The sequence below is a fragment of the Empidonax traillii genome, unplaced genomic scaffold (assembly GCF_003031625.1).
Source record: "Empidonax traillii isolate 1590-97213 ecotype Southwest subspecies unplaced genomic scaffold, ASM303162v1 scaffold307:size936122, whole genome shotgun sequence".
NCBI classification, from domain to species: domain Eukaryota; kingdom Metazoa; phylum Chordata; class Aves; order Passeriformes; family Tyrannidae; genus Empidonax; species Empidonax traillii.
Genome location: NW_020955500.1, coordinates 95,346 through 306,919, shown reverse-complemented (window position 1 = coordinate 306,919; position 211,574 = coordinate 95,346). Strand labels below are relative to the sequence as shown.

Here is a 211,574-nt window from a genome sequence, read left to right as displayed (position 1 = left end):
ACATCAGCCAAATGAAACCAGTAGTAGGGAGAGGATTGAAGAAAAAATGTCAAACTCAGCAGAATGAAAAGCAATTGTCAAAAAGTTATAGAAGAGGAATACGTGTTATTCATATTCAAGCTATTTTCAGTTATATTGAGGGCACCATTCCTTACAGTAAGTGATAAATAATTATGAATTCCTTCAATGTAATCATGTTAAGCAGAAGCAAATGCCTTTGGAGCTGATAGAACTGTCATGCATAATTCCATTAGCATCATACACCATATAGGATGTGACCTGGGCAGATGAGGTGAAGATCATAACTCACTGATCAGCACGACTACTCTGATACCATAGCAGCAACTAAGCACTGTGTCCTTTTTTGTTTTTCAATAAAGCTTTGTTTTCCCCCATTTAATATGTATTTCTGTCTGCTACAGTGTCTGCTCTGGTAGGGTGCATTTTAATGTGATTTTTTTAAAATAATGATTTGTATTAGCAATTATAAACTGATATTCATAAACTAACTGTAATTTTGAAAACAACCTGCAAGTATGTATATCAAGCTAATAGATTATTTTGGCACCTAAACAATAGTGATTCTAAAATGCTATTCTTAGTGCAGCCTTTCAAGATTTTGTGTTAGGAAAAAATGATTCATAATTTATGCCTAACAAATTTGCTAAGGCAGGCTATACAGGATAAACTGTCTAAATATGGTCGTGGACACTGAAGTTAATATGGGAGATGAAGTTTCTCATGGAACTGGGGATGCAAGTGTTACAGAAACCTCATCAGGATAACAGTTTTATAATATTCAGTCCCTGGCACTGAAATACAGACAAGATAAAATGCAATTAAAATTTATTTATGCTGGTAAAACTTACCTATGTTAAATGTGACTTTGTAAAACTGTAACTGCTTGAAAGAAGGTTGCTGCCCAAACTGTGGGTAGTTAAAATAAAGCTAACTTATGTAAACAGAAGGTATTGTCAGGGAAGGCAGAAAGGACTTTTAGCATGGAGTATGGCAAGGGAGACAGAAGAGGGGTGGGGGAAACTCTAAGCTGCTTGAACTGATAAAACTTTATGTAACAACTCTATACTAGTAAGAATAGGAGTTAGGTAACCAAATGTCTATTTAGATAAGGCAGACTTTGTAAAGAGTGTATGTGATAGATAATTTTGAAACTCACTCCTTCAAATGTATAAAAAGCTGTTGTGTTTCTTTACTCGATAGAATGCAAAACCCCCTGCATCTCCCCAGTCGTAATAAAAGTGTGCTTTACATATACTTCAAGGATTTCTTTGAATCAGCACTACTGTGTCAATACTTATCTCTAGCAGGAAATTCTCTAAGAAGAATGACAAAGGTACTTCATTCTCTGATTTGGTATTGTTTAGATTTTTTTCCATCCCTATACATCTTACACAGAGCAGAACCTTACACTGCAAAATTTTATCATAGATATAAATAAAAACTTGCAAGTCGTTTTCCATGTTTGACTGAAGAGATCTTTACAACTTGCATAGTATAAATGAAGCACGGTTTTGGTTTTACATTAATTAGTGAAATTCTCAGTGATGTTCTGCAATGATGCAATTGTCTGCCAATATAATTTTTGTGCCTAATGTGCTGGAAAAAATTACAATGACCCTCTCAGAATAATGTGATATTGATCTTTGCCCTCTGTATGGAGTGCCTGGTGAAAGGGAATGAACTGATAACAACACTAAGGAAAGAGACTGGAAACACTTTCTTAAAGGCACATTACAAAATGTTTAAAGAGTATTCTCTGTCCAGCTGTTTCCAAATGAAACAAATACATGCAGAAGATAATATCTTTTTTTCTGTTCCACTTTCTCTGCCATTCTCACTTTCAGCTCTCAGAAATCCATACTTACTTTAATAATCTCTCTTTCTTTTAGTTTCTGTTGTTCTTCCTTTCACCATGGTCCACAACATAAGTCAGGAGTGAGAATCCCTCACTATGTGACATGACAGGGACATTCAACAACATTAGTGGACAGGGTGGGTATGTACTCCTGGCATCACCCAGTCTTGAGAATGTCCCTGGATCATTCTGTGTAGAGCTGACTTGAAAGGAGGCAGCTCCCCCTTGTACCTGTGGGTCCAGGGAGTTGTGGGTTAATGAACAGCTCCCCACTGCATCTACCTTTGACCTTCCTTACTCCAATAAATCCTTACCTTCTCTGCTTCCCTCTTTGATTAGTCTTCCTTATTTTCCTGCCAATACCTATGGAAATTATATCTTTCTCTAGTGCTAGTCCATTAATGGTCTTGGGCACATGTAGGTTTAGTGCATTTGAGTGGGAATAGATTTATGTGCCAATCAGCTGTGAAAGTTAGAAAGAATCCTGGAAAAAAAAATCTACAGTTACTTTAGGAAAATATACAAAAAATTCTAACATAACTTTTCTTGCTTTTTAATGCAATGAACAGAACTCAGATTTGAACTTCCTTTTTTAAGGCATGGATGATCAGCATTTCAGATGCTCAAAATCCTACCAGTATGTAAAACTCCTGCTGGGGGAAAAAAACGTGCAATGTGAAGCATTGTGCTGCTGCTTATCCTGCTGTCATAGTTTTCTTAAGAATCTATTGACAGTCTTGCTTTACTTCTTACTCCTACTATCAAAGTTTCTGTAGCATCCTCCTACTCATATTTCCATTACTACATTTACTCCTGTAAGTCAGATAGATAGACAGCAAAACAGGTCTTTGCAGCATTTGTTTTCATGTATTCCTTCATTATGAAACTCATTTCAGCTGGACCTTTAAATAACTTCTATGCCTCAGGAAAGAGAGAGTACATCCATCACACAGTAAATACAAAGCATTTAATGCAAATCTCAAATCGATTCTTTTGTTCAAATGCTAATTTTTATTTATTTCCCCTCCCCAGGGGGCTTAGCAAGTAAAAATTATATTCATGCCAGTGTGGATTTGTAACACAAGGAGGGAGATGAAATAAGAGAGCTGAGCATACTGTACTAGCTATTATTCATAGACTATTTCCACTTGTCAGCATTTGCTGTGAGGTTGAGAAGGCAGTACTTCACCGTCCGCTAAGTTTGACCATAGCTAGTAAGTTTCCTCAAATTCACACATCACTTAAACTCAAAATAAACTCCATGACTAAAGAGGCTCCTAAACAAAACTGAGTTAATATTCTAAAGGCAGAAACACAGACTATGTCTTCATAAGAAGAGAAATTTTCAAAGAAAAAAAGTTACTCCTTTTAGGGATTTTGATGATGGTAGTCTTTTTGACACTGTTCCTACTGAGAATAAAGCAAGATGGGACCTGGAGAGATGTCAATATCAGTTTGGATTTCTCTGATCCTTTCTTAAGTGAAACCCTTCCATATTACCAAATTGATTTAATGTCAATATGCTATCTAGAGTTCAAATTAGAAAAAAGTGCTGTCATATTTCCAAACATTTTAGACCTGGTATACTTTCATTTTTTCGAATAACAGACTGTCTTCACAACCTTCTCTCTCATATCTTCCTCCAAGCCCTCTATCCCCATAAAACCTTGTAAAAAAGTTTGGCTCATGATAGTTTTCAGCTTTTGCCCACGAACAGACCTACACACAATCCTATGTGTTATTTTTTGCAGACATAATTGTTTTAAAATATCAAGGCTTGATAGCTTTTGGCAATCTTTTAAGATTATTTCTTTCTGCCAGTCATTCTACACATTTAGGCATCTAAAAAATATAGATGAAATTTACGTTTGACACAGTCTAAAGAAGGGAAAGAATTTTAAATTGGTTTTAGAATAATGATAAATAAAACGTGTGAACCATTTGATAATTTTTAATCTGTGACTGTGTAACAAGATAACATTTTGAGTTAAAAATTAAGAAAGATTGATATGTTTTCATTACTCTTTCAGTTAGCATTTCCATTAAAAATACATACCAGTTGAATCTTGAAAATATCTATCTAACAGTATCCAGAGATGTTCTGATATTTTTAAAAAGAAAAACCTTAACAGATGCCACAACTAAAAAGAGATATCAGGAAATTTGCCACTGGTAAGAATCCCTTGTGTAAATGGCTTGGCATGAATTGTTACAATTTTAGAATTTCCTTTATCAGTGGAAGCTGAATATCAACTAAGTAGACTCCAAAATATAAATCTGTAAATGTATTTTGACCCATTCATCTTCCACTTTCAGGATTTCTAGACAGTATCGATGACATGAAGACAAAATATGATTTGGGGAAAAGTGTATGACAGGAGTGTGTATCAAAATCTAAAACAAAATCTAAAATACAGCTGCCTTGCTGTTTATTACTAGAGGTTTGTACATGAGCTTTGGAATACCTCCCTTCAGCTTTGGGATTGCAGATATGGAGACTAGTCTCTTGACCTGCTCTACCAGTTTTACCTAGTGGTGGCAGGAGAATATCCTACAAACTACTCCCAGACTCCTAATACTTCCGAGAGTAAAATGTAAATGCAATTTGCTTCATATTTATAGACAGATATCCAGCAAGACCAGAAAAACCTGTTGGGCATTACAAGTGAATATCACTGGGCCAGTGAAGGAGATCTTCCCAGCTTTTTATTGAAACTGGCCTGCCTGGGAAGGACAGTGGATAAAGTTGTGGGTTAGGAGGGAAAAATATACTTTTCACAAAATTGGCAGTTATGCTTCTGAAAGCATCAGACTGAATTTCTCTTGTCACCAAAAATGGTGTTGGCAACTGACAATCAGAAGTGGATTCAGCCATTGTGGTTTACCACTTAGAATTACTGTTCAAGCCCAGTAAGCCAGGATTTCATCATGAAGATAACATTTACTCTGAGAATTTCTCAGTAGACTCTTGCTTCAGTTCTGTTTTCTTCCCTTCATGTTTCTGTTTCTTTCAGGAGACTCAGGCATAAAACTTTGAGACATATCTTTAGCAAAAAAACTGAGAACCCAGAAATATGTCAGGGGAACTTTATTTGATGCCATGGTCCCAAAAGCCCCTGGGAATGCTATGTCCTGGGTATTACTTTGTAACCTCTTAGAAGGATCAGTGTGCACCAGTTTTACTGCTTCATATCTTACTTTAGCTTTTTTCTCATTTTTTAAATCTTGAATGTGTAGACATTTAAATCTCACAGTAGGCTGTCTAATAGATATCCTCTTAGGACTGACCTGCTCTGAAGAATAGGTCAGGTTTTATGAGTTAGGGTTTCATTAAAATTTCTGAAATTTCAAATGGCTAATCATTATGGCCACTATTGTATCTAGTACTGGTTTATTAGGGACAAATGATTAAAGCAGTTTGTTTTGTTCTTTTTGTTGCTTTAGTTTGTTTGGTTGGTTTCGCTTTTGGGTTTTGGGGGTTTGTTTTAATACTGTCCTCTTTCTCTTATTGCCTGAGAACGATAAAGGAAGAAGACTGGTCTCTGCACTTTCTAAGATACTGTTACTTTCACATTAAATCAGAAAAATAGTAAGTGCTTTTGATTGATATAGGTCAGACTCTGTGAAGGACCTTTTTCTCCAGACTATATTCTATACAAAACGGAATCCATTCTGACCTTGTGGTGGGAAAACTTATTCCCTCATGACTGAACAGGGACCCCAGCCTTTATAATGGGACTATTTCCCATGCTCCCAAGATGAAGGTTGGAGAGCTGAATTTTGGGATGCTCAGTGAAATAAGCTCAGTGGAACTTGTACAGTACCTGCTAGCCGAAAATTTTGGGAAAAATAAAAAGAATCCAAATGAGTCCATGATACCACTTGTTTCAAGCCTTTGTAAGTTCTGAAAATTTTTCTTTCTTCCCAAATATCTTATCTCACCACATGAAGATGGCTCGTCCTATCTGTTCTGCAAAATCATCCTTTCCCTGAAGATCTGGAAATGTCCCAACAAAAATCTCAAGCTCTTTGTTACTTATCACTGTATGAACGTTGAAAGCATGTCTCTACAGTTGGACTTATGAAAGTAAGACAGGTGATATGAAGTGCTTAAAGGGATGAAATGCGTGTATCTATTGTGATTTTGACATCTTTCCTAATTTCTCCTTCCTAGATAAGAAAATTCTGTGTTGTCATTAAAAAAAAAAAAAGCTCTGAGAAAAAGAAGTAGTTTTCACTTTTGTGTGTTTGTGTGTGTTTTTTGGTTTTGTTGGTTTTGGTTAGTTAGTTGGTTGGGTTTTTGGGTTTTTTTGTTTGTTTGGTTTTGGTTTTTTTTTGTTTTAATGATTGTGATTTGATTTTTTTTTTCAACTCAGAAAGACAGTCTCAGAGTTTCAAGACTTCCTCTTCCTCATAGAAATTCACTTGGCTTTCTAGGACTTCCTGATCTGAATTTCCAGAATCCTTACCATATCTTGTTCTTAATTTTTCTTGGTATTCTAGAAGTATTCTGAAGCTTTGTGCAGCCCAGGAGGTTTGTGTAGCTCGCTGTATGTGCAACAGTGGATTAGAAGTGATATCAACTGTGATAGGGTTTATTTCCTATTGAAAAAATCAAACAAAAAGAATATAGTTACTTTCCTCTACAACACTATATCAGTTGTACTTCTAAGACAGGTGTCTGTTGGTATTAAAGATGATGGAAAGGAGGAATATGTGAAAATCCATATAACTGCATTCACCTATTCACATAATATGGATCCTCAATAATGAAAACTGATCCCAGTCTCTCAGTGTTCACACATGTTTAAGTCCACATTTTTCTTGCTGTGTAAGGAAGAGATTAAAAAAATTCAGAATGATTTCTCTCAAGTTAACTCAAATGTTTACTCTGAATTTGACTTTATTCCCAGACTGGCAATTTCAATCACCATTGATACTTCACTCAATTGGTAGAAGGGTTATAATCAAGAGATGAAGTGAACTGAAGAGCTAGAAGTAGATGTGTGCAACTAGACAGCAACTGTGCTAAATATAGTTGAAATGAGACATTTGAAAAGAAATCAGGTTTAATGGATGACCTTGTAAGAGCTCTGGAAATATAGGACCCACATAATCTGGCAGTGGTTTTGCAACACCTAAATAGGTTATGCTTATCCAAGTAATATTTTTAGCTTGTTTTTCTCCATATTTCAAATGTGCTTTTATGTACTTTTAGTCAAGCTTTCTGTCTCCTCATGCTGAAAAATTGCTGATGTTTTCACTCTGCAGAAATTGAGGACATTTCTGCTCTCCATGACACATGAATCAGCAAATCTTCCTCTTTAAAAAATGTAGCATTTCCAGAACAAAGAAGGAATAAATAGTGATATTTCAATTATTTTTTTCTTCTGTTGCTTATTTTTACTTACCAAAAGAGAACAGAAATTAGTCTAAGAATCTTATCTAGAACTTCTTTCCACATTTTTTCCAAAATTTTATTTCTACAGCTTATTTTCCTTCAATTGTTTGCACTTTTGGATTTTGTCCTATTACTATTTTTGAAACGTTTTTTTATGAAGGAAATCAGTACAGAAAACCAAACCTCAGCTTTTGGAGAAAAAACCCATGCATTTCAGATCCAAAGTTTTTCTGTTAGAAAAGATTAGAGTTTATTTTTAGAATACTTTTTTGCATACTTTCAGCATGATTTTTTTTCAACGCACTTTTCTTCACAGCACACACTGGTACTCTGCCCAATTTGGTTTAGCATGTCATACATATAAAAGTTCCTTCTCCTTTACTGGTTTTATATATAACTATTCAGAATGAAAGCAACTAATATTTGTCTATTTTTAGTGCAAATTTTTCCTAGTTTGGGTTGCTCTGTCAAACCAGTAAATACCAAAAAATTATATGCTTATTATTTTTCACATATATATTATCCCTATTTAATTACCAGTAATTACATTAGGCACACAAATATATAATCTGTAGGTGAATAGGGTACTAAGAAGAGCAGAGAACAAAACTGCAACAAAAAAAAAAATACTTGTGGCTTGCCTTCTTTAATATTTTGGAAAGTGTCTTATAGGTTATAGACTTCCAGAGAGTTAATGATCAGTACTTTTCTCAAATTGTACTCCTTTAGTGTTACTAACTGATCATCCAAAACATGAATCAACAAAATGTCATTATTTCACTTGAAAGGAAGAAATACTGAGATTTCTATAGTAAAACCAAGTAAATAGAAGTCTTGGAAAAGACAAAACCCCAAACCTATAGAAAACTGCTCTTCACTTTATTAGAAAGTGGCATTTTTACTCTGACTTTAAAACTTCAGGGACTTACACAGGGGAAAGTGGCATCTAGGGACTGTACAAGGAGCAAGGCTATACGAGAGCACTATTTCATGCTGAAATTTCCAAAACTTTGTCCCAAAATTCACATCTACATTGTGAATACTCTGTTCTTTTGACCCATATTCTGCTCTCCAAAGCAGGGAGAAGTTAGGAAATATTACATATTTATATTTTCACATCTACGTACTACTAATTGATGCTCAACATCATAACACATTCTGCAGAATAGGGAATTTTTTTAAAAGATGGTATGGTGAGACATAGCCACTCTTTGATGACCTCTGAGAGCAGACCAGCAATTTTTCAGGAAATGCCAAAGAATTTTCTTTTGCCCTGTGTGAGAACATGTTTCAAGAACTCAGATTTTTGAGATAGATTACATAATTTAGGGAAGTCAAACAACAGAAGCCAGAAGAATAGACTGAAAAAAATGCCAACTATATATATGTTTCTGGGAATGAGTTCTACGTTTGTCCACCACTTCCATTGTTGTAAGGTCAAACTCAGTGGTTTATTGAATACCCCAAGAACCTCCTAGAGTTTTCATGTAGTCATTTATATCAGAGCAACATCAGTGTCAGTTTAAGGATCAGTATAAGAACTGGGGCTTATATTGTATCCAAAGAGGAGAATGAGAACTACACTTTCCTTGGAAAGTAAGATACTAAAGAGTCTGTGATACTTCCCTGCTGGTGGGTTTTGTTTCCTTCTGTTCTCCTGGAGCACATGCCAGCACACAACACTTTGTTGCCTGAAAGCAACAAAGCAGATAACAGCCAGATAGGCTCTAGTCTCCTAGATTATAGGTCATAGCTCATCAGTCTCCTAATTCGTATAATTTCTCCAGATTTGATTCTTCCTTCATCTACACCATTTAAATCTGTAATTAATTAAATTGCTTGTGGAACCGATACACTGGAGCTCTATGTGACTAGAGACTAGTATAATATAGTATATTATAATAACATATTATATTATAAATATATTATATTATAAATATATTATAAATTAATAAAGAATATGGTCTTTTCAGCAGTAAACTACAAAATGTGCCTCCAAGTCATTAACTAAAATGTTGTCTCTTTTTTAGGTGACAACAATGATACAAGTTTGGCTAGGGAAGTTCAAATGCAAAAATAGTCTTCTGCTTATAAAATACTACAAGAAAGAATAGAAATAAAAAGATGGATGTAACAGGAAAGTGAATATTTGAAATTGTTTTCTGCTTCTTTGACATACCTCTTTTTCTCTTCTGTCAAAACACCATCACAGAAAACATATTAGGACTATATTTGCTGGCATTGAGGAAAAAGTGAATCTTTTAGAATTTCAATAACAACAATAGAAATGGAATGTATTGTTAAATACATTTCAGACAAACAGGAATAAGCAGTGAGGAGAGAGTGGGAAGAGGACAAGAAACTGATATCAGGATTCACAGGTGGTGTGATTAATGTGTATTCAATGTGCTCTTATATTTATGAAGAGTCTTTAGTATAACTAGCAATTGTTTTCAAGAATTTGTGTTAGGGACGTATGAGTTCAAGGTATTCATAATGTTAACCTTACTCAAAACTGTTCATAGAATCACAGAATATGCCAAGTTGGAAGGGACCCACAAGGATCATCGAGTTCAACTCCTGGCCCTACACAGGACCATCCCCAAGAGTCACACCATGTGCCTGAGAGTATCATCCAAATGCTTCTTGAACTCTGGCAGACTTGATGCTGTGACCACTTCCCTGGGGAGCCTGATGCAGTGTCCAAAGCTTTGTAATGGTGAGTACTTGGCATCCTTTATTTTCTAAAGGAAAATATTTGTGACATATATTTATAATATCTAATTCAGAAGCGATCTCTGAACTGGTCTCTGATGTAACTTATGGGATCAACATTTTGTTTTACTCAAATTTGTGTTGTCTATTTTTAAATTGTGCTATTTAACCTTTTTTCTCCTGGTTAGTTTAAGCATTTCAGGGCTTCATGTTTTTCTTTCTTTCTTTTTTATTTTTTTTCCCCCATCTTCCTACCGTCGAAGGTTTCAGTTCCTTTATGGGTCTGTTCTCACTTAACAGTCATCTTTAAGAAGCCAAGAATAAATTCATATGAAACTTTTTTTCACTGTAACTCATCTTGTACACAACATTATCTTGGTCCTGCAAAGAGTCACACAAGGTGTTCTATCACATTATATTTTCTTTTTGACATTTTTCTACTATAAGAATTTAGAGTGTCTTTGTTTATATCATTTGATGGTTAAGTCATCAAGTAGTCTTTCAAGCTTCATGTCAAACAACATGCTAGCCACTGACAATCATAAAGTCAAGAGAATTGCTGCCCTTTTTTTCTTTTGGTGATAATTATTCACCAATTTTTTTTTTTAATTGATACCATTAGAATGTGATTACCCCGGGCTTAGAGTTTTGTGTTTAGATTTATACTCTTCAAAAAAAACATATAAATGCACAAAATCAAATTATGATTGGTTGTCTATCATTACTATAGTTGGCTTCCCACAGTTCTTATATCTGAGACATATCCTGTAACTGTGTTTTTTAATAATGCTATTTCTTTCTGGTGGGATAAGAATACAGAGGAAACACACATTCTTGGGTTTGATTTTGTTTCATTAGTTACTCTACTTATTTTAAAACGCACATTTTTATGGGCTCAAGTTCATCATCGTCTTTTTCTCAAAAGATGCATTATCTGATATCCCACCTTTAGCCTACATCCTCTCTTTCTTAAAGCAATAACAAATTTTTTAAGGGACATTTTGCTTAAACACTTGATTTCCATAATTTAGTAAAAAATTATTTGACCAGTACATAATCAGTTCTGTTTGTCTATGTTCCATTTCTATTTTCTCCTCATTATTTTAACTCAGGTATTTATCATGCTGTCTCGTGCCTAGTGTCCTGACTGAATGTCCTGTTCAGTGCGGTCAGATACCATTCACTAGCTGCCTCTTAAACAATTGATAGTAATTACATATTCCTAAAAATTCTGCCTTTTGCTCTTCTCCTCATGTACTCTTCTGTTGTTTGTTTTTCTCTTTTTTCTATATGTTGCAAAGTATTTTCCCTTCTAACAAGCACACCAACTTTGTACAAAGGCAGAACATTATTATTTAGGCTTCATGAAGACATAAAAAACTTGTTTGAACGTTTTCCACTACTTTTCACAGTTCTAGGAAGTTCAATCTGTATGATTAAGTGCTGTATTCTCGTCTTACTACCTTTCTTCATGTGTTGAATTTCAAAGAATGGTTTCACCCAGTCTTGATGTTTACAACATAAGTCCTTCTCTACAAAACAGTTGTCCAATCTGTCATTGTAGTCAGTGCTAACAGTCAATGTAGCCTAAAAACAATTCAGCTAGTCCTCAGGGAGACACCAAAACTTGATGTGATTAACCTCCCTCCACTCTATAATGACTGTTCTGCTTTTCTCACCTTTCGTAACATTTCAAAATTGTTATGAGAATATCTTCATGAACAGGAACAACAAAAAATTAATTTGCTAAGTAAATGCACTGTAATATTGTACAATTTTCCATCCAAAATGTTTCATCTTGGAACGCTGGGAAAAATTTAACCGGCATTTAAAGTTCGAGACCAGTAACTTCCATAAAACCTTATGGTGGCTGTAGCCTTTCAATCATAATCTAGTCTCAAATTAGGAATCCTCCAGATTAATAGTCACAAAGTTATGAAAAACATTCCTACAAGCTGCCTTCTTTCCTATTATTCATATGAAGCTGATATCTTAAAAATGAGACTCTATGTGGGACTGTGGTGTTTTTCAAAGTTCTGTGTATCAGTTTGATAACTAGTCTGTTCCTTCTCCTCGGCTATTAAAAATTCTAGGGTATTCATCACCCAAATACTAGAAAGGCAAAATTACATGCTTAATTTTTTCAGTAGTTTCAATTAATTTCATGAGTGATACAATTCCTTTTTGAATTTTTCCTTTATTTTTATCAATTTAAGCTTTATTAGAGATGGATGTACTTAATTCAGGAAGCTTTCTTTGTGTCAGACATTAACTCTGCTTCTACGCATTTTTCCTGCATGTCAGTCAGTAACTTTGGCTTCTTACTGATAGTGTTTTCCATATAGACAAGATGACATCAGGAAGAACACAGATTAAAGCCCAAATCAACAGGTAGAACTAGAGTTTTCAGGACCTACTAATGAAGACAGAATATAAAAGATGTTATTACTGTCAGGTTCTATTGTAATTTATATATAAATATCTTTTCAGATCCAGATACTGTAGCATAACTACCTCAGGAGAGTCTTATTGACTGAGATCCATTCTTACAGGAAAAGTTTGATGCCAAAACTGCAACAGCTTATAGCTAAATCATAGGCTGGTAGGTGTATGTTTTCCTGCTTATCACACTTCCAGCTTGCAGCACAGGAAAAAATTAGATTCATAAAATTTATACTGTTTTTTTTTTTTTTTTTTTTTCAAAAACTGGTAATTGATGTGTCAGTCCAGTTTGCTACTTCTGTGGAGATTTATGTAAAAAGTAACACAAACTCAGTATTTTAAATTTGAGAAAGTCCCAGGAAAAACTAAGGGGGACCACAGCTAGTAATTTAGGTTATCTTCAGCTGGGTCTAAAAAAAGAAAATACATCCTTTGGAACAACAGAGCTATAGAGTATGGAAGGTATTTCTAGAATTTTTACTCTTTTAAAAATTTCAATGTTCAAAAGATTGCAGTCATTAAAGATTGCAATTTCTCTGCTTCCTCGCAAACAGAACTTGTGAGCAAGGTTTCCATTTCATCTGTAGACCATAAAACCTCCCAGCCATTTTTCCTTTGCTAGTATAAAACTAATTCCAGCATTATGGTAGAGTTATTTTAAACTTAAAACTATGACTTTAAAAGAGTCATAAACCCAAATCATATTTTCTAGCAAATTGCCATTAGAATTCCATGGAAACTGCAGAGGAAGAAAAGCCAGAAACTGTTTTGGGTTTAAGTGGTTTATTTTTAATCAAGCATTTTTCTGTTCTTCACTGGTCTGGAATTCTCTCAAATCTAGAGCACTGTAAATATAAAACATTGAACACTGGAGAATCTTTAAATGCTCATAAACACAGTAGCTGTAATGCTTCATAAAAAAAACCCAAAAAACACTCTCAAAAGTCTCCTTTCTATATACTGATAACCAGATGCTAGAATAATGCGTTTGCAGCAATAATAACTTGGAATGGTACTGCACCATTTTCACGTTCAGCGAATGAAAAAAAATTATACGTAGATAGGCTTTGGTAGATAATTGTTTTCACCTTTCAACTTCTGTGCAGCAGATTTTTGAGCGCTATGTTACTGGTGCTAGTTCTGCAGACTTCAAAAATGGCAGGGGTGCAAGTCCATGATGGAATGCAATGTATTCAGAAGGTAGAAACTCAAAGGTGTCCCAAAGCTGGACAAGTATGATGGGCATAGGTTAGCCTGACAGAAGTCTGATGTTGCTAGGATAGCCCAGTGAAGCCTACACATCCCAGGCATTGAACTGGGCCGTTGAATACTTTGCCCTTCTATGTGGAACACCTTTAACAGCTGGTACTCTCATATGTTTCAGTGCAAAATTTGAAATTGCAGACTTACATATTGACTATTGCTTGGAACTTTTATAATAACGCAAAAAGTAAATTAGCTTGAACTTATATAAAAAAAGGATTGCATTCTCATCAGATTTCATAAATTAAATTATACTAGGTTAGAACTTAGGAATAATAGATACGTGCTTGAGGAAAAAAACACCTGATAAAAATTCAGTTCTCAACATAATACAGATTTTTTTGTTTGTCCTTAGGCAAGACATAAAGAATTTTGAAAGGTAAAGGTAGGTCTTGGTAGCTTTTGAGAACTTCTCACTCCCTCCCACATTATTCTCTGAAGTGGAGCATAGAAAGCTATGTTAGGCATGTGCTTCATTATGCAAGACACCCCAAAACAAAATCAAAAAAGCAATCAGATGCGGAAAGGAGACACATTTAGAGCTAGCTGAGTAAAACCTGAACAATGTTACTTTGGAAAACAAAACCCAACTGACGTTCCTCCCCAGAGAAGTGCCTTCTAAAGCTAAAACCTTTCAAAGATATATGAAAATGATTCTTGATATTTGAGGCATACAGCACAGGCTGAGAGAAAAGCAGAGAGAAGGCAATCAAGTACTGATTTTTAGTCCACATTCCTAGGCTTGATTCTCTAATTCACATCCATGTAAAACTAGTTTTGTGCAAAACTTTGCTGAGTAATTCTTAGAACAAAATTTTACGCATTGTTTGCCCACCGGTGACACTACTTCAGCAAGAGACTTAAATAACAGCCTGCCATTGCTAAGCTTTCTTTGATTATTACCTTGTTTTGGTTAGCGCAACACAGAGAGTATAGAGTGGCAAACCTCCAAACCAGAAGAATAGCAGCAAGTTAATATTAATCAACTTGGGAAAAATCTGTGGAATTAAGAGAACTGACCAAATCACTGTACCTTGGCACAAGGAAGTCCAATTAATATGCCTCTTATAACACTTGAATATATTATTCAGAAAACAAACAAGTAAAAAATCCAACAAGCAGAGCTACAGGCACAGACTACTCACTACAACAGTATATTTCCTTAAGTTCCTCAGCATAATTCTGGCCCCACAAAGGATTATCAGTTGGATGAAGCTTATTACTGTAACACTGAGGTAGCTAAAAAGCCTAATTATTTAAAGCCTATGCATCTGATTGCTGAGAAAAATCAGCTAAATGCTGAACATAATTTCTAAATGAGAAAGGAATAAGAAATGCCAGTGGTAAGCATATTGTCTTCATGACAGCATCTAACTGCTGACCCCATAATCCTATTGTGCTAAATGACAGCGGATCTTACTGATGAACTTCCTGATTCTGGAGAGCAGAAATTAAATTAAAACCTTGGATCAGGCTGCTCTCAGATCAGTGTGCTTACTGATCTTGATGAGATTCATCCTGGAAGATACTGAGTGCTGCTATGCAGCATGGATTGTGTGCATCTTCCAGCAGAGAGCCGAGGGCCTCCAGCATCCTTCCATAGACCCAGGACCCTGCAGAATGGAGCTTCCTATCCAGGACTTAGAAAATAGCTTTGGGACTAATTACTGTGTGTTGTCTCCTTCCTTAGCATTTAGCATTGATGTCATCTGTCCATAAACAGATCAGATCAATTTCAAACCAAGACCCTGACAAAAAAAAGCTCTAAATGATTTCTTTGGACTGCTACCTAAAGTTCTCACGTGTATAAAACCTGTATGTCATTTGGCTTATGTGCAGTGTGATGCAAATGCATACATAGGTTAAATCAGCCTTTGTTTACATGCTCATATATGCTGCTTTTGAAATAGTATAATACAATATATTATATATACAGTATAATATAGTACAGTAGTACTGAACTGTTATTATATATGAATTTGTTAAAAAACTGAAAAAAAAATATCTACAGGGTTAGTGAGTTAACATTAAATCTCCATGAACCTTAGTTTTGCCAATGAAAATTACGGATTCCCATATTCTTAGCCTAAAATTCATTAAAAACATTAATTGGTGTTACATAATGTCAGCTATAGTTTAGTACAGCAAGAACAAAACAGAAAAGTGAACACTGCTCTTGGAATTTTCTGATTTTGCTTACTCCAGAGTGTGTTCCTGTGAATAGTCAGAGAAACAGTGTTACCTGTAAGGGATCTGAGATTTTACTAGTTATACATGAGGCATACATTAGATTATACAAACTGTCTTCTTTCTTGGCATTTTTTTAGGACAAAGCTTGATGTCTAGTGCAATACAGTTTAGTTATTTATTTATGTTCTTCAATTTCCTTTTGCATTTCTTTCCTTGATCTCAAATGGGACACTCAATTGAAATTTTGCAGATATTTGGAAACTAAACATTTGATCAATTCACACCTTATCAATTTAAGTGTTTTATTTTTACACTTTTAAGATGCATAATTTGGTTTTACTTTTTTCAATTATTAATTATCACCCAAATGGAAAGCTATTTCCAAAATATGTGGAACTCTTGATGAAATATGTGGAGTTTGTGTGCTTCAGAACTCTGTCAGAATGCTTTCTAAACAGAAAATTTATCAAAACAAGTTCTTAGTTTTGATGAATATGTGTGTTCCATGAAAAAGGTGATCAAAATATCGAGCAGCTCCACTGTGAAGCTTTATTAATGTTTGATCAGCACTTTGAGAGCTTAGCTATAGAAGTGCAAATCACTCTGAATATGATAATTAAAATCTTGAAGCAAAGGAGACAGGAAAAGGTAAAAAGAAGCCAGGGAGGTGACAGTGGAGTCTTGAAGTAGTTTTGTTCATAAGGCAGAATTTTTACCCATCATGCTCAGTAGGAAAGAAAAAAAACATGGTCAGAATAACTACACATTTCAAAATTCAAATACAAACAACTCTGGTAAACACATGCAATGTAATTTAAAAAGATCAATCAGATGTTATAAAACCCATTGTTTCCAATATCACACAAACTAATGTCTCAAAGAACTGTTAATGGTATATGTGTATTTCACATATGCGAAATATTAATTCTCACTAAACTAGAACATGTCTAGTAATTTCATAGAGATGGGTCACTTCATAATCTAGAGAAATTCTTTGTGCTAGGTACTTGAGCTGAGTAATGGTTTCCTCATATCACAGGCATCAAACTGAGCCAGTACAGGCAGAAAGCATGATAACAAAACCATAAAATACTCCCTCACACACAGTCAGATCAAAAAGATGTTGCACTTAAAAAATCATAAAAATTACAAACCACCTAAGACTGGTGAAATCGCTGCTTTGCAGGTGTACAAAATACTAGTAGGATGAGAAACCAAGCACAGGTGCCTTATGTTATTGGGAGTGGACTGGTGGTAAGAGCTACCAGCATTTCCAGACTAACAGCCTCATTCTCAAAGTACCAATTGTCTTTTGTATCTGACATCAGTGAGTAAAGCCTCAAGTTTTGGCCCTAGGTACAAAAAGTATTTGCCATCTCCAAGCCAACTTTAATCCATAGCACAGAGACACTGCCTTCAAACAACCACAGATCTTCTGAGGATTAAAATGTGCACTATCTAAATGAACAGCAGACAGTAATCTCACCAATCACAGTCATGCAGCTTCTTCAGGAACATAGTGGTGTCTATCCTAACAGAAGTCATACAAACCATGTTTTGCAACATATCACGTTACAGAGCACTGGCTGGTTTTATATGGATTATCAGGGAGATACTGCAGATTGATTTACCTTTCTGCTTGCCCAAATATTTAGAGGAATTGTAACGACTAGAGCAGGTTTTGTTTTGTTGTTTTTTTTTTTTTTTTTTTTTTTTTTTTTTTTTTTTTTTTTTTTTTTTTTTTTTTTTTTTTTTTTTTTTTTGTCTACTGTCTGTGTTTTATCCAGCATTTTGTTATACATGCAGCAAACTACCTCCCTCTGAGCTCTGGTATTCCCCTAAATAACAGCACATTTAAAGCTAAATTGGAAACTCATCTCTTGAAAATAACTAGATTAAAGAATTCCCAGTTCAGTTCATTTATTCTTCATTTTGTATTTTGCTGAAAAAAACACAAAATGCTGAAGCATTTACTATCTGACTTTCCAGTAAGAATGACACAGTTTGTCCAGAAATGGCAAGTGCCCCAGTTTATACTGTAGCTGCCAACCCTCTTTAATATTCAGAGTCTAATGTCTGCACAGTTATCAAAGGCAGGCACTTGTTTCTGTTCACTCAGGCGAAGAAATATTCCAGCTAAAAGTACAACCTCCTTCCCCCGAGTTTTTAAAAATTCTTCCAAATAAATAAATGTTATTTAAGAAATAAATAAAGAAAAAAACCCTTAAAAGTTTTTCTACTTCTTTTCTATCAGACAATACTAGATTAATAAGTGTCTTCATGTTTTTGACACAACTGAAACCTTTTAAAGCCATCCTCCAGCATTCATTTTTTTTCTGTGAAAAATAGAAATCTGCTTCCTGGTGAAACACCTGACATTTTGACTAGTGGAAGATAAAATAAGTGAAAATATATGCCCACAGGAATGAATAAAATAAATTTGCTGCTATCCCCATGCACCAATAGGATTGAAATTGCTATATTTTATTCAACTATTATGAATGTCAGGTTTGCAAAAAGGTCCTTTTCTGACTAAAAAAAAAAAAAAAAAAAAAAAAAAAAGAAGTAAAAATGTGGCATCTGCTTAACTCCTTATGTGAGTACTTAACTTCAGTTTCTATAGTGTAAAAGGCAATGATTAGTGTTGACCTCAGTGTTTCAGCACACATTCATCCTGAGAATTCTTCAGTAGCTCTCTTGAAAATGTTTCCATGCAATAGGAACTGCTCAACTGGTTCCCATTGCCTGTACTTTTATGCTAACAATGCACCATTAATTTTGATTGGACAGAAATGTGAATTTGAAAAATGCAGGTATTCCAGCACAACCTCTCTATATCTATTTTAAAAAAAAATGGGCAAAATTAAATTATTTAAAATCTGAATGTAAAACATTACTGTTGTTTCAGAGACAAATGAGGTAAAATAAAGCATTTTTATTAATTCATGAGGTATTTGGTAGGAAAAAAATTAAAAAAAAATCTTTTTAGACTCCACTAAGACAGTCAATTAGTTGGATGTTAAATTCTATCTTTAATACATTCTAAAATGTTCAGCTCTAGTGTTTTTATTGAATTGATGTATAGTGTCTTACCAAATCAAACCTACCTGTGTTCTCTGGAACTCAATGGGGTTCAGGGTTCAAGGACCCGTAAAATACAATATATTAACTAAAAATGATGAAGCATTAATGAAGTCCAATAATATTTGAAGAAAATAAGAAAATGTGTAACGGGCCTTATATAGTCTTGTATATTTTGTCCAAGCCCTTCCATGACGTATTATGTTCCCTATTATGTTATTATGTTAGAACTGAATACATCCATATGTTGATTTTTCTGTTATTTTAGTATAAAATAACAGAACAGTACTTAGTAAAAAACTAAGACTTAAGAATTATCAGCCTCCAATATCTATGATTAATAATAATATAGTTAATCCTTTTTCCCTCAACTTGCATTTTTCTGTAGGGTAACTGCTAGGACTGAACTAGGCCTTATGTGTAGACAAATGCTATTCATTTTTCCTAAGATTCTAGTCTCAATAAAAAGAGAATAACTGAAGATTTAACCTATAAATTTGGTACTTGTAATCTCTCTCTTTGAGGAGTAAATTTATTTTTTCCTTCAGGTGATTTAAAAAAAAACCCAACAACTAAGTAGTCTTAAGATGAGAAGAGAGCCGCAAGGATTTTTAAATAGATTTCATACTTCAATTCAAGCTCTAAGTTCCCAAATGTAAGAGAAACTGGTTTCTTGGGAAGTCTCTTCTAATTAAGAAATGAATTACTGAATCCTTTACATGTTTTTCAGAGGCATCCACGTAAGGAATTGTTTTCTTGCAAAACTTCAAAAACTAGAAATTGATTGGACCTATTTGAACCCAGGCTGCAAATACCTGTAGTTGCCAGGAGGCATTTTCGCAACCATTTAATATTTGTAAGCTGCAAAATCAAGTCTTTGTGGGAATGCATTTATGCTTAAAACCGCACACAACGATCATATTTCTCTTCCTTTTGTACTCAAAACTCAGGTATACACTCTTGTCAGACAAAGCCAATCCAGAGAGAAGTATAAAACTGATCAGAGTTGCACGGTGCACAGCCATCCCAAAAGCCACGATACTTTCCAGCGTGGCACATGAGCTGCCTTAGCAAATGTTAATAACCACACATTTTTACTGTTTGACTGGAAGATGGCCTTTGCTTTCCAGAGAAGTTCGTTCTCTTTATGTTTTTTATATTTGGAAAGAAAATATGGATCCAATTCTGATACAAGCTACATGCAAGCAACGTAAGAAATGCATGTTATTTGAGTAACAAGTTTACACAGCTTTGTCATGGGAGTGCTTTCAAGTTAAACTTGATCTTCCATATCTATACAGATACTTTGCAAAAATAAGTTTTCTGGTTGCAAACACTTGAAATGTTGTTAAAAAATTGTGTGAATAAGAGTTAGTTTAAAGAAATTGTTAAACTGTTCACAACTCACCTAAGGACTAGACTTTTTTAAAGGAGAGATCTAAGAAATGCTGTGTATTTAGATTTTGAAAGTTCGACTACTCCAATTTTGCATTATCCTGAAAAAATAATCTCTGAACCTGAAAAACCAAATCCAGAATCCACCTCTTTTCCCACAACATTAAGTCACCTCAGTGCCTTTTTTTTTTCCTTTTTTGAAGGAAATTTAAGGTCATCTCAATTCGTAAGATACTTGCACTGAATTGGTAGCCATTGAGAATAGAGGGAAGGTAAATACCAATAAGGAATTACTGTACTTGATTTTTATGAACTGTTCTTGATTTCATGTCATGAATATCTATTGCTCTGCTAAAATTTCCAAAGACTTCTGTTGCCATTCAGTTTATCAGTTATTAAGATTTGACCTTATGAGGCAGTTTCAGAATCTCTTTCTACTTTACACTGATATAATACATTTCACCCTGAAGAATTCCTAAACATTCAAGTTTAGATTTTCCCTCAAGTGAACTGAAAGCTCATGTAAGGTGAAAACCAGGAATTCCTTTAATTGTTTTTAGGAGAAAACAAAAAAAATTGTAGAAACTCATGTTAACCAACCAAAGATACAAAGTTTATCTATGTATAACATTGGGGCTCAATCTGTTACCTTTTACAAATACATCAATAACTTTGTGGGAGAATTAAGATGCTTACAACATCAAAATTCTTTCCATTAGCAACCTTTAAAGCATAAGAAAAATCCACCACAAAAATTACTGAGTCTTTAGAAAGCTTATTTTGCTTTCAGACTCTCATTTCACTACTAAGTTGAATAGGAAAGGGAAAAAAATGCAACAGTCAAGGTAAAAAACCGAGATTGCTACTTCTGCTCAGAAAAGATACTTAAATGGTCTTTTTCCTCTTCTTCTCAAAACCTGTCTGACACATAGATTGTAAGCTTTCATGATTGCATTCTCTGCTGCTTGTTTATGTGATGCTTAACATTAAGAGGAGATGCATGATGTAGAGGTTGTGCTTCGTTCCTACAGCATAATAAACAGCAACACAGAAAAGCCCCAGTTTGTAGCATTTCGAGAAGAACGCAGTCTGAAGTTTTTTTGCTTTAACTGAGGCCATTAATTCACCAACCACACTGACTAAATCTTTGGTATTGCTTCCTGCAGTTCCCTGATTTTTCTTGTGGATGTTGCAGACAAATGACAACAAAGTCCAGACTTTAAGGTTCTGAGTGAATACAAGCCTTACGTAAATTGACTGACTATTCCACCAGAAGAGTTTTGCTTTATGCATCTTAAATTTTCAAATTTTTCCTAAGGGTGAAAATTACAGAACTTCAGCAGTCCTTTCCATTATCCTTGATAGAGAAGAAAAACAAAAACAAAAACAAAAAAAAAAAAAAAAAAAAAAAAAAAAAAAAAAAAAAAAAAAAAAAAAAAAAAAAAAAAAAAAAAAAAAAAAAAAAAAAAAAAAAAAAAAAAAAAAAAAAAAAAAAAAAAAAAAAAAAAAAAAAAAAAAAAAAAAAAAAAAAAAAAAAGGAAAAAAAAAAAAACCAAGACCTTGAGAATTCTTGCTACTTATGTTTAGAGTTTTGTTACTGTCTTCAGCCTCAGATCAAGACAAACATCTGTTTGTCTTGGTGCAGTACAGTAGTTTTCACCCTGAAAATATTGAACTAGTAATTCAAATTTATGATTGAGGTTTTGTCATTTAGTGGGGGCTCAGCTATAATACTGAGTTGACTGGAATAAAAGGTTATAAAAATTATTTACTACAAAATATTTCTGTTGCAGGCAATGTCATCACTTTTAATTTCTTTTCACCTACATTTACTTGACTAATTCAAAGCTTGCTTCAGTTTTTAAGTCTTCAGAGCTAGTGCTAAAACTATGTGAGTGTGGAAATACTAAACAGCATGAAGTGAAAAAGCTAACAATGGAAAAGAGACCTTTTTTCCAGTGAGGGAATAACAAATTAAAAAAAAAAATAGTAAAAAACTAGGTACTCTATCTTCAAAGCAGAATCCTGTTTTAACCTAAGTAACACCTTGATGATGTGAACCTAAGAAGCAGCCTATGGCAGTCAGCATTGCCATTTTATTTAATAAAACTTCACAGTAGTCCACACTAGAGGAAAAAAACCCCATAGATATTTACAGTACTTACAAGCACCTCTGAGAGGAGAAGATATGAATAATAATGAGAAGGATGATTTCACACTTTCCTGAGATAGTGGTTATTTCCTTTTGAAGAATTAAATCCAGAACTTGATGTCTCTATTTTACTGTATTTATGCTTACTGAAGAGTAGAAGTGGTTGTATCTTAGATAGCCCCCAGTATTAAGAGATCCACATTACAAAAACACCACTTTGTTTCACTACTATATGACTAAAACCTCTTTCAGTGGCTGTTGGAATGACATTTGGCAAAACTTGTCTCTATTATTCCATTTCTCCCTTTAAAATAAATAGGAATAAAGCTCTTAAAAGAACAGGTTTGAAATGCCAAAATAGTTCCTTGAAGGAAATAATTTTTTTATTTTTGCCCACTCCACTGAAGGAATCCTGCTTTGATATCTAGGTGAGCTGTCCTAGAACTGGGAACTGACCCATCCCAGCAGTGGGACAAATTAAAAGTCCACACTTACCTGAAAAAACTGAAAGCCTGTTGTAGATTTGAAATCTAATTTGGAACTGCAAGGTAAGGTGAACTGACTCAATTATGTTCTGAAAAATATGTTAGTTTCCATTCATGCTGCTCTAATTGAAATCTGTATTTTCAGAGAGCTCTCATGAAAAAATTTTAACCCATGTTTGGACAAAAATTGTGTAGGTATTATTTTTTTGTTTGCAAAAATTACCATATCCTGGTATGGATATGGTCTTCTAGGTCACTGACAATGAGCTATTCAGTGTCCCTATGAAAATGATATTGATGGACATGGGAAATAGAAAATTGCTTGTATTTCAAAAGCAAAAGCTTTTGAAACACTTAATTTTCCTGTAGCAGTTACTTACTGAAACTGAGAAAGTATTGAGACAGTCTCTGTATCTCTCTGCAATCTTATCTGGTATTGTAGGACTTTTAAATAACAGAACTACTTTATTTATTGAAAATAACAGAAAACTGTTATTTAACTAAGCAAACTTAGTAGCACCTCCTCCTTCCCCAGCAGTCAAGGACTTCTGAATTGTTGATTTCTTCATATATTCCACCAGGAGATATAATGGTTATTAAGTTAGAAGATGACTGCTTTTTTTTCCATATCTAAGCTGAGTCTGCTAAAGTGCCCTGTCATAAGAACTAAGTGACTTAAATCTTCAGTAGCATTGGACTTTCTGTACGGTATTCCTTTGCACAGTACAGCCTTCATTCATTCTCAGCATTAAAATTCCTTATTGACATTCTAGGCTGATGCATTCTAAGCCTGTTTGTATGTCACTTTTCCATGATTTCTCTTACAGTCCTTTCCAAAGGCTTTAGCACTACTTTTTGTGGAAGTACATAGTTGCACACCATAGATTGGAATTCAGTGGTGAAAACAAGCTGTATCAAAGCTGTATAGCTTCTTTGTTTTGAATTAAATTTTTTGTTAAATATCCTATTTTACACATGGGGAAAGTAATCACACAGTAGCCCTTCTACCTCCCTCACCTATGTATCCTGGAGAACCTCAATATTTATATCAATACGTAGATAGGAGGGACAGTTGAAGGAGTAGAATACCAAAACAAAGTAACAAAACTCTATGTCATACAGTCAATCTAACACATTGACTGGTCTTTGCACCAAAAGGATTTTTAAAATCTATTTCTTAAATCTAACACAGGACAGTAATTTACTTGGGATGCAGACTTACGTTCCATTGTTTTGGCTGCTTGAAGTCATTGATTCATAGCTCAGATGATTATTCAAAATTTGTAAACATCCAAGGTGTTCTGAGGCAGAACACATCTGCTGCTCTCCCAGTTAAAGAAATTTATACTATTCATCAGCTCATTAAATAAGAAAAGCAATATTAATCTATATTTTACAAAACTCTTGAAAAAAAAGAAATCCAAGTTTCAACATAGTTGCTTGGTCTTTTTTATTAATTACTTGGGAATTTGTACCTCTCATCCAACTGGTCCACCTGTTATAATATATAAATAATACATGCAGAGTGTATCGCCTTCAACTAAATCTTCTACTTCAGATTTCCTTACAAGTTAAAGCTACAGCTGACTATTGAAAGCTGGAAGTTTGAATTCTTTCAGAGAAAGAGCAGAATATGGGTTTCTTGGCCTATGCATAAGTATTCTACCCACACAGCTTCTGCCTTCTTCCATAAAAGAAAGAACACAATCTAGATACAAAAGTTCATTAGTGGAATTAACAAATGACTGGCATATCCCACAGAAAGACAAGTATTTAGGAAAAAAGGTTCTTGTTGATATTTTCTTCTTCTACTGTCTATTATTTTTGTGATTCTTATGCTTAGATATGTACCGCAACACATGTGGTTTCACTGTTACCAGTGTATATTGAAAAGTAGGTGATATAGTATTTGATGTTTTGAAACAGTTTCATAGACCTAATTTTTGAGGTATCAGAGACTATTATTGTCTTCAGAACGATCACATTTTTTTTTGTCGTTCTTCCTGTTTTAAAATCAGAGTATACAATGTATTGCCAACAACACATAAAGAAATCTGAACACTTATGCTCTGACTATACATGATTTAAATCAGACTCCAGTGAAACACTAATAATGAACTACAGCTGCTATCAAAAATGCCATCAAAATGTACTAATTTTCAATAATATAAATGAAGCATATTATGCAACAGATAACCAACAATCCAAAATGCCCTTTTAAAAGGTTTTAATGTGGTCCCAGCATATACAGTCCTTATTTTCCAGAGAATCACCTATCTCAAGTGAAATTTATGTCTGTATAAATAGGCAGCTTAAGGCCTATGAACTACTTATTTTATCTCAGTTACAAACTTAACTAAAATATAATTGGAATGCAAACAGTGTATTGCTCTTCTGTTGTTTCCAAACAATGGTGAATCTTGCACTTTTAACTGTTTAGTACATGTACAGAAAGATTTTTCTGATAATTGACTTAGATTCATCCCCAATTTCTGTCTTATTATCTGCTACATTTTCAGATCAGCTGAAGAAGAAAATCAAGATCTGTTCAAGACAACCATTCAGAAGACAGAAATAAGTTTTTTTTTATTACCCTGCCAATGCTACCATTGTGAACATTAGCAATCAAGAATCATCAGTGCCAGAGCCTGCAATGGATTCAGTCCAGGGCTTCAGATCCAAAATCAGGCTGTCATTGGCTCTTTGTTAATATATAAATCATTTACTGAAGCATAGCCAGTCAAAACAGAATACCATTTGTGTGCACGTGAAAGTCTGGATGTTCCTGCCAAGAGTGACTCATGTTTAAGGGGCACAAAGAAAAAGAGGGCTCAAAATGGATATTTAAGGTCTGATTTTTTTTGCCTGGAACTTGTACCAACATTTCTACCTGTGCAAAATAGTGCTTGATAGTTCAGAAAGTATAACACTTACTTAAATTGAAGTGGAAACAGTACAAATTTTTAAGGAATGGTGAAGCTCATAGATTATGTCCTGTATGAATAAAAAAAGAGACAATATTAAAAATTATTAGGATAGGTAGATGAGCTAAGAATGAATTTTTCATTATATTTTTTGCATTTCATTGCAAAAAGAATTGAGTTTTATAAATTGACTCATACACTCATTGTTTTTCCTAGCTGCTGTACTAACAGAAATAGAAGAGAGCAGAACAGAACTGCATTCTGTGATCATCACTTACAAACTGGCAAATGCAACCCTTAGCTGTCTATTACATGTAGTACTGCAGTTGACAAAGATGTCTCTCAGGATTAGAGACATATTTGTTATACAGCTGTATATGCATAACAAAGATACAGCCTCTCTCTGTCAGAAGGCTTACTATCTAATTCCTCAACACCATGGAAAACTTCATCACTTGCATTCTCCTAATATAACCCTTCAGTGAATGTCCTCTTGGAAAGCAAATCACTACTTGAGCTTAGCCGAAACTACTTCCCAGGTAACATAAAATAATCAGGAAAAGTTTGGATGTTTTTTTGTTTGGTTTAGTTTGTTTTTTTGCTGAAAAGACCTATTAATATATCACTGTATTAAACTGCATTGGTTTAATTAAATGTCTTATCTTCTGACGAGGTCTCTCACCTTCTCATACAGACAAGTAACAACAGAGGAGAAACAAACAGAGGAGCCACCCAGATCAGCTCAGCAATGTTCACAGCAAATCAGGACTTCAGTCCAGAGTCATTGCATTCAGTGAGGTTGTCACTGATTTCAACAGAAGTAAGTTGAATTCTTGATGCCTGCTCTTGCCAGAAACTTGAATGTTGAATGACAGTTTTCTTGTATCAAAGTTCCTGCATGTTGGAATACAACTGTAGAAAATCCTGAATTACAGAGAAAAGAATGAGATATTGAAGTTTTCACTAATACTGAACGTCTTTACTATATTTCTGCAAAAGAAGTGAAAATTTAGTTCTGATCTCTTTGGTCCAGTGATTCCTCTAAAACATTACATTTTAGAGTAAGCTTGAGGTCAACATTCCCCATTTAAACCCATTGCTTACTGTTGGCAGGACCACTGTAGATGGACCACTGAGGACATTATATGCATTCTGCCATTCTTGTGAAAGTTTGAAACAGCATCTGCTATTGAATTAGCTTACTAGCTAAAAAGGGGAAGGAAAAAATTATGATAAACTTTGTCTCTTCCTGACAGCTGAACTTTCATGATTAAGGAAAGATGATAACAACAATGCAAAATAAGCCTTGAGCTGGTCAAAACATTATTCACCCCATCAGTGAAAACCCTGCTTAGAATGCCAAAATTTAAGGCTCTTTGTTCAGGGTCAGTAAAACCAAACTGTGTTTTCACATATGTGTGTGAGAATTTAGTGTGTACTAGAGAATAACTGATCACACGATCTTGACAGGGTTGAAAATGAGAAGATTTGATCATTTTACAAAGAATACAGTAAAACCTCCATGATACCCTGCAATACTCCTGATAATGCAGTCTTGAACTCCAGTGCTCAATCCCCTCATGTAGTTCCTCCTCAGTGGTCTAAACTATATGACTATATAAATAGGCAAACACTCCTGAGAGCCCAGAATAACCATGGCCTTCACTCTATCATTTACATGAACATTGTATGCCTAGTTTCAAAAAATGCAATGAAATCAGCTAAATAATCCTTCAACAAAAAAGTAAGCTAGGACTATGTCGATATTTGTACGTACAAGACAAAAACCCACAAACACCAGTCACTGCTGAATTTGACTAGGTCTGTCTTATGGTTTCAGCTTCAGTTTCTTCTAGCCCTTACTTACTTTCAGTAAACTTTCAATGTTTTGAATTCAACCAGCAACAGGTAATTGAACTAGGATGACTATTTGGGAAAGTGGACTCTTTAGCAATTATTTAATGTAATGGGAATAAAATAGTTTTTCAGTCCATACCAAGCAATATAATGAAGCAACAATGCACGACTTAACACAGTATTTTCCAACAACTTACCAACAGCTAAACTCATTGGATGAACAGAAAGGGGTCTGAAAGTCATTTTAAAGATTAGATCTCTGCCAGATTAGGTCTCTGACAGCTTGGTTGCAGTGTTTTAAGGGCTCTCATAGTAAATTAGTTATCAAAAAAAATGTATTACATAGAAGCATTCCATTTTCTGTAGTGGGATAGACATTTTCTCACTCAGTTGAGACTCAAATCAGAAGACATGGAAACTTTGTAAGTAGGAAAAAATAGATGGAATTTTCATAGTTCTGAATATAGAGGAACAAACAATCATTCAGCCACATTTCCAGGTATTTTTCAATTTAGTGTGCAGCCACATCTTTCTTCCACAATACGAGGACCACTGAGAAGTCTTTACACCTTTTAGCAGTTTTCAATTTCATTTCCATATTCATTCCCAGTTCTGTAAAGAAAATTTCAACTTCACTGTCAAAAAATCAATGAAATTAATACTGCTTTAAGTATGCATCAAACCTTTGAACTAAATGAGAAACAAACCTGAAGAAACCATACTGCACCACTGTTGTGTTTCTTTTCTGTATGAGAATTTTCTCCTTTTTTTTTTTTTCTTTCTTTCTTTGCAATTGTCTTACAGAAATATATTTCTATCACTGGCTATGCTTTTAAGCTATGACCCTATATGCTATAAAAAAATGCAAATCTGGTGCTCTGGCAGCAAAAGGGCGGTTGTGCTTCACTGCAGACTCAGTGGCATTTCATTAGGGCACAGAAGTACAGATGACAGACTTGAGACCAAGCAGAGAGCAGTCAATAAAAACCACTACTGTATTTCAAAATGCCATCAGTAAATGCCCTCAAGATGCTTTCTGTCTAGACTATGCTTTAGGTTAAGCCAGAGAAAATCTAGTTCCAATTTGTAAAGTGCAAAATCAAATATAAAACCTGACATGATTCTCTATGTTACAATGACATGTCTTCCCCATCCTATGAAATGACACCATACTGGGGATGTTCAGGAAACCTGGAATATGAATGAGACCTGCTGGTCTTGTCAACAACTGTATTGTCTCATACATTGATTCTTAGCTTATTCTAAAAACAAGAGGCACAGCAGTTTTTCAAATAGGTGACTGCAATATTTACAGTATTTATTTTTATCTTGAACCAAGCCCTCTTTAATTTTAAATTCAAAATTATGAAGTTTTCCACCAACATTATGTTTCTTTCGAGGAAGAACAATTAATAAGATCATTATTCTTTATATCCATCTACCATGAGCAAATATTTTATCATACTTCAGTAAAGTTCAGGAAGTGAACATTGAGATATAAACACTGACAGATGGGAATCTTAGAAAATGAATACAAAATTATTTAAAACTAGTAGAATTTGACTTCAGTTTGGGAAGTATGATGAGAATCATAACTACTACAAACCATGAAAATATAATAAAAGAATTGTATGAAAATGGCTTCAAAATTTTGTAAAAAGCAAAACAAAGGGCACAACCTAATAATTCACAGTCTTAATTTTGAGACTAAAAAGACTGAAAAACAGAAAAGAAGATACTTTGCAAAGATGTCCCAAATTGGATTATAAGACATTGAATCTTAACATAGAACTCCCAAAGAATCATAGATTTGTACAAGGATTTAGGTTGGAAGGGACTTTAAAGATCATCTAATTCCAACCTCCCTGCCATGGGCAGGGACACCTTCCACTAAGCCAGGTTTATAACAGCTCCATCCATAAAACTTTCAGAGATTTATATATTATATTGACTGATTAAACAGTTCATTTTGCAAATAACTCACATTATCTAATCTTTATCAAATTAATCTCTGAATAAAACAGAATGTTCCTGAAAAAACTCATATTTTTTTTTGTTGTTAAAAAAGTCCATAGTTCAGATCATGCATACACTTAAAAAGATTGGTTTACTTCGTTTACTATCTTAAAAATAACTTCATAAGAAAGAATTTATGGTATCCTGTTTTGGAAAAGAATCTTTACAGAATGCATTCTATGCTTAAGCATGTCATTACGTGTAACTCATACACAGTTAGATTGGTTTAGTTAAAGTTATATTAAAGGACAATTTTTTGGATATTGTGAGATAACTTTTAGACAGACAAAATTTGTTTGAGAATGTTACCTAAGCACCCTGGAGAGTCAAGTCATGATTATATGTACCATGCTTTGTTCTGTTGTACAACACATTAAGTGGACATTTAGGTAGGTGAAAACATTCATTTTCTTTTCTCCTTGCAATATGAAGAATAGTATTGCCTAAAGTTAGAAATACCATTAACAGACTCATATGGTGATTCACTGTCAATTTTTAAACCATTTGACAGCAATTCATGTTTTTAAAGCAGTTTCATTTCTGATTTGAAACTACATGAACAGACAAAGGGGTTATTTCTTTTTCATAACTGGTAACAAGAGGCTGTTGAAAACATGCTATTTCCGTGGCTTGAAGAGGTAGTACTTGCACACAAAATACATTCCTTTTAAAATAAGAAATTATTTTAAAAATAAAAAACAACCCCAAACCACACAACCCCTCCCCTAAGCAAACCATTAATGGTTTCCTTCACTAAATGAAAGATTTATATTGCACTGGAAAGTCACAGAATCATTGTATTACAAAGATGCTAGCAAAATGAAAATCAAGATATCTAAATTGATGATGTCTTACAAAATTGCAATAACTTTTTGTTGCTGCAGCTTTGGCCATCACACCTTCTACATTTCTAAATTGTCTCATTTTTAATACTGAATATTTTTGAAGAATTCTATTCCTACAATCTACACCAGAGTATTCTTAAGACCAATTACATTTTCAGACTTCACGCAAGTGACAGTTCAAAAAAAAACCTAAATCTGTTCACAGTTCTTTGACTCATTGTGGTTCTCTAGGATTGTGTTAATGGCAAGATCTGATGACAGTACTACACAGATTTTATAAAAACATTTTTAGAATTTGCTTCTTTCCCCAAATTCACCTAGGCAATAAGAAACTCACATGTCTTTCCAGCTCCACCAGAAGTTCCAAGGCTGTGCTCCGAAATCTCATTGGCAGTTGAGAACGGATCAGCAGTACAATATAACCAAATGCCCAGTACAACTCCTCACTATCAGTAAAGATTTCCAGATGCTTCTGGTAAACAACCATGGTCATATCAGAACTTATTTACATTATTGTTTGTAAAGTACTCCCTAAGGTTTTGGGGTTTTTTGTTTTTGTTTTTGTTTTCCCAACTAAAAATATTATTATCTGCATTTTGAAGAAAATTATCATTAAGATGGATATTAATGAGCGTCATTATAATATTTTAACAAGTAAGTGCAAGCAGATTTAACTTTTTCAAAGATCTGAGATTAACTTTGTTTTAGTTTGCTGAGTTTCTTCAATCTGATATTAAAGCAAAGCTTAGCACTTAGTGTTACACTATACTCTCAGTAGGTATACTGTTGCTGTACAAAGGTGCACACATTTAGTTTTGCAGTTCAGAGCTTCTATCTAGGATTTATTAGTATACCATAAAATCTGGAATTCTGTTTTCCTCCTTGTTTTGCTTGAAACCTTGACCCCCTTTTCTGCACTGACCAATAACAGCATTGCATAAACATCTATGACCCTTTGGTCCAGTTTAGTCCAATTAAATTTACATAGTGCTAAAACATTAGTTTTTAAACTTTAGTTGTCTAGCTAAATTTGACAACACACTTTACCATCTTTTATTATACATACAGACATCTACAGCCTGCCTGTTGGTAATATTAATATAGAAAATTGCACAATGATGTGAAATCTCATTTTTTTTACATCTACTGACATTTTTGCAAATTCCATATACCTTTGAATATGTCTGCCTTTCTTAAAAACATTTTAAAAACTCTTCTCTCTGTTGCCATATATTAGCTTCCAAATGACCGTGGTTCCTTACAAACAATAAATACAACCAGTGATACTAGTAATATATTTATTTATTTATACGTATACATACACACATTCATATATATAGTCTAAAGCACGAAAAATTAGATTATGACTCATCAAGAATCAAAACAAAAGGTCTATTTCAGTGGAAAACAAAATGGATCTCTTTTGTAAGGACAGAAAGATCAGGTACATAGCTTATAAATCAGTGAAGTATGCAGAGCATTTTATGATTCAAAGGTTTAAAAAGAGCTTGTAAAATATGGAAGATCATTATCATCATTCATGTTCATCTACAAGAAGCACCAGAAAGAGGATCTGGGGAACTATAGGTCTGTCAATCTGACTATGGTGCTGAGAAAGATCGTGGAGCAAATCATCTTGAGTGCCATCACACAACAGAAAAACCTGGGGATCAGGCCCAGTCAGCATTGGTTTATGAAAGGCAGGTCCTGCTTGACCAGCCTGGTCTCCTCCTATGACAAGATGACCCTGCTTAGTGGATGAGGGAAAGGCAGTGTATGTTATGGAGGTTGTAGTGAGGTGGGTCTCTTTTCCAAAGAATAAGTAATAGGACAAGAGGAAACAGGCTCAAATTGAGCCATGGGAGATTTAGACTGGATACTGGGGAAAAAAAAAATCTTAATGAAAAGGATTGTTAATCATTGGAATAGGTTGCCCAGGTAAGTATCTGAGTTACCATTCCTGAACACACTCAAAAGACCTGTAGATGTGGTGTTGGAGACACAGTTTATACCTGTTGGACCTAGCAGTGGTAGATTTACAGTTAGACTGATGATCTTAATGGTGTTTTCCAACCTAGATGATTCTATGATTTGCTCCCTCATTCAAAGAATCCACAGAGAAGCACTTTGAAAAGCGCCTTTTCTTTTTTTTTTTTTTTTTTACCATAGCTTTCACTAGGTTTTGGACTGTAGCAGTAAAATATTGCAAAAATGTAAGCAACAGCAAATGGCAGTGTTGGGTTTCAAACCACATCACACAACCCTTGAATGACAAAATTATTCTCTTTGAATTTAAAAGTCATGCACTGTCCATGTTTTAGCCCGATACTAGTTAGTAACAGAAGAATATACATATAAATGTGTTCATATAAGTATTCATGTAAGGTTTATGTTTCTCTTATATTTTTCAGAACTATCATTTCATAGATTGGAGTTTATTCCAAATAAATGCAAAGCAAACACTCAGTGAACTCTAGCCAGTTAATAGGAACATTTAACCATAGAATAAAATCATGCTGTTTCATATTCCAAGGGATGTCAGGGGTACAGGTAGAATGAGATGGGGAATATAAACCTTAATTTTGATGTTTTCAGCAGATTTAACTAAATTTTTCAGGATTTTAAGCTAAATCTCTGTGGTTGAGCAATATCTCTGGTAAAATTCTGCAAACATATCTGTTTCTTAAAAAAGATATCTATATAACCACTCACTGCAAATATCTGTGAAATGCTAAGCTATCTCACCTCCCTTCCATGAAAACGAAGGATATTCAGCACCTCAGAGAATGAACCTCAAGCTAGTACAACTGATCAGCCATTTCTGCTTACATTTCAATGAAATTCTTTAGATGAAATAGAAAGAAAATCTTTAAGAAAACATTGAGTTGATGTTCTATTGCAAATATTTACATTAAGTTCTTCATTTATTCAAAGATAAATGTACCTTACCTGCTCTTATTTGAAAAGACTACAATTAATTCATGATATTGCATACAGCTTTCCAAATTACATTCATGTTTATGAAAACAAAAATTACTTGGAGAAAGTGGGAAAGCCCAGCATCATATTGAGCCTTTTCATAGTCAATAACATATTCACCTAAATGTCATGTTTTCCAGTTTCATTATAAAACAAATAAACAAACAAACAACAGAAAAAAGTATAGGGCATAATTATTCAGAAAAGAAGGCTTGACAGAAATTTTTAAATCAATAGCTGAAATCTAGGGAGAGCAGAGAGTAATATTTAAAATGATCTCCAAGTAGTCTCAGAGTTATTGATTTGATTCCACTACAGCACAATTCCACCACTGCTATTTTCTGTGAGTCTTACGGGTATAATTATTCTGTCCTTCAGGAACTATACTGGGTTAAGCAAAAAATGACAAAACTGAATAAATTTTGGTGGGTTTTGTTTGTTTGTTTGTTTTGGTTTGGTTTGGTTTTGTTCTGTTTTGTTTTTTAGTACCATATTGCTCTTTAATACCGCGTAGGAAGGATTTTTTTTTTCTGTCATTTGTTATATACTTAAGAAAGAAGGGATGATTGAAAGTGGGTAGCTCTTGACAATTTTCAGGTAGGCTTCTTCTTTCATAAGCTCTGCATGCAATATTCTTACATAAATCTAGTACACTTTCTGTTGTCAGGACATCCCCAAAAATAAGACAAGAATGACTTCATTTTCTCCTGTCAGTTTTTCTACTTCTAAGAGAGGATAAAAATTATATCTACTAGCTAACAAAACTACCACACAAGATGTATGGGAGGATGAACTTGTTGACAAGCTACATTGTGGAAGCTTAGTCAAGATCAGATATATATTTAAATGTGCAATACATGTAGATGTCTACAAAATTATATACATGTCAGAAGTCCTTAGTTATGTTTTGGAAATAAATAGTTGCTCAAAGTTGAAATTCTCAATCTTTGCTAAATGTAAAAGTAGAGACATTTCAGAGCTGTTGAACAGCTGTGAAAATCAGGACACCCTGGGAGTGTACAAGTCTGCTGCTCTATGCAATACTAGCATACATTCACAGAATGCACAATAGCTGTCAGGACATTGCTCATTATACTGCTGATGGAGAAGAGTGTGCTGGAAATTATATTACTTTATATGTAGGATGCTCATCCAGGGATCGAAAGAATGAGTTTAATTCTTTTCTTAGACTGAACAGTATCCAGCCCACTTATTTTATTTTGTTTGCAGATGCTCTAACCACGAATGTTTATGCAAGATGCTCTCCTCCTGCTTAAGTTAATACACTTTCCCATAAGGATATAAGACTTATCAGGCTAGTGACAAAAAAATGTGAATCAGCTTATGACTATATTGCCTCATAAAGACCTACACTGAAGTCCCAAAGAATAGTTAAAGATGTTGCAGTGTTACTCAGTGTTTCTGATGGAGCTATAGATTCCCTTGAATGAGAAGCACAAAATATAAACATGAAGCATCAAGTGCAGCATCAAGAATTTTATATACTGGAAGTTCTCTGGGTTCTAATGGCTCATCCCTTGCTGTACTTCCTGGTGCTGCTAATGGGATTCTTTGCACTGTTTGCTACATTTATAAGTATTTGTAAGTATTAAAGCATACAAATACACCAGACTAAGGCAAAAACTTGGATATGTCCTGTTTTCAGTTTTCACCAGGATCTAAGTAAACTGAAATCTTTATCTCTATGTGAATCACCTTTAAAAGCCTTGTCTAGAATTTTATTCATCTTGTCTGAATAAAACTGAAAAGAATTTTCAAAGCAATGTAGTGGAAGTGCAGCATCCATTCTCCTTAAAAAAAAAAATGGTGAATGCCTTCATCAAAGTAGACCAGTTAAGCATAAGTCACCAAGATAGATTAAGTTCTGCAGAAACACTTTCAGTAATTTTCTATGTAAGTGCCAAGACTGTATGCATCTTGATATAATTTTCTATGTAAGTGCCAAGACTGTATGCATCTATTAATAAACACATAGACATGTATATTACAATACTTAAAAATCTCACAAAGACTACATGAAGTAGAATATCATCAGACAAGGAACTAAAACATGGTACTACTAACGCCAAGGTTGTGTGTTCAGTCCCCGTATCGGCCATCCACTTAAGAACTGAACTTGATCTTTGTGGGTCCCTTTCAACTCAAAATATTCTGGGATTCTGTGACTAAAAGAGAGATTGAGATACAAGCAGTGACTATTTATTCCACATATAAATATATTCCAGTGTCCAGATTGTAATGTTTCTTATCAACATGTCATGATTTTGTATTCTTATCAATTATAAAAAATGGTTCAGTCTGCACAATGTGTTAAATGCATTTTAGTTTCACATTTTTAATTATACATGTAAGTATATCACTGATAGTAAGACTGTTCAAGCTGCCTCTGCCAGCTGAGATCATTTATGGCTTACGTTCCCACTACACTAGTCCCCAGTAATGAAAATGCTTGACTCTGATTTGCTATTTATATTTTCTACCATAAAACTTATTCCTCCATCTTGGGAAATACTGATATTTTAAATGTCTTCATTTGTTCAGAAGATCTACTAAGTAGCACTGTTTGTTAAATTATCTTCCTATTATCCCCACTGTCCAATCTCTATTCCACCTTAGCTTACTTTAGAGTAGTTAATATTTAAAGCAGGTTTTATTGAAAGGCCTCTATCTACTGGAAAGCTTCAATTTCTAAATGGTGCAAGTGTCCACACACTTACATCTCCTGATTAGGAAAGAATCCAGTTCTGCTGTACCTGATAAGATATATAAAATGATTCTACTATCAGCTGAAATCAGTTTTAGCTTAATGATTCCAGAGACTTTGTTTTCTCCTGAATGGTCTATGCTACCATAAATAACAGGAATCAAATGCCTTTTTTCATTTAACCCACTAGATTATAAAGTTAGTAAATTATAGTGGCCTGAAATGAGAATTTAGCCTGGCTTTTTAAAGGTGGTTGAAAGGAGGGAAAATCCAATTAGTTTAGGTTCTAATGCAAACTTTATGAACACACAGAGAACTTTAGATGAAATAACAATCTTACACTGCTCATACTCAAACCCCAAATGCCAAGTGTTTTAGTATTTCCAGCTTTTGTTGAATGTGTATGTATTGCATCTTAGATGCAAGGGTTCAGGATAAATGAAAGCTCCTTCTGTAAATGCAGCATGAAAAAACATTAACCTGTTTTTAGACACATCCTTTCAAAATTAATAGGAATAATATATTTCAAAAATTTATTGCTGTTATATGTAAAGACTTGAAACCTAGTATTTTACATTCAGACTTGACAGTATTCCCTTAACCTGTAGTCATAAATCATAAACTTCTTTTATTGAAAATGCTTTAAAGCTTAGTATGCATATAAACTTTTAACAGAAATTACATATCACTGTAAAGTAATTAAATATTTTATCCAATATCTCATGAAGCAAATGCAGTACTTACATCCATAATGCATTTGTGGTGGCTATTCGAGTATTAAAGATTGAAGAAAACTCTCTTCCTAAATTGGTTTAGATTTGCTACAATTAAATAGAAAGTAGCTAATGGAAACAATTTTGAAACAGAATGTAATTAACATGTTTTATCAAACTTTAGCTCTTTTAGCAGTTAAATAAATTGGATAAACAGATTTTATCTAAAGTCAGTAACAATATAGATGAGACAAAAAAACTCATGTAAGAAACGTTAAGGAAACTGTAGTTCAGAAAAAGAAAATTAAACACTAAGAATTTGAAGACTGTTTTCATTGTAGGGACAAAGGTTCTTTTGTATGTTTGTACTTATATAAGCTTATAAACTGAACATTTAGGGTCTATACCCTTACCCTCTTCTCATGCTAATAGGAAATAATAGCATACAAATATAGTTAAACTGACATTTAACACTTGCCTCTCTGTCTCTCTATCTCTGTGCAATTGTAGGTGGCCCTAATTGCCTCATCCCATTACTTGTAAAATGGTTGTAGCCATCTGATGTGCTGAGACCCTCATTCCCAGGAAGCAGATGGAGATTTTCCTGCTGTGGCAAGTAGTGAATCATTTCCTTATTTTGCTTGACTTGCACACACAGTTTCTGCTTTTCTTACTAAAGTACCATTGTCTCAACCCACAATTCTCTTTGCCTTTCTTAGTTTTTTTTTTTTTTTCTTCCCATCTCTTGGGATAGAGGAGTGACCAAAAGGCAGGGTGGGAGTTTAGCTGTTGACAAGTGTCAACTCACCACATGGTCTGTTGTTTGTCCAGTCTGAGTCTGTATCATTTATTGACACAAATTTATCTTCTGCTTCTGAGTTAATCTCAAGTGTCCCAGTCTTGTTTTTTCTGTACAAAAATATCTTCAGACTCTAATAATAGGATTTCCTCAAACATATCTATTTGAACACAGATGAAGGAATTCTCTGACTCCTCCCTTCCATTAAACATCATTTGTCACTATCTTCCTTGATGACTCTGAGTACCTGCAATATCATGCCCATCTTTCTGGTCCATTAAAAAAACACCAACTTTGGGTCTCTGAAGTACTTCATGTATAGGCTATACCAGAACCCTGATTCTTTTTCTTTTTGTAAGAGTATTAAGATAAGTCCTTTTTTATCTATTATAACATCCATCCAAGAAAATTTAGTGTGCACTGTTTAAACACATTAGTCTAATCTATACAAAATATAAAATTAGGCAGATAATCACAACTATAATAGACATACATTTAAACCTTCATTCAACAAAGTACACATAGTCAGAAAAGTATCTAAGCATATGCTTAAACAGAGGGCAAGATAGCAATTAATTAACTACTGAACCATAAGCAGGGCCTAATGGGAGAATATTTTCCAGTCCTTTCTTCAACTGTCTTTAATGCACACATTCATAAATAATGAACTAGTCTGCTGTTAGCAACTATTGCGATTTTCTGGAAAGATTGCAATATTTATAAAAATTTCTTGTATCTTCTTCATGTTTCATTTTGATATGGGAGTACTAAGTACAAATCTAGTAAGTTATGTCTCATGTGGAGTGAGATCAGTAAAGCAGTATTTTCAGCATGATGAATACATGGGAATGCAGCAGATAACTTTGGCAGGGGGACTGATTGCCAGAGCTGATTGAACACTGTAAAACATAGTTTATGTATATTTATTTAATATCCAATTTCTACCTGGTTCAATCATATGCCTTCTTATTAAGTCTCATCCATACACATTTGTGCAGGGAAGCTTTAATTCTCCTAAGTTTTGAAGAAAGATTGTCCAGTATGTAAGGTCTTACATTCATAGGTGATGAAAATTATCTGTGGAACAAAAATTCTTCTGTTTATTAAAGATAGTTATCTTTACAGCCAACAACCATAATATAATAATCAATTAGGAGAAGATGCAGGAAAGAGCCACAATCTTTAAAAAGCATTTCTAGAGAAGAACATATGTCACACATCTAGGTTCCAGATAACAGATGATCTGAATGTCCACCTACATATAGTTTGAAGATACTTCCAGACACGTAGAAGTGCCAGGAAACAGCTTACTATGGAAATAACTTACATCTCAAATTTTTCCTTCTTTTTGTACAAGTGTTAAATTGCTACATTGACAAAAACTAGTGAATAAGTATGTTCTCAAAGAAGATTAAAAAAAATGCTCAGTTCACGTTGAATATTCACTATGACTATTTAGTTAGCTCCTGTCTAAAATATATTAGTCTGATTCCTTTTCAACATCAACCACTTGGTCTTCTATTGCAAATCCTTAATGAAATCACATCTCAAACAATAATGGAAAAAGCAAGCTCATATAGAATCTGACATATGTAGTCAAGCCTAAGTATCTTTCCTGAAAACAGTGAGTTTCTATGGTTGTTCAATACCATTCATGCACAGTAACATGAAAGATAGTTAGCACTTTTATGACTTAAAGGCACAGAAAAGGGAAAGATTTAGATTACCTGTAAGAGTCCTACTTAATTTGATTTTTTCACATTTTCTTTTCTTTACTTTAGATATGTAAATGAATTACAATTTGAAAAATCATTTAGAATCAATAAGAATTATATCTGTGCTTTGAGAGAAGAAAAGGTTCCTACTGTTTATAATTGATTCATTAACAATGTGCACAGCATTGTGGGTAGTCCTTTATTTGCATTAGGTTCTGATAAGAGTTTGTGTCCCCATTTCTTACAGTGTTTACATTTTCTTCAATTTTTACAATTTTTGATGTGCTTAGGTGTGCATTATGTGTTTTGTGGAAGGACATTTCAAGCTCAAAAAGACATTTTATCCTATCACATCAAACTAGGATATAAATGACTTTCACTTCCTATTTCTCACCAGCCTTGTCCTGTCAGGGTATTCACACTTCCGAAGTGAGCCCTCCAGAGCCCCATATAATGTACGGAGTGAATTAACTAACTAAAAAAAAAAAAAAAAAAAAAAAAAAAAAAAAAAAAAAAAAAAAAAAAAAAAAATTTCTACAGGCCAGGAACTCACAGGAATATTTCTCTAGCACAAACACCAACGAAAAGGACAGTGCTTTGCATTGCTTTCTCAGCCACTGAGGATTCTGTTGGTTATTACTCATGGTTTTGTTTTTTTACTGGAGCTAGAAACCTAAGCTATATATAACTTATAAAAAGACAGTAACACTGCTGCTTCCTAAATGCTCAACTAGGTCAGAACATTAGCAGATATAAGCCTTTACATTTTCTGAGAAGTGTCACTGCTATTGAAACTTTTCCACTTTCTAGAAAATATTTAAATAATCACTGAGCCAAGGAAAATGGGGAAATGACTCTTAGCCAATGAAGCAGCATACTTGGAAGACTTTCAGTCTGCTCCCTGCATCAGTGAATATCTAAGTATAGCATAATCCCTGTACTGTTTCCAAATTGTTTTTTTCACAGATGAACTTTTATTGCAATTAAGCAACTTTCTTTTTCTCATTTAGAACCCAAATGGACCATCCCATACCTTTTCCATTTATTTTTGGTAAGCACAAAATTTATCAGGATTTCTTGTGTTACTCAACAGTTTTCCAGAATAATAAACAAAGTACAAGGTATTTCTATGACAAAAGTAAATATTATTAGTTATTTTTTGCAGAATAATTTTCTAGATGTTAAGAAGACCACAATCCTATACTAAGCACCTAAACCAGAACATTTAAAGATCTGTTCTAAGTTCCAAATCAAATACTTATCATTAACATATATCAGTTTTATAAATTGTATCACATGCAGCTACTGTGGAGCTACACAGAGATACAAAACCTCCCCATTTTGGTTTCAGAAAGTCCAATGAGCTAGCAATTAAAAATAAATCCTTGAAAAATTTTTGCATAATTTTTTCATTAATTTAATCATCCATTTTACTTAAGAAATAGTTTTGAGTGACCAGAAATTAGAAAAAGACAGGAATCGGGCCACACATTTTCACCTACTGTATAAGAAACAGAAACAAATAACAATATACAGGAGCAGGTTACCTGTGTGTGGTCATACACCATTTTGGTGCCTGAGACGGGAAAGTAACCTACACTTTCTGAAATCTAGTGAGTCAATCTTCTAACTTAATACCACTGAGTTAATTCCTTAAAAGCCTTATCAGAATAAGAATTTTCCTAGCTCATGGGTGCTAGATGTAGCTTTTCCCAAGATCTTTTAACAGGACAGCTGGTAATGGCAAAGGGGTCTAGCACTGAGAAATGATGGTCTAATCGTTGATACTTACTTATATCAAATATGTAAAATAACACCAATAACATAATGAGATGAATGATCCAGAACTAGTTGGTTCTATGTTAATCTAGAAGATCTGGATAGCTTGCCAAGAGAAAGATTTGTTTTTGCAGGCTTGCAACTTGTATGGGTAAAAAATCTGCTCATAATCACAGTTTCAGAACAATATTTATCATAACATATAAATGCACTCACCAATAGTAGTACCATCCTTTCAACATTGGGTTATGTCTCAAATAAACTACTTGCTATCTGTTCAGAACTGCACAGAGGGGAAATGATCTCATTTAATTGCCAAGAGGGCTTCAATCCAGAAAACTTAACAACTTCTTCATGATGAGAAATTTTCTTTCAAAAATACCTGGGCATAAATTAGCCTGAACTTCAGCCGTTGCACAGTATATTTAAAAAACATGACATTTTCTCTTATTTTGAGAAGAAGGTCATTGTTTCATGAAGGGTTGTCACAAAGAACTGAATTCCACTCACACTAGATAGTGATATTTTCAAGCAGACAATATTACAAAATACTAATGTTACTCAAGATATGTGTGTTTCTTTGGTCTGTTTATCTGTGACCTTCATCTTGTATTTGTAGGTATTGTGAATATACAGAAATTTGCCCATTGATCCAGTTAGATAGTTAGAGCCTATATGAGTATCATCCATGACATTTTCAAGAGATCTGAAGAAGAGGTGTTCAGTGTTTCTGGAAGTGGTCATTTATGCAGCAGCACAGTTGAGCACACAGTAAGTTTAAGTACAGTATCTACAGTCCACTGCAGTCAATGCAACTACGTATATGATAAAAATAAAATTCATTCTTAAACTCTTTGCTGATACATTCTTAAACTCTGCTGGATCATAACCTTCAGCTGAAAAATGATCAATTTCAAAATCTATTGATCTGGTAGGACCACTCTTTCGGTTGCTTCATGGTAGATAAAAATGTTGTGTGTTATCATGAAAACCACATACTCTGTAGGCAAGTCTTTTAGGTCTGCATATGCTCATTTTAATTTGAAAAAGAAAATCACATTCTTGTGACCCTGAAAAAGACAAATATAAAGGATGTAAAAATTCAGTAAGGATAACATCCAGCTGCAGAGATTACCCCTTTCAACACTTGAAAAGGAATTGGAACTATATTTTAAGTCATCCTGTCATCCCTGTGGTATTAATACAGGGTTAGCTACTCAGGGTGCCTTTTTTTATTAATGCTTTCAAATTTCCCTTTGATTTGAGGAACAACACAAATATGTCCTCATTATTCACTGCTTTTTACATTCCTTAGATGTTGGAAAGTTTATTCTTAAGTATCTTTGAAGACAGATTCCCTTTAACATCAGAAATAAAACAGCCTAGAAATGCAAGCAAGCTATGACAAACAAAAGAAGTTTTCCTTTTTGCTGCTTATTTGATAAGCGTTTACTGCAACTTCTGTGTCTTTCACATTTTTTGCCCTACCATGTGAACATTACTCTCCCAGTTAAAAACAACAACATGTTCATTTGGCTCACCACTTCTGTGTAACATGTGGCTTCTACTATCATTCGAATGCAAAAACAAAAATATCCTGTTGCCAGCTTGGGTGCTCACTGCTCTTTAGCAAAAACTATGAGTTTTGAGATTATAGAACACTGAAACCTTGGCCTTGACTGTGTAGTCTAAATGATTTTGGTGAATTGGGTGGCTGTTTCACTGCTTCTATGATAAGAAGGCTCAGATCTACTGCCATAATACATATCACAAAGTCAGTGAGGCTCACTCAACAATTCCTTTATGAGGCATGAACCACCAGGCCTTGAGTGAAGAATACAAGTTTACATTCTTTTACTACAACAGTTAGAAAATACAGACCTCATTTCCTGTCTAAACTTATAGTGTTTAGGCTTCACTCTCTGGAGGTGTCCTTTTTTGGTATAGAAAGCCAAGAATTACCTTATTTGGTTAGAACATGGTGCTAATAATGCCAAGGTTGTGGGTTCAATCCACATGCAGGCCATTCACTTAAGAGTTGGACTTGATGATCTTTGTTGGTCTCTTCCGATGCAGAATATTCTGTGAATTATTGCAAAGTTCTTTCTGATAATTTTGACTTTATTTTAGATAAATAGCAAAGAGTTTCTTTATACTTTCCAGAATTCAAAACTTTCTGTAAATGCTCATATGCACACCAGAACTGATGCTACATTTTCATCACAGATAGAGCATCTCATGACAGAATCACAGAATTCTGACTCCATAAAAATAAGCCTTTTAGCAAATGTCTGAATGGTTTTTAGGAAAGCATTGAACCAATAAATGATGTCTGTAATTTCTCAATGTGTCTTCCTCCAAGAAATTGTAACTTGGTCTGGCAAGCTTTATGAAAAACAAAAATGTACATCATCCAAATATAAACTCTTGTGCACACTTGGAGAATTATAAACTTGCCTTACAGAAATGGCCATGAAATTAAAGAGAGATCTGCCAAGTGAATTAATCCTTTAACTGAGAATGAATGTTCCCAAATACTGCTCTGTTATGTTTGTCAAGCACTAGTCATTACTGACCAGTTTTGAGTCAGTAATAGATTCCACCTTGATGTGGTATTATCCTGATCAACTCAAATCTTAGTTATGTAGTTTTGCTTTTCTGCTTTCTTTCAAGGAAGTATTTGATGTCATGCAATCTGAAGAAATTATTTTTTCTATTTTAAATATCAGAGAAGAAATCAACTCTTTAATTACACTGTTGCAGATGTCCTCGGTGGATTTGTGTTTTGTTTTTCTCCATATGTCTACATTTTAGTCAACAATGTTTCATTTGAAAAAAGCCTCTCTCCTTTTTATTTGTCATTGCAATGGAATGAGCCATCAAAACCAACTATTTCAGGCTTGCTTTTGGGATTTACATCAAAACAGCATATATCAGGCTCACTTTGGGGATTCATTTCTGTTTATCAAAGTATCTTGTTATTTTAATATACAGTTTAGTATTTTAAGTATCAGTATATTCATAATGGGAGAGTTGAAAAATGCTGATAGGTCTAAGAGTAAAAATAAATTTACTAACATACTGAACATTTTATGTTACAAAATTTTGTGGTTAAGACAGAGTAGGAGGAGAGCTGAGAGAGGTAAGCAAAGTGTGAGGGAACAGGGGGAGGCCATGAGGAAAATCATATGGGAAGGGCTTTTCTCTCTTTAGCGTATTTTTTTTTCTTCTTCTCTTGTTCATGTTTTCCTCTTGGTCACACAGGCCACCCCCTCTTTTTTTCTGGAACCCCTTTCTCTCTTTGTACAACTCAGTGCAGCCCTGCTGTAGGACAGGTAGGAAGATAGACAAAATTTCTTCAGAGAAGGGTGAGAGATGGGCCAGGAATGTAGGGGCCGTCACCTCCAGAACACTCACCCTGGAGCACAGCTCCCTACCTTGGTTTGGGCAGGAAGAAGCAGGGACAGAAAGCAGCATTTGGATGATACTCTCAGGCACATGGTGTGACTTTTGGGGATGGTCCTATGCAGGGCCAGGAGCTGGACTTGATGATCCTTGTGGGTCTCTTCCAACTCAGCATATTCTGTGATTCTGTGAAACTGCAGCCCATGTCAGGGTTGGCTCCAACTTTCTTCCCCACTTCTGTTTCCTCTCCTGAGGCAAGAGTGGCACAACGACAAGTTTTGAGGCAGTCAAGAGCCTTAGCATCCACACATTCTACTTTCTTACCTCACCTCACAGTTAAACCACACCATTAAAATGTGACATTTCTTCCACATGTTCATGATCTGGAATTTCCATATCAATTTCGAATAGGAGATTTTTCTTTGCATTTGAATGGTACTTTTAGGCTTTCTACTGCATATACTACACTGATTATTATTTATCCCTAAGTATCATAGAATCATAAAATAATAGAATGTTTAGGGGTTGGAAGGGACCTTAAATATCATCCAGTCCTAACACACCCTGCCATGGGCCACATAGAACTTTTGTCCCAACTAATAGAACATTTATTATGTTCTTACTTTTTTCTCACTAAGAAACTAAAAAATGAATATTTTTCTGCTTAAAGTGGTAAAACAAGGAGAAATGCATACCCTGAAACACCCATGTGTTACTTAGACAAGTGTCATGCTCAAAGGCAGAGAGCAAACACAATGGAAAAGAGTCAAATCAGCAATCAAAGCTAATGATTTATTAAAATTCTAACCTATTCCCCCGCCATATTTAACCATATGATCTATGTTCTCATGACTGTAGTCCTCTCCGGTCTCCAATGCAGGACTCTAATTACTGAGAAAACAGACTAAGTAAAATAAGAAAGAAGTCAATATCAAATCCTAAAGAACATTTTCCAACCAGCAGTGACATAACATGTAAATCTTATTTGAACCTTCTCCATTTTTCATTATTATTCTCAGCTGTGAGCACAAGACTTGGATAAAGTATGTCAATAGTAGTCATGGCAGTAACATGTACAAATATAAATTTCTTGTACTTACTTTATTTAAACATACTGATATCACCTTCCAAGTGCAGTTTTGGAGGAAGACCTGGGAGTCTCGGTTTAGTGTCCTCTGCTTGGAAAACACAGATCACATTCCTGTTCTTTACAAATTCCTTTGGAAGCAGGCATATTTCTGCAAGGATTGATTCTGACATACCTGTCTCCCAAATATAATGTATAGTTATTGAACATTTTAGCTTTCGGTATGTTGTTACTGACAATTTTTCCATTTCCAATCATTGCTATATTACACTAGCATTAAACTATACTAGTACTACTATGAAAATTCTTTACTCTTAACCAGTTTTTTAAATATCTCTTATTGAGGGGGGATTTTTCCTTCCTTTTATTCATTTTCTATAAAGTAGTTGTATTACATTAAATGCTGTAATTTTCCTTTTTTTCTTGGTTTGTTATCAATTTCTTTCCATTTCTACTCTTAACCAATGTATAGTTTAAAAAATATGAGTTTTGTCAACTTTTCCCATTTATACTGTAAAATGGTCTTAATGTGACTCCCAGAAGCCATTTACATTTTCCTCTTTGGTGCTTTTCCTCTATATTATTCAGCTCACAGTTCTTTTTCATAATAAAATCATACCTAATAATTTTTTTTTCCTATGCCTCAGACAGCTTCTTTTGACTCAAGAAGATGCAATATATAATTTTTAGAAACTCTAAAAATATTTAACAATTGGTAAATATTCAAGCAAGTGTCTCAGATTAAAGTCCACTATGATAACAAAAGTGTTTTATTTTCTTTTTTCTAAAATAACAAGTATGCCCTTAGGGAGCCAATTGTCATCTTTCAGCCTCACACAGAAAGAGACCTTTTGCATAAAATGTCTCCTCACTTTGTTTTCATCACTTACATAGCCCATTACCACTGATTCCAGCATTCTGATCATATGAATCACACCATCAAACTTTATTAATGTCAGATTTCTCATATATGTGCTCATAAATGAGTAATTTCTTAGGCTTTGGATTATAGTCACCCCAGGAATTCCAACAATGAATTATGGTTCCAGCTCATATAATCCCTGTGTCAAAATTCTGAACTAAATCTTTCATCTTTCCCTTTTGCATTTTGTTTCAATGTCTTCTATCTCAATAAAGCACTTCAATATGAACCCAAAGCTGGTTAAAAAGGAGGCCCTGGGCAGTAATACTGTATCACTCTTTTTGGATGTAGTTTAAGCAATGTTTTTCAGTCTTCCCATGTGATAATGGACTTCTCACTGGGCTTGCCCAGTACACTAAGCCCAAGACTCTCCTTTCTGTGTTGCCCTAAAGCCATATGTTGTTTCGAGACTGACAGTTATATTAATCATGTTTGGTTTATGCTTGTTTTTTTTTTTTTTTTTGCTATCATGCCAACACAACTCAATGCTAAAAGTGCAAAAAGCATCAGAAACTGTGCTAAGGGAATGTAAGTGGAGTCTTAAAACCATGTTTTCGTCAGTTCATTTTCTCCAAAAGTACCTTTCCTTGCTTTCATGTTTGTTTTGAAACTTAAAGGTTAAACTTTTCACACCTATACATTCATTCTCATAGGCCAAATCAGACTATTTGCAGCCTATTTTTACTATTCTGAATGGATCCAATCGAAAAGACTCTGCTTAGCAGTTGCTCCCTATCCTGTAGGGTTTGTGAAATGAGAGTGACAGTTTTCAACCAAATCAGAAGAGAATTCAATGAACCAACTGAATCATCCTGAACATGTTGACTAGAAGTGGACACAATGATTATTTTTTATGTACCTTGCCAAGCTATCTTAAGAACTTAATCACAAAGCCTCAAATAATGATACAGAATGTTCTTTTTTTTCTATCCATTTATATACGGTATAATAATTATCTTATACAACAATTAATTCAAATACAAATTTGCTACCCCTATTACATTTATAACTAGTAATTCTACTTAGGATGATGGTGGAATCTGTGCTGATTGCCTACGTGCTCAGTGCTGATTTCTATTACCTCTTTCAACTAAGTAATATTATATAGGATTTGTTCATGCTTAGGGCATGGAGAATACTCCTGATGCAATATCACCATTTGAAATATCAAATGTCTTTGGCAATAATAGAGTTCTAACACTCTGTCCTCCGTAGCAGCAGTGCTATGTGAAATGGATGACTTGACATCATGCCAAGCTGCAAAAAGTGGGATCTCACTCATCAAGTCACCAATTTTTACCTTTTTTTTTTAACCAGAATTTTTCAATCAATGTCTGCCTCTTCAAAATTCCTTAGCAAATTTTGGAAACAGTTTTTGGAGGGGAAAAAAAGCCTCCAAAACTGTAAAGAAAGAAAATTCACTGAATTGTTATTACGATATAGAGAACATGCACATTGGAGCTTGACATTGCAGCAATATGGATCAGTATAGAAAATGGTTTTCAAGATCATGGAATGCTTCCAGCCGTCACTGTCGGAGAAGATATGTACTTCTGATGACACCTGCAAAAAGAAACATGGATTTGCAACAACCCATAGTAAATTAACCATAAAACACACAAACAGAAATCACTGCTCTTCTTACTGACAGGCATAGCACCAAATTTTAACAAGTCAAGCCTTGATCCAAAAAGATCCTTTCAGATTTTGATTAAGCATACCAAAGGTTTAACTGGTGTTATCTCTGGCTAAGTTTATTTTTTTCTTAATGTTGGAGGACATGATTGTGTGACCTTAATTGGATTTCTGTGGCCAAAAAGAAATTTCATACAATGCTGAAAAATGTTTACTTTTCATATAGGTCTGTCAAATGCTCTCATTTGGAGATGATGAAAGGTGAAATAGAACAAACTTTTCCAATCAGTAAGAGGCAATCAGGTTATGTGACATGATGTCAGAGATCACACTTCTTCATAATATAAAAATAGGGAATTGCCTATCTTCATCACATTAGCTGGAAATTTCTACTGTCCCATTCCTAATGGAATTATATTTATTCTGCCAAGATAGGGGGATTTTAAGCATCCCTGAATAAGAAATGAGAGAAGCTTACTCTAAGTACCCACTGTCAATACAAGACCACAATATCTTTATTTTCTCTCTCTCCTAAAACAAAACCAGAAATGAATAGCCACCAAATTCCCAATCCGTCCAGATAGCTATATTGCAATAACTGAGGTTCACATTCAATCAAAGTAAATTTTATTGTGTTTTGTGTTTCATTTTGCCTGTTCTAGCTGATTGGATTGTTGAGTTAGTTCACAAAAAGCAATGTACTTTGGTTTGCTTTCAAGGACCATGGATTACCGAGCAGCAGAGTCAATAAAACAATTCCTAAGGAGAAAAAAAACCCAAGTGACACAACATTAATCTTGAAAAAAACCACCAAATTAAGTTGGTTAAAGACTTTGACTACATGTTTTTTAAAAATCATTAAGAATAATTCTTGGAGTATTTAAAAAAACCACACAGATAGGAAGGAAGGCAAGAAAAAAAAAGTTTGTGTGGATGCTGGAATGCAGAAGAACATGTACTTTATTTGTTAGAGGATAAATCTATTTATGCTATTCATATGGGAGCCAAATATAAAGGGAAAGGAAGTAGCAGCAATTTCAACTCTTCCACAGAGGGGAACAAAAGACATTTTATAGGGTAAGATTATGAGACTGAAAGAGAAAACAATTCTACTCTTTATGAAGGAAGGAAATACAGGAAAGGTTTGTATCAGACTGTCCATAATTCAGGATTATATTGATATCAGAGCCCAGCAACATGCACAAATGCAGGTTCAATAAACTGTTTCAGATTTCAAACCTATAGTTTGCCCATTGGTTTTGTTTGAGCCTATGAAGCTCTATACAATTTCCTTATTGTCTTTTTTAATGAATGTACCATAGTCCCTTCCTTAAGAACATCACTGCTAATATATGTGCAGTGTCTGAAAAATAAAGAGACAATCATTCTGTCAAACCTTATGGGATCTTGACAGTACAACCATCGCAACAAAACGAAATAATTCCTATTTTCAAATTAAAGTGAGACTTCTGGACAATCATTAAAAAGAATATTTTTAAGTGGTACCTTTCTCTTCCAGTAATTTAATATCCAAGATCATACTGGGGATAATCCAAGGTTTGAAAGACAATTTTCTTTTGAATTAAAAGATAAGAACGGAATATTGCATATGAGCAGATAGTAAAAATGTCTGTGGAAACAAATTATCCACCAATAATCCAATTACTTGTTGCTTGCAGAACTTCAATCTGTTAATTATCTCCATTCATTCTATGTAACTTCTCCATTTCTGAGATTCATTAAAGGTCCATTCAGGCCTCTGAAACTATTTAACATTTTTTGTGTTCAAAAAAGTACAGCATCATCAAGCTTTCAGACCTCAAAGGTAAGGTTTTGTCCTTGGATATATTTATGTATTTCCTATTACAGTCAAATAATTTGGAACACAATAACTGATCCAACAGAGTTTTACTGCTTTATCATGGTTTAAAAGCTTCCTTATGTATTTTTATGATTTCTAATATCATGTGGCAATTAGAGGTAGTTTGTGTCTACCTAAATACCTGAAAAAAATCCAACCTAGTACCCACATACTACAGGACATATTAAGAACAGTTCAATTTTCATATCAGATATTTTTTGAGATTGTGCATCCATGTAACTATTTAAAGACTGAGATTTGAGTAGAAGCATTCTAACAGACACTCAGTATGAAAACTGAGTGTCTAATCACCATTAGAAATTAAACGTAATGTAAAATTTAGCCATTAGATGTCCAGAGGAGCAGCAGGATCTTGATTGCAGCACAACAATTAGGAGCAACAATCAAGCATAAAATAAATAAAAAATCCATTCCCCAAAAATAGCAAAGTGAGCAGCTCTGTAGGAAATACTAAGGTTTGGGATATGCCCAGGTCTATCTTGTCAAAAGCACTGAGAATCTGCAACTGAGACTAGAAGAAGATGCTGTATTTACTTGGGATTCACAAGAGCTGAAACAAATTTATTTTGACTTAGATTAGAGCGGTGGAAACAAGTGTCTCTCTTTTTTTTTTTTTTTTTAATATTTAACACAGTCATCAGGGATGAGAAAAATCAGGGTATTTATATAGCAAAATGATAAGTCAGTTGTCAATGACAAGTTAAATATGAATCAGCAGTGCCCTGCCAGCCAGGAGGGCCAACCATGTCCTGGGGTGCATTAGGCAAAGCATCACCAGCCAGTCAAGGCGGGTGATTGTCCTGTTCTGCTCTTTACTGGGGTGGCCTCAGCTTAAGTCCTCTGTGCAGTTTTGGGTGCCGCAATGTAAGAAGGATATTAGAGAGCATCCAGAGAGGAACTATGAAGATTGTGAAGGCTCTGGATGGGAAATCATACAAGGAGCATCCTAAGTGACTTGGCTTGTTTAGCCTGGACAAGAGGAAACTGAGGAGAGACCTCAAGCACCCTACAGCTACCTCTGTAGGGCACAGCTACCTTAAAAGGGGAAGTGAAGGGGCAGGGACTGATCTCTTCTCTCTGGTGACAAGTAACAGGACACGAGGGAATGACCTGAAGTTGTGTCAGGAGAGGTTTAGGTTTGATATTAAAAAAAAGGTGCTTCACCCAGAGGGTGGTTGGGCACTGGAATCTATCACAGTGTGTTACAGGTTAAATGAAGCTAAAATGACTGATACAAGTTTTGTTTTCAGAAATGCACAGCAGAAATATGGAACTTCTTTTTTTTACCAGTTTGTCTGCTTTATCTTAACTGACACCAGGTAAGTGGCTCTGCAACGCCCTCTGCATTTCAGTGTGAACTTTCATGTAAAGCCCTGTTCACAATCCTTGTTTTAATAGATTGCTATATTAAGAGATTAATACATGAGGAAACTCACTGAACTTTTTGCTACATTTCAGGGCCTCAGAAGAGAAACATTTCTGTGTGAATTTTGACTTCATTAACGAAAAAAAACGCATTTTAGAAGAAAATTTCCAGCTATGTATTCAGTACTACATTGCCTGATTTTTTCAAGAACACAATCAAAGGTTTTAGAATTAGTATCTTAAATTCATCAAATATTCATTCCTCTAGAGGAATACTATTTTACCTCTATTTTTATGTGAATTTAACTATTGAGAAAAGTATTTGTCTGTTTAGAGATCAAAGTCTTTTTTTTCCAATTGGCAAGAAGAATGCTATAAGTATCAGCAGTTGAAACACTTCATCCTTAATACCTCTCATCAATATTACTATGGTCCATAAAGGACAGTTGTGATTTCCCTCCACTTCCAGGAGAATTGCGAGATTTGTGCAGACATCATAGAAACAGAATTTGGCTACCAAATCTTTCTAACCAATGAACCTGACACAAAACATTCAGCAGACAAAAAATTACATTTTTAAACTTAAGACTCAAGGAAAAACCACTCTAATTACTCAAGAACTAAATTAAAAGAAGAGCAGATCCCTTCTTCCATAAATATTTTTTCACTTAGAAACTGAAGGTGTTTGATATGCAAGGTTTGGAGCATACTGTAAAACCCCATATGACTCCAGTAGCTGGTTTTGCCTTTTAGAATTGCTCTTCCTTAGTGTACAAAAGTACTGATTACCTCTGACACCGATTTCCACCTCAGAAACCTGAGAAAACATCCAACCAACTACAAACCCAGTCTTTCCTGAAATACTGCCACATAAAATGCTGAAGAGTTATAAAAGAATTTAGCTACCCCAGAGATACATTCACACTGCATTGACAGCCACAAAGATGCCTTTCCAGGACTCTCTTATTACAGTAAGGAGGCAGAGTTTACATTTTTCACTTACATTATGGTTTGACAGATATGATAATGGATCTTATTCCAGTGTTTATGAAAAACCTGCAACATGCCAAGGGTGTCTTACAGCTTTGGTTGCATAACAGGCAGCTATGAGCTGTTAGTGTGAGCTATACAGAATACTGTCATGCTGTTAGATGGCTTATTTAAGAAATTAAAGTATTTGTATGGAAGAAATACTTCTTTAAGATTGAGGAAATGCTAATACCAAGATGGAAAAATGTTTACAGGGGAAAATGCATTATATTGATATGAGAAAAATCTTCTAAACTTAGCTCCTTGTAAAGGATGTAATTTCCAATAGCTGATCAAATCAAATCTATTTCAAGATACATTAGTCAGCTTTCTTGGAAGCCTATAATTACTGAATCATTTGGTGGGTTGCTATATGCAAAATCTGATGCTAGATAGTTTGTATTTCTTATATTTACTTTTTTTTCTAAGTCATCTTAGGGAGCACAAAATGAAAGAAAACAGTGTGTGTAAAATAACAAAAAACCCATGACAAAGGCTCACTTAAATTTCAGCTCATTATTTTTAGTGCCAAGAGACAAAACCACAGAAGATGTAATTTCCAAATGGACATATGTGTATCTATTTAAGAAGAAGGACATAAATTCACAGGGTGGCAGTGTCAGCTAATAAAATACAGGAAGAAAACCCTATTTATCATCTTCCAGTTCTACCACAGTCCCAAACTCTTTGAGCCATCTACTTCAGTGTGCACAGCTAATAGTTGCAGAACAGAGATTTGATGTTAAAGTCACTGCAGGTTAAAGGGTGGCAATTAGTCTGAGGTGAGCATAAAAAAAGAGGGCAATGCAAGGTGTGTAAGGAGAGTTATTGCTGAAAAAGGACCGACATGAATTTGTTTAAATTCTATAACCTCAAAGAATGTCAGTCTGAACTTTCTTCATTTGTGTGGTTGTCTTTGATGAATCCAGTGAGGAAGCCTGACAATCTCATGCCAAATTCCTGGACTGAAGCTGTCCACTAAAGAGAGCATAAGTGAAAAGAGAAAGCAAAGTAAAAATCCAAAGTAAAAATCAAAAGTTGAATGTTCAGTGTTTAATCCCTGCCAGAGCATATTATCATTGTCAATTTATTATTAAGACCACAATACCAAAGGCATGCACACATCTACTAGCAAATATTAAAACAGATTTAAGGATTCTGTCATTATAATTATAACTTCAAAACTTATGTGGAAATGGCATATTGGTTGGGCATTTCATAGATTGCTAGGCCCACATCAGTGAAAATCATTCATATGTGTGTTCTTAACCTAGTGTACCTCAGCAGCCTCTGCCTGTGTTCGGTTTCAAAGGTCTGTTGTCCTTCAAGTTACATTTCTGAGCATGCAAAGAAAGGGTCCAAGTTAAGTAGCTCACACCTAAATCTAGAAAGATCAAATCTACTTATCTGTTAGTTAATTCTTTCCCCTGCTCATTCCCAAGAACTATTTGATCTTGCTGGTACAGATCATACTCCACTCAGAGAATGTGTTGAGACCTGTTCCCAGTTGGTACCTTGCATAGCAGAAACATCATTTTGGGAAAAACAAGAAGTTTAAGAATGTAGACAAGATGAGCCAGGCCATTCAACTCAGTACCAGAACGCAGTTTCTGGACCAAGTTCAAGAAACATCAAATCTAGAGCCTCGTGATTCACATTATCTTCTAGAAGACAGATTTCATCTCCATTAGGCCAAAAGAGTAACTGAATTTTGACCTTTTTGTTTAACAATTGTTACAATTATTATTATAGTAAGAAAGGTAAGAGAACATCATCACCACCTAGATGAGCTTGTATCTAGGTATAAATGTTTCTTACACACCAGTAGCAGAATAGCATTTTCTTGCAAATTCCTGGGCTCTAGGGCACAAGGAAAAGGGGAGGTTGAATAGGTTCAAAGAATTATGAGGCATCTTGCTCAAAGTTAGGTTTTAGTACCAGTATATACGCTTAAATCTCTCCATGTACTATACTGGAAGTGGAGTGCTATGCTGTACTACCTTTGTACTCCAAAAAATCCCCTGGAGAGACTAGGCCTGAGTACTGTTTTACTGAGAGTCTAGTCCAAAGTATTGCAAATGCATTGAATTTTTACTAAATACTGGGCTAACTTTGAATTTGACTGTGTAGGAATTGACTTATCCATATTCACTCATTTTGCAGCTAGTATAATTCTTCTATTAAAAAAAAAAAAAAAGGCAGCAGGAAATCTATAGATTTAACAGGGAAAAAATTAATAACATACTTTAAGGCTTTCATTAATATTAGTCTAACCTTGGAGAGTGGCAGAAATGTATTCATTTCAGATTTATAAAAGGCACACACGACACAGTGCCATAATTTACTTAAATGCAAAACAAACTTAGTATAAAGATCCCTCTAAGACTTGTCCTCTCATCATCTTACCTCTGGCACTGGAATAAAATGGAAAAATATATGTGATTTATAGCGTGTATTGAATGTAAGGATTAACATACTTCGTCTTCCTTGGACCAACTAGAAAAGCTCATTCCAGCATTAGTGAGTCTAAAGCAAGGTAATTACCAATTTTGCATGCTTTCTCAGGATTAACTCATAGATTCATTCTGACATCATGCAGGAAAGACACAAATAAATTATACTTCAGCGAAATTGGGATGGTATAAGCAAAACATGAGAAAGAGCCAGAACATACCTTGTTTTCCACTTGCAATTCAAGACTACAAGCCCTCAAACTTTGCAGTCCATGGAATATCTTCTGCATTATCTGTACCTTTACAGCAGCTGTCTCTAGAGATGCTTATAAATGTGATATATGAGCTCATAAGGTGGCTGCCTCAGATTCTGTGCAGTTTAGGATCAGTGGAAATGTTGTATAAAGCAGACAGCAAGAATTTGGCAGTCACCCGCATGTGAATAATTTTTAAAATGAGGGTCAGAGGTGTAAAGGAGAACAAAGTTATTAGATCATAGTCTCCAACTTAGTGAGTTCTCTGTCCCTGTAACCTTCAGTCCTCGAATTGCTGAGCTGCATGAAGAACAGTTGTTATAAGGCAAACCAAGATCTTTTAATACAAGTACAATACATGCAGAATATTTCAGCATAACTAAATTTAACACAACAGGGAATGTTGGCAAACACAGAGTACCAGCTGTCAGCACTCAGAGGTGACATGGTTATTCTTTGTTCAGTTAATTATCTAAGTTAGTTTGTTGCTATACTGCAGACTAATTATAGTAGAAGTATGATTACTTCCACTGAGCCTTTGGCTCTATGGGACAAATCCTAGTTTCAAAACCAAAATTTTCCCATTGCTATAAATTCAGAGCTCTAGGTTACAGAGATAAGCACTGGCATTAATTTTCTTGTTTTTTTTTTATAATTGTAATGAAAAAAGTTTTTGGACTTTACAATCTTAAGACTATCAGTTTCAGGTCAACGTTACCTGTGGCAGAAGTGAAAATTACGCCTTAGACTTCCTCCTAGAGCTCCAAATGCTCTGAAATACTTAGGTCCTGGAAAGAGACATAATTTTGTAATTGTTTTTTTAAGTATAGGATCTATGTAGCTCCACAGACAGAAATCACAAAAGGGACAGACTCAAACATTTAAGAATTTGTTCACAACTGGAATAGTATGTAATAGGCTTTTGGAATTTGGCAGGGATCAGAAAGTTTTGATTCAACAGACTGAAATGGGATTTTGTGTTATCAATAGACAACCCAACCGACACAGCCCATTTTTCTGTTGCTACTGAGAAGCAAAAGAAATTTCACAAGACTCTACTACTGAAGCAAGATAATAGTGAGTGCTACTTTGGAATAAAAAACAACTTCTCACAAAAGAAAATTATATCCATATACTTTGTGTGGAGAATTCCATCATATCTGTTGATCATGTAGAGCCATTAAACTGAAGGACACAGATTTTTCTTGGATTCCTTGAGCTTTAAGTAATCACTTTTCAACCAAATTTCTGCCCTTTTATATGGGTTTTAAAACAGTGCCAATTGTGTTATGTAGTCTGGGAAGTGCTGGGAAGAAAAATTAATGTGAATATACTGTGCAACTACTTTTAAGAAAAGTACTTACAATGCATTTTCTAAATGAATTATGAAAATCTGAATGTTTAAGAAAAAGGTCACTGCTTGCATCTGGTTTTGCATATGCAAAGAAATGTTACTGGTGCACCTTGAGGCACCTTGAAAACTTGTGTTTGTTCTTAATGAACTAAGAAAATGCTTTACTACATATACTTGTACAGAACTTCTCTCCAATATGGCACTGCACCGCACATCAAGTTTTTGTCTCTTCAATTCATAATATAGAAGTCCATTTATAGCAGAGAATAATGGGTATATTTTATTTCCAATTAAGATTACTCATCTGTTCACACCCACTAAGATTTCTACTGTGCTTTTAATTTATCATCGCTTACTTTAATGCACCCGGTTTAATCACAGTGGCATCAAGAATCAGATCATTATAACCAGAGCTGTACTGAACTAATTTAATCTTCTTGGGGGTGAAAAAATAGTGTGTGAGAACATTTTAGATTCAAAATACTCGGGTTTCTCTTTTTGTAACATTACTTACCATCTCACTTTGTATTTCAAGGTTAAATAATGGTGAGGCTGACACACCAGTCTGATTACCCTGACTCCAAAAAAACGTTAACTCTCCATTCAGAGACACACAACATTGAGATGGACATTACGATGAGAAAAAGTTGATTTGAGGTAGCACTCATCATCAACAACAACAAAAAGAATGTAAAGACAGTGTCCTTTTAAATCTCAGCTCAGGAATAAAGTTTGTTAAAATTCCTTAGAATGTTCATATGTTCCTTCACACTTTTGCACATTTCAAAAGCAGAGAGAAACTTTTCAAGTTCTGTGTATTTCTGTGCAAGGAAGACCCAGATCCAGGGAATATGGAACATTAGGACTGAGGTGTTCTGAAAAAGCTGTGTCAGGAGTATAGGAAAGTTACTTCAGAAATTTGCCCAAGCCAAGATCAAAATGCTATGTTGAAACAGTAGAGAACTACTGATAAGAATTACTACTGCTTGTGGTACACAGGAGAGGTGAAGGAGTGTGAATCCCAATACTGCAAATAGATGAAGGGTTAGGACTGCAGAGAGTCATAGTAACAGCTGAAGGACCCCCCTCACAATTTTCTGCTACAAAGGCATTTCCAGGACTGAAGTATCCCGGTTGAAAGATACCATTTTAGAAGTAAACACCAGATAGGATTAAAACGTTGCTGCTTGCTCAATTAACTCCAAATCTTTCACTCAAGAAAACACAGGTAACAGGCTTGTTCTCTTGGTAAGAGGTATTTGCACCGTATAGAAGAGATTTATTCACACTGGCTGCAAATGCTAGAGGCATTTCCAGCTGTACAATGCAGCAATGCAGCTCAACAATGAAAAATTTTTGAGCTAGTTAATATATTTCTCCTTATCCCTAGGAAAAAAACAAACAAAAAAACCCCCAAATATTGTCACTGTTGAATATAGGTCATTGAATTAGTTTTATTTTCCAAGTGCATACTCAGCTCAAGTTGGCATCAATATTAATATTGATCAATATCAGTTGACTATAGTAGTTAGTCAGCAAGAACTTCAAACAAAACAGAAGAAAGTCCCAAAGTTTATTTTCCAAGGTGACTATTTTAGGCTGTGAATACTCCCTGTTTTATGAGTTGTGCTGTTTATTGTAATGAAAACAACCTTAACTGTCTATAGTGTTTCAGGGAATTCCCAGGCAAGGATAGCAGAGCAAGGAAATGCTACCATAGTGACTCTTGACTCTATATGTACCCCCTTCATACTGTAGTCAGCATACACAAACACAACCTTTAGGATATGAGAGCAACCAGAGTAAAAATAACCACTGAAGAACAGAAAAGTCACTGTAAACTGGGATGGGATGATATGTAGACCTCCAGCAGAAGTGAAACCTGAAACCTTTATTTTAATACCAGCTTTAATTATATGCATCTCTGTTGAAGAAAGTCCTAGAAAAGAAAAAAAGAATGTGGAAGTCACGTGCATCAGCAATATGTCTCAAAGGCACAGAAATAAAATTTCAGAAAGTATTTCAAGTCAACAACAAAATCCAGTGTTAGAAAGGAGTTGAATACAAAAAAAAAAAACAAAACAAACCCTAAGGTATGCCATAAAATGTAGAAATGTCTACCCTTAAATACTTTCAAAAGCCAGAGATAAATCAACATGCACAATGCTGCAGCTCATGTCATGAAATAGCAAACAAGTGCACATAAGCAATTTTCATTTCAGTTTTTTTCTTTCATGCTTTGTGGCACTGGTTAGTTGCTATACATCAGGTTGTTGCTGTACTGGCAATGAGGGTTTTCCTGTCAAACCCAGTCAGCCTTCATTACTTATGGTAATGAATGACTTAGTTTTATCATTTCTCTTCTTAATTTCAAATGCTACTGTACAGGAAGTGATATGCTTCTTTTTGTAAAGCAACTGTAATTTTCATCTCAGCTTGAAATACTTTTCTTGTTCATTGGAAGTAGATGAAACTAATCTTAAATATTTTCTTGCAGGTGCTTTACAACAGATAACATTCTACTTACAGGTAAAAGGTGTTGTAGGTATATAGACACACAAATCTGTCACTCCAACAAATAGTTAACACTAGCAATATATGAAATATCCCTATAAGTCCTCAGATCATTTGTGTATAGATTTTGGAAGATTTCAGGGAACCACACAAAATATGCAGGTGTATGCACTTTCAAATATTTTCTAAAAAAATGGCCACATTTTTGGCAAATGCATGCGAAAAAAGATCCTTTAATCTCCTTTCCTACAAAGAAGATAGAGCTATCATGGCCTTCTCTATCTTAGACACAAGGGTTGAGTAGTACCTCTCTGTACTCCCAAGACAACCATTAATCTGCAAAAGAGTTGAGATTTGAGCTTTCAGAGATGCTGTGGAAAGATAAATCCTATCCAAATACCACAGGAAAGGACTTTGGAGGAAAGAAAAAAGAGCTAGAAAATAAGAAGAATTAGAGTTGCATGAATTTGAATAATTAAATTCAAGACAATTCAGAGTTCTGCAATGAATTAATCCTTCTGCATTAATTCTGCTTGAGGTTGGAGCACACTGGTAAACATAAGGGAGTTATGGGTAGCAGGTGGGGGGTCAGTTCAATGCTAAAAAGTGATATGAATAAAGAGAACTTGATTTTTCAGAATTGTCAATCTGGCCTTTTCACAGAACATAAAACTAATTAAATAACAAGACCAAAGCATTTCTCTGCCTGAATTACTCCATTTTTCCTTGAAAGTGATAGAATATAATTATGCTCACATATGTAAGAGGCTCCTGTAAAAAGCAAAATCTATTAATCAGTTAATCAGGCCACACTTCAATAGAACCTTTAATGCTGTGCATCCAGGGGTGCTGCACCAAAAGGCAAATTAAAAACTCAATTAATTATGAATTATTTTTATAAATTAATTGTAAGGCTGGATTTAAAGGAGGTATGTATATGCCAGCATATCACACTATCATGGATATGGGAACCCCAAAGCTAGCATGAGCTGCAGCTGGAAACATTATAAATAGCGGAGACTAAAGAATGGTGTAATCTGAATCTATAAAAAATTTGAAAGCTAATGAATTTTGGAGATCTTAATAAAAATCTAACCCTGCAGGTTAAAGAGGAGGAAGAAAGTATAACATATTAACCACACAAACTTCCTCAGTACCACATTACTGTGCAGGACTAATGCAGAGGCTTTAGTGGTGCCTACAGAATTAATAACAATTTGTTTTTATGTAAGCATACTGTGTTTTCTTGAATGTAATGTAAATAATTGTTTTTAGACTTCCTATTGCTTGAATGCTTAGAGTTTACTAGGGGCTCTGTTCAATTTACATGAAGGGAAAAGAAAATTTGTAAACTGCAGTCTTCCTAATTCCCTGAAGTACTCAAGAAATCTGTTCAGCCAAGGCAATAAAATGTTGTACAATATAATTACTAAGATGAAAAAGAAAATAATTCTATTACCTGTGGTACTTGGGTATCATCAGCTTTCTGTCTTTTGGTTGGACTGGCTTCCTCAGCGCCATACAGTTTCACTCCTGTCAGCCCTGCTCCTAGCCCTCAGTGTCTCTTTACCCTTTCCAAGACAGTGAGCACTTATAAACAGCTCGGACACTTTCTCATTGCTCTACTTTGTCTGATAAGGTGATGAAAGCCGCCCCAGGCATGTGACCAGACTCTGAGAACACAGAAAAGGATGACTCAGGAGATGTAACACCACCTTTGATGTGAAAAAATGTAGAATGAAGAAGAGAGGAAAGTGAGCAAAAGCTGGAAAAACTTAATATTTAGCAGGATGTCCAGACGCAGAGTCCTCTGTGAGTACTTCTCTGCTAAAATATTTTCAAGGGGAAAATGCTGACAGCAGCTTACACAAAAATATTAGTCTGTAATCTTCACTGTAGACTAAAGTGAAAAATCATATATTGTCCCACAATTGTTCCTTTGTTTCTGGAGAATATTGTTCTCAAATGTAATTATTTTTTTCTGGTTTTATAGTTTCATAGCATGATATAGTACTGTGCTCATATGAAAGATTTCAAATAGCTACAAAAGTAATTTTCTTATCATTGTAAGTCTGCTACCCCTGAGTTGCACGTGGAACATGTTGTCTTTTTCTACTTGCATTCATCTTTGTTTTGATTTCTATTGAGTACCTTACCAAAGGTACTTAATCTCCACTTTCCTCATCTTTAGATTTTTATCACCAATATTGCTCTTGGAATACAAAGTGGAAATGTTGAGTGACTTATGACGAAAAAATCAGAAATAAGTAGCAGGCTTTGTTGAAACAAACAGTAGTTGTAGCAGTCATGGTATATTTTTGCCAGCCTGTGAGAGAACTGTTGCACCACTGGAACAATTCTAGGACTCAGGGGTAAGAAGAGAAAATAAAAAATGCTACAGAGTGTAGGAAGAAAACAGAGTTGGGGAAACCAGAAAGCAAGTTAGATTTGGAATAAATCGTACCTAGCTGGAAGAGGCTAACAAAGAACCTAAGAAGTCCAGAAGATAACCACAGTCTCATTTACAGGGTCATTAAAGGTTCAATGTTTTTTTTAGATTGTAAATTAGAACAAGGTACTGATATTTTAAATTTATCACAGTGCTGTGCATTCACTGAAGGTGGTATTACATTTCCTGAGTCTTTTACATAACATAAATACCACCATTTTCACAGGCTATTTTTCAGAAACATACATGTGCTTCTGGTTTGCACCTGACGATCTCAAAGATATGACAGTGCATAATACAAAATGTAAACACAAAGCTTATTTTCATGTAAATATGAGTCTATCCCCAAAGTCTGTATTAAGAGTGGTCATCCACCACTCCAGGCATTCAAACCTGGAGCTAAGAATCAGACTTAATAGCACATATGTAGTACCAAAGCACAAGGACTTCAACAATATAGCTGAAAATCAAGAGCTGGACAGGTTTGCTCTTTCAAAGGCCACTTCTGCCAGAGTTTCTGCACCTGATAAACTATGGTAAACAAAGCATCCCTAATGACATACGTAAAAACACTCTGATCTCTCATGAATCTCCTGTGAATTCTCTAATTTATTGTTCTTAGTCTGTTCTAGTTCATAAATGACATAATCAGCAGTTGCTAAACTGCAGTCCTAATACATCACCAGTGCTTGCAGCAAATTTTGTGCCAGGTTTTATGTAATTTTGTGACATTCAGTAGTTTTATTATTTATAATTAGTACTCATTTATTAGTATTAGTATTTATTTCACCTTAATCATGTAGTCAGGAAATACTGTTTAAGTCAAAGACAATTATAGGAGCACAGGTCCTGGTTTTATATACAGTTCTGTATATAAACAGATGCCTTTCCACTACACTCATCTTTTGAGATCTGTGTTCAGTTTTTGTCTAGAAGCACTCACAATTCTTCGGCTTTATAAATTCCCGTCACTGAGGTCCCCAGACACTGAGATCTATGCTAGAAAGGTCAGCTAAGAGTGGACACTGGAACATGATCATTTGGTAAAATGTTTTCTGAGACTGTTTTCTTATGCACTTTTTAGCCTGAGTAGCACTCCCCCAGACAATAAGTTCTGGTCAAGTTCTTTTGTTCCCTGTCCCAAATGGAGTGATGTGCTTCACCCACAGAACAGAAGCAGCAACAGACCTTATTGATACAAAACGGCGAGTTAACAAAATTTAATGGTAAATGGGACAGTGGTTTAACAATATCCAATGGCAAGGTGCACCTGAGTATGTACTGCACAGAGGAAAGGGTCAAATAAAGCTGTCTGGGAGACTATCCTATTGAGTGACAATATTCAGAAGGGACACTCTTGCTTTCTAACTTTCTTCTCAGAGAGCAGCCTAGGTGCAGATGGATCCCGTCCTAGTCCCAAACTTGGTTAATAGTTTTTATCTAAAGGATTATACGTTCACAATCAATCCTTCATGTCACTTAGACGTGATTTCAAAGTTTAGCATACTATCAATGACTTACTGAGGATCTGTTGTGGCAAAGAATTTCTCAGCCTCAAGGAGTAACCTTGAGAGGTGCCCCTACTCAAAGGGAGATCCTGGCATGCATCCTACTGCTGTGAAGAACTCAACAGGCCCTGGGCTGTCCAGTGTTTATAAAGTAAGATGATTCATTTATATTTGAGGACTGGCAAGACATCTGAGTCACTGTTCCAGACAGCCCTTGGCTACCATGATGCCATCTGTTCCCACCAAAGTCCAGAGTATGCTGAATGCAGCAATCACAACCCCCACTGGTGGTTATGGCTTAAGCAGGACAGTGAAAGCCAGGGGAGACACACCATTACTGTCCCTCTGCCTGAAGCTGTTGCAAGAAAGAATGGGGTGATTAAAATTTCACTGTCCACTGGGACTTAGTAAATGAGAGATGATGAATGTCCAGGCCTACACCTGAGGAATGAGGAACTTTCATTTCAGAGTGTGTAGCTCTGAACTTCTTACTTTAATCAATCTTTCTCATAAAACAGTGGCTATAGGAGAAATGTCTGATATTTTTCTGCTGTTGAGACCAATAAGCTAACTAATAGGCCAGGCAAAACAGCAATACAGAAATACAGTCATGCTGTTACCATTTAGCCCCAGTCAGCAACTGAGCCCCATGCAGCTGCTCACCCCTTCCTGCCCCTTTCCAGTGCAATGAAGAAGAGAATTGGAAGAGTAAGAGTGAGAAAACTTATGGATTGAGACAAAAAATAGTTTAACAGGTAAAGGAAAAGCTACACGTGAAAGCAATGCAAAACAAAGAATTCTGGCATTTTACTGAACTCACCACTTCCCATGGGCAGGCAGGTGTTGAGCCATCCCCGGGAAAACAGGGCCCCATCACACATAACAGTTGCTGGGGAAGATAAAGACATAATATTCCCCTCTGTTGATCCAGGTCCATAGACTCATGTCACAAAATTGATCACAGACTGAAAAATACATAAAAAGGAGATTATGTTGCTTGTTTGTTTTCGATATGTTCTGCGTTTTTGTCTCGTACTATAATTGTGAATACCTTAAATACATTTTCTTCACACAAATAATGAGAGATTTATTTTTTAAAAAAGCCATTTGAGAATAAGGTGGTGCTAAAAAAAGTTCAAAAATTATACACAGTGCTAGTAATACTTCTAAATAGAGCAACAAACAAACAGTTCAATTCTGCAGCATTTTTCTACTAAATCCAGTAATTTGAAGGATCCCTTTGACTCTCATCAAAATCACATTCATTGGCAAAATTAGCACGTTGAAAAAATGCTTAGGTGGCCTAAGATAATTTTTGTGGAGTATGAATATTTACCTGAGCAAACTGGAAAATAGTTCTTTCTACCATTAATCTTAACTATAGTACAGTTTGGCAAATAGTGACATGTTCCTATCTTCAGATAATGGGAAATCAATGTTGCGAAAATGTCTTCAAATAAGTCTGTGGAAAATACAAACATTTAAAATTAAAATTAAAACAAAGAAACAAATAATTCACAAAATACAAACTTTTTTTTTTAAAAAATTTAAATTCTACAGGATTAAGCTGTGTTATTCACTGAAAATGGGAAGATCTGAGTTCAAAAATATGATAGACTGTTTTAAAAAAACTCAGTGTTATCCTGAACTAAAGGAATCAAGTTTAAAAAATTTTGGAAAGAAGATTAAACTTCAGGATAATCTCTGATTTAAGAAATCTCCAACTGCCAAAAACAAAGACAAGAATGGATGTGGAATTCTTACAGCTTTATCTGGAATATTAGATTTTGAATCATTATCGTATTTCTTTGTCATACAAACACACCTCCACACACACTCTCTCTCTCATATAAGTAGAGCTTGGATCTGGTTCACCACAGGGAAAAAAATCTTGGTTTCTTTTTACCTGAAATGAAAAAAGTATTTTACATTCATTTTATATAGTAGTTGAAGAGAAATTATATACAAGCAAAATAGGAATAGAATGACTAAGACTATTGTATAAAAGCATATTTTTTTTTTATTTACTGTAGTTTTATTTTTTCCTATACTTGTGAGACACATACGCTTCCTGCAAACACGGAAATTAAAATTAGGTGTATTTAAAATAATAGGTAAATTAAATAACTTTTGGAAGGGTAAAAGCTATAAAAAAGTAGTGATACCAGATTTCTAAAGCAAAAGAAATGGATTCAGGTTTGAGTCTTCTCAATCAGTTTCTTTCCATTTCAGTGCAATCTACTTTTATTCTCTTCAAAGTTGTGATTCAATATGTATCTTGTTACAGCTTTGCTTACAAATAAGGACATATCTGTCTTCTGATGAGAAGTGCATTTTGATTAAACTTCTGGCTTAACTGCCTATCATGAGCAATAGTCATTGATAGGTTGATTTCTGGATGCCTAACCAGTTTGAAAGCACCTGAATTTCAGAGTTCTGCAATGTCAGTTTAGCTCTTCTATAACTTCTGAAGCCAGAAACTGAAGAATGCTCTTCGTTTTATAAAACTGTCGGCCCTGAACAATGACTTCCACATCAGTGTTCCGTTGTAAAGGACAAAGATTTCTAAATTAAATTTATTTATATTAAAATTTTTGCTTAACGTCTGGTAATAATAAAATAAATTCATAAATCCTAACTTCATTAAAATTTAAAAAATTATAATTACTGGATACAGAAGCACATGTGCAAAAGTGAAAGTGTAACTTTGGACATTTTTTCGTAGTCGTCTTGTACTTTCCATGAAGTTTTAAACAGAGTATGAGAATAGAAGGGTGTTGTTAAAATAAATTGATTTTGGTGTGTTTTTTAAACACCTTGAAATCCTGAAAGAGAAGTTGATAAAGAAAATGAGGGTATCATTTAGCCTTGTCATACTATATGAGTTTTATTTATGTATTTTTAATGTGTATATGTTTCCTCCTTAGTTCTATATCTGCTGATAACGCTGTGAGGAATGGTAAGAAACTGCAAAAAGCAGGTAGTGATGAAACTGAGACATTCCTGGGAGGGCAGCTGAGATCCTAACTCTGAAGAGAGAATGAAGTTTCCTCAAAAAATATAGGATCTACTTTTAGGAAGAGTAACCTCAGAAACAATTTTCCTCCACATATCTACTCTGTTGTCACAGTTATTTTAATATTAATCCCAGGTGATATTAGGCCTCTTGAAACCATTATTTTTTCTTCCCTAATTTTTTTTCCAAAAGAAGTATAATTAATAGTTCTAAAGCAAAACAGCTTCAAACTCTGTCATATTAAAGTATTGAAGATATCAAATAATTCCCTAATGACTCAATAGCCTTTATTGCTTTATTTCTGGAAAAAAAAAAAAAAAGGAACTTATTTTCTTTTTCTGCTGGAGATATATTTTCCTCTTCTACTGTCACACAAAAATCAGTGATCTAAGTTGTTATACAAGCTTACACATTGATTTAACTCACATCTCAGCATGTGAGTGTTAATGGAATTTACGTTCACATTGATATTTAGCAATGGCAAGCAACAGCCTTCACTTCAAATTTCCCTCTCTGAACAATACTAGCCATCAAATAATGTCTCAGAACATTAAGCACATTTGCAATGAGTCAGGAACATGCACATACATGCATACATGCACCTGAAAAAGGGGAAAACATTCAGATAGTTCTAGGAAGCTAAAGGATCAAATTGCAGTTTTCTCCCTTTACAAGTTAAATTGTAAACATCAGAGAACTTCTACTGCAAAATAAGAGCCTTAAAAGTTGCCTTTAAAATGACAGAAATAACCTTGTGTAGTGGACACCAAAGGAGACAGAAATAATGAATAAACATACACCCCCAAAAGTTATTAAAAATAAATAAATTTTGAGTTTAGGTAATATATGATATCCTTTAGAATCACACTATCTTCAATACCAAAATAATAGATAGCAATGAATAGAAAATCGTGCTTGAAGCCATCTACTGCGCACTCATCATAAAGTAATTGTTCTAGAAAATAATCAGGAATTATTTTTTTCCTCCACAGTGGCAAAATTAAAGGCATTTTGATTTTTTTTTTCCCAAAGCACTACTTATAAGCAAAGTAAACAAAGATTAGTAGAACACAGTCAGTAGGTACTTCCTTACTCAGAAACAACAGATAGCCTGAAGTGTAATGCTGCTGCATCATTGCTATCATTTCCTTCTTGTGCTTCAAGAATTTTATTTCCTCTTATTCAGCTATGGAAATTGTTTGTCGTGCTTGTCAAGTGATTCAGTGAGTTCAGTGCTTGGCCTTAGAAAGCACTTGGAACTACAAGGATTAATACAAATAGAAATTATGAGTATACTTTAGTAGTTATACATGAAATACAGAAACAAATTGCCTTGATTCGTCCTTGTCCATGGTATTTTCAAAACAGATACCTTTTCCTAAGGCAAAAAATAATATTTGCAATGAACAGTATTAATAATTCTGTGAAAATAATAGTTCTTTTTTATTCCACCATGCTTTGTGTGCGTGGAAAAAAAATTTCCTTCAGAAGGGCATAACTAGTATAAAATCAATGAACTATAAAGCTGGATTTGTTTTTGTAGTTTATCACTGAATGTGAGAACAGAGGTTCACAGTCTATTTTTTATTTCGCAGGCATAAAGTCCTCGACAATCAACAAGAGATTATTGGAAATTGCTCAAATTTTAAGAACTAAATCAGTTTGTAAGACTAAACTAACTTAAATATTCACTAAACATGAAAGGTAATTATTTGATTTTTTTAAATTGCTAAAACCCCACAACTTTCTAGTGGGAAATAAATCAATCCATACAAGAATCCATTACCATTTCAAGGCAAATCATATATTTTGGTTAACTGTTATGTTTCTAGTTTTCAGCTAACTGGTCATTCCAATGTGTGTTCTGCCCCACTAGAAGCAAAATAAAGAAATGTTCACAAGTGATCTTAATAAAATGGTAAAAATGAAAGGAGGAAGACACATGGGATGTACTTTAACTATCTATAGTAAAAAAGTGAGGTAAAGGTGAGAAAGGATCTCTCCAGCCACAGGTATTATGTAACTTCTTTTTCAGAAGTTTGATCTCACGATGCAGACTTTCCAGAAAAAAAAAAAATTAAAAAATAACATATCAAAAAAAAGTGTTTGACTATCAATGATAATGAAAATTTATGAAAAATAGATATTTTAAAATCAATAGTGTGCTGGTTTTAACACCAGTAGGAAACTAAACTCCAAATAAGCCACTGCCTTTACCCTGCCTCTTCCATTATGAGAGGGACCATAAAGGAGAGATTATGGATTGAAATAACAGTTTAAATGCACAAAGCAGTGGAATAAGACATGTACAATAACAACAACAGTATTAATAGCAAAAATATACAAAAGAGAAGGTGTTTTACCCACTAAAGGGTATTCACCAATGGGAAAAAAAAACAAAACACAAGATGGTGGACACTTCCCAAAGATCACACACGTGTAGTCTCCAGACAAACGCAATATGGTGCCCGTTCCCGTGCCAACATCACATTTTATTCAGGAAACTTTTACATAATTTTTCACTTACCTAAGGTATATTGAACTTACATAAGCTACTCTTAAACACATTTTGGTCTTGACTTACTGATCAATTCAATACCAAGATCAGCTTCAGAGAAGTCAGCATCAAATTTATGAAGCTGTTATTAAGAGCAACTTCCTTGACATTTGCTGCCAATCATTCCCCATTTAATATTTTGATGTCATTTACATGTAGAGCTGAGATGTTAGAAAGATGTTCATCACCCTCTTTTTATTATTAAATGTTTAATTATCTGTGCTGAGACCTCCAGATGAATATCATGGTTGAATTAAATTTCTTTATAATGAGATGGAAATCTTTAAGCCCCTAAAAAGTTCAATGTCATCTATAATCTATTGCCAAAATACATGACACATACAAGCTCAATCATATTATTTTCCAGGTTATATGTAGCTTTCAGAATATTTGTGAATTCTGAATAAATCCTTTACTGCTCTTTGAGGTTGCAAGCAATCTGGTGCAGATGTTTATAGAAAAAAAATAAAACATGTTTAGAATGAAAATTCTGTGAAGATCAAAGCTGTCCTTATCATCTAAACTATGAAGATGGAAAATTGAAGGTCTCTGAGTGGTCATTCGTTTTGGACTTTTTTGAATGGTGATTTCCTGTGGGTTCTCATTCATAGATAATTTGTGTCTTTAAATCAGCTGCATAATTTTCCCTCCTTCTCATTTCCAAGCATGAGAAAGCCTCATTCCAACTTCCTTATGGGCTAAATTGACTCCTAGTGAGTTTATCTCCATTTATTCTATTGCCTAAATTATCCTTCAATTTAAGCAGCTTTCTTCATCTCTGATATTTATCTTCTGAGACATCCATAGTGAACAATCATCTTCTCTCTCAGTCTTAGTTTTACCACATTAAACATCACCTTCTTCTTGTCCATAAAAGAGGTTTTCTGTTGTCTTGATTATTTGATTTGCTCTTGTCTTTACCTGCTCTTTGAAATTAGCAGTCATGGACACTTGCCCTGGATGCATTCTTGCCGGTGGTTTGTACAGTAGTATCAATACTTCTTTGCTGGTTCAAAAACTATTTTGCCTGCTACAGTCTGAAACCCTACGTGATTTCGTGAGAGCCAGTTCACCTTGACAGGTTACAGCCTTTTCTAACTGCCCTCCCCCATGTCGAAATATACTTTGTGGAACAATCTAATCTGACTGTGATTAAAAAGTAATAGGTCTGAAACTGTATTAGCATGTGTTTAAACTTATATAGTATATGAAACTGTTAAACAGATTCTTTTCAGTAGAACAATAATATACCTAAATTACGGTGTTTAATGACACTGAGAAAAAATTTGCTCAACAAATTTGGTATAGCACGCAGTGTCCAACTTCAGACAAAACTTTGAATGGACTTGTTTTATATTTTTTTAAAAATATTTTATTATATTGCTCTTTTCCATATAGTTTCAGCACTTCTGTTAGCTACAGTGCTCTGGATCAAAATACTGCAAAATTTTTTAATAATGAACTGTTATCTTTAAAGGGAGCTTGGGAAACCCTGGTGATTTGCATTTTCTCAAGTACTGTTCATTTTAGAACACTGTTATCACTCTTTTAAAGTCAATTTAAAACTGTATAACGCCTTATTCTGCATGATCTCACTAGGGCTCAGACTAAGCTGGCATTCTATAGAGTAAAACACTTGGTGCTGAGGACTCAGCATCCACAGTGACATTACAAATAGGTTTTCCTTTTGACTGGCTCTAGTCTTGACCCAGAGACTGAGCATTCATCAGCAGCTGGAAATACTAGTTTTCTCCTGGAGAACATCTTTTCATTGAATGTACTGTGAAACTGAGACTGACTGAAGAACTGTCTTCAAAATCACATTCATGGTCCAAATTGAAATGACAGAGTTGACATAAGCTGTCTATATCTGAGATCTCCATGTAACAAAGGCACTATCTTCTACTAAAAAGGTTAGATATCAAGTGATGTCCAGATTGCAATGTGCAACAAAATGATGAATATGCTGCTATAAAAGATGTGTAAAACAAGGGAGCTTGACACCTTGCAGGCATAACCTTGTCCTCTAAGAATACATTACTATCAGTTATCTTTGGTACAGAAGATAAAATATGCATCAAAAGCCAAAGAAAGAGCACACAGAGTTTACTGACAAAACATTTAAAGCTGAAATTTCAGCTGGAATTTCACCTACCTTCCTAACAAAATTGCAAGAATTAAGGGGTAACTTCCAGCATCCAAGTCAATCATACCTGCAGTACCTCAGGACATAATAACAAAATCTAAATCCTTCTTAAGCAGGAATTGTATGCATGCTTCCTAAGCAGGAATTGTATGCATGCATGTGCATGTGCTTAACAATGTCAAGCGTTACTTATTTTAGCAAGATAAATCCTTTGGTTTCCATTAAGAAATTGCCACTAAGGATTGTTCCCAATTTATCTGTAGCTTCAAATCAAATTGTCTTAGCATACTTTTGAAACACAAGCATATACTCAAATGAGCACGAAGTGCTGAAAAAGGCCTGCCACTCTTGGGGCAGCTTCAATACTGTGGTGTCACAGGGGTTAACAGGCAAACAAGAATGAAGGCATTTCAGCGAAGTCGCCGAGGCGAACTGCTCCTGCAGACCTGCTCTGGAGCCGAGGGTCACGCCGGGGGAGATCGTGGGGAGTTTTCATAAACCATCCAGACACAGTAGTGAGAACGGAGCGCTCCCCGCCGGGGAGCACGAACACAGCGGCGAGGCAGCGCTGGCGGGGCCAGGAGGGGCCAGGTGGGGCGGCTGCCCCCGCACGGGCAGGGCGGGGCGGGCGCAAGGTGGGCACGGCCCCGCTGCAGCTGCAGAGGTCAGCTCAGTCAGGGGCCAGCACCTTCTCGGAGGGAGCGCAAGTGGAGTATCCACTCGGCTGAAAGCCACATCCTCTGCCCGCGCAAGGAAGGAGGTAGTGACCCAGGCAGAGCTTCCACGAAAACATGCAGCCTTTCAGATCTACAGGGAGGGCCAGAGCCTGTCACCAGTTATGAGATGGCAGCAGGAACAACAGCGGCGTGAGCTGTGACCAGGTGGACAATCTTCTTAGCCTGGTGGTGGAGATAAGAGAGGAAGTCAAAAGGCTAAGGAATCTTCTTCTTGACAAGGTGATCTGTTTAGTGGATGAGGGAAAGGCTGTGGATGTTGTCTACCTGCACTCTAGTAAAGCCTTTAACACTGTTGCCCACAGCATTCTCCTGAAGAAACTGGCTTCTTGTGCACTCGTCAGTAGGTAGAGAACTGACTGGGTGGCTGAGCCCAGAGAGGGGTGATGAATAGAGTTACAACCAGCTGGTAGCCAGTGGTGTTTGCCCTGGCTCAGTGTTGGGGCCAGTTGCTACTTGGTGGAAAAGGACCTGCGGGTGCTCGTTGACAGTGATGGCCAGCAGTGTCCCCAAGGTAGCCAAGAAGGCCAATGGCATCCTGGCCTGTGTCAGAGATAGCCTGGCCAGCAGGAGCAGGGAAGTGATTGTCCTCTTTATTTGGCACCGGTGAGGCTGCACCTTGAACCCTGTGTTCAGTTTTGGGCCTCTCACAATGAGAAAGACATTGAGATGCTAGAGCATGTCCAGAGAAGGGCAACAGAGCTGGTGAAGGGTGTGGAGCACAAGTCATATGAGGAGAGGCTTAGGGAGATGAGTTTGTTTTGCAGGGAGAAAAAGAAGCTCATGGGAGACTTTATTGCTCTCTATAACTTCCTGAAAGGAGGTTGTAGGCAGGTGAGGATTTGTCTCTTCTGCAAAGTAAGAAGTGATAGGATAGGAGGGAATGGTCTCATGTTCCACAAAGGGAGGTTTTTATTGGATATTAGGAAAAAATTGCTTCACTGAAAGGGTGGTGAGGCAGTGGAACAGGCTGCCCAGGGAAGTGTCAGAATCACTACTCCTGGATAGGTACTTAAAATACATGTAGATGGGGAACTTAGGGACATGGTTTAGTGGTGAACATGGTGGAGCTGGGTTAATGGTTGGACTTGATGATCTCGGGGGTCTTTTCCAATCTTAATGATTCCATCGTTCTATGATCTCAATAAGTGGTATAAGAAAACCTGTGGTTGTTTCTCCATGGCACAAGTCCCAGTGAAACTTTGATGTTGAGTAGTGATGGACTGCAATAACTGTTCGTTAAAGCATCTACTGTATGTGCTGCAGAAACATTTGTATGACCTTCACTGAGTTGATTAAATATGCCACTGACTCAAACAGATCAGGGTCTATATCCTTTTGCCTTACAACTGCAGAAGAAAACAGACATTCCTAGGGAGCCATAAAGCAGGCAAGCCAGTAGACAGGCTTCCCCTTACAAAGCATTTACTTAATTTAAATCTGGGGTGAAAGTAAGGTTAATTACCACTATGTCAGCATTTTGTTTATGTCTACCTACACAAACAGATTGTGGTGTTTAATTGCACTGTACCTAATTTATTAAAAGATTATGTAATAGAGGAATCTGGGAGTTTTTCATAGAATGGTTCTTGTCTCAGGAGAGAGACTGTCTTGTACATAGATTCATATATACATATTGTGGTGTGTGTGTACTTTTAGTATTTATGTATATACATACTTTTAGTGCGTGTGTGTGTTTATATATGTGCAAGTGTTATATATATAAACACATATCTGGAATATCAGATCATGAACTCAACATAATCTTTTTTTACCTTATTTCAGCTTGAAGTAAGAACTCGTGCTGTCTAGTTACTGACTTAATATTTCATTTCACCTCCCAAGTCTCAGTTTGTCTGTCTGTAAAACTGTATTGAAGGTAGACATTGTCTTTCCATAGCAACTTCTGGAGCACTTGAGATCTATTTTAGAATCTGTGTATTACTATCTATAAAACTTAGTACATACATTTGAGGACATGCTTTTGGGGGAGAAAAGTTTTCCCAAATTGGACTATGCATCACCTGTAATAAATACATAGCTGAAGAGTGAAATGGCATATCATTACAGCCTCCTAGTTTTAACATATATTAAGAACAATCTCTAATGATTACCAGAAAATACAGTACAAAATAATGAACTGCCACATGAAGCTTGAGTTACAGGGATACTGATTATTAGTGGTCTCAAGCAGCTAAAGGCAAAGATTTTTTTAATAGTGTTAGCAAAACCAAAGTACTTTAAGACACTGCATTAATACAGAATGAGTTTGCAGACTCCAATTATAGCGCAAAATATCACTGCTGGTATCCCTGTGATAACTGAAAGATGCCAACTATAAAAGGAATTCCAGCGTTTTTTTCCAAGGCTTCATTCTCTCCCAGATAGAAAAGAAAATTATGGTAAAACCTTAGTGCTCAATTAAGTTAACAGACTCTTACTTGGAACATGGGAAGCAGAAAAAGCTGGCAGGGTTTGTTCAGAATGTAGCTTTCCATAGCATATCTCCAGCGCTTACCACTACCACTTGGGTCCTTCTGTGCTTCACTGTGCCACTGCCTCTAAATCTACCCCCACAGCGAAGCCTGTGCATGTAAAAATGGACTGGTTAATTCATCATAAATCTGAATAAAATGTTAAAAAGAAAGAAAAGTCCTGGTGCCACTTCTTAAAAGTATTAAACCGTGCCTGTTTTATTCTACTTTTTTTCCATCAATTATGAAGCAGTCATTATATAAAGGTTTGGAATGAACTAAGTTGCCCTACTTCCCATTTATCTCAGTATGATGCATTTACTTTGGAAATGGTTGGTTACAAATAGATAATCCTGAAACTATAACATTAAACTACAGGGTTTTATTTTAAACACATATTTTACTTTTTCCTGTTTCTAGGTACCTGTTACATAATAATTTCCTTCCTCCTTGTGTATGAATTTCCTTACGCATTTTAAAAGTGTGTTTGGTACAACAAACCCCATTAATCTAAGATAGGCGTAGATAATATGAAATCTGTTGAAATAGAAGATTTGTGAGAGAAAAGAAAGAGAAAGAGAACTTTTATCAATCAAAAATGGTGAAGATTAGAAGACAAGTCCCTTGCCTATACAGTCGGATGTCTGAATTTACCCAGAGAAGCCTTTGGGCTTTAAAGATACCATTCACAATAAAAAGACAACCTTATAGAAGTAGCTTCAAGACTGAATTACTTGCTTGATCTAACCCTTACTATTACTGATACCTACAGTATCAGTTACCAATTCTGATCTCATTGTCAGTTCCAATTAACTCACATCAGCTTCAGTGAGAATGTTTACTGCTGCTTAAAGTTACAGCTCTACTGACTGAAGGATATCTGGTCAGTAAGACCAAGTTAATTAACTGTCCTGTGCTTTCCTGAGATGTATGCTTGGTTCTTCCTAGCTTTGAGCCTGGGCTGGAGGATGGTCACAGCAGCAGTCTGAGGCCACAGTTATGCTTCTTTATATTTTATTCTTCTTCATATTAACATTTGTGAAGTGGGAGAAGATAATACTTCCCTGCCACAGACACTAGATGCTGTGTTATGTTTGGTTGCTAAAATGATTAACACCAGAAAGATAGTATTACATCAAGAAGCAGGCAGCAGAGTTATTTTTGTTAAAGGATGAACTCGGTACTCTGGAGAATGGTGTCTAGTGCAGAAGGACTTCAGAATTCTGACATGAGCGCTTTAAAAGCAAATAAAGAAGGAGGAAATGTATAATGCATTTTAAGCAGTACTTACATGTTAAACAGTGGCAGTATATTATTCTGAAACAGCTTTAAATTTATAAATGCTTTGGATTTATATATTTTTAAAGCTTTTTGATGCTACTTTTTGTAATTAAAGCAATGCACCCTAAATGCATATAATAGAAAGTGGCAGAACACGCCAGCACACCTTTGGGAATGTGATTGTGTTCTACTTCTTGCAGCTCTGTTTAGTCTCAGAAAATTAATGCTAACATTGATAAGCAACACTCATAAATTCAGGTCAAATAGTGCTGCTTTGCCTCATTCAGAGAGTAAAAATCATTTCAAAGACTTACTGTGCTGTGCTCAGGTGCTTGAATAACACCCAGGGCACTGCTGCTAACAGCGTTTCATCCATAGATCATCAAATTAACCTTTATTTTAATGTTTATTTACATATGTACATGAAGTTGTGGTGAGAAATGAGTACAGTTTCACTTGACACTTTGGTATCTGTAAATAACAAATGGGTTTGTTTCTTGACAGCAGGATTCATGGCTTTTTTTGAAAATTTATTTATCTTCCTTTGGGACTTGTGTGGAAAAAATGTATAAATCTATTATTTGTTTTCAGCTCTATAAGGAGCAGAGCACATCTTTCAAGATAAACAAATTTTGAATTACAAATGGATTTAACTGGGTAAACTCTAGAGACTTGTTATAAGAATACAGAGAATTTCACTCCCATGACATTGTTTTGAAATTAGCCCAGGTGAACAGAGAGCAGGAGTCATTTTCATCTATGTCTCTTCAGCAGCCTACACAAAATGAGTTGCTGGGGTTTAATGCATGCATCTCCTTGGGGTCACACAGCTGCTTTTTAGAAACCAACATTAATCAGTAGTCAGCCTGAATTATGAATATGCACAGACAAACTAGCAGTAGTATGCAAAGTAATCCACGTGGGAAAGGAACTACTCTAACTAAACACACACACAGTAACAGATTCCAAAGGATCTGCTGCTATTTGGGAGAAAAATCTTGATAATAGCACTGGCAGTTCTTTTAAATCAGCAGCTCAACAGCTATCAGAAAGACAAACAGATGTTCAAAGTTGCTAGGAAATATACAGAGAGAACAGGAAGCACCACTGTACCAATGATGTTAGATCCACACCTGGAATAATATTTTGTTTTGATATTGCCTCGTCTTAAAAATACTGATAAACTGGTACAGCCCCTAAAAACACGTCTGGAAAATAAAAGAGAGCAATGATACCCTGAAGTATGGCACTGATTGAAAACAGAGAAAGATTAATTAGAAAATTCCTCAGTTTGGAGGAGGGTTAATGAACAAGACATATGAAAAACCAGTGAAATAATGAATGGCATGAAGAGGGAGAATTAGCATGTTTATTCATTTTTTCCACATAAGAGAAAAACTAGGAGGCATTAAATGAAATAATTAGGTGGCAGGTATAAAATTAACAGATGTACTTTTTCATGCTATACTTAATTAAATTATGGAACACATCGCCACAGGGTGTTACAAAATCCAAATGTCTTTAGAAAGTGGCTAGAGATGTTCATGGAAGTAAGTCCCATAAACAATGCAGTCACAACCTCTTGTACTGGGATATCTCAGCTGCTGATGACAAGAAGCTTAGTATATAAATACACTTGGGGAAGTGTATTTCTATACTCCCATTTCATTTTTATGATTTCTAACAATATATTTCTCCCAGGCATCTACTATTAGCTTTGCCAAGAGAGATTACTATGCTGAATGGTGTGGGTGTTTCTGTAACAGTCTAAAAAGTACTACTTGCCTATTGTTTCTGTGACTATATTCAAAGCAAAGAACTAATTGTTTATCATGGCAAATATATGTAAAAATTATCCAGCATCTGATAAAAATGAGCATAGGAAGCAAATTATTCTTCACGGGCAAAATACATCTAAGAGAATTTTTTTTACTGTTGGTTGGGGTGTGGGTGCTGAATGCAGCTGCTTTTTCATCATTAATTCAAAAGTACTATGATCTCTGAATCTGCAAACTGAGAAATACTTAGTGAATTTACTACAGTAACACAGAATTCAAGGGAAAATCTGTTCAATACTCCAGGAAAAAAAAAAGGAAAATAGTCTTTAGCATCTTTGTCCTGCATAGAAAAAATATTTTGCTGCATTTTTTTTTCAAAATCTTAAAAAATATAAAATAACAGGTCACATTGAACTGTCACATACAGAGGAATATTTAACTTTATATAGCTAAAATTTTCAAAGGAAAAGAAGGAAAAAATAAAAAATAGGAAAAAATAGCAATTTTACATGAAGGTACTAATTACATCAATAGAACTTGCCATTGTTGTGGAAATCAAATTTGAATGTCTGGATCATTATCACACACTACAGATGGAAATTTTTTTAAGTGTTATTTCTTTCTGTTTGATTTGAAGTACTGTTATGCATCATGAGAAAAGATTTTTGAACCTGAAATCTGAACTCATCAAGGCTACTGAAATAATTTTTAAATACATTTCTGGTTAAATTCTAAGATAACACAGAGCTTTTAAGTCTTCTAGCTGTCAAGAAACAAGGGAGCTTAACCATATTTATGAAAGCCCTGAAAAAGTAGAGGGTGAGTACTAAACTGAAGGTTCTTCCCATAATTCCCCAGTGGGAAGCCACCAACAACTGACAAAGGAGTCTGAGGCTTCCAGAGTGTATACTGAAGTTCTACTCAAGAGAAGGGGGTAGAAACCTCCTGCTGGCCCCAAATCACTTAGTGAGCAAATATGAATACATTTAAAGAATAGTTAAACAATACTACTCCTTCTAAAATACACACATAGCTTCAGTTATGCTCCCAAACAGCTACTGAGATTAAATTGGTTAAGAAAATTATAAGATATACTTGAAAATTTTCTGCAATCATCAAGGAAAAAGATCCAGTCAGCTTGAGTACAGTGTGAAAGTTAACTTTTACAGAAATGCTCTTTGAAACTTCAGTCTCCAGAGGCTGCTGATCTTAGAAAAGAGAATGCGGATATTAATGATGTGAAGATTACAGATAATTTTAAACAACAGATAGTGAGTACTGAGACTATGAATACTGTACATTAAAATACTCAAAAAAGGCACAAGCCTGTGTGGACTGTTTTTTCACTAGGGAATATTATGCAATCAATACTTCTCCTTTTGTGACCATACTGTCTCTCTCCAGTGAATATATCTATATTTGGAAACAAATCCCATTCTTTAATTTCTTGCATTCAATAATATTGTATCCTTGTGATAGGATAAAATTTTCTGAGTCTTCTATTATGATTATATTTACCTAGCAGACTAGCTGAATAATTCACATAAATAATGCACCCTATTTTCTCTTTTTTGTCTTCCTTTGTCTTTTGTAAGACAGAAAAACTCACCTCATAGATTTTAAGGAATTATAAAGGTATCAAAATGAAATGCATATAAACATCAGTGTTCCACTCAATTTATCCTCTTACTGTACTTCATGGATGCTCAATGAAGAGGGACTTATGTTGATAAGGGGGAATGGCTTTAAACTGAAAGATTAGATGTTAGGTTTAGATTAGAAGTGTTCAAGAGCAGGTTGGATGGGCTTTGAGCAACCTGTTTTATGGGAAGGTGTCACTCTCTCATTCTATGATATAAATAGTATAAATCTGTTTTTGAGACATGCTTCTGAAAATGAACAGTGCAGCCCAACATCTGCACATGTGACCGTGGAACAGGCTGCATCAGTATGCAAGTCCTTCTATAATTCTGTATTTTTTTTTGCCTTCGGTTAATTAAGTTCTCCCTTGAATGTCTGACTAAAGCAAGATAATCTCTGCTTCACAAAGATTAACCCCATTAATACCAATTAACACATAACAAAGAAGGCTTTTAATGTTTTACAGCAGCAGGGTAAGGAGGATGGTACTGAGGAGGATTAGAGGGGATCACTTGTATCTTTAGTTTATGACATCTCATTAAATAATTTATAATAACCTGTCAAATATTTTATATTGGAGAAGTTGTAAATGTTTAAGCAGTAGGATCCATTAATTGCAGTCAAGAAGAGGAATTTCTCTCGTACTGATTCATGTGTGAGAAAAGAGGAAGAAGAGAGGTGGGGCTGAGGTCCTACAGAAAGCAAGGACTCAAAGATGTTATCTCCAGAATGTGAAAGACAGTAGTAATAGCAAGTCAGGACCATATTCAGGCACTAGCTGCATCACCTGGGACAGGCACTGCACTTGGCCACATTTTCAGGTGTTTTGCATGCACTCTTATCATCCACTGCTAACACAGTCACACCAGCTCCCTGCTGGTCTCACTGTCCTGTGCTAAAGATGTTCTATGCTTATATCAGAGCTATTCTTAAGAAGTGGAGAACAAGTCATCCTGATACAACTTTGTCGACATCAGACTACAGAATCTCCTTAGAAATCCACACTTATCACACAGATGTTGTTCATGATGAAAACTATGCTTGTTTCCTTGTTTATACAAAAAACAACAAAGCAAAAACATAAACAACCCCCAAAACAACAAGCAAACAAAAAAATAAAACCAAAACCCCATCACGACAACAAAAAAACCATCAAACACCCTACACCCACTTTAAGGCGTTCCAAGTTCAATCAAGAAATTACCTTTTTTTCTGTCTATGGTTAATGACTTTATTGGCTCAGTTTCTTCTTTGCAGTTGAGAAAATCTAAATGTATATTTTTAAGGAAAATTTGTATTTTATTTTTAAATTAAAATAATTACATTATTCCTAGTTCTCAATTCTTACAAACTTTTATTTAATTGAGAATAGGGTCCTTTTATCCCCCAGACTTTTCCATAATTGTTTCCCTCTTCTGTTTCTAATGGAAATGCTCAAATTCACACTGGAAAATAATTTTATTTGACATACTAACATCAGAATTTATTTGATAAACAACAACTAAATTAGTATTTTGTGATTTGATTGGGGTTTTTTCCCTTTCAGGCACAGAACTCAGAAATATTTGAATGGATGAATGCATACTGAAATCCTTGGGAAGTATACTTGATATTTCTAGTGCAGGCAAAAACTGTAAAATGAATTTTCTTCCTCTGTACAAGATGCTACCTTTACAAAGCATGAAAAAAATAGAACCTTGCATATTTGATAAGAGCTAATTAATCTCCAGTCAAATGCTCTGTTCTGTTCTGCTGTGCCACCTTCCTCTTCTGCTGATGTTGTATTCTTTTCCTAAAGATCTGAGAATATATTGGGCACAGAAGCTGCCACTCTGGCAGGTTCGTGTGGGGAGATGCCAGTGTCAGACCATGGAACACTCGCAGTTATTGCAAGTAACCATATTAATTTAACAGAGATACCTATATAAATATAGTGACCTATATAAAGTCTGCTTTGCTGAACTGACACTACTGCTGCCATATATTGCCTCAGAGCACTTCTGCTCCCCCACATCCTTCCTCCTTGTTGCTAGGTAACCAGAAAAATTTTGTAAGCCAGCCCAAAACAGGTTTTTGGGTTTGGGCATGAACTTCAGAAATTTTTTAACTAGCAAATACAGAAGTAAAAATTCATTACCTTATGGTAAAATTACATCTCTAGGATGTGTGTATGTATGTGCGTGTTGCTGGCCACTGCAGCAGTCTTTTTATCAGAACAAAGCCATGGTGCTTTTTCCACATATTCCACAGGGATATCAAATATAGCCATCTGCTAAAAAATTGCATTATCTCCTATCTGAACATGATGTACCCACTCAGAATTTCAAGAGGCCATTATGAACAATGTGCCATTCAATAACGGATATGTCAAACATGCTTTAAAATGTTAGACGTAGTAACAAATCACAGATAAGTACATAGGTTTGTGTGTATATCTTCATCATACTTTCATTTAATAGTATCCCAAATTATTGTGGAAATACAGAAATTATGTATGTGTATGTAGTTTTTCACTTCTAGCAGGATTCAGAAGCACCTTTGAGAAAAGAAAAAGATGTTCACCTGTACATCAACCTCCCACAACAAATCTGGTCACAGCATATTTTTGCCAAAGGGTTATAATGGCAATGTCAGAGGTTATTAATCTTTCTACTACCTTTTCTATAGTTACAGTTTATTTTATATCAATTGGAGAAGGTATACGTGTGTCATGTTCATTATCTTCTACTTCCTTTCCACAGAAGTACTCCCTTCAAAACGAATTTCTGACTTTCCTACTCCAGCACTTGCCATTGAACTTTCTAATTGACAGAATCTGAAAGCCTGGAGACCCTCGTCTCTGCCCCAAGTATTCCATGATCTTCAGGCATTTCCTTTAAAAGATAAATTTGCTGAAAGACTTATAGCTCAAGGTTACCTCCTTGCTCTTCCATAGAGAAACATTAGAAAATCACATGACGGTGCAAATTAGACAACTGCCTGCAAATCACAGATTTTTCTAAGAGGTGATAAAATAATACTGTTTACTTAGTAACCTGGCTGTTGTTACATCCCATCATTTTATCTCTAAAACATCACATCTCTTTATAAGAAATTCCCTTTGACTCCATTACACTTTTTTTCTTTGTTCACTGAGAAGACCGGTAGTGGCAGAACTCTTCCAAACCACAAACCAGAACTCAACGTGTGACACAGTAATCAGGACCTGGGGGGGAGAAAAAAAAAAAAAAAAAAAAAAAAAAAAAAAAAAAAAAAAAAAAAAAAGATGCTCCTCCTGAGTCCTCTGCATTGTTTGTACCCTGTAGTTAGTAATTATGCCAAACAACAATCAAGTGTTACATGAGTCTTGTGCTCAGGATGATGTGCTTCCTTCCTACCTGTTGAAATTCCTATAAGGACTTAAAACAACCTTCCCACACAAGTGATAACAACAAACATTTTTAAATCCCAGAAATCTGATCACACATGATTTGATTTAGCATAAGAACTTACTATTCAATATATTGCATTTTAAATATATTATGGTATGGATGATTTTATTGACCCTACCATCTTGAAGTCTTCAGTGTCTGAATTAAAATCAGGAACAGAATTATCCATTTACCTAAGAAAATCAATCAATCAACCAACAAAAAAACAAAGAAGCCCCTCTGTATTTTCCAGTATCTCACATCCTTGAATATAATTTGAATAGTTTCCCTGTGCTTCAAATATAACCGTGAGTAGCAAATGCTGGTCTGGGAATACTGTAAACTATGCATTGTCTGGATTATTGCAGTTTCCAAGGGGATTGTGATGCAGAGTTCTCTTACCCTGGAGGTGTATAATTGCAGGTACTCAGAATAGACATGAATGCCTATCCAGCTTTTGATGCTGCTCTATGATCTGCTTTATTATTTCATAGAAAAAGAGCAACAGAACAAAATTTAAAATGAAAAACACAATGGGGACAGTGGATGGTAATTTATCTGGAGTCACAGATGAGGTATTTGGATTAGATCCTCAAGTAGTGTAGCTCCTGCAAGGTCAGTAGACATACTCAACTCTCATTTTCTGAGAATTTGCACACAGAAATCTGTATCACCATCAAAAACTCAAATAGAGAGCAGCAGCGTAATGTTTAGAAAGTCCTTGTGCCAAAACAGAAGTACCTGCTGCTTCTTTGTGAGCAGACTTTGTCATCTTCTAGTATTGCCAGTGTAACTTAGCACAGACAAGTGACCAAGTACCAGACACAGCCTCACTGATCCCCAGGGGGAAGGTGTTGCTCAAATGACGATGTACGAGCTATGTAAATATGGAAGTAGTATTTCTTTTTAAAAAATAACAATAAGTATAATATATAATATAATATTAGTATAATATAATACAATATAATAAGTAACTAAGTGCTCTTGTGTTTGAGACTCACATTGGAACAGGTATTTCTAAATCTAGTGCAGAAACCACAGAAATCTGTCAAGAGGATATGAGAAGCAGTCTGTCAACATGGTGACATTCATCATAATTTGAGTTTCCATTGAAACTTTTCCTTTAAACTAAAAAAACCTGATCCAAACACTATGTCACTAATCCTTCTTTCCAGAAAATCCATGAAGTAATGCGAATGAATGTACACCTCAGCCCAGGGTTCTTCCAAAACATATGATGAGAAAGACACTGAATATTGCATATTTGGATCAGGTAAAAAAAAGTCTGCATCTCTTTGAGTACAAACCCTTTGTTATCCCACCACTTGATCTCTAAAATATCACATCTGTATGCTGTTTCCCTTAACAGATTTTTGGAGCTAAAGTACGAATCATTATATTTAAACCATACATCATGTGTGATGCATGAACATTGTATGTTCATGTATTTAAATGGGTGTATTCAGAAGAGGTAGTTCACCATTATATACTGGGAGATATTTAAGGGGCAAATTTCACATAAAATAGGGACAGAAGTCACTGTTTTTAAATTATAACAAAAGTGTTATAGAAGAGAAATAACCTCAAAGAGTAATTTTATTCAATCAAAAGAGCACTGTATTTTATTTACATAGTAAAAAATTGTAAAACCTACCTATAAAATGGTCAAACCCTACTATAGTCAACAAAAAACTTAGAGCAATTTCCAGTAAAATACTGGAACATCTGTCATAGCTAGGATTATATGAGAGGCAATTTCACATTAAGAGTTAAGCCCAAATAGTATGTTCTTTTAAACTGAAGTCATTCACTAGTAGAATTGTGCAGAAGAGAATATAAGATTTGATTTAATGACTCCTGATAGAAAAAGCTTGAAAACTGTTCAACAGATTTTTCAAAGCTGGATACTTATTTGGAGTTCAGTGGAAGTAACTTGAAGTAGTAGCAAAATTTGCCATCAAAAGTAAATATCCTCAGAAGACAATTTCAAATGCCTTTGTTTACTCTTTTCTGCTTCTGGCTCCACTGAAAAACTATAAGAAAAAAATGCATTTCATTGACAATAAAGATATTAAAGCAAAACAAATTAAAAACAAACAAAACAAGCATACCACTAAAATTCCTGATAAGCTTTAAAAGAATAAACATGGGATGAATTTTGCATGGGGCTTAATGTCTTGCTTTATGATATATGAAAGGGCTAGCAAATCCTTCAGCATGATTCAGCTCTCTCATCAAGCCATTAAGATATATAAATATTACATCTATTTCATTGCTTCTCTAATGGTATTTGAAGGTACTTGCTTTCTCCCAAGGGTATTCTTTTCGAAAGAACAAATAAATAAGCCCAAGGTTTTTTTTTTTTTATTTACACTTAAAAGTTTGAGCTCACTTAGTGATAAAGGCCTACAGATTTGCCCCAAGAGCTTTAGAAGCTTATTAAATGAAAAGTGTTTTCCACTGCACATGTTGCATATGAAAGAGAAGAAGCTGAAAAGACTGTTTTCAGTTTTATTGCAGTAATTTATGAATGAAGTTTCTTACACACTTGTATGTACTCACACTCAACCTCCTCCCAAAGAGGCTCAATTATCAGTCTCAAAAAGCCCCCCATACATTATGATAAATGAAGTTTGTGTGAGTGTTCTTAATGCTAGTGTGCTTTATTAAAAGTCTCTAATATTAATAATTTTACTCAAAAACTGACAACCGAGAACAAACATTGTGAAAAAAAGTTTTTAAAAGTCCAGTATTGTGGGAGCAAAATTTACACTGGCAATGAAAATCACCCCATCATTTAATTTCCTTATGAAGGCAAATTTCCTAATAAGTTATTAATATTATGTTAAACCAAAACATAATGGTTTTAAACCCACTCTTTCAGTCTTAATGAGCTGTGTAAAAGGTACCTAACTCCTCTAGAGATCATTGGCTTCCGTGTGCCTTTTATGCATCTCCATGTTTCAGTTGCTTGATTCCTGGAAGAAGTGGGACAACTGATATCATGCTGTTGGATCTCATCACCTTCTCTAGAATTCTGTCTACCCTCTCCCATATCTTAACTTCATACTTAAGAAAATGGAGTTAACTAATTGCATACATTTTAAGAATTTCAAGGTTAGTTTAAAAATCTGTCCATACTAACCATCTGAATGCAGTAGTCCTAGGAGGGCTTTTTTCCATTTGGTCACTATTTCCTGTTCCATTTGATAGTTACTTCCCAATTTTACGCTGCTTTTCTATTTAATATATAACATCCTTATTTGTTATCATAAATATATTGAAAACTCTGCTGTGCACTGAGCTTTCTGATCTGGGCAACTTTAATCATAAACGGTTCAAGCTGTAGTAGCTTCAGAAAAATAAAGAAGCACAAAGGCATATATAAATATACAAAAATATATATATTATAGATATATATACACAGCAAGACAGGGATTTGAGAGTGGGATTCAAGGGGGAAAAAAAGTCAATAACTAAGGTTTTGTGCATAACAAAGCTTGATGCTGTGTGGGACCACTCTCTTCTGTAGTTCCTTTTTGCAGGGAATATTTTAAAATTAACAAATCAAACTAATAGACACAAAACTGTACCATATTTTCGCAAAGAGTGGGAATTTTCATTTCTCGCTTTGAAAAGTCCACATCCTTCAATAAAGTTTATTATATGCCCTTAAAGATGATTTTTTCTAAATCCTTTGGAGGTAGCATTCCCATGCCAAGTTGAATATAAGACTATGCAGCACCTGTGAAACTGCATCATCACAGACCTTGGTCTGATGCTACTTTCCTTCAAAATCCAATTGCAAACTCCTTGCAGCACTGTAAGGAGAAGTAAGTTGAAGGCTCTTAAAAAAATGAAGGAGAACCATTTCAAATGTACAAGGCATGCATAACTAATACAGTTCTTATATCTAGCTGTCTGGACTAAAGAGTCACCCTGGTTTCCATATTACTGGAAATCATTGTACAACCCTTATAAAAGAGAAGGTATAACAGACGTATTCAAATAAATGTACAAATTTAATTTTCTGGGATTTCAATCTGAAAGTGGCTCCTTGCAGCTCAACTCAGTTACAGCATAATTCAACTCTTTTTGGTTATGAACATTCTCTGATGGGGGAGCTCTGCTCTTCAACATTGCAACAAGATTGATTCATTGACAAACAAGTGCAATTTAATTGCTTCTAGACTACATGGCTTACAGAACAAAAGAGGGTTAATAATCTTAGAAGCTTGAATGCATTATAAGTGCTTACTGTTTATTCAGAAGTGAGATTTCCAGTCTCTTGGGTACTGCTTCACAATTCTTGTTTGTATCCTCAAATAATTACCATCCAAAATATACTTGAAACAAGCTCAGTTTGTTTCTTTATCTACTCTTTTTGACAGCCATTGCATTGAGGGATGCAACATAATTGTGTTATTTCAGGCAATAAAATGGTCATCCCCCACAGACAAATAATCAAGCAATTTAAAATGTCATGGTTGCCTGAGCAGCCAGATTCTGATTTCAAAAGACCTAGCTATACAACCCTGAGAATGTAGTGCTTTTTAAGGAAAAATCTTTTCACAAAATGAATGTTACTTAGGGCGTGGGGTAAGTCATACAAGATTATTGTTTTTGCAAACATCTTGTCTTCTCTCTGGATATAACAGTATGAGAAGTTCCTTAATTAAATTTTAGGCATTTAGAAAACTTCACTTTTCTGACTGCTTTTCACATACACACAAGCTTTTTTTTCCTTTTTTTTTTTTTTTTTTTTTTTTTTTTTTTTTTTTTTTTTTTTTTTTTTTTTTTTTTTTTTTTCATATCTAAGACCTCAAGCTGTGGACATTATGTTAATTTACTATGATACTGTGAGCACTATGTAAAGCAGTTAAATCTTACAGACAAGAAAGCAGTTGGAGAAGACTGGAAGACAGATGATAGTTATATCAAGAAAAGCATGTTCTTGGTAGCACAAAACTTATTTATATAGCCTTCACTGCCAGTCCTGAGGCACTGAATCCAAATGAAATTGACTGATGTCAGATATACCAACTTCATCTACTAAGTATTTGAGGTTCTTTGGTTAAGACTTGACTTAGTCTTCTCCAAGTGTTTAAGCCAGAGCCAGCTGTAGCAGATAACAGTTGATAACATTTTGATCTGGAATCTTTTCAATGAAGTAACAATATCATATCAAGTAGCACAATTCTAGTGAATTTTTTAGGACACAAGACCCATAAGAAGAAAGCAGAAGGAGCAGATCTCTTCCTTCTTCTTTACTAATTTCTTTTTGACCACCAAATCTGATTTCTTGCAGGCCTTCACACTGCGGAGAGCATATTTTCCATCTTCCTAAGATGTGCAGCCCACTCTGTTCCAGGACCTGCTCTTCTCTCCTTCTGTTAGCCATGGAATCTGCCCTTTCAGTACTCCCCACTGGTACCATTTATGTCTCAGGACATGCAGAGCTTCATTTGAAGGCAAAACCAGCATGACCCAGCATTACAGGACTGGGCAACAACCAATGAAAGGAAAAAAACAGGATCTGAAATATGCAATGAACAGCTTTGATACTGTTACAGATCGTGAATCTCAAACTGTGATTCTATTAAAGTATAAATGCATTGTCCAGCACCAAACAGTAAACCAGCATGAACATGATTACATCAGACTGGTGCTTAATGAGATCACCTATCCCAGTATGTCTACTGCCTGCAGCACTGTGACAGCTCTCTCCTTTGCATCATACCAACCACTCAACTTGCTCTCAAATCCTTTTATGGCCTATTCTCTGTAGCTGGCTCCAAGCTAAGGCTTTCTTCTCATATTTTACCACTGAAGGCCTCTTTTCTCACAGTTCAGTAACCATGGACCTCTGACAGCTGCTCTATAACCCACTTCTCCTAACTTAAGAGTCAGAACACCGATGCAAATTCTTTATTAGTGATTTGATCTGTTCCAAAATTATTTTTCTTCTATGACATTGCCCAGAAATTTTTACACTTTGCCCTAGGAAAATAATTTTAGAGTCAAAAAAACTTGTGGCATCTTGGAGAACTTCACTATATCCCAGATTTTCCCCCGGGTTAGTTTTAAAATTGGAAGACAACAAGTCACATCAAATTTCTCACTGGTATCTACATAAGATTTTTATCATATGCTCGTCAGAAAGAATAAAGTATTTTACTTTTTTCATGTGTAAGTTTGCCTCATTATACTTCCTTGATAATAGAACAATTTGCTAGTAGTAGCAATGTGACAAGATTAATCATCAGGTAAACAAATGTATTTAAAATGCTTAAGCTATGCTGGCTATGCAAGATTTACTCAGTGATGCTACTTCTGATAATTATTTATTATTAAATTACACATTTTAAAATATTTTAAATACATATACTCTTTGTAATCACTCATACTCTTAGATGTTTCTACTGCTCTTTTATACTTAGCCTTTCTATTTTGGAAAACAAGAAAACAGAGTTTCTTGTTAGCTTTGCTCTTCAGTTGTCACAAATTTGAAGAACAGAGCAACGTTTGGGTTACTTACATTGGCCAAAGAATACACCTTTGCATTTGAATGCTAGAGTTCGGAAATATTTGGTTTGCTTCTGTGCTCTTTATTTACTGACAGAACAGCACTGAATTTTGGAAGTACTGATTCTACAGCATACTGCTGCTCTGTGCTATGTTATAACACATGTCGAGGAAGCAGGCTGCGTAAATAAATTTATTTTAGAAATGTCTTCCAACCTGATAAAGGAGTTGAACACTAGGCATTCAGAGAATTATGTTCAGCCTTGAAAAGCAGAATAGAATTATAAATAAACAATAAGCCCACCTTTTTGGTCACATAATTTATCAATATTGAGAGCATGGTGATTTAGTGTGAAGGGTAAAGGCACAGGCTTGAATATTGATTCTTCTGACTATTTCTTAGAAAAAACCAATAATGTTAATGCAACAATAATCATACATTGTAGGACGCTTATATCATATATACTATAGCCCAGAAGGATGTTAGTTCAGCATTCACAAAATAAGAGGGAAAAGAAGAAAGATAACTTTCTACTTGTGATACACTGTTAACTGATCTTTGCCCCAGGTTGCGCTATCACAAATAGATATCATGTTTCACTAATGGGAACCAAAGGCAGCCTGAACTTAACATAAGAAGACCATTTCCCACTCTGAGCTCAAAGATGGTAAAAATGTTTTAAACACAAAAGCCAGAGACATTTAAATACATATGGATAAACACTAAAATAATTAGTTTTCTAAACAGATGAAAGGAAACAGAATTGAAACTCCCCTTGCTCACCGTGCCTTTTGCTCAACTCACTGTGAGCTGCACACTCTGCAGCACCTCAGAGTTCTGAACAAAACTGGTTTTCCATTGCAAAAGGGCAAAGCTCAGTGCTACATCCCTGGAGAGTCTCAGCAAGCCTGTTTCTCTTCTCATCCACAGGCTGCAAAACCCTCCTCTCCCCAGATGTGCCCAAATATGTCCTGGGGAAAAGCCCTGGCCCTGGTCCTGGCCTTGGCAGAGTTAAGTCCTAGTTCTTTACTATGTCTTTTTCTTTCTTTAAGGGCTTTCTACACTTTAGTTGAATCAATCTTGCTGAAGATTGAACACTTCACAGTCCTCCATATTTAAGATAAGATTGAAACAGATAAGGCTGACTGTACTCCTATAGGGGAAAAAATATCCACAAGAATCTGCAAAAGCTTACTTAAGAGAAGCCTTCCTCTGGGATGAAGAGGGAAGACATTTCCTACAATTTTTCAAAAGTGAAGTATGTTCCCCAGGTCTGTGTCTCTTCTGATTGTTTCATGCATCTGTGCCTGTACCATTCTTTTGTATCCCTTCACTTTCTTCCTAGAGGATGGAATTGCTGTTTGCTTTGCCCTTTGTCCCAGACCTAATGTTTGAGAAAGCTACATGAGTAGTGGTACACAAATAAGGGTGTTGCACTATTTGGTCACATCTCATACCATCTGAATGTACTGTCACTGGCTTTGGCAGTGCTGTCACAGATGCCTAACAGGCACAAAAGATGGCATATACAATCAAGTAATACCATAAAATCATGTATTAGTTTTGCTTGGAGACCATGGCTCATTGACTCTTCCATTTGAAATTCTCAAAGAGAAGTGTTGAATGCTTGAGAAACACAAAAGAAAAAAAAAGTCCAACCTCAGCAAAAAGAGAAACAGCAACATTCACACTGTTTTTCATATTTGTTTTTCCAAACACATTTTGCAAATGGGGAAACTGCTTACTACATTCCCTTTCTCCCACTTTCAGATACATAAACTAGAGTACTCTTTCCCCTATTTATACATAACGAACCATAGTTTCCTGTAATAGAGCAGATCCTCCAGACTCACTGCACTGTATATATGGGGTCAACTCTTACCTCAGGCATAGAGGAACTCTGTCCCCAACAGAAATTTTACCTTTGGCGAAAGCCTTTGTGTCTTCCCTCCTCTGCTATGCATGCCAGTGGGCAGCTGATCACTACATGAGAAGTGCACTGCATCTTCACTGCATCTGCACTGCTCTCCAGAGATCTGCTGAAAGCAACAGTGCCTCAAAAGAGTGGATGCAAGTATCTCTCTATATTTGTGTATATGTAAATATGCATGCGTGTGTCTACAATAGAGAAAATAATGGAATTTATTTTCTTTCTAACCTTTTGCGCCTTGACTGATCTATTTCTTCTAGAATTTTTTTCATAGACACTTTACTTAAACATTTTCCCTGCCCCTGGCAGGGGGTTGGAACTAGTGATCTACAAGTTCCCTTCCAAACCAAGACATTCTATGATTATCTGGATGCATGAATGTTCTGTGAGCAAAATCACCAACTTCTTCCTTCTTGCCATTACTTGTGCCATTCCTTGGAAACACCCTGAGAAATGAAATGGAATAAAAAGAATTAATTGTATCAATTAGGATTGCAAACATGACTACTGGAAGTTTCCATAAGGGATGGATGGAGAGCAGTTTGTACCCAAACAACAGACATATAGCGATGACACATTTACTTTGGCATAACTTATCCCGCAAAGACAGGCTCTTAGTTATCAAATACTTTGCAGCTGCACTAACATAGAGCACTTCATGGAAACTTAAATGAAGATATAGAAACTTAATCCAAGGCTGAACTCAGGAGGAAGAGGTATTAGGTTTATTACTCCATAATTAATATACTGTGGCCTATTTATAATGCATCTGGTAAGGGTCTGATAGAGTTTAAAACTTAGAGTAAATGTTCATACAGAGAACTGCATTTCTCATGGAAAAAAACCTGGAAGAGATGAACACTTCTCATATATTTCTAGTACACTCTAAAGTCAAAGCTGCATGAAGGACTTGGTTCTCAGCCCATCAGTTCTTTTAGGACTTAATTAACACTTTAAAAGAACAAAATTATTTCCCCTACTGAACCAATATAGCAACGTGTCAGATCACAACTTTAAAATTAAAATAAAGCAACAGACCACTACCAATCGATTAGATCCACAACTGTAACATTTTGACATAATTCCTAGTAATGTGCTTCCATAGCCCTGCTAGCAGTACTTAGAAGTCGTTTTTAAAAAGACCCATAATTATCTGTGGTCAGCAGAAGGAAAATACATTTAGAAACAGGCTGATCCAACTGTTCAGTGAAGTCAGCTGAATGACAGATGTGTAGCACCTCTATCAACCATGTATGAAATACGATTGCAGAAATCTAAACCACCAATAGGTTACAGAAATTTTAAATAAGAAACCATCTTACTAAAAAAACCAGCCTTTTTTTTACTAAGGTTGTCAAACAGACTTTAGAGGAGATGGAGGATTGTCATCCTCCTCAGAGGTATCATCTTCCTATGTCAAGATATGCACAAGAGAATTATAACCTCATACCAGTCAGGATGTTCTGCTGACTTTCTGCAGCCAAACACAAGTGCCATAGAAGCCTGGAAATTTGAAATTATTTTGTTTTACTGCTAAGCCTTGAAACATGTGCTGGACAGTCATACTGTTCCATGCTTTCATTTATTATCAATGCTTTGTGTTTGTGGGGAGGAAAAATTCCTAAGGACTGTACAAACTGAAACTCAGACACAAAGAGTGATACAAGCAAGCAAGGCAATGAACATACTGAATGAGAGCAAATGCCACCATAAAGTTCAGGAGGATACATAGCAGGGCAATGCAGATTTAGATCCTACAACATGCATCATGGAGAAAATATATTATTTAAAAAGACCCAGCTTTTCAGAAAATATGTAGAGGGAAAACTGAAGATATAGAAAAAAATTGAAATTGTAAATAGACACAAGGGAAAAGGCTTGTAATCTGAAATGTAATAAAATTCATTGAATATTCATTTGACTATTGAAGGAAAATAGCATATCCAAAATCCTAAAGAATCATGAAAATAATTATAAGGAAGACTTATTTGGGCTTCCTACCCTTTTGTGCTACCAAATGAGAATGAAAGTAAGAAAATAGTAAGGACATAAAAATCTTGCATGAAAATAGTAAAGACATTTTTTACCTTCACAAATTTCATCATAGAGTAATTTTTTATACCTTTAATTTCCTTCTATTATTCTGCAAAGGCAAGAAAGAGAAACTTAAAACAAAAAGCAAAAACATGTTACAAAATTACAAAAAAAGAAAGGTTTTTCACAAGATATCCTTTTTTTTCCTAAATTCTAATACCAGTTGTGTTAGACAGCCTAAAATGTTATCCCCACTTGAGGAGATAAAAGAGGAAAAAATGTACAAAAAATATACAAAGCTTTTCTTATTTCCTAAAGGAAAATATTGTATTACTGAAAATTGCTCCAGAGGATAAAAATGGAAAGTTCTACTAAATCAATCAGTTCACTAATACCATCCTTGTTCATTTTAGTGCTTCTTCCAGATTAATTTTCATTCACCCAATTTGAGAATCATCAGAAATTAATATAAACGTGATATTTGCATGTAGAAATTTCTACTGGTTTCTCACAGAATGCAAATTTCTACTTCTGGGAAACTGTTTTCTACTTGCAAAGTATGAAGTTTCTTTTCAGAGTTCCAACTTAAATCCCTTGCTACAGTAATCTCTTAGTGTCCTAGTAGAATTTCATAACAACACAAATAGTCCTGAGACTTTTTTGTCCCATATAACTCTAAGGACTGTTGCTTTTGTAATTTTTAAAATAATCCCTCAGAGAGTTTCCAATGGGATTTATTTAGAATGCATTCATCAGTGAGTTCAACTATTATAGATATACCAGGAAACCAAATGTATGAAATGAGAAGGAAAGAATAGCTTTGCACTCCTTTTTAACTTCTTTCATCTTTGTTATATATTTTTTGTCTCCCTGTAATGTTTTTTTTTTCCTTAGGCTCTTCCCTAACCATTACCACTGCATTTTATTTCATTATTCCTTGCCTGCTTCAGCCCTTTATTATTTTATTGTTGTGCTAGGTGGACAAAAGCTTTCTTTTCAGTACAGGATTGCTTCCCCACACAAGTGTCAGAAATCAGAAGGGTTGAAAAGATAAATATCCACAACCAATGTTTCTCCAGGTAGAAACAGGAAGTGACAATATTTCCAACAATAATTATTCATGTCCATCTTAATGGAAATGCAGCTAACATAGGCAGAAGAATGTATTAACATAGGCAGTAGAATGTATTAAAAAAAAAATTAGGAGAACAGAACAATCACTGATATGGAAGTCTCAGCAAAAGCCATGGAAGTTGTCTGTTCCTCTGTTTTATTCAGTCTGTTAATGCCTTGATTGTTTTTTAAGGCATTTGCTTTCTAGGAATCTTAGAGCATTGCTACTTATTGGTTTTTTTGTGTGTGTGTAGTTTTATAAAATTTGCAATAATTTTATAGTCTGAATTTTCAAAGACGTTGATATTTGTTCTCAAAGTCCTTAGAATTTGATGAAATTCTTGATTTTGGTCTTTTTTCCTCACAAAGAAAGGTATGGTCTAACAAGGAAAAAAGAAAACAACCACTTTCAATGTGGAAGATAGTGAATTAAGATGTGGCAGGTGATCAACAACCCTGATCTTACATGCAATATTAAAAAAACCATAGATTATTTACAAAACTACCTTGCTGTGTCGAATAGGAACCAGCTGTTTAAAAGTTAGTGAACTTAAACACCTAGTACCCAAATCCGCAGAGGCTTTGCTTAGTAACACACCACTGACCTGTCTTCTGTCTCATTGACCACTGGGATTCACTCTCAAGACAAGCTGGAGAGGCGGGTGCCTCAGAAAGACAGTTTCAGAAAATGATAATTGAACAGCTAGACAGAAATGGAAAGCCAAGGAGGACAAGGAAAAGGAAAACCTGCTTGATATTGTGTGCATACTGACAAAATCAGAACTCCATTTTCCACCTCCTTTCTCAGACAACTAACTGTTCTTTTGAGGAGTTAAATGAGCAAATTAAATCAAACTGAATTACATCTTATGGAATTAAATTACTTATAGGGGTTGGATTAATTCTGTGGTTCACTAACTCCAGGCCTGTTTTACTAGATTCTCTCAACTCATTTATTTCATCTTTCTCTTTTTTATACCTTCCTTCCTTTATTCCTTTAATCTCACTTGTAGAATCACTTCTTAAATAATACACATAAACAGACACATCTGCATGCATAGCTTTCCAAGATGTAGTTTCTCTTTTTAAATTTATATTTGTAATTTATTTGCATTTAACTGAGCTGCTGTGAAAGAAAGAGAAGTACTTTTTCAAGTCAAGACATTACAAAAGTTTTTACTAAAATAAAATAAAATTGAGGTTTATATTTTAAATTTGATGAAAATATAATCCATGCAAAACCATCTTTTTGAAACTAAGATATTAATGATATATTGCTAGAGTAGCAGAGGATCAAAGAAATCAAGGAATCTTTCACTGTTCAAGCCATTTCAAGTAGATTGGAGAAAGCCCCAGAGAGTACTAGACATGAACCTCCAACAAGTGGCATTTAAATTACTTAAAAGAGAATTCCCTTGCATGTGTGAGAAACTGTTCCAGAGCTGAAAGCCCAGATTATATTGTACATATGCTGCAAAATGTAAGAAGAAAACAGAAAACTATGAATAAGGCAGTTAGAATCCTTGCAGAAGCTGAATCATATGTAGAAAAGTAAACCTGATTTTTAAATTTGCAATTTGTGTTTTAGAAAATATGTAAATATTACCTGGGATATATAACTCCCACTTCTTGCTTTAAACATTAAATCTTATTGTTCCTGTCAAGTTCAATAATATTCTAATTTATCCTGTTGTTTAGGTTGATTTGGTTCTTTTGTTTTAGTTCTGCTAAGGTTTCCTACCTTAACATAAGATTTGCTTCTCAAAGTTCTCAAAAATGACAGATTATTTTCCTCTTTCTTATTTTACAAAAGATGGCTGTAAAATCATCTGATGATATCATAATTTCAGTCCCTCTTCCTCATTCCAAAATTCCACATGTCACTGCAGTTACAGTACAAGAAAGATTTTTCTTATGAAAGTCAGTCAGGGTTCACTGATTTAGCCCTTTAGACAATCTAGATGTATGTTATAAACATATGAAAGCAAGGAGCAAAACCAAGACATATTAAACAAATATACTTTTAGAATCTCTTACCTAAGAAAATCATGGTTTATTTTATTGAAATAAATAACATGTAACTATTAAAGTCTTAATTGTTCAAACCAGCATTAGCATTTTTTCAAAGCATGACTTTTCCGTTTGTGTAAAACTGTAGGTTTGTGACTTTTTTTGTTCTTCAAGTTTTCCATTGATAAGGTGTGCACTAAGTCTTACAACCTACTTGTGATTATATGTGATAAATAAACAAACAAAAAATATTTCCCTCATTTCTAGTCATACACTGCATGTCTGGACCTGAGATGTTACACCCTGATTACTTCTGTTCTTAAGTGGGGAGCAGTCAATGAAGTTATTCCCAACTCAAAGGTCTTCTGCCCTGCTGTGCTCTTCCAGCTGGAAACCAGACACAATCACCATGTTCTCATGGGACACTAATACAAAGTGAGGCTACACAGCCAACAGGAATTGCAGATTTACCTGGTAGGTTTCCCAGAATCACACTAAACCCATCCTCTGCTCATGAACCTTTGCTATGTTGGCAGTGATGACTCTGTGTGTTAGTTAGTTGTAATACTAATTTATAATACCACCTCCACAATAAAATGTTCACCATCATCTTCAGACAATCTGTAAATTGAATTTTAGAAATGAGATTTTTCTTGGCAACACTTGCACAAATGAGAAAAAGATAAACTAAATAGTTCTACTAAGAAAAACAAAAGCCAGGCACTGAAGTCTAACTGGTTTTATTATATCTTGAAGATAAGGATAAATTATTTCTTTGTTTACTTCTTTTGGTATAAAATTGCAAGGTAGCTCCTAACATTTCCTAGACCTTCACCTCCTGGACTTAGAAAAAAAAGTGAAAATTTCAAAAATTATGTACTTGGCTCATGTAAAAAATGGGATATGAATTTTAGAGGGGGGGAAAATTTTGTAAAGATTTTTTATGCTCCTCATTGAAAAGTCTACACTAATGGTCGTATCTTACATATAAAAGCTTTTAACAGCTGTTATTAAATATTTTCATAAGACAATGATGCTGGTATAATAAAGTAGAATATTAATTTACTTGTCTTCTCTTTAATTCTGTTATCAACCTGTGAAAAGTGGGGACAGGGAATCTTGGAATGATTACATATAAATTTTAATATGTTAAGAGTATTTTAGCAAAAAGATACAATTGCTGTAATAATTTTCACACACTCTTTTTTAAAGAAAAAAATGCCCATTTTCTATGGTGAATTGGATGGAACTTGCTTTGATTTTCATGTTATCTCTGCATATGGCAAGATTTGTAAGGCTTGATAAAAATCTCAGAAAGAAAATGATTAGCAGTTTCTATTTGTATAGGACAGCAGACAAAAATCTTCAAACTTCATCAGGTGAACTGAAGAATAATTCATCCTTTCTCATGAGCCTACTAGAAAGCAATAGATCGTAATCAAGATCACAACTTTTTCCTCCATGATTTTTTTATATCCCACACAATGCAGTCACCTGCAAGAGAAATTTCATGAAAGCTTTGTATCAGTTATGATTTGTCATATAGGCAATACAGGCTTGATTCTTAATGTTGTCATCTCTGAAGCACTAACCGGACACACTGACATGTGATTTGAGAATCAAAACAACAGAGCACAGCACTCCTCTCACTTTTTTTCAGAGCTCAGTCCATCATTTAAACTGTGATCTTCTTTAACTCTGGTATTTAATTAATCTGTAAGGGTAATGGGTGTTTTATAGAAGTAAGAAGTCAGAAATAATATCTGTGGTTCCAAGAAGGATAGGGAAGAGGATGGGAAAATAGTTGACACATAACACGTGCATACTTACCCTACCAAACACACACAAATGCTTTTCCGTTATGCTTATTAAGAGCAAGCAGGAACATCTGATTTTTTTTTGATTAGCTGATAAAACTGGATTAACACTCAGTAAGAATGTATATATTGTTTAAACCAGTCACCAATATTATTTGGTATTACACTAAAAAGGATCAGATTGTCACCAGTCCAGTTCCCTACTTGACAACAACTGTACCTTTTTTTCTTACAGGCCTTCTATGCATAACATTTAGGAGTTAATAAAAAACTACTTGTTTATAAAACTATGCTGACTGTAACTGTTTTCACAAGTATTGGTTACAGAGTAGCCATAATCTTTTAGCATAAACTCAGTAATGAAAGATGGTCCAGATTTAGGCTTCCTGGACAGATTTTTTTCAATGTTCATAAAAGTATTGGTCATGGACACAGTGTTACTAGCCATATGAACAAAAAACACATAGGAACGCGTAACTGCAGTGGTTTTGTATGGACTCTCTCCTAGTGCTTAAAAGAACTCACCAATGAAATGCTCTACTGCACTTTGTAGAAAGAGGCAGAGCTAGGAATCACAACTGCAACATTTTACATTCAGGTCCATCTTTGTCCTCTATTAAAATTCCCTTAGAGTAGATATTATTTTTCATGTAGTACATCAAGGGATAATGTCTTGCCAAATGTTTCTTGAAGAGTATTATAGATCTTTGGGTTTCATTCTGTATTATACTTATCAGACTCCTTGCAGGGTGTGTGATTCATTGTCACCTATCTACACCGTGTCCTCTTTAAATCAGACCTTCACACTACAATATTCTCTTGCAACCTTGACAACTGTGCATCCAATGAGAGATGTTTAGCCCCACAAACTATAAGAATTCCATCTTAAATTTACAGAATAGAAGTATACCATTCAGTAGAATCTTAATCCTGCATGCTATTACATACTAGAAAGGTCCAAAGAGATTGTGACAAGAACAGTATTTACCTGGCATAGGACTCTAAAACCTCTCAGTAAGGGTAGTTAAGAGAGAAAACAGGTGAAAAGACATTCAGAGATGATATATAAGATTCTTTTTTCCTAATTTAAATAATCTTAAAATGCTTCTATTCAGTTCCCAATGCATAAAGTGCTTTAATTTGGCAGAACTTCTATTTGGAAGAACACAGTGTCCTGAAGCTGGTTTTCTTACACAAAGCCTTCCTTTTAGTTTTCAGCATGCACAGTATACACCATTCCTATGCCAATAACCTAAATTCAGAGAATGTATATAAAAAGAAAGGCAAACGGTGTACACTTCCTATTGGTAAATGAATTGATTTTAAATTAATGTAAACTGGTTACTCTATGGGGAGTTTAATGTCATGCAAATGACAGTAACTTTTAGGGTCCTCTGATTTGTCTTTCTTCTTTTTTTTTTTTTAAACCAGAATTCTCAGAGTTCTTCCTGTGACTTACTCCATTAGCAGCATTTTGATTTGATTTTGCTCATAGAGATACAGCTTTGATTATTGGTATTATAGATAGCTAAACTTTTTTCATATTTGTGCCTAGGAGCCCCAGAACAACTGAACTGAAAACCACTAGCTATGATAGAAGGATTAAATTTCTTCTAGATAGTTAAAAAACAGAACAAAATTTTCAGCTTTGTCTAATAAATTCATTGATAACTGAGATTCCTTCCAATACTTTTCTGGCATTGTGAAATGCATCTTGTGGTGTAATACAGATAATTGCAAACAGCATTGCAAGGAATGATCTCAATCCTGCATTAGAAATCAAACAACCTTGTTTTGCCAGTATGCTGCTTACATAAACTAAAATGAAAACTATGCTGTTCCTCAGTAATGATCCAAAATGGCTTAATTATTCTCTTTAAAGTGATTGTATTTTGGACCATAACAGTAGATTATCATAAGAATTTTAACAAACTTGATGTTTAAAGCCACACTAAAAATGAGCTATATTCAAGTACAGAAAAAAATCAATATTTTATTTATAATCTTAGTTTAGTGTTTGAACTACAAACTCTGGTTCTAGAATTGCTTAAAAGATCATGGGTTTTATAGGTTTTCACAAGTAAATTAATTTTTGGTTGTTTTTTTTTTTTTCTTTTTTTGTTTTTTTTTTCCATTTTTTTTCACAGAATGGTGTTTTCACTAAATACAGAGCAAATAATTACATGGAAAAAAAAAGGTTTGCTTGTTTGTTTTTCTTTTTTTTTTCACTTGCAGAGTTACTGTTATTATTCCATTCTCTGATGAATAATTTCAAAGAGGGCATGAGAAAACAAAAGAAAAAAAAGAGAAAGTGACAAAATAGACTGAATCTCACCACTAGAATTCACCATAAAAATTCCCAAAGTGTAATAGAATTCTTACAAAATTTCCTAGATCAGTTCTTTTAGAGAATCCAGATCTCCTATGAAAAATATGGCAAATGGGAGTCAGGGTAGATTGGGCAGGAAAAGGGGTACGAGGAGTGTAAATAACTGCAGCAAAAACAGGTTCTGAGGAATACACATAATTTTGTCTGCTTTAGATCACAATAGAATTTTTAATAAATAAATTTCTTTTTCTTTGTAAAGACACTTTTGAAACAGTAGATTTAGCCCAGTCATTTGTGTCATTTGTTTTATAAACCATCTTTTGTTGTTCCCACCCCCCACCCTCCATAATGTCATAAATGTTTCAGATCTGAGTCTCTTGTACATTGTCTTTTGAGTTCATTCGGATCAATAACGGTTCATGCACTGAACTGTGTATTGAATTTATTGTGTTAACTGTTGTTGTGTGGTTGAAAGGAGATTTATAAGAGTTATAGTGATTTAGGTGCTCATGCTCTATTGCTGGCATGGGCAAATGACTCTCTATAGGTGTGTCACCTGTAAGCTCATCATCCACATTAATGATCTCTACAGTCCGTGTTGGAGCATGATGGTTCTGCCGGTGATGCTGTTTCCTCATTTTGTAGAAAATTACCAGCATCACAGCAGCCATGAGAGTGATAGCCACAAAACAACCAATTATAATTTTGGTAGTCTTCATAACCTCATCTATTCCCGGGATCCCATTGTTTGCGTCCGTCACAGGAATGGTGAAAGTTTTTTCTGTAGATCTTGTGCTCTGTGGAGTGAGTGAGGTTGTCATGTTAGTGGTTTCCCAGTTGGTAACTGGTGTGGGCCCAACCTGCTCTGTGGTCTGTGCCTCGTCCTGAGAAGGTTCCACAGTCTCTACCGTGACAGTTGAAAAGTACGTGTAACCAGGGTTATCCAGGGCGGTCACATTCAGTGTGGCAGAAGCTGTGGTATTCCCAACAGAGTTACTCACCATGCATGTATACAAACCCGTGTCTTGCAGAGTTACCTTTGTAAAATTTAATGTGCCATCACTGAGCACAGCAATCCGAACTCTGTATGCCCCATGTGTCATAACAGATCCATTTGGAGTAATCCAAGATACAGAGGTCAGGGAGGTTGATGCCCGGCATTTCATTTCTGCAGCCATGCCTTCTGTGACGTTGAGGTCTGCTGGTGGCTCCACTATGACTGGAGCATAACACGTGAAGTAATTCAGGTCCAGCTCACCAATGTACCTTCCTTTTAAACTGGGAGGTGTGTGGCAACGGGCGCAGCATGCAGTATTGGAGGGTGCCTTGTCTTTAATCCACCAGCTGAGCCAAAGGATATCACAGTTGCAGTTCCAAGGATTGTGATGCAAGTGGATCCTTTCGAGGCGAAGTGGCGTGAACAGGTCATGAGGCAGTAGTGTTAGATTGTTGTGTGCCAGGTTGATCTCTACAAGTGACTGAAGGTTATCAAAAGCATTCCTTTCTATCACTTGAATCTGGGACTGTATCATCCACAATTTCTGAAGATGCATCAACCCTTGGAAAGAACCTGGCCGGATGGCAGTCAGGTGATTCCCAGAAAGATCTAACTCATCCAGTTTTACAAGTGGGGTAAGGTTAGGAATCTCTCGCAGATTGCACATGGCAAGGTTCAAATATCTCAAGTTGGACAGACCTTCAAAGGCACCTTCTGAGATGTATGAAAGCCTTTTCAATTCCCCCAAATCCAACCTCCGGAGAGAAGGGATTCTGTTAAAAGCATAAGAAGGGATGCTCTCAATGGGGTTGTTTCTCAACCACAGTTCCTTCAATTTTGACAGGTATACAAAAGCCCCATTTGGGATAGTGGTCAGACGATTGTCAAAGAGTTCCAAGGTGTTGAGATTGGCCAGACCATTGAAAGCCCCTATTTCAATTGTTCTGATGTGATTCCTGCTGAGCTGCAGGATTTCTAGGTGTCTTAGATGCTTGAAGCTATTAACTTTAATGATTTGGATCTGGTTCTCATGGAGATTGAGTAACCGGGTGTTGGTGGAGATGCCGTCTGGCACGTCCCTCAGATTTTTCCGCACACAGATTACTTTACTGAACTGGTTGCTGCAGGAGCAGACAGAAGGGCAAGTTTGAGCCCTCACTAGACCAGCCACCACAAGAAGCTGAAGAGCCAACAGTACCACAAGCAGGGGGTCAAATAGGGCCCTGTTAAACCTAGGACCTATCATTATCTGCTGTGGATGTAAGGTCATCTTGTTCAACATTCATAATTTATTTGGTGTTGGTCCTTCTGGAGTTTGAATAGTCTGAAAGAAAGGAAGAAGGGAGAAGGAGAACGTTAAATTAATCTCAAATATTTAAGTGTGTTCTCTAAACAAAGGCTTCTCGAGTCCTTAGAATTTCTAATATTTTTCTGTACATATATGCATATCAACTGCAATTGTCCATGAGATAAGAAAATGCCAGAGACCAGCTTTTCCTGCACATTCCAATGTATAATACACATAGCTGGATGGCACATAAGAAGTTCAACCACAGTGGATACCTAAAGGAAATGTTGTAACTTGGAAGAGATGAAAGAAATTTCAAGGGTCTCAAAAGGCAAAAATTAGTAAGATAGGAATATAATAAGGTAGGAATCTTCAGAATATTCAAGGTGGTAACATTTTTTACACATTATAAGGCAAGACTACATATAATATGAAGAGTAAGTGGAGACCTTGGGTAAAAAAGTGGAGAACTATGGGTAAAAAACTTTGTCTATACAAATATGATTCTGGAATCAGGGTTTAACTAAAAGTAAAGTCTCTAAGTCTGAATGTAGCAGGTCATGCAAATGACAGGGCAAGATCTTGTCTATTACAAGAGGAAAGAAAAGAAACATGCCGAGCATCAGGTTTTCCCTACCGTTAAACAGCATCATCCAATTTCATGATATTTCCTCCTCAATTCTTTTGTTTGGCACCAGCAGCAGAGAAACACTCATTAGCAAATGTGTACTGAACACAAAAATAAGAATAGCCATTTAAATGCCGAAAAATATCTCTGTAGCTTAAGGATTTGAAGTTTCAGTGGCACCTTGAAAACACTAAAAAAATTCTACAGATCTTACTGTGAGGGGAAAAAACACCTTTACACTGCAAATGATCATTACCATTTTAAGAACTTCAGTACTGATTCATTTGTGGCAGTTTTTTTAAAGTCCCCAGCCCTCAGTTCACTTTCAATCTGCTGCTCAGTTCAAGATCCCTCTGTTGTCGAGATTAATAAAATTTCCTACAAATCAACCAAAAGTCTTATAAATTACAGCAAGCTTAAAGCATATTTATAACCTAGAGCAACCAGATGGATAATACATATATTCAGTAAAACAAAATACTGTAAGGCAATGGTTTTCCACTCCAAGCTCCAAATTGTTTAATTTTGTGTAAAAAACAAAACAAAAACAAAAAAAAAAAAAAAAAAAAAAAAAAAAAAAAAAAAAAAAAAAAAAAAAAAAAAAAAAAAAAAAAAAAAAAAAAAAAAAAAAAAAACACAGGAAAAATATATTAACTTTCATCTCTCAGCAATTCATGTAATGAAAGTTTTTTTCTAATTATATATTCAGACAATGTGGTTTTGAGAATTAATTTCTGCATTTTAAAAAAACTTGTTACAATGGTTCAGAGTTAGAAAGTGTTTTCATCTCAGTTTTAATAATTTACTTCAGAGAAAGCCAATGTAATGCTTAAAAACCAGTGAAAGGAACTGAGAAGTCTGGGCTATTTCTGTTTGTTTGATATGCTGTGTATGTGCTATTTATAAAACGTAATTCTTGTAATGAAAGATTCATGAAACTAATGTGTTTTGGAACCTTGAGCAAGTCATTCAGCTTCTCTCTCTGCAGCTTACACTTCTGTCATATGACACTAGAGAACCCTGTGGCTGTAGTGTTAGATGGTACTGCTCCCACCTCTCTATCCCTTCCCTCTGCCAACAAGTGTCCATCCAAACATCAGCTTCATGGGTTTGGGATAATATACTAGACTAGATGAGAGGCAGCTGCTGTACACACTTTTGTTTTTACTGCAGGCTTACAAGGTCACTTATCTCTTCAGAGCTACAGAACAGAATATACTGAGAAACACTCTAATCATTAAAATTCAAGTTTGATTACATCAAAAACCCAGTTAGAGTGTAATATCAATTTTAGGGTCCTTAGTCAAGATCCTTGACCCATTAATGTTTCTGTTGAATAGTAATTAACTGTTTTCTGTGATATTTAATGTAACTGTATTAGTGTTTCTGTCTTCTTTTTTTTTTTTTTTTTTTTTTTTTTTTTTTTTTTTTTTTTTTTTTTTNTTTTTTTTGGAGGGGGTACTGGTTTTGTTTGATTCTGTTTGGGTTTTTTGCAGTAATTTGTTTTTCCTTTCTCATTTTTAAAATCTTTCTAAAACTTACCCCCTAAGTACTTGGACTAAATAGTGAATTCCATTAACAAGTAATAAAACAGACACAAAAACACATCAAATCAATTATTTTTACCATTAAACTGGTGCAATGTTATGTCTTCACTGGAACTGAGATGAGAACTTAGCCTGCTATGCCCAATTTCAGAGGTCTCAGTTATCCTTGTGTAAGGTTGGTGTGGCACAGGCAGTACAAGTGGTTTGTAGAGGTATGGGAATCTTCTGTCTCAGACCCATTCACTGTTAAAGGCCAGCTTTGCAAGATGCCATATGGTTTCTCTACCTTTCTTTTTGCTGCTTTCTGCTCTCATTCCTGTATCCTGGATACCCTGAAGGATCAGGAAAACTAGGCATTTGTAGAACAAGAAAATACAGAGAAATAAGAAAAGTCACGAGAGAGCAAGCTCTCAACACCAGATAATGCATAAAGTTCCTTCAGTTGTTCTTCGCTAACCTCCATGAAACTGATGATCCCAAACCATGCTGCAAGCACTTCGAGGCACTTTCCTCTTGTTCCAACTTCTTGAGCCTAACGGTATTAACCACCACTGTCTTTATCTACTCTTTTATCCAGCAAATCTTCCCTTTTCATCACTACACATACACTCATTGGGTGTAAAAGGAAAAAAAAAAAACAACAGCTAAAACCATTTTACTTGAATACAGTACTTCATTATAACATATAAATTATTCAGTTATGAGACTGATTAGCAAATATTGCCCAACCTAAAACAAAATATTTCCATGTCTCAATTGCAAACAGATTTTTGAAAGAAATGCTTTTGTTTTATGTTCTTAAAATAAATTCCCTATATCCTTTCCATCTTCAGTTATTGACTCAAACAATGAATCATTCACATAGAACAGCTTTTTCCTTGTGCTGAAGGCAAAAATTGCCCACGGCTTCTACATTTACTGTTTTCCCTAGTCATGTGCTAGCGATGTCTCAATCAAATGTGCCTCAGTACTACAATCTATCAAAGATGTCCAGGAAAGTCTGACACCATCAGGTTTCTGTAAGGTTCAAATCAGTGTATACTTCAAATACAGGCTTGGTTACCCAGGAATTGTTAGCTTCTCTGAAGAAGACAGGATAACCATTTTTGTGAGATGGGGATATAAAGTTCTAAATATGTTTTCATCTGTGTTGATATGTTTGATCTTTCTGTGTCTAAGCTGGATCTTGTTTAATATATAAGTACAGAAGATCTATACTCTCACCCCTCCACAACATTTTCAGGGAGGCAGTGAGAGCAAAGATTAGCTTTTGTTCCACTGTTTGATTTTACATTGAATTTATTTACACAGCTCAACTTTTTTCCCTCTTTGTTTTCAATATAGGAAGCAAAATGCAGTTTTTAGCATAAGACCACACTTGGTCTTGAACTTGGTGCTGCTGAAATAAAGGGCAGCTGATGATCCAAAAAAGCAACTATGACCAGTAGAAAATATGCTAGACAAGCATATACCTTGCAAGTTCTCCCTTCCAACTAGTGAGTTTTGCATGAGGCTAATACTGCAGTAAGATTCTTAGTGGCAGTAGGAATGTATTAAAAAGGTCCTTTCTTTTATACTGGTGGTTTTCACAGCTCGGAACTTAAATATTCAGGAAGTCTTGGTGCAGGCATTTCACATCAGGGTAATTATAAATCATAAATACTTTGGAAATACTCTGGAAAAAAAATTAGCCAACACAAAAATACAATGTAAAATTAATTTAAAGCCTTGAATAACATAATGGAAATATCTTAATGGTCTTTACATAAAGATCCACCTGGAACTCTGTACTAGAGCAATTTGCTATTCAATACCTATTATGCTAGAGACACATCTAGCTTTACAAACCCACACATGGAACACAGACCATCAACCAGCTTCAGTCTTTGTTGACAACTCTTTGTCTTCTAAGTTATTTTTTTTTTCCATTTTTCTGGTACTAAAATAGTAAATTTATGGTCAATGCAGTAACACTAGTGCCCTCTGCTGTATAGACTTAAAATGTAGTTTAAAATGCTAAGAATTTCCTTTCTGCACAGTGAGTTCCCAAGACACAGTACAATTATCAAATGTGTTTCCAAACATGACTTAAGTCTGTCTGTGGCACTGTTCTAATTATCAAAGCATATATCAGCTGTTATTTTAATACAGTAATGTATATTCTCTTTATGGCCTTGGAGACATTCCTAGACATATATGGAGAGTTGTTTGTTTTGTTTTCTATTTCCACAGGAAAAAAAAAAATATCTTTTTGAAATCAGTATTTGATATGCATGTTCTCCTCTCTATAGCTTATCTGACACTTTGTTAGTCTTGATGTACTACACATTTTCCTCTGAGCGAAAAGCATTGCCTTCTTAAGATCCAATGCAGAAGATGAAGCAAGGAATGACAGAGCTAATCTACCTCTACAGATACGCACAGTGCAGCTTTCCTTAGTGGTAGCTTGAAGGATGCAGTAGTTATGCTATTGAAATCTAACTTTGCCAGAGATGTCTTCTTATGCACATTGTAATAGTATCCCAAATTTTTATTTTTTTTTAATTAGGTCTGGAGTCTGATGTGCTTTGTTCTCTTTTTGTTATATTACCAGAAGTGAACTGTGCTTATTCTGATCACTGAAGGATTTTCCTGTAATGGTGGGCTTTGATTACAAAAAAAGAACTTCTACACCATTTCCTAAGATCTGCCTAATGAGGTGGCAAAGATATTTCCCCAAGCTCCAGTGACCCTTAGCTGGATCACTGGCAGTTTAGTTGCTGTTGGCAACTCATACTTAGCTTTCCGTCTAGTCTGTGGGTCTATGAATAACTGTCTCAGCAGTAGAGCTGTGCAGTGCAAAGGCCATGGCTTTATCCCGGTATATGGTTTAAGATACAGTGGGATCTAGCACATTTTGGTTTGTACTGTATATCTACCATGAAATCCTGAGATGTGTCATTGACTACATAGACAAAATTAATCAGATATCAGATGTTTAAACCGTCAGTAAAATAAATCATCACAAGTACATCACAGTTAAGTCTCAACTGAAGCACAGTTAAAGCATCAAAACTCTCCCTCAGCCACGTCCCAGAAAATTTCAGGATGAGGAGCATTCAAATCACTTTTGAGTTGACAAATATGTGGATGCATTCAGAAAATGCATCTTTGCTTCACTTTATATAGCACAGTTATGTATGCTGTACATCACACCTTTTTTGAGAGAAAAACTCTTTGCAATGGTATCTGCACATTTTTAGGAAAACAAGCCACTCTACAATTGCAAATTAAACTGCAGATTTCCAAACCTGTGAAGAGCAGCTAGGTGCGTCAAGCAGCTAATTATGATGGGACGCATAATCTTCTGGTAGCATCAGTACTAAAAAATTGAAAATACTTTCTGTATGGAATAGAGCATGGAGTACAGCAATAAAAATAGGTATAAATCCCAGGATGACCTTATGCAGAAGTGACTCTTTTGACTCTCTTTTCAGGAACTCTGAATGCTCTCAGGGCCTGAGACTGATCCCCTTTTGGCAGCAATGCCAGCAGAGGAAGCCAAAGGAATTTCAGCATAGATACAAACAGACAAGCACACAACATGCTTTAGCTTCACAAAATACTGAAACACATGAGGGTTAACCCTCATCCCAGAACAGAGACTGAACTGTGGGCAGGCAGCTCCACTGGGGTCAGAAATCCTCTATCAACATCTGCTCTGCAAATGGTCCTGCAGCCTCACATGTGTGTCCCCAGATGGCTGTAAAGGGTTGCGCTGATGGAACCACACTGCTAGGGATTCACTCACCATACCCTTTTGCCTACCTCACCTCCTCCACTTTTCTGTCCTGAAATACCTTTCCACCTGGCTGAACCCCCAAGGACTAGAGTTTTCAGCTCAAGAGCATTACAAGCACTTTGCATGCTGTTCCCTGCCCCTATTCAGTACAATGACACCATTCTCTTTCTCCACTGAATGCCTTTGCCACTAACAAAAGAACTCATACTATGTTCTTAACAAAGCATTGTAATAATCATCATGCAATATGAGTGAACTGGATTACAGTAGATCCCATATCTTCCTAAACTTACTTTTCATTTTCCTCATGGACTGACTCCTGTCTGAAGTGTATGGTTTTTTTTAAACAGATTGTTTTACAATGAAAACCCATGACTGCAACTATATAGCTGTATTTCTTTTCCTCCATTCTTAAAAATCAGTTTTCCCATTTCAGTGTTATAGGATTTTAAAAGTCTCAACAACAGTTAAGGGAGTCATCGCAATAATATCTAAAACCTGGGACGTTTTAAAGCCCAGCAGTTTTTATCTATTTGTTTTTTATTTTATTTTTAGTTAAATACAGCTAAGGCCAAAGAGGGCTAGATAGACAGCCCTGCAATGCAAACTGATTACTCGTGAGACCAGACAAATCAAAACACTCCCAATGCAAATTATTCTCTTTGCATGTTTCACTGTTTTGCTCTGGGACACAGTTGGGATTTTCTGCGGCCCATTCAAGCACATAAGTGTAGGAGGCAAAGTGGGTATTGCTGTACCCCAGATACTTCCCAGTTCTCTTCTGCAAGCCTTTCAAGACTCAGCCGAATCACTAAGACACTGACCTGAAAGGCCTAAATGTGATTGGACACATTCAATCCTCCTAAATCACCACTGATTTCAAGGGAGTTCAGTCAAGGATGAGTTTGACCCAGTCTGCCTTTTTCTTCTTTTCTTTCATTTTGTTATACAGAAAACAGCTTTATTTCACACGTCTCATTTTCCAGCATGATTTCATGTTTCCCCTCTCATGTCTCCCTAAGCTTTAAAATTTTCTCTTTAACTTCAGGTAATGGAAATTAAAATGAAAAAAAAATTTTAAAAATAAGAATTTGAGTGTACATTGGTCCAGGTAAAAATATTTGCATTTTAGCTGGAAATTGAGATAACTTACAGTGTTTGAATCTGTATCAGTCTGGTGTTTTCCTCTATTCATAAACGTTATTTTACTCTTAAGCAGAATTTGCAGTTTGTATCCCCAGTACAACTCATAATATTTGCTAATTCCATAGGAAAACCATAGAAAACATCAGATGATATGTAATGAATATTTCTTTAGGACAGATTTAGTTTTATTAAGAGGAGTTATTTGACTTCTTTATTGTCCTTTCCATGGATGTCACTCAAAGGGCAAAGAGGACAAAACAGACCTAACTTATCTGTTCAGACTACTCACAGTGGTATGAATAGGAGAAATCTATGAACTATTCATGTTGGACTAACTTAAATTCTTTCATAAAAGCCACAACAATATAGCTTGGTACTAGTGCACCTAGAAACGTTCTAGAATTTTAATTGGAATTAACTTTTAAGTGGGTTAATTATATTACATTAAATCTTTGTGTGGACACTCGTATTTCGAATTTAATTTAAGCTAAATTGAATCAAAGCCACTGTAATTTCAATTAAGAGTGTTCATAAAAGGATGTAATGTAGTTTAGCTAGTCCCTTTTCAAAGTTAATTTGGGTTCATTTTCTCGAGACCCCATGTAGACATTAGGAACTTTTGTTCTATATTGACTTGGGCTTGATTCAAACCAATTACGTAAAGGTAAAAAGGGTTTCTACCTCATCATTAATCCCTTGGGTTATTCAAGTTCCATTTTGCTTCACTAATTCAGTTGATAAAACAGCTTTTTGGAAGTTTTGTTATTTTTTTCATCCTATATATTTTTCTAGAGAGATATTTATGTAGGGGGAAACATATATCTGGACAGTAGGAATTTTACAATAGCCTTATAAGAAAATTCTCTTAATTACAGATGCCTGCCACTACATCTCATGTGCTAACCATGATATAAGGGGAAGTCATACAAGAACCTTCAGGATTTCTCTGTCTTATGCCAGAAACAGCTCAGTGAGCAACAATTAAAATGCATTATTTTTATAACTATGCTTTCTTAATTCTTTTTTTCATTTATTATGAAAGTAATTACAGATCTACATTAGGAAGGCATCTATAAACCACAACAAAATTAGTATAAAACCAACCCTTAATAAAAAGTTATATGCTGTTCTAAAGCACTGCTCCAAAACAGGGCAATTTTTAGTCCTGTCACACTGGGGTTATTTTTTGAAACACTATAGTATTCCTTTGTTTTTAGTAAACTAGCAGTGATTTAACAACATCTAATTAAACATAACACAGTGATACTTTAATTCAAACAACTTAATTTTGGTCTGGTAGAATATTTAATTTTTATACATGGAAAAATTAAATTGTATAAATAAACATACTTTTCAACAATATACTTCAGCATTTCAAAGTAGTAGGCAAAAATCTGCAATTTAAGTATATGAAACATTAAAATGTGTGTCTTTTAAAAGACAGAAAGGCAAAAATGGAATCCGAGACCTTAGCCCTTGTTCCTTCCAGAATTTTCTTCCTACTTACAAACTGTAAAAACAGATGTGGGAAATGTCAGGTCAGAACAGCACAGTCTAAGAATATACAAATGTAGCCAGTACAATGAAGAGAAACAACAACAAAAAAAGGCAATTAGAGTAAGAAAGTATCCATTAAGAAAGTTGGAATCTAGCTTTTAAAGCTCAAAACATCATTTTCTAAATTACAATACTTGTTTATCTACTGAATGTGCTTGCTACCCATACCCATCATGCTTTGAGGCTTCCTGAGATCTTGACCTCAGCAGATAACATAAACTAGAAGATAGAAATATTTTAGTTTGATGAGCATTTAATACAGTTGGGGATCAGTAGCAGTTTTCTCTACCTTTCTACCCTTTGGCAACACAGATGCTCTGGTAAAATCTGAAGTAATTTTAAAATATTTGAAGATTATTTTGATATTAGCAAATCAGAGAATTGTCCATTTCAGAGGCATAAAAAAATCAAGTTTGTGTCTTAACAAGTGCAGTTTTTCCAAATGCATTTTGTAATATGCAAAACAGAGGAGATTAAAGGACATTGTATTAAAGCAACCATGTAAAATCTGCATCAATGTTTTTTGGGATATGCATTAAAATAGGTATCCGTCTAAATGTTTCTATGGCATGATATTGTGTCAAGAAATGTGTCTTCCTGTTTTCCTTTTTTAAGATCTGAATTATTTGATACTGAGTTGTAAAAGTGTTTGGTAGCTATTTCATAGCCTTGGTAACTATAGTCTGTATTGTTAGTATGTATTATTTCAAAATACCTTCTGGGAGAAACATATCCAGCTAATAACACACTAAAGCACCAGAGTCCATTTTGCATCATTGCATTTGTAGTGGCTAACTGAGTCCAAATTACTCCCTCATTCTGCTAATAAATAAAGCAACAAAGAGAAAAAGAGACATGCGTTAAAAAGTTAAGGCTGCAAATAGCCTCGAGTCTGGTAAATGATGGTTAAACTTCTTGTCCTTGGTAGCTATGGAAACCCCTTAAGGTAAGAGAGGAACACAGGCACTTTGTGGTCTGCAATTTACAAGCTGTTTATTTAATTATGAAGGAATATGAAACTGTTAGGGGCAATGCAATTATCCTACTGTGATAGTGTTTTGAGAGAAAAATAGGTACAGAGAAAAATAAGAACTTAATTTTTTGGAAAATTACTTGTTTTAGGACTTCTATGAAACTGCAATACATTGTTTTTTACTGAAATCTGTGATTATTTTTTTTTCCCCAGAGGGTGTAAGGAGCCAAAATTAGTAAAATGACATTTTGCCATAATATTCCTCAGTAGATTCATAGTAATTATGTCCATTCTATGCTTCATGAACAAAACCAAGGTCAGGGTGTATTTCAATTAGACCCTAGGTGTTACCAAAGTGCAACAGAGCCAGAATAGCATGCACATTATTACCAGATCTATCACTGCTGGGCAATGAATTGGTCACAGGTGCTCTTGCATACAGTATTTGTACATCTTTAAATATTACTAGTGGGAGAATGTTTCAATTCAATTTAGGAGGCAGCTAGCGAACTAAAATTAAGAGTGAAACTATGTGATGACTCAGGGGGACTATAACATCTACTTACAAGTATTTTCCTGGATCTGAACAACAAACTTTGACCTAATAGTTCTGTCGTTGGGATGTGCATGAACGTAGTGGCCTCAGGGCCCTTTGCATACAATGGGAGTTTTTGGCAACAATTCATCCTTCATTGGATTGCCTTAATAAGATGTGAGGTATAAACACATACTCACAGGTCCTCCGTAAAAGAGACAGGTAATATTATTTTTGTTTATGACTGAAGAAACTTAGGCAAAAATGGATTAAATCAATTGCCAAGACTTAGCATAAGATACTTTGCAAACATGAGCTTCCCACTCAATGCTGACTAGATGCAATGTGTGTTGCTCCAAATGATAGCCACATAGCAAACATAAGCTTGTTACTGACCTCAAGATAATGTCTTAGTACACTGTTCCAGCCTGACCCTAAGAGCACAAAGACTGAGTCTGCTTTTATGCAAAGCATGGATGAATTTTGCTCCAGCAAACTACAAGAGTCCAAGTGGATGTGCTATAATGAACAGTGTCAGCAGCAGAGGCAGAATAGGGGCCCAGACATACCAAATCACACTTCCAGCAGAATGTAGACTTAAACTATGTACTAAAGGGTGTGACCAACATATCATGACATTTAAAAATAAATTTTAGTAAATATTAGAAAATGCTCTGCCCTATTCTACAGAGTCCTGTATTATTCTTCTTATCAAAGTATTTTTACACATTCCAGAAATGCATTAAATATCCTGAATTTTTCATTTCATCTACATATTCTTTCTCTCATTTCTTCCCCTTTCTATGTTCCTTTGATTCCATTCTGGTTCTGAGGCATTAACAAGCATTTTCCACAAGCTGTTGACACCATAAATGGCAAGTCTGAAGAAGTTTATCGAGAGATTGAAATTACAATTTATAGTGCCTGCTATGGTATTTCTCCTCGGAACTCACTGGGTGTCTCTTCTACCCAGAGAACAGATCACAGACATCAATGTGGATCACTTGAGATCCATTCCAATCCTTGTTACAATGATAATGGGTAGGGACTTCTGGGGACCTACTGTCATCTTTTTTAACTGTGAAACTATTTGTGAACTGTTCTCAAAAATTCCTCTTGGACAGGCTATCCAATATATGTGCTATGCTCTTCTGATCCTTGACCACAGAAAAGCTTTTGAATAACCCTCATGTCAGACAAGTCTTGGCAAACTTTAACCTGCTTTTTAAATATAAATGTTTTAAAAAAAACTAAAAGAAAATTCCTTCCATAGGAATGTACAAGTGGCGAAACATGACATTTCACATTCATTATCATTTGAGCCATCAAACTGAGAAGGTTTAAATCACTTGAAAAAGAAAAACAGTTCATCTTCAGGGAACTAACCTCACTAGCTGGAAAAGGAAAGGGAAGTGTGTAATAACTAAGAAATTCATAACTGTTTTTTATGCAAGTAGGCAAAGTATCTTCTGGTGCCACTGCAGAAGTTTAGGACAACATAAAACCATAGAATCATAGAATTGTTTCAGTTCTAAAAGACCTCTAACATTATTTAGTCCAACTAGTAACCTGACACTGACAACTTTCTCACTAAACCATGTCCCTAAGTGCCATATATACATGTCTTTTAAACACCTCCAGGGATGGTGACTCAATCTTACTTCCCTGGGTAGCCTGTTCCAAACCTTGAGCACCCTCTCAGTGAAGAAATTTTTCCTAATATACAATCTAAACCTACCCTGGTGCAATTGGAGGCCATTTCCCCTTGTCCTATTGCGAGGTGCCTGGGAGAAGAGGCTGATCCCCACCTCACTACAACCTCCTTTCAGGTAGGTATAGAGAGAGATAAGACTTTCTCTGAGCCTCCTTTTCTCCAGACTATAAAACCCCAGCTTCCTCATATACTCCTCATATAACTTATGTTCCAGTCCCTTTCACCAGCCTCATTGCCCTTCTCTGGACTCACTCCAATGTCTTTCTTGGGCCCAAGACTGAACACAGGGTTCAAAGGTGCAGCCTCATCAGAGCTGAGTACAGGGGGGATCATCACTTCCCTAGTCCTGCTAGCCCAGTTATTTCTGATACAGGCCAGGATGCCATTGACCTTCTTGGTCACCTGGGCACACTGCTGGCTCATGTTCATCTGACTGTCAACCAGCACACCAGGTCATTTTCCACCAGGCAGTTTTCCAGCCACTCTTCCCCAAGCTTGTACCGTTGCCTGGGGTTGTTGTGACCCAAGAGCACAACCCCACCCTTTGCCTTGTTAAACCTCATGCTACTGGCCTAAGCCCATGGACTCAGATTGTCCAGATCCCTCTGCAAAGCCTTCCTACCTCCAGCAGATCACTCAGCTTGGTGTCATCTGCAAACTGAGGGTGCACTCGATCACCTCATTCATATTCGATGATCCAGTAAAGATATTAAACAGGACTGGCCCCCACACTGAGTCCTGGGGGCATGACTTGTGACCGGCCACCAGCTGAATGAAACTCCATTCGCCACCACTTTCTGGGCCCAGCCATTTGGCCAGGTTTTTACCCAACCGAGAGTATACATCCAAGCCATGGGAAAGTGCTGTGGGAGACAATGTCAAAGGCTTTACTAAAATCCAGGTAGACAAAATCCACAGCCTTTCTCTCATCCACTAACCTTGTCATAGAATGAGACTAGGCTGGTCAAGTAGGACCTGCCATTCCCAAACTCATTCTGGCTGGCCCTGATTCTCTGATTGTCCTGCACAAGCTGTGCAATGGCACTCAAGATAATCTGCTCCGTGACCTTTCCTGGCATGAGGTCAGCCTGATATGAACTCTTCAAATCTCATTTGCAGTAACTATATTCTCTCAATGTCAGTTCTTCTGCAACAAACGTCTGCTTCTGACCTAGTAAAGGATGAATGTTGTTTCCATGGACCCCAGTACTGTTGAAAGATAGCATGTTCCAAAACCAGGTTCACTCTAAAGTGAATAATTACTAATGTTTTAACTACTAGAGTCTAATAATAAGTTCATTAACTCCCAAATATCTTTGTATAAAGAATAGTTATAGGGTCACACATATATATAAAATGACATTTGGATTTTACCTTAATAAACATCCTTCCCCTTTTTGAGCATAGTCAAGCACTGGAAGTAAAACTAAAGAGATAGAACTAAGTCCAATTTTATAACTGTTTTGACTTCTTTAACGCAGCAAACAAAAATAATTATGTGTTTTTATTTTTATTTTAACCTGTTTTCATTTTATTCAAATGTTAAATTAATTCTGAAAAACTTAATACTGGCACATTTTTTTTCTTTATGTGCTGAAATGTGATACTAGTATAATCTCATACCATCCATCCCAATGCATTTTCCTGAGGTATCCAAAACAGTGCAAATCTTTGCAGAATATATCAACTGATTCAGGTATCGATAATGTAGATCAGCCTGGAAAAGTCATCATTAATAAAGAAATCTTGGAAAGCAGCTTTGTGAAAATCAAAGGCTTTAAAGGAATTTGTGAGAACAATAGCCAATTATGTGAATTATTCTCTCTCTGTCCAGTCCATCTATAAATCCAAGAATCATAAATGATAGGGAGAGATGTTATCTCTCTGAAACTTTACCTTGCAATAAGTCTTATTGAGAAAAATAATAGATTACTTTACATTTTCACATAGACATGGTTTTAATATTGATGAATATATTTATTTGATGGAATTTCTTCTCTACATAAGCTGCTTATTGCCTGCTTCTTTAAATCACTGATCAAATTCAAAGCACTATTACATCAAAGTGAAATTTAGGAAAGTTAGCACATACTTCTTTAGTAAATAATCATTTTCACTGAAGTGTTATTTATCTGCTTCAAGTTACCGACAGCATACAATGCCCAGTATCAGCAGTGCTGCCTGCTTGTTCAGCTCTTCAGACTCTTAAGTGCTGATACAGTATTCTATGTTCATGAGCCCACCACTAGACTTGCATTTGTAACTAGAGAAAATCACAGGTAAAAATTTACTCCTACAGAAAAAATCGGAATTTTGCCTTTGGCTTCAGTGGAGTCAAGACTTCATGTCATATATCAATAAGAATTTGCCGTATAGAGCCAGTTGCAGATTATTGGTGATGCAAGCACTAGGGCTTTGATGCCATTCTTTTAGGATAGTTTTCAGGGAGATGGAAATGTAATTTTTATTTAATTACAACTGTCACAGAACATAAAAGGAAAAAATAGTAACTGTGACAGCTAAAAGAGAGTTCATATATATGAAAGTGTGCTATAAAAAAGGTAATATAATATTTTAAAATGTCAATATATCATCATATTGGATTCTTAAAAGATTTCCAAAAATTACACTGCTATTTTAAAAATGTATAGCAAGAGTGAATCCAGGGTTCAAAACAAATTTGAAATTATTTGTCCCAAGTAGAATACATTTGATCTTTGATATTATTCAAGGATATAAATATGACTGCCTGCAATAAAGCTTTCCATTACTATGATGGCCTGTATAGCAAAACAAACATTTATCACAGATAACAGAGATACCACCTATTATGAAGGGGATCCAGCATCTGCCATTGGGAAATGTTGTTTTCAGTTTCTTATAGCTTTGTAAAATTTTAACCATTTACAGATTAAATGTTCCATACTAGGTATATACCTACAGTACAGTCACTGAAACTTGTATAGACACACTCAACAGATTTAAAGCAGCTGTCATACCTTATGGTTACAAATAGCTTCAAGAAAATGAGAATTTTACTGATAAAGGTTCAAGTACTGAATTCAGGTTATTTTTTTTCATTCAGTACATTGAAAGACACAGAGTTAACTATAGGAATAAATGTGATCTGTTAAATAGTTTAAGATAGTAATAAAACATAACACAGTCAGTGAAGCTTTTATTCAAACACATGCATTTCTGCATGCATAGGTATACCAAATACACCTAAATATAGCTCAACTATTTTAAAAAAGCTATTTTATAAAGAAAATACTTCCTGAATTTCTGAATTCTAACTATTGTTCTAGTCTGAGAACATAAAAAATAAAACTGAATGACAAAAGTGCTAATGTGTCTACTTATCTCTGTCTGATAAGTGTTTCCTGCATTCTTGTCTATACTCTCTACTTCAGAAAGATGTGTGTGGATAAGTATATGAAATATTTTCAAGGAGTCATTGTCAGGCACCCATGTGCACTTGAAGTGCATATTGATTGCTCAGTCATCCCATGAAGCACACATCTGATGACTTTTGGCATCATCAGACACCCTCTTAGCAGAGTATTTCCTACCAGTCACACGTGGTTGTGAGCTGCTAAGAATAATGATAAATGTAACTGCGAACATTGCATTTAAATATCAATGCTATATAGCACGCATGTCCCCAGCACTGTGCTGCCTTGCAGACCTGTATCATATGGTAGACTTTTTAGCTTGGAAGATTACACAATTAATTGTAGAGTGGATTTTGCTATTTGCCCATAGGCAAATACAGTTATTTGCTTATTTCTAGCTGTATCCACTTATGCAAGCATGCCTAATGGCAGCTATTACCAAGTAATTGTCTGTCAATGACTGCCCTTGATCTGCAAGAATGATTTTAAAACCTGGGTTCAAACATCTTAGGAAAAGAACACCTTAATTTCTTTATTCATATTGCTGTTCATAAGCTTAATACTTAACAAAGCTCAGGAAGTGACAAGATGTAATCACAGCAATAGAACCAGCAAAGACTACCAGGAGTCTTGTCTCGCATTGTTCACGTAGAAACACAGAGATTTCCTTCATGAGACCTGATTTCTGAACTGGGATCTAAATCTCAGAAGGATTTCATGAAAGACAGGAGAGCTACTGTGTATCAGACATAAGGAACATGCACAGATTTAAGAACTTCCTCTAACACTGGAGCCATAGATCTAAACCTTAGCTATCACTAGGGGATGATGAAAAAACTTTTTTTTTTTTAATATGGATGAAAAGAAAGCACTATACGTATCACAGTCCTGTGGATTCTTTCCTTTACAAATTTTTTCATTTCCAGTATTGTGGAGGCAGTGTTTTTCTCCGTAATTCTAAGAAATTATCTGAATTTAGTTTAATTCTCAGATGAGACAAACTGGCACTGCTCCATTCAAGTCAATGAACTCAAATGTTTGTTATTCCAGTTGAAGTTTGTGATCCTTGTTACCCTCTACACTACACTAACCAATTCTTCAAGAATTAGGTCGCTAGGGAGACCTTTGAGTGGCCTTCCAGTACCTAAAGGGGGTACAAGAAAGCTGGGGAGGGACTATTTACTAATAGATGGTAATAGCTTAGAGTTATGTATTGACTTTTATCTAGAAGATTCCCTGTGAGTTTTAAATCCTACACTGACAAACAACATATATAACACATATCACAATTACCTTATTCTCCACTGAAATCTAGCTATCTCTGGAAGCATAGCAATTTTTTAACAGTTCTTACAGTTAACCATCAAGAAATACTGAAGATGGCTATCTTCAGCTGAAATCAAAGTCAAACTTTAGAAATGAGAGCTATAAATCTATGCTCAAATTCAACAAGCACAATTAGTATAAAATTCCCTATTGTTTTGAAAAGTCCATTTTCAAAAAAGGATCTGACTCCAAGTGGAGTAGATTTCTAATTCACCTGTATCATGTTAAGAGTACCCCTTTCAGAACAGCACTAGAGCACTGCTGTAGAATTAGGCTGGGAGAAGAATCTGCTTTTAAAAATTTGTCAAAATTGCTTCTCGCAACTCTCCATTTTGTTCAGCAGACACAATGGCTCTTTTTCAGGAGAAAGCTGGGTATCCAGTGTGAGCAGACTAGTGTCCAACATCATTTAGTCAACAGTAAGCTGACTGTAGCATACTGTAAATCTTTCTATCAGTATTTGCAGAAGCACGTGCTAAACAGCCTCTCTTATCCCTGGCATTTGTCCTTAGTGAGACAGGGCATGAGAAATTATTTGGGAGCAGTTAGCCATGAATTATCTTACCTTCTCCTAAGAGAGTAACCATCATTTGGTGGGATCTATTAACATTTAGTATCTGATGTTCAGACTGTCTTGAGCAACAGCTGTTTCTTTTCTTACTTGAAACAAGTAACAAATTAATGCTCACAAGTAAATACTGGGATTTAAAGTCCACTCTATAGGTAGCCCCTGGGACAGAGCAAATCTGTATTAAAATCTTTTCATAATACTTTACAGCTGTTTAAAGGGAGGAAGTTTTCTGCAGCTCCCCAAAGCTGCCCAGCAATGTAACCTGCAAAACTGCGGTATACTGAAGTCAGTAAAACAGCTTAATAGTTTCTCCTTAATGTACAAAAGTAGCATAATAAGTCACCTTTCAACTTAATTAAGGATCGTCAAACAATGAACAAAATTAATTTCTTCTTCTTAAAGAATACTAAATCCTCCTTTTAAAATTTCATTTACCTACAGTCTGGTGTCCAAGTTGCCAGCAAATTCTTTCTTTTTCTTAAGTGTAGTACAAATTGCTAAGTAAGTTCAAAATTATACAGTAGCAAAAATAACTTTTTTTTCTTTCAGTGGTTTGGGGTGCTTTTCTACATTAACACAGCCTAATTTTTCAAAATTAAATTTAATAAGCAGTACTTAAGAGTGATCAATGCACTTACTAGACTGTATTCAATTGATCTTTGTTTTTATTATCTCCCAATTTTTACTAAAAGACAAAGTCAGAATATACTAGGAAATGAGAGGAATAATTTTATTAGTTATTACTGAACAGTATGAACAGACAATGCAGACACAGCAGACAGTATACCTGGAAGTCAGTATAGGGCTACTACCTTCTTATTGAAGTTCTGATTTTCAGACTGTTGATTCAAGGATTTTGAACTGGGATTTGCTTCACCTTTCTTGCAGGCTGCAAAGAATAATGGCCGATTCCATTTGTAATATAATGGCCATGCCACTCTGCCTATCACATGGTGGCTCAATCATCAGTAACATGAATAACATTCAAAATCCTTCAACTAAAGTGACCTGACTTTTCATTCCCCTGAGAAAAAGGTTCTCTGTTCCAAACAGATGCTGAATTTTGTTATTTTTGGAATGTTCTTTCAATGGGAAGTTTCAATTTCAATTCAGTGCATAAAGATCATTTCATTCAACACAAAATTAGTTATGAATGCTGAGCTAGTGCTCTATGTCATGAAGAATGCCTGTAGAAAGTCCTGACTATGCTGTAATAGTGGTTACTGTCAAAAATAAAATTCATAGGCCAGATCCACAGCTTGTATAAATCAGTGTAGCTTCACTGGCACAGGGTCTGTTTCACTGCATCCATTTAAATAGTTTCTCAAACTCCTGATCCAACATTTTTATCTAAGTGCTGCTGTCATGAAATTGAGGGCAAATGTACGTACACTTAAGAAAAGCAAAACCAACAAAGGATACAACATCTCTTTGTGCACTGTTAATGAGCAACAACAAAGATTAGTTTTTTAATATTCAGTAACTAGTTCATTATATTCTTATGAAAATTACACTTAACGTAGTATTTCTCAAAAATTTTTCAACTTAATCAACAGCAGGGTCAAAAATATCCTCTACAACAGCTTGTGTCTCTGTCCTTTACAAAGACAATTGGATTTCTGTCACAAGGAATAAACAAGGGGAGGTTTTCAGTAGGTGTGGATGATGGCTACGAGGAATTCAGTGTTTGATATGCATGAGAGTCTTCCCTCTGAAATAAAGACATTAAAAGGTTTAGATTATAAGTATTTAAATTCTATTTTCACTTCTCTCCTGATGAATTATGACTTGCCAAAGCCATGCCAAAATTGATAAACAAATTTAGGATCAAAGTTTCCAAATCCAAGCTTTCTTTTTTTGTCTAAGCAATGTTATTTTTGCAATACTATTAAATCCACCTTAGGTATACTTTCATGACCAGGTACTAAACGATCAGTTATTCTGAACTGAAGAAATTAACTTAATCACTTTATCTCCCTGTTTTCCCAGTCAGCTCACTCAAGGATAACTCATGTGCCATTGACCAGTGAAATGATTACGAGGACTTCAAAAGAGAAGTTGGGATGATTGCTTATATATGTTTCTATGACATCGCTGTTTGCCACTTGTCCCTTCAGGTAAATGTCATACCCCTTACCAATACCAAATTCTCTTATGCAATAGCAGAAATAACACCTTTCTGTTTAAAGCTTCAGGTCTATCATAAAATGAGTTAACAATGTATATTGGAGAAGATCACAGCCTTCCATTATTTTGAATGTTTGATCTTAATGAGGCCTGACAGCACTTCAGATGAGTTAGAACAAAATGTATAAAACTTTCAGGACTGTATGAGAAAAAAAGTACCCATAATCTTTGATGTTGATTCCTTTCTTACTCACAAGTATGAGCTGCTAAATATTTTCTTGTTACTAAAAGCAGCTGGTTGAAAAATATGAAAAATGCAAAAAGGCTTTTCCAGGAGATTGCACTTCAAAAATTGTTCTAAAGTTGAATGGAGATCTGTAGTTTTTTGCTCAAACTGCATTTAAAAGTGCAATTCTGATATATTGTACAGTATCACTCAAAATGTTGGTATAGGAAGAAAATTCTTCATACTCACCTAAGAGGGTAGTACTCTAGGTTTGCTGGACATTGAGGTAGCATTTGTCCAAACAAAGCCAGTCTTTCAGGGATTTTTTCCCTCCTATACTTGGTAGCCCACATGTAGTATCAGATACCTGTTGTATCTGCACAGTGGTAAAAGATCAATCTTCACAAGTTAAACTTAAACCTGTTATGGAAAAACACAATTAAAACTTGGCTTTTGAAAGCGGTTTAGGGTTTTTTACCCTATACCTTGTTCAATCACAACAAAGCTGAGTGGCGTATGTGACATTTGCCACTAGTTGCAATTTCAACTCTTAGTTGAAGAAAACAGTCTTGTGCCACAGCTAATGCAGTTATTTCTGTGATACATGTAGCAGAAGTTTTGTGCTGCAATATTGAAGATTATAAATTTACACCCTGGTGCTGAAAGATTCTGTTGGCGTCATTAGTAAATCTGAGCTAAAGCTGATTTGATCTTGAAACTCAGCAGAGTAGCTTCCTGACTCAAGATCATAGAGCTGTATAGTCTCAATAAAGGGTCAGACTCAAAAAAAAAAAAAAAAAAAAAAAGCAAGAGGGGGAGGGAAATCAAGAAGCTCATCTCAGCTAATTACTACATCCGTATTTGGCTCATTATTGCCACTGACTCATGTGGAGTGAAAAAACAACTGAAAAGGTTGCACACCAGCAAACTAAGCATGAAAAATGCTCTTTTGTAATTATAAATTAAATAGATTTATGGTCAATTATTCCTCTGACCATCTGATATACCTATAATTTAGGTGGTAAATAACTAAATAATGGAAAAAACATAGGGCTTGACAGAAAAAAATAATTAGAAAACATATTTTCTTAATAAGTTGCCCTCTTTTAAATTTTTTTCTTTCATTTTTTTTCTTCCTCTCCTCCCCCCTTCCAAAACCACTGCCAACAGAACTTACTGAACAATAGCCTGTTATGCAATACACTGAAATATACACAGTGGTTTTGATCATAATAAACTATTCAGAAGCCTGAAAATACTTTTTGCAGAGCCTGGGGATAAAAATCTAAAGAATTTAATTTCTACAGACTTTACAAGAGAGTTTTATCCATCCTACAAGATAACCCCAAACCACTATCTAAAAGAAATCATTTTAATTAGGTTCTGCGGAGGAAATGCTGGCCCCAGTAAAATAATTAGAAAAACACTTTCTTTCCACAAGAGATTCATTTCACTCCATGTGCTTTTAGAATAAAAGAAATGCAGTCCTGTTCAATTTTTAGAAAATCTCTATTCTTTTCATTCCTGTTAAAAGCTACATCCTGGTCCTCTCTCATTCATATGTATTGTCTTAGGGGTCAGTTACAGATAAGCATAAATACTTGGAGATTTAAAGGACTGAAGCCAGGATGTGTCACAGTAATAAAATCCTTAATTCCTGAAGTGGGAGTAAGGTATGTACCTAGTGTGGAGAGATTGAGCCAGAGCTACTTTTTGTATTTTGTTTTTGCGTTGTTCGTTGTAATTTTCTTGGAGTTTTAAAAGTCTTCTTATATTAAGTTCAGTTGAGTAATATATAGATCACCTATTTCTAAGTTAGAAAGAGCACCATGTTGCGATGTCTTCTCTCCTTAATTTAGTGTTATCCCTTAATAAGTTCTTACTAGTGCTGCACTCCAGATAGAAAAAAGAAAAATGATGGAGCTGAGGATATGCAGAATCATAGTGTGCAGTGGATGTTTATGCAGAGGATCTGAAACCATTGCCAGTCCTTTGGGACAATCCTGAGAGACTAGGATTCAACAACTTGAATACTGTGCCATGCAAATGAAACTGAATTGCTTCTGGGGAGAGGTAGTGAAATGGGAAGATGAGTGTCTTCGTTACCATTTTCTATTTCATAGAATAATCATGCCTTAAAGCTGCTAAGACCAGTTCCTCAGATACTTGTTTGCAGTGTGGAGTTGCAGACAAATAATGACATTTACAAATTCTATTTCATCCTGCCAGGGACGTTAGCCCAATTGCTGCCAGTTGAGAGGTGAATACATATATGTATAAACATACCAAAACATATATATTTCACAGAGACATACACTTAAAAAAGAGTTAGGAATTGGAAATATGGTCTCAAAAGAGGAAATTAACTCACTTGCCTACTGACTCACCCTAGCCTAGCCTTGTTTGAGGATAGTCACATGATCCAGTAATTTGAAATCTAATTATGCTCTACTACTAAGCACAAATGCAGGGAACTGCATGTACCCAAGTAGATATTTGAAAGAGCTTTCCTCTGTGGAATGTCTGCAATACCTATTTTTAAATCAGGACCCAATATTTTGCCTTCACTGAAATGAAGGTAATCTTTGCACAGTGAACCAAAAGAACATTTTCCTAATTAGTGGTGTCTGTATTGGGTCAGGCACAAATATGAGAGAATTACATTCCAGTCCCCAGAATCACTCAAAATCTCCTTCAAATGTGTTTTATGGAATTGGTAAATATATTTTCTTATGCAACTAAAAAATTCACATTAAAAAAAATAGAATTTGGTAGCTCAATGTTTAAATTACATTAAATTTTCAGTTCTAGTTCATTCTTTGGAGTTAGTAGCATAGGGAAACAAGTCTACTAACATAGGAACAGATCTGTATGGTCTGCCTAAAATTCACTCCGACTTTTCTAAGATTGCATCACTTCGAAAATCTTTCTTTTTTGAAGACATATTTCTTTTAAAAAGCAGTTCTTATGGTATAATTGATATCCTTATATCCACAAAATACTTTGGGTTATGGATTAGGTGTTGCATTTAAAAACATATCCACCAGCATAGCAGAGATGTACAGAGTACTGCAGCTGGGATTCAGCGTGTACTAAGACAATCTCCTGAAACTCTGCATTATCAGTGATTTCATCCAAAAATCTGTCACCCATGGTTTTGATCCTTCTGAAACCTTGAAAATCAAATTAAATTAATCAGGACTTTTTAGTCTTATTATAAGCACACACAATTCAATCAAAATTATCAGAGCCAATAAAAATCAGCAAAGATCACTGATTTTAAAATTACATGATCACTAGCACAAGGAAATCGCTATCAGTTTCTAAAAACAGCTGTGGATGGACAGTGTTTTTATAAGCCATTAAAGTTATCTTAATTTGTACATCGTTATCAGGGTTCTTCTATTTCTACAAATTGGTGCTTCAGAGGAGCTTTATCTGAACACAGTGTTCCATACCAGTGGCACTGCAATCAGCAATAAAATATAATGAACCAGTGTTAACAGCACAGTGTGTTAGGTTTAGCATCATGTAATTCAATGAGCTTTGTTAGTTTGGCCAGTAAAATTCCAACTTGCCTCCAAAATCACATGAAAAGATAGAAAAGACCTTTTTCACCAAGTCACGTCATCTCTGGCTCTTATCATGTTTTTTTCCCAGACCAATTAAAGACAGACTGTCATTATTGCTAAAGTGTTCCAAAGTCCAGCTCCAGACACAGAAAGGACTCATGGCTTTGTGGTCTATCACAGAAATAGTTGGGTTTCCATTCTGTAGGCACCCAGAGAAAGTAAAATAAACTCTTTTCTTCTGCCAGGCACAATTCTCCAGTTACATTGTCAGGTGCTTTCAGCTTCATTTGAAACATCAGGTATTGCTCATTGCTTAAAGCAAGATGCTGGATGTCATGGTTTTGTGACCTGATCCAATATGGTAAAATCTCTCCCTGCAGGAAGCAGGCTGCTAGATCTCTTTATCCAACCGCAGCTGCTGCCTTGGTGATCACACTGCCTGCAGTGACGTGCCTGCCTGGGGGAATTTATGGGTATACACTGCAGGCAAAGGAGGCTGGGTGGCTGGGGGCAGAGCAGCCAGGGCAAGGAAATATTGTGGATGGTCAGCAGTCCCTGTTGGGCTGTACCGCAGAAAAAAATGAGAGCGCGAGGGAGCTGTTGACAGCCCCCACACTGGAAGATCGGTTTCTTTCTGAAATGAGGAAAGTAAAACAACACTCAGCAGTGATGAAAAGAAGTAAAAGAGCAGCCTTGAACTATCACTTCTTTCAATGTTTCAGGGCCTGGCTCTGTGCCCAAGGCAAAATTACATCTCAACTCTTACACACAGCTGAGCAGCTGAGAGGGAAATGGTGATGTGTGCAGGGACTATCTGAGTTAAGATCCCATTTCTAATTGATCCTAAAAGAAGCTGAAGATTCCAACCTCAGGATTCAGCTAAATGTTATAAATGTCTATTTTTTGCAGTCTTGTGCAGCCAAATGTAGTGGTGTTAAGTGATACCGGAGCATCCCTATAGGACATGTAAAAGTCCTTATTCAGGAAAGCTGCAGCTCACAGAAACAGTTCCCCAGTGCTATGCTCTCACATCTGTGCTCCACTAAACCCAAAGAATCTCTACAAACACTGATGCCCTCCCCAGAAAAGCAGCTAGTCTCTGCTATTCACCACTAAGAGGTACATTGAGGGGTAGAGGCTTATCTAGATTTAAATGGGGGGGGTCAAGGGGTGTTTGTTGGTACTCTGAAAATCGCAAATGGCTTTAAAACAACTTTATTGAACTGAATAAAACAATTATAAAGCCATTCAATTCCAAACAGGCATTGATATATATAATGAGATGAATTTCAATGAAAATTCCCTTACTTACAGGTTATTTTATAACTGCCATCTGTGAAGGAATTCTATATTTTCCACTATAGCACTTTTACTGCCCACTCTCAGAGATGGGAAAATGGATGAAAATAATCTCTAGGTTGAGCCAGTTCCTCAACTGTCTCCCTGCATATGAGGGGACATACAAATGGAGCTACAGACGGGCTAGCTCCAAGACAGACGGCTGTTGCATTTTTTAAATGATGAACAATAGACAACGTGTCCAGCCATCTAAAGCCATGTTGTTAGCTGTTCTTTATGCTGATGTAAGGTCACTGTCTGTGAGATCAGTTTGTCTGAGAATAATCAACATACTGTACTCAACTATTCCCAGGGAAAAGAGAGCTGGTTTTGTTTCCTGTCATTTCAAGTTTAATTTTCTCTTCTTAATCTGTGTTTTAAGGGATCTCACACAAGTGTCAACTCTGTACTGCTTCATGAAGGAATTTATCATTAGTCTAAGGTGACATTTCAGGTTTTGTTTAAGTCATTCCTAGTGTTATTGCTTCCTGCAGAGAAGGATTCTTTTAAATCACCGACACATTGATGTGCACAGTAGAGATCTCCCTTGGCAAAATATGAAAGAAAAATCATGTACTGATAGCTATTCATACCCTAAAAGTCTGAAGTGAGTAATGAGGAATAAGGCAGTCAGAGAAACTCTGAGCATGGACAACTTTCACAAAAAGAGTAATTAGAGGAAAAGGCATGCTCCAAAGTTTTTGTTAAAAAGCTTTTCACATACAAAAGCAATTCCAACTCCCATGACCACAGTTCAAAAATAAATCTACAGCATAGCCTTCTGCACCATATTTAGGAAGAAGTATATATATTTATAATAATAAATTATGTACGACAATGATAAATGTGTGAATACATTGCAACTTCATTTGCATTGGGTATATCTTCTAAAAACTATTAGAAATACTCAGCAAAATATGATATACAAGAATTGTAAAAAACTATACAAATTTCTCTAGACCTCAGCTGGCAAAGTCTGTCTGTATATTTTCCAAGTTACCTAACATTTCTAAAAATATACACTTATCCCAGCCAGCTTATCTTCATTAAAATCAATGCCCAGTTCCCAAATACTATTTGATTAATTGTCTGAAAGTTAACACTTAGAAAGCAAACTCAAATGCCTGAACATAGCATGCTCAAAACATATTTTAATTTGTTTTACTGATGGTGGCTATAAATGAAATGAAAGCATTCAAAAATGTAGTAAGGTACAGAGATGATTGACAACATTGTTTTTGTATTTGCTAATTCCCTTTCTTTGAGCTAAAAGAAACTTGTTTTCATAAATCTCTCTAAAGTTTATATTTAAAAAAAAATAGTTTTTTTCCAAGAACAAAAATTAATTTTTGTTTGTTAGAAAGATCATGAAGAGCAATGTCAGTCTTAATAATTAGATTATTAAAGCCATTGGACACATATTGAAATTTGCATTCTTTAGTTATTTATATTTCCATTAAAGAAAGGAATACTAAAAGAATGTACTCTCAACAGAAAATTTAATTAAAATCCAAGGGACTATTTGTTACTTTTTCATCTTTTCTCTTCTATATTTTAACATTTTTCTGCAGTGCTATGATCACAAATAACAGCATTGTGTTGGCACATGAACTGCAGAAATAAAACTTGATTGGTGTTTATTCATCGTCCAAGATGAATAAACTGTAGAGTGCAAAGAGCACATGCATTAGCTATAAAAATTCTGTCAGCTTTAATAATTTATCCTATTATTAGTAACACTGTTTGAGCAGGCATGTTTCCCAGGATCCTTTATACACAAGGTAGAGTCCAAAATTAATGTATTTTCTGTGGTTAAGCTTTGCATGAAAGTAATAAATTAGCTTAACATCTAAAAATATTAACGTTTCTATATAGATCTTCTCAAACTTAGCTGCTAGTATTTTACCTTTCTCAGAATGCCTTAATCTTTTCTCTTCAACAGAACCATTCCTACTTTATGTTTAGGTCATGATAATGAGTTATCTGCTTTGGTGAGTCTTTGTGCTGCTATTGACAATCCTTATGATTTATAATGAAGTATTATTTTTAAGGGTCAAATTATCTTACCATTCTGCAGTCAGACTTGATACTTTCTGCACTTTGAAATAACCACTGGCCACATTTCTATACTGGGATTTGCTGCAGAAGCAGCTAAAGTCCATGTGTAAATATCCACTGCTTTTTTCTGGTTTTAATAAAATAAACCTAGGCTTTCCTGAGAGTTAGTGGTCACCTCCTAGATTTGATTTTATGCTTAGTGAGCTGAATAATAAGACTGGTCAGGAATTTTACAAGACATTATTTTTTTTTTTTTTCACAAAATCCTTGGCAATAAGACAAATTTATCAGAGCTTTTATTGGAGTGAGAAGCCCAGAAAATGTGTTAGCCCTATTTAGAGGCATTATCTGAAACCATCTTTCTGCCTGCTACAGAGTGAAGGACATGATGGTCCTGGAGTATGTCCCTTTGAAGATCTCTAAGTCTGGTTGAAGCTGATTCTCCAAGAGATTCTTGTTGCCCATCTTCATACCTAGGCTAATGTAAGGAGTGCAAGCTTCCTCAGCAGCTCATGAAACCTTTTTCTTCCCCCCACACTTCAGTTTGCTTGAAACAGTATCTCTGACTTCCTAGGTCACACAGAATTTGTGAAGCTCATTCTGCAATTCATTTTTTTTTCTTGTGTTATTTATTTGTGCAGTAATGAGTTTCATCATCCATAAAGTTTTACTGCATAAAGGGATAAGCACATGTAGGAAGAATGGGATGGTCAGCAGGATGGCAAGGATAATGGAGAAAAATTCATTCTCTAATGCAGGGAAAAAGCAGTGCAGAGGAGCACTGTGACATAATAATGAATAACTCTACACAAACAGTTTTACAGTAGTCAAAAAAAAGCATATTAACATCAGGAATTATTAGGGAAATAATAGAAAATAAGAGCATTGTCACTCCCTCTTTAAATGTGTAATGTCAGCAAGACTTTCAACACTGTCTCTCACAATATCCTCAGAGGCAAACTCAGGAAGTGTGGATGGTGAGGTGGATTGGGAACTGGCTGAACGGCAGAGCTCAGAGGGTTCTGATCACTGACACAGCGGGTGTCCCAAGGTTCAGCACTGGAACCGGTCTTGTTTAAATTATTCATTAATGACTTGGATGAGGGGGCAGATGACTCCTCAGCAAGTTCACTGATGACATCAAGCTGGGAGGAGTGCCTGATGCCCCAAAGAGCTGTGCTGCTATTTAGAAGGACCTGACAGGTTAGAGAGATGGGCAGAGAGGGACCTTCTGAAATTGAACAAAGACAAATGGAGGGTCCTACACCTGGGGAAAAATAACCCCAAGCACCAGCACAGGCTGGGGCTTGACCTGCTGGAAAGCAGTTCTGTGGAGAAGGAGCTGGGGATCCAGGTGGACAATAAGCTGTCCGTGAGCCAGAAGAGTGCCCTTGTGGCTGGGAAAGCCAATGGAATCCTGGGGTAGATTAGGAAAAGCATTGCCAGCAGGTTGAGGGAGGTGATCCTGCCCCTCTATTCAGCCTGGTAAGGCCACATCTGGAATGCTGTGTCCAGTTCTGGGCTCTCCAGTATCAGAAAGATATAGAGCTCCTGGAGCAGGTCCAGCAGAGAGAGACAAAGATGATTAGGGCACTTGAACACCTCTTACAAGAACAGGCTGAGGAAGCTGTGCCTGTTTAGCTTGGAGAAGAGAAAACTGAGGGGACCTCACCAACATCTATAAGTAGCTGAAGGGAGGGTGTCAAGAGGACGGATGCAGGGTCTTCTCAGTGGTGCCAAGCAATAAGACAAGAGGCAACAGGCAGAAATTGATGTACTTCCACCTGAATATGAGGAAGAACTTCTTTACTTTGTGGGTGACCAAGCACTGGAATCTTATGGAATGTGCTCTAGGATGACCCTGTTTGATCAGGAAGGTTGGACCAGATGACACACCGTGGTCCCTTCCAATTTTACCCATTCTATGATTTTGTGACAGTCCTGCTTCTAGAACACTGTGCCACATTTTAGAAAGGATATAGTGGAACTGAAGAAAGTTTAAAGAACAGTTTTTGAGGTGATGAAAGACATGGAACAGGTTCTATATGGGACATGGCAAAATGGACTAGAATTCTGTAAAAGAGACAAAGGAGGGCAAAATAATGGAAATCTATACAAAAGCACATGATATAGAAATAACGAATAGGAATTGACCAGATTTTGCTGTGTCTCTCTACACAAGCATTAGGAAGTAAAAAGTGTGTGTATTAGGACACAAAAGTACTTTTTCAGAAAGCACATAGTTATACAAATGGATTTTAGACAAGTATTTGGTAGAGTAAACCAGTAAGACATATTAAACATAAATCTACTTCAGGCTCAGAAATTCATCAGAGCTGAAAGCAGTCAGAGACTGATCCTAGCTATGGAGGAAGCATAGACAGTTGACAAGCTCTAGTTCTTTGTTGTGTTCATATAATCCCTTCTCGAAAAATAGAACACCTGAGCAATTCATCATAATAAAAACAGTTACTTGAGTGACCTTGCATCAAAAACTGAGGAGACAAGCTAGCACAATGAAAAATTATCAAGAGTATCACAAAAAATAACATCCCAATGAATTCTTAAGTTGAAAATACTAGAATGTAAATAAATGCATTATTATTATGCTTTTGTTCTTTTCCTATATTCTTTCCTATGTGTCTACTCTCTACTACTGTTGTAAAAAGATACTGAAGTATATAGACCTATTACTTGGAAAGACCATTCTTTTGTTCCTGTTAGGTTGTAGGGACGAGAAACATTAGCAATATCATACATTTAAGGGAATACGTTGATCAGATCTTCCAAAGGTCTAATCGTCCTAAGTGAGAGACTTTCAAGTGAAATGAAAAACATTATGATAGCATATTGATAGCACAAATGATAGCACATTGATATGAAAATAGAAAAACAAACACAAAACTGCCTTTGCTAGACATGAAGAAGCTTACCATTTTGATTTTGCTTTTCTTCAAGAATTCGAGAGTTAACTATGAAAAAAAGTGAGTGAATAGAGCACAAAAAAGAAAATGGAGAATACATCCCACAAAGCATGAGTAATGTTCAAAACAAAACTCTTAAATACTTAACATTGATGGTGGTGGAGTCAAGAGAACATAATTAACTCTGTCCTAACTGGATTGGTATCTGCATACCAAGTGGGATATTTTAATTTTGCTGTTACCAGGTAGTTACACAGGTAGTTACATTAATAATTTCTCCTTATCAAATCTAATATTTAAAAAAAACCCAAAACATAAACAACAAAGCCAAACTTCAAGAAATCTCTCTTAATTCAAGTGGTGTATAAAGCTGTTGAGTCAGTGGAGATATTTTCCAATAACATAACATAATAATAAACAATTCAACAGATTGTCTACAATCTTGAAATAAAAACTCTATCAAGTATCTCCACTGGCACTCTAACAGACACCATGAACTACTATAGTAGAAACAAATACCCAAGCAATAATAAGATTCCACACAATTCACCACTAATGAAGACATAATGCAGAAATAATTTATTTTCCTATTTTTTGAACAGTTTACATACTGCCAATGCTACACAGTAAAATAAGACAAGTAGAAAACAGTTTATTCCTTTTCCTGCAAAGCATGTTTCAAAGTTAACCTTCATGACAGGAAAACACAATTAACAGAAATATTTGATATGAGTGCTATAGACATATGTATTTGAACATATGAACACATATGCACCTCTGCTTGGTGTGCACACATACAAATTATTGTTTCTCATTCCCACACCTTCCAGACTAAGTTTCCATGTCTTGAATCATTTTGAACAGCTGAAAAAGTGCTTCCTTTCTTCTTTGTTTGTGTATTTGGCCAAAGTTTTTATGTCAGAGGGAATTTGATCAGTGTTTGAATCCTTGATATAGTCACTGTAGCTATTAAAAAATTGACATGTTAATTGTTACTGCAACTTATTTTGCATCAACTACTAATTCTTTACTTATACCCCCAAGATTTAACATAGGAAAACATCTTCTAGATGTCTAAGCTGAAACTGCAGAACACAAATACAGAAGTAGGGAGATAATCCAGACCCTCAAAAAGGCTCACTATTTTATCTTTTTTTTTTTTTTTTTCTTAGAATTCATTTTTCTGATTGTCTGAAGGGGAACTTCCAGTTATTTTCATCCCAATGTGTCAGAATTTTGCTAGTAAGTGTTTTCTAGTAAATGGTTATGAGGATTTTTGTTGTTGTTGTTCCTTTTTTTTTTTTCCTTTTTTTTTGTTTTTTTATGTATTGTTTTTCATTACAGATTCAGGGGCATTTTCTGAGAATGCTGCATAGGTACTAAATAACATTCTCTGGTGCTAGCGAAATCAGTGAAGTGGGAACAAAGACACTTTCAAATATCTTTCTCCTATTCATCATAGACATAACCAAATGATAACTCAATTGAAAACTTCAGAGTTTACATTCATAGAACTCTGTGTCTTCTATGTTTAAGAGTTCAAAATATTTTACTTTCATGCTCCAGAGTCATGTAGACATTTTTGCATGCTCACATCTTAATTATATTGGTTTCCTCTATTTTCTAGAGGATCTGTCCCTAAGATTGCAATAGTTGTTCGACACACATTTAAGCAAGAGGGTGACTTTTGGTTTCATCATATAATTTATCAAACAACCTGCTAATTAAATGTATTTGGGCCTAATCAAAATAGAAACATAATGCAGCAGCACAGTGAAACTGTCAGCTAGGTATGTGCAACTCCAACCATCAAGGAGACTGGAGCTCACTATGTTGTTTAATTACATTAAAACTAAGATTTTCAAAGGAGCCTAGCAGAGAGAGTTGGCTTTGTATCTTACGTTGCCCTGGATACGTACAACTTGACTACAGTCTTGACTCAGCACATTTGAGACCAGTGTAAATTCTGGGCTGAATTATTTAAGTGAACGGTCTTCTTCATGGTTCCACAGTCAAAGCCAGACATATAGATCTAGTGTATCTCTAGCGCTCAATAAAAAACCCTCTTTTCTATTGTTTAAAAGTAATGAGCTGCAACAAGGTTTATACAAACTGCCATATGCTCTCTCTTAACTCTGTAGCAGTGGCATTTTCTTTTTTCATTAAGGCCCAGCCCCATTCTAAAAATACAAATAGCTGACTAATCTCACAATGTTAATGACTCTTATAAAAAGAAAAGAAGATGGGGTGAAACTACTGCCTTCCCCACATGAAAAGAGCTTTTTACAAAGATAAGACAAAGACTTATACAAAGTAACTGTATCCATTGAGAAAAGATTTAACAGTCTAGATTGATAACATGGGCTGGAACCAGATGACATATATTCTTAGGTCTATCTGGACAATAATAGGTTCATCCTTCTTATTGAAGACTAATCTATTCAACCAAGGCTAATGTATACTTTACACTCAAATGTCTCCTATGCAAAGGTGAACTACATTATTTTTCATTATGGTTACTGAATATATCGCAGTAACATTGTGGAAGTCCAAATCATGATAGTAATGCTGTAACAATCTTACCCAAAAATTGACCTTAAAAATGAGGACACATGCAAGATGATTTGTTTAATCCCATGAAAAAATCAGAAGCATAACTATAACCCAAAGTCTCCAGCATCAGTCTTCTGCTCTAACTTGTGGGCAAAACTCCAGTTGTTTAATGATGTGGATAAAAACTCTAAGGCATGGCTCTGCCTGGTGTCACTCCTGGTTAGTGACGAATTGTACATTGCTTCAGCGTAGATTGCCCAGGAGCTAGCACAGTTTCCTCATTATTTTATAGAGTGGTATCTTCAAAATACAAGAAATTTGCCACTAATGACAGTCATGGACAGTTGCCATATATCCCCTAATTGGCTGAGTATTTTCAAACTTCTTATTACTATCAAAGATACAGAGCAATAAACTCCATCAGGGAGAAATATCTTCTGTCAGAGAGGACGTTTGCAGTCATTTGTCTAGGTACAGAAGAGATCTCCAGTTGTAATTCATATGGAAGTATTTCCATAATTCAAAGTATGATGATTCTCACACTGTGCCCCTCAAAACAGAAATGAAATAGATAAAATGGTTTTATAAACTTTAAATAAATAGAAGTAGGTTCCAGAGTACAGATCTAATGAAATTCACTTCAATATGAATAGAACAGGAGGTAAGAATAGGAAAAAAGAAAAATTTAAAGCCTATGTTTTTACAGAGACTTCACAGTGAAGCCAGACTTAAGAAGCTTTACCCTTCTAATTATGTTCTCAAACATGGTAATTGTTCCTAGTGGGAAACATCAGCTGGCTATAAACCAACTTCCTTTGGAGATTAGTTCAATATGTCTACTGGTAGCTTCCCAAACTTGACTGACATTTGAATCTCAACCATTGTGGCTGTGTCCAGCCACTGGATCTGAGACACCTACCAAATTCAGTGTCATTTCATAAGCTCCAAAGACTGTTGCATTAATAGAAATTGCAACATAACCCCTTTAATTCAACAAAAATTTCCATGGAAAGTTCATGTCTACATCAGGAAGAAAGCATTCACATACAGTAATATACGTTTGAATAGGTATATGAACTGAAATATACTATTCCAATTTTGTTATCAAAGAAATTTCATATCTGACTTGCAGTTTTCAGAGGCAACAGGCCATTAATCATCAGTGCTACTCAATTCCCAGCAGTCCTTTCAGGTCTTGACTTTTACTTTTGAGTTAGTTTTACAAGGAAATGAACTGAATTCCTTTGTCTAAAAGCGAAAAAGAAAAATAAAATACATCCTAATAAGTATGTGCAAAAAAAGAAAAAAAATTGCAGCTTTTCTTTAGGCAATACAGGTAATAGCAAAATAAAAAAAAAAAAATCTAATTGATCAAACAACCTGCTAATTAAATGTATTTGGGCCTAAACAAAGTAGAGACATAATGCAGCAACACAGTGAAACTGTCAGCTAGGTGTGTGAAACTCCAACCATCAAGGCGACTGGAGTTCACTATGTTGTTTAATTACATTAAAACTAAGATTTTCAAAGGAGCCTAGCAGAGAGAGTTCAGAGACAGAAGTTGCCTGTTGTTCCAAAAATTTAGAACTCAAGGACACAGATTTGGGGAAGGAATTTCATCTGGTAAATCTATAAAGTTTTAAAGTATTAAAACTGGCAGAAGCTGAGGGGACTTATGCAGATGTAGCCAAAGGACCCTATAATAAGTTTTCTTTACTTCACAACTAGAGAAGTCAAGGAAAATTCAAGGAATTGGAAGGGCGTGTAAAATAGGCAACAACAGCAATATTAAGAGTTAAGCAACAGTCTTCATATCATAGCCCCTGAACCACTTCTTAGCAAGAACAATGCCTTCACTTCATAATGTTTGGCTATGTATAAGACAGAGGAAGTATCACTGTTTTTCTAAATTATCCATGGTGTTTCTTTAGGCAACTTCCAATTTTGCTTGTTCCAGGAACCCCTTTTGAAATGTTGAAAATCTTAGAAGCTCCTTAGAGAGAAGACAAAGAGAAAAATCTATTTTCCTTATTTTGATGACAATGGATTGCCATTTTGGGGTTTCCAACTCCCTAGGCATTTTTAGAATTGCATTTTATAACTTTCCCTCCAGAGGTTTCGTAAGAGAAAAATGTTTAAATCCTCAAGAACTTCATAAATTCATTACAGTTTCTAAATATATTGCAGTAACGTGAGTAAGTCCAAATCATGATGGTAATGCTGTATGGATCTTACCCTAGAATTGACCTTAAAAGTGGGGACAGATGCAAGATGATTTAATTAAATTATCTTATACAGAGTGAGAATGATTAAAAAAAAAAAGTTACTGTAGGTGCACAGGTGGTAAGCAGCAATGATGAAGCCTGAGCAGTTTCACCAAAGCCAACAGTTTACAAAAGAAAAGCCATTGCCTAATTAAAAAGGATTTTTGATTTTGATTTGATTTTATCCCACTAATACACATTAAATCAAGAAGGCAAGAACATAAGACTTGTCTCTTGCTCCCAGTCTATGCCTTTGCCAAAATGTCACCTTCCTTTCTGTTATGAAAAGAGACATCCAGCCCTCCAATTCCTGCTTTATTGGATTTTACAGCACTGAAGTGAGCACAGGTATTTATTGCACCAACACGGCAAACATCTAGCCTCCTGTTCCCCTTTGCAAATACTCAGAAAGAGGACAAGTAGAGAGGCAAAGCAATCTCCCTCATGTGGACACTGCAGCAAAACATTACCAGTTCTATTTTAAAACATATTGGGAATGTTACAAAGAAAAATAACTATAGGAGTTCCTATAGTTTGGAACTATAACTTAAGGGGTGGAAATAACACACTGTGAATATTTCATGATCTAGTTATGATATAATTACTTGGATGTTCTTTTGAAAGGGGTCATTACCTCTCCTGTCTCTAGGCAAAGGAGACCTAAAGCAGGGAAAGGTGGGATGCCTTGGCACAGGCACAACAGTGGCATAACAGAGAGAATTCATATCTTTGACTTACAGCTCAATTTATTTCCTTCACAGCAGATTCATTATCTACTAAAGGAGGGAGTGGATTCATCCAGATCAGTGAGTACTTGGACTTTTCTTAGTCCAGCAACCTGCATTTTACATTACTTCACAGTTTTAACACAGTGCAAAATGCCCCAACAAATGAGAACAGTTTTCTTTCCTTTTAAAAAGCAAATGATCCTTGCATGATTTGCAGTTGCTGTATTAATTATGAAAAAATCTATTTACTTATGATTTTTCTAAGCTAGTCTAAAAGTAAAACCATTTAAATGTTGATTCAGTTTCAGTGCCCAAGAGAAATGCCCCCAAGGAATCCCAGCCACTGAATCACTTGAAATAGCCCTTGTAAATTAGCAAGCATTGCACAAACACTGCTGGCAAATTCAATCATTTCTGTGTCATGCTGCATTTTTATCTCCTGCTCACTTAAAGAGCTGAAGTTCATTCTCCCTTAATTCTATGTGGGCTAGTGAGATGATAGGAATGACTTTGGTTAAGTAGCACTGTCTCTATTAATATTTAACTACAGAGAATAATAAAAACAGAGCAAAAAGGCTTAGAAATCAAACTATCACTTGCATGGTGTTTCCTCATGTTCTCTATTTTTTAATATCGATCATCTCTTCAACAGCATTTTTCAATTAAAAAAAAAATCCTTTGTGTTTAATCTAGAGCTGTTAGAAGAAAGAAATGTAAAAGGTCAAGGTTCAAGCTACAGTATCTCTAATGTCTCTGAATCCCGATGGGCTTTTACAGAATTAACCGGGGTCAGAATTTTGAAAACAGATACTTTTGCACAGGCCCAGACATCAGCAACCATTAAAATATTGCTATATAAGAGCTTTCAGAAATCAGAGCCTTGAGGAAATAAAATCAATTTCTTGTTTATTCTTTGATTGCTTTCTAAATTACAGGAAACTGAGAAAAATACTTAAAACTTTATTATCACATATATTCCTCTAACAGCAAAGGCAAAAACATGTGAAATTATCATGTGAATCACTTGCCAAAAATAATTATATTCCTTTAAAAACCTGAATTACACCTGCAAGTAGCCATTTCTGACTTCAGACTATATCTGAAGGATAAAAAGTTAGATTTTAAAATTTATTATAATATTTTATAATATGTTTCCCAAATTTTAGACTTCATGAATTCATAAGTATTTTGATCATGATATAAATGTATCTCACTGACTTATATGGTTATATAAGTAAATGTTTAAAATGCCTGAGGGACTACTGCAAATTAAATATAAATATAGAAAAAAGACTATGTTGCTTTTTTTCCCCCCAAGATTAGGAGACAGTTTGTAGTTCTATTAAAAAACAAAAACAAAAACAACTACTACACAGCTTTTCATCACAGCAAGGTTAAAAATGTTAACTCTCAATGGAGCAGTAAGGATATAATTAAAATTTGCAGAAGTTGTGTTTCCAATATTCGTAAAGGTGTATGAAAGATATGCAGAATAATTCTTACTACAGTATTACAAATGTTATTCTCTGACAGTCTATTAATATTTACCCCATTTTATTCCCGAAACTCAAATAACACAAATATTGTTCTCAAGCATATTGAAAATGTTCTGCCTCTTCTATTCTTTTAGTTTCATAAACTCACAGCAATTGGTGATGTCTTATTTTTATAGATAAGTAAATGTTCATTAATCCTTTCTTGACTAATGAATAGAAATGATTAAGCAATAGTTGGGTAGAGAACTATAGCCTCAGTTGTCTGCCTCTCCGACAGCTAATATTTCAGCTTTAATGAAGTTAGCTATCTTACATTAGATATAGTAGTGCCAGGGAAATTGTCAGTGATGCCAAAAACTTGGCAGTTTCCTAGAAAGCCACTTCAGCTGTTAAATAGCCCTACTTCTTCATTCTCATGAACTTGCTAATGGCATAATTTGAAATTAAGGCAAGTTAAAGAATAAATAAGATGTAAATAAAATGGATTATTTTGCTATAACACAGGAGGAGGATGCCATTCTTGGGATCTTGATCTACAGCCATGCTTTCACTTATACGTGAGATGTACTTATATTGTGAGGATAGATTCTTGTCACATACAGAACTGGAGTAAATTTTAATTAAAAAGGAAATTGAAATGGATAATTTGCTGGAGAAGTGCACCCATGTGAAGAACCTCATGAAGTTCAACAAGGCCAAGTGGAAGCTCCTGCACCTGGGTCAGGGCAACCCCTTGTGTCAATACATGCTGGGGGATGACAAGATTGAGAGCAGTCCTGTAGAGAAGGGCTGGGTGTACTGGTGGATGAAAACTGGACAAGAGCCAGCAGTGCAGCCCAGAAAGCCTGCTGTATCCCAGGCTTCATCCAAAGCAGCAGGGCCAGCAGGTCAGGAGAGCTGACCTTCTACTCCACTCTCATGAGATCCCACCTGGAGTAACGTGTGGTAATATTTCATGGTACCAAAAAGCATTAATAATTCTCTACGTGTCCTGGCCTCTTTAAGACTTTCAGTCCAGGAAGTATGCCTCACCTGTAAACAGCATATTTTCACTGCAGGCTTCTAAACTGCACACAAGGTTGAAAGGAAAATAATCTACATTTTTCAAGAGGCTTATTTTTAATTAAGGACTCCAGTGGTTCATATTGAAAATGAATAAAAAAAATTCTTTGAAATTCTCTTTGATACATCTATGCACAAGAAACAATCATTACTTAGAGGAGGAACTGAGATATGAAAGAACGTAGTTATGACCTAAAGAATGAAGCACTATGTGTGGGGAGAATAAAACAAAGTAGCATTCCCAAATCCATATGATATTGGGCTGAAACCCAGGAAATAAAATGAATGTATTGTTATCACTATTATTTATAAAGCACCTTACAGACGGGAACTTCAAAGGATTTTTCAAAGGATTCATTAATTAGATCACAATATTCCAGTGAATTAAGTAGTATAATATTCATTTTAAAGATCATTAACCTTAGGCGTGGACAGCTTACATGACTGTACAATATGACTGTACAAGACTGTACAATACAAAACAGTGGTAAAAGAAAAAATTGGGCTGCTTGGTTCTCTTTAAAACAAAGAGCTGAGAATTCAACTTTCTTTTATGAGGAATACAGTAAGGAAAAATATATGTTTTATACATGAAAGAGGGTTTTGACCATCACAGATTTAAAAGTAAGTGCAATAAAGAATCAAAACTCAATGAGGAGCAGCAATGAGCATACTGAGCCTGGAAAACATGGAATGTAAAGAACAAGTTCTATCTCTGAAGTGCGATTCAGTTATTAACTGAGCCAGGAACATAATGTGAAATGGAGGTGGCATAGAATCATTACAGCAAATTACATGCAATATTGGGATTATTTTCATGGTAGACATTTTCTAGATACTCACCTGATTGGAAGAGGTAAATGAGGTGGAATGATAATTGAAATGCAAAACAGGCAGATGAAAAAATTTCATAGATTGCAATCAATGGGAGGCCTCAACGGCTGCCCTGGTAAGTGCTGAAATCCATTAAATTGGATTAAAAAATGGAACCTGTGCAGCAGCCAGTCAGGTTCAGTTTATAGTAGTTTGGCACAGTGGAGAGGTCATGTTTCATTAGGATTAGTCCTGTTTCCTTTTAACATATTTCCCAGAATATCATGCAAGAAGCGATACAGTTCCTGTTTTCACAACTTGTCAGGTTTCTTCTACGCACCGCCGTAATTTTAAATACTTGTCTACAGCATGTATTTTTGCTGCAGCTATTGCATCTCCCACACTGCATATTTCACTTAAGAAAGCAGTTAAAATTTTAAAATTCCAAATTTCTAAAACTGGATTACCACAGAGCTCTTTATGAAACAGTATAGAAGCTCATCTTGTTTTCTTCTACTTGCCGTCTTTCCCATTCTGTTCAGTTCTAGACGTTCAGCATTGACAAGTTGCTCCTTGCTGTCCATATACCACTCGTCACCACCTTCATAATTCCTCTTTAGAACAACATACTTCTTGAAGACATGCATTAAGGTAAGCTACTGTAAAGCTACCAACATCAAATCAAACAGTTTCTATATTAATTTTTCTTGTTTCATCCAAAAGGAAAAAGATAAATCACTGTATTTTTAATATCCCCTCTTCTTTTTTCATCATTTGTTTTGGAGGCTCTAGCTTCCCCATGGCCAGCTTTTTGCATGTGAGAGTCATGAGTAAAGCAACTCTACTCATTAACTTGTCAATTAAGTACATGTCCAGGTGCTTTATGAGCTCAGAGCATAATAGGCACTGTAATCAGAGAAAATGAAATGCATATAGAAAGATTATTTAAAAATAATTTTCTACAATCTTGGTTTCAAAATGCAGCCAATTTCTCCTCTTAGATATATATTACGTCAAATATCTGGGCCTTCAGTCACAAAAAGTTATGGATTCAGCACTAAGCTAAAGATCTGAATTTTGGAAAGCACTGGTCACCCAAAAGCTCCACAACCTGAAACTGAGCATGAGAGTACTTAGACCCTCACAGTATCAGATAGTCTTATTACTTGAAGTGCTACAAAAAAATTTCTGTGAAATTTTCATTAAAAAAACCCAAAAGTATTTAATGGAAAGGCAAATTAATTGCTGTCCAAAGATGAGGGATGCACTGGAGTGGTACAATGCCCAACAGGAGTTGACTTTGGTCTAAAGTTTAATCTTTCTGACTGATTTTCTTGGGGTTTTCTCCTGTTTCTTCCAAGTTATATCTGAAGACCTTCCCCATCATATGGATTGTAGTAGCAGAAATTCTCAAACTCATTTGTTATTTGAACATATTATGTAACTCAACACATTGACAGGAAAGAAATCAGGAAATAAAACATAGAAGAAAAATCCCTTGTATTCTCCAGAAAGGTAAAGGCAAATACTGCATGACTGAACCAGCCATTTAATGGCTCATTTCAAATCATAGTCATATTATGTAAGTATCAAATTTCACCTTGCTATAAACTTGAAAAAAAATTTAGTGAATATTCCTCATTTTATTTCAGCATACCTAGACCATGCTCTGATACTGAGGGATGTCTTGCAGCACTGGAAAGAGCTTAGAATATCTGATAGGAATCATTTATTGTGATAAGCAATAACAGCAAGAACATTTGAGATGGAGCCAGTTTTGAATCAGCTCAAGAGAAATGCTGAGAAAAAATTTAAGCATGCATTTAGGTCTATATGCCTCAATGGGTAATAAAATTAAAAACAAATAAAACTAAACCAGTCAACCAACGAACCAAAACCAACCAGCCAAAAAAAAAATCACCAAACAATCAAAAAACCCCATACAAAAAAAAAAAACCACAAACCCCAAACCAAAAAAAAAAAAAAAAAAAAAAAAAAAAAAAAAAAAAAAAAAAAAAAAAAAAAAAAAAAAAAAAAAAAAAAAAAAAAAAAAAAAAAAAAAAAAAAAAAAAAAAAAAAAAAAAAAAAAAAGAGAGAGAGAAACTGTAGTCTTATTTGTCCACCGATGGGGAAGAATACCCATTCTTTGTAAGTAATGTGATCACAAACACTAGACTGGAAATCCAGCTCAAAGTTTTCAGCACCTTACATCATTCCCACCAAATGTAAAATCCCTAATAAGTCACAACGCTTACAGTAGAACAGGAGCCAACTCCTTCTATAGCAACGGTGATTTGGTGCAATTGTATAAAACATATACTTCTGTCAGTAAAATACACTGCAACAATAACTAAGAGCAAATACTAGGTAAGAAGGTGCCATCTTTATGTCATTGCTTGGCATCCCTTGCCATGAGGTTCTGTTCAACGGGATCTTGGCTTTCGTCTACTTGTGCCTAGTTAACTCGAACTGCTTAATAAGCTTTATGCATGGCTTCACGTTCCTGCCATAAATCTCCTGGTAATATCAATATTGCATGTTGCAATACTCCTGAGAATGATAGTGTTCCAAAGGAGAGCAGAGTCATAAGAGAAGAGCAGATGACACATTTTATGCACAGAAGGGTGGCATCTGAGACCAAGAAAGGCACTTATTAGTACTGTTTTCTCTAACTGTGGGTCATAAATCCCTTGGAGGTCATACAAAGGTTGAAAAAGGGAGCTATTAGTGAGCAACAGTTCAGTTCCTCCAGGGCTGGGAAAAAAGAGACACTATTATTACTAACTCCAATTTCTACACTTCCCAGAAAGCTTCAAATTACCTTTAATTGCTGGAAACAGTTTAGCTCCTCCAAAATGAGAAAGTCAATAAGCACAGTTGTTTTTCAGTCTCCTGTCCTGGGGGGACTTGTTAATACTGACTGGTGGAGATCACTCCAAAACAGATGAGCTGAGAGGGCCTTTACCTTTCAGAAAGTTAGCTAAATGTAATCATTAAAGTGAAAGATCTGGAGAGAGATGGCAAGGAAATAGACCATTTTTTCCCAGCTATTTCTCTTGGCAACTCTATCTTTCTCAGGAAGATCCTGCCTCCTGTATCACCAGCCATCTTTCCATTCCCTGAATATACATTTGGTTGTGTTGGTACAATTCCACTCACTGCAGAGACTACTGGAGAACCAGGTTATAACTCCCAGGTTAATAACAAGCCTCCCTGTAAAGGCAGAATACTTTTAAAATAGATCCTTCTGTTTCATCGTGTAACCCCATAAACAGTCCTGGGGTAAACAACAGGGACAGAATAAACTTAAGAAAATGAGCTGCTATGTCAAGAAAGAGTGGAAATAGAGACAGGGGACACAAGGGCAAGGGCTAATTACTAACTAGAATATCAATCTGGAAGACAGAATGACAGAGAGTTTATGGAAACCACTGTATGTATCTGGAGTACAGAAGGACAGCGTGAGTCAGCAACATAAGAAACAAAAAGAAAAAATCAGCATTTGATGCAAACAAAATCAATGAGATAATGGCAGAATTGTTTCAAAGAAGAATTTTTTCAGTGTTTTCATGAGGTCTTTAAAAGAACTGAATATGATGAGGCTATTGAAGATTGCAAGGATTGAACTACAAGACCAAGCAAACACAGAGGCATTGATTAAATGCAGCATAAGAGTACCTCAAAGGAGACCAAAAACAGCTCTTCAAAGTTGTGGGAGGACAAAATTGGAAAGTTAATCAATTTTCTTTTTTAAGTTATATAAACAATACCAAGTTAAATCTAACCAAACCAAATTCATATTATAAATGAATTTCTTTTCTCCCTTTTCTTTTGGAGAGAAACTGATGGAGTGCAAAATACACAAAGAGCAGCTCAAGTCAGGGCATCTGGGGTATTTAGTCCTTGACAACCCTTATATATATGCCACCTACCACCAGAGGAAAAAAATCAGGTCTAGGGAGGAACCCTCCTTTATCAGATACGCTGCTGAGCTCAACTCAATAGTCTGCTTCCCCTCCATGTACAGACCTCTGGCTGTTTATACAGGAATTCCTGAATATGTGCTGAAAAATATTAAAATTCCTAATAACAATAAGAAAAAAAAATCAAGAAATATCTTTCTCTGCAGTTCCTTTTTTTAAGTTTTCCTGTGCAATGAATGAAGCAAGGTCTCAGTGGATGGTGAACAGAAGGGAAGGAATGACTAAAAAAAACATGATTGTGCACTTGAGGATAATATAATAATATTTATGTAGATGTATACAGTATAACCACTCTATCCCTCCCACATTTTACTGGAAATATAAAAGATTTTCTACCATAGCAATCCTTACAGATGAACTACACTCCTTTTGAAGAGGGGAAAAGCAGGAGGTGAAGAAGTATGGCAAATTTGTATTTCAGTGAGGCTTATCGAAGAAAATGAAGCAAGCAAAAAGTAGAGGTGTTAATAGATTGTGCATGCACAATTTTCATAGGAGTAACACAGTAAAAATCATAAAAATGTTATTAAAATGGGAATAAAATAAAAAATCTAAGAAGTTTCAAATTAATTTACTATTAATAGGTTTTACAGACCTCATAAATTTACTTTCATTTTAGTGCTCATTATAATCAATAAAGGTATATATAGAGAAGTACAAGGTTCACCACAGTTGTCTACATATCCAGTTCAATATAATTCCTTAGGTGCACTAAATTCAGAGGCGTGACTAGGAAATACAGATTCTCTTCAAGTGAAGAACATAGTGTATTATAATGAGACTGAATTTGTCCTTTTCATCTGCAAGGTACTGGATATAAGAACTGTGGTGTCTTCTGTATGACACTGTGGCAGGCACAGTTCTGAGCACCATACATCAGCGCTCTGAAACCTCACTCTGATCCAACATCATTTCCCTCTTTTTTTCAAAATAAAACTTAACTATTTTAGCCAAAAAATAGCTCTTTTGCATTCTAAATCAGTTCTTCCTCTCTTTCATTTCACTTGTTTACAACACTTATGCTTTATCTGTAGTAATGTGTAAATCATCAAGATGCATACATACAAGTTAATCAACACTCAAGAATTTTCTGTCCAAGCTAGTAAGAAAATGAAAGAAACAAAAATTCAGTACCTTCATATAGCTGAATGGACTGGCAACCTATTACACAGGCAAAGCTCCAACACCTCTCATGAAAATCAGAGAGTATTTTTGCATCAGAATTAAGAGGTTTCTGATCAGGCTATATTTACCGAAGTCCTTTGTTTTCTGGAGATGTTATTTTTTTCCTATTTCTCTTGTTTGCTCTTTGATCATTTCAGATATTAAGTGTAGAAAATGACTGGAAAACACACTGAAATCTTCTGAGACTAAAAATAGAGGCTTTATCCTTCACTATAAAGATAATAATAAAATTTTCTCATCTGAATGATCCCTAATTTAGTTTTTACAGGTTTCTTGATTATACTAGTAAGTTGAAAATAGAGCGATGAATAAAGTGATATTCTATGAGAACCAAGAATACTTTTTTTTTAGGAAGTTATTTCAAAGTTTGGTGGAATAAAGACTCTTTCTTATTTTATTCTGTAGACAGCATAACTTACAGATTTAATTATGAAATTCTCATCAAACTCCACATTAGAATCTACTACAGGAAATTCTCTGTTCACACTTGGCTCAGGAAAATATGAAACTTTGGCAAGTAAGATAAGTAATGTAATGTCTAATATTCTACATCCATAAATGAAGGAGGCTGAAGAACACATTCAGCAAAATGGAACTGAAGATGCATGCCAATAAGTTCAAGTAAAGCATTCCTAAGTAGATTAGCTTTACATTTCTTACACATCAGATTAAATCCCATGAAAATCCACTTTCATTTTCCACCTTCTAAAACATTATTCATATTTTGTTTTTAATCTAGAAAAAATAGCAGATAAAAAGATAAAAATTAAAACTATTGTAAATGGCTGTACATCTGGTTTATTCAGATTTTTTTACTAGTCCTCAGCTGTTATTTGAATTTCATCAGCCTGTTACACTGGGAGAGTGGAAAGGTCATTAGAAAAACATTTCTGGTGGCATTCTGTCTGAACAGAATGACTAGAAGAAAAAAAGCCCCTCAGAATATTTCAGAAGAAAATAGCAAGGAAGTCAAATTCCCAAATATGGAGCTAAGAAAAGATGCCAGCCATCATCATTTGACCTTGAATTGCTGTTCAAGAGAGTAATTAGCTAGCGCTGTTGGATCACCTGACTCTGACATAGCAGAGACACAGCAATGGTGTTATTGCTTTGCACAAATTCCTAAACACAGGATATACTTTTTACTCTTTTGCTACTAATCATGTTAATAAGAATTTTGATTTAAGCAAATGAATAATCATTGACTTCACCCTGCAACCATCCAGGATGCATAAAGTTTATATGCAGCTTGAATTTGTTATTATTAACACAATCAATCCAATTTGGTGCATTAGAGCAACAGAAGTTGCAAAGATAAAGAAATTACCCACTCAATTTCACTTCTACAGCTTCTAAACGTGAAATCTTGCTAAAGAAATACATTTTTGAATGAAATATTCAGAAAAGTTGAGGACTTCTGTGCTGCTTGGTTATTTACTACATTAGCCAGTGTGCTGCCATTTTCATTCTGATATACTGTATTTTTCTTACTGAACAGGGGCTCACTGTGTTCAGAGTGTTACTTTATGCAACTAAAGGAGTGAATGACTGTGAAGTAGTCAAATATTCTTTCAATCAGCCCAGTAAAAAGAAAAAAAAAACATAGCCATAAATGAAGAGGATTAAATAAATATATTGCAGAATCTGAATGATACAGAGATCTCTTTTATTCTGTGCTCATATAGCTTTTTTCAGAAACTATGAAAGGCATTGCCATAACATAAAATTGTTAGAAAATTATTGGAAATAATATTATGACAATATATAAGAACCTACTTGGCCAGTATAAACAAATGTTATATATTAGAAATATTTTCACAGTTTAGTTCATCTCTGTTAGCTACTATGGTCCATATTGTATAAAATCAGCCGTGCATGTACTGCTCATTTTCAGGGATTACTCCCGAAATAATTTTTATTTCATTTTAAGTCAGTTCAAATATCTGTTTGACCAAAATGAACAATGACTTACTGGATTAAAGTAATCTTCAGCCTAAAGACGAACAGAATATCCAGGTCTGCCTGGTGATGTGGGCTGACTCTTTGCCATCTGTTTCTAAGCAGGAAGAACAGAGGACTGTTCTGCCAGAGGGAATTCCTTCCCAAAAGCTGTTATTTGGCATTCACAGTTCCCATAATGATGCTTAACAGAGCAGGAGGAAGCACTCTCAGCACTTCGAGTCTGAAGGTGCACTCTGTTTCCACTACCTGCATACTTATTCTTCTGACTTTTTACATCTAGCAGAGTAGACAGCCCTATTGTTTTCCTGTGATGCATCTTGCTCCCCAACATGAGGCAGGCTTCAATACAAGAAAGAGTTATACCTATCAAAACTTGAGATTAAGGTTTTACAAAGTTCAAGCAAACAGAGGTTGTAAGGAAAAAAAAAAATACAAATGCTCTAAAATATTGTTCTAATCTATGCTTACACATATGTTTCATTCACTCCTTCATGCAAATTTCCTTCAATGTGCTCTTGCTTAAAGGCCTCACAGACATGAATTCAGCCCCTTTTCCTCATGAGGGTCCACAAGGATAACTTCCTTCTCCAGCTACTTTGATATGGGTTTAAATGTTCTGGGGAGTTCTAGGTGCGGTCAGAGACCTTGTCTATGTAAGCTGTACTAATTTTGCTTCTGCAGTAATCATATTGCCTAATCCAGACTGCTCAATCTTCAGTTCTTATTAGAGATTTCAATAACTTTATGATAAATAATATACCAGACACTGGATATAAATAAAAGTTACTATGCTTATGATTTCTGGTATATTAACTACTTTTGACAGACCTCACCTTCTACGACAGATACAAATGTCACCTCAATAAAAACTGATATGCTTGCTTGATGTATATAAGAGTAAAGTCTTTCCCTTCTTTTGCCCTATTTTAACATGTCTTCTTTTGCCAGAAGAAGTTTAAAGTAGTTTGGAGCTGATCTTATTTATCTATCAATTTTATGTTACCAAGTCAACAACTCATCATTTGCAATTCCCTAAGATGTCAAGGGAATTAGGGGAAAAAAAAATATTATTTGGTCAGATCAACTTTTCTATTCCTAATTTTACTCTACTGTAGTCCAAGCAAAATTTCCACTAAAGGGAGTGTTAAAAATTGAAGGACATGATCCTGGAACAGTACAGGGACCAGAACATTGAGAGGAAGGTGATTAAACATTCAGTCTTACAAAGAGTAAATACAAGAAATTGTTCTTGTTCAGTATCAGAAGACCAGTTTTCTGCCACCTATCATAACAGAACTTGAGGAATTAAATGGGAAATCATAATTTATCATAATAAGAGGAGCATAATTAGAAAGAAATCAAATAATAACAGGTAAAAAAAAATGGCAGATGAACAAAGCCCAACATACAGAGAGGAGGAAAAGAAAGAAGCAAATTGAAAGAGTGAATCATTGGCGTTCTGACACACTGAGAGGACCAGCTTTTTGACCACTTTTTAATGAAGGCAAAATTTCATATAGTAAATTTAAATAAAAAGAATACAAACATACCAAATGTATTATATACAGTGTTATCAGCCACTGGAGAGAGCAATTTAAATTGCATTCAGCAATGCAGGTGAAGGCTGCCTGCTAACTCATCTCTTTCATATTTGATTTCTTGGACCATTTCGGAGATCCAATGGTCTATACTTGTGATGTCACAGTCTTCAGGTTTTTTGTGGTATATCGAAGGAATTGCTGCTAAGTTCTCCTGTCTCTATTTGACTCTTGAGGGTTATTGACTTTGGTTCTGTCTAAGACTTCTTTCTTCAAAGAAAAAACCCTAGAGATGTCTTAGTGCTCTCTTGCCTGCTAGCAATGGGCTCTGCCAATTTTGCATGCACATGCTTTGTGACTGTAGCCTTATCAATCTCCAGCTGTGTAGAGCCTGTTGTGCACACATAGTCATTCAAAACACAAGCTTTGTTTTAAACATGGCTATTGGAATTGTTGTTAGATGAAACGGAACCTCAGGTTTGAATTGAATACCTCATTTCTTCTATTCCAAACTCTGGGACATGACCCATTCTTAAATGGAGATTTTCACTATGTTTAAGAACATAATTATTTCTGAAGCTGTATACCCTTCACCTAATTTGAAAGGTTTGGACTTTTCCATAAATCATGGAACACAGATGGTTTCTTAGTTGTGACAAAACAAGCAACAAAATCAAACCCATCATTGACTACTATGACTTTACTATAAATACCCTGAAAGGGGCACAGTGACTGAAAATTCCGAGCCATTCATCTTAAAATAGACGAAAAGAAAGTATCTATAAAACAGACCAGCAAAATGCAACTGCTTGTAAAATGACCAGCCAAAGAAATGGACAGAAAGAGCTCTATTTGCTGGAAAAATGTGAAACATTTGTGGTTCCCACCAGAAGCAGAATCTAGTCAGATTCAGTACTGATATCAGATCAATATAATTATCATTAGATTCCACTGAAGATGAAAGCCTTTTACTGAAAATATAAATTACCTTTTACCATCAAGATTTCAAGTTATATTAAAACAGCACTCTTATCTTCCCCTACCTTCAGTCAAAATGGCATTTCCAGAACAGTTCACATGAAACATAATTTAAACAGTGAGTTAGAGACTGAAACATCAGTCCATTAAGCTTCAGATTTCTCAGAAAGCTTAAGAGTGGAGAAGTTCAAACTTCATTTATTATGTTGCAGATGAAGATACCACGTCATCTCCCCTAATTTCAGTTTCTTGCCATATTTGTCTTGAGGGATTGAAACTTCCCACTGTAAAGCCTGGAATTAAAACCATTCTCTATGGCACTGAGGTTTGATTCATAGACTTCTAGAATATCTCAAGTTGGAAGGGACCCATAAAGATTATCAAGTCCAACTCCCTGTTTCTCACAGGACTGTGCCTGATGCACTCTAGAACACAGTTGGCCTTTCTGGCTGCAAGGGCACTGTTGACTCATATTGAACTTGCCATCAACCCAGTTCCCCAGTTCTCGTTCTGCAGGGCTGATTTTCAAACTCTTTTCCTCTGATTTGTACATACAACCATATTACCCTCTCCCAGGTGGAGAATCCTGCCCTTGCTCTTGTTAAATTTCATTATTGGTGATGGTTCAGGTTTCTAATCTATCCAGATCTCACTGTAAAGCCTCTCTACTCCACATTTAGTATAATCCTTTGAGCCCAACCCAGCAGCCAATAGTTCACTCAGCATATTATGGACTTGTCTAGATGTGTCCTGCACATTTTGTCCAAAAGGATACTGTGAGAGAGAGTATCAAAAACTTTGCTAAAATCCCAAACCACCACATCTACTGGCTGTCCTTGGTCAACTAGACAGGTAACCTTGTAATAAAAGGAAATGAAGTTAGTTAGGAAGGACTTTCCCCTCAGGAACCCTTGCTGGCTGTGATCAATGAATGCGTGATCTCTCCAGGGTTTTTCGGTAACTCCCAGAATAACCTTCCCAATAATTTTACCAGGCACTGATGTGAGAACAACAATCTTGTAACTACCAGTCTTTCTTCACAGTATTTTGAAAATTGGGACGTTTGCCAGATTCCATTCAACTTAGGCCCCTCCAGACTCCCAAGACCATTGAAAAATAATGGCTAGAGACCCCATGATAACATTGGCTGGCTCTTTCAGTATCCTGGGATGAATTGCATTGGGTTCCATAGATTTATGTGCATCTAGCTGGAGCACCAAGTTCAGGGTCAGCTGGGAGTTTATCACGCCTCCAGTCACAGTCTTCCAACACAGGGCTCTGGGTGTTCCAGGGCCCATTATTAGTGTCAAATAATAAGGCAAAGAAGACACTAAATATTTCTGCTTTGTCTACATCCTTATTTGTGAGATGACTGACCTAATAAGGTAATGGACCAATGTTGTCTCATATCCTCCTTAGGTTGCTAGCATATTTTTGTTGTCCTACACAGTGCTGACAGAGCTGCAAAACTCTAATCAAGTTTTGGCTACACTAATTTTCACCCTACAATAGCAAACAGCATATTTGTAGCCCTTCGCTGTCACTTGTCCTTGCTGCCAATCTCCATACACTTTCCTGTTCTACCCGACTTCTGGAAGATCACTGCTTAGCCAAGCTAATTTTCTGCCCTGCTTGCATTATTTCTGACATTTTGGATTTGTCTGCTCCTATGCTCTTAAAAAGTAACCAGTATTAAGGGACCCCAGCACCTTCAAAAGCAGACTTCCAGGGTGCCTTACTAGTTCCTTCAGTAGTCCACAGTTAGCTCTCCTCATATCCAGGGCTAAAGATTTGCTGGTAGTTTTTCTTCTAACACCAATGATTTGAAATTCAACTACTTCATGGTCACTGTAACCAAGACAGTTACCAATTCCCACTTCACCCATGAGTTTATCTCTGTTTACAAACAACAAAGCTAGGAAGATAGCTTTCCCAGTTGGTTTCCTTTGTACCTGCACCAAGAAGTTTTCTTCAATGTGCTCCACAAATTTCCTGGACCTGTTTGTGTCCACTGTATGATATTTCCAGTTGATGTCTGGAAAGGTAAAATTACCCATAAGGAGAAGACCAGTTGATCTAGAGATCAACTTGATCAGTTCCTTATAGAATAGTTCATTCGTGATGATGTCCTGGCTGGATGGTTGATAGCAGACACCCAAAACAATATCTTTTTATTTGCTTTCCCCTTCATCCTTACTCAGAGGCTCTCAACCATGTTGCTGCCAACTGTAAGTATCACACAGTCCAACCCCTCCCTTATATACAGTGCCACATCTCCACCTCATCTGCTTTGCCTTTCCCTCCTGAAGAGCCTATAAGTGTCCACCATAACACACTAGTCACAAGACTCATCCCAACAGGTTTTGCTTATGCCGATGATGATGTTGCTCTGGGACTGAGGTAAAGCTTCTAGTTCCTCTTGTTTATTTTTTGTATTGAAACTCAATACAAAGTGGCCAGACTTTGTAGTGGAGGAGGGGGGGTGGGGGTGCTACAGAGGTGGCTTCTGTGAGAAGCTGCAAGAAGCTTCTTCCATGTCTGGCAGAGCCAGAGACAGCTCCAGGATGGACTTGTTGCTGGCCAAGGTTGGGCCAGTTAGCAACGGTGGTAGTGGCTCTGTGATAACATATTTAAGAAGGAAAAAAAGTTATTGTACAGATGTAATTGCAGCCCGAGAAGAGCCTGTGGAGGACCACAGGGGTGCAAAGATCCACCTGCAGCCCATGGAGGAGACCCATGCTGGACAAGTGGATGCCTGAAAGAGGGCTGTGAACCCATGGGGAACATATGTTGGAGCAGGCTCCTGGCAGGAACTTGCAGACCCATGGAGAGAGAAGCCCATGCTGGAGCAGGTTTCCTGGCAGGACTTGTGATCCTGTGGGGACCCACAATGGCGCGGGCTGTGCCTGATGGAGTACACCCCGTGGAAGAGTGACTCACATTTCAGCAGTTCATGGAGAACTGTTGTCAGTAGTATGTACTCATACATACTAGAAGTTAATAAAGGACTGTCTCCTGTGGGAGAGACAACTCGATGGAGCAGGGGAAGGACTCCTGTCCCTGAGTAGTGGCAGGAACAATATGTGATGAACTGACCATCACCCTCACACCCTGTCTCCCTGTGCTGCTGGCAGGGATGCAGTAGAGCTCAGGAAGGAGGGGGTTGGGGGAAGGTATTTTTAAGATTTATTTTACTTCTCATTATCCTGCTCTGAATTTGCTAGTGATAAATTCAGTTGATATACCCAACTGGAGTCTGCTTTGCCTGCAATGGTATTTGGTGAGTGATCTCTGGCACACTGTCCCACAAATATTGGCATGCCACCCCTAGGCTTTTCTCTAGTGAGCCTGGTTTCATCTCTTCAAATCTAGTTTAAAGCTCTTTTGACCTGTTGACTCCCACAGAAATATCCTTTTCCCCCTTTGAGAAAGGATTATCACTACAGAATCAACAAAAGAACATTACATAAGTTCAATGGCAGTCTACCCATATTATAGGTAGAAAATGCACTGAGAAGACACATGAAAGACAGGAATGGACTGATGCCAGATCTTCTGGATCTCAGACCAGTTCCATCCATAAGAAAGCTTTTATTGTCTTTTGTTTACAGTAAATTACCTAAAACCAATTGGTGCAATTTTTTGTAAAGACTACTGGGCCCTCATTAACAAAAAGCCATGCAAACTCATTTCTTCTAGATAACAGAAAATCCAATTAAGCTAGTTTGAACTGATTAGCAGCAATTTTGAGTGGGAGATACTTGAAAATAAGATAAAAACTATCACCATTTGTATAAGTGCAGAAGGTAAGACCTATGTTTACTCTCATTTTCCTATATCAAACCTTTCTTCTGTCACAAATCCATTTAAAACTTCACCCAACTAATAAAGTAGTTTCTGTTCTTTTCAGAAGAAAAGGCTTCAGACTCTCTACCACATCTACAGGTTACACAAAGAGGTATGAGTGCATGAGTGCAGATTGGTCAGTATTCTGGTAGCTGCCAAGCCTAGCGAGGCATGGTGAAGTACGGAAATAATTTGTGAATTGCAGCAGTGGATTCTCTAAATGGTTTCAATTAAGAAATGTCAGGGAGCTGGAGGGAGCTCACCAGCAACAAAAAGGAAGGTATTTCCCAGACACATCTGAAAGCCTAACATAGTACTCAACCAGCCAAAACATCTACACTCCTGAGCAAAGGAAAAAAACCCTTCCCTCACTAAATGATTTTTTGTGCTTTTTTGGTGCCTCATGAGATGCAGAAATAGATTCTTATGAAAACTTCTGCATCAAAAATCCCATTGTATTTTCTACCAATGTGATTTTCCATTGTTATGTTTCTTACTGCATAAATTAAGGCACATTAATAAAGGAAAGGAGCAAGTCAGCCTGTCAGATATTTCAAAATGTACCATGGGAAATGATTGGTTTAGGATGAGTGGACAAAATCCGTTTGTTCAGCAAACTTAATTTTAGCTGAGAACCAAGAAATGTGTGTATAGCATGAACATATCATAAGTTAACTGGGCTCAAAAATACACCATATAGCTGGGCTTTTGGGACAGCAGATAAACTTAGTGTTCTGGTGCTTCATGGCGCTTCCTTATAATATGAAGGAAGAAGCTCTACAGTTACTCTGAGGGATGATAGATCTTTAGTTTGGACATTCTCTTGGAATTCTGAAATGCTAGCAACAAAAACATCCATATTTAAGGCTTCAGGGGAGAAAAAGAGTTTCCGCAAACACAATAGCTAAACCTGGAAGGTGAGATTGAAAGAACCCAATAAAAAAAGATTATGTACATTTGAGACTAAAACTATTAGCTCTCCCTGTTAAGCAACATTTTACTATGCTAAATTGTTAAATGGCTGATAAGCTGTCATTTCCAGGAGTTTAAATTCCTATGAGGAATTTCTTGGAAAGTTACTGTAAACTTGTGATTTGCATGCTCTAACGGGTCCATAGGAAGACAAGAAAAACCCTTTAAGATATAGTGTCCAAATTCTCCCTCACACACGGATGGGAATTGAAACTCGGCACAGTTTAGGAAGCTCTGGAAAGATATTCAGAAGACTCTTTACAAACACATAGACAACAGCAAAGGTTTGTGCTCGCCTTGTCTAAAAGTTTTCTGCCATGCATTCCAGCACATCTGTGGAGCCTGAAAATCTGACTGCATAACAATATCCTAGCACGAATTACCTTTTCAGTAGGTTTACCGTCTTGAGAGGTGATGTTTCTCCTCGTTTCCCAAACTACCCCTGGACCTTCTCATCCTACTAGCCCATTGGAGACTGTTCCACAGAGCTGCCTGGACCCCCCCACAGCATCCACCCTGTGGAAGAAACACATATTGAAAAACTGTGATGCAGCAATTAAATCTTCTTGAGACATATATTGAAGACAGGGGGAGAGAATGACTCAGGTAGACTAAAACATGATCTAAAGCTGTCATACACTATCTGAAAAGAGAGGAGAATTGCAGGATTCCAGCGCCCCCTCAATGTACTTGTATGTACGAGAGAGCTACTGAAGGCACAGTTAATTTCAAGAAGACTTTAAGGCACAAACATAAACAGAGATTTCAAAGGCAACTAGTCAATAATGTGATCACCTAATCTTGCAGATAACAACCTTGCCTATTAGAAATGCCTGTAATTTTGCATGTTTAGCAGTAACAGGAAGGGGGTAGTTACCACTGTAGCTCTGTAATGACTAGCTTCATCATAGATCATACAGGGCATGGTGGTAGAAATTAGGTGTTTCTCTTTCATTTGTGACAGTGAAACACATCCGTGTATATCTCTTGATGGCAAGATATGCCTTCCAGCATTGGAAACTTCCTTCATATGGAGTCATACATGCACATTGTGGTAAAAATTTAAATTGGACAGAAGTTTAAAAATTAATTATTCTGCTAAACAATTTTGAAGTTATAACCTGGATATAGTGTAACAAATTTCTGATTCAGTCAATAAATAAATAAAGATTAGAAATAATAATAATATTTCAAAATATTTCATAGCTTGAAAATATTGATAGGAATGAATTATAAAGCTGGTCTTTTGTTTCAAATATTTTAAAAACACTGCTCATTTACTAAAGAAAAATAAATTCTACTGTCTCTTGTGACAAGAGACAATTGAGTAAATCATTACTTCAGATAACCCATAAGTCACTGACTCTGTTTTTCAAAGACTTCCCTGCTTTTTATTCTTTTGGCCTTGGCTGCCTAGCAACCTTCACAGAGCTTTCTTAGTCTATACTAATTCTGGAGAGTTTTCATTTATATATTTATTTATGAGAATGTCTATAAGGAGGATACAGAAACAAAGACCTGTTTGTTCCTTCCTTCTAACACTGAATTGCAAACATGCCACCTCAGTGTCTCAGTGAAGGACACGGTCCTTGGTTTTGAAAAGAGAGGTAGTTCCCTTGATATTGCTTGGAAACTAAGCAAATCCCAGTTTCCAGTAGACAAAAGCTTAGTCTCTGTAGGAAGCTACTGATGTAATAGGCATTAATATTTCTCTCTCCTTGTTGATTTGATTTATTGATAAGCTTTTTTAGACTGATAGAGGTGCCTATGGAAGATTATTGTTCTCATGCAGACTGGACCTTTTGCTTAAAATGAAGACAGAGTCTGTGGTACTGTACTGGGTCACCAGCAGTTCCTGTATCAACCAAGACCTGGCAGGAAATGGGGATTAAAGCTGATCTGCTGTGTCTGTGACTCAAAGCAGGACAATTTGGAACTTATGCATGGGACTGCTCATTATAATAAGTAGTTTGAAAATGGATATGGACTATCTGTCCCTGAACCAGCCACCAGCTCGTCATGTGGAAAAGCCTATTTCCTCAGGTTTGTTTTGGGGATTTTTGGGTTTTGGTTGGGTTTTATTGGTGTGTGTGTTTTTTGTTTGTTTGGGTTGGTTTTTTCCTTCATTATTAGTGCAAAATTGAGGATGACACAGAAAATATCTCTATGCTAGATTAAAAAATACTTATTTTCTTGCCAGTTCTATTCAACTAGCACTTTGCAAATACTTTGTGCCCTGATCAACACAGCCATCTCCTACAATCAGAAAAAAAAAAAAAAAAAAAAAAAAAAAAAAAAAAAAAAAAAAAAAAAAAAAGAGAGAGAGAGAGAAAGATGGTCAAATATATGCTCTGAACAGCCTAACAGGCTCTTTCAAAGGAACTGGTAAAAGCAGGCCAAGTATTCATAGCTTGTAGTCACACGGTGGTGGTGTGGGTTTTATGTCTCACTACTTCCAACCCTGAACACAGATGGAAAACTTTTCATTTACTTCTGGATCAAATGGAAGCCTGAAACCTAAAAACCTATATGTCTTAAGACATCTCAACATGCCTTAATCACTTCATTAACTTTTTTTTCAAGTTGACCTGAAGCTGTGTTTTGCCATTAAGAGACATGCAGAGAATCTGTGACAGAACATGAACCTGAAAACAGGTCTTCTAACTTCCACTCTCAATTTCTTACTAACAGAGATAAATACATAAAAATTAGGTTGTTTTAAACGTGACAACATTTGTAGGATTATGGAGGCATTTGTAAATCTTGGTGTTTATATATATATATTCAGGTATCAATAATTATTTACTCCAAATTTAATATTAGAAAACAAGTATATTTAAAAAATCTCCTCAATACTATAACAGGTAACAAAAATAGATGTTGGATGCTATATCAGTGTCCAATGAAACAAAACAGAAGAAAAATATGAATCATAGAAACTATTGAAAAATAAGCTGCTGGTTAAAAGAGCATCATTTTTTACAGCTACTTATGAACAGTGAAAACATCCATGGAAACTAAAATGTGCAAAATTATTCAATAAACAGGAGGAATAAAGTTACTGGAAGTAAACAGAGATTTGGGATTTCTTTTTCTATTCGTAGGCTCACTATAAACAATTTTCAAAGTTCCTTTCCCTCTGTCACTCTACACAGTAATATAAGTTTGTAGTTCCCAGCAGACGTCTCGATTTGTACTCCTCAGAGTTATTGTAATAAAAATAAATTCCAAATGTAATCCAGAATTAGGTAGTTGCTTATTGAGAATGCTTTTGCATACATATGTTAATTTTTCAGAGTATGATTATTGCAGCAAAACTTGAGCTTGTGGTGTTTCTTCTCCTTGCAAAGTATGATCATAATTTCATATGCTTTTCAATGTTAAGTAAAACTTTCTGAAAATAAACCATAGACTTACATATCTGTTTTTTCACTTACTTTTGTGAGAAGTCTGTTTTTAATAAGTTCAAGGACATATAAATAGACAACAAAGATCTTTTCCCATGCATTTTTATAAAAAAATTGTTACATACATATCTCTTTTCTACAGAATGAATAAAATTTAACTGTGCCAAATCAGCTAGTAAAGGAGATTCAACCAGAGAAAATGAAGTCTCTTCAGATATATGGAAAAATAAGTTGCAAGCGGTCCCATCCTAAATTTCAAACACTAAATAGGTACCTAGTCTACTACATTTAGACTACAAAATCTCCCCTGCCTTGCACTTATGCTCATAAAAGAAGAGCTGTACAAAAAAAGACTAATTTTGCCCATCTTTCTTCCTTCTTCCCTCTGTTTGTTAAAGAGAGAGATGCAAAATGCCTTGGTTTTCTGGATAGGAACTATAGTAAAATGAAATATTAAAGAAGGATTGGAAAATGGTCATGACATAGAAAATAAAGTTTTACTAGGAAAAAGAGAAAAAGAAAATTATCATCAATATAAAAGTATAATCTTTGCGTGAATATCTAACTCACCAAGGAGAATTGCAATAAATCTTTTGGAAACATTCAATATTCCAATGCTCAGCTCCTCATTTCAACTGCACTGATTTTACTTCAGACTTACGCCAGTAAATGTACAAAATTTGGTCTAAAATCTTTAAATATTTTCTAATAAATATGAAAAACTCATTGAAGTTATAATCAGGCTTTAGCAACTTCTCAAAGTAGTTTTATTTTTATAGTTTGCAAAGGACTGGAAAGAGCTGCAGTAAAAGGAAGATTTATTAAAGAAAAACTAAACACAATATCATGTGCTACCATGATGACATAGTGAAGAAAATAAATAAGCAGAAGAGAACAAACAAGTACACAGTTCCTACTATTTTTAATAAATATCACTAACAGGTTAGTATTCAAATGACAAAAGAAAGGAGGTTGTTATACTCATTTACTACTGGCTACTACTCAGTTGCCATTCCAGAAGAACACAGGTTTGTTGTAGATTCAATGTCTTATCTGCCTGATTCTGAAGTCTTGGGTATCTTACAACATTTGAAATAGCATTAGATTCTGTTATTTATGAATCTGAATCACTTGCAAGCTGTTAGTGAAAATGTGTGTGAGCTTTGGGCATTTACATGTTAGATAACAAGCAAGAGTAAAGTTAATAAAATAGGAAAATCATAGTGTACTATGCCAACGTAAGAATTTCGACAGAGGATACACAGAGAAAATACTACTCAAGACAGTTCCTTTAAAGAAAGGTATCTGATACAAATTCAGTGCTACCCGTAAATATGAAGAAGTTAAATTGAATCTCACCTCTGAATAACTGCTGACTCACTGTGCAGAAAAACTAGTTACTGGTGTTTTCTTGGTGATTTGAGAAGATGTTCTTAGCAGTTTTTATTTCCTTCAGTTTTTGGCATATTCTGTTGTTTCAGAGCTCTCTTTTATTTTATGTGCTTACAAGAAGAGAACTTTTTCACACTTCAGAAATGCCCAAACCCCCATAAACATTGATTATTTCTTGTGAAGGTTGTAACTACATTTTTTTCCTGATCTTTCAGCTTCATTAAATCTTGAGTAAGAATTATTGTCCTCCATAAGACCAATAATTTCTGTGTATACTGCAATTTTAATTTTTCTTCTTTCAAGAATGCCAGATAAAAGCAAAAGAAATAATAGTTGCATGTCTGGTATGCTAATATTTTTATATTTCTGTATTTGAGCTAAACAGATTGGGATTATGTAATTCTGCATGACTATCTCTCCAAAATAAGTTAAGGTATAAATTCTAAATTCTAAAACAATATTCTCACCTTTTCCACATGATCTGCTGCAGCAAAACTGTTTATTCATATACTATTGATTGGAAATGTTTTTGGACATCTAATCAATAAACGAATTAATACGTGTTAAACCAATCTTCTAGACTATTTGTCTTGCTCAGCCTAACTCATACAAAACCATGAGTGATTCATTTCAGAGCAGCAGTACAGGGCAGACTGGTGTCTTTTTAATGTGAGTGTCTGTGTGTGTTTATAAACACAAATTGTCATTAAAAATATTTTCCCCTGACAATATTCTTTCCCATTTTAAGATATGTTCTATTGACTAGTAATAATAGTCTCCAGATACTTGTCTGAGAAATGGCTGTTTAATTTATTTTTTACTATGAAAGATTTGACCTGTTTTGTTCCCCCAGAAATACACATTTTTGTGCTCTAGACACAAATATGCATTTGTGTTAGCTTTCATCCCTGCTGTGTTTGCACAACACAGTGTGATATTCATAAACAGAAAGAAAAGAGATTGAAGAACGTTTGGTAGTGTCGCCTAGCATTTTAAATACAGCAAAATAAATAAATTAGTGCCCACTTCATCAACTGCTAAAGTCAGTGTGGCTGAAATGAAACCAAGAGTGGGTCAGAGAGAAAAAAAATTAATCTTATGTGAAAAATCAACTCATGTTGTCAACAAAGCAATAGGATAAATGCTACTGAATTCTACTGAATTCTTAATTTTAAACTTATGTTCACCCTCCCTACTAGGATACCTGAAGTAGCTCTAGTTGAGCAACAATTATAAAGAATTTTGCCATACCACAATGGAAGATCCTCAAAGAGTCTGTGAGGATCATTATCTCTAAAAAAAAGGAAGATGACAGCCTTTAAAGATTGAAAGTCACAGAAAATTTCAGAAAGCAATTTTGAGTTACAGAGACCTTTTTTAATTACAGAAAGTCCTTTTTTTTTTTTTTTTTTGAAAAGCAGCTAAAACTATTGGCTTTTCTTTTCAAAACTGAAACTAAAATTCTCTTAATATTAATTATTATCATAAAGTATATTAATTGTTCCTTTTTCCTATGAAATACTATTCCACTGATGTTGTATATGTTGTTGAGATCATAATTTTAGGAATCTTTTACCTACTCAATACCCAGTTGCTGGAGTTTTCAATCAGTAATTATAAGGGAATTTATGAAAATCAGCTTCAAAAACAAAGCACTGAAGACAAGGGGCTGGCACTAGGTGACCTTTAAGGTCCCTTCTGATCCAAACTGTTCGATAATTCTGTCATATAAAAGGAGTTATATGATGCTCCTACTCACTAGTTTAAGTGGACACAAAGCATTTCCCAAGTCAGAGAACTTCTAAATACAGAAAGTCTCAAATATAATAATAACAACACAAAAGACTATCCCATTATTTAATCTATTTTCTGCTCTTTGTACCCTCGAGGTATTGCAAAAGAAGATAACATCATTTGCTGGTGTTATACACGAGGATAAAAAAATCCCTGATGTATCAAAAAGAAAGATTTTCAAAGATGTCTGCTTTCTGGCTAAAGAATTTCTTTCATAAGGATTTGAAGTATATGATTTGCCTTATACTAATGAACTTTTTTTATAGTATACATGCATAATCACATATCATGGTTGAGGTGAATATAGGGTGAAGACTGACAAGCAGGGACTGAAGCATAGCTAATATTATTTCCTGCAACATATTGAGTAGAAATTGCTGAAGCATGCATTACTGGAAGGTGGTATGCAGTGCTACCTGCAAATGAACAGGAAAAAATACCAAAATTGTTATTGAAAACTGAAAGAAAACCCCACAAAACAATCAGTTTAGAGCCACTAGAAATTAAAGGTTGAAAGGTTTTGAGTGCTACTACAAAGGTGCAGTCTACTAGTATACTGCAAAGCAGTTAAAAATAACAGTTGCTTTCTTATCTGCAAATTGTTCATAAAATAATGATGTATTTCCCTGGTAATAATGATGTTTTTGTCAAATTTTCAAAAATAAATATAGCTAAACCCAATGAAAGCCTATCAATCGACAGATTGATTATGTGTGATTGGTCAAACAGGTCATACAGTACGATGCTGATGGTTCAGACTGGATGATCCAACTTTAATAGATGGAAAGAAGCAAGAAAAGTCTCTGAACATCATTGGGAAAAAACCCTGAGGTTTTAAACATGAGAAGGACATAAAAATCTTTTTATCTCCTTTTAAAAGGAGACAATTACCTCCAATTTAAAACTAATTCTTTTCCCTCCAAAGAGTGAAAACAGAATAGTTACCACATCTCTACCAGGAACATTTGTTTTCTTCTTGTTACACTGATTACTATTATGTAAAAAATGTTATCAGTTCCACCTTAACACCCCAGTTTTCCAAATCTGCCACACCATATTCGTGCAGAAGTATGCACACAGGCAAAATGAAACAAACCAACAGAAAATGGCACAAACATAACCACAGGCAGAGCTGACATTGTCATATGAGTCCTCATTAAGATATATGGACTCAACTTGTAAATTCTTCTCCCTAAGAAGTGTGATTCTGATTTTCAGATTGCAGTAATCATCTAGTAGGCTTTATAAAGTCTTATGGCAGACTTAGACTTTGCAAGAAGGCTATCTGGTTCAGCATTTTAAAAATATTTTTTAAAATATTTGCAAGCAGAATTTTACCATCTCAAGTATTAATTTATATGGGCTGTGAATCACAGCTGTACCTAAAATTATCTATACTTCAATGCCCTCTTTTTTGAATGCAAATGAAGAACTGCAATATTTGTAATGTCTTTCTCCCCACCCTCCCTTTTTTTTTAATTCTATACTTATACTTAGTCTACCTTTTTTTTTTTTTTTTTTTTAAATCCAGTGCAATGCATGTGTAATAACCCATGAAAATTCTGTTTAATATAATTAAGAGTCTGGAGTACCCACACATCCTAGGGGGAAAAATTGTTTATTTAAAGGATGAGGAGTGTAAACTTTCTTCTTCAGCATATAATCTAGCAGCCAGAGTACTTGTAAGGAAAGAGTGATACTCAGTTCAGTTCCTGCTTCAGCTTGGTGGGCTAAAATTCAGCTCTTCCAGAAAAGAAGTCTATTTCATAGAATCATTAAGGTTGAAAAAGACCTCTATGATCACCAAGTCTGTCAGCCAGAACCACCATGTGTTCACCATTAAACCATGTCCTCAAGTGCCACATCCACAACGTGTTCAAAAAACACTTCCAGGGGTGGTGACTTAACCGCTTCCCTGGGCAGCCTGGTCTAATATTTGACAACCCCTTCTGTGAAGAAATTTTTCCTGCTATCCAATCTAAACCTCCCTTGCCACAACTTGAGGCTATTTCCATTCATCCTGTCATTTGTTACCTGTGAGAAGAACATGACCCCCACCTTACTACTGAAGTCTCCTTTCAGGTAGGTGTTGAAAGTGATAAGACTAGACTTCATGTGCCTGAAGCAGAGCCAAGCTTGCTAGCTATGTAAAACTTCTGGGGTTAGAAGGAAAAGAAGGAGCAGACAAGGTGGCGATCTGGATATGAAACGGTAGTGCTGTGTTCCAGTTCCTTTATTTGGGATTAATACTATTGTAACCAGACCATATAAAAGGTACCAGCCCTTTAAGATCGGTAACCCAAAGCTGGTCCTGAAATCAATTGTAGTCTTTACAGTCGATGTTAGACATTGTTCACAAGAGTATTTCAAAGACCAAAAAGTAGGTATGGATATTACACAAAAAATATATCAATTAATATCCTGGAATGCACCCCCAAAATCAACAAACTTATGTTCTCCTTAACAGCGTACTCAAAGCATGAATACCTTTTCAACAGATATCAAGAAAAGATTTAAGGTCTAATAAACCTACAGTAGACAAAACTTCTGCTTTTTATTCTTGGTTGCCTAGTCATACTTCACGAAGGATGAAGAGAAGATCTCACTGAATGTTACCATATGTTCAGAGTTTTAACCTCTTGAAAAGACTGTTAAAAATATTACCTAAAGGACTGCAGGCTAAAAGCTTCATCACTTTTTGAATTTCTGTCTGAACATTCATAACATTTCCATGGAAGGCTATTTTTATCCAAGACTAAGGAAAGTAAAAAAGAAAAAAAAATAATCATACCGTGTGTGACTGCAATTGTCCAGGTCTGGACTGTACAGGAACTCATGAGGCAACCTCTCTACAGATCAGGTAATTGTGCTCTAGAACTACTTAACTTGTCTAGTAGCAATGCACACAGAACCAGGGGACAGAGTTCAGAACATGAGGTATAAAGAAATAACCTGGATCATATTTTACTCTTGTATTCAGTAACATAAGGAAATCCACAATAGCTGTATTGAAGTCATATGTACTAAAAAAATAAGAATAAAAGAACATATCTAGAAACAAATGCTTATGGAATTTCCAAACCTTTCAAAACACAAATTCAAATGACAATCTAATGCAGGAAAATTTCAGCAGGTAACAAAGTATTACACAAGGAACGTAATTTTTGCTATAAAAATATCTCTATAAATTTAAAAAGTGCAACCAAAATTCCCATGCTTTTTCCCCTTTCTTCAAATGCTCTTCAGAAATAAAATCTAATCTTTGGTTGAGATCTGGTATAGTGAGTCCAAGTTTCAACTTGAGAAGAAGTTGTGGTCCCCAAGCAATTAAAAATCTCTAAGAAAACCCACAAACCCAGCAAATTATGTTGCTATTAGACTTCAGAAATTGGACCATCATGTTTGTTACATATCTTTGCCTAAGACTGGTTTTAATGGTTAAGAGAAAAATAAATTCTCTCATGAGGAATTTCAGACCTCCTCTGCATTTCCTCTGATTTCCCCCTACCTGTGGCCCAGATCTCACAGCTGGTGATCACAGCAACTGGGCTCCTGACACAGTCACGTGTAGAGAGTGATTCCAACATATCCAGCTCTCCCTCTATTCTCTTGTCTGGTGTTACATGTTTTTACTTCCAAAGTCTGCATTTTTTTACATTCAGATTATGCAATACAATCATGAGTTGAAAGCATATTTTGCTGACTTGCCAGTTAAGAGAGTAGCTGGAATGCTTGAAACATGTATCCCTAAAATATGACAAAATCCCAATTTTAACGTACAATCAGGATTTTTTTTTTTTTCACTGACAAGAAGTTTAACACAATTTATGAAAGCTTGGAAATGCTAGATGTTGCCTTTCTACTCATATTTATTCATTAGAAAAATCAACATTAAGCAAAGTAAAAAAAATTGACATATAGTTCTAAAAGCCAGCTCTAGAATGAGATAGAACCTTGCAATCCACTTAATTTCTATGCTAAAAGAATAATCAGTGTAGAGAAAGAATACCTAATTTACAAACATTCATTCAACTCTTTGTTTATCAGCTAAGATAGTCAAGAGAAATGTCATTATACAAAACTGATGTTTGCATCAGTAGCAAGGGGAGCGAGAACAGAACACTTTATAAACACCTCCAAGGAATTGATAAGGGATGACTGCAGTTATCAGCATCAGAGGCATAGACAAGAAGCTTCTTACCCGTTGCTAATGTCATAAGTTACCCAATCACTCCATCTATAATGACACTCACAGGAAAATATTTGGGACCATACTCCACATAATTCCGAAATTGAACATTTCTTCCTCCTTAATATAAAATTTAAAACAGTTTCTAAAGAACTATGAAATGAATTTATATATTCATAATTCAGTGGATTCCTGACTGCTGACTTCTTCCAATGGCTTAGAGTTAGTAGCTTAAAGCTAGTACCTAGAAAATTTATTTTACTTCAGGTTAAAGATTTCTCTGTCTTTGTAAAAGGAGGATGCAAATTCTACATTTATCTTATTAAGTTCCAGACTGTCACAGACAGTAGCATAGCAACAAATGTAACCTTCCTGAGCAATCACAAGTATGCTAAAAAATACAGTGTACCTGGACTGTTACCTTGACTGACTTTCTATGTGTGAATGACTTTCAGAAATTAAATAATTGTTGAGCTAGTCCATGAGCTTCTTGCTTTTTTTGGTATCACACATAAAGCTAATGGTTCTTATTCCCATCCTAAGAAATACGCATAGCACAGAAAGATGTGCAGCCACGGCAGGGTTATTTAAGCAAATGAAAGTGTCTCCTTAAGAGCTGGTTTCTTTCTGTGCTCATTCGCATCAGAGAGAAATAGAGCTAATGCTACGGTCTTATGAGTGCTTTATGCATTCTGACAAACCAAACGAGGTTTGTCAGGAGAGGCTCTAGGCAGCATGGAACTGCTGCAATTTTACATCTCATTGATTACCGCAATGGGAATTGAAAATGGTTCTCTGCTTTCGACATGATATTAAAAATACTGTTGCAGACCTCAGAAAAATATGCAGGTCCTTCAGCAGAGGCAAAATGAGGAAAACCAACTTTGTACAGCATTGTTTCCTTATGAATTTGAGTCAGGCCCATCTGACCTTTATGAAGGCTAATAATAAAGCAATAAGGTGACATGCAGTAAAGCATGTCATTCTGTGAGTAGTTCTGCAAGAGGATACATGAAATAAAAGGGCATTTCAAAGCCCTGAGGCTTTCAGATCCGTTTGTTCTGTGGTATGTGCATCCTATATACTGCTGGCATTACACAGAGTATGTGGAAACACACATGTCACAACAATACTAAAAGAACAAGGACCTAAAAAAGGTTGTAAGAAAATAAAGATTTATTATTACTGTCACACTGCCTCAGTCACTGGCTGGTTTGATGTTCTGGAGAGTTTTTCTATTAAATGTTCCAGAGACTAATTATTTTTATTGCTCTCATACAAAAATCTCAAGTCTTTCCTGTTCCCACATTTTTAGTGACTTATTTTTGCTGGATCCAGAAGTCCCCATGCACAGAATGTTACCATTTTATTAGGGATGGACAGCACAGAAAAACAACTCCAAAACCACAGAGAATAATCTATAGTGACAGCAGTATAAGTATGTTTTACTCAGAGATTGCAAGTGACATATGTAGTACCATGTGCTAAGCAAGCTGCGATAGTCACTAACCCTTTGAGATGCCTAGCAACCTTCAGTAGCATTCAGTGGAAACAGAATATTTTCAGCACCCAACAGAATTAAATTGCTAATAAAACTGTTTACTCAGAATCCATCCTAGCAGCCCTCAACAGTCCTTAAAATCAGGTAGAGGAAAGCATACTTAGCATAAGAGCAAGTCATTACTTACTGCAATCACAGCATCAAACCCAATTTAAAAAAGAAATCTCTGCATTCAAAAATAATGTCAGTTTTTGAGATGTTCCAGTGGACTGGTCTACAAGCAGAACCACAAGGTCAAAATTCTGAATTTCATCATGCTTTTCTGATATTTGAACTATATTATATCTATATATAAATATCTATGTTGATGTTTTATATTTACATCCAATTCAGATATATTTTCAACATATACACAATATAAACAGTTATTAGGATAATGGGCAACCTAATTATGAGTTTATGGGCAACCCTATTATGAGTTTAAAACAATACAAAAATTGAAAACCAAGTTTCAGTAAGTTAATGGCATCTGTGTTATTCCCACTAGGAATATAAAATCACAGGAAGTTGGATGCAAAAATTAAACATAAAGACTTCTAGTGACTGTCATTATTGGGAACTATTTATCAGCTAAAACTAGGTCTGCAAGACAAAGAAACATGACAGTTGATAAAAAAGAAGCAAAACAGCACTCAAGTAGCCAATAAGAACTAAGCTATATATGAGGACCACTGGTAGTTTGATCAACAGCAAAACAAGTAAAGAAGATCCCTCTCCCACCTCAAAGGTAGCTTTTCAGAATTTACAAGTATCTTTTCTCTGCCTCAGAAGGATATGATAAAGCAAAAGTCCACTTAGTAATCGAGTAAGTAATCTCATCCATCATCTTAAGGACATGAAAATGCAACAATAAATTTGAGTAAAAAAATATCCTCTTGGATTTCTTGATCCTTTGATATAAAGTAAGATAAAGGATGTAAAACCAAGAGAAATAATACAGTGAGGGGCCAAGTGTCCTGATTCCGCTTTGAAAAAATTATTTGTTTTGAACAGAAGTCATCTGTTATCCAAAATCATCAAACAATTACTTTTCCTCTAATAAGAAGAAAGTCTTTCACAAAAAATAGTGCGATGTGTACAGTTGCATCTGTGACAGCTGTTTTCACCTACTGGTTATTGGTCTGCTGGAGAGGCATTAATTTGAACTGTAATACTAATGGAGTAATTATCATCTTGAGATATATATATATATAATATACATAATATATATAATATATATAATATATATAATATATATAATATATATAATGTTAGCTACCTATTATGTACCACTTCATATGGTAATGATGCTTCATAAGACACAACCCATTGCAAACTTTTTGGTGTGCTGAACATACAGAATATGTTTTCCTATTATTTTCTTTATTTTTGCATATGCCATATATGTATATAAATTAAACTTTATAATACCAACAGCAAGTTAAAGTTGTGAGATATAGAATATTTAAAAGGAAGAAAAAAACAGAAATAAAGGAGTATTTTATAAATTTTGATTAATTATGACAGAGTCTAACACCAGTAAAGAGTTGTAGATTGGTTGTTCTTCAATACAATTGGCTTCAGCTATTCCAGATGGTCACTGGCTGCCATGAAATGCCTGATCTGATTATAACAGTCTCTAAGAGGTCCATAAAGGAAAAAGTGAAATAGTAATTTCATTAATATAGTGCTTATAGAGTAGTGCATTTGGAATATCACAGAATCACAAAATGGCTGAGGCTAGAGGGAACCTTTGGAAGTCATCTGGTACAAAACCCATGCTTAAGACCCCAGATTGAGTGGCCTTTGGCCCTGCAGTGGTGCAAGGTGTTGTTCGTCCCCAGATACAGGACTTTGCACCTCTCTGTGTTGAAGTTCATGAGGTTCCCGCCAGCCCATTTCTCCAGCCTTTCCAGGCACCTGTGGATAGCAGCACAACACTCTGAATATATATACATAACATATTCTTGGGCCACTTTTTTAACACACTCCTAATGTTGTTATTTCTCTTTTTTTTTTTTTCTTTTTTTTGTTTTTTTTTCCTGTGAAATATAAAAAAAATTAACACTGTCTTCTTATTATTTTACAATTTACTGTATAGCTAATATATATCTTATGTGATTTTTTTAGCAGAAACTGAATTTGTTCTTATGTTTTAGGAAGTACCACATTACAAATACTGCTATAACAAAAAACACTGCAGCTTGGGCCCATTAGTCTCACAATGAATACCCTTCTGAATACATTAAATCATGTTTATATTAAAAAGTGTGATATAATAAATGAAATATCTGTAATCTTAACTTGGTGTTCTACTGTTAGAGTTCTAAAGGGCTGAATTATAGCCTTAGAGATTTTTTGTTGTTGTTGTTTGTTTTGTTTTGTTTGGTTTGGTTTGGTTGCTTAGTTGGAATTTTTTAAAAAAAGAAAAGAACAAGGCACTTTTTTAAAATTCTGATTTTGGATACCAAGTGATGGAAACCTTATGGCCTGAACTTCAGGGTTACCAAAATCCCAGTGAATTCTAAGTTAGGTATCGTCAATATTTCGTAAATTTAGACTTTGCACATATTTAAATTTGGTTACTTGTATACCAACACATCTAACATAGACCATTAAAAAATGCTGGCAATTCACTCTTTCGAAAAAGAACTATGTAATTTTAACCAACTTCTAAGAAGTGGACTGATCTAATTAGTGAAAATCAATAAAATATTCCATAAATGAAATTCTACATAACTGCTAAGTTTTATTACATTTTTTTTATTTAAATGAATCAAAATTAAATAAAGCCTGTATGAAGCTTTGAATAAGTTTGAAACTTTTAACTTCAAAATAACTATACATTCCTAATACAGATATACTCAATCTCAAGTAGCCTCAGTGAAAAGAAACTCTGTAGAAGAATGTCTGAAAGCTCATTGACAAAAATACAAATTTTCTCTCAAATTCAGAAACTTTCTGCCTTCAGGGCAGAGGGAGTCCAAATAACTGTCCTTTGCCCCTACTCTTTTCCTCTGACAAGGAGTGGTTGTCTTTGAGAAGGAGATACTGTCAGTCACCACAGCCTTGATCATGTATATTTCTTGCACCTGAAGGAATATTTGATTCAAAGTATTTTTTTTTTTAACAGTGTAAAAAATTTTACCAGTGTACTTCACATTATCCCAGTCTATCATCTCCATCATATACCTTACTTGAGTCTGATGCAATCACTGATGCAAAGTCACCCTCAGTCTAGCCATCTTGTAAGCAAAATGATGATGACAAATAAAATACTCAGAGATGAAAGAGTGGTAAGAAAAGCTTATTTTTAGAAGGATGGATTAGTCCAAAATGGCTAAATATTAAAAAAAAAAAAAATTTATAAATATATGAAGGTTACATATATTCAGGATGAAAATATAGTGTGATACAGGGAGAATGAAATGCGAAGAAAATAACAGTAGTCTGAAATGAAGGTAATAAGCTGAATAGTAGCAAAACGTTTCATGAGACTGAAATCTATCCAATAGAGACACAATTCTGTAAGGCAGGAACGCTTGGAAATAGAGTAGACAAAGCATGAGACAGCACGAAACAATTGTGTACTGATGACACAGAAGGGTAAATCATCTATATTTGCCTTATTGTCTTTGAGATTACTTCTTCTAGTCAATCATTCTGGAGCACCACTACACTTTAAACAAGTCTTTCTTTCCTTTTCTTTCTCCCTTCCTCTTCCTTTTGAAAGCACTATCAAAACAGATGTGACCTCATTTCTCTTCTTTCTCCTTCTGCTTTAAAGGAACAATCTGTATAATCACTATGTTTACCCAAATGTTTTCGTATTTGGTTCTTTATATCTCAAAAACCTATTTTAAGCAACATCTGGACACAGTATTCAACATTCCTCCCTTATAATGTAGCTTTCTGCAGGCATATGATTTTTATAAGGTCATCTATAACAAAAGTCAGTGACCTTATAAAAAAACAGATGAATGGGTGAGGAATGATTTGGGCTAGAGAAAATGTTAAGTATCATGACTCTTTACCACATGCCTAAGTCCACATACAGAGTTCACTCAAAGAGTAGATTAAGGCTCTTCCAAAGAGAACAAAAAGCTTAGAAGCCTGAAAGTATTATAGAGAAAAGATTTATTGTTAATACAAGTCTAGAAAGTAGGATTCAAAAGTTTTTTTATTACAAAAGAAAATAAATGCTTATCTCTCCTTGTTTAAAGAAAATAAAAATCAAACTAGTTCTGGCTTTACTGGGAAACTATATTTTAAATGCAAGAAATATCTGTTATCTTTATATCTTTGTTGAAATTCTCTATATCTGCTAAAGGCAAAATGTAATGAATTTCTAGGGTGTTTTTAGTCATATCCACATTTTTCCAAGATTTTTTTCAAACACTTTCAAATGTCAAAGGCAAAAGGAGGAAAAGTACAAAGATAGTCACTAATATCCTAATAGCATATTTTCTGCCAATAGCTACTAACATTTAAATTCTTCCAGAATTATATGCCCCTTGAAACTCCCATAAAATGCTTATATTATAATTTTTTTAATACAAAAATCATTATCTACTTTGAGTCTCCTGTAACAAGTATCTGAACTGTAAGATTTTTGTATCTCAATCCTCTCAACATTCTTACTATTGTACTCAATGTTAACAAATGGAATTTTCATGTTATTCAACAAAATGCCAAATGTTTTAGTCCCAATGAAGGAAATGAAAAATCAAATAATATTAAAAATTATTTTTACATGTTATTCAGTTTGACTATTTTGATTTTTACTTGTGGTCTGTAATAATCTGGGAGATTATCTAAGTGCTTCTACTGCCTTTTGGTGGGGTATATGGGACAGAAATATCTCTATATACATAGTTGTTTAATGGGCTTGGGTTTTGGTGTGTAAGAGTAGGATCTTTTAAAGGAAGTAAATCTATCTGCACTTGTTTCTTCTTACAAAGTGAAAAGGCGTAATTTAAAACTGAGGGGTTTTTTAAATTCTCAGCAGTTCTTATCAGCTTTCAATTTCAACCCCAGGAAAAATAATATTTTTTGACTGATAGTCTGAAAGTATGATTTAAACTGATCTATTTCACACACTTGCTCTCTCTATTAAATTAATCTTAAATGTTGGTGAAATTCAACAATTGGCAGACTTCACTGAAGACACAGATGAGAAAGGAATAGCAGGGGTTCTGCATATCTGGCACTGAGCTGCATGGTGTCTGTGTGGGAAAGATTTTACTGTAATAGTACAGTAAAACACAAATAACCTGTAGTACTACAATCTCATGGCCCACTGATACGTCATGTATCATAGGAACCTGAATGAGAAAGGAACTCTAGACAGGAGAACATACAAAAAGTTCTTTGGAATCAAATTTATCTGTGAATCCCTGAAAATCTATATGTACTGAGCTAAGCTTGGGAGAAAAATCGCACAGAATATTTTCAAAGCATTGCTAGTCCCCACTGAACACTAATCTTATTTGAATTACAAGGAGATTTTAGACCTTTTATCTTATTTGTACCACAATGAAAGGAAACTGAAATTAAGTAATTTCATGAGGAAAAAAGCAACCAAGCAAGTGAACCCAAACACAACATTTGTATTTATTTCTGATTAAGACAAAGAAATGTTTCCTAAGAATTTACAGAATTTGACATAAAATTAGCAAATGTTTGATTCAGCTCTGCTCAGTTCCCTTTTTTCTGTTCATGGGGAAGGGAGACAAAGAAACAGTCAAATATTGTCTACCTTCGGCATGTACCTGCTAATGATATCTCAACCAAAGCAGAAGCATTCACTTACTATTTAAAAAACACATCTGACATACTAGGCTAGATGAACTATTTGACAGTTTACTGTGCGATAAACTTTGTTGCTTGATGGTTGATTCTCAGCATGTTCTGGCATCCAAGGGCAAGTTCAATGAGCAAAATATGAGTGGCAAAACTGGAGATATGACTGAAACTTGCTCTAATAGATATGCAGAGCCAAATAAGAACCACAGCAGCACGTGCATCCTTCTGCTCCCATGTCCTGTGCCTAGGCACTCATTTCTGGCTTAGAACAGAAGGGTATCAACAATATTTGCCATTGATGGTATGGTTACTTGCAGAATGGAAAGTCATGTCAGAATACTGGGTATATTTGTGTTTATCATACATCTCCAAAACAGAGAAACTGTGTGATTCTACCAAGAAACATAGGAAAAATAATGTATTAAAAAAAAAGTTGTTTTTTTCCTTAGTGGAAAAGGGAAGTAAACTCTATTGAATTTAGAAATAAGCAATCTAAACTCAGAACCATATTTTCAAACATCATTACATAGTTAATTTCCTGAAAGAAGGGGATTTTGAGAAACTTAAGGACTGAGTCAACAGAAATATATTGAAGTTCAAAAAGTTCAAATGTCTGCAACTAGCATGGCTCAACACAGGCATACTGACCATTCAAGTACAAACTCTGAGGGAGAGAACTTGGAGGTCATGCTGGATGGCAGGTTGAACACAAGCATTTCCACGGAGCACTGTGCACTACAAGCTTGCCAAACCTCACACTGGATTGTTAGGAATATAAGGGTCAGCACGTCAAGGGAAGTTATCAACTGTCCTTGTCAATCTGCTACTAAAACACTGGATCCAATTTTGGGCCCCAGATTTCAAGAAGGATGTAGAGAAACTGAAGAGGGATCAGAGGAAGATTACCAAGAGTGCCAGGATCTAGAGCATGCTCCTAGGAAGAGAGGTTGAAGGAGTATGATTGGTTTTGTCTGACAGAGAGAGGAGATTAGGCGGTGCTGCTCTGTTGGCAGTCTGCAGTCGTTTAAGGGGATTTACAAAGATGACCACAACAAACTCTTTTCAGGAGTGTCAGATCAAAAGATGGGACAACAGCTAAAAATTGTAGGATAGTATTCAAGACCAGACATGAGGAAAAAACTTCTCTGTTAGGAGGCAGAAACTGATGCAGCATAGGAGCAAAAATGACTGTTCTTCTGGTACATATATTCTTGAAAGATTTGAAAACTAAACTAGACAAATCAGGGCCTAATTTGAAGAAGTGCTAGTGATAGCCCTGCTTTGGGAAAACAAATGGTCAAGATGATTTCCAGCAGTCTTTCCATACAATCATTTCCTGATATTATTAAGTTATAAAAGTAGCAACACTTGCACAGACATAATCACAAATATTTTCTCTTAAATACACAATAAAATTAACTAACAAATATACAAAAATTAAGTATGTAGACGTGTAACAATTTTTAGATAGTTCAAAGGGGTTTTTAAGCACTGTACTTTGAAAAAAAAGTCTAAAATCCTATTAAAAAAAAGTAGGAAAAAAAGAAAGTTTTTTGTTATCTAAACTTACAGAAACAGACATAAGGGGAAAATCATGGGTTTACATAGGCACAGATCTAGTATTGTAGGTGTCATATACTAAATTTTATATGTGATATAATCCAAAAATATGCACAATATTAGAAGTTAAAATTAATAACCACTATTTTTAAAGAACAGAATGTTTCATTTTAAAATCACTTTCATTTGTTTAATAATCTTTCCCAAGAGCCTAAAAGGTGCTAAACAACTACATGTTTACAACAACTAATGACTTTGTAATCCAAATTTGCACTTGCATTTCTCTTCTCTCTATTTCTCTTCTCAATCCTGCCTGGTAGAGAGATCTAATCCTGATCTGGTAAACATCCCGATTCTTGTAGGATCACCCAGTCTCAATATTTCTTTTTCAGAAAGGACAATGGAAGAAGTAGAATAAAAAGTGTCTTAGCACTGCTTTTATAACATAAAAGTAAGCTGAAAAGGGCTTATGTAAAGAAGATAGTAAAATGAACAGATTGCAATAAATTGTTTTCTTTACGGATCAAGGCATTGTCTGATTTGGAACTGTAACTAAATCACAATTCCCTTCCTGGGATTCATCTTGGATATTCCTTCCCCTACTGAAGGAGTTGAACAGTTGTTCAGTCTAACTTCTTGTTTAATCCCATCTGTATTGTCATCTCATGCACAATAAAATAATACGGATTTTCAAGCTGGGTTTTTCATATAGGTATGACTTTTGTGGTCATGGACTAATTATACTTTTTAATACACTTTTGTTTTTATAAATATATTTATAAATGTTTTATAAATATATTAAAGTTACCTTTATTTTAAGTAGAGTTTTTTGTTACTCCATTTGTTATTAATTAACAATATGTTTCTAACCAAATAATGATATATAATATTTACACATAACAGCGCTGCATTTACTCTGCCCTACACAGAAGCAAGCACGAAATGTTTACCTTTTAGGCAAGGAGCTCCATTTAACATTAGTATCTCTGGGTTACTGCATCTTGATTATTCTGGACTTCCTTCAGTCCATTTTATTTATACAACAACACAGAACAGTGGTAGAAACTATGAAAGAGAAATTTACAGTAAATTACATTTTTTTTTAAGAATTACCACTGTATTAAATGACTTTTGAGGACAAGTGATGAAAGGAGGAAATGGTTCTTTTAACGTATAGTGGCATTCTATTTGGTCTTAGATAGGATCTAATGCATCAATATGAACAATGAGAATAATTATTCAATGTCTTGATTTAATTTTCTTGGCCAGCCCTGGGACACTGCAAAAGAAACCCAGCTGTTCCTTGATTGCACATTTGATATTAAATAGTGGTATATTTTCCTCAGTGCAGAGCAGAGAGTTACTAACACAGCAAGTCAGTTACTGTGTATGTTCTCTGTAACACTGATCTCAGCAAAGTGAAAACAGATTTTATAAAAGAATCAGGTAAGAAATAAAGCACACTGTGGAAATGCTGTATATGCCACTCTGATGGAGTAGACTTAAGCTGCATGTGTTGTATATATATATATATTGGAACTAGCAATAAATGTGATTACATAATTAAGCTAAACTATATTTATCAGTTCTATTTAGTAAGTAGTTGCATAGCCTGTACCATAGGACTGTGAAGTGATCATTCATCTTCTAGTCTATTCAAGTACACTGACATATAATCTCACAACATAATCTTTGGACAAACAAACATAAAGCCAAACTACACTAATTCTTTTTTTTATTTGAAAGACAGATCTGATTAAATAAAAGATTTACTTTATGTTAAAGATCAGATTTTTTTTAGCAGTGCTCTAGAAGCTGAAATCCATGAGAACTGAAGCTTTTGAGATTCTTTGACACAGGCAAGCTATGTGTGTAAAGTGTTCAGATATAGGTTTAGTTGTCTTACCCAAAGAACTGAAGTTTTAGGGCTTCAATTTATACCCTCTGCTATCACAGATAATGGTGGTAGCTAATTCCCATTGGTTCTGGAATACTGATGATAAAGAAACTAGAAACACAAAATCCATAAAATTTAAATTGGGGATTCTTTATCCCAAGGCATTAATATTGCATATGCTTGTTCTTTGAAGAGAATTCGCTCCAGACCATCACTTCTTGCTTTTAGTCATGGTGCATAACAACTGTCTCTCATTTACTCACATCTCATTCACATTTATTCAAGAAGAATGACTAGGAATAACTAGAACTAACTAGGAATAGCTATTTACACTGTTTGGGTAAGTTTATTGGTAGCATGAGGCAAAATACAATGAGTTTTAAAAGGAAATTTACATTTTAAAAATAGTAATGTTGTTTTATTTCAGTTGTTTCAAAATAATGGAGATTAGGATTTTAAAAATACGTATACATTTTTACTTTTGAACATACTGTCTGAAGAACAAGATATGTTCAATTTAATTTATTTTCAATCTGGTAACAGGCAATTACTTCCTTCTAAAGATGATTGATGTGCTGATCATATTTCAATGTATCACCAAATAAGGCCAGCATTTTCCATTCACTTGTGCTGTATTTAGGGAATACTTGTTCCAAAGAATGTTCTAGGTTTTCACCCATATTTAGAAAACGTATTATGCACCATGGTAAGATAGTCTGATTCTTGCCAGATTTGAACAAAAAGACAACACAATGTTAGATAATTTTAGTCATAATGATACCATTCAGTCGAACCACAGTTATGCAATGCTGTTTTCACAGCATTACGGAGTTGTGTTAGGATACTAATTTCTTGGCATTGCAGCCCAATTATTTTCATTTATGAACACAGAGGATGGAGGGTAACTTGCCATGCTAAAATTTGAAGCAGTCCTTTAGTTTTTTACTTTCAGACCACTTTTGCACATACACTATTACTATAATAGTGAAACAACTCTGCTATTACAGAAGAGACAAATTGGGTCGATTTGAAAACCAGATGAACATTGTCAGGAATTTTTTGATGAAGAGAAAAGGAGGGGAGTATAATGGGTACAAAAATCATGTATGGAGCAGATATGCTTTGTGGAATGCAAACCAAAGCAAAATGAAGGAAAAAAAAAAAAGAGAAAAAAGAGTACCATCTTGATCTCTTCATCAACTGAAATTTATATCGACAAGACTCCTCTTAACCTAACACCCACCACAAAAGTAAAGAAAAATACTCTATGTTTGAGAGACAGTGTCAACTATTTTCTTTAAATTCCTATACAGTCTTGGCTCTGACTCATCCAATTTTCTCAGTTTAATAAAATATGACCCTGTGGGTGTAGCCTGTTGCAAAATTTACCACAACTATCTTCTGCCTCCAATGTGAGAAATGAATTCTGAACATGTGGACAATTCCTCCTTTATTTGGTTAATTAACTGCTGAGGTACCTCTATGTGACTTCTATTCTAAATCATTCTAGCAACATGGAATTTAAGCAATGCACAGAACTTTGATAAGGAATTCTGAATCAATACAAACTTTTTCCAGAACTTTTAAAAGAGGATGAACTAAAGCTAAGGGTGGGAAAGGAGGGGTTGGAGGGAGGAGGGATGAAAAGAATAAAGAATAGAATAATTATGAGATCAATAAACAATTAAGTAATTCACCAATGTGCTAAAAGAAAAAGACTCTATATTTAACTCAATTCATAAAAGATATTTAATTTGCCAAGCAAAAGCAAACATGCAAGTGATATCGATTTCAGTGTTTTAACTGTGTTGTTACCTCCACAGGTAGTCATAAAGAAAAATAAAAAGAAAAACAAAAATAAAATTAAAGTGGGGGGAAAAAAAGGAAGGAACTCAACACTATGTTTTCTCCCTACTGAATTTTACTGAATTTCCAGTAAAAAAACTATAAGCAGTAATTCCTGTATAGTTACAGTCCAGCAAAAAGTTTATTTTCAGCCTAAGATCTGATCTTGAAAAACCTTTCTCAAACAAAAGTTTTTACTCATCAGGGTACTTCTAACTCAGTAGCAGACATGCCTTCCTATGGACACTCATGGCAACTGACAATGTGAGAAATCGAGCCACCACCAAGCCCTTTGGTTGTGCTGGGATGTGTCTAGGGGCAGGTTGGTCACAATAAATTGTACTTCGCTGTGAATTTCACTTTCCTCCTGAGACTCTAAATCTCTTGACCTCTGAGTCACATTTCAAAGTCCATATACTCTCCATCTGCTTATTTGCAGAGAAGGGAGGGGATGAGTGTTTGCATAACTAGAGAGTAGGTTGAAAGGAGGTGATTGGATATCATTACCATTTCAATAACAATGTATAACACCAGTCCAGTTGCTGACTTTATATCTTTCCATACATATTTGCTATGACTCAAGAAGCAAACTGATCATAAGAGACAAAAAGCAAGTATTGTCGTGACTAAATACCTCCAACAAAAGATAAAGTTAGCTGCATCAGGTCCTAGACCTTAATACAGCCAAAACTCTTATAGTCACTTGCAGATATATATATTATACTTGGCAAGTAGCTGTCTAGATCTTTGACAGCTTGATTGAACTGGTCATAATCTTCCACTAAGACAAAGTAAAGAAAGTTTCCCAGGTTCAAGGCAAAAAAGGAAATCTCTGTGTTCATGGGGAACTATAGGACCTGTCATACATCAGTAGGAAGCATTTTATCTACTAAATGCATACTAAGACGACACATCAATTCAAACAGAAACAACAAAATTTATGAATTATGACATAACTTTGAGGTTTTATTGTGACCAGTGACAATTGACAACATTGACAGAGTAGGTAAAATTTCACAGTGTCCAGGGAAAAGAGTTTGGTCACTATGCTTTTCAACCTTTCTAGTGTATGAATTTGAAACCAATGAATAATAATTTTGGTGTATAATATGTAGAAAGCCTGACAAGGCTTTGTTTGAATACTCCTTATTTACTTGGTTAGAGCTAGAATATCAAAGCAATTTTTGAATAAGCCTATGATTGTAATTATCTACTCTTAAGAGTAAGAATTGGTAGAAATTTGTTTGTTTGTTTGTTCAATTCATTTTATGCCTTAAGTAAGATAACTCAGGAGGAAAAAAGTCACTAAGAGTCTGAACATAAAATAGTTAGCGGTATGAAATTGCTGGCAAATCAGGGAAGACCTTTCTTAACAATGGAAAGATAAGAAAGAAATGTTTGACTTATGACTCCAGAATTACATCACAAATGGAATATTTAAGATAAAAGATGTACATGGATTTTTGTTTTCATCTCTTACTCTGCACTAAAACATTTTTTTTATGTATGGTGATACAGATTGTAATAAAAATTGTGCTTACAAAATGCGTTTTGTTCAAGGACCTCTCATACAACTTAAAGCTTAAGTTCACAAACCCTCTTCTTAAATCCCATTCCCATTTCTAAAATGATATGAAATTGGTTTTGATGTCTGAACTCTTAGAAAGTGATGGCTGTATAATTATGGAAGTAATTTCTCTTAAGTTAAAGAGACGAGGAAAGGAACATATAGAGTTTGTGAGGTTTGCTTCAGAAAATGAGTAAGAGGCCACAGGAATCTCTAGGGGTGACCACTACAGTACACAGTTTATTCTACTATATCTAAATTGCATTTTCTCTTTAAAAGGTATTATTTGAAATGATAGAGGATGAGAAAGATATGAAGCAAGATCTGATGTTTTTTCTTGCTTTTGGGAGGTATGTGATATTTTTACTTGTTTTGGAAAAAAAATTATTTATTTTTAAGTATTTCTGAAAGCGGTTATTTTTTTACCTAGCTGCCATGTAGTCAAAGCTATAACTCATCTGAGAGCTACATGACAAATGTTTGGAAATTTATATCCCACTCCTAAGGAAAAAAAAAAAGATATATGGAAGCGGGTGCTTTGCTAAATATAAATGTATAAAAATATGTAGAAAATACCATTTCCCTGCTACTTTTACACAATACAACCACCTATGCAAAGAACCACAACTTTAATATGTCATAAGCCCAAATACATGCCAAAACTTTTAGGAGCAACCTTTCCACTTAAATACATATATATACACTTACATGAATATATAGCTTTAGCAGTGAAAGTAGTTCAGCTCATACCAGTAAAATTAAACTGACAGCTTCTCTAGTACATTTTTTCCTCAATATAGAATTTGCTTTAGTTTCAGTGAGGCTTCATTCTGGTCCATAGCTCCATCTGCATAGAAAAGCGGGCAAGAACACTGTTATATCTTGGTTTTTAACATTTCATTAAAAAGAGCTAGAGAAGTGCTCAGAAACAGGCAACTGTTAGCTTTCCTTCAATCTCTTCAGACACCTCTCCCACTTGCCATGACCATTCAATGATAGTCCTAGCCTTCAGGAGACCTCTGGCAGCAAGGCACTCTTTGGAAGTGCTGCATGAGAAAAAGACCTTGTGAACTCTGCTGCCACTGGCAGGAGATGAACTATTGCCAGACAATAAGGAGTGAGGAGTAGCCCAGTCAAAGTTAGTTTTCCTAGTAAGAAAAACAAGTCCATGTTGGTCTCTGTAGTCATTTGTCTGGTCCTAGGGTTGGTCAATGGTTTTAGAAATAGTTACCTGAACCTCTGACAAGAGAATTTGGAGAAAGGACCGGGAGAGGCAAGAGCAAAGGACTGTCCCAAACAGTGTCTGACAGACTTAGGCCTTGTTTTTCCAGTTCCCAAATGTTCACCTATTGTAATAAGTTAATGGAATGATGATACCAAATTTTAGCTATACTTAGTTTATTTCTTATTTTATTTAAAATACAAGGGATGAAACATTGCATAAAGTATGCAAAAAAAAAAATAGGACTATGTGAGAGAAAGGCATCTCATGAAATTACAAAATGCTGAGGGAGATCAGACTACAAATAAGATTATAAGAAAATTATTCTATATGGTAGGATTTCCATAGTAGGGAAAATTACTGATTTCTTGGGGAGCAATAAGGGATATGTAACCTCCTTTCTTAAAAATCCAGGTCTACACTGTATGGAACATACATGCGGAATAATGCATGAGAATTGAGACAGGGTATGAATTTTCAAAATACTGATTACTATACTGCTTCTCTAGATGGACATTCTTAGCATTAATACCTTTTGTAACCTAATATATAGTAACTATGTCAGCAATCTTAGTGCAAGCTCATGCAGGTTAGCCTGTTATGTCATCCACATTGTTTTCTCCCATAAGCAAGCATGTGAGATCACTTAATTCATTTTTATACATCCTGCAAAAGTAAGGTAATCTATCCAAAGCCAGAGTGCAGTAAAGGGCGCAAAAAGGAGAACAATATAGAAAAGAATAGCAAAGCTAGAAGTATAACTTTGTCTCTAACCTCACCCTGAGCTTCCTAACATTAGGAATGTCCTTTGCTACCTTAAAGAATACTTTCCCAGATTCCATGACCTCTCAGCTCACTACACTCAACTGTAACAATGAAACTGCCCAATGCTCCAGGAATGCTCATGAATGCAGGAAACGCAATTTATATGAAAAAAATTACTTGGACCATAAAATTCTAAACAGAGGAAGTGAAAATGTTCCTACCTCACCAGTAAGCATGAAATATATATTTTTGTTTTAGATTTCCATCAGAAATTTTTTCAGAAGTGTTTAGAACAGTGCTCAAGAAAGGTGGAGAGTAACTAGAAACATAGAAGACAGCCCACTGAGACTCCATATAATTTCAACCTAGGCTACCAAAAATTATTATGCAGAGATGCAGAGGTAAGTTCACTTCATTTTTTCTTCTTCTCTGTTTTCCCAAACCAAGGATATGAATTAGCAAAAGAAGTAAACAAGTACAATCAAGTCCTCAAATTGAGTTGTTTTATGAAGACAGAAAAAACACATTTCTGGTCTGAAGATTGCTCTGTATACATCTTTTTCTTGCTGTGAATGGTTGCTAAGCATTTCAGTGTCCAGTAAGCAGAGAGAAATGGATATACCACCTTTGGCACCTCTGTATTTAACGCGTCTCAGACTTGGAAAGGAGTCTGGTACCATGACCAACTCTTGCAAAAGATCATATCTGGGTTCATACTGGAAGCCTAAACCAAATAAAAGCTTGGAGACAAAAATTTTGTTGGGATTTGATCTAGGTGTTGAACTCCTGTGTCAGCTTAAACAAATGGACTACTTTAGGCTGTTGACCCAGGTTACCGAAAAGAGTATTTCAGAAGTATAGCACCTAAAGCTTGCTAATCTCTACACTATGAAGACAACTATGAAGTAGGTAGAAGCTTGGTCACATAGATAAGTCAGTGGATTAAGTACTGAGTGGAAAAGCAAATAAACATGTTATTTGTTCACTCTCAGCACAGCCTTCAAAATTAATATCTATAAAACATTTCAGATTTGACAAATTCACAGATTTCAAAAGACATTTTACCAACTAAGCAGAAGTCTGAGGACTGAGTCTGAGTCAGAGTACTGTCACAAAGCAGCAGATCACCTAAAAACTTATCTGGTGTTCTGATAGAAATCTCAGCAGAGAGGGAATGATGGACCGCGTAACAAAATCCTTTGGGATGTTCTGCACATTGCAAGCTAGACACATTTGTTGATAAAAGGACTGGAAACTTGGTTATAGAAGCCCAGGCTACATTCCATCTACCTGCAGAATCATAGGTTGAGGGTACAGGGATCTCAGAATCACCTACTCTGCCTTTCTGAATATCAAAATATATGAAATACAATAAGCATACTTCACTACAATAGTCTTCCACAAAGAGACTTGTGTACAAGGACTCCAAAGAGAGAGAAAATACCATTTCTCCATGAATTTTAAAAATGTAAAATTATTTTCAATATTAAAATTCTGCCCTTAATTCCAAACTGAATTTATGATACCTCAGTTTCTATCTATTGCTCTTTCTTAGAATTTTTTTCCTGTATTACAAAAAATTTAAACATCTAGTTTTTTCCTTAAAAACAAACCACATGAGTTCTAGGGTTTCTTAATTAATTTTCCTTTTTATTCAGCACTGAATATTTTTGTTTCTTCATTCTTTTCAACAAAATTTTTAAAATCTGGACAAATTATTATTTATCAATCTGCCAATACTTGGTCTCAAGGAAAAACTTCTCAATTCATGTGATTTAAACCACATCACTATAGCCCCAACAACATTTAATTAACCAAAACTCACTGCCAGCTCAGGATCAACAATACAACAAACAAACCACCATACTAAATACTTACCAAATGGCAACAAACACCTTAAAACTTCTGAACACCTTTACATAATTAACCCTCCAAAGTAATATCATTTAGACATCCTCACAGGCCAAGTTGGTTACAAACACATCCACACTTCTGGGAGTGCAGGTGCCCCTACTTGCTCCTACTCTGCCTCTCCAGATTTGGGTGGTCCAGCCCTGTGTGGTCCCATGCTATGTCCTAATGGACAAGCTGGGAAGAAAGTATAAGACAGAGTTCACGCACGCTCTCACAAGATGCATGTCCTTGCGTGTTGCACCTTGGGCAGTGGCTCCACTAGCTGTACACTGTACAAAGGCAGCAGGGTCAGACCAAGCCAAAGGTTGAAATGAAATAGGTCAAGATTGACAGTATCAAACAAGTTTTTTGCTCTGTTTCTCTAACTTGCCCAGTCATTCACGCTTAAAAACTTCATGCTTGATTTATACACTTTTTCAAGCTTTGTTTCAGAAATTTTTTGGTTTTATATTTGGCTACTGGGGTGGAAGAGGCAAGGTTGTTTTGTGGTTTTTGTTTGTTTGCTTTTGGTTTTCGTTTTTGGGATTTTGTTGTTTTTTTTGGGGGGGTTGTTTTTTGGGGGGTTTTTGTTGTTTTGTTTTGGTTTTTTTGCCTTTTTTTTTTTAGTTTGGAGTTTTGGGGTTGGTTTTTTGGTTTAATTCTCCTCTTTAACATTATCAGTTTCAGGAAATGTCCTCTCAGCTCAGTTATTTTATTCATGCAGGTTACACTCACATACCCTTCTTAATAGATGTTCTTACCTAGGTCATTTTGCTAACTGTGGGTTCTAGACTTAACATAAGTGTAATTTTCTGTCAGTGATCTGTCGAGAACATGGGCACAACTATTATAAAAATAGTTACAATATCTGTATAATCCATTCAAACAAATTTCCTCACAATATGCACTTTGGAATATCTGGCCAGTGCTTCTAAGCTACTTAAGTATCCTGTGTTCTTTAAAGTTTGAGTGCACTTTATTTCCATGGTGACTTCTATCTACCAGCCTTGCAGTATGAAAGGGTCAAATTGCTTGCTCGAAAGAAAATACTTCCCGTAATACCATACTATTGCCATGTAACTCTTCCCTGTCTTAAGTCTCTATTGGTTGAATCCTGTGTTGTATTTTCTTTTACACTGCCTAAAGTTTACGTCAGGCTAAATGCTTAATGGTTACCAAGTTCATCACACTTGTATAATTGGAGTGTTTCCTAGATATGTACTCTGGATGAGTCTGAAAGAGTATAGCAGGACTACTATTCATTTAAAAATATTTGTCCCTAATAGATATTTCCCAATATCCTTTGACTTATTTTTTCTTTTCATGATAAAAAATTTAATAATAATTTTTCCCAGATACAGAATAGAAATATTAAATTTATTATTCTGACAGTCATGCATTACTACTGCCAACAGTTCTTCATAAGATGTGGTCAATAAAAGTAGCAAAAGGAACAGTAACAGTCTATTATTTCTGGTGTAATCTAAGATTACCACAAAACCACAATGTTTCTCTCCTATCAGATCAGTTGTACTCACTTTAAACCTTATTCTTTACAGGGGTTTTTATGTGATTTCCTCTTCTTTCCATAGTCTATACTAATTATTTTGATTTTGGTTTAATTGTTAAATTTTTACTTTATTTTCCCTTGTGTCAAAGACAGACTCATGGTCAAATGTGAATTCTTTTATGATTTCTGTTTTTCTATGACAAAACAACATATTCCTAGAAACTGTTCAGTTTATATTAACACAGCTTTCTGTTTATATGTCCTTGCCAATCAATTTTCCTCATAATTTTCTTCAGGTTTAGAAGATAGGTTTCTGCAGCAGCATCATCAGCTGCTTTTTATCTTTCATTTGCCATAGGCAATTATCAACTTTATCTTTCTTTGCTAAAAAAAAAAAAAATTCTTATCTGGTTGATACTTTAAATTAGATGCAATATCTTTTTCAATAGGAATTTATTATCTATATTTCTCTGTAACTTTTAATGACATTCTGCAACTGCTGCATGACATTTTCATACTTATCCCTAAACCTGAAATTTCCCATTAAAAAATACAATTATTTTTTCCACATGTTATGGAAAGTTACCTAAGGACTAAGCCATCCTCTGCTATGGTTTGATTCAGTAGTCTTTAACAGATACCTCCAGGCCTTTACTTAATGTATGTAACTCAATCTTCAGGGCCAGACTACTCAGTAAAATGTACATTACAGAAAGAGGGATATCAATATGAACATTCACTGAAGGGGAGGTTTTTCGACCTCTTTCCAGTTCAAAGGAGAAATCCATTATGGTTTTAATTCCCTGCACCATATACAGTCAAAATTCACAAGGGCGTTAAATGCAATAAAACTCTTATTGAAGTAGTAGACTGTGCACTGCATATGAGCAACCTGAAAGGCTAATGGGGTCACCATCCCCTTTAGTAGCCGTGTCATCAACAAACTTAACAAAAATGAATCTCAGTTCTTTAAAGGATGTAACAAATACAAAAGCTTCCCCCTGGAAAATAATATATAACCACTTGTAGAAGAACCTTTCTGTCCAATAAGGGCTCACAAACAGAGTAGCGGCAAAGAAAATTCTTGTGAAGCCAAACAGCTAAGTAAAGAACCCTTAACACAACATGTATGCCCTTCAGCAAAGAAGCTCATGGAATTGAATACATTTTTGTACACTTCATTTGAAACTTGCATGCATTGAGGAAGGGAAAACTTAACCCTTTTAATGTCCCTATAGAGCCTCTTCTAGCTTTTAAAAGGTAAGCTATAGCATTTTTGTTAATTATAATGTCACAATATTCAGTTATTGATTTGAATGGTCAATACACAGAGATTACACCATGCTAGCTATGACTGAGAATTCATCCCTAAACTATGCAATTTTAAAAATTAGTTGGTTTTGTTAATATATGCTGAGGATTTGCTGCGGCAGTAAAGTTTATTAATCAATTATTACATTACACACTTATGAAAAAGAAGCACTAACACCTGGAATGTCAGCTGGAGTGGCAAAGGAACATGGGATATTTAGAAATTTGGAATCTTATGGCATATTAATTCAGAATGGTATTTGGATCACCTTTTTATGTTTGTAAATAGAAATACTTATTCTATTGTTTATTTCTGGAAATAAAGGAAAACCAAACAAAAAAACACAGAGCAGGGTCAGTCCTGTTGAAATAATTACTAAAGATATAACTGCCTTTTTTGCCATCTCAAAGATTCTGGGCTAAGTTCAAAGTAAATGAACAGAGTTAGTGCCTGCTTAAGGTCTTAAGACAGCCTTTTGCTTAAGATCATGACTAAAGTGCACTGTTATGACTCATGCTGCACCCCCCACATTGGTAAAAAGGCTCTTTATGTGCTTGGTTTTACTTCCTATGAAACATGGCATGTGAATGAAGAGATTATTGACATGAAAGCGAAGAAAGGTTTGTAAGCAAAATTAAAATATGCTGCAGATCTAAACAACACTAACACTTTTTTGCAAATTGTTACCACTGGCTTTTAGAATCAGGTCTGCCCCTCAGAACAATCATTCTTATATGAATAGTGAAGAAAAACCACCAATTCCTGGGCCTTCTGTAGTTCATACTGTAGTGCCTATACAAACATGAAAGGAAATCACATTCATATTTCTGAGGATTATTTTAATGTACAGAACTGTATGAATCCCATAGGTGTCAAACAACTGATTCCTCAAACACAAGAAGCATTAGTAGATGCTCTGATTTGCTGCTGGTTTGCAAACAAAATGTAATTTATTTATCTTCTCTTGCTGTACTACTTTTGAGTAAGCTTTATGTACTGCAAGTGAAATAATTGTTGCTGGAGTTTTTTGCCTTTTTTTTTTTTTTTGGGGGGGGGGTTCAGTTGGTTTCCTTTTTAATTCTCCTGGATCCTGGTTATATTGCTCCCCCACAGTCCTAACATAACAAGTACAAGCTCTGCAGCAAACACTATGATAGATTTTATTCAGTGGTCTGATGCTGCCTCTCTCCCTTCCACAAGCAGCAAGGGTAAATCTTGTCTCAGCACAGTGAAAACAGAATTTCAAGACTTATTACAGTGGTGTTAGTATTTAAATTTACATAAGATCTGGTATATACCTGAAATGCATTTTAATCTGCCCAAGGAATAGATTTTGTCCTGGGAAGTTCATTGTTGTTTCTAATTGTCAGCAACTGCTACACTTTGCTTGCCTGCAGCTATCCAATTAACATTTCACCACTGCACAAAATATTGTAATATGCTCAATCTCTTAACAACAAGAGTCTCACACTCCACTTCTATCCAACAATTTCCTCCCAACTGGATTTCTAACCCACTAGCAAATGTTAGTGAAGAACATGCAGACAGACATAAGCCATCAGATAACAGAGCCTTTAACCACCATTCCCTATTGCTGTGCAAACTTCTGTGGAGATACTCTTAGTTGTTTAGAATGTCAAGAGAAACAGAGAGAGGCAGAGAGAGAGAGGGAGGGAGGGAGGGAGGGAGAGAGAGAGAGAGAGAGAGAGAGAGAGAGAGAGAGAAAGAGAGAGAAAAGGCAAGCTCAACTGCAGAAGTGGAAAACATGTAACTTGTGCCCTGAGATATTGCTATGGTAACATTTAAACAATGAACAGAAAGCCCTGCAGGATTCTGCTCTCTCTTCCTTGGATACCAAATGTAAATCCTGTTTCTCTTTTATTATGTGCATGCACAAGCGTCTGATTTTTGCCTTTTCCACTAACAGATAGCAAAGTATCCAGACCCCCTACCAGGAACTACACATTATTCACTTCCATGCATTGGAGCTTGTGAATATGCAATTAAAACACACCACTAGCATACTCATTTCCCCTCTTGTTTCCCCATTTCTACCTCCTAGGAGAAAAAAAAATGACTGCAATAGTACAGCTAAATAACAGGTACTTTTTTTTCCCCCTCTGAATTGCATCATTAAATAAAGTACTCTAAAATGTCACAAGCTAATCCTCAAGTCTTCTGCCATTGCAAAAAGTAGAGTCAGGACCCTTTCCAATGGCAGCTCCTTGTCCAAGCTGCTAGACTCAAGCATGCTGCAAGGCTGCCTTCCACACAAGCATGGATCTTGCTATCACTAAATCCTTCTCATCTGGGTTGTCCTGGGCAGGCTGAAGGAGGTTTGTTTTTCATAGAGCAGCTGGCAATGGGATAAAAGGCCCCTGATAATAGTAACCTGAAGTCCAGTCAGCTTGACTGCTCTAGAAGTTACTTAGTGGGTGCTAATTGCATATCTTCAGAGTAATTCTCATCCCAGAATGAAAACACCTCTAACTCCAGTACCTTCCCTTCTCTCCTCATTCCATCACTAACCATCAGAGACAAACACATACCTCCAAGCCAACATGAAGCCACTCTAGCAAGACTAAGATGGAAGCTCTTGCACACTGCTGCTGTGCAAAGTGCACTCCTTAAGTGAATACATTGCAACTTGGATAGCCTGGCTTGTGAGTTTACACCAGCACCAAGCTCTCTCAAAATGTGCTAAAATCCTGTCCCGAGCCCCATTCAACACCCTCCTGCCACATACTGCAACAGCAAGAATCATCATGCCAAATGGGAGACAGCTTTTTAGGTCAAAGGCAAATAATGTTAAAGCCTATATATAGGAAGCCATAGCAACACCTCTGGAATCCCTTTGTTTTCTACCAGTCTCACACTTGCTTGTATTGGCTCATATCTAGAGCCTTTTTCCTTGGGTCTCACCTAATCTTAAAGTCCATTTTTCACTTGTCAGTGGTATCAGGCTAGGAGATAGTGTGACACAAAATTTCCCACTCCAGCAAACTGGACCTGCTTCAATTGCAGATCAGAGCAAATCATTCCTGACATGAGAAAAGACACAGACTAGCCACCCCCTTGCACTACTAACATAGAGTTTGCCAAGAATACCTGAAGTTTAGGTATGTGATCTCTGACCTTCTGGAGAACAATTAGAATAAACAGATCAGGACCCTCCAATATAGCTTTATCTTTCTTTCTGTACAAGAATTTAGAGCCTAAATACACACATAATGGTTCCCGGTACAGTGCCAAAATCCCAGCTGCCTGTGGTCACTACCAAAAAGGTCCATGGTTTGAAGAGGAGACAGCCTGCAGGACCAGCATGTACTACTGAGTGATACACCTGTGTTCAGACACATGTGAGGGAAGTAACAGAGACAGCCAGCTCTTGCCTCTGCTTGAGATTTACTGCTCCTCATTTAGCTGGATATTTGGATTTATGTTTCTGGCTGTTTATTTTACGATCAACCCTTTGGGGTCTGGATAAGGCCCAAGAAAAATACTGAGAAATGCTATACTCCTTCCCACTTGACACTGAATGAGTTAAAATCTGGGCTGTTCCATGTGTCTTTTGGCTAGTGTATTAAGTGAATGATTCACTGAAGTGTGAAACTATTGCCTCTTTGGAAGCAGATATGCATCCCTAGCTTTTTAATGTTGACAAGGTTTGCCTATTTCAGCCCAAATTGGTGACTAAATTTTTCCAGTGCTTTCTTATCACATCAAGAAAATATTTCTGCCTAGTTACTGAACATAATGAATGGGGTACCTATGTCAGTTTTCTATTGTCAAAAACTATCAAATTTTCTGTTTATGTGTTCACTTGACAGCAATCCAGGGAAAAGCTTGGAAATGCCTTTTCCTTAGCCAGCTTCTTTTTTCTTCAATAATTACTGAGAAGCAGCTTAACATAAATTTAGCTGTTCTATTACTGCAACTGCTGATGTAAATGTAGCCCACAACAGGGCACAGACTTATAATGATACATGAAGGAACGGACAAGAGAGTTTTGTGTTCATTTTCAGATGCTAAAAAACTTATTACCCATTTAGTGTCCCACCAGGAAACATGTTCCCAGAGAAATAAATGAGGCTCAAGCACTTCATACTAAAGGGATTCAGCTATACTGAAAAAGATGAGAATAACTGGAGCTGGAAGGAACAATTTTTGCTGTGCCTGTTTCCTTCTTCTTCTGAACACTACAGTACAAAGGGTCTGATTTGTTCGTGTGGCCAAACAAAAACTCCCAGAGATCTCCTTATGAGCATTGAACCCTAAATCTTAATCCTTTCCAAGTAGCCAACATTTAAGAGGCATGACCTCCAAACAGAAGCACATGGTACACCTTTGAGAGGCAGAAGTTCTCATTTCCATTATGCTGAAAGATTCAGGACCTTTACATGAATTAACAGTAGTGATGTAAGTGAATAGAGAAAGAGGGGAAAAAAGGAGGAGGCTAATATTAATTTGTGTATTTATCCAAGCAAGTTAGAGCTCTGGTTTGGTTGTTTAACGCAGGAAGCTTGTTAAATGAGAAATGCTGCCAGAAAAAACAAAGAGCTAAAATCTAGCTCTACCAACACTTCTTCCACTCCTGCCTTCTCTCCTTTCCTCCAGAACATTGCAGCTAGAGAAAAGCAAAATGAGTGGCAAAGGTAGTTCTGTATCTTGCCTGCCAAAAAAAAAAAAAAGAAAAAAAAAAGAAAAAAAAATCCATTTCTGTTCAATGGCTCATTTAATTAGCTCTTTCTCCCTCTCATTCTCCACCACTTTTGGCCTAATACTTTCAGCTGGAGCCTTTACTTATGAAGGCCAAGGTTGAAGAGGACAGAGGTGAGGGAGGATAGAAGGGGAAGACAGGGAATGAAAACTCCCTACCCAGAGGCTACGCAGTCATGCCAGGAGAGGGGACGGAAGTATCACTTCCCCACAGGAAAACACAGACCTCTATTTTAAACACCATGTTATTCTCTCTTTATTCCACACCCCCACACCACATTTCTCCAGGAAGGGAGAAATATTTACTGGTCTGTCACACATCATTGTTAATCTGTGAACCTAACCATCTACAAGCCACTTTTTAACTATTTTCATTATCAGCATAGTAACAAAAATCTTTTAACACCTCAATATCCTCTCACTGCTTGTCAATCAAAGTAAATCTCCTTCAACTGCCACGAGAGTCCTAGGGAACCCGAAGGATCCACCACAAAATCACAAAGAATTTCCTAAGAGATCTGGAGGGCACGGGTGGCTGAAACAGCAGTTTCCTAAACTCCCCTTTAATAGAAGAATGTCCTCTCCCTGACAGTAACAGGCCTTTTTTAGCAATGGAGAGTAAAATGTGCCATTTCTCTCACACTGTCTCCTCAAAATCCATTAAAAGCCCTTGCCCTAAACCCCCCCCCTCCACTCCTGACAAAAGCCATCCTTCACCACACTCCTTGATTATAAAATTTTCCTGTTAATACACCATATTGATCTGCAATGTTAGACTGGAAAATAGCATTCTAATTAAAGCCTTCAACTATTTCAAACACTTACTAAATAAATAAACCTCCTCTGTGCATCCAATTCTATGCAACTTGCATCCGTTTGTAGAGACTGGGCAATCAGGCAGCACCCCCCCCCTCACTGCAAGGGCTTTCTCAAAAGATTTCTTTGCTAGTGAACATTTACACATGCTATAAGGACACACTGGCAGGTGCCTGCAGCACCCTAAAAGGGTTTGAATTTTACTAACAGGAATCTGAGCTACTGTGAGAATTCAGTTCTATCCTCGTTCCTTCCCTTCTCTCTTCCAAACCACCCCCTTCCAGCCATTATCAAAATACAGTCAGGTTCTTTATTCAGGTGGGAGAAAAGGCAGAGAAAAGATGAATAAGGGTGAAAGAAGAGTGGCAATGGGGCATATGTCCTTTTCCAAAAAATAATAAAATGGAAAGTGTACTCACTGTATCATCAAAGACTATCCAGCTGGAAATCCGAGTGATTATGAAAAACCCGGGTGGGGGAGGGGTTAGAAAACTATTTCATTTCAGCAATGAAACCAACATTAAAAACAAGAAAGAAAATAAAAATAAAGGATATCCAATTGCAATTTCCCAGAAATTTCAGTCCATACAGGTGCCAATCCAACCCAACACTGCTGAACTCTCCCCCTCTGGCAATTTTACTTTCTTCTTCTCTGTCCTTTATTTTCTCTGTGGCTTTCAACTTTCCTGCTTGAAAATGCTGTAGTGATAATGTGGATGTTTGCCTTCACTGGAGAATAGTGGTTTCAAATAACAGGAAAAAAAACAAAAATCCTTGCAGAGGAGGAATGGTCCTTCTCTTTTCTGAAACTTTTCATTCCACTGTGGATCCTTTGCTTAGTTTCCTTTTTCTAAGGTTTTCTGCCTCTCTGGCTCCACTGCTCCCCATTGCTCTTTATTTGTTTTTTCTCTGGAGAGCAGAAAGGGCTGTATTTTCTTTTTAAGCAATCCTCCATCTGTATTCTTTTAATGTAATTTTGTTGTGGCACTTAAGATCCAGATCTTGCCAGGCAATTTTCTTTTTCCCCCTTCTTTGCTGCACTATCAATTATCCAATCCATGCGTCTCCACATTAGAACGGGGATTCCCATTCTTCTTTTTCTCTATTACCCCACACTCCTCTAGAAAAGAATCTCCTTTTGCATTTAAATTTTTATTTCTGTCTGTCAAAACAATAAACTTTTAGTCTCTCTCCCCCCTCTCCAAAGATCTGATTAGATTTCCAATCACAACCCAGTGCGCAATTGGATTTTTGATTTCGGCAAGAAGCCAGCAATCCACAGCATCAGTACCCTCTCCTTGTTTCAAACTCCACGATATATCCTTCTGCCTTCCTTCCAGCTCCTCTGCATTTTCATAATTTCGCATTAAATTAAATGAAGCAGAGAGGGAGTAGAGAAAAATTCAAGGTTCCCACCAGCTGTCAAGAATAAATCCATCACCTCGTTATTTTTTAAACACTTGGGACTGGTGTTTTTAGCGCCCACTCTCGCCTTCCCCCTCCCCCCCCCTTCTCAAATTCCTTCTGATGTTAAAACTCCCCCGATGGGGCACAAAGACGCCCGGGAAGATGTGATTCGTCCTCTTAGCTGTAAATTTCAGAAGCACCCTTTGCTTTTCATTTCAGCTTCCTCTCCATCTTTTGTCCAGTAGCTATACAGATCCAGCAGCACGTAGACGGATAAACTTCTATTTCTTCTTTGAGGAGAGAGAGGGAAGGAGAGACAGGAAAGATAAAAGCTCTTCCATCTCAGCCCCTCTTTTCCTCCCTTCCTCTGTTTCAATGCAGGTCTGATCTCATTTCCAAGCTCAGCCTGGTGTATTTCAGATGTACAAGTTGGATTTCCCTTCTGCACAGCAGTGAGTTAGTCTCCCATCTTCTTCCACACGCCAGTTATCTTCCCTCTTTTCTTCCTTCCTTCCTGCCTCCCTCCCTTCCAAGATGACACAGTCCCAGGAGCGCAGCCGCCTCTTTCAGCATTTAGTTTCATCTCTGATAAGCATAGCCCTTTGCACAGCCGAAACGCTTCCTCCCTCCTATTAGCTTCAGCTTGAATTCTCTCTGTGTGTGCATGTACATACGCATGTATATATCCAGTTCCTGACAGCTGCTGTTGTTGCTGCGAGTAGCTCCGCTTTTCAGTCGCTCTGCTTTCAGTTACTCCCCTCCTATCAGTGGCACCCTAGGATTTGCAAATGTCCCAGGGCCAGTCTCTCTGGTTACACTCCTCCTTCTCCCCTTCCGTTCTCTCTCCCTCTTCCTCTCTCTCCTCCTTTTTTATTTTTTTTGTTTATTTTTGTTTGTTTGTTTGTTTGTTTTCCCCCACCTCTTCTTCACCCCCTGCCCCCCCCCCCCCCCCCCCCCCCCCCCCCCCTTCTTCTCTCTGCTTGGGATCAGTAAAATACAATTACCCAATTACCTCCCATCATCTTAGCACTGATTGGTCAATTGCATTAACACTTGATGTCAGGGAAAAGGGCTGGGAGCTGCTCCGACGTGGCATTGCTGCCACCTGCTTGACAGTTTGGGAACAAACTTAAGGTTATCTGAAGAAATCATGTCAGAAAACAGTAATTGAAAAACAAGGGATCATCTTAAAGAAAAGAATGTCAAAACTCATTTTCTTAAAAGCCTGCCTGATTCTGACAGTTCAGCCAGCATTCACAGGTACCAGCCTAGCCTCTGAGGCAGAGGAAATGACAGCAAAATGAAATGAGGTATAAAGTTGTTTTTGCAAAAGAAGTACAGAGCAACCAGTATTCACAGGTACCCCAGTCACAGCTGCAGAGGCGTGACAATAATATAAAAGGAGGTATAAAGTTATCTCTGCAAAAAATGCAGCAGGGCAAAAGTGCTTCAAGATTTCACTGAGTTTAAGTCATAGCTCCAGTGAGCTGTTAAGTGACAGCAACACAAGAGTACAGTGTCCAGGTGTATCTATCAAATCTGGCACAGTTAGATTAGAATGATGGCTGACCAGTATTTTAGAATTTTCTAAACTGCTTCTCTAATTTGGGCTATTAAAGTGTTGCCATGTTTGTTATGTACTTACCTACTTATGTTAGATGTATATATCTATGTCTCCTAAATTGCTCAGAATTGGGCTTATGTCTTGGGTTTTTTTCAGGGATCTAAATTTAATAAAAATTTTACAGAAAACTTTGTATGTACAAGGTCAGATATGCTATCTGCTTCATGGAAACAGAATGTAGATGATGTATGTGCTGGCATTTGTCTCTCCCAAAATCAGAAAGAAATTATTTATAGATCTAACTCCTCCACACAAGCCCCAAAAAGAGAATGTCAGGTGCTTTCATGATAATTATAGCAAACTTTAAATATTAAGCAATAACTCTGAGTTATTCCATGCATATAATAATATAACTAGCTCTTTCCTCAGTCCTCTCTCAAATAGTCAAGTTATGTTTGGTATCCTTACTTACACTTCAGCTTCAGTGTGAAACTGGCGTCTTGAAAATAAAATAAATTTTAAAGTTATATGTCATATTAGAAGTTTTTTACAGAATTATAAAATCCATAAGCTAGCTGAGTTCAGTCAAGTAACACTTACTGAATCACGAACACTGACTTTCAGATTTATTCTACTGATTCAACAAGCTTTCTGGTGAGAAAGTTCTGCCAGATATAAGTTAAGCGACTGGAACCAGGTCCTTAATCACTGTTATATTATTTAGCATATGATCTTACTATCACTGAAATCAATGGCAAACATAAATTACCTACAAAGGGTGAAAGGCTGAGTCTGTAGTAATAATTAATAACCCAAACATAAGAGTCTTCTAGGAATGCTAAAAAAGTCTTTGGGGATTTTGGAGAAGGCTGCGAGCGTGATAGGAGATGAAGTTGCTGACAAGTAACAATCTTTTTCTCAGTTGGTGAGCTTATTTTGTTCCTGTCTGATTCACTGATGCTGCTGGTGTATTTTGGCCCTACAAACGTCTTATGAGTCCTTTTCTCCTTACTACTCAAAATCTAAAAAACCACAAACTTGTTCCTTTTCCCAGAAGAATAAAAACATCACAGCCTAATATGTTTTCTCTACTGTCTCTTTAAAAATTTTCCTGCTAATATTAAAGAGCCTTTGAGTGAAAATGAAGGTTTCTATAACCAAATTAAACAAATACATGGGCATCAGGTACAGAAGACAAAAGTTTTGGGCATATAATCAGAACCTAAGGTAAAAGCATCTGCAGTAGCTACAGTATCTCTGTTGATACAAACTAATATTTCACTTTCAGTAAAATGTGTATATTTTCTAATTTTGATATTATTCAAATGACAGAAAAATACAAATTTCTTACAGATGACAGTACTTAAATAGACAATAGTATATTTGCTGGCATAGATGTGACTAAATACAAAACCAGTTTCAAGATATGCTCTAGGCTATAATATGATTTTCCATCTTAAAGTTTGTTATTTTTAATACATCAGTTAGGCTTTATCACCTAATAAACATAGGAGATAGCATGATTAGCTTCTTAGAACATAACTTTAAAGTCACCTAACTTGTGATATCTATAAGATGATGTGTCATGCTTCATGAAAAAGTAAATGCCTTTATACTAAACAAAAAAAAATATAAATGCATTATCTGTTTTACAAGCATACATGCTACCTATGTGTGAAACCTACTTAAAACATATATTTGGTATTATCACAAAAACTCATTCATTAATCAAACGTTAAAAGACTGCCCTTAGGCTCTAGAGAGACTTGTGTTACATTTTTCTTGCAGTACATTACATGTTGTTGCCTCCAAACAATATTGTTTGTGCATTACCTTAAATCTCTTCTTTTGCAGATTTTCCAGACAAGAAAATCAATTCCCTACATATCAGTTCACAAAAGTCATCCAACGTGGTGAGCTGATACCCAAAAGCCCCATGGAAAACATTGGATGATGGACACAATGCAATGTTTTACAAGCCTTGACAAGGTGAGACAGAGGAAATATCCCAGGGCATTCTGTTCAGTTCCTAATCTAGGGAAATACTATCCTTCATGCTTACTGCCCACCTCTGAGCACACACAGGTGGACAGCAACTGTTAAGAGCAGCTGTTACCTGCTCTCCTCCCTGCCTGGGAGCTGCCTTGGCAGCGCTACCACACAGCGTGCAGAATAGCCACTGCTGCTGTGGTACAAAATCCCAAGCACACAGCAGACGCCACTGGCTTATGTTTCCTCTTATGGACCAAAATCACCATGATTAAAAATAGCGAATTGTGAAGGGAACTAAAGACAGATTGGCAAAGGAACTTTGTTTTTTGTATAACATAACAACCTTGCCCAGTCCTGAGTATGGGAGGATAACAAAACTCAAACATATGTACTGGCAAATCTTCACATAATAAACATGGACAATAGACCATTATAAAGCACCTTTTCCTTCCTGACAGACAGGGCAAATTCTGTAGTTCTGTTTGATTAGCACCGGAAGCCACTAGTGGAAAAGACTAGATATTCAATTTTTTCAGACATTTGATGGAAGAGAAACATGGTTAACACTTAAGGAAAGAGGATTCTGACCTGTATATAAAGGAGTAGAAAAACATAATAATTGAATAAGCATAGCCCAGTTTTAAGGAAAGGAGTGAAACCAGATGACTTTGCTCAGACAAAGTGAAAAGGAATTGCAAGATTTTCCTAAGTCAGTGACAGCCCTGCCTTCCTTTTAAATAAAAAATAAGAAGCATAAATAAAACTCTGGAACATAACATTCTTTCTATTCTATTTAGCTTTTCTGTCAATAATCTGTTTGCATATGAAGAGAGTACTTACATTCTCTTATATCTTACTACTTTCAAAAGGGAACAAAAATTATTGCTGGAAAACATACTTTTGACTGCATGGATCCAGGATCAAGCTCACTAATCAGTTTAGAAATTCAAAAGAGGTCCTAAAAATCTCAGACTACATAAAATATGTCATACATAATCTCACAGGAATACTTCAAATTTTGTAAGGTAATCACAGCTCACAGTACATAATTTCCTGTTTATGTCATTTCACTGATTATTGTTCAATTCTTTTAATACAACACACACTAAAATCAGGTGCACATCCGTCAAAATTAGCAGCTGACTGATGCTACATCATTCATTAATTTCCACATATTTTTTTCTGATGTTTACAGTTGTAGTGAGAAATTTTGTTTTGCAGGTAATTTCTATTGAGTCATAGTGCCTTGGAAGAAATAAAAGAAAATATATCCTCCTTTCAGGAAAGGAAAATCTGGGTAAAATCACAACACATACGACTTTGGCAAATGGCTGTTTACATGACCATTCAATAAACTCAGCTCTTCATAATATTGTAATGATTATTTTCTCTGGTAAAGATGGAACTGAATGGTGGGGTTTGCTGTTTCTTTTGGAAGGCAGCCATTTTCTCAAAACTTCTGGAAGTTCATTGCATGTTCATTTTGCAGATGGGTTAATAGGACAAGTTTAGAATTGTTGTACACTTGTACAAATTTTCATCCTCTGTGTTAACAATCCATCACTAGAAACAACTTGCTCTTTAGAAAAACTTTCTAGAATTTCTGCTTATGGAATTGAATCCCATATTGTCAAAGTTTCCATTATGCAGAGATAGCCAACTCACCAAGCTGAACATGAGACAGCAACATGCCCATGTTACAAAGAAGCCTAATGGTTTCCTGGGCTACACTAGGCAGAGCATTGCCAGCAGGTTGAAGGAGGTGATCTTTCCCCTCTACTCAGCCCAAGTGAGGTCACACCTGGAGTACTGTGTCCAGTCTTCCTCCTTGGAGACATTCAGAAGTCATCTGGACATGACCTTAGGTAATTTGCTGTAGGTGGCCCTGCTTGAGCAGTGGGGTAGGACTAGATTACATTTGAAGGTCCCTTTCAACCTCATGTATTCTATGATTCTGTAATTTAATAGTTCCTTAAAGTATTTACATAGAAGGAAAATAAGAAGGCTCACACTTAGTTGGTAAAAATATTTTTTCCAAAGTGCTCTTAAATTCTCTTATTCACTTGTGTGCTTGGGAGAATTATGTGTCTAGCATTCAGCTAAGAACTAGCAGAAGTTTGTGGTTTTTTCTAAAATAAATGATGCTTTGAGGAAAAAAATAGTAAAAAGACAAACTACTAACAAAAAAAAGTTAAGCTTTTCCTAATTTTTGCTCTCAGAATTGTTGTGTTGCAATTCTGACCAGGGCATTTATATGAGTTGGGCTAATAGTATAAGAATTAGGGTAAGGATTCTTATACACATATTCACAAAAGTAACTACGTAGTAAAAAAAAAATAGCAAAATGTTGCTTTGTACCCAACAGAAGAATTCTGGTTCCACTGAGGCTAATGACAAAATTTCTGCTGACCTAAATAATACAGTTTTACAGAGTATCCTTTCAGAAGAATGGCTTCGTATTTTTCTGTTCCAATTTCCAGTTCTTGTCAATGGGCATGTTTTTCAACTTAAAAAAATGTGAAAGCCTTTGACTGAAATGAACTGTTGTATTGTACATTAAAAAATCTGACTCAAATCCTGTCATTTTCCTGTAGCACTAATTTAGAATTAGACGGAAGGCGATTTCCATCCTTTTCACAACTGAGAGCTATTGACATTAAACTGTTGTAAGTTCACTCCACAGGGAGCAATAACTCCTATGATTTCAATGGAGCACCTTCAGACTGATGCACATGTAGATGAGAATAGAACATAGTCCTTCATTTTATATTTGTGCTCCATTTAATAGGTATTTGGTTTTCTGAATTGCAGAATCATAGATGGTTGAGGTTGGAAAATGTTAGTTGAGTGAAAAAGAAGGATTGTGTGTTTTAAACTGATTTTTTAAGAAAGTAAAACTTAAGAATATAGACAACTAGACTTGGGCAGGAATGATGAATTACTTTGGAAATAACATCTTTACTGTATAACATCATTTTTTCCCTCAGTGAATTTTAAATTAGCAAAAGTATGATACTCTGACAAACAGATGAATGTATCGGGTATCCTTATTTCTTACCTGTGGAGTTATTGTGACTGGAAAATACAATTTGCATTTATTGATAACAAAATCTTAACCGCATATGCTTCAAAACTTTACTGAGAAACAACCTAGCAGCCATAATGTCCTACCTGGTCCTCATATTTAGTGAGGACTTACTGGTTCAAGTGAAATTCTTGTATGGGGAAAAATATTTAATTTTAACTTCTGAGCTAAAGGAAAAGTAACACTAAAGATTTCAAAACTTTCATCACAAAAATCATAATAGTTTGCTTTAATCATACAAGATCTTAAGGAAAGCTACAGTTTTCAATAAATTGGAGTGGAAAAGATATGTTGCATAGAAAGGGGAAATTTTCAAAATGGAAGAAAATAAAAAAGAAAATTTCTTGGTAAAAATAATATTACTCAAGGGGATAATTGTAATTTTCAAGATATATTTTCAAGTACACATAAAATAAATTACTTCAACTAAATATCTTCAGCATCTTCTATGCCCAAAATTGGGGTATCAATTTTGCACATCATACAAATTTCCACTTAGCAGTTATTGGTCAATATGAAAAAAGAAAACATGTGCTTTTACAGGTTTTTTTTTTTCAACTCCTTTCTCTCTTTCATTTTTTTTTTTTCTTAAATCACTAATAGCTTTCCCTTGCATAATAGAAAACAACAAAACTTTTTTTCAGGTTTATCTAAATTCAAATGGATTTAAATATTATAATGCATATAATACACGTAAGAACCTACTTTCTTACCTTCAGTGCTTGTAAGACTGCAGCTAGCGATGTGGACATCAAAAGTGTTACAGCCAGGACTCACTTTAATTGTATCATCAAGATAGATTATATGATTCTCTCCATACCTGCCACCCTACCTGTAAAATGGAAATAATACTTATTGAGTGTGTTAAACAGGATGGACTCAGTGTTATTTGGACTAGGATGAGTAAACTTTCACAGCAGTGTCAGTGCATGATGTAGCACTATAACCACAGTATGATGTGCATTACACTAGGCAAGGCAAATAGGAAAAATACAAGGAAGAAAATAGGGTAAACCCCCACCTCTCTAAATAATTATCATTCTTTTCTGTAAACTAGAGAGATGGAAAGTTAGGGAACAACTTAGGACCTAGTAATGAATGAAAGCAGGAAGCACCGTATATATACTCACAAATGTTCTGAAATATGAAATAGGTTAGTTAAAAATGATTCTTCAATATTGGGTTATTTGGATTTTCTCATCAAGTGCTCAGCTCTCCCTTCTATCTCCACATGCCCATTAAAACGGTACATCATGTGAAATATCAAACCATCTTAATAATCTTAAAGAGATGGATGAAAAATTACAAGACAATAATAAGCCTCTTGAAATTCTTTTGGAATTTAATTGGCTACTGCCACTCCAGAACAGACCAATAGTCTGCCTAGTCCACTGGGGTGTAATTTCTAAAAAGAATACAATATTATTCCATAACAGGTAGTTCTATAACTTTCACTTCATAAAGTGGTGTAAGTGGAAGAATAGCCAAGACCCATTTGCATTGGATTTGCACATAAATCCTGGAAAGGTTACAACTAGAAAAGGTAACTTTGTCTTTTGGAGACAACAAGAGGAAACATGTTTAATACAAATAAACCTCTTTGTCCCCATTAGCACAGGATCCTTTGAAAAGTTCTAGAAGGAATTTGTGATTGAGAACTTCTGTCATTCTTTATTGACCACATGTTAGAAAACCTGATAAGGAGTTAGGAAATCCTGTCAGTCACAAGTGATGAAAATGATGGTATAAATAATGATTATTAGAAGTGTATTTCCTTTTTTTTATTCAATGATAATTTAGGCTCAGCTTTCCCACCTTCTCTCCAAAGTTCATTCCAAGGTGGTATGGTGCAGTTTTAAATCAAAACTCACCTTACTGAATCAGATCCGATCTTCACAATCTAGGGAAGAGTTGCTTCTAAGGGGAGTATTTCTGGTGATGAACAGGATAAAAAAACCTGTAAGGGATGAAACATTGTTTTAAGAAGCTGCACATCATGGTTATAGGATTGTTTGGGATCAGGGAAAAAAACACAGAAGTCTGGATTTTATCCACACTTGTACCAAATGTTTTTTGGGTTTTTCAGACATTCTATTTCTCTTCCTTTGCACTATTCCGCCAGTTTACATTGAGCCTGTATTTCCTTGAAAATGTATTTGCTTTACACTGTATTTGCTTTGTGTGTAAGTGAAAATATTAAAAAATCTATAATTTAAGAGATAGAAGTAGCATTAGTATCAAAGATTACAGTACTGATAGTCTTTGAACAATAAGAAGGGTTCTTATTAAGAAAATTAGAATAGAACACTGAAGTTATAAATTTTCCAAAAATTTTTCAGTAGCTTATTGACAAATATTTTTTATAAAAACCAGGAGGTCAAGGGACATGGACTTTCACTTAAAATGTTTCAAGTAGGCCTTATTTTCAGAAGCAGGCACAGCAATATTTGTTAAATCCAGCTCCATTTAAAATGTGTTCTCCAGAGATGAGCCAACTGACAATGAATCATCACTTTTGGAAAACACATTTAATAACTCCATATATGAAGGCATAGGTCTGAAAGCAGGAGTTAACCATCTGTGGTCCTTAAGTACATACAGTATACTTTACTGGAAATTTTATACATATACATATATCTGGGTGCATACAAGTTTAGCATGACAAATGGCAGTGTTTAAATGTATCTGGCATGGATTTTCTATAGACAAAACCACTTTAGGAATGGATATTTTCATAAAAAAAAAGTTTTCAAAAATCTGTGACTAAAAGAATTGAGAAAATTTATATATTTATTCTACAATAAACTAGCTTTTAGATATTGTGAAGTACATACTTTTAGAGAGAGAGATGCAGTTTGGTCCTTGAACTTGATAGTCTAGGATTTTCTGCTTGTTTGTAGGCAGAGTGGCACTGGCATTTTTCCCATTAAAATACTGTGTTTAAGATAAGAAATTCTTCTTGTTCATATAAGTAATTGAACTTGCTGGAATTTTTCAATTTAAACTTTTCCGAACAACATCAAAACATCAAAAAACCTGACTTTATTATACAAGCATAGATTCTAGGATAGATTTTAAAAGGTATTCAGATGCTTAAACATGTGGATTTGGAACTTTTTGTTATTTACAGATTTTGTCTAAGTGTATTATTCAGCTAACCACCATATGTTTTCATTTCTAAAAGCCTTTCAGATGGCAACACTATTTGTTCACTTGCTAATATATAAGAAGTGTTTAAGGTCCATGTGTGACCTTGCAGGGTTAAGGAGTATATCTTACAAGCACCATCCATGTCAGGTTAATCATATCAAGATATCAGTGGCTACCCCATTTTTTGAAAGACTTAATTTCTATTTCTTATTTCTTTTGAACAGAAGAAAACCAGCAGCTTGTCAGTATGGTATTAGGTGGGAGGCAGTACATGACAGGATATGAGTCAGTCATTAAGCTTGCTGGTCAGTAAAAAAAACAAAACAAAAACAAAAAACAAAAAACTCAAAACAAACTAAAACTTGTGATGACTAGGATGATTCTATGCAGAGAGAAAATGCACTAGACAAATTTTTCAGAAATACAAATTTATGTCCAGAACAGGCTAATACTAAGACAGAGAAAACATCTGAGATACTTTTTCCCTACCTTGCTGCAGAAAACTTCAAACATCTGCATTTTATACATTCCTACTTCAGGAATGTTTTCTCTGGACTAGTCCTGTATTATACCCATGCCCACCTTTGGGATTTGATTCTGTAAGACATTTAAGTGGGATATTTATAGGGCAACCATGCTGATGAAGACCTTGCATGCTAAGCTCTAGAATGACAAGAATTTCTGCTTTGGTTAAATGAGAGCAAGTATATAAATATATCTCAGCCCTTTGTCACAAAACTGTGTGGGAGAGGCACATTAGGCAAGGTGCTAGAAGTGAGGGAAGCTCTAACTACTTGCAGCTATGACACATTATTATTCATTGCATGGTGTGTCACTCAGACTGCCATAATGCACAGCACAGAGTATGCAGATTATCAGTGCTGAACAGCACTGAGAGGGACTGCAGAGGCTCAGGTCATTTGGGGGAAATACCTCAGTAACAATCCAAGCACAGGTTTGCTGCTCTTTGTGAAACAGATCTGGCAGCACAAGCAAGAGGGATTATCAACTGGTTACTAACAACGAACAAAATTCATCTTTTACAAATGAAGACATATTTGAAAAGGCTTCTTGAGATGGAGTCAGAATTCCGGATTCAAAGTACTCACTAAATATTATTCAACCACATACATTGGTCTTGCAGAAAGTGATATGAACAAAGAACAGGTCAAACGTAAATAGTTGTATGGGTATGGGTGTCAGCACAATGCTTTGCACTGAGGAAAAAGGATAATCAAGAGAAGGTAGAATCTGCAGGGTGAGAGAATGCACAAATATAAAAATCTAAAATCACCCAGGAAGAATGAAAAGAAATAAGGCAGCAAAGTAAGGAAATCAGATATAAGCACCAGAATTAAACGTTAACACGCAAGGTGAGTCAATTAGGCAAAGAAGGCAGTCTGAAGTCAGAAGATTTTCTGAACAAGAAAATCTCAAGTTATAGCTATATAAAAAAAAATTAAAACCAGTTTTTATATATGTGAAAATTAGCTTATATGAACAAAACATTTTGTGCTACTTCCAATAAGAATATTTTTCCTTGAGTATTTGAAGAAAATGAAATCACAATAGAAAAATTAAGTTTCCAACCCCAATTTTAAAATTATTGCAATATTGGAATAACTTCTTCCGTGCTTCTGCTGCTCTCTGTTTTCTTTCCCCATATACAGCAGCACTTTCTGTTTAAAGGGGGGTTGGGGTTTTCTTTTTTGGTGTCGGGGGTTTTTTTTGTTTGTTTTGTTTTTTGGTTGGTTGGTTGGTTGGTTGATTTGTTTCGTTTTGCCTTTGGTTGCTTTTTTTAATAAACTTCTGACCAGGAGTCAAGAATACAAAACTGGAGGTCAGACTTTACAAGTAATTCAGAGAAATAATTCTCAAACATACTTACCAGGTCAGAAAGCATTACTGTAGTACCATTAAAACCAGCCCTGCATGAGACTTTCTAGCAGCTGGTATCAGCACTTTCAAACCTTATCTCTCCTTCACTCATGCTAATAGGCTTCTTTTAGAATATATTGTATAATAGGATACAAATCACACTGTAATATTCCTTGTTACACCAAGAGTTTGAGCAATCATGATTGAGGTGCAGAGCATTTCCTAGGAAACTTCTAAGAGCTAATGATATGCTCCTCTATCAAGAACACGAATTTATTAGTAATATTATTATATATATATAACCCCCTGTAAGCTTATTACCTTTAAATTAGCAAAACCCCCATACATTAAATTGTATTGACGCAGATCTTTTCATCAGTGGGTCTAAAATCATTGCATAGGAACTATCTTACAGACCAACAAAATGTACCAGCCTCATTCTGGTAAATGATTTACAACAATACCACACAGAATTTTCACAGCAAGAACATTCTTGTTTAATTTCTTTAAAAATTTTAGTAGACAAAATACAATCATGTGTTATCATAATTTTTTATCATTATTCAAGAGACACTGATGTCAAAGGACCTGAAGAAAACTGTCTAACTTGATCAGGAATTTAATGGTCTAAGCAGTAGAAAACATGGTCCTTATTGTGTGACAATTTCTTAACTCACTGAACAATTTTAGCACAAGAGTAAGCTAGCAATTTAGGACAACATAGTTGACGGCAAACGTGATATGGAAAGGTCAGGATGAATATCAAATTGAAAACAAGAAATGATTTATATATTCATATCTTCATTAAAAAGTCAATGTCTTTCAATAAGCACTGCACCACGTATGATTAATTTTTCATGACATTCAGAATTGTTATCCAATGACTTCTAGCAAAACTTGGTATAAAAAAAAATCTTTATGTTTTTTAAGGAACAAATAAGCAAGTTGAAGACAAGTAAAGGAGAGAGAAGTTATATTATTGCAGAATGTGATGCCCTCTCTAAAAGATTCTCATTTTGGCGTTTGTTGGGTTTTGTTGGGGTTTTTTGTGGTTTTTGTTTGTTTGTTTGGTGGTGGTGGTTTTGTTTTGTTTTTGTTAATATTTAAAAGGGAAAAAACAAATTATGCAGTCATAATTTTGGAAGGGAAGGGGTCATCCAGTCTAATCTGCTCAAAAAAAATCTGATTAGAGCAGGTATCTCAGGGCACATCCAAGTTTCAGGAATGATAACATGCAGCAAGTTTTTTTAAAATCTTGATTAAAATTATATAAAGGTTTTTCTAATATACTGATATTTAAGTTTATAGAAATTAAAATATATAATCCAAATAAAATTATACAAAATACAATATTTAATCATAGGTAATTTTAGAATACAAATATACTATGAAACAGCATTACTAAGGTTATAAAAAATATTCCGCTTTTAAATGATACTTGAAAAAACTGAGAAAGTATAAGATAGTCTGTGATCAAACATGGTACAAGTCTATTGAAATGAGAGGCCAAACAGCTAGTAAAGATTTATTCTTAGATATTTCTAAAGATTACCAGGCATTTCCTACTGGACTTGCTCAAGCAAGTGCACACAATGACTTTGTCAGAGTACTTTCATAAGAAAAGCTAAATTGCAGGGCTACGAGTTGGACTTCAATGATCCTTGGAGGTCCCTTCCAACTCAGAATATTCTATGATTATTTGTTCACCTATAGAAAATGACTGTCAGCTGTATTTGTTTTATATATACATACACATGTGTATGCATACACTGACTTTGTCTGCTCTTTACAAGCGGAATAAAAATAATTTTCCATGTAAATATAGCCCTAAAACATTAACCTAAAGAAAATAATTTGGACATACTGATAGAATTTAACAAGTTTCATATGAGGAAATAAAAAACTAAATTATCAGAGGACATGAAAAATCTATTAGGGATCAGCATATAAATTGCGGTATTTCCTGACAGTTATCATTATTGTGCCAAAGTTCAGACAAGCAATAGAGATATCTCACTCTGACAATCTTCTATGCTGCCTGCCAGCACTATCATAGATCACGGAATCTGAACCAAAACCAGCTGATTAAAAAACTAGAGCAAAAGGAGACCAAATTGTTTTCTTATTACTGTTTACAAAAACAACTGTGGATTGTAAAGATCTTCTAAAGGATCTTTCATTTAATGCTGTTTCATCAAGAAACTTACTCTGTACAGGTTTCAGTAAAGGTGAAACTGATGGAAAATGCAGCAGATACAATTCTGGCTACATATGCCTTTTTTTCCGTGTATATAAGACATGACCACAGAGTTGCGAAAGGCTAGCCGTGAAATTGCAGAGTATTATCTTAACTTATATCTTATATATTGGACTGCACATGATTTATACTATATGGGTTATTTAAAGAGCTAGGATGCGTTGTCATCAGCTCCTAAAATATGCATTAATCAGAATAAAAATAAAATTTTCACGTGAAGCCTTAAAAATAGTAAGACTGATTTATAATTATTCCTAACAGGAAGAAAAAAAAAAAATCATAACTCTACAGTCCTGTACCTCCTCCAGAACACAGCTGGTAGGACAAAATAAGCAAGGCTAACTTGTATGCATATATTATAAATTGGCACCTGCATGAGTTAAAGTAAAAATTCAACTTAATTCACAGCAACAGTAGAAAAGTGGAAGAGCGGAGGAAAAAACTTTCTAGCTTTAAGAATATGTAACCACAAACTTTTTCAAACTGCAACCTTGATTGTAATTCCAGTCCCAAAATGTTCAAATCACCTAACAGAAATAAATGAACTTTTAAGTCCCCCATTCCAGGAGGGGACTCCACAAATATGAGTCAACCTTTTGATATTCTCCTTGCCTTCAATAACCACTCTAATGGCACTCAAATCTGTTTCTATGTAATGTCACTTTACAGTAGAATGTGATTGTACACCAAGCATTTCTATTTATATGACCTTAAATTACAAAGCACACATTTTATGCCTGCCTTTCCTACATTTTCCAGCCTTATCTTAAATCCTGATAAATCCAAATGAATTCATCCTTGAATTATTCTCAAGTTACTAGAGAAGTACATGAGAAAACAAAAACATTCTAATGTCACTTGAATTTGCCACAAATTCAGACACTGAGAACAAAACCATTTGATTAACAATGTTGAACCATACAGATACTTTGCAACAGAGTTTTAGGGTCACCAGGTATTAGAGTAAAATAAACTTCAGCCATTCTGTTAGTATGAAACAAACTTTTTGAAGACAACAGCTCTGTGCCTAATCCTCAGCAAAAGCCTTTCCACCAGATGTAAGAATCTGCAATTGACAAATGAAAGCTGTAAAACTTTATGAGCTGAACTATTGCCATCCCTCGAATGTATGTACTTTCCCTGACACATTTAAGTCCCACCTATCTGTGGAACAAATCATATGGAAGATAAGAAGGTAATCAGGAGTAGTCAGCACGCATTCACCAAAGATGATGCCTTCTATGATGAGGCAACTGGCTGGACAGATTAGGGGAGAGCAGTGGATATCACCTATCTGTACTTCAACAAGGCTTTCAACACTGTCTCCCATGATATCCTCATAGGCGAGCTCAGGAAGTGCAGGCCAGATGTGTGGATGGCAAGGTGGATTGGGAACTGGCTAAATGGCAGAGTTCAGAGGGTTTTGATCAGTGACACAGGGTCTAGTTGGAGGCCTGTCACTAAGGGTGTCCCTAAGGTTCAATTACGGGGACCAGTCTTGTTTAACTTATTCATTAATGACTTGGATGAGGGGGCAGATGCGTCCTCAGCAAGTTTACTGACAACACAAAGCTGGGAGGAGTGGCTGATACCCCAAAGAGCTGTGCTGCCATTTAGAAGGACCTTGACAGGTTGGAGAGATGGGTGGAGAGCGACCTTCTGAAATTCAACAAAGACAACTGCAGGCTCCCTGAGCAGGGTGGTTGGACTAGATGACCTCCAGTGGTCCATTGAAACTTTACCCATTCTGTGATTGTGTGATTTTTTGCAGCTGTAAAGCTAGCACAATTTTACTTGTGGGATCAAGCCCAGGAAATTAGTGCTTTAGTAGAAATCTTTAGTCTATATCAGATTCTGTTGCAGTTTACCATATGAGAAAGTCTGACATTTACATCAAAATAGGAAGCATGGCCTATAACAGCTGTGGTAGCTATCTTGGTAACAAGATGGCAAGGCAGGGAAGAATATTTTGTTTCTTCCTAGGTTCACCAGATTTGTCCAATGGGAAATGAAAATATTTCAAACACCTGAAAGTTACATGAATCGGTATAACATGAGATCAAGGTGCTGTAGAAAGGAACTTAAATAAACTTTTCATGATCACACTTCTCTCTCCTGCTTTGACTCACAAACAAAAAAAGTCAAGATCCAGCTGTCCTAAACCATACTTGGCACCTTCATTGTCTTGGAAAGGACAGTTCATTTCTAAATGAAGCAAGGTAATTAATTCAGTATATTACTCTGAACTTCAGCTGCCACTCAAATGAAATTGCTTTCCTCTGTGCAAAAAAGTAACCTGCCTTTGAATTTAGAAATAACAACCTTGCCACTAGAATTGGAGAATTCGCACACATCTACTTGTTGGACTTGCCACGTTCTAATGATCTGTATAAACTAAGTACCAAGGGAGAAAATCAATTAATTTCCCTTAACAAAAAAATTCAGAATATTTAGCTCAGAGAGTTTTTGTAATATTCTTGTAATTTATTCTCATGAACTTACTCCCAAATAAGCATAAACAGTTTGTCTGTCTCTTGAAAATCATCATCATTACTTTAAGACACAAGTTTAACTAATTTATTTTATTAATTTATTTTATTACAGTTGCTCTTTGAAGAAAACAAGTTATTCTTGCAATCCATGGGAAAATCACTGCCGTTTTATATTATGAGAGTCAGAATAGAGGCTGTAAAGAGCAAAAACATATTCTCAATATTTTAAAGTGAAAGAGCTACTACAAATCAGTCTATTCACCATTTCAAAACTAAGAACAAGTTTGTACTTTGAACACCAATAAAAAGGGCATTAAAAACCTCAGAAATCCAGAACAAAGTATAGAATTGTACATTAGATCAAAAAAAACCCCTATGTCTTTTGGTCTGAAATTATTTTTTTTAATGGCTGTAGTAGGAAGAAAATGAGAGAAAATTTTATTTTAATTTGACCCTAGTATACTTTTGCTTTTTGATTTTGTATTTAAATGAGTTAGCTGGATGATCATAAAACAGGCTTGCATTCATGCTTTGTGTCTTTGAAAAGGAAAGCTTTACACAAACTCAAAGGTTAAAATGTAAACACTTTCAATAACCTCAAAATCCTAATTATTAACAAATACACGATCTGTCCTTAAAAGATAACTTATTCATAGAAAACTGTTTTGCCAAGATTGCCATGTACATGTTTAAAAGCTACTTTTGAAAATGTCAATCAATTTATAAATGTTTTGTCCATATCCTCAAGTCCTCCTGGAATATTTTCTACATCATATTGTGTAGTCCTTTGTCAGATTCAGTGTTAAGTAACTCTCAGATCATTCTAATAACACATCTATTATTTTGTTATTCAGATGGTTCTGTCTATGCTTAACATTATGGTTTTCCATCTACCTTTTCTTTGTTTGGTTTCCATTTGTTTTTCTCATTTGAAGCTTCTGTATTAAACACAGTATAATGTGTCTTACAAGGGTAAGAGACTACATACCACCCCTTTAATTATACTTGCTTAAATTCATATCTGAACAATGCATCTCAGATACCCAGATCCCTTAATATTTGTAATTTAGATCATCAATTTAAGAAAGAGAGAAATAAACAAAAAATATTATAGCAAAAAATGAAGATGGAGAGAAAAATGTCACTGTGTGTGACTCAGAGTGATGATTTTCAACTGTTCACTCTACATTTGAAAAGAGACAATGTTGATGCATGACAAGGTACAAACCATTGCATGCAACAATATCTTTGTCATTCCTGTGAAAATGACTGTGTGGGTTTTTAGGGAAAAAACACCACTACTGTCTGAAAATCTCTTTAAGTATACTGCTGGGTTTAATAAGAGCATTGGTGCTGAGTATCATCTTACAGTGCTTTTTCAGCACTTACAATACATGAATATTTTAATCTTAAATAGAATGAAGAGCA

The 211,574-nt window shown here is 35.4% G+C and overlaps 1 protein-coding gene across 3 annotated transcripts; it reads right to left on the bottom strand.

Moving 5' to 3' along the window:
* Positions 1–99,649: 99,649 nt before the first annotated feature.
* On the bottom strand, positions 99,650–194,578 carry LRRC4C (leucine rich repeat containing 4C). Of its 3 annotated transcripts, XM_027891010.1 has the most exons (3): positions 192,741–194,578; positions 155,472–155,604; positions 99,650–102,326 (listed from the first exon to the last, which is right to left on the bottom strand). In XM_027891010.1, the coding sequence occupies exon 3, from the start codon at positions 102,282–102,284 to the stop codon at positions 100,368–100,370; it is 1,917 nt and encodes a 638-aa protein (XP_027746811.1). In that variant the 5' UTR covers positions 102,285–102,326; positions 155,472–155,604; positions 192,741–194,578; the 3' UTR covers positions 99,650–100,367. The 3 variants fall into 3 exon arrangements, with proteins under 3 accessions (XP_027746811.1, XP_027746812.1, XP_027746813.1); XM_027891011.1 differs by lacking the exon at positions 155,472–155,604; XM_027891012.1 differs by lacking the exons at positions 155,472–155,604; positions 192,741–194,578 and adding an exon at positions 119,458–119,711.
* Positions 194,579–211,574: the final 16,996 nt, after the last annotated feature.

What these genes read in the sequence shown, in the direction of transcription:
- LRRC4C (XM_027891010.1), bottom strand. Translation starts at nt 102,284, where the DNA reads ATGTTGAACAAGATGACCTTACATCCACAGCAGATAATGATAGGTCCT.